Here is a 288,358-nt window from a genome sequence, read left to right as displayed (position 1 = left end):
TGAGGGAAATGAGCCAGACACAAAGGAGTAAATCTTGAATGATTCCACTTATATAAGCATCTAGAAATACAAATTAATACAGAGTGAAAGTAAGCAGAGTAGTGGTTGTCTGAGGCATGGATGGGCAATGGGACGAATTGCAAAGGGAGAAGAGAAATTATTCAGGATGATGGGAATGTTTGGTGTCTTAATTTTGGTAGTAGTTTTGTAAGTATATATGCTGTCAAAACTCACCAAATTGTTCATTTTGAGTGGATGTGGTTTATTGTATATAAATTATATATCACTGAAGTTCCTGGAAAGGAAATTAGAGACCAAAAGGCATTAACTACAGTATGTCCCCAAACTAAATTGTCTAAAGTCCTTTAACCTCTCTCCGCAAAAATATTTTACTGGCTTTTACTTGCCTATGGACCACATGTTTTATTACAGTAATTAATTAACAAAATATAAAGATGTAAAGATACAAATAGCAGAATAAAAAAACCTTGTTAATTTATCCTCCATATCTGCCTTATTGAGAGAAGAAGAGAGAAATTGATTGATTAACTTTATTTACATGACCCAACAAGCTAAAAACATCATTTCTATGATTTTATTTCAACCAGTCATACAACTAGTTGGGAGATGAGGGCAAAAGTCTTACCGTTGGGGCTTCTAGGAAAACTACCGTTTTGCTGACAAAGGGTCATGCTCCATGGACACATTCCCCTTTAGTCTTTCCCTTGCTTCCTGTTGGAAAGGCATGAATGAGTGGCTTGGAGGTACAGCAGCCACACTGTGACTGAGAGGGAAAAATCAAATACTAAAGATGACAGAGCAGAAAGAAAAACTACCTGAGCCAGCCCTGGAATACTGAGCCCATTTCTCACGTTATGAGAAATGGGACTGAGGAAAGGGACCAAGAAAAGGGACTGAGAAATGGGACTGAGAAAAAGGACTGAGAAAAATCAGTCCCTTACAAGTTTCATGTAGCTATATAAAATTCTACCAACTTCAGTAATTGTTGAACTGAAGGGAAAAAGAAGACTTTTATTACCAGACCAGGCACGTGTTTTTCGTGTAATGGGACTTAAAGATCAAGTCATCAACTCTGTCTTTATACAGCTGATGGGACAAGTTCAGAAACATGTAAGTGACTTTCCGAACAGGAAACACACTAGAATCCAGGCCTCTTGATTTTGAGTCTAGTACCATTGTCTCTACCATCATACTAAAGAAAAAATGTTTACTGACAGGTTACCCTGGGCCAGGTATTGCACTGGGTGCTATATGGAGGCAACAAGGTTTGAGACTGTGTTTCTGCCCTATAAGGGGACTAAAATCTAGATGATGAAGAGATGAGATTTTATCAGACTACACAACAGTAAAAGTAGTTTTAAACTAGAGCTGGTGAAATCAGTCCCATTCTATATGGACCACCCTCTTCAGACAGGAAAAAAAAAGCAGACAAGCATAAGCTGACATCATACATAGTAAGTGATAAAGTGTTAGTGTCCAGCTTAGGGAAACATCACTTTGGGTAGAAATAATCAAAGATATTTGTATGAATGAGTCACACTTGATCTTTCTTGAAGGAAAGATAGAGTTAAAGCAGTCAGAAGATGATGGGCTGGGCATGCCTGGGGCGGAGAGGTGTCCAGTGAGAAGAACCAACAAACATCTCGGAGAAAATATAAATAAAATAGATTGAATAGAATGGAAGGTTTTGTCAGGCTTCTTAAAAATGTGGCATTAAACATAGGTTAGAACCAAATGAGCTCTGAATGACAGAGTGAGTACATTGAGCTTTATCCTTTAGGTAATAAAAAGCTAGTGTTTGTTCTAATCATGTAAATGACTTTGCAAAATTGTTGTTTAAGAAGATAAACCTGGTGTCTATAAATTGAAAGAAGAAATAAAATACAAAAGATTACTACCTATTTAACAAAAGGTATATGCACTATGTGGTTCAATATGTGCATGCATGAATATATATATATATATATATATGCACACACATATATGTATACATAATATGCATAATTCTCAATCACAAGGAAAGGAGCAATAAAATATGTTAATGATTATCTATTTCAGTGTCCAGTATAGTTCCTGAACCATAGTAGATACTAAATGATACATGAATAATTCATTCAAAGGGTAGTATCATAATGTCCAAACTAACAAACCATTGCAGACCCTCTTCAGCTGGAGATAATAAAGCACCCTTTACATGTCCTCCAAGCATATATAATCCATTTCTCTTCCTAGATAAAAGCATGAGTTTTAAGAATCACTGAAAACTGGTATAGTTACCTAGGTAACCCATTAAGTAAAATATGGAACATTAAATTATGATTATAAGTATTTCCTTTATGGTCTGCTTTTGAAAAGAGGTAACATATAGCATCAAAGATTTCACTTAACAAGCAGATTAAAAGCAGATGACTTGATTCTGATATATCTAAATATTTGCTTACCACTTCAGTCACCTTTTTTTTAGCCTTTTGTTATTTTTAGGGCCACCTTCCAACAATGGCCAAATGAGTTCACAAGCACTGTGGACTCGGCAACAAGCCAGACAACTGCAGTTACACAAAAAATGAAGGTTTGATGAGTGACCCGGGTAATTAAATAAAAAATGAGTTCTCACCTGCACTACCTACGAAACTATACCTGCCAAAGTATTTAGATGATGGCCAACACCTGCTACTCTATGTACAATATAGTTGATATTCAGAGTGGCTATTTAAAAAGAATCCTTCTTTGAAATATGGCCATGTTATCAAGTCACCAAAACATCAGGGTGATCATTGGAAACTGTCAATTAATCATCTGGATATGTTACTTTATTGAAAAAATAATGTGGGCTGATTCGGTTGCTTTCGCTCTGGTAATTTGGCATCTTGTTGGATAGGCGTAATCGTAGGGTGAGAAACACCCCTCTCCCCACCCTCTATGAAGAAAGGGGCAAAAAATGTCCGCAGATGCCAAAGCTTCTGGTCAAAACACAGAAAATGGTTCCCTAGACACTGAGGAATAAAGTTGATTCATTTGAGGTTTCCTTTCTTCAGAATTATCTGTGCTGATACATACTCAAGTTTAGTGTGAACATTGTTTTAAAAAAGACATATCTTCATTCAATAGAGTATTTTATCAGAACCAGGGAAGCCAGCCCTGTGTGTAGGGTTCCTTCCATAGAAATTAGCACATGTAAATGACAATGTAATGTTATCTGTCACGGGCTACATTTGGCTCCTCCTATGAGACCGCGAACCCATGAAGGCTTTTGAGGTTGCAACTCATTTTCTGAAATATAGACAGAGCATCCATCAGTAAGACAGAAATTGGAGTTATGAATTATCATCTCTATCAGAGCTATTTGTACTGAAAACCATCAAGTCAGAGAGAGACGGTTGGATTGAGTTTCTAATAGTAATACACCCTAGAGGTAAATCCACTCACTCTTCTTCAGCAGAACTAAAAAACTCAACTTCAGTCACAGGGACAGGGCTTTTAATCCTGAAATTACCAGATGGGAGAACAGATGAGGAAGGATACATCCCCTCTGCTAGCAGGCAGTTCCCAAAACATAAGGGAGATGATTAAACTGTGCTCACTAACTCTAACTCACCAGTCACAGGGACCCCTGCCCTGCCAGGAAAAGGACAGGGAGGGAAAGGAAAGGAGGCCAGGAGTGTTACTCTAATAGGGGTCCTTCCAAATGGAAACATGACACATGGGAAGAGAAAGTTCCACCCTCTCCCTACAGAAGGTAGTATTCACATCTTGAAGTCTTTTTTTCATGTCTTCAGTATCAAAACTGGTGTGTCCTACTGAAGAAGTATTTGTTAATAAAAGTTAACTGTGGGGTTGATGATCTCCAAAGAGAGAGACCAACTTTTAGAGTGAGGATTGAATTCTGCTTCTGATCCTCTCTAACTGTACAGCCTTAGGCAAGTCAGTGAACCTCTTTGAGTTCATCAACTGTAACAACCAGATGGTAAATAAATACCCAGCTCACAATTGTCCCATGAAGGTTAAGTGTCTGTAGAGAGCTTATCCCAAAGCTGGTGGAGGCAGAGAGACACTAAAAATTGGGAGTTTCCTTCCTCTTCATTTCCTCTAATAAAATTTGCTCTCTGCGGAAAAAAAATCTGGTACAAGTCATCCCACCCATGAGTTTTCCTCTCCTGGGGCCATTTTTTCTGTCTAAGCCCTTTTCCTCATTGTAATAAAAGGCCAATTCAGTGAGTCATGGTTGAGGAGCCAAATAAGAAGGATTTAGGAGGAGGGGAGCGTTCTGGAAATCAGGGCCCCTCCAGATGATTCCGTGGTCATTATTTTCAGTGCCCTCTCTACTTCTGTTTCAGGCGTGTCATCTTTTTCTTTCCCCCAGAAGAACTACCACAGAGACATACTATGTTTTTTAAATGGCAAGAGGTATATTAAGGATAGTGAGCAACAGGAAAAGAAATAAGAAAGACCCATGCCTCGATTACCTTGCCTCTAAAAACAAATGACATGGGAATCAAGTTCTGTGACTTGCTTCTTCAGTGTGCAGAGAACAGAAATTCACCATGCTTTTTTAAATGGCTCCGTAATGGCACACGGAATTACCACACACTAAATCACTTCAGAGGAGCACAGGCTGAACTACTTTCTCTGAGTAAAGTCACTTTTGGCTTTTTAAGTTGGCCATTAGGCAGCCTAAATGCTGGAAGATGCCACAATCATTTGTTTTGTTGAAAGCACTCTGGAAAATATTCTCAAGCAGTTAGGCCCCACCCACAGCTTGGTGTCATCAGAAAAATAAATGAATAAATAAAAGTGCCACTCTGACTGAAGTACATAGTATGTGTCAGCTTCCTTTAAGGAAATCGTTGCAAGAGAAACTGCAGATGCAGAAGAGACCTCCAGGCTTCTGTGGAGACTGATTGAGCTACTTCCCAGGAGGCACACTATAGCAGACGGTAAAGTGACTGGGCTTCCAAGCTAAGAGCTTGGTTTTGAGTTTTGCTTTGCAGGACAAATGGCAGTATAGCCTCATTCACTGTGTCCCTTAGTTTCTCATTCATAAATAAGACTATTTACACCACCTACTCTGTGCAGTTGTTGCGAGAATTAAATTAGCTAACACACATATTAGTGTGTGGCACTTAATAGTTGTTAACGGTTACATAAAACGCCTGCCACCGGAAGGCTAGATTTCTTCTTCACTTTCCTGTGATCTCATTTTCCCCAGCAAAGGTTTCTCAGGAGTATACATGATGTGAGAAGCTTTAATGAACTCTTCCTCCAAAAACATTTCCCTAACAGTCTAAAAGAGCCATCATTTCCCTGACTGGTGTGGCTCAGTGAACTGGGCTTTTTCCTACAAACCAAAAGATCACTGGTTCAATTCCTGGTCACGGCAAATGCCTGGGTTGTGGGCCAGGTCCCCAGTTGGATGTCTGCAAGAGGTTAACTGATTGATGCATCGATGTTTCCCCTGCACATTGGTGTTTCTCTCCCTCTCTTTCTCCCTTCCTTCTCCTCTCTCTAAAACATAAATAAAAATCTTTTAAATAAATAAATAAAACAGCCATCATTAATAGTTAACTAGGTTGAAGGCCTTGACCCTACCTTATAACAATAGACATAACCTCCTCTATAAATATTATATTATTATTACACTATATTGAGACATTGTCAATTCCTGGTAGATTCACTCCATCACTAGAGTTCTGAATGCTTGGAAAGTTGGGGCATTGAGATAAGACCTGGGATAGGTATGTACTGAGGAGATAGTAGGAAAAGACAGATACATGGATTACTTCAGGAGAAATCTGGCCGGAACTTGACAAGGACATGGAGGAACTCATGCACCATCCTGGGGAACTGGTGAGGTGTCAAATATATGTGGGGTGTGTACATTAACTGCAATCACACCTTTCTCCAGTCTGCCTGGTCTGCCATGCAAACCCCATATCTACAGGAGCTTACATTATACTGGAAAGATTTAAACTCCATCTCTATATAAATTATGTTGCATTTCATCTATAACATTCTTTTATGCTCTTTTATGAAAGGTCTTGCAAGACATTATAACCAAAAATAAAATCAGATGAAGGTAATTTAACAATTTCCTAAGGACAAGAATAACCTAATAAAGAAAAGAGAGCCTGGCTGACGTAGTTCAGTTGATTGAGTGTGGGCTGCAAACCAAAGGGTCACCTGTTTGATACCCAGTCAGGGCATATGCCTGGGTTGCAGGCCAGGTCCGCAGTGGGGGCCACATGAGAGGCAACCACACACTGATGTTTCTCTCCCTCTCTTCTCCTCTCTAACAAATAAATAAATAAAATCTTAAAACAAAAAGAACAAAGACTTTTCTGAGTGATAATATAATCCTACCTATCTGCTAAGGAATTTAGAGTAGCAGTCAGGACAATGGCTAATTCTTCATATTTAAAGGTATCATATTTTATGCTTAGATTTAGGGAATGTCCCCACGCCACCTCTTGGAGGGCATGTGTTCTTTCTTGAGGGAGGCCAGGCACCCACCCGAGCCCCTCATCTTGTTTGGAGAGGGTGTGTGCACTTTGTGTAGCATTACAGAAAGGAGAGCAGAGTGGACTGACTGTTACTTTCATCATGAATGAATGTGTGTGTGTGTGTGTGTGTGTGTGTGTGTGTTTATACACTTCTACACACCGTACTCCTTTTATTTTTCAGGGGGAACCTCGGGTATGTTTTACTTTTATCCCCATTTTATGTAGAAGAAAATAGAGATTCAGAAAGAATTAGGCCAAGGTCACACTGCCAATAAAAAGACTAGTGCTTATTGAAAGCTTTTAGATGTAGTCTCTCTTCTAAGCATTTTATGTGTACCAATTTCTTTTGTCCTTGGAGGTACTATTATTCCTATTTTATGCTAGAGTAACTGAAGGCAAAGAGAATTCAGCTTGTTCAAGTTCACATAGGTAGTAAATGGATGAGCTAGAAATGTAAGCCAGGCACTCTGGTCCCAATATCCTTAGCTTTTCCCACGCTGTTGCGCTGCTTCTTTGCTGACATGTATTAAAACAAGGAGGAGTCCATCTTCTTCCATCCTAACCATACTGCCCTCTTCTCCTATGCCTTGGGATACATTTGAGTAAGGTTGACTCTTGTATAAAAACAGCGGGATAGTCAACAGTCTTTTCTGCAGTCATGGCATTAAATACAGCAACTGTGGGTAATTTGCACCGGACTCCAACAATTACAGTTGAAGAAATGGAAAAAGAATTCAACACTTTGAGTGCTTTCGTCTAACCGCCAATTATTTGTCTTATTTTTTTTCTTACTGAGCTGATCGACTATTCATTCTAACTTCTTGAATGACTGTGTTGGTGCTAAATTATCTCAGGTTCTTTTGAGACCATGTGCAGAGCTGCTGCCAGCACCGCATTCTCCTGGAGCACAAGTCAACGGGAGTTTTTGCGGAGCCATCCCTAAGTAATCTACTCCTTGTGTGTCGCTGAAGATGACATACAGTGAATCTCTCAGTTCAAGTACTATGAGTAGGGGAAAAAACGCATCCTTATTTGGAGAATTTGGGGTTTTCAAGTAATCTCTTTCCTTACTAATCTTAAGTGTTAATTAAATTTTCAGAGAGGAATAATCAGATAACGTGGATTGATTAGGTGTTTGAACTCACACAAGAAAAGACACATTGATAAAGCTGACAATACTAGCTAATATCTATTGAGTATTTATTATAGGTCAGAAACTGAGCAGGTAGATACTTTATAGACACTATCTTAATAAATGATCTCCTCAATCCAAAGAGGTAGGTACTATTTAGATGTCCACTTTAAAGATGTAGGAAACTGAGGCTCAGTGTAATTAAATTACTTGCCCAAGGTTAGATGGCTAGTCCGTGGCAGAACCAGATCCCAAACCAGACGTGCTTACCTTCAGGCTGAAAGCTCTCACCTTTACTCTATGCTGTCTTTCCAGCTGTCTGTAATACAGCTATGGGGATGTTCCATATCCTGTATTCTGCCTCAGGATGACTCAGTGTTCTTCCCTGATTGAGAATCAATTATGATAATTGTAAATCTGCTACTTTCTGGGGAAAAAAAGGAGAAGAATCCTAATGTGTCATGCCAGAGTGAGTTACTTTCCCTGCCAAGGGAAAGTAACAGGATATTCTGTTACATGCTATTCCCTTGCCCTCCTGTTCACATATTAAACATATATTTACTTTTGAAGATTAAGTTCAAAGTAACAATCTTTGATGTTTGTCACAACCCCCCATTTTTTCCTTTTAGTAGAAATGGTCCTCTTTCTATTGTATCCATATATTACACACCTCATATGCATTATTGTGAATCCTCTGTACAATATACAGGCTACTCCTGACACTGGTACCCATTAATTATTCTTCTTTGTTTACTTATCTACCCCTAAGTTCAGACAACATAGTTCCAGAAGAAAATCACAAGCCTTATGCATCTCTGCATCTCCAGAACCTGTTGTTAAATCAATCTATCAGTAAACTTCTGGAGGAAGATAAACTGAAACAAGAATGCATGTCTCCTCTGGCTCAGGAGGAATGGGTTTAGTGTGTTATTGCACATATCTTGTGGTGTTTGAAAAATTAAAGACATCACTTTGTTTCTCTACTTTACTCCTTATCTTTTCATTGAGTTTTTGAAAACCAATTTTTTCTTACTTTATAAAGAACATATAGGCATTACTCATGTTGTTCTCTTGTCTTCCTGTTTATTATTTTCATAAAGAACAAATGTTTATTACTGAGCATTTAGGAATACAAATCGGTAAACTAGAATATACACTAGACAAGTCCAGCCAGAGACAATTACCATGGACATTTGTATGTGTGTATTGTACATAGAACTTGTCTGTACAAATGTACTTGTGCCTCATTCGGCATGCGTGACTTTCTGAACTCTAGAAACTTGGGTTCTGCATGCGGGCTCGATTTCCCATGGGATTTGCAGGGTGGAAGAGAGTAAAGTGAGTTGGAGACACCTGGAGAGGCTAGGTATACCTTTAACTATAATGGCAAGAACTACTTGATTCTTTCAGGTCAGCAATGGTGGAGGTTTCAGTGTCTGGCCCAAAAAGAGGCAGGTGTGGGGTGGAGGGCAGCAGCAGCGGGGGCATTGCTGCTGGACCAGTCTATGGTCCGGATGGACGTTCCCAGGACATTTTTTTTCTGGCTAAGAGACACCTGCATTTTGTCCCTATATTTCCCAGTGCTACCCTCCACAGAAAAATAATCCTGAAGGTCACCTATTTGTAACAGGATAACCTGTAAAAAAAAAAAATCCATACGCTTAAACTACTAACAGTGAAGTGTATTGTTTCTCAGTAAATATCCTGGTAAGTAGGATACTTACTAAGCAAAGTGGTTGCAGGTCGCAGACACACACAGAAATGGAGCTGGGAGACTGGTACGGACTTAATTGAATCTGAAGAGAGTGACTGTCCACTGTCATTAGGGAATATAACACAAGCCACTCATTGCACAGAGTGGCAATTTAGTTATTTGGAATTATCTGTGGTTCCCTGGACTGCAGTTTCTATTAAAGACACATCACAGGCTGAAGGTGATAGTGAGAAACAGCATCACGAATTCTGAAGAACAGGCTGGTTACTTGTAAATGCAGAGATCTTTAAAAATTAAATCACAGACTCGTGGTGTTAAATTCTTGGCTCAAGACTCAGGCAAGGGACCAAGTTTTTATGACTGTCCTAATAGTGTATTAACTCTTATCATTCCTGGGCCAATAGAGCCTATAATCAGACCAAAAATCTGATGATTCAGTTTATTGAAAAAACTATGTAGATTAAAATTCTTAGCCTTGCCAAGTTTCTCACATGTGAATTCGGGTATGGATTGGGAAAGCATGATACTGACTATTGGAACAGACGTGTGTGCAGTGACGTTGGTAATTTGGGGTTTTCTAAGCCTCCAGATTCCACTGAACCACCTTTGCCAGCAGAAGCCTCTCCTTCCCCTAACAAAGCTGATTCTCATAATGAACTCTTGTCCTGCATCCGCCATCTCTCGTTATCTCATAGCCTAAAGCTAGGGTCAGATTCTGGGGTTGGGAAGTGGAGGATTGCAAAGTCAGACCTAAGAGGAGAAGGCTTGCCCACCAAAAAATGGCAATGTGTCAACAAAAAGCCTGGAGGATGATGTAGGGACAGATTTTTTAAAAGGACGAGTAGGGAGTTTAGCTCAGGCTGAATTTATTGTTCTGAGTACTTCTGTCCAAAATTCTGGATTCGGTGTGCTGAGTGGAACAACTAATGATGGCTGTGGTTGTTTGCTTTGTTAGTTGGTTAAGGTATATTCATCTATGGACTGCTCTGAATGAAATTAAGACATCAGAATTTCTTGTGATAGTGGAAAAAAGAAATTACTGACAATGTCATTGAGTCATGTATTGAATCCCTTATGGACAAGCCACTTACCATTTTCCTCTAGCCCCCAAGAGTTTCAAGAGAATATTCCTTTCACCACAAATCGATACATTGCTGAGCAGAGCACCATCCACTTTAAGAAATGGATGTACCTTGGATAAAGGAAGGAGGTACTTCTATTGCTTGAACTCCTTATTGTAACAGAAGTGATGAGATCTCACAGTGGTATTTCACCATCAGAGGCAAGATGGGACAGCATGCAATAATTTGCAGTGAAGCTAGGATGGAGCCGGTGATCACTGTTTTGAAAGGAACTTTTGCTAATACTGTGCTTATCATCAGATGAATGGTAACCTCCGGGACTGTGCAACAAGACTTTCTCGTCCCTCCAGTGATATGTACAATAGCCCAGTGAGAGTCCACAAAGCACAAACAAGCAACCCTCTGGTATGCTGAACAGAAGATTAAGCTTTTCATCTAATCTCCCTTTCTTACTCAGTTAATGCACAGGGTCTAGTTCCTGTTAGCATATTCTCTCCAAACTGAAGGAAAAACTGTTGCACTAAATAACCACTAAAAATGCGACATTTAGTGTCTTCTTTCAACTTTGGAAGCATCAGATACGTCACGTGGAAGTGCCACTCGCATTGACTGAATTACCCATATGGCTACCAGGTTCAAAAGGAGCTTGAAAACACCAATTCAGGAAGCTTTGCCATTTCACCTCTATCACATAGTCAATCCAAAATGTCTGTGGACATTTGGATACCTAAAATGTCTGTGACCAACAAGGATGCTCTGTGAAGCCAAGGATGCGATAGGCACCGGAGAAAGAGAATCACAATGGGTTTGGGAGCTGATGCATGCCCCTTTGGGCAGGTAATTATTCTCCTTTTGAAAAAGTGTTCTTGCCTTGCTGTTGGACCTCTGTAGGAATGGAACACCTCACCTATGAAAGAGTCATTAACTGTGCACCCTGAAAGAGACTATAGTCAGGTGTTCCCAGAAGCATACATAGTCAAGTGGAACCTGTATATTCAAGATCAAGTACAAGCAGATTGAGGATGAGTGATTTGCAGCATTGTCTCATTACCAACACGCCTACCCCTAAAGAACTGACGTGTTTTCCTCAATCTACACCTATGACTTCATAAAGAATTGCCAAGGATCAACTGACTGACAAGGGAAACAACTGACTTACACAAGACTCTGCACAATGCGTGCGCTGAGCTGAGAGCGCAATGCTGTCATAGTAATAACCTCATTTCATGGAGGCCTGAAGGACAGTTGTGTAAAAAATGTTCCTACTTAGTAAAACTACAAGCAATACATCCCCTGCCCCTGCACGTGGAAGAAGTGAAGGCTAGAGATGAGCTTACATCGACTGGCTGGTAGTGTGGCTAAATGAACTGGATGGTAGCAAATTCTCAGAAAAAAAAACAAAATTTGAAGTTTGTTAGTAAGATTTGTGAAAGAAACATGTGAGTGAACCACTCTTAATGAGCTCAGAGTGTTAAGAACTCATGGCCGTATGAATGTGTACCACAGGTCCCCACCGTGGGGAAGGAGAGTGGAGCAGATGCTCACTGATGAGGTGGAAAATGGTCTCCCTGTGGAGGTCATTTCACCTTTTCCCTAGTCATGGCACTGACTATCGAAGTGTTTTCAAAGTGGCCAAGGTGGCAAGATTGGAAAATGTTCACATGCAGAACATGGACTTCTCACCAAATCCGGCCCGGCTGTATCCAAGGAGCTAAGTCTTTCTCTCTGATCAATGGCAATGATCATTTCTGAACTTGACATGGCACCGCAAGCTAGTATGAGTAGGCTACTACCTGGTGCTAGAGAGACAGCCCTGGAAGTGTAGACCGGCTTTCCCATAGTCACACGTCTGTTCGCAGTACCTTTGACTAAGAAAAGTAAACTTTATAGAATTATGCAGAGGTCTATGGACGACACAGACAGGCTCCAGCTCAGAAGCATCACATTGAAAAGCTGATGATATGAGTGTGCTATGAAAAGTAATCAATACATACGTTATTTCTCTCATACTCAAAACCAAAGGTTAAAAGTGGCTGTGCATCTTGCACTGTTATGCCTGTTGACCCACTTTAAAAAAATTGTTTTTGTGGTCCCTAGGACTCCCAGCTCTGCTTGTTTATAGGTCTGAGTGCCCATGAGGGTAATTATTCCATTGCATTTAAAGCTAAAACTGCCATATGGCCATTTTGGGATCCTTATGTTACTAGACAGAAAGCATTCATTATTAACCATAATTAGCAAGGGAAAAATGCTGCTACACAATTAGGGCAAAAAAGGAACATTCTAGAACACTCCGGTTCATTCTGAGTACCTCCTAGTGTTTCCCAGTCCAGTGTAAAATGTTAACATAAAACCTAAGTGACCTTTATAGGAAAGTCCGTCGAAGAATTAAATACCTCAGGACTACAAGGTTTTTAAAAAAGATTTTATTTATTTTTTAGAGAGAGGGGAAGAGAGAGAGAAAGAGAAGGAGAGAAACATTGATTGGTTGCTTCTTGCACATCCCCAGCTGGGGACCTGGCCAGGCATGTGACCCAACTGGGAACCAAACCAACAACCTTTCAGTTCTGAGGCCGGTGCTCAATCCACGGAGCCACAGCAGCCAAGGTGGGACTACACAGGTTTTGTTCATCCTCCAGGAGATAAATTCCAGTCACCCAAGGTGTTTTTCAAGACAAATGTGACATGAAATGCATATCAGAGGAAGGAAATTATAAACACCAACAACATCGTGACCAATCACAGAACTGAGTTTCTTCTTGGTTCTGTCTTTTTGGATTTTGGTGGTAGTGGTTAGAATTATTACTTGGCCCTTGGTTAAAAAACACCAAAGCAGGGCTATGATTCAGCTAAGGTAAGGAAAAAACGAAACTCAGAGTTGGATGTTGTAACTGACAAGATTGTGTATCTTTCCTTTGGAGAACATAAAGTAAGTCACATTTTGGTCTTACAAAAGATGGTTTATATGCATTAAATGCAAGAACACTGAACTAGTACTGTTACTTGGAATTTTGTACATGGAAAAAGATGTGTATAGTCATAGGACTCAAAAGGTTGAACTATGAGAGATAAATCTTATTAACTCATTCTCCACTCACTTCCTTTTAGGACTCCACATATCTTGTACCAAATCTTCGGGTTTTTTAGAAACCAGATCACTTGTATTTCTCAGGCCTTCCACAGTGAGTATTCCACTCAGGTGACTGCACTGCCTAGGTCTTGCAAGAAGAAAAGGAGCAAGGTGAGAAGACAGACTCACAGGGAAATGAGAGCTCTTGAAAATGCAGTGGCGGGGACATCTGGTCCTCTGGGGTAGTTTCGATGAAGGTTCCACCCTGGCGCCCTCAGTGCCAAGTAGCAGATGGAAGCGGCAGTGGGGTTTCACCTAGAACTGTGCCATACTGTAGCTTGGGTGGTTCTCGTTCTGATTTGTTCTTAGCTATGTAGCATTCATGCCAAATTCCCTGACCTTCCTGAATATCCAGTTTGCTTCTAAATATTTTAAAACAAATCCCAAACTGCAGTCTTTCTGTTGGTTGTAATGATGGATCCTGACTAATAAAATACTTGTTTACATAAAGAAATTATGTTTTATAGATTTTATATTTCTGCTTAATAATATGCCATAAACAGAATTCTATATTTTTTAAAAACTGAGATGTAATTTTCATACAGTAAAATGCATAAACCTTGGGTGAATGGTTCCAAGAATTTCGAGAAACATCTACAAGAGATGTGTGTAAACCCCTTCACTATCCAGATATAGAATTTTCTATTTTCTAGCACACCCCATTTATTTCTACTACAATAGATCAGATTTGCCTATTCTGAAATGTCTCATAAATAGAATTATGCATCACATAGGGATATGTCTGGCTTCTATCTTTAGCATAATGTTTGTGAGATTCACTCATGCTATTGTATATACCATTAGATTATTTAGTTTCATTGAATTGTATGAACAGGCAGAATTTGCTGATCCATTCTCCTGTTGCTAGACACAATATTTGAGTCATTTTCTTTTCTTGTCGATTATAAACAAAACTGCTATAAATACGTTTATACAAGTTTTTCTATTGATATAAATTTTCATTTCTCTCAGGTAAATATCTAGAGGTGGACTTGCTGGAATACAAAACAGGTGAATGTTCAAGGCTAGAAAAAAGTTCCAAACTGTTTTTTCAAGGTAGCTGTGCTGTTTTACAATTGCACCCAAAATCTCTGAAAGTACTGTTTGCTTCATGTCCTTACCAACATTTGGTACCTTTAGTGGTTTTTAATTGTAGCCATTGCAGTTTCAATGTGCAATTCCCTCATTTTGAGTGTTAACCACATTTTCATGTGTTTATTGGCTGTTTGTACATCTTCCTTTATGAAACTGTTCAAGTAGTTTATATATTTTTAAGTTGGGTTGGTTATAAGAGTCCTTTATCACCTGGATATAAGTCCTTTGCCAGATACCTAAATATAGCAAAGATACTCTCTTAGTGGCTTGCATATTCCTTTCTTACCAGTGTATTTTGTGTCTGTGGCCCATCTAATTTTTTTTTTTACCTATTCCAAGGTCACAAATATATTCTTCTGATATCTTCCTTGAAGCTTAATGGTTCTAGATTCTACGTTTATGTACATGATTCATATTGAATTAATTTCTGTGTAAGATATGCAGTGGACGTTTTCTTTCATGTGACTACCCACTGGTTCCAGGACCATTTGGTGAACAGATTTTCTTTACCCGTTGAAATGCTTTAGCACTCTTGTAGTGAATCAAGTAAATGTCAGTATATGGCTATATTTCTGGCCTCTATTATTTTCCATTGATCTTTCTGTCTATACTTATGCCAAATCTACACTTTCTAGATGATCATAACTTTACATTATGTTTGGAAATTAATTGGTGTAAGTCACCAAATTAACAAATTGTCTTGGTTATTCTAGCTCCTTTGCACTTCTATATAATTTCTTAGAATCATTTTGTCAATTTCTATCAAAGAGTTTACTAAGATTTTAATTGAGGTTGCATGGAATGTACTGAACATTTTGGGACTAACAGACATATTGACACTATTGAGTCTTCCAGTCTAACATTATGATACATCTGTCCCATTATTTAGGTCTTCGTCTGCTCAGAATGATCTTGTAGTTTCTACTTTACATCTTTTACATCTATCATTACATTTAAACATATTTTAAGTCTTTTATGCATTTATATTTTTAACTACTATTATTTTAAATGTTATTTTCAAATAATTTATTTGTAATAAATAGACATATTTTTGCATACTGTGACATTACTAAATTGATTTACTGGTCTTCATGGTTTGTTTTGTAGAATCCCTGAGGTTTTCTGCCTAGACACTCATGTCAGTTGAGGATAAAGACACTTTCGTTTTGCCCTTCCTAACTGGTTTCATTGCAGTCATTTTCTCCCCTTCCCTGATTAGAACCAGAAGCACAGTGCTGAAGATAACTGGTACGGTTAAGATGCCCTCTCCTTTTTCTGGAATATAAGGCCAAGGGATTTAAAAATTTACCATTAAGTATCACCACTTAGCTGAGATCATTTTAAAGACATCTGTTAATCAGATTAAGGAGTTTCCCCTAAATTCTAGTTTGCTAAGAGTAGATATCATAGGTATGTGTTCAATTTTTCAAAAACTTTTGCATCTATTGAAATGATCATGTAATTTTTCTCTATATTCTATTTTTAGTGAATTGCATTAATTGATTTTTGCATGTTCAAACAGTTGTACATTCTTGTAATAGGCTCCTCTTAGTCGTGCTGTATTACACTTTTTACATGTTGTGGGTGTCATTTGCTGATATTCTGGCCATCTATGTGCATGAGGTTTATTGCATCTCCTGACATAGACACCCTCAGAAGGGCTGATCAGATTGGTGCTTCCTTATTATTTTCTGAAAGTGTTATGAAAGACTAATATTTTCTCTTTCTGACATGTTTGATTAAATTCACCAGGAAGTATAAAAGTATATGATTGTCTAACCACTATGCTCTAAACTTGAACCTGAAACAAAATAATATTGAATGTAAACAGTAATTGAAAAATAATCACCAAAAAGCTTTCCAGATATGGTATTTTACTTTTTCTGAGGTTTTTAATTATGAAGTCAAATTATTTAACAGATATAGGGCTATTCAAAAATTCTGTTTTTTCTCTTTGTATCTGTTTTAAAACTGTGTATACCTCAAGTAATTAGTTCACCTAATTTAAATAGTCAAACTTTTCTTCAGAGTATATTGTGTTTTTTATATTGGGTTGGCCAAAAAGTACATTTAGTTTCTTTACATAAAATAAAAGACCCATTTTTCATTTTCACCAATGGATTTATTGATTTGGATATTTTTAATATGTCTGCTCTCCCCTGCATGGTGTATGTAATGTTGATTGTTCTCAATTAATGTCTCCGTTTGATTGCTATCAACTTCATCTGGTCTCCCAACCATGCAGCAATGTCCAGAAAGAGAGAAATCTCCAGAACAGAACTTTGCAAACCACTTTTGACATGTTCTATCAGTCACTGCACTTTCTCCACACACTGCACAAGCTATTTTTGGGTTTCAGTTGCATTTTTACCTTTCTTGAAATAATAAAGCATAATATGCCAAAAATGTTGTGTCTATTCTTTGTTCCATCTCCAATATCAAAATGGCTATACAAAAATTCATCAATTTTGATAAGTTTTATAAATGTGCACTGATATAACAGCTGTCACAATACCTTCTAACAAAATTGTTTCAAATGAAGTTAAAGACAACTAATTACTACTAGAGAGAGCTTACATGGAAACAGAATGAAATTGTTGGCCAATCCAATATTGTTCCTTTGTATGTCTGTAAGATTTGTAGTGATGTCCATTATTATTGATATTAAGCTGCTTTCCTCTCTTTTACTTGATTTATTTGCCCAAGGGTTTATTAATTTTATTAAACTTTTCCAAGAAATGCCTTTGAATTTTATCAGTATCTCCATTTTTATTCATTTCATCGATTTCTCTTCCTCTTAATTATTTTCTTTCTATTTATTTTGGGTTTAATTTATTTATTTTTCTACTTTTCCAAAGTGGATTAGTTTCAAACTTTTTTCCTTTCCTTATATAAGCATTTAAAATTTTTATCAGGGCTTTAGCTATGTTCACAAATTGTGAACATAATATTTCCTTGCCATTTAGTTTGGAATATTTTCTGAACATCCCTGTGATTTTCTTCTTTGATACGTAGTTTACTTTGAAGTATGTTACTTGATTTCCAAATATTTGAGACTTTTCTAGATATCTTCTTTATAAATGTTTAATTTTTCTCAGAAAATATAAATTCTTTGAAACTTAGACATTTTTACAGCACAACATATAATTTGTCTTTATAAATGTTCTACATGCACTTGAAAATAATTTGTGCCCTGCAGCTGTGGACAGAAACATGCCACATTTATGGGGTTAGGATGATTGATATTATTGTTCAATTACCCTATAACATTACTAAATTGCTTTGTGTAATTGTTCTATTAATTAGTAAGAGAGAAGTGTTGAAAGTTATAAACTATAATTGAATATGTCTGTTTAAGCTCCATTTTAGTTGCTTAGACAACTTCAGAATTGTTATGCCTTCATGACAACTTGATTCTTTAATCATTTAAAAATATCTCTCTATGTTTATTATGATAGTCTATATCCTAAAATCTACTTTGTCAAACTAATATAATTATTCTGAGTATCTTTTGAACGGTGTTTCCAAGGTGTTACTTTTTCCTATCCTTTTACTTTTACCCAATCTGTTCCTCATATTTAAAATTCATCTCTTGTAATAGCTTGTAATTAGATTTTTATTTTAGTTCCCTATTGTCAATCTCCATCAATTAACCGGGGGGGTTACTCCATATAGACAATGTAATTATTGATTTAGCTGAATTTTAAGCTATTATCTTGCTACTAGTCACCTGTTTCTCCCATGTGTTCTTCACTCATAATTTTTTCTTTCCTGTTTTCATTTAGGTACAGCAGTCATTTTTACTCAAGTATTTCCTTTTATCTCTACTGTTACCTCTTAGTCATATCTATCATTTGTTATTGGTAATGGCGTTTATTATCGCTTTAGGGATTACAATATGCATTCTGAATTTATCATCCTGTCACCAAGTAATTTTTAAAAATAATGTTGTGCTTCCTCATGTGTAATGTAAGATTCTTACAACATATACTTCCTCTTACTGGCCTCTCTTTCCCGATCCATTGTTATATATGTTACTGCCTCACATGGTACAATAGCCACAATCTGTCATTATTAATTTTCTCTAAGTAATAAAGTGGCTCTTAAACAAATTAAGGAAAGAAACAAAAAGACAGCCTGATATATTTATCCACAGTTTTGCTAGTTCTGTTGTATTTCCTTTGTGTTTATTTGTGTTTCCATCTGGTATCATTTTTCTTTGAGAAAATGGTGAGAAAGAAACTCCCTTTTATATTTATTAAGGGCTAGCTTGGGTGGATGAAATTGCTCCACTTGTGCTCATTTCAGATGTTTTTATATCACCCTATTTTGAATAGTACTAGGAAAATACACCAGGCATTTAGTATATGGTTAGACCAGAATTGACATGAAGGAGGAGGATTAAAAAGAGTACGGAAGCCTATTGAAGGGGGCATTTCACCGAGGCTTGAACAAGTCAGGAGAGGTTTATAGTAGACATAACAGTGCAGCTCTCTGAAAGATGAAAAGAGAAGATTTATCTGTGAGGTGAACAAAGCAACCTAGTGAGTTCTTTTCAAGCAAAGGAAAATATAATATACTTAACCAAAATTCTATAGTACATTTGGATTATTTATTTTATACCCCCTTTACTTTTCATTGTTTATTTACCATTTAAATAGCAGTTTCTTTGAACATCCCATTGTGAGTACCCTTTACTCATAATAACACTCCTAGAATTAAGCATTTGAGGTGAAAGGTATACACAGTTTTAACCTTTTAATACATAGTAAATGGTGAAATTCTTCTTAGAATAGTTATATCAATTTGCACTCTCACCAGGAACCTATGAGACTCATAGGCTTTCTATTCCTGGAGCTTGTAGAGTAATTATTGAAATCTCAGATTCCTCATTTTGTCTTTCTCATCTGTCATTGACGGGCCACCTGCAGACCCATCTTTCCCAGTTCTCAGGAGAAATCCAGACCCTGGGTGGAGACCGCCAGGACTCCGGAGTGTCACCCTTGGCCTCTGAGATACACAACCTTTCCTGCCAGGCCAACTGCATCAAATGCCCTGTACATGCCTCAGCTCTGTCTCATATGCACCTGTGGTCCCTGCTCTAATAAATTACATGGGAATCTCAATTTCCTAGAAAATGAAACCCCTGCCTTACTGCTAAAATGTCCTCTCCTAGGAACTGAAAAACTGCCTCAGGATTCCATACCCATTTCTGAATCCGCCCTGGAGACTGTGAACAAAACCTTATGATGCCAATAATTTCTCTGTACTTCTCACTGTCACCAACCCTGAAATCAATGTCACCATGTTCCATTTCTTCATAAGAAGGCTCCCTGCAGGTCACCTGCAAACGCTTTGATTACATTCACACTCAAGGAAAAGTTATATCATAAAAATCTTCAGAGCAATATCAAAAATTCATTTTGCCCCTCGATCACATCAGAGACAGCATGCATATTGAACACAAGAGAAATTTTCAAGACAGAATAACCTTAATCTGAACACCATTTGAAATTCTTTGTTGTTGCCATGAGGAATATCTTTGCCTGCTGCAGGTGAGCTATCAGAAAAAGAAAGCCTCTTTCACTGAAATTGTTGAATTCGCATTTTACAAAAACCTAAGCCATCTAATCTACATAAAAAGACAATCTTTCGATGGGAACAGCTTCAAAAAAAGTTCTATTTTGTGCAGTTGCACATAATTTGTGATTAAAACTTTGTATGCATTTGTATTTTGTTTTCTTATTTTAATAGTACAGCCTTTACAGTGTGGCATCACGAAACCATGAGGACTGGGCCTTTCCTGGGTCTGCTCAGCAATGAAGTTCTGCGCAGAAAACAGCCACACACACACAGTGGGTATCCCATTCCCCTTGAAGATGGGAAAATAAGCTCTATGTACCTCCAGGGATATTAGCTAACTCTATGTAGCACTCTTAATCTGCCTGTGACATGAAGACACTAATCCCAGTTTTCTTTCATTCCCATACCTTGCAACCAGCAGTGTAGAAGATCTGAAAATGCCAGGAAGGAAATAATGGAAAAATACAACGCCATTTATGTTTTAGGACCATTGGTATCACCCCCATCATACACACCTATAAGCCAGGCCCTTGTTCTTATCATAGACAAAAGACATAAAGTGTGAATTTACAGACTAGGAGAATGCTGGCCTGCCCTCTGTCACTGTACAGTTGTGACCTTCTTTGGCCAGACCAGAGGCTATGGAACCAAAATCTCAAGTTAGGAGTGAGTTGGTTTCCGTGCTTGCTTGCCACCAATAGGCCCCTACATAGACTCCTCTGAGCGTGAACACGTGCCCTGTTTATTTTGTTCTCTCAACCATCGCTGTGTATCTCATTATTCTTTCAAGTCCCGTCTCAAATGTCGTTCCCTTGATGAAAACATTTTCTGATCTTTCAGAGTAAATGCGAGGATTATCAATCTTTCTACCACTTGCTTTCTCTCAGAAGGCACTTTGAGAAGTTATAATATAAAATAAGAGGGACTATGGGGGAGGACTCGGGTAGACATGGGCTTAGACAGAAATGGTGCGTCACCCAGAGGGAGTCAGGGAAGGGTTACCAGATAAGTGTATCTAAACTAACATCTCAAAAATGAAAAGACTTGAACAGACTGGTGAGTTCTTTCTAGATATCATTTACCTTAATTTCTTCATTGAGAGGCTACTGTGTACCAAACACTGTCCTAAGTCCTTTCAAGGGTTTGCATGCTTTCTCTGCTTTATTATTGTCTTTTACCCAGGACTAAAGCTATGCAGCCATCCTCGACTTGAATCTTCTCTCATACACCACTTACAAGCCCCCAGAATCTGTGTTGACTCTCCTACAAAATAAGTCCAGACTCCAAACCCTTCCCAGCCTTCTGCCACGACCATCCCAGCTCCAGCCACCATTTCCCCTCCACTGAATCACTGTAATAGTCTCCTGATCCTTTTCCCCCTTTCACCATTGTTTGTACTTCTGCTTCGCCCTGTATCTACTATTGTACTTCAAACTTAAGTAAGATTGTGTCACTTGTCAGTGAAACGCTACAATGCCCTCTCTTCCCTCAAACTAAAGCCAAAATCCCTACTGTGTCTAAAAGATCCCACAGGACCTCGTTTTTCCCTCTTGCTGCCTAGCTGATCTCATTTCCTAAAACTCTCTATCACCCATTCTCCCCTAGTCACACTGGCCTTCTTATTCACCCTACAGCCTTCTGCCTTGCTGCTGCCTCTGCACTTGGTGTTGGCTGTTCTTTGTCCTTTAATTGCCCATTCCACATTATATGCTGCAAATTTTCCTCTCCTTTGCTCAAATGGACCTTTCTCTATGAAGCCTACCCTGACCCTCATATTTAAAAGTGTAGCTTCCTCCAAGATTGTAGTGTCTATTCCCAGATTCCCTCTATCACATCTACTTTTTATTTTGCCCCATCCCATTCATCAACTCATCACGTATGAACCAGTTCACTTCCTTATCACAACCATAGTTTAGTACCAATCTCCTTGTCCTGGAAAAAGAGCCATGTGAAGGCAGATATCTTTCTATATTTTGTTCACCAATACACACCCAGCATCAATTGCAGTCTTTGGCTTAGAGCAGGCACTCAAGTGTTTGCCATTAAGTGAATTAAAATATTTACTCTTTAAAAAAAAAATTATTGCTGTGAGAGTTGTCCCCATTTTTCCCACATTACTCTCCCCTCCCCTGCCCCACCGTTCACCTCCCACATTCAAGCCTTTGAGGTAGGAACTCGTTTACACTATTCCAAGAGGTCAATTAACTATATTACTTACTCAGAGCCAGTTGTTGGCAAAGAAAAGTTTCAAATACTCTCCAGAGGTCATACCCTTAGTCCTGACTTTGCATCCCCAGTAAATCTTGTAATCTCCTTAAAGACAAGGAATGATGTGTATTCCATGTATCTTGATATTGCCTCAATGATGCACACTGTATCTTGCAAACAGTAGGTGCTCAATAAAAATGTATGTAATTATGTTGGGCTAGCTTTTCCCAAGCAACGCGATCTTGTTTGCTACAGTGGTCTTCCTATGTCTTCTCGTCTAACACTTGCCCTACATTATGTCATGCTAATCAAGGAGCCATGGAAATGATCTGTGTAAACTGAGGCCCAGACAGGTGCAGTGCCCTACCCAAGCTATACAGCTACTTGGAGAAAAAGGCAAACTAGGACCCAGTTCTCCAGACTCAGCAGCCATTTTTCCTTTTGTGACTTTGATTTTTAAATATAGGCATATCTATACCATGCGAGTGCAAGTTAATGAAGGCAGGGGTTGTGTTTGTCTCTTCTGTGTACCTTGGAGGGGATGTATCCAAGGTAGATGCACCAAGGGTGTTAAATAAATATTGTCTATTTCCAAAAAGGCCTCAGCCAGATTGCTACAAAGAGTAGATCCAACCCAATTTACCTGGATAGTCAAGCAGAGATAATGAGGGGAAGTATGAAATGAAGCAGCCTCATGAAAACAGCTAATGAGAAGCCAATTTCACCTTTAAAAGTGATCACGGTTTCTGAGACACAGTTTGGAATTAAACAGAATTTGGAAGATTTTCGATCAATATTCTCCATGGTTTTCATTTTAATTTAAGGGGCAAAACAACACCGGCAAGGCCTCGAGCAACACTGATAGATTGCTACCTGATCAATTTTTTCCTTGTCCCAGTTGTAAAAACAAAACCATAAATTATACTAATTCTCATTTTGGCTAGATGAATTTCGGCAGCACAGGTAGATGGTGACAGGCTGAGTAATCACGGATTCCTCATCCCATAAAGCCCGGAGTCATAGTGTGGGGGCCACTCCCAGGATGTTGGAGAAACACTGCAACCCTCCCAGAGTCACACAGAAAACCTGATAAATAATTTAAATTTAAATAATTTAAATTATTTGAACTTATGTTCAAATAACTCTTCCTTCATTTCTAAAAGCAGCTTGAGAATAATAGCATCAATTCCCACAATTGATAAGACATGGCTCTATACTCTTTAACTTTTAGCTTAATTTTTCTTTGTAATAGATGACTTTTGACTTCTGCAAAACTAGGAAACTTGCTTTGGGCATATGGTTAATCTCCAAGGCCTTTCTACCAATGCCTGTAACTTTAGGCAGATGTTCCTTTCCTAATATAAAAATGCTACACAATTCTGCACCATGAGCATGAAAACCAAATAAAATAAAGAAAAAAGAACACAGAAAAAGTCATTAAAAGAGAAGTTGAGAGAACCAGTCTTCATCTCAGGTCTGCCTTTCCTTTGAGCCAGCCAACCTTTGCAAGAGGGAGCCATTTTTTTTAATGAGTCGAAGCCATGAGTGAGTGGTGGTTGAATGCCTCGGACCTCTGTGTTGGATTGAAAGTTTGGCTTTGCATCACACAGAACCCCCTTAAGTTTCTTCTCCTTTTTTTACTGAAATCTCTCTTTCTCACTTTCTCTCTCTCTGATTTATTTCACAGAATTGGCTTACATGATTTGTAGGGACTGGCAAATCCACAGTCTGCAGGGCAAGCAGGAAACTCTAGGACAAGAGGGCATGTCACAGTCTTGAGGTAAAATCTCTCTTAGTCAGGAAAATAATCAGTTTTGCTCTTAGAGCCTTTTAGCTGATTGTAGGAGGCCCAGTCATAGTATTAAGTGTCATCTCCCTTACGTAAAGTCACCTGACTGTAGATGTCAACCACGTACACGAAGTCCCTTCAGAGCAACATCTAGACTGGTGAGAACAACAAAGGCTTTGCTGCAGAAATACCATTAAAGCAGAGACTGAGTAAATGACCAGGAGCTGGCCAGGCCAGAAGAAAAGGCCTGGCATTTTAGACATTTCACATGTGCCTATACAAAGTCCTGAATCAAGAATGAACCCTTTTCCATTTCAGAAGTGGGAAAGTAGCCAGAGCAGCTGGAGCCCAATATACTTTGCACCCAAATGTCCTTAGTGGACAAAGCAGAGTTACTGAACAGAACTGAGAGCTTTGGTTTCCGTTGGATCCAGACACCTAACTTACACATATTTAAGATATCTTTAGGGGAAAATATAACTTTTCTTACTCTAGTTATTCCATGATTAAAATCTTTCGTGATCCTATGACGCGTCAAAATCTTTGTCCTCTGAAAGTAGTTTGGGTCACGTTCTGCCTTGCTGTTTTGATAGCAACCCTTACCACTTTCCTTCCTGATGACCACACCCCCTCCATGCCTTTACTCTCCAACTTGCCAGCACTTAGTCCACTCTCAGGGCCTCTGGACTTGCTCTTTCTTCTGCTGGGACCACCATGCCAGTTTGCACACAGCAGGACAGCTCTCGGCTTTCAGGTCTCGGCTCAAACTCTCATCCTTGCTCTTCCTACTCTCATCGTCACCACCTGGTCCCATCTTATTTGCACATTTCTTTCCTTATGTTCTGTCTCCATTCACTAGCAGGGAAAACTCCTAAGAGCAGAGACTCTGCTAGGAAACGTGTAATACATATTTTTTGAAAAGATGGATTTAATACTTTAGGTAAATAATCTTTGAGTTTAACTTTGTTCATCTTTTGAATGAGGCTAATAAGGTATGTTTTATCTACCAACAGGACTGCCAGGCTATGAGGTGGGACATATATTTAACACACTTGGAAACTGTGGAGGGTTGCAAAAGTGATTCTCCTATGTCAGTGAGAGACTACACTTCTTCCACTTGACTTTGAATTTTTTGTGTGTATTTTTGCTTTTTGCTTAGCCTCTTGTTCAACAAATTCATGCTTCTCAAATAAAGAGCTTAATAAAGGACAGGATTTAAACAATGCCCAGGAAAGCTATTGCACGGTAATGGGAGATGAAGAAAAATTGTTACAAGACTGAGTGCATAGTAGTGGCGCCATTGTAGAGTCATGCCCGATCTTTAACGGAAGAGAATGGTACAGGCCTATATTATGGCGACGGGCAGGAAGAACACAAATTGTAGAGTTAGAAGGATGAGGATCCACATCTTAGAAACTTGCTCAATGTTTGTAACATGAGTGGGAAATGGTACTTAGCACAAAAAGGTTGTCATAAATAGTAAATGAGATATATAAAAGCATATATACTAAGCCTGGCACAAAGTAGGTGCCAAAAATTATTCTTATGGCTCATAATAACAGTAAAAGGGAGAGCATGGCATTTCCCACCATGCCATCCATATTGACAAGTTGTGGATGATCAACTGGAGTTACACCAGAGGAGGCCTGGGAAGCAACCACTGAGCTGCAGGCCCCGACATAATGAGGGTCAAGTGAGGACTCTGAGTCACCAAACAAGAGCATTCCAGAAGCCCCTGCCTTGGCAGCATTGGGCAACAGCTGCAGGAGTCAGCCAGGTTCTTCTCTGTCTCTTGCCGTTTTTCCTCCCTTAGAGAAGGCCCTGCCTGGCACGGACAAATGGGGAGCCTTTGCTGAGAGCCGTCCAGGTAAGAATGGTAATAATCCTGGCAGCTTTACAGAGAAGCCAGTTCTTCCTGTTTCTGACGGATGTCAGAGCCTGTCTTGTGGGTGTGCCTGCGGCTGCTGTAACAAATGGCATGGTGCTTCCATGGAATTTTCCTCGGTTCCCTCCTCCTCACGTATTTGCTTTCTCGTCTCCTTTTGAATTCTGGCACTTAAAAATGTCTACTCCACAGATCCAGGACACTTGGAAAGAGAGGGGCGTGCTGGCCTGCTCCCTCACCCTCCTGAGAGCCTCATTTTGATACCCCCACAGGGTGGCAGCCCAGCCCCTCTTTTACCTACTCTTAGCATTGATTTTTGCCCAGGAATCAACAAAGAAGCACCTGTCTTGTGATTCTGCAGCAACTCTTGTGTTTGTCTGGTTGGTTGGCTACAGCTCTATCTTGATTTTAAATTGTTCATTAAAAAAATAAGGCAATGCTCATTTAGTAGAAAGCAATGGCACACTACTAAATGTTTTAAATTATTGGGAAGGCCTGATTTAATGAAACTGAGTTCAGCTGAGTGTTTTCTATATATTAGAATTGTTCTAGGAGCTGCTGATATAACCAAACATATGGCATAGCTCTTGCTCTTAGAAAATGTTGTCCTTTAGCAATAACCAATCATAGAACAGCCAATTATTTTACAGTGCAAGTGGTTAAACCTTGAATGAGTAACGGGGGCAAAGTGGAGGACACCTAACCCAACTCACGGGCTGGGGAGGGGAGGTCTGTGGATGGCTTCATGGGGGAATGAGGAAGTCCAACATAGGCCACAGAAACCGTCCTAACAAACCATGTCTGAGTGGAAATAAGATGAGGAGTGAGAGACAAGACTGTAGAACTAGGGACAATATCTGAATCACTCCAGGAGCACCTGAGAAAAGTTGGAGCTTAAATTAAACCCAGTTCACTTGCGTAAGAGGTCATCATTAACTGGTTTTCTAGCTCTGTTTTGATTTTGAGGGAAGCGTGATCAAAAGAGGGGACTGGCAGCAAGACCGGGCAGGCAATGCCACATTTCCTTAGGTGGCAGAGTAAGCCCTTAAGTGAAACACGGTGCCTGCAGGAGCAGATGGAGGGACTGTGCAGGGACCTCAGCAGAATCGCTAAAAACCTGGAACAAAACCTGTGTCCTAGACTCAGAGAGCCAGAGAATGTGCTCAAGGCCACGTGCCACGAAAGCTTCAAGTGCCTTCAAAGGCTCTTTAAATCATGGTGTGTGTCTGACTCCGAAGATACAAAGGCATGGGAAGAGTTTTACAAGACTTTAGTTAAAGAGAAACTGAATAGCAGAAAGGAGTCTTGGACAGGTTGCTAGACTAACTGTTCCTTCTTTTCCAGTTTAAATTAGTATTTTATTACACAGTATATTATTTTCTTTTCCAGTTTGAATTATTCTGACCTCTGCAGAGTTAAGATCACCTGAGGGTTTTTAAGGCTGGGAAGGTAAACTAATTTCATAACGGCAAATGGCACTGGTAACTTTTGGTCCAGAGAAAGAAGAATAGCATAAAATGTAGTGAAGGAACATTACGTGTGTGTGTGTGCGTGTGTATACACACACACAAAATGTTCACAAGTATGCATACATGTGTGGTGTTTGTGTATACAGTATACAATTTTAACCTTTAGAAAGACGCACAAAGAAGATGCTTCTTTCTAGGTCTCTCTTTTTAAAAAAATATCAGTTACCTTTGATCTATAGGGATAGTAATGAGTCAAGACTTAAAAGTCTCAGAATTTATTCATTATGTCCCAATCATTTATTTATTTATTTTAAAATATGTTATTTATTTATTTTTAGGAAGAGGAAAGGAGGGAGAAAGAGAAGGAGAGCAACATCAATGCATGGTTGCCTCTTGCGCACCCTCTATTGGGGCCCTGGCCTGCAACCCAGGTGTGTGCCCTGATGGGGAGCTGAACTGGCAACCCTTTGGTTCACAGGCCTGTCCTCAGTCCACTGAGCCACACCAGCCAGGGCACAACAATATATTTACTTCACTCGGAGTCTCTTGAGTGACTGTGAAGAAATGCTGACTTCATTTCCAGCCCACGAAACTCCTTCTTCGGAAGTATAAAATTAATCAACTTGAATTTTTTCCACTAAGCTTTTTGTTGGCATTCTTTTCCTTTGTTTTAGCATTACATGATGATGCTATTTGGAAGCAAGGAAGGGAGGTCTGATAATTAGTGCAATGAACTGGCAAGCAGTTAGACAGCCAAAAAAAACCCCAAAAAACCAGAACTGCCAGGTGCTACAAAAGTAATCACACCACACCCAGCCTTTCTCCTAGACTTTTCAGAAAAGAAAAAGAAAATACTACACCTGTCATATAAGGGCTATAAAAGGAATTAAAACGGAAAAGATTTAATCACAAAGGGTCTGAATTTCTTCTCAGCTCCTGCTGGTTGAGAAGCTGCACTGTCTTAGTCCTTCAGGGTCCACATGGATCCTTATGAGCCTCGTAGTAACACAGTTCGACGGTCAACAACAGACTAAAACATAATTTGAGTGGGAATTCCTGTGAACATCCAATATTCATTTCTAGAGTCTATTTTCCATTGTCTTGCCATTGCTCTCATGTGCTGAGTTGATAGTGTAGCACAAAATCTGCAATTATCAAGGCCCGCAGTGAATACTGCGTCAGAAGCACACTGGGGAAGCGCTGGGGATGTCTGCGTATGACAATCTGGCCAACCAAGGGTTCTGATTGTCGTACAAGAGTGTAGAGGATATAGTCTTAAACATCTGCTTTTACATTTTTGAGATATATCCCACCTTTCCTTCACACAGTTTTTTTGGAAGCTGCTTTGTGGTAGAACAAGGGGGTAGTTGTTTTCCAAGAAAGAAGCACATTACACAGCCTCACATACTCTGAGCCTCAAGGTTTCACCCAATTAGGGGTGAGAACATCCCTTTGAACTGCATCCTAATTGAATAGCATATACCTACTATATTTTGCCATGTATAATGTGTACATTTTTGCCCAAATTTTGAGGGAAAAGCAAGAATGTGCATTACACATGGGTAGTACTAATTCTGTATGTATATAAATGTTTTTGATTATTTCATTTCCTTAAGGATTAAAAGTGTAAGTCTACAACGCAATAATGACATCCGTATGCAAAATAATACCCTAGAATACAATAATCAGTTTTGTTTCTAACTATAAATAAGTAAAAATTGAATTAAAAAACTAAAACAAAAGATTTTTTTCCTGAAATCTTGAGCCCAAAACATAGGTGTGTATTATGTACACAATACAATATGGCAAATAGAGCTAAAATATTTAAAATTCTATAAAGAAAGCATTAATCTAATATATTGGTAAAAGGAAACTTGTTAATCGTGTTCAAAATAGGGTTTCAAGTGCTGTTTCCATCAGTAAGGATGCGTCAGAATGAGGGTAAATTTACACTCTAAAGAGCCAGAGAAATCTCCAAGAAAAAAGCAAGGCCTTGTTTACTTTCTTGGCATTGAAAGCTGCCCACTGTCTAAGTCACTGTTCGAGTATCACTCCCCGTTGAGAAGAGATTGGAGAGGCAGCCAAATGATTAATTGTCTCCCTAAAATTGATCAAGAGATGTTAGCCTACCTACCGGGCTCAAAATATCATAGTAGATAAGCAAGCTTCTGTGGGGATTTACCAGCAAAAAAAAAGAGAGTCACCTCCTGACTCTTGAAAACTTGGCCACTTTTACTGAAGTCAGCAGACATTTATTGAGTGTGTACTCTGTGCTCAACTCAATGGGAAACAAGAAAAAAAACTGGATCCATGGGTCCAACTACTGGAGAGCTTGCTTACCACCTTACAGGTACTTTACATTTAGAACAAACTTGGAAAACTTGATGGATTCAATACACACACACATACACAAATACGATCTGTCATTTTTTCCTAATTTCAGGAACAAAAAGTCCATATACAATATTCCTTGTCAGCTTCTTCCTAGAAGCTGGACACAGGCTTGAGATACAGATTTTAGCCCTTGAAAACTTTCAGCATGAAGCAGTGACCAAGAGAAACTGAGGCCTTTTCAAGCAGATCATAAGATGATAAACTCCCAGAGTTAGAATTTAGGAGTTACTTAATAATCGTTTATTCAAATAAGATAGAAGGTACACTTTAGTAAAAATGAATCAGATCACCGGGACATTTAGAACTACTTCTGGGCAACTCCAGCAAAATATATTCATCAGCTGCTAGTTAATTAAATGGAAATCAAATGAAAATATTCTTTGCTGCCAGAGGCTGGATCCTTAGCAGTGATTAACTGTATTGATCAAGGTACTTTTCATTAGATCTTCCTGGGAAGGGACGATTACAAGTAGCTGATAGAGACAAAATGCACAGAGGTGGGTGGGTGACTGTGGTAGGGAAAAAGCAGAACTTTCTCTCTAAACCTAGGTCTGTCTAAGATTCAAAATAGATTTAGGTTGCCCTGGGTTACTATAGCTCAAATTTCCTGTTTCCTGAGTATTGACCTTATACAACCTCCTCTGTGAATCTGGGCTTTTTCATTTGCACCATTATTCTGCCACTTTGCCCTATACCTAAAAACAACACTTCTTTTATTCTCCAAAAATAGACTATCCCGGTACTCCCGAGTAGAACCACTTTTAGATTCAAGTTTGGGGTAACAGAAAGATGTTAAAGCCAGGCACACTGATGGCAAATGTAAGTGTGAATACTGGAATTTCCTCACCTGAAACTTCAAATGCATTCCCCTCATGGGGACGCTGTTGTTGGTCACGCCCTTTTCTAGGATCCTCTTTCCTGCCAAGTTTCTCAAGCTCCTCTTCTAATTTCCATCTGTTTTCTCTTTTTCATCTTTCCAGGTCCTCATTGCTCCCACCCTCCACATAGAGATGCTGTGAGTAACAACATATTCCCTAAGACTTCACTGTGCAGAGAATTCCTTTCAGGCCACCACACATCTTCCATTATCAAAAATCATCATTATGGCATTTGTTCTAACAAAGGAGACGTTATCCTTCCTAATATAAATTAGCCTTCCTTCAAGGTCAAAAGATTCAAATAGCTGAATTCTTTTCAAAATAATTAATATTTTCTTTCCTTTTGTTCATCCATCCATTCTTTCAATAAAGACTTATTCAGTACCTACTATGTGAGCCACTATGCTAGGCTTTGGAAGAAAATAAAGATTTTGTAAGTAAATAATTCTATCAAATATTATCAAATTAAATACTTAATTTTTATCTCTACATTAGTTATGAATATCCCAATGAATGGTTCAAATAATTTAGAGCCTTCTTACTTTGGATAATAACTACTTAAAAACTGGTTGTTTGAATTTAACTGGCTCATTTTCAAAGTGATGAATACTTTGTCTTCAACTAGCTGAGTTTAAATCTCTTGAAATGCAAACATAGCTTTAAGAAATCCAAAAAAATATTATCATAACATATGCTTATATCTACGAGGCCGAGGACTATCAGCACAATAAAGCTTTCTGGTCACGTGTTGTTTCATGGAGAACTTTATTAGGCTTAATTCAAGTGATTTAATTTTGAAGTGTTTTGATACCAGTGCCAAATACCCTCTACTACATAGATAAGGAATCTGAAAAATGAATATAACGTGTTACTCCCAAGGAATCCCATACGCGATATTTAACAAGAATGCCCACCTGAAGGGGTGAGGGTGGGTTTCTGTTTGCTTTGGTACGTGTGCCGTGCTAAACGTACCCTTCGCAATGAGAACAACTTTACTCCCTCCTTTGATGGAGCAGCAGGATAACTCTCAATTCAGCCTTGGTGTTAGTCACGACCCAGGTGAGGAACGTGTGGTAGCTTTTGTGTCAGCTGAGTCAGAGTGAACACCACGGGCTGGGAGAATTATACTTTGTCATAATGATATCTGAACTGAAATCTCCAGGTGTCCAGGCTAAGTGGAGTGAGTCACTGCTCCGGGAGTGCATTCAGAAGGTCCCAAACACCCATTCCTCCGTGCCATAAAAACCTACCTCACTTCCTGAAGTGGCCAGGTTCTATGTCATTCTGTTATTGTTCATTTCTTTCTATCACATGCCAGGCTAATCTCCTCACAGAAGGTGCTCCCTGCTCCCGGAATGATTTCACATATTGTTGTCCCAAGGAGAGGGGGAGAATGAAAAGCATTTGAATGTAAAATTCTTTACAAATAACTACAAGGGGGGAATGGTATGCAACAGCGAAAAGGAAACCTTGGCTGAGAACCCTTAGAGAAACAACTCTTTCTGACTTTTTCCCCTTGTAGGGCCTTCTCTCAAAATGAAAGCAAGGCTATTATATATTTAAGCTTAGCAAACCTGTAAGTTCCAATGTGTCTCCTGTGGGGTTTTTTTGGAGCAGAGCTGGTCTTAGCAAATTGTGCTGCAGGCAAAGTTTGGTTTCTTTTTGGTTCATCACCCTTCTCCCAGTTCTCTCCTCTTCTTGCTCCCTAAAATGCCGTTTCATAAAAGCCTTTATAAGCCAAAAAGAGAGCTGATGGGTTTTTAAGACAACCTGACATTTGGGATTATGGGCTTTCCAATAACCAGATAAATCATGTCCAAGAGATTGTTTTTGCAACTATACCAAGGACTGCCACATTTGGAAGAGCCACAAGTTTTCACAACATGTTTTCAACTCCTTCCTTATTTTTCTCAATTTATATTTCCCTTATTAGTGATCATTTAAGTTGGACATGGTGATTTAACTTTTTTAGTGACTGCCTACTGTGTGCCAGACACAGGGTTTTCTATATGCAGTATCATATCTGATTTCCACGTCAACCCCACAAGATAGGTATTATCAAGCCTGCGTAACCAGTAAAGAAATTGAAATTCAGAGACATTAAGTCGACGACACAAGGAGGTGGACAGCATTGCTGCTGACTCGAATTCAGGTCTTCCTGTCTCCAAAGCTTTGCTCTTCCCCATCCATCACCCCGCCTCTCATCTGGCTCTGGAGATCACACGGGGCAGACAAGAAGAGATGGCAAGCCCTCACATTACTCTGAGCTGCTCCAGAACTCACAGCATTTTCTCTTCAAATTTACCTCAGGCATGTAAATCCAGATTTAGTATTTCTTATACCATACAACTCATTTTAGTCTCATCAGTGTCCGTCGTATCCTCAAACTTCTGTAATTCTTACTTTAAAACTCACTCTTTCAAGTCTTCTCCAGTTTCATCTTACTGTAGAGAAAGACTGTTGAGAAGAGAAATTAAACCAAATACCCTCATATATTATTCTGTGGGAAATTCCCACTGAAGTACTCACTATAGAAAATGATAGCAAATTCGTAGCTTCTTACTATAAAAGCAACACCCCCTCCTCCCCACCCCCAACACACAGAACTGTGGCCTGTTGGGAGGGCAAACAAAGAAAGCATAATGACTGGGCTTTGGAGTTACACAGGCCTTAGTCTGGAACCACATCTGCTACCTTCTGCCTGATCAGGACCACTGCCATACACATTCCTTTTCATGTAAGGTTAGGACCCCCTTCACTTATAAGGGAGGTTGCATGAAGTCATGGACACTTAATATTTAGTTAGATAGTCAGATAGGCCCCCAAAGCCCCTTTCTCTTCTACTCTTTCTGCCACCCTACACCCCAATGTGATCTGCATTTGCTCTGCCTGAAAAAGTCTATCTTCTAAGTAACATTGATCTTGATGGATTGGAATGTTTCTTGCTTTTTCTCCCAGTGAAGAAATGAAAGAGCTGCTATGATGTACAGAAGCAATGTCAATGAATTATTTAGAAATATTTTGCTTTTAGGAGAGGCCATCTCAGGACTGTGAGTGCAATATTCCAGCTGAATTTCACAGTAAGTCAGAACCCATTAATCTAACATGATTCTTCTCCCTTCTACCTATCTCACTGCTTTATGTATTGATTAAATGTAAAAAGAAGAGTCTATTGTATTTGTACAACAAAACAGAATCATGATAAATGCTGCTGAGTTAACAAGTTCCCAGCAGTACCACATCCAGCTGGGCATGACAAATAAGAAATGAGAGGCTGCTATCAGTTAAGGTCTTGAGATCAACTTTCTCTGGACACTCTACTGCACTATTTAGAAGGTCTTACAGCATGGTGATAAATTTGGCAACCTTAGCAAATTTACCAAAACTCTAGCAGAAGACTAGAATATGAAATCTAACTACCTAAGTAGCTGTCATATTTTTCAAAACCCAGTCTAAAATACAATTTCAGTGAAATAAGACATGCCCGGGTTTGGGGTTACAATTAAGATAAAGACATTTCATTCCTGTGGGACCTTCCCATCTTATAAACTCTGTTTGAGATTTCAGACATAAAACTTCTGTAAACTAGAAGAAAAACTAAAATCCAAAAGATCTGAAAGCACACAAGGGCTAGGTAACTGCCTTGATTATTCCATGGACTTGACTCACTTGGAAATCAGTGTCCCTTCCATTTCTCTTAAAATAAATATAATACTTTTTGTCTTGGTATCAGAGACTCAAACATTGACTACTCAGAACCTTGTAATCAGGCTGGGGTACAAATGGTCCAATTTCTTTTTTTTCTGTGAAATACAGGGTCCGACAGAAGTAAGACTTGCTTGAGTGTGGTTGGTAGGACACATGAATGACTCACATGAGATGGATAGCAATTTGAACATTTCACCTAAAATGGCATATGGTGTGCTTGAGTGGGATGTTGTAATGTTACAGAATTGCATGCTTATGATTTTGTAATAAAAGTGTTTTTTTAATAAAAAAGGGGTGTTCTTGGGTGCCAGACCCTGTATATTTCCACAGTTAATTATCTCATCTCTATATGGCCAGGTGAATGAGAAGTCAATACCCTTCACAGATTTTTTCCCCCACATCTTCTTTTTTTAAATATTTTATTTACTTATCTTTAGAGAGGAAGGGAAGGAGAGAGGGAGAGAAATATCAATGTATGGTTGCCTCTCGTGTGTCCCCTGCTGGGAACTGGCCTGCAACCCAGGCATGTGCCCTGACTGGGAATCGAACCATGATCGTGTGGTTCGTAGGCCTGCACTCCATCCACTGAGCTACACCAGCCAGGGCCCCCTACATATTCTTAAGTCAAAGCCTATTTAGATTAATGAGGCCTCTCCTGCTTAATAATGCCTTTTCTGAGGGAGAACTAGGTGACATAACGGGTCTACTAGAAGACCTCATTTCTACTGCCTTGTATTCCTTTGCTCTAGTCTGGCTACTCGAAATCTGTATTGCCGGGTGCTATCCCTCCCACCGTTGTGACAGAATCTGGCAAAGGCAAGTTAAGGCTTACTGGGGCCCAGAAGGAAGTCTCTCCCACTCAGTGTTAAGCTCAGTCAGGACCAGGTCGTCTCCAGCCAGAGCACCTCATGTTAACATTTCTTTAGGCCCTGCTGCCACTGAAGGTCCCTGTGTGTGCTCCTCTGTTTTCTTGAAAGGGGACAATCCCATTTCTTCAGCACTCTTACCTTCAGCCAAGGGTGTTCAAGATTTGGTCTTCCTCAAGTCAAGGGTTTGCGTTATATTTATGCTCTCAATTAGTTTTCATTGAGTGTTATCCTCGTTTAGACTGCTATAGCAAAATGCTACAGACTGGATGACTTGTCAAAAAATGGAAATTTAGTCCTCACAGTTATGGGATCTGGAAGCCCAAGATCAGGGAGCTACCATGGTTGGATTCCAGTGAGAGTTGTCTTCCTGGTTGTAGACTGCCAACTTCTCCCTATACTCTCACACATGGTGGACAGAGGGCGAGTGAACTCGGGACACTATTCTCATCCATGACAGCTCCATCTTAATGGCCTACTTACTTTCCTAACGAAGGGGTTAGGGCTTCAACACGTGAATTTGGGGGCTGGTGGGACTCAGACGTTGAGTCAATTACAAGCATTGATCATATGGAAAACTCTGTTCCAGCTATTGAGAATCCAATCATGAGAAGGATACAACCATTCTGCCTTCCTGGAGTTTATTTTATTTCTGTTAAATCATGCCATTCATCCCAGAGTGACTGATTTGGGAAGGGCATTCACCTTCATTCATAAGCTGAACTACAAAAGGTCCCATGAGTCCAAGCCATAGGAAGAATAGGCCATAATTAATTTCTACATATGAGTTGGATTTAGATTTTTTCCTGTAACACAGGCAGCTAACACCCAAGGATAATTGTAGGTACGGCACAGTAAAAGATGAAAAGTTAGAGTGCATAAAACCTGCTTATAATAGCGTGTCTTTCAAATACTACACTCAACCTACTGTTTATATTGAGGCTCATAGGGTGATGGTTGCAGGCATGGTCTCTGGAGCCAGGGACCCAGGTTCGAATCATAGGCCCACCACCTCTTAGGTGTATGAACTTTACTTAACTCATCTGTCCACTTTCTCACCTATGAAATTGAAATAATAAATGTAAGTATCTCATGGAAGATTATGTGTATTACTAAGTTAATGTATGTCCAAAAACAGCATCTGAAATGGTTAGTAGTTGCAAATGTGAGCCAAGATTTCTTACATTTGAGTCTTCAAATATACAGTTTTTTTAAAAAAAGTGTTGAAGGACATTAATTTGCCAGGTTCTTGTTATTGTAATTTTGACTTATAACTCAATCATGGTATCTATTTCCTTTAGTTACACTCTATTATAAATTTAAGTGTGCTGTTTCACAAGTGGCAGTTTAGCTAAATCAAGGAGAAACCTGTGCTTGAGTAAAGCAAGTCAGTGACTTCAGATAGCAAAGTGGATTCATAGAACATTTCATAGCAATATATTTTTCTTGTTAGAGCACATTCATGCATCACCCCTTGGTTTATTAAGTGTTGAGCGGAGATCATGTCCAGATAGTCAAGACAAGAATCACTCATCATTTTCTCCCAAACTGTGTGTTCTCTAAAGTTAGACTGATAAGGTTCTTAACTTTTTGGAAACACAAGCTTTACCTATATCGACCCCATAAGTACATAATGGTGTGTAGCTAGCTGACAGTGTGCTCACAGAGGTGCCATATTACCTAGGGAGGTATTCAAAATATATAGCTCCTGGGACAGTACAAGCTTTCCAGCAAAGCCTTACTAGTGCCTACTGGTAAAATATCAGATGCTGTTTCGAGAGCAAAATACTCTGCTCAAATTTGAACTCAGCTCTTGTAGATGGTGTCTGATGAATGTTGAGGTTAGACTCATGCTAAATTATAAAACATATATCCATAAACATATAGACTGTGATGCAGGATGAGGACGGGGCATGCATTTCCCAAGAGAAGGGATTTTTGACAAGAAATACCACAAATGGATATTATGAAGGGGCTTATTAAGTTCCAAATTAGAAGTCTGGGATGCTGGTTTTGAATGGTTCTAAATCCTTCTGCATGTTTGGGGAGAGCCAACGAGCGTATTTCCAGATAGACATGTGCGTTCTGCATTTGGGACACTGCAAAACATTCAAATCAGATGGAATTAAGTAATCAGAGCCTATCACACACAGAGAGTCACTGGCTCTTTGCTATTATGGTGCATAATTTCTTGCTCTGTGTGTGAGCAGTGACAGAGAGGAAGTAGTAGTGTGCCACTGCCAAAGGAAATATCGTCTACTTGGGACTCTGCCTGTCAATTACCCAACAGGATCCTGCTTCTTCTGAAACTGAGATGTGCACTGTCTACACAGAAGGAGCTCATCAGTGACTTGTTACATTTAGGATGACCTCAAGTTACTTGTGAGTTTGCTCATCTTTATGTGCCCTAATGGAAAGAACATAAATGCGATGTTTTATTCTTAATTTAACCATTGCCAAACTTCTGGCTGCAATTCAGTAGAAAGGACTTCCCTTGGTTGGGGAAGTACAACAGTGAATAATAGGTTACAGTTGTTACGAAACTGCTAAGAAGAGAAACAAGGGAGACACTGAGATCTGGGTTTTCAAAATCCTACACGTCACCTCCTTTCACATTTCTTTGTCAAGCAGTGGCTTTGCCTATAATGCACCTAGAGATATATTTAGCAGGATGGAAATTTTATAATACAAATGTTTTATACTCCTAACTTAAGCAGACAGATAATCCACATACATTTGAGCTAACCTCAAAACTAGACATTTCTAATCTCTGGTCTGTAGTATGCAAACTTTTATCTGGCATCCATAAAATGGTTCTTATAAAGAGGTTGCTTCTCATGAAGTCATAAGTATCAGTTTGTAGAAAGTCATTGCTGAAAGAAAAAAATTAAAGCTTTGACACAGGCTGAAGGGAATAACATCAGGGTTCTGAATGGTCTGGCACAACCCAGAAGGAACTGGAAACATTTGCTGTTCAATCCTGACCAAGCAGCATCAAAATGAGTTCTCACATTAGAAGCTCAGAGTTTGAGAAACTCACTAGTACTTATTTGTTCACATTAGAATTTAAGGTCCATGGAGATAGAGGCTTTGTCTCTTGTGGTCATTGATAATAATTCAGTGCTTAAAATAGGACCTGGCATATAATGAATGCTCAGTAAACACTAAACCTGTACCAAGCAATTTAAAGACAATTTACATGTACTAATTCATTTAATCCTTTCAACATCCAATAAGCAGATACTAGCCTTATCTTCATTTCACAGATAAGGAACCTGAAGCACAGACTATTTTGGTGATGTCTCCAACATAATGCAGCGAGAAGGCAAAGAAAGCCTGAATTTCAACCCAGCCTCGCCGGCCTCGGAGCTCCCCCTGCCACCAGTGAATCTGACTGAATAAACCAGATAGAAAGGATGCATTGAAAAACATGGAAATTCCAAATAATTCCATCTAGGATCTGGACAAACAACCTAAGCTGTTTCTATATAAAATGGAAGAAGCAGGGCCGAGAGCACCAAAGTCCATCAACAGCATCATCAGAATCACACCCGTACTCTAGCCGCGCAGGTCTAGTCCTGAGCAAGGTAAATACATAACCTCCCCTCCCCCTGGTCTGGCATTGCTTCAGATGAACTCTCATTCACATGCCGCAGAGTGGAAATGGCACTGGACCCAGAAACTGTGGTATGATAATACCTCCCATCCATTAAACATTAGCCTGTCCTAGGTTAGACACTGCTCCAACACTATCTTATTTAATTTTCTAACTCTCTGGGGTATGAATTTTTTCCTCATTTGAAGGTGAATGACATAAAAGAGTTTCATCACATGGAAGAAAAAAGATCTGTGCTCAGACTTACCTGACTTAGCGGCCAGTGTAAATCAGTGGAGTTTCTTACTCTGACCTATGTGTGATCATCTATTAACTTGGTGGTAATAATAATAATAATAATAATGTCTAGCCTATATAACCTTTCTTAAGGTTGTTCAAAGATAATATATGTAAAGTAACCATATTAGTCTCTTTAAAATGCATGATACCTCCCCACTTCCACTATTCATCCTACACATTTTACAAAATAAAATGAATGCAAACTATAAAACCCAAAACTAAAAAGTATATCTGCAATTAAAATAGACCACCTGTTGATTTTCTTCTTGCAAAATTATGGGTAAATTTGCAGAAGCTGGACTGTGCCCATTTCGTTGGCCCTGGCATTGCTGGTGTTCGGAGCACAGGCTCTTTTTTTACTTGCTAATCCCGTACTTGGAGATGGTGTTATTCATAAACCGTGAACTGCTTGGTAAAGGTAAGGAAGGGATCATGCCAGGTGTGGCTGTTAGTGCTTTAGTACACCCAGTTGTTTCCCAGCGAGCTCAGAGCTCACCCTATGCATCCTTCTGGCTCCATGCAAAGCCCATGCTAACACATCCGTTCCCAGGAAGCTTTCCCTGATTTGCTAGCATGGAACTCTGCTCTACCCTGCGAGAAGACGCTGTCCTTATTCCCATCATAGCCCCTTCTAAGACCTGAGACATATGAAATACAGAGTAAGAGAAGGGAAGGCTATTCCCCTGCTCATTCACACTAGACTGAAGAGTTGGACCAGATTCTGTATTCTGGAACCCAGACTAAGAAAAAAAATCTATGGTCAAAAGCCCCTGCATATTTTCGCTCTGCCTCCATCCCAGTGGCCTGCCAGAACTGCTGTGATAATGACCTTTCACAGGAGTGTGTGGACATCCTCTCCCGGGAGTGCATTCCAAAAAGGAACTCAGTGAGCAGTGTTTGTTAACTGCCTGGCTGTCTGGAATTCATGTAGAAATCAATGACAGGCAAGCTCACCTGGGCGCACCATAATGAGGTGAAATCTCACTGAAAAGCCTAAACAAGCAAGGGACCATTCAATCTCCAGGGTAGAGGCTAGGCTGAGATGGAACAAGTAAGAAAATTTCCCGATATGCTCTAAGAATGAAACTGTCTAGATGAGAGAGCTATTGTTTTCAAACCACTACAAAAATGGAGAAGAGGAAAAATCATTAATGAGACCTTCCAATGACCCCATCTGATGTGTGATCCCTGCCAGAAGCTGAATGTGACATTCTGGAGAGGGAAAGAAAAAGAAAGAAGGCCGTGTTTATGGAAACCCCTTTTCCTAGAATTTTCCTGGTGTAGAGTGGGGAGGAGGGAAAGGGACACAGGAATGGGGGGGGCCTTCTGGGGTCTCTATGGACTGTTGATCAGGCAGTGATAATATAAAAGCTTCAGGGTCTCTAGGTCGTGAAGGGGAGGAGAGTACAGGGAGGAGGAAGAATAGGAGAAGGCATTTCAGCATTTATAAAATATGACTTCCGAGAATTTCTTGTTATTGTAATCAATACATAATTCTAAGAGCTAGAGTAGATTTTTTGTCTAAGCAGTCCCCGTTGTGTGTCTCTTGTTACTCTCACTTTGGAATCTCCAGAGCCATCCTTGTCTGCTCTTCTGCTGATTCTTGTGATATTTACCCCTAACTTCAACATATGTGATCCGTTTTTGCTATTTCTAGATTCTGCTGTTACAGACAATATCTTTATTTCTTCCTTCTGAGGAAGACAAGGGTGTTTGTTTGCTAGGTATCTTCTGTGCTGATCTTTGCTGCATACTCAAACTCTGCCAAATGCTTTTCAATAAGGCGAAACGCATCAATACTTTATCTTCCTTTTTACTTTGTCTCATCCCTCATGGAGCCCAAGTCACATGCTCCAGGATGGACTCGGTCTATCTTGATCAGGCAAAACGAGCCTGCTCTTCTTTATTACCTCTCTCTACTCTCAGGAACCTTCTGTTTCCTGGATATAAGGTTCTATATACTATAAAGGTTTATAAGGTTCTATAAACAGAAGTAAACCTTCTGTTTACTTCCCACCCCTACGCACCGAATGAGCAGCCGTGGGCAATAAATTGGTTGACATCTTGCATGTCTAAAAATGTTATTTCACCTTAAGACTTGATTTATAGTTTGGTGGAGAATGTAATTCCAGTTAGAATTCATTTCCTCGGGCTCATGAAGCATTTCTCTCTTGTCTTCTGTTTGCCAGCATTGCAACTAAGAAGCTTGGTGCCACTATAATTCCTGATCATATGTGACCTGCTATTCCTTTTCTGTCTGGAAGCCTTTAGAATTCTCTCTTTAATGATGACATTCTGCATTTTCTTGATGATAGGCCTTGATGTGGGTTTTTTCTTCACCGACATGAAGTTGGGCATGAAGTGGATCCTGTTAATCTGGAAATGTAGAGCTTTCAATTAGTGGAAATTATTCATGTTATGGGATATTGAATGGAAAATATTAAAAATTCTAGATTCCAGTCTCAGTTTTTCGGAACCAGTCTCAGGAGCGCCATTCCACCTACTGGCCATGTTCCATTTCTCAGAGGCCAGTTAGAAAATCCACGGGGAGGGGATGACGTGTGCTACATCCGGAGGGATCCCTGGAGACTGCCCGCCACATTTTGCTTAAAAATAAGAGCCATAATCTACGTGTTTCTTCAAGTAGAACTGCTTTTCTTTTCTTTCTTTTTCTTAAAGAAATACACGTTGGAATTTTACTCTGATACCATTGCTGATCTATCGAGTTGAAAGATAAAACGTTTTGTTCTCTGGGGGGGCTGCAGGGCAGCAGTCTCCCCCAGACCTCACAGGTGGCGATGTGAGTAGGCATGTTGTCATCAATACACAGAACCACTGTCCCAGTCCTTCTGCTTCTGAGTAAAACTGTGTTTCTCGTAGCAACACAGGGCCTCAGTTCTGATGTACAGAATCTTCCTGAGATCACCTAAAGGCCAAAGGAATTTTGTGGGAGAAAATATTACTTGATTTTTTCCTATACATACAATTTTATCAAATTTTATATAGAGAAGTATGTGGGAAGGAAATGAAGGGTCAAAAAATGCACGAGGAAATATTGTGAAAAAACTCCATAGAGTTTGTATTGCTATGGAAGACTTCAAAAGCAATTACAATAATTCTAAGAGATGACTTTATCCTACTAAGAGTATTTTTAAAAATCACTAATAAAAAAATTAAGGGAAAGATTTGGGTAATGAATCATTCAATGGATTCAAAAATATATATTAATTTGTCTTAATATTTAAGGTATGTAAAGATAAAAGATTACTTCTCCAAAATTACATAAATCAAAATTTCCCTTCACTTTGCCAACAGAGACATTCATTACAAAAGTGATTACTCAAATTCAAATACAGTTATCTCATTTTTCAAAGAAAAACCTCAAACCCCAGAGAACCAAAACTGGAGTTTTCAATGTTATTTACACAACTTCATCCTTTCCAGCAGAGAGAAAAATTAGGTAAATTATTATGCATTGAACATAATCTAGTTGGTTAATTCTTTTCTCACCTCTTGAATTGATTGTGCAACTACATCATAACTGGCTTTCTTCAAACTGCTGCATGATAAACTAATTATTAAATGTTTCCATACTCTGAGCAGATTGCATTTTGAGGCTTTGGATTCAAATATAATTAAACATCTGTTCTCAAATCTAGCTGTGTGTGCGTCATGTGTTGTACATGTGTATATTATGAATGTGAAGTACTTTATATTGATCTTCTCATACAAAGTCGGCATTGTTAAGTGTAATATATGAGCTATTTTGAGTTCAAAGGTGAAGAAATGTGACATTTTATTTAAATAAGCTAGAAATAAGTTGAGCATTGTCTGACACCTTCTCTCCCAGTACCATTGGCCCATTTCCCATTATCAAATTCCTCAAATTCCACCTGGCTGGTGTGGCTCAGTGGATTGAGCACTGGCCTGCGAACCAGAAGATCGCAGTTCGATTCCCAGTCAGGGCACATGCCTGGGTTGCAGGCCAGTTCCTGGCAGGGGATGCATGAGAAGCAACCATACACTGATGTTTCTCTTCCTCTCTCCTTCCATTCCCCTCTAAAGATAAATAAATAAATGTTTAAAAAAATTCCTCAAATTCCAAATGACAGAAATTGGCCAGACCTAGCGGCAGGTATGTGGTGCAAGAAATGGTGATCATGTTATTTGATTCAGTTTTCTTATGTTTTGATAGAGCCACTTATTCGCTGGCACATTTTCAAACCGATGCTGAAATAGTACTCCAAGATATATGTGACTTAAAGATATATGTGGAGCCCTGGCTGGTGTGGCACAGTTGGTTAGAGCATTGTTATATAAACAAAAAGGTAGTGACTTGACTTTAGGTCAGGGCACATGCCTAGGTTGCAGGTTTGGTCCCCACTCAGGTGTGTATGGGAGGCAACCAATTGATTCTCTGTCACATCGATCTCTCTCTCTCTCTCTCTCTCTCTTCTCCCTCCCTCCCTCCTTTTCTTTGTCCCCCACCCTCTGGAATCAGTAAATATATCCTCAGATGGGTATCTTTTTTAAAAAGATATATGTGGAGTTACTTAAAAGAATAAAATTTGCATGTTTAAGAAAACTGGCATTTTTCAAGCTCCTATTATATGTCTATTATTGTCCTAGGCATAATGGGAGAGGAGTGATAGAAGCTACAATCTAAAAATTTGTTGATGAAACACAGCATATATAAGAGAATTCCACAACAATATGAACAATTCAATATCTAGTCTCCAAACACATATTCCTTTCAACTATGAAGTTCTGGAAGTACTGTTCATGTTCTGTTCAGTATATCACCAGTACCTAACACCTTAACTGGAACATAATAGACACTTAAAAATGGCTAATGGTTGATGAATAAATCATCCAGTAAATAAATATTTCTGTAACCAAAGCAGATGCATGGTACAGAGTGCTATGGAAGTTAAATGGAGGAAGATATAGGCTAGATGGGCAAGAAAGCTCTGTGTGAAAGAGATGCATGGTACAGGCTGAATGCACTCTTCATCACTCATTTGGTGAAAACTAATCCCCAATGTGATGATATTTGGGGTGGGGCCTTAGAGAGATGACTGAGTCATAAGGGCAGAGCTATCATGAATGAGATCAGTGCTCTTATATAAGACACTCCAGAGAACTCCTGTCCCCTTTCCACCCTGTAAGGACACGAAGAACAGATGGATGTCTATGAACAACAAAGCATGCCTTCGCAGGTCAAAATCTGCTGGCATATTGATCTTGGACTTCCCAGCCTCCAGAACTGTTAGAAATAAGCAATAGCTATTGCTTATAAGCTACCCAGTCTATTGTATCTTTGTTATAGCAGCCAAAATGGACTAAGGCATGAGGTTAACTCAACTGTTGAAAAATTAGGAATACTTTGGTTAGATAGAAAGTAGGAATGACATCAGCCAAGTAGTTTTCCTGAGAAAATAACATCTTCACTGTCTTGATGAATGAAACAATCATGAAGTCTTAGACTTCTTTCACTATGTTACAATCTCACTGCTTCCTTAATAGACACACCAAGTAACTGTAATAGTTACTTGGGCTGACTTGAATCCTGCTTTCTCACTTCCTAGCTGTGTGAATATACCCAAGTTATTTAATTTCTCTCTCTCAACTTCTCATCTACATTCTAGGAATACAACAGAACTTACTTAATGAGTTGTTGCGAAGATTAAAGGCCATATGACAGAAATGGCTTATGGCATAAAAGTACACAGTGCATATTAGATAGATAATGAGCTATTTTGGCAGAGACAGCCATTCTCCACAAAAATCTGCTCACTTCCCCCTGTACCATAGCATTGACTACACTACATAATATACACACTAGAGTGCAGTTGTAACTGGAAAGGGGCTATGCATTGAGATATATCCCAACCTCCCTGCGTATAGGTATGACCTAGTAACTAGGTCTCACCCCTGGAGTGTGAGCCAAAACAGTGTGGTTCCTTCCAACACAGTGCATTAAAAAAGCACGTGTTTTCTCCAGGCTCCCTGTTCCCTGTTGTTTTCTCCTCTCAGCTAATGGAGCCTAGACACATGAGAATTAAGATATGAATAAGATATTAAGAATTAAGAATTCATTGAGATATTTGTAGTGCCATGAGGTCTAAAATAATTTATCACTGTAAAAAATTAGTGAAAACATGCCTTGCCATTATAATTACAGAAACATTTCTGCATTTGCATTGGGATTACCTTACCTTAGAAATAGGCCATGGAATAAAGCTTAGGTATCTTTTGGCTTTGCTTTCTTCTCAAGCAGGGCAGGACACAAAAACCACAATGTTCATTCGTGTTCTAGGATAATTTTTGAAGTCAATACAATTAGAGAAACATATTCAGTGATCATCATGACAAAACAGACAGAATTATAGACCTTTTTGTGAGAAGAAGTCTTGCTTTGAAAGATTGTAACTTCACCAAAACATGGGTTTGCCTTAACTGAAACACCTAATTTTGAAGCATCCTCCAAGAATGCTTATCACATTGCCAGGCAAAAAGACTCTCACAGGATGGCAAGATCTGAGAGAATCCACATGTTTTCGTTTGCTAGGGCTGCCATAATAAAGTACAACAGCCTAGTACTTTAAGAGAAATTTATTTTCCCACAATTCTGGTAGCTCCAAGTCCAAGATCGAGGTGTCAGCAGGGTTGGTTTCTTTTGGAGCCTTTCTCCATGGCTTGTCGATGGTCGTCTTCCTGCTGTGTCTTCACATGATCTTCTCCCTGTACATGCCTGTGTCCTAAGGGCTTTTTATAAGGACTCCAGTCATACTGAATTAGAACTCACCCCAATATCCTCATTTATTTTAATTATCTCTTTAAATACCCTATCTCCAATGACAGTCACTTACCTAGGTAAGAAGAATTAGGACTCAAAATACAAACTTTGGGGCACATGATTCAGCCTACAATAACATGTGAACTACAAAGGGCAAAATTCAAAAAAATTAAAGTAGACATACTCTATCAGCACTAATTATCTTCTCCAAACTTGTTGTTACTCTTTTAAATATATTTCAGATAATAATGCACCTTATTCTCCTTAAACATTAACTGGATGGAACTACTACTCTCTCTCACTGGTGCTAGGATCTAAACTCATTTTTGCTAACATGTCTGTGAAAAGTGCCTCTTTTAAGCCAGCAGTCCCCAACCTTTTTAGCATCAGGGACCACCACATTTTTCCATGGACCAGGGTGGTGGGGATTACTTCAGGCTGATTCAAGCACATTACATTCAAGCTCACCAGCTGCAGGGCAGCCCAGTTCCTAACAAGCTTGAACGGTTACCCGTCCAAGGCCTAGAGGTTGTAGACCCCTGTTTTAAGCCACTTTGGGAACTGTGGAAGCAACTAATAACCCCAAAGGAATAAAGAGCATATTCACCAACACAAAATCGGTACACAAATTCTTGGTGCTCTCTACAGATATGTCACCTGTCACACACATTAACTATTTTTCCTGCTTTAATGAAGAAGAAAGTTGCATATGTCATATGATCTCTTTGCTTGGTTGTGAAATCACAGACAGCCTACTGCCCTGGGAGGGGGCTCTTCCATCTGGTCTAGGTTTTGAATCATTGCCTCTTTGTGTGATTTTTGTCAGGAGTAGGCTGAATACAAATATGTCTTCTGCATGCATGCTCCCAGGCTTTCAAAAGAGAAGGAGTCTTGAAGAGCTGGATTGAAATTGAGCAGAAGTTGCATTTTAATAATAACAGTAAATCACAGTTCCAGAACAGTCAGAAAAGGTGGAGTTCACTTAGGTCTTGGCTCAGCTGGCAGCTATCTGGGCCCTTATGGAGAACCCAAATCATCTCACTGAAGTTCTGCAGTGAGCTCTGATAATCTCATTGGCGGCGGCTAGGCAACTGTGGGTCCCATTGGCCAATCTGCTGTGTTAGAAGAAGGATTGGAATCAGAAATTTGTGAAAACTTTCCAAAGCTGGAAGAAGCACTTCAGCAGGCTGAAGTGGAAATTGGTAAAATCTAGTCAATTTGTCAGAAGTCTGCAGACACTCAAGAATACCACAAAAGTCTGCCAAAAGTTAGTTCTGTTGAGATGAAAACAGGATTCATAATTCTGTTCTTGTGAATGCACATAGCACCCATGATGAAATTTCTAGAAAAATAAATACCCTCACTGATTTGGGGGCAACGGAAGTCATGAATTTAACCCAAACTCTCCAGTGTTTCATAAGATAAGCTACCCTTACATAACAAAGAGCCTAATGAAACATAATCAAATGAATACTCAGGTTGCCTTTTATTCCTTAAGTCGGGTTTTTCAGCACTTATTCTTGTGAGAATAAAAGTCAAAATCTCATAGTAGTCAAGACGCATATGTGTTGTTACGTCAACAAGCTCTCCCCACAATCTTAACATCTCACCAAAACCAAACCAAACAAACTGGCGTTAGTGCAATTTAGATCTCTTTCAAACTTTACAGAAGCAGGTATAATTTTTTTAAAAAGGACAATGGAAAATTATAATTCCTAAGATATTAAGTCTATTCTTTACTGTGAAGAAAATTCCTAATCAATTGCTTTCATTGCACTAGAATGCCGGGATCATCAAGAGGAGGTTTAGGTTGATTCTGAGAAGCCAGTTTTAACAATAAAGTAAATTTGAGATAAAATATTGTATGTATGTGTAATGGTGTTTAGGCTTTTTTTTTTCCTACTAAGGGATCTAAAGTTTTCATCAAATTCTCTTATCAGTTTTGGCTTCCAAAGAACAACACACACCGAATCAGAACCCCCGGTGGCAGTTTAATATTTTACCTATAAAAGCTTTGACATAGATCTGCTTTATCTGCGTCTCAGGTTCTTGTCTGTAAACTGAAGGTGTTGTTTATACACAGTATTTATTGAGTAGGGCTTTCCGTTAATCAACCATTCTAAAAAGCTTCTCTGTACATATAACTTATTGAGATACTAGTTTGTGTTTAGCTTCCATCTGTATAAAAATCAGCAAAGCCAGATTAAAAGGTCAGCCTTTGAAACCAGACAGTGAAAGCAGGCAAATTAAAACCCACCTGGGTCATGTCATTCACTAGTTGTGTGAGTTGGGCATTTTCCTTAAGCTCTCTGGGCCGTAACAGTGGTATCTACCCCTCAGAGTTACTGCTAGGATAAAGGAAAAGCAGAAGGGCGCTGGAATCTTTGTTCTAGCAAACAAAGGTTGGATGGCTACAACCCAGATGGGGAGTTTGCAGCCCTCCGACACTAGGACCCTGCCTCTCCTCATTTCCCCAGTGCTGTTGGGCCGACATTGGACCTCTGCTGTGTGAGTACAGCACCACGGCCATGCTTGATGACAGAAAACAGTGGCCATGGAAAGACGGCCTCTGCCGCACTCCATTTCCCAATCTCAGTTGAGTGCATCATACTGGTGAAAATAAATTATGTTCAGAACCCCAGATGCAAAGGAGCCTAGGACATGCAGAGTTCTTTTACTTTTCCAACCACCGCAGTAGACTGAGGCACACAAGCTTTCAGAGGGGGCACCACGCTCATTATATCAAGTTGCCCCAAGGGAAAGGAAGGGTGGGTGAAGTCTTACTTTACTAATGGTGGAGATTGTGGAAGCCGTGAAAGCAAGGGGAGGGCAATATTTTCTAAGAGCAAGGGATAGCTTTTGTAGGTCCCAGTTGGCAATAATAACAAGGACACCACCACCTTGGAAGAAGAGTCAGACCCCACTTGTTTAGGTCCCATGTCATCTCTGAGAGACATTAAGCATATTTAACCTCAGTAAAATACTAGCAATATCCTCAAGATACTGAAAAAACTTTTATGAGACGATAGATAAGAAAACAATTATTGCAATAATGACAAAGCTATTGAATTCCATTGAGGATCCATCTGATTTTCCAGGGGCAGGGAATGTGCCTTCCTCTTGGTTATTCCCGTGCACGGTCCCCAACCTAGAATTAGATGTCAGTACATGTTTATAGATGATGCTGGTCAGGAGCCATCCTTCTACTGTGAATGACAATGTACGGAAATCTGAGGACTGAGGGATAGTAGAAACAGAAAGAGAAATTCTTTTATAAAAATCATAATAGAGAAGACATCTTCACCTCCATGGAGTCTAGATGTCACCTTACCTAGAGGGAGATTTCTAAGTATTCAGTAGTGCTTCCAATGAAGAGTTCTAAGGAAACAGAGTATCTTGGGCTTTTGATACTAAATCACTATTCAAAGCTCTTAGGCCTCTTACTCTGTCTACCAATGTATTCAGCTGTTTTGTAAGTTTCTGAATCTCGTCTTCGTGAATGACAGCCATGGTGCCATTCAGAATTGACAGGACAGGAATATTATCAGAGTGTTCATTTTCCGCTTTAAAAGCTGTTATTTTCTCCATATCTGAAAGATATCAAGGTTTCCTATGAGCTAATGCATTGTCCCTATTGTTACGTTTTTCCCCCTAGAATCAAGCAACGTGTCAAGTTCTGGGCAGTAAATGGAACAAAGCAATCACTCCCTGGACCCCGACTGCGCCACTCAGTCTGCTGTGCTTCATACACCTTTACAGAGACAGGGTCTCCACACCAACTGAACACAGGGCCGCACCATCACAGTGAGAGTTGTCATGCATCCACTGCGAACCACAATATTCTCACTGCTAAAAGAGTAAAGCCCCTTAACCATACCTTCTGAAATATGTGTACAAAGGCAACATGTGAAAGTATAAAGCACTTGTTACACTCAGAGGGCATTAAAACTAAGCAATTGTGGAATAATCAGCCTACTGATATTATAAGACAAATATTTTTGATACACAAATTTGAATATCTGAGAAAAATTTGAGTTGACGAATGTTCAAAAATTTGACATGAGAAACATTAATGTCAGAAAATACAAAAAAATTAGTATAATGAATGAAAAAGTAAAATAAAGAATTAGAAACATTTTCATAATTTATATTTGAAGTAAGTCCATCAGTTATCCTACAAACATCTTCTAAAGACAACAGCAGTTTCTTCCAGTCTCTTAAAAACTAAAGGATTCCTCACCATAACTTTTATGCAAATTTTTACTTTTTTCAAAGCTGATAAAGACACATAGTATATAGGTAATATGTCTCTAATGAAAGAGGGTCACATTACATGAATTATAAACTTCAGGCTGGTCAGATACCAAAATTAAATTTGGTTTGTTTAAAAAATTATAAATCAGTAGCCATCAGAGGGTTGCAAATTAAAACCACAGTGAGATACCACCTCACACTGGTCAGAATGGCCATCACAAACAAATCGACAAGTGCTGGCAAGGATGTGGAAGAAAAGGAACCCCAGTGCCCTGTTGGTGGGAATGCAGACTGCTGCAGCCACTATGGAAAACAGTACAGAATTTCCTCAGAAAACTAAAAATGGAACTGCCTTTTGATCCAGTGATTCTGATGCTGGTATTATACCCTAAGAACCCTGACACACCAATTTAAAAGACAATATGCACCCCAATGTTCATAGCAGCGTTATTAACAATAGCCAAGTGTCAGAAACAACCTAAGTGTCCAACAGTAAATGAGAGGATCAAAAATATGTGGTACAGCCCCGGCTGGTGTAGCTCAGTGAATTGAGCACGGGCCTGTGAACCACACAATCGCGGTTCGATTCCCAGTCAGGGCACATGCCTGGGTTGCAGGCCAGTTCCCAGTTCCCAGCAGGGGACACACGAGAGGCAACCGTACATTGATATTTCTCTCTCTCTCTCTCTCTCCTTCCCTTCCCCTCTAAGATAAATAAATAACATCTTTTAAAAAAATTAAAAAAAAATATGTGGTACATTTACACAATGGAATACTACATAAAAGAAAGAAAGAAGGAAACCTAACCTTTGCGACAGCATGAATGGAACTGGGGAGTACCTAAGTGACATAAGCCAGGCAGTGAAAGACAAATACCATATGACCTCACCTATAAGTGAAGCCTAATGAACAAAACATACAAGTACGCAAAACAGAACCAGAGACTTGGAAATAAAGAACAAACTGACAGTGACCAGAGGGGAGGGAGGAGGGGGAGAACAGGGGAAAGAAGGAGAAGGGGTGAGTCAAAGAACCTGTACAGAGGACCCATGGGCACAGACAATAGGGTGGGGATTGACAGCAGGGGATGGGGTGGAGGGGAATGGGGCAGGGAAGAGCAACAGCGAAAAATGTGGAATGACTGTAATTGAACAACAATAAAAAAATTACAAAGCATAGGGTTGAATTTTGAATTACCAAAGTTTTGACTTCAGTGTTTCTTTCAAGTCCTGCTCCCATAGAGCACAACAAAAACAAATCCAACAGTAATATTCACAACAAATGGTTCTTATAAAATATGACTTAATCTCTGATTGACAGACTACATGTTGACTATACCCAACAAATCTTCCTAGGTTATGATGCATGTAGTGGAAATAATATGACATACTTTGTCCAGGGTAGGTGTCATTTTAGATTCAAAAGCAACAAATTTAACATGGAAGAGAAATATTTTGCTCATCTTATACATCAAATGATAATAGAAATAAAAATGATGATTTCAGAGAGAATTCCCAACCATGGTCTAAGATATCAGAAAAGGAAGGAACCTGAGAATGAATGTCACTGGGGGCTACTGGCTTACCTCTATATTATTTTTATTTTATCAGAATGAATAGTTTCACTGATTGCCCACTCTCTGCCCTATTAAAATTTTTTCTTTACTGATTCAATCATGTGAGATCCCATCCAAAACAGAGTGAAAAAGAATGTAGTTTTCACAGGGCTCCTTTTCTTACTGCCTCATTGTTTAAAGAATCTATCACCACCGGGTAAATAAAAATAAACACAGTGAAAGTATAAAACTTTGAAATCTAACAAAGTTCTCCACAAAAATATAGTCTCTTTTCTCTAAGATCTGACTCCATCCTCACAGTACCTGAAGCTCTGTGTAACTCCTTCCTTTCCTTTGACCCCTGAGACAGAAATTCACCGACTTCATTCTCTCCTTGACCTCTCTGAGGAGGTTTACAGATCATTTGCTCCGTTGCCTGCAGCCCTGTTCCCCGCCTTCTCCCTACTCTACTCCAAATTACCTGGGTGGCAATGCCCTGCCAGCCACGTTCCAAGGCACTTTGCCTCCCGCCTTCCGGTGGGAAGCACAGAAGGAGACTGAAGGGCAGCAGGAAGAGGGAGCCAGGGCGTTTCTCTCCTGTCTCTGTCTCAGGCACAGGCTCTTCCATGGCTGCGCCTGCTCTCTGGCCCTAGCTCTGTGGTTTCAGGTCCCCCTGGGCAGGTCCACGTGATTCCTGCTTCCACGGGTGACCCCAGCTCCTCCCTTCATCCCCTAACCTGGGGCTGGCAGCTGCTCCCCACAGCTGCAAATTGTAAGGTTTCCTGCTTTTGGGTTCCCTTTCCCAATGCTTTTATAAGTACACGTGATAGATTTCTGTCATTAAATTAGCTAGAATGACTTCGGCGGACAGGCAGAATCCTCTCTGATAAAATAGGCTATTGATTCTTTCTGCACGAAGGGCCTCATGTCAGGTCACTGAACTACATGAGAGTCACATTCTTCACACCTTCACTTGAGCCATTGCACTCATTAAAAAAAGTCATAATAATGCTAAGAAAGTCAGCGAGAGTGTTTCTTCCAGGAAGATCAGATGACCCACTATTGTCATTGCCTCATGCCTTCTGGGCAGTTCACATGTCAAAGAATGGCTTGGTTAATGCAACTCTCCAACAGCATCTTTCTCTGAAATATGTACGATTTAATTATCCCACTTTTATGTAAAGTGACAGGCAAAACAGTTCCAATAATAGTTCGTTAGAATGGTAGAGTACTGTCTCTCAGTTCTGTCGATGAGGCATTCTGGAGAATTCACCACACTTGGATGATAAGCAAATGCAGCTACGTCACTATTTGGAAAGCTCTAGATACATCATTTTCCCACAGTGTTTCTTCTGGAGCCTCCCTATCAGAGTCGGTAGCAATTCAATGCTGTTATTTCCTCAGTTCCAAATCCCTAGTGTCATCCTTAACCCTCTCCTTCTATCACACCCTAGATCTAACCCACCAGCAAATCCTACCGATAAGACCCCTCACCATCCCTTCTTCCCAGGGGTGTCCAAGCCGCCATCATCTCCAGCCTGGGCAACCGCAGTTGGCTCCCAAGTCATCCCTTTGCTTTTATTCTTGCACTCTAATTTCTTCTCAACACAGCAGCAAAAGAGACTCTTCAAAAACATCAACTACACCATATTTTTCTTCTACCTAATACCCTCAAGTAGCTCCCCCAGCAGACTGAAGGAAAACACAAAGTCTTCACTATAAGAAACACACACACACACACACACAGAAACACAATAACCTCCATAATCTGACCTCCTATTCTCCTTTCGGTCCTTATCTCCTAAATTTCCCTCTTTCTAATTTCACTAGAGAAGCATAGGCATCTTCACTGATCCTCAGACATGCTAGCAATCTCCTCTCTCCCATAATCATCTCAAGAACACTACTTAAACAAAGGAACAGAGACATCACAGAATGTGATTATTCACTAGAAAAAACATTTCAGTGGAGAGAAACTTTCCAAATATCCTCCACAGCTCTCTGTCCTCAGCCTTGTACAAGCTCAAACACCTATAAAAAGCGATGGATGTTAGCTCCTCATGCTTCAAGGCCGCTGTCCAAGCTTTGCCTTCTGTCCTCTGGACAGGATCCTGGTGGTCCACCCAGAGTGCTCTGAGTTTTCTCTTTTATTCAGTCCTCCGCTCCCAGCTTCAGTATTAATCTGTCTGTCGGTCTTAATCCAGCCCGGCCCCAGATGCTGCCTTTCATAACTCCCTTCACTCCGTAACTTGTGTCCTGAGGCCAGAGCACACTCCCACCCTCAGGCCCAATGTGAGCTCTGCGGAAAACCAGACTGTAAGTGGTCGTCTAGGCCCCCACGTTTTGATCAGAGATAAAGACAGTAATGAAGACCTTGCTGTTGAATAGACAAAAAGAAGCAAAACAGAACATCAGCAGAAACCTATACAGGAGTCACTGTAGAATTATGTTTGGGGAATATCTCAGGACCTACCTTGTGATAAGCAACATAGAGGCACAGAATTATATGCTCCTAAGCCATGTATTAAGAGCTGTAAAACCATTCCCTGAAGTCACTGGATTAGGGTGACATATAAACTTTCTGAGCTGGGAAAGAAGAAAAGGCAGGGAAATGATAATGACACAGAAGTATTTATTATCTGTCAGATACCAGAACTGAAAAGAAATGCAGACAATGTGGAAGAAAATAAGTTAAGATGTTACTTTATGAAATCTGTATTCCTAGGAAAGAGGCACGCAAAGCAGCAGTGCTTTCTGCATCCTTCCTTCAGATTGTTAGCAAGGAGACCAAATCATAACAACCAGGGTTCATTCTTTATATTCATCTCTCTCTCTCTCTCTCTCTCTCTCTCTCTCTGCAGTAGTCTTCACTGAGTTGGAGAAACAGTATAAAGTCTGATTTCATTCCCTTTTATTCAAGGAAGACTCACTCTTTCATATCAGGCATGGACCCTGATGTGAAACATTTAACAAAATCTCAGAAGAAAAGGGAGAATTGAATTTTGTCACAAAGGTGGACACAGACCCAGCTGGTACACAGGCCTTGCTGGGTTTCCTGCTCGCTCCAAAAGCTTCAGACTCAAGTAAATAAACAACAGGGCACTGTTCTCAGAGGAGAAGATTTGAAGGTCAGATAAGGAAAAAAAAGACTCAAGGAGAACTCACTCACTCATTTCACTATTTATCAGAGTAAACAGAAGCCTGATTAGAATCTCCATGTTAGTATAAGCAGGTATGGAAAGAAAGAGGAGAGATAACAGAGGAAGAAACAAACAAAAAAGAAATGGCAGAGGAAGAGACTGAGGATAAAACTTGAAGCAAAGATTTGAGACCTGTTTGCTTGGGTTTTTTTTTGTGCCATGACCCTTGGAAGGCTGTAAATTCTTTCTTAGAATAATATTTTTAACTATATAAAATAACATATATAAGGTTGTAAAAGCATCTGCTTACATTTTAATTATAGTAAACAAATATTAAGACAACAAATCTGAGTTACAAAAATATATATGCTTCTTTAATATTCCATTAGGTAATAGTATATAATAGTAGGTCTGATAACTACCACAGTTTTGAAATAGTCCGAGACATACAACTTCAAGACATCAGTCAAAACTGTCATGCACTGTGGAGTTACATGTGATTTCTACTGACGACAACGCCACAGTACACCTAAAATTACAGAAGGATGTCGCCTAAGTTCATAATGAACATTTAGTTAGATATTAATTAAAGATGCAACTTCTGCCCTGGCTGGTCTAGTTCAGCGGACTGAGCACGGGCATGTGAATCCAAGGGTCGCTGGATCAACTCCCAGTCAGGACACATGCCTGGGTTCCTGGCCAGGTCCCCAGGAGGGGACATACAAGAGGCAACCACACATTGATGTTTTTCTCTCTCTCTTTTGCTTTCCCTTCCTTCCCATCCCCTCTCTAAAAATAAATAAATAATATCATTATGAAAAAAAGATGCAATTTTCCCTATCCAAATTCATAGAACCTCAGCATTCTATTCAAGCATCCTTTGGGGGTCCACGGACCCTGAAATCAAAGCCTCTAAAATAATACATAAACCAAGGAACCAAAGAAAATTTCCTAACAGTGCCTCACACTGAGACCAACTAAAGAGAATGCCTGTGGAGACTGTTCCTCAGAACTGTCCTTTGTATTACTGTATCCAGAAAACAGTACAGCATTCAAAACTTCACTCTTCTTCATAAATAGGAAATATCCGTAGCTTTGCTTCTTGAAGGATAACTCAGTACAGGTACTTTGAAGATTGTTACTACTAAGCTATGCAGCAAATTTCACTACTCAGCACTTTTTTTGGTTCCCTTGCATGGTGTTGGTTTGGCTTTCACTTGTCTGTTTGCTCACCCTAATCTACAGGATGAGAATGTTTGCCTACCTCACAGGGTTATTGTTGCTCCTGACACACGTTAACTGAATTCTCAACCCAAGTTATTTTCCTTCTCTTTGCATTCTTTGAGACCAGTGAGATCTCCGGATCAGCCAGGTTTCCAACAAACTATATTTCCCTAGTCACGGGGGGATGGAAATGTAAGAATTGATTGAAGCCAACCCATCTTCAGGACTTCAAACAAATTAAAGCATAAGATTTTAGCAACCTCAGATAGCAATGGATATTTAATTTTTAAACACTGACATTTAATCTTTTCAAAAGGGTGAATTTTACAGGGTTCATTTTTTCTGAACAGAAAATTATGCTTGGATTTTGAGCATGAATTACTCATATCCAAAGAGATCTTTTAAAATGCTGACAAGAGATTCTAGAAACACAAAATTCTAAGGCAGAATCAGTTCCAGCATTCATTAAAATAACAATAAAAGGATATGCACCAAAAGGATTACTTTTTTCTGTCCGAAATTGTGTACAAGCCTTTTAAAGTCAGAAGTGGAGAATAAACTCAAGGATTGAAGGATAATTCTCAATTTGGCAAGGGAATTTCTTTGAGGTATCAGACAGTAGCCCAGAGTGTATTAATGGATTTATGAAATGACTGGGTTGGCCAAAGGGTACGCTCAGTTTTTTCCATACGATGGCTCCAGTAGCACTTAGTCGTCCTTAACTTCATTTAAAACAGTTTTGTTAGGTTGTATTGTGACAGCTGTCATATCAGCATGGGTTTAAAAAAATCACCAAAATTGGTGAATCTTTGTGTCATTTTGATATTGAAAATGGAAGAAAATAGGCAACATTTTTGGTATATTATGCTTTATTATTTCAAGAAAGTTAAAAGTGCAACTGAAACAAAAAAAAAAGATTTGTAGTATATGGAGCAGGTGCTGTGACCGACTGAACGAGTCAAAGGTGGTTTGCCAAGTTTCCTGCTGGAGATTTCTCACTGGATGATGCTCCACGGTCGGGTCGACCAGTTGAAGTCCATGGTGATCAAATCAGGACATTAATTGAGAACGATTAACACTATACCCTGTGGAAGATAGCCCAGATACTTAAAATATCCAAATCCATATAGTTATTAGTGAAAATAAAAAATGTACCTTCTATTTTACAGAAAAAAATGCACACGCATTTTGGCCAACCGAACGTCGAGTTTCCCTTGCATATTAGATACCGCGGTAGCAGCCTGGACTTCAAAGTAGAATAGGAGATAGTCTTCCACATCCATGACTTAAGAAGGCATCCGGCCCACATGAAAATGAATTGCAATAAATCCATCTGTATATCAAAAAAAAGATATTTGCCCTCTCAATGGGCTGGCAGATTCAGTTCCTGGTGAGGGCCATCTTGTCCTTTCGTCCTCACATCCCAGAGAGGGACAGTTCTGTTCTCTCTTCCTCTTCTTCCAAGGACTCTAATCCATCATGGGGTCCCAACTTCATATTCTGATCTAAACCAAATACTCCCACGGGCCCCATCTCCAGACACCATCACGTCAGGGATTTGGGCTTCAGTGCAGGTGTTTGAGGGGGACACAAACATTTAGTCAATCACACTGGCTTCACGGTGAGCAGGCAGCTGCTGCACTGAATCTCCCGAAAGTATCACTAACAGCAAACTTCAGAAAAGAATGAGAGCATCTCTCCCCGATCAGTGCAACAGACAGCGCAGGACTGAAAGGTGGCCCTGAACTACTCGTGCTGCATGGCAGTAACGTCGGGCTCCAGATCTGATTGCGGGGGGGTCAAATCCTGGTTCCTTTGGTTTCTAGCAGCTGTGTGGCCTTAAGAGTTTTGTCTAATGGTTCTGACCCTCAGGTTCTTCATCTATAAAATGGAGATGATAATAATAATACTGCATAAGGAATCTTGGAAGACCTAGATATGCTATGCTCGGCCAAGTGCCTGGCAGACACTAAACAGTCAATAAATATTATCATCATTGTTTTATTATTATCCTTCCCAGAAGTTGCAAGTCACTCAAGGAAAAGCAGAGTTAAAGAAGGTTGTCAGGGTTGGAGAGGCAGAAGAGGGTGGAGGGGCTCAAATATTACACATGGTAATGGAAGGAGACAACGTTGAGTGGAGAACACACAGTGCAATGCACAGATGATGTGTCATAGAATTGTACACTTGAAACTTATATCACCCTATTAACCAATGTCACCCAGTAAATTTAATACACGGTTTTTTAAATAAGGTTATGTCACAGGCTGACATTGCAAGTAATACATTTGGTACCAATCCTGTTTTTTAAGGTATCAATAAACAGAACCTAAGAATGGCATTAGACCCCCACATATACACACACACAGTAAACAAACTTTTGAGTAGCCAAATGAGATAAATCCATCCCTGTGTAAAGAGATTTAAAGTGCTTATTTGCACAAATTTTCACACATTAATGTTAACGTGTTATTGGACTTCCTCTACACTATTTCTGTTAAAAAAATTAAGTGCTACAATTGCTGAGATCTTTTCAATATTTAGTAGTTTCAGTTCTTCCAGTTCATTTTCGTTTGATTTTTAATTTGGCACAATTTCATTTCCCCCTCATTATACAAAACATATCCAAGAAATGCATTACCCAAAGTAATTTCATTACTGAAAGAATATTCACTGAAGTGTTTGTGAAGTCCTGTGGCTTTACATAATTTGCACTGTGTTCAATAGCTTTCAGCACTAAAGCATTTCTAATTGCACTCTATGACCCTTTCCCCACCTGTGCTTCTTACAGCTGAGTTACGCTTTTCCGTGGGGCATAGGTCTGTTGTACGTTCAGCTCCTTGTCAGACCCACCAAGTTGGACCCAAAACCAAATACACTGAGAAGCTGCTCCCAACACAGTTTCTTAAGGAAAGATGCATCTCTTCCCCACTGTCTACTGTCCACTTAATTCTAGCCTATGAGACACCAGAGTTGAAAGAAGCTTTGCAAATCCTTTTGACCAAATAGTAGGGAAAATAGGGTGCAGTCAGTGAGGTGACTACCCAAAGGCTTGCAGCTTCTGGAATGGCCAGGGCAAATCCCAGAGACCTGCTCTCTCTACCATATAACCCTGTATCCTCAAAACACATCCCCTATCAATAAAGTAAAAATGCATCTATTTATATATTCTCTCACATTGCTACCTCACAGACAAACACTAACAGGTAGAGCTGTTTCTTCCAAGATCAAAGAACAGCGTTACACCAAGTTAGGAGTGAACTCGGATGGTGGAGAGGGTAGCCTTGACCTGCCATGGGTTGTCGGAACTCAGGAATGGTTGGGGGCCCGAGTTCCACAGCCTACTATCCAACACCAGTTTCTTAATGTCTGACCTAGTTTCTCATTCTTAAAAGGAGGAAGATGATACTAGTTTCCTCATAGAAAATACCATAAGCTTCGGATACAATATTGTATGTAAAAGACTTAGCACAAGGGCTGACAAGGATGTCATCAACTACACCCAATGAATGGTCATTGGTGGCCTAGCAGTGAGAGTAGCCACTGCAGTGGTAGCAATGGTAGCAGTAATAGTTCCAGTGGTGGAGACAGCAGCCATAGTTAGCAGCAGAATAGTAGTAGGGAAAAAAAGGGGGCCCTAGCAGCCAGAGCAGCCACAGCAGGAGCATCGGTCCTGGATGGAGTAGTAGTAGATTGCTATCATCGGTGGCCACAGTCTCATTAACATAACAATTAAGGACAATGGCTTTGGAGCCCAAGTCCCCAGATTTGACTCCTGCCACCCACTTGCTATGTGATTGTTGGCAACTTATTTAACTTCCCTAGGCTTTCATTTCTTCCTTTATAAAATGGTGGGGGGAAAAAGTGTAACATTTTGTAAGTGGCAACACATTACTTGATACCGGTATCAACAGCTGGAGTCTGTGCTCCCTCCCTTCAGGTCTGGGTGGGCTGATGTCAGCCCCCTCCGATGGAGTCTGGCGGAAGTGACACCATGGCCCTTCCCCGCACAGGTCACAACAGGCTATGCAGTTTCCACCTTCTTCCCTGATTCAGAGTCGCTGTGTGAGGAGTTCAAGTTCCCTAGGCTACCAGGGTCTTGGTTATGCCCAGATTTGAAAGCACTGTCCACCCCTGCCAAGGAGCCAAATGTATGAGTGAAAAGCCATCTCATTCAAGTCTTCTGAGCTGCAGCTCCTGACCTTGTGGATAGAGAAAAGCCATGCTCACTGTGCCCTGTCTGAATTCCTGACCTCAGAATTGTATTATAAAATGGTTGTCATTTTGTACCACTAAATATTGGGAAGGGTTGTCAGGTAGCATTAGTAAGAGGGGCAAGTAACACCTATTATTATTGGATGGGTTAAATGTGTTAAAACACTTAGAATAGTGGCTAAGTCATTGCAAGCTCTCAATAACACTAAAATTATGGTAATACTGGTACTTTTCCTTTTTACCATGGCCCTCCTTTTTTGCTTTTTCCTCCTTGCCCTAGGTCTTGTGATTCCTTTCCCCCAATTTATCATAAAATTGCTGTGACCAGCATCTGTTGGGTTTCTTCCCCCATCCCTGCCCCATACATTGGCTGTGGAGTTGGAAAGAGTACCTCTTTACTTTGCTGTCACCCCAATCTCCATCTCAAATCAAGGATATGAGTCTTTCTGATTTTTTATCGCTACTCACTATGAGGAATATATACTGGAAACCCAAAATAATAGATGTGGGAAAGGTACAATTTTTTCTGAATTTCACTAAGATTTGGAAGCTACTCTCTTATCTAGAGATTGGTCCCTGCTTCTGGGATAATCACCAGGAGTTTTGTCTATTTTCTGCTTTCTGTCTTTATTCCTAAAATAAATTCAGCACATCTGTCAGCCCTATCCTCTGCCCTCGGGGGAAGGACATGGTGACCCATTCTTTCCTCATCACAGGTCTCTTTGCCAGCATTAGACCTGAAGGATATTTGGTAGACTCGGAAGAAAAGTGGGTGATTAAATCAGCTTTTCTGAGAATTCTTTGACAAGTGTGCTAGTGACCTCAAAGGGCCCCTGAGATTGGAATGGCCACTTTCCTGCATTTCCTCGAAAGAGCATTTATCCTTTGCTCAGTATCCTTTTACTCACTGTTCCTCTTTAAACAGTGTGATTTCTGCTAAAGCTCCTGCTAAGAAGATTCCATCTTCTCCCCGTTTTTTTCTCCTTAATGTGAGTTCAGTTCAGTCCATCCTGCTCTAATGATGAGTCACTTCATCTCGTTTCTCCCATCAAAAGCAAACAAGAAGCAACAAAATCAAGATTTGCTTCATTTATTCATTTATTTATTTACTTTGGCCAGGGTGCTTATCCACCCAGGATGGACGGAGGGGGTGGAAACTGGTTGAGGGCCAAAAGGCTTCCAGTAACACAAAAAACATCTCTGAGAAAGGGAAATATCTAACTCAGTCCAGGAAGAGGGACAATATTAACCCAGGACAGAGGAGAGCACGAGTCACCACAGGCTACTTGTTGGGGAGCATTTTGGGGCAGCTTTGTCAAGTGCCATTTACCCATGAAGGTAGGGCACCGAGGCGGCTCTCTCAGGGGCTTTTGGCATGATGACTCCATCCTTGAAACTTCATTCCCTGGTCACCCACGACTTTCCCTCCCTGATCTCCTCCCCACCCCCCTTTCTTCTCTTCTTATCCCTGGTGCGGCTTCTGCCCACCCTGTAAATGTTGAAGCTTCAGAGTTTTAGTCTCCTACCCACTCTTTTTATCACACATCCCTTTCAGTTGATGCCATTCATGTCCTAGTTTTAAATTCCTGGTATAGATGACTCCCAAACCTCAATCTTTCACTGCGAATCTCATTATCCCTTCAGAGTAGCAGGGGCAACTGTACCATGTTGTACATCTGGAACAGCTGATCTGGGTAGACGGTCTGGTGTCAAGCAATATACAAAACTCCCTCTCTCCTTATTCTTATCCAATGGTATAAATACCCATGGAAAATAATCTTTAAATAATGAATAGCATATTTTACAAGTGAACTGTATAAAAACACATTTGTGCGTGTGTGTGTGTATGTGTATGTATATAAGATAAGCAATACATATTTATAAAGCATACAGTTAAGGACACAAACTCTAGAACCAGAGTGCTGGTCTCTGCCCAGCTCTTTCATTAACCTTTGGGCCTTAAGCAAATTTTTGAGACTTTCTGCACCTCACTTTTCTCATAAAAGGGTAAAAAACTATAGTTTTCATATAGACTTTTTCTGAATATTAAAGGTGTGAATAGATATAAAGTTCTTAGAAGAGTCTCCAGCATCTATTAAGCACATACTAGATTGCTACTATTGTCATTAGTTATTATTTTTACAATAAGTAAATTATTATCATACATTATTTTATTTATTTTAATTAAATTTATTGAGGTGACGTTGGTTTATAGGGTCATATAGGTTTCAGGTATACAACTATATGATACATGATCTATATATGGAATTGTGTGCCCACTACCCAAACTCAAATCATCTTCCATCATCATATATTTGGTCCCCTTTCCCTTTACTACCCCTCCCTCCATCCCTCTAGTAACCACCCTACTGTTGTCTGTCTGTGTGTATGAGTTTCAGTTTTATATCCCACATATGAGTGAAATCATAAGGTTCTTAGCTTTTTCTGATGGATTTATTTTGCTTACTATACTGTTCTCAAGACCCATCTTTGTTGTCACAATGGCAGTATTTCATCTTTGCTTATGGCTGAGGAGCATTCCATTGTACATATTTACCATATCTTCTTTATCCAATACCCTGTCAAAGAACATTTTGGTTGTCTCCATGTCTCTTCACAATAATAAATATCACTTAAGAATCAATTAATCTAGGAGCTGGTTCTTTGAAAAGATAAACAGAATTGACAAACCTTTAACCAGACTCATCAAGAAAAAAAAGAGATAGGACCCAAATAAATGAAATCAGGAACAAAAGATGAGAAGTAACAACTGATAACAAAGGATTGTAAGAAATTACTATGAAATGGACAACCTAGGGAAAATGAAAAAAATTTCTGGAAACATATAATCCCCCAAAACTGAATCAAGAAGAAGCAAAAATCCCGAGCAGACTGAAAACAACTAGTGAAACTGAAGCAGTAATAAAAAAACTCCCTGCACACAAACGCTGTGGACCAGATGGCTGTGGACCAGATGGCTGCACAGGTGAATTTTACCAAGCACTCAAAGAAGAACTAACCCTTACACTTCTCAAACTATTCAAAAAAATTCAAGAAGAGGAAAGACTCCCAAACTTTTTTTACAAGACTAGTATTACCCTAATTCCAAAACCAGGTAACGACACAGCAAAGAAATATAATTATAGGCCAATATCTCTGATGAACATAGATGTTAAAATCCTCAACAAAATATTGCCAATCTGGATCCAGTAATGAATTAAACAGATCATACACCATGATTGAGTGGGATTTATCTCAGGGATGCAAGGATGGTATAATATTTGCAAATCAAAAAATGTACTAGATCATATAAACAAAATGAAAGACAAAAATCATATGGTCATGTCAATAGATACTGAAAAGCATTTGATAAAATCCAGCACCCATTTATGATAATAAAAATACTCAACAAAGTGGGAATAGAAGGAGCATACATCAACATAATAAAGGCTATATATGAGAGACTTACTGCCAACATCATACTCAATGGGCAAAAGCTAAAAGCATTTCCCTTAAGATCAGGACATGATAAGGGTGCCCACTTTCACCACTCTTATTCGACATATAGTACTGGAGGTTCTAACCACAGCAAAGTTCTAGTCACGGCAAGTAGACAAGAAAAAGGAATAAGAGGCATCCAAACTGGAAAAGCAGAAGTCAAATTGTCATCTGCAGATGACATGATAGTGTACATAGAAAACCCTATATCCCCACCTAAAAACTACTCAACCTAATAAGTGAATTTGACAAAGTGGCAGGATACAAAATCAATATTCAGAAATTAATGGCATTCTTATACACCAACAATGAATTAACAGAATGAGAAACTGAGGAAAAAATCCCATTTACTCTATCAACAAGAAAAATAAAGTGCCCAAGAAAATAAATTTAACCAAAGATGTAAAAGACCTATACTCAGAAAACTATAAAACACTGAACAAAGAAACTGAGTAAGATACAAATAAATGAAAGCATAGTCCATGTTCATGAATTGGAAGAATTGATATTACTAAAATGTCCATACAACACAAAGCAATCTATAGATTCAATGCAATCCCTATTAAAATACCAGTGGTGTATTTCACAGATCTAGAACAAATATTCTGTGTATTTATATGGAAACTTGTAGACACTGAATAGCCTGAGCAAACTTGAGAAAGAAAAACAAAGAAGGAGGGATCACAATACCTGATATCACACTATACTGCAAGGTCACTATAAGCATAATAGTCTGGTGCTGGCATAACAACACACAGATCAGTGGCACAGAATAGAGAACCCAGAAATAAACCCATGTCTCTATGGTCAGTGATTATTTGACAAAGGTGGCATACGCATACAATGGAGTAAAAATAGTCTCTTCAATAAATGGCATTGGGAGAACTGGACTGGTACATGCAGAAAAAATGAAACTAAATCACCAATTTACACCACACACCAGAATAAACTCAGAATGCATAAAGGAGTTAAATATAAGTCAATATACCATAAAAGTCCTAGCAGAAATCATAGGCAGTAAAATTTTAGACATCCCACATAGCAATACTTTTGCCAATATATCTCCTAGAGAAAGGGAAATAAAAGAAAGCTAAACAAATGGAACTACATCAAATAAAAAAGCTTCTGCATGGCTAAAGAAACTGTCATGAAAATGAAAACATAACTGATGGTATAGGAGAATGTATTTCCAGTGATACCTCAGACAAGGGTTTATTCTCTAAAATATATAAAGAACTCACATAACTCAACACCAGGAAGATAAACAGTCTAACTAAAAAATAGATAAAGTACCTGAATAGACACTTCTCCAAGGAGGACATACAGAGGGCTCATAGACATATGAAAAAATGCTCAGCATCACTAGCCATCAGAGACATGCAAATTAAAACCACAAAAAGATATCACCTCACACCTACCAGAATGGTCATCATTAATAGATCAACAAACAACAAGTGCTGGCAAGGTTGTGGAGAAAAGTACTGCTGCTGGTAATGCAGACTGGTATAGCCACTGTGGAAAACAGTATGGGATTTCCTCAAAAAATTAAAAATATATCTGCCCTTTGACCCAGTGATTCCACTGTTGGGAATATACCATAAGAATCCTGAAAACACTAGTTCAAAAGAACTTATGTATCCCTATGTCCATAGTAGTGCTATTTACAATATCCAAGTGTTAGAAGCAGCCCAAATGCCCATCAGTAGATTAGTGCATCAAAAAGCTGTGGTGCGCTTACACAATGGGACACTAAACAGCAGAAAGAAAGAATTCCTACCTGTTGTGAAAGCACAGATAGAACTGGAGACTGTTAAGTGAAATAAGCCAACCAGTAAACAAAAGACAAATACCATACAACCTCACTTATGACTGGAATCTAATGAACACAATAAACTAACAAGAAAAATGGAACCAGAGACACGGAAACATGGAACAGACTGGTAGCTGCAGGAGGGGGAAAGGGAGAGAGGAATCACAGAAAGAAAGGGAACAGATTCATCAGACAACCTGTATGAATGACTCATGGACAACGGAGAGAGGGCTGACTGTGGGAGAGAGTGGTGGGTTGGGTGGAGGGGGCAAAAGAAAAAAAATGGGATGACTATAACAGAATAAAGAATAAAATAGATAAATATTACTGATTTGCTTTCTCTCTCTTCCCCCAACTATTATAAATATATCTTGAAAAAAGATACTCTTTAATGCATCTTTTTATTCTTCAGCAACCAGTCCAAAAATAAGCTTTACCATAGATGTTCAGTAATATTTAATGAATGAATGAATGGATGAACCTCTGAAAAAACAGAGGGAAAGAACTGGGAGGTTAAGGCAGGCGACTGAGAATAGGAAGAAGACTTGAAGAAAGAACAAGATTTGGATTAAGAAAAATGAGTTTAATAGGCCCACAAATTCTGACAGGAAGATAATACAGATGACAAATTACTAGAAGGGAATCATGCTTCAGAATTACTGTGGCCTGTGGCATTCTGTTTGATGAGCAATTCCCTTTTGCATTCTCATCTCCAAGGAAATTCCGTCCAGCTCTCATAAATCAGTTTCAAAGTCGGGCTGAATCGTGAGTTTGGCTGTTGCCGAAGAGCTGAGGCCTATTTTTCCCAGCCACGGGAGAAAGCTGGCCTTGGCCTCCCACATGCACCTCAGCCTCCTACTTGTCAGAGAAACCATGGGGGATCTTTGCTGGAGGCTGAAGGGAGTCACCCGAGAGATGAAGCTCCCGACACCCACTCCCTCCACCCCCCTGTAATGGACCTCGAGGGCGAGTGAGTCAACCCTGTGAACACGTTCTGGGAGCTCCTTGGGGAATATCTCCTCTTGTCAAACCCTGTTTTTGTCTCTCATAAAAAAATTTTCCCATCAGGATTTTTACTGCTGGTTCAAGATTAACATTAGTGCACACTAATGAGAAAGAGCATAAACTCTTCCTCGGAGGAATACGAAAGAAACTAAAAATAAGTTCATTAAATTACAAGGCTGGTACGTACAAGTGACTCGTTTATAACCCCTCCAGTCGTCAAGCTATGAAAAGCTCCCCCACTCCATCACTGGTACTTTGAGAGCCAGAGTACGTGTTTCCGTCTAACCTTGAAATCTGAGTGTGTGTCACTTCCCTATTGGTATCCCTTCATTGATTGTCCTCTGACTGGATTCTGACAGCAGGGGACCATGTGGCCCGTCCAACGTGGTCTCACCCAGTGAGTTCCAACCAGTGTGCTGCAAGAACTTTTAAAAAGTGCCATACCTGACTGTTTAGTCGGGGGCACTGACCTCCTCTCCCTTAGCTCGTCACATAAAAAAGTGACAGCAGACAACACAATAGCCATCCAGTGTGAATGTATCAAAATTATTCCTGTTTTTTGTCAGATGAACAAAAACAAGATATTTTTTAGTAGTTAGTTTGTGTGCCATGAGATGAAAAAAGGTTCAAAATCGCTGCTCTATCCTACTCCCTCAACACACCCATCTCCAGCTCTGGTCTCCCTGCCTATTCAGCTACGTGCAGTTCCCCTGAAGAACATTCCCCAGATTGGCTAACTTTAAGAAATAAAAAATACTGGATGCCCAGTTAAATCTGAATTTCAGATAAACAATGAATATTTTTTTTAGTACAAGCACGCCCTAGGCAACATTTGGGACACATTAAGAAGGGCATGAGTTGTTTTTATGAAGCTCGAATGTAACTGGCCATCCTGCGTTTCACCTGGCAGCCTCAGCCAGGTGCAGAACACAGCTGAAGTAAACACACATTTCTTCCCTCCCCACCCACCCTGGCTGGGCTGTGTGGTTTGCCCCACCCCCCGAGTTTACCCTTTTTATAGAACTTACTATACTGTTTACAACAGTATACTTCTGTTTACTTCTAAACTCGAGTATTAGATTATAAATTCCACAAGGTTAGAGCGATGTCTCGTTCATCATTCTATGCCCAAAGCTGAAAAAGGTGCTCATAGCATGTTGTTCGATATTTATGTATCAAATGAATGAATGAAAAGTCACTGTTCACAAAATGCTTTGAGCATAACTCAGCAAAATACCTATGTCTGTAGCACAGAAATGGAAAATTGTTTTCTCTCCCAGAGTAATCTGTGGTGATTGTTTTCAATAGTGGTCAGAACACTATATGCTCTTTATTTAAAATCTTACAATGCTTGCCACCATGATTAGAATAAAGCCCCAAATCTTCTCCACGGCTTCCAAGTCCCTGGGAGAGCCCACGCCTGGCTATAAACTCACTCTCACCTGCAGCACCCTTCCCCTCGCTCCCTGCTCATCACGAAGCACTGGGTCCTCGCTGTCCAGGGGGGCTCCAATCAAGACCCTCCCTCAGGGTGTTCACACTCCACTCACACTTTCCCCGGCCCAGCCCGGACGGTGTGAGCTGGTACAGGCAGTTTTCTGCCTCACATCCCTTGGGCTGAAGGGTCTCCTCCTGGGATATGCTTTCCATGGTCTTGGTCCCTAAAATGAACCCCTAGTCACTCTCCAGGCCTTCACCCGACTTCAGTTTTCTTCAAAATACTCATCACTGTTTGATATTTTGTTATAGATTTAATTATTAGTTTGCTTACACCTTGTTTTTCCCAAGAGGATGGAAGTTCTATGAGGAAAAGGAGTGTCTTTTCCCTTGCATTCTCATTTCGGTATTTTGAGAATGATTTTTTAAAAATCAGGCATTTATCCTGCCTTTCACACACAAAAATGTTTAGGGAAAGTAAATCATCGATGACGTCAGACTCTTCTGTAGAGAATGCCAGCAAACAAATGCAGAGGGAAAGATCGAACTAGAAAAATCACCATTTTGTGACCACAAATGACAATAGATTCAAACAACAGTCATCAACAGCTGCTGAAACCAGAAGGTGAAAGATTCATGGAGCACTTTGTAATAGATGGGTCAGGTTCACAAACCTGTATCCACTTGTACTACTTACACGTATCAGTAGGCACGCTCCATTTTGTTTTTTATTGCTCCTCTCTTTATTATGCTCCACAAATGCTGCGTGTTTTACAAATTGAAGGCAAGAACCCCCTGCCCCTCCACCTGCAGAAAGAATGCAACTTGCTTTCCTGTGGTGTCCTGGAACTGACCTGCAGCATCTCTGAGGTATGCCTGTACTGCTGTGTAACAAGTTGAGCAGCTTAAAGCAGCACACATTCATTATCTCACTGTTCTGTCGGTGGAAAGTCCAGGTCTGCTTGACTGGCTTTTCTGCTGTGGATTTTAGATCAGAACCAAGAGATCACGGAGCCTGGGTGACACTGGGAAAAAACGGCTTCTGAGTGCCTTCAGGCTGTCGGCCGAGTAAAGTTCATTGGAGTGGAAGAATGGAGGTCTATTTGTTTGCTGGCTTTGAGCTGGGTCCTGCAGTTAGCTCCTAGGGGCCTTGCTCAGCTTCCCTGTGCCTCAGAGCCAGCAACAGCACATGAAACCTCCCCCCTGCTGGCAACGTCTCTTACGGCCCTCCTCCCTCCTACCACACTCTTCTGCTTCTGACTTCTGCTGGGGTAGGTTCTCCGCCTTTCATGTCTCCTGGGAGTCACGTGAACCCACCTGGACAGAAATGGTCATCACATGGGCCCCAATGCTGTGAAAGAATTTCTATCTAAAAGGGAAATGGAGGATAAGAAATGGAGAATCTCATGCATGTGTCCTCAGGAAAAGGAATCATATCCCTTAACCATTGAATATCCACCAAGACCTCCCCCCACCCTCGAGCTAAGGAACTTGCTGCCTGGATTCTAGTTAAACTGCTCCCTCTTTACTCAACTTGCCAATAAAAACCGCTCACCCAATACCCTCCAGGACTCTCCCGTAGCTTGCCATAGTTTGTGTCTTGTACGGTAATTCCTCTCATCCCCAAACAGACTCAAGTTCTGAGTTCTAATTCAAACTTGCCTCAGTTAACCTCTTTATTTAGGCTGACGACACAATAATATAGATACGTGACACCACCTACAAATTATTCGGGCCCTGTCCTTGCCAAAAGGAAGAATATAACCAAGTCTCTAGATGTAGCTAACAGTTTCCTAGTAGATTAAGAGGATGAAGATACATTTTCCAATTGCCACGCAATGCAACCTGACAAATCCAGTATCCAGGAAATCCTACAGGGTGAATACCTCAGGATTGTCAATGTTTTTAAAATGGCAAAGAAAAATAAAAAGATGGCCACTATTTGGAACACTGACAATATCAAGTAACAGTGAGGATGTGGAGCAATAGGAATTCTCATTCATGCCTAGGAGGAAATCAAAATGGCACAACTGCTTTGGAAGACAGTTTGGCAGTTGCTCAGAAAAGTGAGCATACACTTGCCGCATTATCAGCAACACACCCCTTGGTGTTTGCCCAAAGGAGGTGAAAACAGGTGCACGCAAAAACCTGCACATGGATTTATGGCAGCTAAATCCCTATTTGCCACAACTTGGGAGTAACTAACACGTCCTTCAATAGCTTAGTGGACAAATGAACTCTGGTGCATCCAGGCCATTGGATATTATTCAGCACTAAAAAGATATTAGCTATCAAGGCATGAAAAGACATGAGATAAACTTAAATGCATATTACTAAGTGAAAGCAGCTCACTGGAAAAGACCACACACCGGGATGTCAACCACTGGCATCTGGAAAAGGCACAACCATGGGGACAGTAAAAAGGTCGGTGGCTGCCAGAGGTTGGGGGGCAGGAAGAGGGATGAACAGGCAGAGCACAGAGGAATTTCGGGGCAGTGAAAATACTCAGAGTACATCATGGTACTCTGATACCATAATGATGAACGGATTGGCCCAAGCCACAGACAACACCAAGAGCACTCCCTCAGATAAACTAGGAACTCTGGGTGACAATGATGGTGACGATGATGACGAAGATGTGTCAGTGGAGATCGGCACGTTTTAAGAAACGTACCACTCTCCTGGCAGGATCTTGTTAATGGGGCACAGGGGTGTCTGAAAAATCCCTACCTTCATCTCAGCTTTGCTGTATGTAAACTTCAAACAGCTCTAAAGATGACAGTATTGTACTGAAAAGGCAAAATTAAATAATTATAAATAAGCAAGTAAAAGAACGGGAGGAAACAGGTGGTTATAAATTAAAGAGATTTACCAGATAAATTAAGCAAATGTAATGGGTAGAACTTCTTTGGGTATTGATTTGATCACACCAACTATCAAAATACATTTGTTAAAAACAGGAAACCTTGAACAAACATTGATTTAGATGGCAATACAGATTTATCATTAATTTTGTTAGGTTATTACTATGGACTTTTTATAAGTGATATTGTGGGGATTTTATTAACGTTCTTGTTAGTTGGACATACATCCTCATATATTGATGGGTAAAATGATATGATGCTTGGGATTTGTTTGAACATCCCAGAAAGAAAAAGAAAAGGCAGTGGGAAGACATAAGCAAAACAAGATTTAAAAAATTTTAAATGATTAAACCTGAGTGGTAGATACACAGTTCACTTGACTGTTCACTTTACCTTTGTATGTTTGAAAAATTGTTACACAGAATGTCTGCCATATTTCACCACATTCCAAAATACGTAACTAGAGCTCTACGGCAGAAAAACCTCCTTAAGCCCCTGGGAGCTACCTACATAAACTATCTCAAATAAAACCATTTCTCACCATAACCATGAACACCCTAAATTACTATAATAGTCGTCGGCTGCTCTCCTGTTTTTATTTTTATTTTTCACCATCTGTTTTCCAAATGACAGCTGGAATGATCTTTCTAAAACATAAATCGCACTGTGTCATGACTCTGTTCAAGCTCGCCAATGACTTTCCATTACATGTCAATAAAGTAGAAAGTGGTACCACAACCTGTAAATCCCCCTGTGACCTAGCCTCCTGCTTGCTCTCCGATTTGTTTTGCATCTGCTTCCTGACTTTTTCCTCCCTAATCATCCTGTCCTCCTTGTTGCTTTCTCAGATAAGCCCAGTACCCTCCTGCCGCAGGACCTTTGCATGTACTAGTGTCTATTCCAGGAGCATTCTTTTCTCCTTCCCCCAAATCCATGTCTTGTTCTCTCACCTCCTTCATGACGTATTTCAAAGTATAACCCATCAGAGAATCCTTTGACCACTCTCTGAAAAAAAAATGATGTCCCTCTAAATCCCCTTACCCTATTGACTTTTAAGTTACAATAATAACCACTTAGGTGATATCTTTATTATGTGTCCCTTTCCCATGATAAACATAAGCTTCATGAAGGCAAGAACAATACTGAGCTCAAAGCTCCATCCCCGGCACCTAGAGCAGAGCTTGATGCTCAAATACTAATTCTTTGAATTTATTTCAACGGAATGAGAATGAGAATGTAGGTCTTCTTATTTCCAGCCACGGGACTAGGCCATTTACATCCACTCTTCAGTGTTTCCATCAACCAGAAGTAGAAGAACCACCAGTTCTAGGTGTCCAAAACTCAATGGCTACAATGTTGAGACACACGCAACTTTCTAAGTGAATTTACACTCGTTTTAAGAGGCAGAGACCCAGATTCATCACCTGGGCAATTCTCTCAAGATGGCTTTCACGTAATGTGTTAGATTTTTTTCAGCGAGAGCAGGAAGCTGCTGCAATTCAGGATTTCCTTCCTCATTGGGAGGCCAACCACCCCCAGGTTCGCTTTGATTATCGGGAGCATTCGAGTAGGACGTGATTTTAGGGTTTAATCACTTGAAGGAGGAAGCACTTCTTTCTCCCCTTGGTCCATGACCTTAGCCAGAGTTGCAGCTCACCTTACAACACACACTCTGCTCACAGCGCTGTCCTCACCCGTAGACCCTGAGCTTTGTATTCTCGCTTTGTATTTTCCCTTTGTATAAACCCTCTGTTTATTTTTATCCACAGGCTTGTCACCCAGCGTTTACCTTTTAGCAGAGACACTTGGAGGTAAACCTGAAATTAAGCTGTACATTTGGAGAGAATTTGGCAGAATGAGATATAAATAACTGTATCCCAGATTTTTTTTTTCACCCTCTCCTTTTTACTTCTCTTCAGGCTAAAGAGTATGAGGATACATATTCTGGTGGTGATGTGTAGAGTTTCATTAACTCAGTGTGGGACATGACTCGTTAGCACTCTTTATCGCTGAGTGGTGAAGGACACCCAACGTAAGTCATATGTCAAAGCAAAGGTTGCTAGAGACACAGCAGGTTTTCAGAGACACGGACACGGAGTCCCGTTGCCACAGGCCTCTGAAAAAACACCGCACTCTCTTTCTAATCTGCTGTAGCCTTTGTCCATCACAACAACCTGTAAAGAAAATTATTACTCTCATTTTACAGGTGAAGAGACGAAAGCTTTAGAAAGAAGTGATTTCCTGTTGGAGGAGATCATCCAAAGGATGTGACCTCTGGTTGACCCTCCCGCTAGACCTGGGCAACAGGAGGTTCACTCCCACCTCCCATGACCTTGGAATATACATTCCACCCCCATTCCCACACAAGGGGCCTGTCCAAGGACGCATTGTGTTGTTAAGACCTTCATTGTGTTGTTAAGACCACTTGGACTGAACATACGCCTGAGCACAGATAAGCCTCGATATAGACAACACGACGGTGTCTGAATGGGGAGGTCTACTCATCTTGCAGCCACCAAGAAAAGCCTCCTACGCCAGTGTCCCTGCGTACTGAACCTGCCACCTACCAATCGGAGTGGCCTGCCTCTTTCCTTGGTCTCTCCTTGACCTCGGTGCACTGAGGTCAGTTTCAAATTTCACCCAGGGAAACAACACTTAAACTTAGACAGGTTTTAGGTGGCATGTTATTAAGGAGCAAGGGCTTCTGTCTGCTGAGGGTCTCTTCCTTTTATGTCTTAATTCAATTTACCTCCAATGGGATTTACCCTACCCTCCATTCCACCCAGTCCCCCGGGTCAGAGAAACATGAGCTTGCCAAGCTAAAAAGAGTTCATTTTCCTGTCCACGGTGATTAGTACACAGACACAAACTTGATGGAGCTTACGGAAATATGTCCTTTTTTTCTGTGATCACCAGCGTTAGGGAAAACTAGGCCAAAGTTATTTCTATCAAATTTCCTGGGTGAACTTGGGGCAATATCTTCAATAGGAGAGGAAGGCTGACCAACAGAAGCAGAGTTACAGAGAGAAAAAGATTGAGGTCAGTAAATTGCACCCGTTTCCTAAAGCAAACTTGAGCTGGGCTTCTGTCTCAGCCATCTGACCAGAGAAGACTTGGACTAGATGCAAAAGCAGGTCCTCCAACAGCCAGCTGTCTCTTTATTTTTGCTACACCCAAGCAGCTCTAGCCCACTAGAATCACAGGAGTCAATGTCACAAGCTTTTTGTCACCCAGAGGTTTTACCTTTCATACTGTGGTATCACCAAAACCTGGGTGGAAGGCCACCCCCATCACTTACCAGCTCTGTGATCCAGGGTAATTTACACCACCCAAAACTCAAAAGCGCCCTCACCCAAACAGGAGTAGCAACAGGACTTACCTCATACAGTCATTACAGCCTGCAAACACCCCAAGGGCCCTAATGCCCACCCAGGAAGTTGTATCGTCCATTATTACTGTTCACTACTGAATAAACAAACTTCGCCTGAATTAAGGCAGAAAAACATGAACCTTATTCACGTGCCAATATAGACAATAATTCAGGAGAGTGCACAGCTGACCCTTCGGGAGCATACGCTGCATAGATTCCCAGGTGATGGGGGTGGGGGAGGGGAGGAAAAGGGCGGAAACTCTATTGTTTATCGAAAAGCTGATTCTGGTACTAACAACTTCTTGTGCTGAAGATAAGGGATCGCATGAGGGAGAAGGGGAAATCATTATTTACTGAGTGTCTGCAGGCATCAAGCTCCTCCTAGGCACTATCATAAAGCACACACAATCCTCACAGGTACCCTGTAAGTCCGTAGGCATCATTCCTCCCATTTCGTGGATGGGAAAACTAATATTCCCAATGTGGGGCATGAGAACACTCTGACAGTTAAGTAGAAACGGAGCATAAAAGCAGTCGTCCCTGTGCTCAGATCCACATTCTCCTCTGCACTGGGCCATCTCTTCCAATGGGCCTGTCTAGCAACCCCCATGTGTTTGGAGAACACCTAAGTTTCCCCACAAATATGGAGAAGAAAGTAAGCATGCCCCTCCGAGTATGAACTGCTATAGGAAGCCTACGGTCTCACTCACCTCCCAGTGAAGGGGACCCAGTACTGTAGGTCACTGAATCGAGAGAAATCTGATGCTAACTGTACCCCTAATTGCAGACACCCTATCAGCTCCCCTTCGGTTCTCCCCTAGCTCTAAACCCCCACCATCGTCTGCTAGAACTGGAAGAGTGACCATCAAAATGTCCGGACTGTGTTTGCACTTATTCACTGTGTCATTAAGTATCTTCTCCTCATCTCTATCTATGAAATGGAAATAATACTTGCACATACACATTAATGGAGGCAGTGTTTATTTAAAAAGCCCAAGAGAGAAATAAGCATACTACAAAATGAAAATTAATTACATACATGTTTCCTTGTTTTGCTCCACTGAATTAACCATCACCTCTCCCTCCATCAGTCCCATATAGAGTCCTGGAGAAGCAATGATCAAGTCCAAAGCCTCACCCCATGTTGTACGCACAGCTGGAATCTATTGATTTACGAACCTTTCACTAAACCTTAGGACACTGCTTTTCAGTTCTCTGGTCTCCAACATCAGCCTCCTAAGATCGGGGCAGCAGTTACAAATGAGGCTTTGACACGCCTAAAAATAATTCCACAGCATCCACAAGGAGACTCTTCGTCAGCGGCCGCATGTTTCTGCTGCCCCTCCACTGCGAAGAAATGACCACGTCATAAAGCGGTGTCTGGGAAACACTGTGGGCTTGATGAAGTGGACAGTATTTTAGCATGTGTCCTGTTCTGTCAGATGCCTTCAGATGTCCCCATAAGTCACAGCTGTCCTCAGAGGGACTGTATCATCTGGTAGCATTCACTCTTATTACTCTCACTGTGGTTCCACTCCCAAATTCACCTCCTTTGCCATGCAAGATCGCCTTAGCCTTAGCTATACTCAAACATTGTAAAATAAAAACTTCCGCTGTCCCTGTTTATTCAATTCTCCAGAGAACTGTTTTTGAGATAAGTACCCCAAAATAAAAATAAAGACAAAACCAAAGACATATTAGGTGGTCCAATAAATTTTGGAAATGCTGCACGCTTAAAAATGCTCTTAGCGAATCATGGTTTTCATTTGCATATTTAAAATTCATAACAAACCTGCCATAAAGGAACATTGGAACTTAATTTAACATAACCTTGCTTGGAGAATATTAGAAAACAGTAAAGAGTCACTGTTGATTTTATTAGGCATAGCGATGTCTGTAGTGGGTGCTGTGATGGGCAGCCCTGACCCTCCTGCAGTACTTAAAACTTCCTCCCTAAGCTTCTAGGAGTACTGCCAGCTAGCAGCCACACACTATGAGCCCTCTCCAGAGATTGCCCTCAAATGCCATTGGCTAACGAGACGCACCTACTTCAAGGTTATAGCCACTTCCGGAGGAGAGTCTGGTCAATATGAGAAAGGACAGGAACATAAAGGCCCCAAAGTCAAAAGTGTCCTCACTCCCAACCTCCTCCCCCGACTCTGGACAACTAAGAAGTGCTCGGCTTCTCACCTTTTCACAGGGGCAGCTGAGTCCTTGAAAGAGACTGCCTTTGCTTCCTTTCATCCCCTGATCTGGCAACTTCCCAACAAGCTTTCTGCCCACTGCTCTCACCTCGGAGTTTGATTTCCAGGGAACCCAACCTGTAACAATGTCATGGGAGACATTTTCTGCCCATTAGAGAAATACCTTGAAGAATTTAAGCACGGGATGATATTATATCTCACAATTGCAAAGGAAAAATAAGAAGGGAAAGAGATGCAAAAAAGATGAGCAAAATGTTAGTAATTGTAAAGTCTAAGCAATGAGCACAAGAAGGTTCATTGTGACATTATGGCATCGTCATGTCCCCATGACTCCGTTCAAGGCCTGGCAGGTTCGCGGTACTCAGGCAGATGGAAGAATATCCACGGAGTCATGGGGACAACGGGCATGCCTCCATTCAAGGGTGAGCAAGCCACACATGCTGCAAGCTGGGTCCTTCTGGGTGCCTCTGAGTGGCACACTGCATGTCACATGTCCCCTTGCATGGCACCTGTCCTGGCACTCCCCAGGGAGCGCCCACCACCTTAAATACCGGAAAGAGATAAAGCCAGCAGGGTGCCAACAGATCGCATGCAATAGAGATTCATACTACCTATGCGAGCCCACTCAAAGCTACGGGAACCATCTATTGGACCCAGTCTCAAGGCTATGTATGAGAACACTGCTTATCACGCCCATTCTCAAGGCCATGGGACACTGCTTCCCTTAGCTGCCCAGACACCTGGGTGAGGAAGCCAGATTGCCTCCGTATACCCTACAGTTATTCTTTTTGTATATTTGAAATTCTTCATTATAAAGGGTTTTCAAAATATTATGTCCCAAGCTTCCAGAGAATTCTCTTTTCAAGGGATACCATTGTCATCATGGGATAAATCTGATGCTCCTTTGGGTCTGAACTAGGGCCTAAATAAGCCAGGAGAGTTTCTCCAGTCCTTCCTATTGGAACAGGGAATGAATACCCTGTACTTATATAAAGTTACCTATATCAATATCAGTAAATATTAAACCCAGCCTGTTACTCTAACCCGATTTTCCTCTCTCAAAACTAGAGTTTATGTTAAAAATTTCTTTTCTAAATACACTTTACTAGAATCAACAGGTTCTGGTTCTGTGTAAAGCTAAGAAACAGCCGGACCTCGGAGCTCCACAAAGCTGACAAAAAACAGAGGGCCAGCCTGAGGACGCTGACCATAAATACTCTACCAGCAAGGACACTGCCTGCCCACCCACAGCCCCTCCCCCTGATGTCTTTGTCCTGCTTTCCCTCTCCTCCCTCCTTGTAAAAACCCCTGACTGCCTGCACTGAGATGTTAGGTTGTGACCATGATTTAGTATCTCCCCCTAGTAATCAAAGTCCTGCATTCTGTAACAAGTCAAAGTATTTCATCAACGCTGGGCTCCAGTCCCTGTTGGGGTTGTGAGATACGCCCATGAGCCACAGGTGTCTGGGAAAGGGAGGAATGCAAATGCAAATTGACAGATAACCTGGGCGGGAGCTGCGCAACCCGCCTTTCAGCCACAGCCTCTCACTCCCACTTCCCTCTCTCACCAGCACCTGCGTAGCCACACTCCCCACGGGGAAGGCTCCCCACCCCAAATGCCCACCAACTCCCTGTCAGTATCACTGGCTTGACCAGAGCTATTAAGATGGGTTTTGAGAAAAGGAGTCCACCCATCTTCTGGAGATGCCAGCACTCGAATAAACCTCATTCCTTCTTGCCAGCACCTGGGTCACAAGTGTGTCTTACATGGTGGCTGGCTGCTGAACTTGGGCTGGGCTACACTGTGACAAAGAGGAATTCCACTCACTCTGGGTCTGAGACTTCAAACGGGCCTCATTACTGCTCTGAAAATGTCACAGCTGCTAAGGAACAGCCAGCCCTCCTTAGCGCCATAGAAAGTCAGCCAAGGTAACTGCAGTGGCTTGGAAATTACTGTTGCCTGATGGCAGACCCACCCTCCGAGGTGACCTAAATGTGCACAGCCTGCTGGACTGTGAAACTTTCCCCAGATGCAGGAGAGGAAGTGAGTGACGCAGCCTCAGGAAAAGAAACCGAGATAGCAGAGCCAATTAACCATCCAAGCTGCCTCTCAGAGAGCCAGAAACCAAGAGATGTAATTACTCCTCATCCTGAACATTAGCCTTCCTTGAAATCCTGGGAAATATCCCGGGGGGAGCAGCTCCAGGGATCTCTGCAAGTAAGGAGAGGAATTGGTTTCTTTTCCTGTCAGACCTGAACAGCTCTGTTAGCAACTCATACATGGAAGAATACTACTATTGATAATGAAGGCAAACAGTCTGCTGTTGGGGGCTTTCTCACTTAATTAACACTCCCTTTCTTGGAGGAGAGTGCTCAGCTCAGGTCCATTCAGCCAGCTGCTCTGCCCTGGGCTTCTGAGGTTCCCAGTTTCCCCTCCTGAGGGTGCTTTCAAGCTTCTTGACTTTGGGACACCTGCTCCGAACTAAATTTGCATCTCTATGAGAAACAGTTTTAAGGGTTCTTGGGTGAACTATTTCCCCACTTTCAGCAGCTGACTGTGCTTCCTCTGAAGGCTCAGAGAGCCCGTCTCTCCCCCCGGGGTTTCAGTGTGACATGGGCAGACATTGTCCACCCCAGAAACCATCTGGCACCACAGCGTGTGAAGGGATTCTTACCTCTATCCTTCGGGGTTAGGAGGAAGCAGGTTTCTCCAGAATCTTCTTTGCTCTTCATTTTCACAGACAAGTCCCTCAGTGAAGAGCACCTTTGGGCCAAGAACTTGTCAATAGGGAAACGTACAAACCTGCAGAGAATTTTTATAAATTATTTGAATTGAAGAGTGGATACACCTGAAGCAAGATCTCGAAGACTGAGATAAATGCTTCAAAGAGGGCCAGTTTGCAGTTTCTTTTATGCATAGGAGAGGAAGGGCAGAACGTAAGGAAGACCATCAGGTGTTATAACAAGGATGGAGGGGCCGGAAAGGGGGCATTTCAGACGTGTGTTCACCCAGATGCACAAGCACAGTGGACAGGGCTCGCTTAAGGCAAACATGAGCCTTTTACTAGAGAAGCTGCATGCCTGGGGCATGGCTGCCTGCCCCCCAATTCTTCACTCAGGAGTCCACGATGAGACCACCCTGTGAGGTTCCTTTCCATAGAACCCCCTTGTCCATCCACAAGCTAAGTCATCTCTTCCTTGTCCAAAATGCTTTCCTGGTTTATCGAAGCCTTAGTGATCCCGCTCCTCGCTCCTCCCTGAACCTACCTGCTCCTCACCTTCCAGACCCCCGGACAGACTCCTCACCTTCCAGACCCCGGACATAGCAAGTCCTACACATGCCAAGCCCCACTGCCTTCCCTCTTTGCGCTTCGCACTTATGTGCCGATAATAAATACAAAGTGCAGCTGAGTAAACTTGAAGATCTAACTGGCTTGACTAAGAGATTCCTGAGCAGCATTCCATCCAGCCACTAGGAGGGAGGAAGCTCCGAGAAAGTTGTACAACATGGAAAGATTTTATAGGAAAAAGGGAGGGCAGGGCAGCTATTAACTTAAGAAAAGAAGAGTTATTTTTAAACCAGGACATCTTTTGTGGGGAAGAAAAGGGCAAGGATTTTTATCACACAAATCGCCCCTTCTTTCTATTAGGAGTGGGGGAGGGGGAGAGGGCCCAAGTGACAGATTGTCTTAGTGATGTTGACCAGACTACCCCAGCCTGGTTGATTAAGACTGTGTCTCTGGGACGGGTTAGACAGTGTGGGGGAAATGGAGTCAGTCAGGCTCCCTCACCCGGATGTCTGGGCGACTGTGGCTTGGCAGTGTTCAGGTGACCTTGAGCAGGGGCCCGCATGCGCAGAAGGACGCTCTGTTATACAATCTGAAGGCCAGTACTGGCACCCTGCCGGCTCTGTGCGCACTCAGCTTATAAGGGAGTCAGGGCTTCCCCGCAGGGGGACACGCGGTGCGACACATGGGTGGAGCATGACCACCGCCCCACCTCAGAATGAAGGCGTGTCGGACGTCCCGACGGCTCTGCAAACTTTCAGCTGTCTGCCCTAATCCCGTGTGAGTCTGCCCGGCCTTGAGTGGCTTCGAGGCACGCAGCAGTTAGGTCAGCTGTTAAATCTACATGTGGTATCATAGGCTTCATTTAACACAAGTGATGCCATTTGGGGCCTGTGGTCTTCTCTTCAACGGGTCCCTTTCTCTGAACTGCTGGCTTCCTGGCCACTGTGGTGTGGTTGGCTCCTTGTCATTCACAGCTCAGCCTGCAGGTGACCTCCTCAAACCTTCCCCCGACTACTCAGGCGGAAGTGGGGACTTCGTCACTTTCTATCACAGCACCCCATTTGAATTGCCTGCACAGCACTGGCACTTTCATTTATTTCCTTTCTTCCACACCCCCCACCCCCCACCCCCCGCCCGTCAGTATGACAGCTGCAGGAGACAACAGACCTCTGTGCTTGTCGCTGCTTGCCCACAATGACTGGAACTGTGCCTGACATACTGTGGATGTTTAAGAAATATTTATTGAATTATTTATTTACGTAATTCTGTTTTTCATTCCTTCTCCTAACCACCCTAAAGGTACACATTGTTATGCCCTCCAGGTCACTCAGCCCTCGGAACAAACAGTTCAGGATTGCAACACATCGCTCACTCAGCCCTGCAGTCAGGCCTGAGATCTCCGGTGAGAAAAGAGAGCAGGTCTGTAAGCGTCTGCAACATCTGTGGATGCAATCCTGCTCTCTCCCTGGAATGTGTGACCTAGATGTTAGAGATCATTTTATTTGGGGCTACTCATTGTACTGGGGAACAAGCCAAGCCACCTAGAGAGAGTGGACTGGCCAAATGCAATCACACAGTGGCCAAAATTGAACCCCAAACTGAGCTCCCCCGACTCCCCATTGCATGCCACTAGCCACCATTATGTCTGTGAAGGCTCTGCCCCAGCCACAGGGCCTAGAAGGAGAAGTGGACACAGGCTGGACCCGAGCCTCTCGCAGCTCTCTGCACCCGGAGCCCTCATGTGCCTGCACGCGTCTGCCCTGAGGGGGCGCTGTTTTTCATTTCGCACATTATTCATTAAACTGCCTGCCCACTCTTTATTTACTGTATTAAGAAGATTAGCTGAAGGTGCTGAAAAGTTACTCATCTCAGAGGGATGGGTTGAGAGCCTTCAAGTAGTTGCTGACTCAGAGTNGGCTGGACCCCAGCCTTTCGCAGCTCTCTGCACCCGGAGCCCTCATGTGCCTGCACGCGTCTGCCCTGAGGGGGCGCTGTTTTTCATTTCGCACATTATTCATTAAACTGCCTGCCCACTCTTTATTTACTGTATTAAGAAGATTAGCTGAAGGTGCTGAAAAGTTACTCATCTCAGAGGGATGGGTTGAGAGCCTTCAAGTAGTTGCTGACTCAGAGTTTCTCTTTCTAATTAATAGAGGAATCTAAATGTGAACTATTGTAACTAAGCACTAGTCTGGGAGTTCACAAAGATGAAATACTTATACGGAAGGTGCTTGGGTTTATGCTTTTTCTGTGTCCAGTGGTGCTCCCCCTTCTCCAGCTCTCTCTCCCTTAGAGCACTCCCGCCTCAAAACAAAACCCCACCTGGGAATTCTCAATGCCTGGTGAGTAAGAACACAAAGAGCAAAAGCCAGGAATCTTCCAACTCTAAAGATGCTTTAAAAAAATGTAAAGTCTGGAAGGAAATGTACCAGCACGCTCACAATGTTTGTCTTCCAGGTCGGGGGTACTAGGGGAGAGGGACTAGGGGGACGTGTGTTTGGTAAACAATTCACTCCTAGTCCTATTTCTACAGCGAGTTCCCCTCCGCCTATTTCTATAGTGATTTTCTATAGGAGGCCTGTACTACTCTCACAGAGGAAGAGAAAACAAGGCATCTTTGAAAAGAAAGTGAGACAGGAAGGCACAGCTGCAGGTAACAGCTCAGGGCCAGGTGTGAGAGCCACCTGGTGAGTTGGCTGCCACCAGCGGAGCAGGAAAAGGGCCTACATCTCTAAAGCTCGTGCCACTCAAAGCAGGAAGAAGACCCCGGGTCCTTCCCTTGTGACGGTAGGAAGGCAGCAGGACCTGGAGCTGGGAGGGAAAAAACCCAGCCCAGACCCAAAAGAGGAGAATCTTTTTAGAAGCACCTTTGACTTGGATTGTGGGCACATCGCTCAGTTTCAGAGACGTGTCTCGGGGTTGGATGCAGCCTCCATGTCCATGGCGGGGGCCGGGAGACCTGTGGGAGCCACCGGGTTCTGCTCACTTCCTTCAGGCTGTTTTGCCTGTTCTGTATCAAACTGTTAGCAGGGAAGGAGCCCCAGGAAGGGTTCAGAGACAAAGCTCAAAGAAAATAGTTGTACAAGTGAGATAATAAGGCCTAGAAAAACGCAGGCAAGAGAGGAGAGAAATATTCCCGTACACTCTTAAAAGAAGTGAGAAAAGCAACAGTTGGAAGAGAGGCAAAGCCACCCTTTTTCTTTTCTGTTTGCAAATATTTTCTGCACCAGACATTGCTCCCACCACCCTCCATGACAGTCTGAAAACAAAACTCTTTTCACTGAGCTGTGCCCGAGACCCATACCAACTTCTGCTGTGCCCCAGGGTGGCTGCGGTTGGGGAAAGAGAACGTCAGCCAGCTTGGATTTCAGGTTGGCTGCTCTCCAGGCTCAAAACCCAGGACCTTCATGGGCCATCTAGCAACAGAGCGAGCACGGTGTTTGTTCATGAAGGCATGCTAGGAGTATCAGGGAGAGGCAAGCCTGAGGTCAGAAGTCTCAACAAACACATATTCCCACAGCTAGAAGTGAGGAGCTGTGCAGAGCAGAGCCAATAAAATGGCATTGGTTTGGTCAAGACAGCGTGGAATGCATAAAACAAAGTGGAGTCACTCATGTCAACCAAGATGGCAGCCAGTCAGCCATGACACTTCAGTTCAAGAGGGAAACTACCTAAGTCGGAGCAGACACATCTGGCAAGGAGACACACGTAAGATATTTGCACACATGACCAGAAAAGCCATGTCTGCAGAGCAGGACCACCCACAGATAGGCTCCTAGGGACATTCCCCACTTGCCATCAGGGGTGTGAAGACACTTATCCACAGACCCAGAAGGGTGGAGTGCACCACTCTCGATGTATAGCTGAGACAGGCTCCAGACCACTGCTGAGACAGCTGAGCCCCACACACCAGAGTACGGATCCATGCCACACCGATCTCCCTTGGCATCGGCTGCCGAAGGCTCTGTCCTGCTGGGCTGAGGACTTTGCCTGCCCCACTGCCCACCTGGCTCTGGAGATCCTCCCTTGCAAGACACTGACGACTCCCTTGCTGTCTCCAAGACACTTAGACTGAGACTCTGGGACTCAGGTTCATTATCCCCCACTGACCACTGTGTGTGTGTGTTATATTCCTCTTAGATTGTCTGAGTGTGAGTAGGATATTAATGTATGTTGATGTGCTACTTTGACTGAACCTGCATCCAATAAAAGCTGAGCGCACAGCATGGTTACTGTGTGTGACTCCTGTCTATTCCTCGGTGCCGGCTGCTCCACGGGCAGCTAGCCCAGCAGTTGCCCGGCTGACTTACAGGAAAGACTGTGTCATGAACATACACTCACGAAAGGAGCCAAAGGGAAAATAGGGGAAAATTCAGGACTCTTCCTTGGAATAGAATGCAGTTGCACAGGGCTGCCTCTACTTGGGTGGTGGCGCTGTGATGTATTGTGGGCTTTGCTGGGCTTAAAAGTCTTGGTCCAGAGAGCTATTCAGACCTCAGCAAGAGGACCCTACAGGCGGGGAAGAGAGCCAGACCCAATAAGAATGGCAGGTTTCTGAGACTCATTTATCAATTTCCTTTAACAAATTGTATGTGTAGTTTTAGGACACTGAACCAAGTCCTGGGAATACAATGGGGATCCAAAGCAGACATGCTCACCTTCTCACTCCCCACAGAACTTACTAATGGTAAGGCAGATATTCATCATATACAAATCATATACAAATGAGTGGCAAATAAAACTCCAGTAAGTGATGTGAAGCATTAGAAGCTTTAGGAAGCTGATACATTATACCCATGTCCTCACTGCCTGAGTTCTGGCCTGTTAAAGGATACAGAAGATTCAGGCAGATGGAGACTTAGCAAAAGCTGGCCAATATGGGGTTTGGTTTGTAGCAACAGTGAGCTGTTTTGTTAAGGCTCTTCTTAGGTATAAACTGCAGAAATGACACACTTATCCAGCATCATTGCACTGGATGGTAGTGTAAACTCTGGAAAGGAAACCAGGCCCCCAAAAGGCTGACACCAACAATTCTCAGGTACCAACCAGACAACTCACCCGACTCCCTGCGGGGGTCAGTTCAGAGTGGGAGGTCAGGAGTGTTTGGGGGAGATTCCTCCTCTTCGACTACAGGAGTGGGAAGAGCATCTCTGCTCTACACTCCCTGTGTTTTGTTCTCTTAACTCACTGGGCTTGGCTGGGAGGTCTACACTCAGCCAGGGCCCTGGGGCTGTCTGTGTCAGAAGGCTCAGCGATTCTCGCCCTTCAGCTCTGACCTTCACAAGCCCAGAACCCAACACCAGCCTCTGCTTTTGGGGGTATCATCTGGCACCTTTAGGGCACACTAGACTGAAATGGGTCTGAGGAACGCATTAATAAAACTGACTCAAAGACCTCTCTGTGCCCATTTTCTGTTCTCTTGTCCATCCCAAGTTGTACCACCTGTTAACAAAATCTAAAGCCTCTTGGGGGTGAAGGCCCCATTTTAAAGTTTAAAGTGAGATACCAGCCAGACCCAAACCGAGACCCCGTGTTGGAGAGTCACCCCTGAGAGCATGTGGGTGAGCTTCATCATCTGTGTGGATTATTACAAGTAATAATATTACAAGTATTACAAGTTCAAGAACAAGGGTTTCTTCCTCTGTCCCTCAGTGCAGTTCTAAATGACAGCCTCTCCTGGGCTGTACTTGGATGATGTGAGACTAGAAGCTGCCACAGCAGTGTCCATGGTGCCTCGTTGTACTTCCAAGTCCTGACTTACCGACGTGGCAGAAAAACCATGTAAATGCTAAAAGTGACGCTTCCATCCACCAGAGGTTTAGAATAGGTTCTCTCGTTCTTACAATCAGTGCTTAAAGATCCGTATCTGTTCTTGAGGCCCCCACATAGAATAGTGCTAAACTCAACACCAACCGCTGACCTAGGTCCTGTGTGAGTCACCCCAGAGTAGAGCAGTGTGAGCAGCACACGGTGTGAGTTAGTACCCCGGGGCAGCAGTGTGAACCACACGCAGTGCTAGTTAATACACAGTGCAGTGGTGTTTACTACACTGGATGGTAGTGCACACTCAGTGTTCACTAATACACAGAGAATTAGCGAGACGCATTAGTGGTAGAGTTGTTGTGGGCACCTGGAAATCTGTGTAGCCAATATACCTAAGGATAGCAACAGGAAGTAACAATAATAATGTTATATTGTTGTCTATAATGTCATGCAGAGTTCTCACATGTTGACATGCACACGGGAAGCGCTTTAGAGCTACCATCTTCTTTAATTTTCTCCACAACCCAATATTGCCTCATTCTGTCGATACCACTTCATTTTGTCAGATGAAGCAACAGACCCAGACAGTTAAAATAACTTACCCAAGGACATGAAACACTGTAGTGGACCCTTGAAAAACACTGGTTTGAACTGCACAGGATTTTCTTCAATAAATACAGCCATCCCTTCCTCTTTCTGGGTTTCAACTCACTGAGGATCCGGAGCAGTGTTTTCACGTTCCCAGCTGCAGTTTCCCAATAGTGGATTCGCTACAGTGGTGTGAAACACTTTTCGATCAGTGGTTTGTTGAATCTGCGGAAGCGAACGACCAGCTGTCGTTAAGTTTAGGGGGAGTGCAAAGTTATACATGGATTTTGGCTGCACAGGGTTGCACCACAATTCTGTGTTTTCAAGGGTGAACTGTCACAGCCAAGTCCTAGTCAAATCCTAGGTGCCGCACATGCTAGCTATACGGCCGTGGGTAATAGTTAAATTCCAGGTGCCTCGGTTTCCACATCTGTGAAATGGGATGATAATCCCTCCTTCGTAGGGTTGTTGTAGAATTACATGAAGTATCAGATGCAACATGGTTAGCACAGTGCCCAGGATACAGTAGGTCCTCACTGAGTGACAGGTTTTTGTATTATGTACAAATGAGATGAGGAGAGGCTCAGGCTGATTCCCGGTAAAAACAGAGGCAAGCAGCTAAGCAGCGTTGTCACTTGGATCAAAGGCAATGCGTGTTTTGACTGGGAGACAGATTATAATAAAACTAGACTTCTCCTCAGGAAGCTGCAATATATCTGATGCAGTATATAAACAGATTTAATAGTCTTCAAATTTTTATGAATCATAACAACCATGATCATTGTATCTTTTTTAGCCCTAATTAAATGTATGGCAACAGTCAAAGAACTGTAGGCACTATGAAGAGATAAAATACCAAGGCTTCCTTTTTTGAAAGGTTACGGTAAGCCTTCTAGGTTCCATTCCTCTTCCAAAAATTATAGAAACCCTCATGTATCATTTGCATAATTTCTCCCATACGTGCATGTAACATGTTTTAATGTTATGTTTTCTCTCAGAGGTGTCAAACTCATTTTCCCTGGGGGCCACATCAGCCTTGCCGTTGCCTTCAAAGGGCCGAATATAATTTTAGGACTGTGTAAATGTCACTATTCCTTAACTAGGGGCCAGGACCTGGTGCTGCCACCCAGCCAGGTAAAACAAGGTGGAGGGCTGGATTTGGCCCACGGGCCTTGCGTTTGCTGCCTGTGCTCTGAGTTGAATCAGTCTGTTACTAATTCGGGCTCTATAGAACCACTAAGAATGAGTAGCATCCATAGTAAGTATCATCCAAACAGGACCTCCAGAAAATTGAGACAATACTAAAATAGAGAGTTTAAGAGAAAAAAACAGCAGGTTTACATTGTAGGAAGGCCATTGAACAAGTCGTGGAAATTAGCCGAAGTCCAGTACGATTGGAGTCTTTCCTACACTCCCCTTGAAATCATCAGCTTCAACTTCCTCTAACGCAGAGAAAGCACCACCTCCCACAGCCAGTCATTTCACGTTTGTACTCAGATTCAGCGGGAGGCTTTGACGCGGTCACCTCACCGTGTCTAACTCCGTGCCGTGTTCTTGCCTCATCTTTACGACCTCTAATTTACGTATCATTTTTCCTTGAAATAGAAATCAACCTTACTCCTTGTCAGGGACGTGTAAATTAACACCACCATGCAAATCTACTAGAAACCCCCCAGAACGGCTAAACTTTCAACAGGCAGGCAATATCAAATGTTGTGGAAACACGGGGGACAGCCGAACAGTCGTACCTTCCACAGTAAAGTAAGTCGGCACAAATAGTGCGGATAAGACAGTTGCAGCGTCTACCATGCCAAATGCATGGCTTTCGTGTGAACGAGCAAATCCATTTCACCAAAATGAAAAAAAAAAGCTAACTATCCACCAATGGTAGAGGAGATAATTAAAGTGTGGTATATTCCACCATACAAAGCTACCTAGCAAAGACAGTGACTGAATTACAAACATCCATGGCAGTATTGGTGTATCTTATGAACATAATATTAGGGAGAGTGGCCAAACATAAATGGGTTCTATTCTTTGATTCCACTTGTCTAAATGTCACATGTTCCATATGTATGTTATAATCCAATAACAAATTCTAAAGATACAAATACCACCAGTGATAGCAGGTGGCCAGGAAGTAGTCTTTATGACACTGAAAGACATTTGACCCTGAGTCACAAGTTTTCAATTTCTCTGTGGAGAGTTGATTTATACTATTTCCATGAAGGAGAGTCTATAGGCTCTGAATTGCTGAGCTCAGTGCTACGGCTGCATAAAATAATGAGAATCCACATTACAGATACTTTCATCAGCATCTCGAAGGTCTTTCTTCGTAACCATTAAAACACTACTGAACCCTTTCTGTGCAGATAAATATATAGTTTGGTATGAGATTAAGAAGTTGTCTTTCTGTAAATGTCGTTTCCCATTTGTTTAGCTTTGTCTCTATTTCCTTGCAATCCACTCAGGACCGCAAATTTAAGATCAAGGGAGCTGGGCACACAGGCACTTAGCAGCTCTGACCCTGTCACTCCACGTAAAGCTACGTTCTCTCCACGAGAACCTATTAAGATGCCAGCAAAAGGCTGGCAGGGTGGAGCCCCATGAGCAGCTAAAAGATCTGTCTCCTCCAGGCTCTTTGATTTAGAATTTGGCCCATAGCCAGCACGTTGACGTAAGCAAATCCTGAGCACAGGGAATGGGGTATGTTGAATCCGAATCAAAGCTGATGATTCAGGTGCTTTGGGGGGTGAGACTACATTGGCGAGAGCTGGTTCCTGAGGAGAGAGCTGACGTAGGGAGACATCATTGGAAATGAATCCAGCTCCTCAAGTGACCGTGACAAAAGACAACGAATATTTGAAGGTGTCGGTTAAAATACTTTAAAAAATATTTCTGTTTTATAACCATTACTCCATATTCAAAACCAGAAAGAGATTTTAAAGTCTGCAGGTAGGAATCCCAAAGCCAACTTTCATTCTAAACTCTTCACATTGTGTGGGATTATACACAGTATAAATGTCAGCCCTAAATATATTTCCCTAAGTGCCCCCAGTATTTGTTTTAACCTTTACTATTGTAGGGAAGGGAAAATTCGCAACCCCCCCCCTCCTCTTTTCCCTCTTAGTTCTTCTGGCTGGACTAAGAATTAAATTGACAAGAGAGAAGTTTGATTACTTGGGGTCCCAGGACAAATGGAGCAGTTGAGGCCCATATGTTATCCTGAGCTAAGGAGAAAGTGGTAGGGTAGAAGTTAAAATGTCAAAGGGGAGGAAGGTAATTCAAATGCAGATTGAAAAGCAAGTTTTTGGTAAACAACTGGGACACAGAGAGAACTTTGATCCAAGAGGCCTTGTTCCTTTCCTCCTGGTCTGTCGCACCTGTTTATATTTAACTGTAGTTATCTATGAGTATAACTCCCTTTTCTGAAGCAGATTCTCTGGCTAAATGCTTTTAGGCAGTTACAGGAAAGGTCAAAGATTCTCTTCCAGTCTTTTTTTTCCTTAATCAATATCCCAAAGAGGCATATTTGGGGGTAATTCTGTTTCCCTTCACTATCATGTTCTTATTTGCCTTGAATGGTTTAGAATGACGGAAGATGGCGTACACCTGAAGGAAGAGCCTTTCAGTGAATAAATAAGTTGAAATGAGTCAAACACGCCAAAGGGGCTGGGACTCAAAGAATGATGGGACATTAAAAGGAGGAGCATTGCCTTGTCATCCCACGTCCCTGTGGGGTAATGGGTAATGGGACACTGTCTATGTTCTTGAAGAACCTACAGACTAAGGGGAGAGAAAGAGAAAAGAAACATATCACTTAGCTATAACATGGAAAGTATTATCCCATGCATGTCCAGGACAGGCCTCTTGGAAGAGATAATTCTGAGCTAAGCAATCACAAGTAGGATGTACTTCCATAGTGGCAGGCTAAAAACCTCCAAAATTCTACTCCTTCAGAAAAGCAATGAGAAAATGGACCAAATATTGCCAAAAGCAACTTTTTCAGAATGCTGAAAATTAACCAAAGGCTTATAACAATCTGGTTAAGTAGCAACATCTGAATCACAGTAAGAACAGAGAGATTTGCTGCACCTTAACCTACCTTATCCCCACCCTCCTCCCCAGCTCTGCTGTGGCCCTAAAAACAAGCAGTCTCACAACCCTAGTAACTCTGGAGAGGACCAGCCCAGCAGACATGAAGGGGGCAGAACGGGACTGAAGCCCTGCCAAAAGCCCCGTCCCCCGAGAACTGTCAGGGTTTGAGCTCTCTGTCAGCTCCCCATAACAGTCCCATTCCCAGGCCTTGTCTTCCCGCATCCCCACTCAGAGTTCATCAGTGGGAAACTTCCTACCCCCGGGGCATTTGTCCATCAGCAGCAATCGTTGAACATCATAGCTGCCTGAGCTGGGGATGCAAGTTGGGAAATCAGAAACAATTAAAAGAAAATGTTAGGGATAAAATTGTATGGAGGGTTTTGGAAAAGCTCCGACATATTCCTGGGGGTCTAGAAGATCGTGTGCGAGCCAAGAAAGACCTGAGAAAACCTTAAGCCCTCACCTTGGTTAACCTTGAGGCTCTTTGCAAAGAGCAGGTGAAGGATCAGGTAGAGTTGTAAATTGGCAGTGTTGAAGACACGCCACAACAAAGAATGAGGGGCTTATTCCATGAGTGTAGTTTGGGGGCCAGGAAAAGCAGCAGAGTTATTTTTGCATATCAATAACAGCAGACCAGTCTCCTAGCCTGAGTGGAGCCAGGAAGGCTCATGATGTGCTTGGAAGGCAGCTCTTCCAGCTACAGCACCTGCACCAGATCTTGGAGATGGTTCGCTCCAGGCCACCGGGCCTCGTCTGCCCAAACTAACTATGGCAGCCAAGAAAAGCAGAGAATACGGGAGTGCCCGGTGTAGTGAGTTGTGGGAGAAGTCGGAAATGAGGTTCCAGAGAGGGTTCCAGGCTGGGATTTAAACTAAAAGGTGAGGGGCTGGAGACGATGCAAGACCATGCAGGAAGAACAGGGGTAAAAGGACTCTCACTGGAGGGGCATGAGGATGTGCCACGTGGTTTTGGATTGAGAACCGGAGATTCTGGTGACACAGCTGATGGTGCTGGGGACTGTGGGAGACCAGCCCAGCCGAGCACGGATGACTAGGAGGAACGGGAGAAGGGAGCTGTGGACTTCAGTTCTTTTCCTTCCGGAAGAGAGTACTTCTGATTGGCACGTTCTGAGACTGGCCTGACTGGGCAAAGGAGCGAAGGCAGCACTGTGTGTGTGTGGGGGGGAGGGGGTGTTTAAAGGAACTTTGGGGTTTTAACTGTGACATTCCACCCTTACTCTAAACCTCTATAACTTTTGAATAAATAGTTCCTTTCCTTTTTACCAAACTCTGGCACTGAGAGCCACAGTTCCCAATGTGATGATGGTGGGCAAAGAACCATAGGAAAAGAAAGACCCCTGGAGGAAGGGGAATTGTTTGAGGTATCAGTATCTTGGCTCCCAAACCAGTCCTTTCTGTGACAGTATTTAGGAATTGCCAGTCATTAATTGACCACTAAACTCACTGAACACAAACTTTAGTGACCACACACAGAAAGAATACAGACCTTCCAACCTTAGTTCAAAAAGTAATTCATTAAACAAACAATAACAGAAAAAAATGACAAACTCTAGGTAGGAGGCAGGATCTGACTTCCAAAGTTGCCACTAAGAAACTCAAAAAACATTTAACAGAAAAACCATAAGGGAATTAAAGTGGAACACTAGAAAATACCTATTTAACACAATAGATGATGATGGAGAAATTGAGAAACAATACATAAACCATGTAGAAAAGAAATGGCAAAATGGCTGAAGTAAACCCACCTTCTTATCAGTAACTACATTAAGTTTATATAAAATAAATATTCTAATCTAAAGGCAAAGTTTGGCAGAACGTATTAAAAAAAACGCTCCAACTATTAACTGCCTACGAGAAACACACTGAATTCTAAGACAAATAGCTTAAAAGCAAAAGAAGAACATGCAAATGATAATGAAAAGAATTGCATGATTATACTATATTAGACAAAGTGAACTTTAAGATAAAAATTACTTCTAGAGACAAAGAAGTACAGTTTATAATGATAAAAGTTTCAATCCATCAGAAAGTTGTCATAGTTATAAACACAAACCTTTTATATCTCTTCATGCAGTCTCATAGGAGAAAAAAATCATATGTAGTAAGATATACATACACATTCCAAGTGTATACTAAGTGTGCAATACAATGAAGAATATTCACGTAAAGAAAAATCTGATTACAAAGTGTCACTGGTAGTAGGGAACTGGGTTACTGTGTGAACTTTAATCCATGCACTCTGGGATTCTGAGGGCATTCGATTAAACAACAACAGCAACAAAATCTTGCCTTTGGTTAGAGGTTTTGTGTACTCACCCTAGAAGGGAGGAAGAAATACACACAAACATGCATGAAAGCACAACACACACACACACACACACACACACACACACAAACATGACTAACTCAGGAGCCAAATTCTTTATTTATCCCTACCGAGTGTCCAGAGAGCCATACAAACTTTCCAGCCTGCAGGCAAGCTCAGGTTCCTGTTTCTTGCAGAGACTGGTCAGCAATGCTATGCTGACCTTCAGAAGAAAAGTCTAGAAGGAGGTTCGTGGAAAGCAATGCCAGGAAGCCCTGTCACTTGACCAATTTTTTCATATATGTCTCAACAAAGCCATACTCATTCAGAAATTCTAGTTGGTTTGATGAATTCACTGAATTAGATTTGATTTTACAATCAACGCAGTTGTGATCTTGTTGGTAATTTTGTCTTTTACTAAAAAATGTGTGTGCAAAAAGAAAACGGTGCAATAAAATATTAGCAGGAACATTATTGATAGGTCTTGGTTTTGGTCATGTTAATTATCCTAATTAACCTAAGTTCTCTTAGGCCTGTCTTCTGATTTGGCCATCAGTCAGTGATTTGACCTTATGTGAGTCATTCTTCCTTGTTAATGATGGAATTGAACTAGAAAGCCTCCTAAGTTTACTTTCAGCTCCAACAATATCTTTGTTCCTGATGTAAGGATTTAGGTTTAGTCATAATAAAACTACGTGGAAATTTTCCTTGCAACACTATACTGACTATAGTGATGAAATTGCTAATACACTCTAAACAGCAGGAAAACAAAAGTTTCAATTTAGTTTCAAGGAGGGAGGTAAATGGGTAATTAATTTCTTAGTTGATTAATGAATTTCAAATGCCTATTTATCCTTTATTTTCAAAAAGCCCAGTTGTGCCCAGTGATAGCCAATGTGCGTTAAATACTACTTTTAAAATTTTGGAAGGTTTAAAAAAATAGTTAAACTGCTTCCCTCAGAAGTTTTTATAGAATAACTAACAGATATGTGTTTTTTAAGAAAATGTAGGTATCAATAGTTTGTTCCTGTAAAAGTGCTCTGTGCATATTTCTTAGCCCAAAGAGGTGTATGTCATGTTGTGACCAGTTCTCCTAAGCCACCCAAGCCTGATCCTGAACACACCTGCCACACAGTAAATACTATGACAGATGTGTTGAGACCAGATAGTAAGAAGCCAGGAAAACTTCTGGGCAAGTGGAACAGAGAAGCTGAGAAAAGAAAATTAAACACACTGAACAGTTTGAACAACTTACAGCCAGCTAGTGAATCACAAGATCTTATCTTCCCTAACCAAGGACACTTAAGAGAGAACGGTTTATACCTCTCTCCTCCCTGACCAGAGAACACACAGCTTCAATCTCCCTGGTCAGGGAGACAGAGAACAGAGAACGAGCTGATGCCTTTTGTGCCAGCTAAACCCAAGGATGGATGAAGTCAGGGGAACAAATAATAAAAATCCCGTTAAAAGCCAGACAGATCCAAGATAAAAGTAAAACAATAAAGTTGACCAAAGAACGGTCCCAAACTCCCCTATTTGACCATTTTGATGCATCAGCAGATTTAAAATTCACCTGCAAAGCTGATGACGATTCTGCTGAAACCCTCCCCTATGATTCTTGCTTGCTGAAAAAAAAAAGAGGAAACCCTCAAGACAAAGACCAGCCGTGGGCTCACTCTAGAGAACACCCATGCCCCTTCTTGGGCATGAACTTTTTACTTCCCCTAAACTCTAAGAGTCTCCAAAAGACTTGCATCCATGAGAGCAGTGGGCAGTGGCAGCTCGCCCCAGGCTTCCCCGTAGAACCTGTCTCCATGGCCTCCTTTTTCTCTGACTCCCTAGTGAGCTAACAACAGCCCCACCCTGGCTCGCTCTTTTCCTATAACATTTCTAGGGAGCTAGAGCAGAGCGCCACGTCAGCTCTCTGCTGTTACTTCTTCTACCCTCAGTCCTTCCCTGTCTCACTCTCTGCAGCCTTAACAAATCTACTCTCCAAATCACCTGGACTCATAGTGTGAGCTCTTTCCTACACAGAATCAAGAACCTNGCAGTGGGCAGTGGCAGCTCGCCCCAGGCTTCCCCGTACAACCTGTCTCCATGGCCTCCTTTTTCTCTGACTCCCTAGTGAGCTAACAACAGCCCCACCCTGGCTCACTCTTTTCCTATAACATTTCTAGGGAGCTAGAGCAGAGCGCCACGTCAGCTCTCTGCTGTTACTTCTTCTACCCTCAGTCCTTCCCTGTCTCACTCTCTGCAGCCTTAACAAATCTACTCTCCAAATCACCTGGACTCATAGTGTGAGCTCTTTCCTACACAGAATCAAGAACCCACACACTGCTGGCTGGCCCTTGGCAGACCCACTGTGGGTCCAGGCCCTGTTCAGGAACAATAGCAACAGTATGACAAATGTTATTATATCCATTTACCTTCTTTGCTATTCAAATATATTTAAGCAATGACCTATTTACAAGTATGTGGAATACCAATATTACATTTCCGACTTGAGCCAAGTGTAAATGTGACAAATTGGTTTATTGCACCACTTGTGTTCAGCTCAAATCGGAGATTTAAACTTGAAGAGCCCTAAATGGCCCACTACACTCAGGTAGCACTCCCCTGACCATCTGCCAATGTGCTTGTTTCCTAACACAGAACATTGCTCCCACTGGCAAATTTGTTTCCTCAGTTTTCTGGAAGCTACAGAAAAGCTCAGCATAGGTGCCGGCTCAAGCCTTCCCTTGGAAAATGGTAAACACCTCAAACAATGAAAATCATCCATTTCCTTAAAAACTTAAGATATAATCTGGCACACATACTTCCTCCGGGCAGAGACTTCCCTTAAGTAATGTGCTCTGTGGTTGACTAGTCAATTATTTGAATCATTTGAAGACAGATGAGCTTAAATCACATCTTTAAACAAAGCAAAATAGATGTTGACTTCCACAAACATCTGTTGATTTTTCATATACAGTGAATCCATTACAATAATTCACCTTGTGGAATAACTCGCAACAAGGAGCCCCTCCAAAACACCGAAGAAGGGAAAATTTAGTTATGCAAATGATTTCCTGTAAAGTACACTCAGCGGCGAACAATAGAAAGGGGGGGATTCAAACTGCATGTTAATCAACTTTGTATCTACAAAGCACTGGGAAAGTCAAGGCCAACGAGGTCAGACTTTCTGCAGGACCCTGGAATGACAATATCCTTAGGGTGGAACCCTTGTCCCAGCATCCATATGATGGAGAACCAACCTGGGCAGCCAGGAGTTCCTCTACTTAAATCTACTTCATGGGTGACTTATCTCTACTGGGGTATTAGGATGATCTGGGGTAATAAAACAATCCCCGATGATCTTTCCAAACTATTCAAGTGTACTAAACTAAAAAGTGGTTGTAATCACCTTGCAGCTGTGACTAAAAGGACCACTGTTGGTCCTTGGTAACTGACGGGGAGATGCTGGCCATTGCTGCTTAGCAGAAGCTCCAACAGCCTCTGAGCAGAAAGAAATAACTTCTGACTTCTTGTGAGAGCTGAGATTCCATTGCCGAAAGCTTTGACCGGGGCCATGCTGGTGTTTAGGATAGCCAGAAGGCTCCGGAGTGCCTAGGGTAGCAAATTCTGGCACAAAAGTGTCTTCCAGGTAGATATCCTGAAGACTGGTTTTAATGCATTTACAAAACCAAACCAAAACAAAGTATTTCTACCACTCCTTCATTTTCCTTTGAGATTTCTATTTAGAAGAGTTTTCAAGTATTGAAGACTTAACTTCCGAACAGACACTGTAGTAAATAGTATATAATTTCACTTAATTTTCAGAACAACATTATGAAACAGAAAAGGTTGTATTCATTCTACATTTGAGGACTCTGTGGCTCCGAAGGTTTAAGTTATTCACACCAAAAGCAAGGGCGGGCTGGGAGTTCAACCATGACCTGAACGACCTCCAAGGTTCATGCTGGTGCTCAGATGCTCCTCTGGGCTCCACAACACAAGAGAGACTTATGATCGCCCTGACCTCCAAGGCCATAATGTTCCTTCCTCCCCTCTTTGGTGCAGTGTCAAGGGTAGCATAAAGCTCAAAACTCGCATGGCTGGGCTTTTCCTCAAAGGGTTCTAATTCCATGGGTCTGGGAGCCAGGTACGTATGGTTTTCAAAAGTTCCCCAGTTGATTCTGATGGACGCTTTCCATCAAGAACCACTGATCGGCCCTGGCTGGTGTAGCTCCGTGGATTGAACACGGGCCTGCAAACCACACAATCAGGGTTCGATTCCCAGTCAGGGCACATACCTGGGTTGCAGGCCAGTTCCCAACAGGGGACTCACAAGAGGCAACCATACATTGATATTTCTCTCCCTCTCTCCTTCCCTTCCCCTCTAAAGATAAATAAATAAAATATTTAAAAAAATAAAAAAGAACCACTGGTCATATAATTTATGGGAGTCCACATACGCATTCTCAATCACCCATGGAGATATATACAAGAAAGTTCTGGCTGCATTCTCATTTCAATGTAATTTTAAAAAATTACTTTCAAAACTAATTCTGGATCTGAATTACGAAAACCTGTGGCTGATTTTATTCCTTTCTGTTTGTCTCAACTTTGCATCTGTAGTCATTTATTTATTCATTCAACAAATATGTATAAGTTTTTAATATACATCATTCAGTGCACACTGGTAAATAAGACAATAAGCATATTTCCTCACTTATGAAATGCTGTTAAAAATAATGGCAGCCACACAGGGTTTCTGTGAAATTTAACAAAATAATATGCAGGTGCGACAAACGTTAAGCGTACAGTTGTGAGTATGTTAAACAGTTCATTCTCTTATTTTTATTTATTACTTATTTTATAATTTTTATACGAACAACTGTTAACCTACTTTTGCCTCACTCTGTATAAAATACTTAGAGAAGAGTTTAACATATAGTACATACTTAATGATTGTTGGATGTGAACATTATTACAGTAATACCTCATTACATGTAGGCTTCAGAACTCATCAGATCTGGTGCTCACTGTATTTTGATGAGAAACATCGTTTCGGCACTCAGCACTCACTTGCAGGGGTTGCACTTGCTGGAACTTGCATAAGTGCTGAAGCTGCCTTACAAGAGAATATGCTTTATCAATGGTTGCTTGCTTGCCACTCATCAGAACTAATTAACAAGACGTGCTGAGGTACCACTGTAGTATCTTTTATTTTCACAATTAATATTTTCAAATTTTACATAGTACTGAATGCTATAAACAAAATAAAGTAGGGAAAAGTGACAATAAGTCCTGGTGGGGGGAGAGGATGAATACACTAATCGGTCATCTGGGAGATGCTCTTATTCAATCAATATTTGATTAAATATTCACAGAATATTTACTCAAAAGCCACATGGCCATGTAGAGAAGAACATTGGAGGTCAAGGGAAGGGCTGGCGCAAACATTCTCAGGCAGAAACTAACTAAGGTGCTCATAAGCATGCACTCATTTAGCTACAGGTGGTCGTGTAAGAGACAGAATGTAGTTTTGAATTAAATGTTTCTCAAAAGGTTAAAGATCTTGCTATGGGATGAATCATGCCCCCACCCACCAATCCAAGTCCTAGCCCCAGACCTTAGAATGTGATTGTTATTTGGAGACAGGGTCTTTGCAGAGTAATTAAGTTAAATGAGGTCATTAGGACGGGACCTGGGCCAATATGACTGGAAATTTGGGCATAGACACACACAGAGAGAAGAAAACATGAGAGATGTGGGTGGAAGAGAGTCGTCTACAAGAGCCAAAGAGGGGGGTCAGGAGCAGACCCTTCTCCCGTGGATCTCAGCAGAAACCAGTCCTGACAACATTTCGATCTCAGACTTTCAGCCTCTAGAAGTTTGAAAAAATACGTTTCTGTTTTTTAAGCCACCCAGTCTGGAGTAGTTACAGCAGCCCTAGCAAACTAATATGGATTCACTCTCAGGAATAAGGGAGAATTTTTTTTTTCTTTCAGATAAATCTACCTATTCTTCAATCTTGAAAGTTTATTCTTAAAAGATTTTGATCTATTCAAAATAAGTGCTAATTCAGATTAGATCTCCCAGGACTTTTGCCAAGTGGGTCAGTAAAACAGAAAGAAGTCTAGAAGCAGATGCATTTCTTAGGAGGTATTCTGGACAAGTTGCTCCTTGGTTGATGTCTTTGGAAGCATCCTTCTTGACACAAGATAATTCAGGTTTCTCATAAAAGGATTTAATAGGAGTTAAGCTTCTAGGGAAAGAGTACAGAACTATATTCTAGTGAGCTACTAAGCGCTTTAACTCCCCTTACCCCCCTAATCTTCTGGCTAGAGGACAACATGCTAAAAGGCAGACTGTGTCTGGTCCTAAACCCCAGGCTGCATGCCCTGAAGGACCTTCCCAGGAACTGGCATCCAAGATTAAGAGGCACTAGGGATGTAATGAAGAGGAGCTTGGTGACTAGACAGACATCATACCCTTGGAAGGGCCCGGCCTGCCAGAGAGAGCTGGGTTGAGAAAACGGAGCCACATGTTCATCAAGACTAAAGGGACAAAAGCAGGGACAGGGACGGGATTAAGAGAGCTGACAATGGGAGGCGAGCAGGGACATGAGAGGACTGAAGCTTCCATCACTGAGGATCTGCATGGGTAGCTACATCTTCAAAGACTGAGGGAATGCACTCTACCAGGTAGTGTGTGGGCACTTTAAAGGGTAGGACTACCTCTGAAAATAGACATGGTGGAGGTCAAAGACTTGATTGCAATTTAATGAAAGTGGTGCCCAAGCAACCAGGATGAAAAAAAAAATTGCCGAGAATAAGATGCTCCAGCAGCAATGTTGCCATGGCATTTCAAAGAGCTGGGTGCACTACAGTCTTGGCTGTAAACTGAAACGGAGCCGTAATCAGGTGGCACTCAAATGCTGGCACACTATGATTAAGTGATTATTCGAGCCAATGGTTCTATTAGGCACCTCTGCACAAAAGCCAGCCCTTTTCTTCAGTTCCTGCCAGATTCATTATATTTAGCTCCTGCTTTAAATTTCCTAGGAGAAAGGCTGAATAGACAACATTTTCTTTCCTGGTTAATAAATAGTGATAAAGCAAGAATACTCAAAGTATATCACTTATTTAAAATATAGTCAAACCTCCTTAGAGTGAGTCAATCACATGTAAAGAAAAATGATAATTCATTAAAGTGGTGGAAAATGGTGGTCTCTTTGCTTGTCTGAGACAAGGATATTTGGGCAGAGATAAGACCAATGAGAAGGATGCAGCCATAAAATCTGAATGAAAGACCCTAAAGAAAATCTTTGCAACCGGAAGGAACAGGAGATACAAAGTCCCTGAGAAAGAGTGAATTTAACATGATCGAGCAACAATAACAACAGCAGTAAGACGAAAACACAGTAAGTGAGCCCTGGCTGGTGTGGCTCAGTGGACTGAATGGTGGCCTGCAAAGCAAAAGGTCACCAGTTCAATTCCCAATCAGAGTACATGCTTGGGTTGAGGGCCAGGTCCCCAGTAGGGGGCGCGAGAGAGGTAACCACACACTGATGTTTCTCTCCCTCTCTGTCTCCCTCCCTTCCCCACTCTAAAAATAAATAAATCTTTAAATATATATATTAAGTGATAGGGCACGTGGGGGACAGGAGACTGGAGATTTGGGCAGGGATCAGACTGTGTAAGACTCCATGGGGGTGAAGTAAGAAACCTGACTTTTATTCTAGTTGCAATTAGAGACTCCTAAAGACAGGAGGGTTGATGTACCCAGAATACTCCACTGAATGCTCTGAGGAGACTGCGAAGGAAAAAACAAGACCAGGAACGAGATGTTATCCACTCCAATGATGAGGACGGCTTGAATTTCAGCTTGTGTAGTGGCGGTGGTGATTGACCGGCTGAGGGGTATGATGAAAAGATGGAACATAAGGGAGTCAGAGAGGAATCCTAGCTTCTGGGCCCGAGGACAGTGATGCTGTTGAAAGAGAGGGGAAGTCTTAGGGGAAAATTAGTCATGAGAGAAAGGGCTATTAATAGTTCTCTTTCGTCCATGTTGAGTTCGAGATGCCCGGTAGGGCTCCACATGAAGTAGGCTGTTGCATATATGCCTTTTGTGCTCAGATTAGAAGTGTTAGGTATAGGCCTATGGATTTGGGTTACACTATTGTCAATACGGGACACTTTAGAGGTACAAGCATGAATGTGATCACCAAGGCCATGAATTAGATGGCCAAGGGAAGGACCTGTGGATCATGCCTGCATTTTGGGATCGGTGAAGTGATGAAGCCAGCAAGAGAGATCCGGAAGAAATGGCTAATAGAGTAGGAAGAAAATCAAAGATAAGAGCATGCTCAACCATTATGAAAGTTGCTAGGAATTCAAATTAAATAAGGACCTAGAAATGATCACTGGGTTTGGAATTAATGGGAGAGAAGAGAAGGGGAGACTTTGCATGAAGGAGATTTAAAACATCATTGTTATAAAGAAACTTTATAGGGGACAAATAGGCTAGAGGAGGCTTTGAGACAAAGAGAGATATTTTCAATTTTGAAAATATTAATGAATATATGGTAAGCCCAGTAAGAATAATCCAATGGAGAGGAGTTGATTGATTGTGTTAATTATGCAAAGCTAAGTTATGCTACAGTAAGAAATAAAAAATAAAATCTCATTTGAACACAATAAAATTTTATTGCTCATCCTCAACCAGAGTCACTGGTTTAAGGGGTATGGGGGTGTGCATTTCTCTGTTCTAGTTTTTGCGGTCATTTAAGGAAGCTCCTTCCATCACAATACAAAGCCTTTGAGTTCCTTTGAGAGAGCAAGAATGTGGACGTTTATGCAGGGGGTTTGATGGTGGGGTCTAGAAGTAGTGCCTTCCACTTCCATTGGCAGATCCCATTGGCCAGAACGCCATCCTGTGGCTCCTCTGATACCATGGAAGATTGAGCCTTGTGGTCTTGCAATATCATCAGCAGGAAAATGAACTGGGTTTTATAAATACTTACCCTGTCACTGCAAATGTCCCTACTCCTGGCATTCAGATATGCATTTCATTCTTTCTCCCCCACATAGAACATGTTCACACCTTCCCCAGGAAGGCAACCCAGTCATCCAATCTGCACTGAAAGCAGCTTAAAGTCCAGGACTTCTGGGTGACCCCTCCAACTACATAGAGATGTGGCTCCTCACTGTGCAACAAGCTATGAACTAAAAAGACAGGTTATCTTTCTCCACTTCCACACACAATGTGCACTGGTGAGACAGGGACAGAATAACCATGTAGACACTTTCAATGGGGAGAGACTTAGTAGCCACTGGTCTGTAGCAAACCTAAAATTCTCTCTGGTTCATTATCCATGGTGGCCACATCTATCATGGGTATTGGACAAGGTGCCCTCGCCAAGGGCCATATAGCTCGCCTGGCCCAATTTCTGCAGGAGGGCCACTTTAAGACTCCCTGAACAGTGGGGCTTTTTTTAGGCCAGAATTTTTTGGCAGCAAACTCCCTCAAATCATTAGTATGCTTCTGATTTATTTGCTTCTACTGAGATCCACGCACTGTTAACTATATTCAAAGTTCCGTAGATTTGGATCGTAGATTTGTGTATTTCTTCAATTCCTCACTTTCATACCTGCCTCTCTCAGCAGAGACTTGCTGCCTTGAGGCTACAGGGCTTGAGTGGACAGGCCTCCCAGCTAATCTCTGCCTCCAAGCTGAGCTGTCCCATTCAAGTAAGAAGTCTCACTGGGTCTTTGTCTCTCAAAGCCTTTTCAGATCACATCTCTTCCTTGGAGCCCAGAAGCAGCTGACTGTTCTGGCTCTGCAGGACTTTGGCTTTCTAGAGATCATTTCCTTTTATTTTTTGCATATAAGCTGTCCAATTCTTTCCTGTGCTCATCTCTTTTTTTGTACCATATTTCACTGATTGTAAGATGCACATCTGTGAGACTGGGCTGCGTTTCATACCTGATGCAATAAAAAGGCATTGTGTCAGAACTCCAATGACTTTTATAAAATACTTTATTTATTTTTAGAGAGAAGGGAAGGCAGGTAGAAAAAGAGTGAGAGAAACATTAGTTGGTTGCTTCTTGGACACGCCCTAACTGGGGACCAAACCTGCACCCCAGGAAATGTGACTTGAACCAGAAATTGAACAGCAAACTTTCACTTTGTGGGATGGCACTCACCCAACTGAGCCATGCTGATCAGGGCTCAACTGACGTTTCTGATCCTTTCTTAGGGTTCTAGAAAATAACTTTGGGGCGAAGAGGGGGGGTTGAAAAGTACATAACCTAAAGAAAAAACGTGAAATGTGAATTACGTTAAAATTGTAAATCTCCAATGAAAACTTTACATTGTGCTGTCTCCCTTTGACTTCCACGGGGCTGTATCTACCTACAGCCAGCCCATGCCCCTGGCCCATCAGGCCTCTCTGTCAATATCCCAGGAGTGGGAGGAGAATGACCAATGCTGTCCTCCTCGAGGTGCTGAGTTTGGGGTTGGCTGTACGATACAGACAGATGGTCTACGGCAAAGGAGGTGGACAGCCTGCACTTCCCGGGCAACAGCATCCAACATCCTCCCTGATGGGAGGAACTCGAAGTCTGACTGCATTATCGTCAAATTATCAGGACAGCTGGCCAGGGTCTACTCCCCGCAGCATACCATCTATGAAGGAATGGCTTTGGCTAGCCTTGTAATAATTTTCCTAACTATATTTTCCCTTCAGGATGAAAACTGCTTGGCTGAGCATTGGAAAGCAGGGGTATTTGGAATCAGAAGGAAAAAAATCAGCATGAGAAAAAGAGGCCCACTCTCAGGCACCTTTTCACTCGGGCTGCTCTGACCTAACTGCAGTTCTCAATAATCGCGTCATGGGCAAAGTTCAAGCTCCTGTTTATAAACAGAACTGAATTTAAAATAGAAAAGATCGTATGCATTCATGCACTCAAGGAATTCTTACAGGAATTCCCGGAGCCAGATTTCAGGCTCCTGAGTCTTCACGTTTCGCCAACTCCCATCTCCTTATCTTTGGATCCCCCTCTGCTCCTGGTAGAAGGGCTCAGCTGAAACAGTGCATGTCCCTTCCCTCCATGCCTAGGCTATTCGGAACCCCCGAGACTGTGCCGAGGACAGGTCCTCAAAGTCCCTTGGACTGCCAGTCCTTCCAGGTGCCAAAGGGAGCCAGGGAGCTGGAAGGCTGTCACAGTCTCTGCACTTGACAGAGAGCAGTGCGTCCAGTGCCGCAGAGAGCTCCTGCTTTCCGCCAACCCCTTTGGCAGCTGACACAAGTGCTGCTGTCACTTGCATTTCTCGGACGGAAGCAAGGCAAGGGCCAACGAGGTGTTCTTGGACCCGTGTCCTTGAACAAACACCGCCATTTCTGCAGCGCTGCACTGCTGGGTCTGGGCACTGTTCAAGCTCTAACAGCCAGTCCCGACCTTTGTGAGCACGCTTTGTCATTCCTTTCACTACAGCAACACGGGGAGGAAGCGGGAAGTAAGAAGAAAGGGACATGTATCCATTATACTCTGCCCCCTTTCCTTCCTCTGGGACTCTCTCTTCCCTTTCTGGGTTCAGGAAACCAGAGCTAAAACCAGCAGGAAATGGGTCGGAATCTCCAAAGCAGCAATTGCGGGCATTCTTCTTTTATGCCAAACATTCTGCACTAAAAACAACTCTATCATTTCTTCCCACTGCCCCTTGCAGATGGTGTATAAATCCCAAATTACCCTTCTTAGTATAGTCAACAAATATACCAAGCACCTGCCAGTCTCCTCACGGGCTTCTAGGATGTAAAGGTGAGTGGCATATGGTTCATTGCCCAGGGGGAGCCTCAGATTCACGAAGGGGATGGTGTAGAACCAGCAAGAAGACATCGCTAGGAACGGCTATGTATGGGAGCCCCAGGAGGAAGCACAGGGCCGAGCCTGGAGAAATCAGGGGGGACTTCCTAGGGGAAGTGACACCTAGGCTGCATCTTAAATGAGTAAGGGAAAAGAGAGATAGGGACAGACCTGGCAGAGGGAATGGCAGGCAGTAATGCAGCATTTCCCCGTCTAGGAATTACTAACATTTTGGCCCAGGTCATTCTTCTCTTCAGCAGAAGAGGGCTGTCTGTGCATTTCTTGTGAGATTTTGAACAGCATCCTGGCTTCTATTCACTCAATGACAGTCACATCTCCTCCCTCAGTGGTAGCAATCAGAAATGTCCCCAGATATTATCAAATTTTAACCCTGGAAGACAAACGTGCCCCAAGCTGAGACAGGATCACTTCACAAAGCATGGAAAAAAGAACTAGAGGCAGGTTGGCATCACTGGAGTGTGCGTCATGAGACAGATGTGACTGGAGTTGGATACAAGAAGTAAGCGGTAGCAGGATCCTCAAAGGTCCTTCAGCCCCAGGCAAACGTTTCCTCTATTGAAAAATGGGATGGCCCCACTTTTCCCGGGGAATGTGGTAAGGGCGAAGTTGGTCACATATGTCTATAGCACAGTGCTTGTCACACATAACAAGAGATTCGTTCCTCTCTTCCTTCTCAGTCCAGGACAGGCAGTAGAGTGATGAGTTGAAGGGCAGGGAGAGCTGTCAGCGGGGCCTCTGGGCAGAAACAAGGAAGCCACAGGCAGCGCTGCCGCCTGGGGACCTGGACCAGCTCCACCTGGCCGATGGAAGCTTTCGGTCCTCGGCGCCCATGACTTCGCCCTTCTCCACTTCTGAGCTTATCTTTCCAAAACACCTGGCTCTCATGAGTTAGTCAGACACCCTTCTTTGTCTAATATTTATCTTAGCCCAGCAAACAACTGCAGTGGTCCTTCTACAGACATTCCAGGTCATGGAAAAGAAGGGAATGGATACAATAATAAATAGAAACCTGGCCTTCAGGACCTGTGTATGTATCCAGGTTGGGGAAAACAGTGCCCCTGTTCCATCTGTCGCCACAGTCTTCTTTTCCTTAGCCAGCAAGTTCGGGGTCCAGTTCAGAAATCACTTCCTTTCAGAAGCCTGTTCTGATGGCATCCCTGTCCCCACCAGGGGGCTTGGGCATCCCACTTCTAAGTGACCCACAGCATACACCTCCTCTGTCATAGCTCTTAGCATGTTGTGTTATACCTGGTTTACTAGTGACTTGTCCACTAGTCAGTGGCATAAGTAACTTGAAGGCAAGGCAACCTGTATTTCTCAAATACCGACTGAATTACTCCTGTGCCAAGACATGGCACTCCAGTAAAAGCTTTCAACTGCCCGTTGCCTGTGAGCAAGCAGAGAGTTCAAAAACAAGGCCTCCCGGCTGTCCCCCCACACCAACACTTGCATGTGAGTTATGTCCTCATGAGCTTGAAGCCTGTTTTCACTTCGTCTCAGATGTTTTAGCCACCTGTGTCAGGTTTGTAGGGCCACTGCAACCTTCTTTATAATTCAAATAACTTTGAGGTTTTAAGTCAACAGCCACTTTTTCTTTCATGGTTCTAGAGACTTCACATCTGAAATCAGAATCCCAGGACCAAAGGCATGTTGGCAGGGCTGTGTTCTCTCCAGAGGCCCATGGGAAGACTCAGGTCTTTGCCTCCTCCGGCTTCCGTGGCTGAGGGCACTGTGGCCTTGAGGACGGCGTGACTCCCATCTCTTCCCCTGTGACTGCATCGCCCTCCTTTTCTTTGTGTTGCTCCCTTGCATGTCTCTCGTAAGGACACTTGTCATTGGATAATCTAAGATAATCTCTTCAAGGTCCTTAATTATATCTGCAAAGACCCTTTTTCCAAATGTGGTCACATTCACACAGTCTGGGACTCATCACAGACGAGTCTTTTTGGAGGCCACAACTCAAGCCACTGTCCCACCGCACCCATGATGCATTGTTTAGAAACCCAACTGGCTGAAGCTACCTTCTGCATCCTCTCAGCCTTTAAATCCAGCTCCACAGAGTTAGAATTACAGAATGTGGGCTCTCTTGTTCATAACTATATGTAGTTACATGACATAGCCTGTGCTCTTTGTAAGTAGCTTTCCTTCCTTCAGCTGCAGCAGAAAGACCACTGCGCTCAGTGCTAAGCACATGAGGATGGAACCGTGCGTTTGCACCTTATTAAACAGTTTCCCTCTTTGTACATCGAGGGTCTTGCACAAACTCATGGGTTTCTTTACCTCATTACCCATATCTTCTCTCATTTAGTCTTTGTACGAAGTCTTCAAGGTGGGAAATGAGGCGATACCGATTCTCAGAAATCAGGAAACTGCAGTTTAATATGATTAAGCAATTTTCCCAAGATCACACAAAAAGTAGGTCAGCCTGAGGCACAGTCTGGTATTTGAACTCAGTCTTCGCTAGACTCCGAAACCTCTCCTTTCCCACTACACGTTGTTACCCGTCTCATCAGTGATAATGGGGACAGGAAGCTCTCCATTTTATCCCGAGTGACTCTGATACAGGGTTTCATCAGAAATCCAAACTCAAAATCTCTCTCTCTCTTTCTGTCGATGTTCCTCCCCACCTCTCTTCCTCACTCTCTCTTTCTTTCTCCCTCCATAAAACATGCTATAAAAAATTAAAAATCGGTTTCATCCCCTCGGCTAAGCGTTGGCAGGGCCTGGAGGGTCTGCATCAGCACTGTCCGGAGGCCGCGCTGGAATTGGACGACAGCTTTCAGCTGAACAAACCCACTCCCAAGAAGACTCGGTTTGTTACAAAAGTTTCTGCAAAGGAAATATCTCTTCTCTTGGACTGTCAGCACGGAGTTAACAAGGCAGGGACCCTGTTATAACTCTTTTCTTGTCAAGGCTGACTTTTATTCTGATTTTGTAGTTTGGCAGATGAAATAGACAACCCTAGTTGAAGGCTGAGGCTACAGCAAGAGAAGAAAGAAAAAAAAAGCCCTGTAAGCTGAATACCTCTTTTGCCTCATGTGGCAGAGGCATTCCCTCCATGGAAGCCAAGCTTTAAAATATTCAGTCCTCCATATCACCTTTGCAAAGTAGTAATTCATCTTGTCCTTTTCATTCATTGCAGACCTGGGTAAATACTATAGACACTATTTCACAGGAATTCATCCTTATTTTTGTTCTGAGTTCATGTACTGGTATCCAAAAAGCTTCCACTCCTAGCCCTAAGGTCTGATACCATCCTGGACTTGAACACCTCAAAGGATGAGGAAGCGAGGATACTGGGGGTGGGAAGGGCTGGAGAGCTGAGGGAGTGGGAGGGAGAGCAAATCTTGAGCTCCCTCTAGAGGCTGACCCCTCACACCTGGGGTTCACAGACAGAAAACCACCCTATTAGGCAGATTGGATGTCATTCTGGAGAGGAGCCCAAACGGATGGCCCAGGCTGACTGCAGGGTTTAGGCCCTTTCAGGAGGAAACTTGTGAGCCAAGCTAGTGTGTCAGCTGAGAAGTGACAAGTTACACCTTTAATCTTCTCAAGAATTTGAGAAGGACAAAGATATGGGACCAATCCACACAGAACCTTAGCTCTGACTTCACCTATGACCACAGAGTTAACATTAATGTCCTTGGCCAGGCACCCAAGACCAATCGATTGTCGTCCTGGTCGCAATGGCCATCATTGCACCTGAACACACCTGGCCCACTCCCATTCCTCCTCCAAGCCTTCGCTCAACTATTTTAAGTGACCCTTCACCCCTCGGAGGCACACCTGACGTTCCTCACTCCCCTTTCCTTTTTCTTTCTTCTATAATAATAGCCTGCTTCTAATAAACCTTATGATTTACATATATATTCTATTTTCTATTTTCTGTTTCCTCTGCTAGAACATAAGATCCATGAGGGTCGGTATCTTAATCAGTTTATTCATGATGGCATCCGAGCGACTAAAACAGTGTCTGTCACGTTGTGAGTGCTCAGTAAATATTTAATGAATAAATGAATGAATGTAAACATCAGCACCAAAGGCCAAATGTAGGAGGTCCTGACATATAGAAATGGTGAATGGGAGAATTATATTCAGAGGATGATTTTTCTTCTGTTGGTTTATTTAGGGTAAAATATCTTTTATTTATTTCTTGTCACAGAAATGACTGTCAGTAATTCTGGGGAGCCACGTATTTGGGGTAGGAAAAAAACAGGGAATAGTTTCCCGACCAGGCCTGGGTATATCCTACTTTGGGAGACTGCTTATTTAGAGCCCCAAACACTGAATTCAACTTCCTAAGTTTCAAGTCCTTATCTGCCACTTTCTTGTGCATGAAAACTAAACTCTCAGGGCTTCAGGGCCCCGTTTATAAAATGAGGGTAACATATCAGGTTTAAGTAAAATAATCCAGAGGAAAGCCTAGAACTCTGCCTGGTGTATAGTGATTGCCATTTTTATTATATACTCACACCAAATTCTAAAGCTCTGCCAGTCTATCCGGATTTGATAAACTTTCAGCCTACAGGATACATCCGTGTATATATGAACATGTAAGACGGACCAAAAACACATTCAGCGACCTCCTAGGATGCACACTGAGCAATTTCCTAGGACTTTCTTAAATCATAGCCAACCAGTTCCTGAATCTGTCTTGCCTATGTCCCGGATTATAAATCTAATTCCTATTTGATGATCATGTTCTATCACTTCGGTGTCTCTAGCTCCTAATATTGCCCCAGGGAATTTGATTCAGATCAATTTCATCAGCTCAGCCTACACTAAGAAAGTATTAGACTATGCAGCCAAAATCTGAGTAATGAGCTACTGGGCTTAGCCAGCCCTGGCCTAACCAACCCACCTGGTTCTCCTTGACCAGCACACTCGAACGTTCTCAAGCATAAAAACTTGAATGTTGAATCTACCACTTATTTTCTTTGATGTTGTACAAGGTTGTTACTCATTTATTCACTCAGTGTTCACTGAGTGCTGTTTATGTGTTTATGTATTGACATTAATGTCAAAATAAAAGAATTTAATATACAAAAACAAAATACACTGTGTAAATTATCCCGAAGACTTGCAATATATTCAGTGACATGTAATACATTTTCTAGTATAGTCAATCGAAACTGGCTACCTATACATCCTGCTACCTGTGAATCACAACAATAAACTATCAAAGCAAAAGGCAGATAAACTAATTCAGATCAATGGACTTAATGTGGCTGCAAACACATTAAATGTCAGGCCACCGCTGCCTGTCTCTTGGAGGAAGAATTGACTAGGGAATATTAATAAATTTCAAAAATGAGAAGTCTTATAAAAGGCCATACCTAACTGAGACACATATCATTCCACCTACAATTCAGATTTTCGAAAACATAAGTGGGACAATAAATTTTGAGGGAGCTATTCAATGTGCACAGGCTTTAGTTCTTGTTCCCAGCATCCTCTGCGTTCTCTGTTAGCAACCGTGTCATCAACAGGAGTCCAAAGAACTGAGCTCTATTCTGATCTTTGGGAAAATCCAATTTTCAAACCACAAAAAATGAATTATTGTTTCTTCTGGCCGTTACCAAATACACATATATGTATATATATATATATATTTTCTCAAATACTATATATATATACTATATATTACACATATAGTATATATATAGTGTTTGATATGATTCAAAACAATCCCTGGCCTTGGTATCACTCTCACTGCTCTCCCAATTGGATTTTTCCAAAGGACTTGTTCTTTGTGAAATGCCACAGCAATGCTGCCTGGTACGCAGAGAGCTTCACGGGAGCAGTTCCTTTCAGCACCCTGCTGGCATACGGTGTGTGGACGAGGTTGCAGAATGTCTACAGGCTGGAGGTAAAGGCATTTGATTATAGTTTTTGTTCACAGTCTGAATTTCTTGGACTGTGTCCAAGGTTTCTGCCTCAGTGTGGGCATGCACAAGACAGGTAAAGCATGACTGTTCACCTGTCTTCTCACAAGGAAATTATTAGCCACATGAATTCCTATTCAGGAGTTCTGGCTCTTGCAAGGCCAGTTAGGTGGCAATAAGAGCATTTAAAATACATTTTGAGACCTGGTGGTGACGTTTGCAAATTAAACCATTATGATTATTAAATATGGGGGAAAATCAATAGAATTAAGACAAGATTATAATAGGCACATTGCGAATGTAAGGCATTCTGAGGCTGCTTTAAATCCATCATTGTAAATCCTCATTGCCATCATGAATAGTAACTATTCCTATTCCCACCTTTGAAAACAGATGAGCCAGCTGAGATTTACAGAGGTCAAGTAGTTTGGCCAAGTTCCCACATATAACAAGTAGAAGTGCCTGCAATTAAATCCAGCTTTGCCACTAGCTCTTATAAAGAAGCTCTATGTATGCAATTGTCATGAGATTTATAATTTAGATACCCTACACGTATCTGACTATCTTAAGTGATTAGGGGTATGTGGGTGTACGTGTGTGTGTGTGTGAAACACCAACATGTATACTTCTTTTCTTCTCCATTGTTAGTTGTTTCTTAAATCACAGCAAATCTTTGGCCATCTTTGGGCCCTTCCATAGAAGATGTGGCTTAGTTCACAGGTCTCCATAGGCTGACCCTGGTGAGAGCTGTTTTTCTTATTTTGAATTCAGGTATAATTAACATATAACATAATAGGAGTTTCATGTATATAACACAATGATAAGATATTTATATACATTGAAAATGATCACCACAATAACACTAGTTAACCTCTTCTGGTGACAGTTGTTGTTGTATGCTTAGCAGATATTGTCACTGCCCTTCTAAGTCACTGTTTTCCCTGGTAACAGTGCCTTCTGTGTATGTTTAACAGCAATTATCACGACCCTTCTGTGTCATAGTTCAGAGTCTCTGGTAGACATAACCCTCCAAAAGCAATGGAAGTAACCATTTTCAAGGGCCTTGTGTCTGTATTGGATGGTTTTACGCTTCCAGTAAGAATTTAACATTGGAGAATGAGCAATGCGGTAGCTAGACCACTGGTCATCCCTCCAAACGCGCTGCCCCCTTTGCTAGCTCTGAGCCTTTTCCATGCTGGTTTCCCTACCCAAAATGTCTGTTACCCCTTTTCCATCTAGTGAAGTTGTGTTGCTTTTGCTCCTTCTTCATGGCCAGGGGCACCTACTGCAGCATCGAGGAAGCATTCTCTAAACATCCTGGGTAGAGTTCATCAATCCCCTTGTCCTGTGTTTCTCTTCATATCCTAGAATTTAATATGAACATTTAGCACCTGTTTGAGTAGGATAAGTTGTACCCTATTATACCTCATGCCTGTATTTCCTGCCCCTAATACAGAGCTGGGCAAGTAATGGCAACTCAATAACCACTGGTTGGATTGCATTGACAAATGACCTCATTTTTGCCAAGTTTTAGAGACTAGAAGGACGGTGTGTCAATGATCAGACAGGATGAACTGAAAGGGGGACTTTGGAAACTAAATACTAACTGAGATTTAAGTTTCAAGTTGTATGTAAGGATTTTCCTGGAGATAAAATTCTGAAGAGGTTGAAGGAAGAGAAACAGAAAGCTTGGGCTGGGACGGGCAGGAGCAAAGCAAAAGCATGAGGAAAGATACGGACATTCCATGGTTCCAGTGTGAGTTTGCTTTGGATCAGAGTTCTTGTCTCTGGCCTTTGATGTTAATAAATACATTTTCAAAATGTTCGCAAAATGTTTATCAACAAAATCAACCAAGGTATGGCCTTCCAGCTGTAAAGTCAATGTTGTGGGGAAATAACACACAGCGTGATGACTACAGTGAATAAAACTATATTGCATATTGAAGTTTTCTAAGAAGGTAGATCTGAAAATTCCTCATCACAAGGAAAAACTTTTTGTGACTATGTATGTTGATGGATGTTGACTAGGCTTACTGTGAGAATCATTTCCCAATATACACAAATATCAAATCATTATGTTGTACACCTGAAACTAATAAACGTAATGTCTCTTAGATCTCAATTTTAAAAAACTTAAAAACAATCATCTGATGCAAGAAGCATTATTCCCTTTTGAGAAAAAAGAACTTGAATCTCAGCAAATTGCTAAAAGGTCACAGGCCAAAAATCATTCTGTTAGTCAGAGGCTGACCTCTACAACCTTGCTGTTTGCTTTTTTTCCCCCAGTCCCACTCTGTGCTCTTTGTCTTGTAACATATACTAAGGGTCAATCAACAACTTTCAATTGGTGGTTGGCTTCAGCTCATACTTCTCTGTTGTCTCCCCTCTATTGCTTGTTTCCACCCCCTTCCTTTTTCTCCCAGAAATCCCCGGGCAGAATCTGAGGTGGCCGCTGTGAGGGAAGAGCACTGTAAACAATGCCAGGTGCTCTGCTCGCCTTGTGTCTCGCACCCCCGCCTGCGTCTGCAGCAAGAAAGTGACTATGGGCAGAAAATTGGTCTTTTCAGATGCCTCTGTTCACACAGAGAACGTCACTCCTGGGAGAACACTCCTAAAATACTGACTGTTCTACTTTCAGCATTCTCCAAAGCTCTGCCATTTAGTGTACTGGGGAAAAAGAAGTTATGTATGCTGATTGCATTTCATGTCAGCTGCTCTGCAGCTCCTCAAATTTCAAGAAAACAAAAATATGTTGAGCATCTAATACAGGTCATGTCCTGTTCTGAACACTGAAGATTCTCCTGGTTTAACGAAACACAGTCTCTTCCATCACTGCGGTTTTAAGAAAAGTGAGTTATAATACAATGTAGGGTAAGGTTATGTGGCACAAACTGAGAAAAATGGTAGAACTAGTAGTTTATGATTTCCTTCAGCCCTTCCAAAGCCACTCACACTTCTAGATAGCTCTCTGCCTCTTTGGAGGCAATGGTTCTTTCTGCTGTCCACAAAGTTCAAACCTTCACCACTCTCCTCAAATCTTCCGCCTTATACCTTTCTCCAAAGACCTTGTCTATTACCTTTTAGAGAAAGTTCCAGAAGTCTCTCAACCTTCTGAACACTGCTGCCCTACTCAATGCACCAGCACAGACCTATCTGCATTATCTTTCCTCTTTATCCTCTGTTCTCAGCTCAGTAAAAGCAGTATTTCTCCTCCCATTGCTATTCCACGCCCTCCTGTTTTCTTTCATTGTCTTAACATTTATTCATTCAAAACTTACTCTATTAATGTTATTGATTATTATGGCAAAAATCAAACTGTATTTGTTGTCCTTTTCCCATTACCATTTATCCCCCGGGGCCCTCTTCCACCTCCAACCACCCCTCACCCCACCATCACTATGGAAAACATGTCGTTCGTGTCTATGAGTTTTCTCTGTCTCTTTTTTAAACCTCATCTGAAAATATGTTTTCACTGATTTTAGAGAGGAAGGGAGAAAAAAAGAGAGAGAGAGGGAGAGAGAGAGAAACATCAATCAGTTGCCTCCTATAAGTACCCCGAGCGGGGATCAAAACCACAGCCCGGGCATGTGCCCTGACCAGGAATTAAACCTGCCACCTTTCGGTGTGTGGGAAGATGCTCCAGCCAACTGAGCCATCCAGCCAGGGCCCAGGCCCCCTTGTTTTCACAAGACCTCATGTCCTGGAATAACCTCCCTCTGTCCAGCCTAGCCAGTATTTTCCACCGTCTCTGCCTCTTTGCTGTGAGCAGGCAAACAGATGTAAGTCTCTCTCATCCTCCTGATGGCCAAGTCGGAAATTTAATATTCATCCTCGACCCCTCTCTCTACCTCTGCATACAAGTAGTCACCATACTTAGAGATTCAAACTCCTAAAGACCTTTTATATTCACACCTTTGTCTCAACTCATTGTCCATGCCTCAGTTCGAGCCACAATCCTTTCTTACAAGGGTCATTCCAGTAGCCTGCTGACTAGCTCTCTCCTGGGACATTCTTAACTCTTCCCATTCCAGGGACCACCATTCTTCTGGAGAGCTTTCTGAAATCTGAAGTTGATCATGCTACCACTCTGCTTAGTATCTTTTCATGGCTCTCTCTTGCCTGTGGAATAAAATTGGATTCCTTTGCAAAATGCACCAGACTTTTCCATATCTGCCTGCTACCTACCTGGCCAGCCACTTTCACTCCCCCACTTAGCATTACAGCCTTTTCAAATTTCTTTGTTTTCTCCCTCATCTCCATTCTTTTGTTCATGTGCTTCCCCTGTTTAAAACACATTGCCCCTCCCACAGTCTAGCTTTGACAAATTCCTTTCCTTCAAAAATCCTTTAGGAAGATTTTCCTGACTTTCTTAAGGTCCTTCCCACGAGCTTAAACACATTCTGGAGAGGTGGTCTGTAATATCGAATATTCAGGGAAACCAGAAAAGGAAAGCAATTTCACCTGTTAAAATACTGGAGATATTTTTAGGTGTTTTGTCTAAACAGATTTAGTCCATGTGTTATTAGAGGCCCTTCTTCATTGAACATCTACCATGAAATTGTAACAACCTCCACTCATTTCCCTTTTTGACATGAAACTTCCGTTTGCATGAAACCTAATCTTTCTATCAGGAGGAGCTGCTTTGGAACTTCCAGTGGCAAAGCATAGCAGGTGCAAATAGCCGTAGGAAAAGAACAGCCAGAGGCAGTGAATCGGGAGTGCCTGCTTCTCCATAAGCAAAGCCAGATGCCACCGTTGTAGGGCTGTGGCAGGCGAACTGCAAATAAGGTACGTCATCCCCGGGTAGCAAAGCCTTTATTGAGGTTAGGGTTTTTCATTCTCTGGCAGAAAACGTGCACCTGTTTTCCATTAGAAGTGAATAAAGACGTATCAACCCTTTGTGTGGGTCATAAAAAATCCCCCAATCGTATACAATCTGTCCACCGGTAGCCCCTGTCCAAAGGATGGATTGTAATTGTTACAGACATGGGCTAACAATGGTGTGGTGCATAGCTCACAGCCGTGGGACTCCATTTGCCTGGACTTGAAACCTGGCTCAGCCACTTACTGGCTGTGCAGCCTTGACCTCTTAGTAACTCAGGCTGCTCATCTATAGAAGAATAATATACTAAACATAATAATAAGATTTACTCAGAGTTGCTGCAAAGACTACATAACATATGCAAAAATTCCTGGCCCATGTGAAATGTCCAGTAAGTGGTACTACCAGCTCTCTAGTTGTTAAATGACAAAATCTAACAGAATCTATTCAGAGGAAAGTGCTCTTATTTTACAAGGTTTGCTCACATTTCACCCTTCTCCTAACCGTATGTCTAACTACTGTTCTCTTGGCACGGGGGGAGGGGGGCTTCCTTTGGGATCTTGACTGAAAGGGGTGTGGACTGGTGTGGTCAGTTTTACCACTGAGATCTTCATAATCCCACTGGTTTTTAAAAGTAATTTAACTTCCAGAGGGAGATCTCAAGTCCCTGCCTTTCTATTTCTTGAAAAGTCCCCAGCCCAAGACTTGGTGAATGCTGTCCATCTTCCTATTGGCAGGGAGCTGGTCAGGTGTGCACAGATGTCACGCCAGCACAGGGGCACACAATGCGTGGAGGAACCTGTTTACATGTAGTGTCATCCGCCAGCCTGTGAAATGAGGAGAGCGCCCAACACTCACCAGATGCAGAGGTCGGCAGGCGTTGCCTCGGCATTTACTATTAGAAACTTCATTCTGGCCTTCAGTGTCTACAGGAACAAATTCAGTTCATCAGAACTAGGTAAGATATTCCAAAGTAACAGGAAAAAATGATTCTGGTGTTTGTTTTGATCTGGTCAATTCAAAGGGAAAAAAAAAGGAAGAAAGAGAGAAGGAGGAAGAAAGGAAAATGAGGAAGAGGAAAAGATTTCAATTTTTTTGTTTTATAAAATTCTATTTTATACGTATTTACATATCAATGCTNTGTAATTGTTACAGACATGGGCTAACAATGGTGTGGTGCATAGCTCACAGCCGTGGGACTCCATTTGCCTGGACTTGAAACCTGGCTCAGCCACTTACTGGCTGTGCGGCCTTGACCTCTTAGTAACTCAGGCTGCTCATCTATAGAAGAATAATATACTAAACATAATAATAAGATTTACTCAGAGTTGCTGCAAAGACTACATAACATATGCAAAAATTCCTGGCCCATGTGAAATGTCCAGTAAGTGGTACTACCAGCTCTCTAGTTGTTAAATGACAAAATCTAACAGAATCTCTTCAGAGGAAAGTGCTCTTATTTTACAAGGTTTGCTCACATTTCACCCTTCTCCTAACTGTATGTCTAACTACTGTTCTCTTGGCACGGGGGGAGGGGGGCTTCCTTTGGGATCTTGACTGAAAGGGGTGTGGACTGGTGTGGTCAGTTTTACCACTGAGATCTTCATAATCCCACTGGTTTTTAAAAGTAATTTAACTTCCAGAGGGAGATCTCAAGTCCCTGCCTTTCTATTTCTTGAAAAGTCCCCAGCCCAAGACTTGGTGAATGCTGTCCATCTTCCTATTGGCAGGGAGCTGGTCAGGCGTGCACAGGTGTCATGCCAGCACAGGGGCACACAATGCGTGGAGGAACCTGTTTACATGTAGTGTCATCCGCCAGCCTGTGAACTGAGGAGAGCGCCCAACACTCACCAGATGCAGAGGTCGGCAGGCGTTGCCTTGGCATTTACTATTAGAAACTTCATTCTGGCCTTCAGTGTCTACAGGAACAAATTCAGTTCATCAGAACTAGGTAAGATATTCCAAAGTAACAGGAAAAAATGATTCTGGTGTTTGTTTTGATCTGGTCAATTCAAAGGGAAAAAAAAGGAAGAAAGAGAGAAGGAGGAAGAAAGGTAAATGAGGAAGAGGAAAAGATTTCAATTTTTTTGTTTTATAAAATTCTATTTTATACATATTTACATATCAATGCTAAAACTGTATTACTGATTAAAGTGCATGGGCCAGCTCGGTCTGAGCTATGGATAGAGACATATAAGATAAAGACACATCCACACACTTAGGATGGATGAAATCAGAGGAAGTATTTTCCAGTTTTGGGGGGGAGTTGACAAAGCTTTGAATGGTTTTTGAACATGTGCGATCCATCCTGTTACACTGTGTTTTGTTACTTCCTGTCCTATTTCCCCCCTGAACTCTATTTCATCATATTCCCTAAAGAAAAAATACCTTAGGAATCCACGAACTAAAAGAAAATTATCAAGAGGGTGAGCAATTTCTTGTTTGGAAATCAGAGACAGGGTTCAATACCTTACATAGAAAACCCCAATTAACCCTCATGGAAGATAAATTATCCTCATTTTATGCTACAAATAAAATAAGGCAGCTAAGAATAGGCACTTTTCACTTCACAGAGCTATCTCATTCCACATTTTTATCTGTAAATTTTGCCGTATCAAGTCACATTTCTTAGCACTTATTTTCCATTCCCTTGATGGCCTCGAGTGTTTCCCTCTGAGACTCTGAGACCTTCTTAGAGGCTCCAGGTGTGTCCAGTAATTTAATGTCTGTCTCTGGAACGCATGGGTGTGCACACACCCCACACACACCTGTTTGAGTACAGACCTAAAATTCCCCATTTGTTCAGCAAACATATATAAAGCACCTACTACTCTCCAGCCCCTTTTCCAGGCACAAGGAATACATGAAGCTGGCGTTTTGCAGGGTAACATATTAAAAAAAAATATTTCAAACAAAAAATCATTTTATTACAGTTGCAACAAATGCTACAGTAGAACCTAGAACATAGAGCATGAAATGGGAGCTCCCAACATGGGCCCCTTGCCCTGAGATGGAGAAAACGAGAACCAAAATATCATCTCAGTTAGGAGCACATCACCCTGCCCCCTCTGTGGCAGACCCAGCAGGAGCGAGCTGGTCCCCTCCCCCTTGCCTTCTGCCTGCCTGACGCCACGGGACACCCTCGCCCCATGACACCCGGTCCTCCACACCAGACCGAAGGCTCCAGCAGTCACGATGCTCTTCAGGGTTCAGACTGTCATGACGTGCCCTCCTGTGCTAGCTCTTTGGCATCTATACGCTGTGGCTTCTGTTTTTCACCTGGACAGGCGATGCTGGATTTGAGATGGTACCTCTTTCTTTCATTTATCTACTTGTCAAATGGGTGCTGTAAAACTGACAGGGGAGGGTTTTATTGTTACTTGTGATTCTGTCTCTTAGCTCTAGTTGATTCGTTTTCTCAATCACAAAATATATATTAGACAGCAACTATGTGCCAGGTTTTGCTACCTACTAGATACTTGGCTGCAAACAAAACCAGCCTGACTCATGCCTCGTGGAACTTACTAGACTGATTCTTTGTTACTATACGAGTCCTCAAATATTTACCAAGATTTAAAAAAATTGCTTAGCACTGTGAAGATACAGAGGCAAAAACTAACACAGCAGCCCTTGCAATGCTCATATCCTTGTGAGGGGGACAAAATCCAGGCACTCAAATAGCACAAGAGGGCGCAGTGTCCAAAAGGGACATGGGTGAGGGCTAGTGTCCAGGGAAGGCTTCTTTGAGGAGATGAGGTTTCAAAAGTGCCTTTAGGAAAAATTAAATTGGACGAGTGATTAGAAGTGATGAGGCCACCCAGGGTGAGAATGACAGAGGGCCCAATGAGAGAGGACAGCAAAGAGAGAGAATCATTTAAACCACAAAGGATCTAGGTGATTAGGGAAGGTGGGGAGTTAAATTATGAAGAGTTGTCCTAACAGATAACACGAAGCTCTTCTTTTCATAATAAGTGAAGAGTTGTTGGATGACTTTCTAACTAGTTTTATGCTGCAGAGGCTATTTTTTTAATCTATGTAGATTTGAAAGGCAAAGAGATACAGAGGCAGGGAGACAGACAAGGACATTATTGACCTGATTTAGAGGCAATGGTGTCCGTACAAGTGCGTGCCCAATAGGACTGAAGGGACCAGACCCTACAGGCATGTGTATGTACACAGACCTCTGCTACAATCTGAACAGAGGGATGAGAGAGTGAAGGAAGGGAACACAGGGGAGGGAATGTGGGAGATGAAGGAGTGAAAGCCAGAAGTGAACAGCAGAGGACTCCTGGTTAAGTTGGGGTTTGTTGAATTCTATTTGCCTCCGTGCCTTTTTAAACCACGGGCCTGGTGCTTGGATAAGTCTAGTGCGGAGGTCAAGGCATCATTGGAAGAGACTGAAAACAGCTGAGCTCTCTGGTTGGAGGAGATGCAGAGACAAACCAAAGAATGTCAGCAATGGCTAATTACCTGCTAGAAACAAGGAAATAAAATGATTAGACTTCAGATGATAAAAGGTTTATTTCATTGACACCAGACATTTACCAGGTTTATAAAATATCTTGGGAAATATAAATGCTAACTTGAATAAAAACCTCTGTATTGAGTCATCCACATTCTAGTTTTGTGGTTCCAGAGAGGGTGACACTGTTGGCTTGGAAGAGACCAGCTTCCATAATTACCTGACGAATTCTCATGACGCCTAGGAAAGCGGGAAACTCCCCGCAGAGATAACGAGGAGACGAAAGCCGATTTATTTTCAATAGCTCCATAAATGATATGAAAATCAGAAAAATTCAATTAAGAACAGAAATGGCCCCCAGACAATTCCATAAAAGTAGTTTTTTTTCTTTTTGCAGATTTTGTCACTGTTCATTTGAGGCCCCCTAGCTTGAAAGCTTTAGTGACAGGTAATTAAATGAGCTTTTATTTCCGAGCCTCTTGCGGATGACTTGTGAACTTGTCATTGAGTATGTCCCAGACAGACCGATGTAGCATTTGCCAATGAACTCCCATTGCTCCTCTTCCCAGCTACGAAAAAAGCCCACAAAACCACTTAAGTTGCAAATTGAAATTATGTTTTAAAAATACTGCACAGTGAAAGTATAATTGGAAAGATGTAATCCAAGCAATAACTTTTGAGTGTAGATACCAGTTCTGTCTGAAATTCAAAATTTTTTAAAAATCAAAACATGTTCCAAGTGTTCACATGTGGCCTTAGTCTGGCTGCGCTGAGTGAAGCTTATTTCAATCCACAATGTGCCTACTTATCAGGAAGTTAGTCCCAACTGGAATATTAGCCAGGATGCTGCTAGTCCCTTATCTTTAAAAGTCTCTCTCACTAGGTAATGTGGGAACAAATAATAGCTTATTGTTATTGTTCACCACCTGCTGGGTTTGACAAGCTCGTACTTAGTTCCACTGTTATCTTCCCTCTGATATTCTTCATGCATCCACTCCATAAAGATAAGTTCTGGGTGCATGGATATGAACAAGACAGAAGAGGTCATCCTGGATCTTACAAAGCTTGACATCTGTGAGTGGGTGAGTGTGCGGTGATGCGTGTGTAGGGAGCTGAGGTGAGGAGGCGCTGGGAAGAAAACAATAAACAGATGATGGGCCAAGGCAATTTCAGGTGTTGGTAAATGCTCTTCATTCAGGATGAGAAAAAATAAGTCGCTGTCAGGGGTGACTTCCGAGCGAAGATCGGCAAGAAAACAAGGAGCCATCCATGGAAATATGTGTAGGAAGAGGATTTCATTCAGAAAACTTAAGGAGAGAGCAAGGTAGACACATTCCCAAACAGAAGGGAGGTGGGTGTACACACAGCTGCACTGACTCAGAACAACTAGGATGGCACAGGAACTGCATCCTTACCAACTGTTATGAAGTGGGGCTGATAAGGGAAGGGGAGAAGATGAGGGGAGGGCCTGGGACAGATCCCCCTGGACCTTACAGGTCCTATGTAATGGGAAGTCGCTGAAAGGCTTTAGGCTGTAGAATGACATGGTTTGATTCATGTCTTTGAAAGATCACTTTTACTGCTGAGTGGGGAATATATCATAGAGAGGCGAAAATGAAAGTGGGGCGACCAGGGGAAAGGATCATTGAATAGGACCAGAGGAGATTCGCTAGGAGCTTGAATTTGGGGGACAATGACTGGGGATAGAGGACACTCGGTGGGTTTAAACTTCAGGAGGGTTTGGCTAGACCAGGCGATGGATTGGACGTGGGAAGGCAAGGGAAGGGCCGGTTCACGGATGAGGCCGAGGTTTCTGGCTTTGCCGACGGAGAACACAAAGGGAGGACAAGTTGTTTGGGAGGAGTTAGAGCAGAAAACCAAGAGATCTGTCCCCCCCCCAGCTCTCTCTTTTATACCAAGAGTAGCCTCTTTCCCATCTGAAACACACCCCTGTTGCTGCATATATCATGGTTTTTGTAATTTGTACATGTAATGGATTTTGAGTCCCAGGAAAATAAGGATCTTGTTTCGTTAATATCCCAGATACTCCCAAAGTACCTGGTACATAGTAGGTGCTAAAAATGTACTTATTCAATAGTGCATGAATTGAATTAAAATGTTCCAAGTCCAATGACTTGTTCTTTTGGAAAAGCAGTTTCCAAACTACTCAGTTGGCAAATCTGAGCACATCCTTCTACCCTGATTGATGGACTATTCTGTTCACATTGGAAAACACATGCCACAGAACACAAAAAGAGCTACGACTGCAGTTTGGATGTGCCATAATTAAAAGAAACCTACACATGTAAATGGATTATATTTGACATAGGCAAGAGAGCAAATAAGCTGTTTATGAACTGGAAATCTTTAGAGTCCCTCGAGTGCTTAGCTTAGTCCCTCTGAATTCAGTGGAGGTTCAATAGGTTTTTATTTAATAAATGGAATTGAATGTGATAGAGCATTTTACCTAAGTGCCTTCATTGGTCCATAAAATATATATAAGAAGAGTACTTCAGAATAAACTATTAAAATCTTGGGAGGATTTAAATGTAATACCTTGGGAGAGAGAGCCGTTGATATTTAAAGGTCCTAGCAACAAATCAGTCACTTTTTACAACAATTGGCCACTAGAGATTGAACTTTTAGGGACTGTACAGCCTTTGCCATTTCAGTACAGCATTCCCTCCATATAACTTACTGTTTTTGTTGTTTGTGGCTTCACTGTATCTCATACTTACAGGGAAATAAAATCTTTGAACCACAAAAACCCAGATCATTCAGCCCACAGGTGTAAAAAGCAATGTGATACTGAAATAAAACATCAGGTTAGGTTTTGATTCATGGGAAGCGAAATTCTGATGTACCATGCAGTTTTGAGTGTTCTGTATGAATCCCACCCACACAACCATCACCAAACCCACAGAAATAATTCTCTGATTGCCTTCAAGAATACACTGTCAAAAATGCTGGTCTTCCTTCAGTGTCAGCAGCACAGTAGCTAATACGCCAGAAACTACAGAAACACAAGATTTAAGACGGGGGAACAGGGCTGATGCAAACTCTGTAGTTTATAGCTAGAAATGGGAGCCAAGGCAGGCTGTGAATTCCATGTTTCCTACCTACCAGGCTTAATCAATCTGTCACAGAGTAGGGTGGGACACAGAGAAGGATAATGACACAAAGAAAGGCAACAGAGATAAACAACAGCGCTATTCGTCAGATCTCTTAGCGAACACCATCTCTGTGACACGCCCGCCACCAGGAGTTTCGCATTTGCCCTCTCTAATTCCCACGGTTCCCCCACAAGCTAGGCTGACGATCCTCATCTTTAGCTGGAGAAACTGTAACTCAGAAATGGTTGAGAAACTCACTCAAAACTGTACTAGTATGAAGCAGGCCCGAACCCAAACCCTTCTGGATCCAGAGCCCCATCCTGTTGCCACACTATGCGCAAGGAGAACCCGGGCAGCACTGAAGAGCCCACCTGGGCAACTGCCCTTCCTGCTGCAAGCAAGTGCGCCCCGCGTTTAGGCGAACACTGTACTTTTCCCCAGACGGCCGGTTGCAGGCAACCTCACCGAACCTTTTACTTCATCCTGCACAATATTCCCTGCATCTAGCTGCTGCCCCCACATTATGTGGGGTGTGAATTTGGTCACGGCTAAGAGTGCCTGGTTGTTCGTGTTTCTCCGTTTGCAGATTACGAAGTGACAACTCATCTAAAGCTAGAACTAGCACGTAGCACTGTGCTGGTTATCAGAAATACCAGCAGTATCAAAGGTGCTTAGGAATGTCTGAGAAGCCTCCTGCTAGTTAAAGGCTCATGGATAATAAAAAGGAAAAAAGGTTATAAGTAATAAGGGAAAGAAATAATTGAATTCGGATTTGCCTGATGATGTTGAAATCTGTATGTATTCTCTTATAATTATAAAACCATCTTTATTGTTGAAATACTTACAGTAAATAAGCTTTACAGTAAAGAAACCTTACAGTCATTTCAAGTCTAAGAAAAAGCCCACCTACCCTGAACCAATGAGCGATGCAGAAACACGTGACATCTGAGGACCCAGAAGAGAATCAGGAACACTGCCTTGACCACGACTGGCAAAGGTTTTGCCAGTTCCTAGAGAGAAAGAATTGATTTAACCCAAGAAGTGCAGCACACTGAGAAGAAGCATTGGATAGAATACTCATTGTTTTATTAATTTATTTAGTATACACATCTCCTTTCTAATATACCAAGCATACCACCACTGGGGTATCACCGAGAAGCATACCTGGTGAACTGGTCCATCTGACCATGGCGGTCAGGGTTCCACTCCCAGAGGCGCAACGGTGAGCAGGGCCCCTCCAGAAGGTGTTGGCAGAACAGCGTCCATTGGTACCCGAGGGTGCCATACTCTACAATAGGTAAAATTATTCTCCCTCCCCAACCCCCCTAAACTGTAAATAGCTGAAGCATTTAGCATCTGTGTGTATATGTTTGTACCAACATAGTTTCTCTGGGATTGCTTTCTGGGAAGTGTTCTTTCGAAAACCATGCTAGGCTCCTAAGTGAACTGAGGGAAAAATGCCAAGTCACACACGAGCTTTCTGCCCATGACCTGAACCACCCCAAACACGTGCCACTGCTTCTGAAGAAACACCAAGCAGAGGGCCTGGCACTGAGGAGCATTGGGTTCCGGAGTGAGCAGAGGGAACCTGTGGTGTGCACCCAGGTCTCCTGACCCCGGAGCTGATCCCCAGGTGATGGCAACATTTCGGGAACTCTTCGTCCCCCCAGTAACGGCTCTTACATCAGTTAGAGATTCAGTCTCTGCCACGCACCTTGGTGAGAACTCCGACTGGTTTCTTCTAACACATGGCTACTCTGACCTTCATGGAAGCAAGGAATGGTGTTTAAGACAGAGGGAAAATTATTTTAGGGGGTATGGGGAATTTGAGAAAGAACGTTGAGAAGTCCTAGATAACTCTAATAGGGCGTGGACATAGGGAGCTACACCATTTTCGACTTGGTGAGAAGGCTCTAAACCTTGGAGAGGGTGTTGAGAGAGGAGGATTTTCCAAGTCAAATAAACTTCATTTCTCATTTCTCATCATTCCCATTCAGGGTCTCCTGCTCTCTCTCCCCTCAAGTTTACCAGTCTCCCTGTCATCCCTGCACTGGCCCAGGCGTGTCACCTGCCTTTGCAACGGATCACTACACAACCCACCCCTCAGCCTCTCGGGGCATTTCACAAATGTCACTTACTTCCCCTGTGGGGTTTTCTTTGTACCTCCCCACCCCAAACATTCCCGAAGCCTTTCCTTATTTTTCTCTTTATCTGTCATCTAACATATATTGTATACGTCTTACTTCCTCATAAGCAGACTTTCACCTGCTTTGCTCCCCACGAAAGCCCCGGGCCCGGAGAAGTGGCTGACCAGAACCGACTCTTAAGTTTCTGTGGACAGAAAGCTTGAATGAATGCAAAGTAACAGCCTGGCTGTGGACGGAAGCTGTTTCAGGATTCGACCTATCCTCTCTCGCTTCAGACACTGCAGTTTCACTTTTTTATGTTCGCCAGAGCAAAAGTAAACACTGATCACTTATGACTAAAACAAAATGAGGTGTTGCTTTCGTGAGAATCTCAGGGCTAGACTAGACACACCAGGCAAAGGGAAGGTGGTGTTAGTGTGGGGGGCATGACAGATTCAATAAACTAGCAAGGGGTGTGCGTAGCGGGGGACAGAGAAAGAGAGGGGAGAGGGGAGGGGGAGAGAGAGATTTGTTGTTTCACTCATTTATGCATTCATTGGTTGCATCTTGTGTGTGCCCTGACTAGGGATCAAACCCACGACCTTACCATATAGAGACAACACTCCAATGAACTGAGCTACACAGCCAGGACAAGGATAGGGTCTTAAAATCACCTGCACGATGGACTTTAGATGCCAGAAGCCACCTGGTGCTACTGGCTGCTCCTGAAACATTGGTTGGCATCTAAGACAGGCGTGAGAGCAGAGAACTAGGATTAACGTGTGCTGGTCTGCACCCGGGGAGCTGCTGCAGCTGGGACCTCCCCGGCCAGGATTCGGTTTCCTCCTTTGAAAAATGTTTAGGCACAAGTTTGGTGCCCAGACAGGATTGAGATCCAGCGTTTTAGTGAAACAATAGATCCCTATTCTTTACTTTGCCTGTATCCCTCCCCCGTGTTTCCTGGGCCTGAGAAGCAGCAGAATGTCCCCAGGGGCTAGTGTGCAGCGGCGGGTAAGTATATCGGGCGTATGAAGCACAGCCCGGGTCGGCCACAGAAAAACTGCCAGGGAAAAATGTCAGACGTTTCAAACTTCCACTCGGAGTGGGCCCAGTGCCCAGGGAAGTGGGTTAAGCCATTTATAACTTTCTTTTAAAACATTCTCATTTCCAAACAATAAGGTCACAAAATGCATTTTGAAAGGAAATTGCTTTCTAACTCGGCGCTTGCCTATAATACCGGAGATTTAGAATTTTCAACACAAGGCTAACCACAGATTACACTGGCAAAGACATGTTCTGATAGGTATACATGGCAGTTTATGGACAGTTTACGCTGGTGTTATTGAAATAGGGGCAGCAGATGGAGGTGACAGCCTGTGTTTGCCAGTTTGTAGTTAGAGCCCTGGCAATAGTAGCTACTGTTGAGGAAGGACAAAGGCCAAAGACGATGGTTGTTGCCTGAAAACCTAAGACACCAGCATGGTGGTTTTAGGAACTGCCCTTCATGGAGATTTCAGATTGCTGCTCCTTTTAGTAACTTGGGTGTGTTTTTTTCCCTATGCTTTCAATCTCTTTTTGGTCCCAGCTGGGGGTCTCCTATGAATTTTGTACCTCTCTCCTCCACATGAAGGGACTGCTTGCTAAGGGACTCTGAGGATGCCCTGAGGTTTTCCCAGGGGTGTTATTTGCACTAAAGAGAAGAGGTTTTCTCAGCAGTCCTCAAATCTCCAGCCAAAAGAAACACATGATACTGCCCATGCCACCCAGGCCTGGGGCTGGAGGTGCCCCACGCGGAGAACTGGTCGGAGGCAGAATGACTGACCCAGACTCAGAAGTGTAACTTCGCGCTAAGCTTTCTCACCCTCCTGTGCCCACATTGGATGTTGCCCTCCTCGTAATCGTAAGACTCCACAAGGCCCTTTTCACCTGGAATTTCCCCTTCCCTCCTCTGCCTCTGGCCCCTGCATCTCTAACCTGTGTGTGCCCTTGGCTATGTATATACGCACCCTTGTAACATTATAGAGGTTGTTTTATGCGAACATATGGTCTTGCTTTATCATTTCTTATGAATTGCATTGACCCATAAATCTGGTTCTATTTCTTTATTATTTTGCACTCAATGACACACTTTCAAGGTGTACAGAGTCAGCTGCAGGTAGCACTCCGAGGACTGCTTCTAAATGCTACATAACAGGCCTTTGCGTGCATCTGCCTCGTTCTGGCCGTATTTTCCCCAGCGCGAGTCCCTCCAGTTCCTCATTAGCACAGACGGTGACTCGGTGAACACCCTAGGCTTGTCGAAGAGGAGTTTGTAACCCAGAGCAGGGTTATGGGTTTGGGGGTGCACACATAGCATTACTTCATGAGGTACTGCCAGATTTCTCTCCCCAGTGTTTCTGCCAGTTTGCACTTTCTCCAGCAGGGTCTGAGGCTTCCAAGTTCATTACCNGGTAGCACTCCGAGGACTGCTTCTAAATGCTACGTAACAGGCCTTTGCGTGCATCTGCCTCGTTCTGGCCGAATTTTCCCCAGCGCGAGTCCCTCCAGTTCCTCATTAGCACAGACGGTGACGCCGTGAACACCCTAGGCTTGTCGAAGAGGAGTTTGTAACCCAGAGCAGGGTTATGGGTTTGGGGGTGCACACATAGCATTACTTCATGAGGTACTGCCAGATTTCTCTCCCCAGTGTTTCTGCCAGTTTGCACTTTCTCCAGCAGGGTCTGAGGCTTCCAAGTTCATTACCATTACCAATGTCTGCTATTATCCTAATTTCTAACTCTTTCCAATCTGAGCAGCATGAAGAATTATCTCATTACTTTTTAAGCTTACATTTCTCTGATTATTATTGAGGGTAAGAAACTCTCATATGTATAAGACGTTTAGGTTTCCCTGTTTGTGAATTGCCAATTCACATCTGTTGGTTATTTTCTATTGTTTTATTTTAATTGCAGATTAACACATATTTCTATTATGTTCCAGATAATAAGCCCTTGGTTTTTAATGTTGCAAATATGGTTCCCAGTTTGTCAGTTGTTTTTTAACCTCCATGTCCTTCACTGGCAACGATCTCTAATTTCGTATGGTCAAACTCTAACTCACTTTCTAAAGTGAGTTTTCTTTTTCTTTTTTTTTTTTTACATTTATGAGTTTACATCGTGGAAAGATATCCACAACACATTATTAAGGAAAAAAAGCAAGTTATAAAACAGCATGTATACTATGACCTTATTTAATGCAAAATGACTCCTAAGAAATGCCCTGTCTATGGGCTTGGGTATAAAATGGAGTCATGCTTCCTTTACTGTTCAGATTGGAAAAACACCAGTCCCATTCCACTCTGTTGAGCAGAAAATTCGGCTTTCCTTCCTGGGGCTCCTGCCCCAAGGTTCCTCCGTGATGCGCCCCCACTTCAGTCTTACTGATCTCTACACAGAACCAACTCCTGATTTTGTTCATTTCCCCCCTGCTGTCTTCTATTCTTGGTTTTTATTATTTTTATTTTGTTATTCTTTGTTGTATCTGTCTCCACATTATCTTTATTATTTTTTCCTTCTGCTAGCCTTGCCCAACCTTCTTCTGACTTTTAGGGTATGCACTGTAGGGTTTTGTCCAAAAATAATATTTTTAAAATTTAGATTTCTAATCGGTATAGACTTTAAAGTTCCAAATTTAATTTTTCCCCACATAAAAAGCCAATTTCTTCAACATTGACTAAAAAGTCCTTCCCTTCCCCATGATTCTCGGTGCAACTTGCACCATTGAACAAAAACTAGATTCCGAGTTCTCCATTATATTCCATGGGCTCTTTTAACTTTATTCTCTTATCAATTGATTTATTTCACAAATGTTTATTGAGCATCTATTACAACTAGACATTGTTTCATGTGATGGAGACAGACAAAATTCTCTAACTGCTACATAACTCACTAGGGATTTTTTTCCCCTAAAATAACAGTAATAGCTGACACATATATTGTACTACTTTTTGCCAGGCACTGTTCTAAGGAGTTTACACATATTAATTTCTGGAATCCTCTGAATAATGCTTTGAGAGACTTACCACTATCATGCCCTGTCTTGCAGATGAAGAAACCATGCATGACACAGCTAGCTTAAGTACCCTGCCCAAGATCGTACAGGTGGCGAGTGAGGAAGCTGGGGTTCAAACCCAATCAGTCTGGTTCTAGGGCCTGTGCTCACACACACTGCCCTGTACTGCCTCTCAGTGAGATGGGAAACCACTGTAGAAGTAACGTGATTTGCCCAGATACTAGCTTTACTAAGGCAGCTATATTGTAATTAGGCTGCAGGTAGGGCAAGAGTAAAAAAAGAGAGCAAAACCTTAGGGACTATTGCAATAGTCTAAACAAGAGATAATGGTGATTTGGACTAATGAGTAGCAATGGAGGAGGTAAGGAGTCAGATTCTGGGTTTGTTGACAAATGGGCTGTGGAATATGTGAGAAAGAGGGATCACTGCTGACTCCAGAGTTTGTTATCTTGAATGGTCTGAAGAACGGAATTGCCAGAAGAATGGAATTGCCCACTACCAAATGGGGAAGACTACCTAAAGAATAAATTAAGGGGAGAAAACTCCTTACATCTTTTAGACATCATTAGACACTTAAGTGGGATTTGAATAGACACTTATATGTCAGTCTGGAGTGCAGAAGCAAGATAGCCCTGGAGATACAAATTTCAGCAATATTACCATATAGACTTAAAAGACTGGAGTAAATCACCAAGAAAAAGAGAATGGGGGAAAGTGGTTCATGGACTCATCCTGGTATGCTCTAACATTTCTCCAGAGATGCAGAGGAAATGAACCAAAAAAGATGCGGATGAAGAGCCTGTGAAGGTGGAGTAAAACTGCAGTTGTAGGGAAGCCCAGTAAACAGAGGTTCGGAGGATTTGATCTACTTTATCAAATCAATGGCAAGGTCAAGGCAGAAAAGACTGGAGAACAAACTACTAGAAGTCACTAGTCACCAAGGAAAGAATGGTGCGAGATTGTGGGTTTGAGAGGCAAAGAAAGGAAAGTCACTGGAAATGAGAAAAGACACTGTTTCAAAGAGTTTTGCCTTTAAGAGTGACAAGACAGTGGAGTGGAAGCTAAAGGTGGATGTGCCATCAATAAATAGAGGATTATTCCTAAGATCTGAGAATTCATAAAATGTCTGCATGCCGATGAGAAATATTCCAGAATGAATAAAAATAGAGAATTGCAATCTTCTTGATTAGGTGAGAGAGATTAGAATTTGGTTCTGCAGCGACAAGAAGCACAACTATTTCACCCATAATAACAGGAGAGAAGGCAATGGACATGACACAGGTGACGCTTGGTACCCCTGTTTGTTTTTGTAAACTGATCATGTATTCCCTAACATCGCCACAAGATCTTATTAATTATACTAACTTGGCTGTTGCTTTTCATGTAGTTCTTGTTCATTTACGGAAACACACATCTACAAGAAAGAACAGTTTTGTATCTTGTCTTCTTTTCCAATATGCCTGTCATAGTTATTAGTAATGCCCACCAGTATTTCCACACCTCCCCCTTGACCTTAATCTGGGTCAAGATTAAGGTTTTACTGCCTAGCTCCCCTGTTCTTGGGTGGGGCTGGGTGACTATTTCACCTGACGGAGGTTTGAGCCAAGTTACATGTATCACCTTGGACCCTGCAGATGCCAGGCCCCCCCAGCTTGAAATTTTCCTTTACACACAATAATTGGCAATGCGGAAAATGGAGGTTATTCCACCAGCCTGCTCTCTGAGTGATGCAGTCCCTATGCCAAACCGTGGAGAGTCTAGCATGAGCAGGAAATAAAGTCTCATGGTTGAGCAACTAAAATGTTTAGTTTTCGTGAACTGAAGCACAATCTAGCCCATCCTGACTGATATGTCTCCTATTTATTTGTTCTTCTTATCTGGTTGCCTTGGTCAGGACTTCCCATACGATAATTAAGAACAGCAATATTCAATGAACATGCTGAAAGAATTTTTAAACATGCAATATTATTTAGTCAGGGGCACTGACCTCCTTTTCTCTTAGATTGTCAAATTTAAAAAAAAAATGACAACAGGAAATAGCAATAGTCATCCAGTGTGAAAGAAAAAAGTTATACCAATATTTTGTCAGATCAGCAAAAACTGTATTTTTGGTGTGCTGTCAAATTTTAGTAATTAGTTCATGTGTGCCATGAGATACAAAAGGTTGAAAATCACTAGTTAAAAATAATGATAGAATTGCAAATGCTTTTATTATTAAATGGCATTAAGTAAAGTTTGTACTTGGTTTTTATCAACTTAAGTAATTTTCCATTTATTTCTAGTTTTATATATGTATATATATGTATTTTTATCATACACAGGAATTGGGTTCTATTAAATGAGTTTTCTGCTTAGGTTCAGAAGACACTTAAACTATCGTGGTAAGAATTATCTATTTATGATAACTTGATAAAACAGAAAAAAATGTCCTTTTGTGATTTATTATTTTAAAATAATTATTTTAACTTTTGGTTTGATTAATGTCCTCTATTATTTTACTCAATTACATTGATTTCTGTATTTATCTTTATTATTGTGAATCAAGTGAGTTAAGTATTAACAATGCCTGGGTCAATAAATATTACATATATTTTAATTATCTTCTTTATTTTTTGTTTGCTCTTAACTGTTTTGTATATTAATAATTTTTTAAATTGAACAATCAGTTCATTTGACCTCAGTTTTATTAGAATAAATGTCTTTAAAGTTATAGATTTCACTGAATACTGACTTAGCTATATTTCATAAATTTTACATAATAATTTCCTATAACAGTTCTAATTATTATATAATTTTAGCATTATTTGTGGTTTTACCCACAAGGTTAACAGCATGATTTTTGTTTCCAAATATGTTCTATTTTTCTAACTTTCCTTTTGTCTTTGATTTCTAATTTTATTGAAATCATCTATGTGAATGTCGATTCTTTTTATTTACTGAAACTTTTTTATCACAAAGTATTTGTACACTTTTGTGAATATTTTATGAGTGTTCAACAATACTCAAATTTTTCTGTGTATACTTTACATACCTATTTCTGTATAAATCTATTCTCCTGGGGATATTATTCAGTCATGTTATTTTATTTTGTTTAATGTCTGTTTGATCAATAAGTTTCTAAGAAACATGTGCTAAAACACTACTTGTCTTCCTTTATGCAGCGTTGCTGTCAAAACTGACCCCCTTGCCTGCCTCCGATGGTCAATGCTCCCACACTAACCTGAATTTGGGCCCCACTTGAACTTGACTCCACGAACTCTAGCCAGCACTGAGCTGTATCTGTAGGTATGGCGCTGCACAATGGGTCAGGCATAAACAACAAGGCACCAAGTTAAAAGTAGAAATTAGGAAGATTCCCCAATCTCTTTCCCACCCACATTCCTCTGTGCTCTTCCTTACATCTCCCAGAAGATTCTTACTGTTTTTACATTAGCTCCTCAATTTTCAACACAACGTACATTCTACAGAGTTCCACATTCAGTGAGTCAGAGTCAAACTCAATAGGCGTAGAAAGACCTAGAAGGTGATTAAACAGAGTATTGAATAGACTTCTCTGGTCCTACTCGATCCACAGCAACTTCAGAGTTGAGTTCAGGTGGGAAGTCTGTGGCACAAGGAAATCTGCCATTTTGTCAACTACAGCACTCAACAGTCTCTGTTCCTGGTCCTCTGCTTAAGTGGGGCAGGGTCTCTAATCCAACACCATAATGTGTCCCTACTCTGGGGTCTCGCTCCATTAATCACTTCCCTTTTTTTGTTTGCATGATAATCTCTCTATTGGCTTCATCTTTTTGGCCCAGAAACATGTTCATATCCTTCCATCTAACTTGTCATTTCTTCCCTTATTCCAGGACTCCATTCAATTATTTTTAATGACACCTATACCACATCACCTTGTAGTACTTTGTACTTGGGCTAGAGCCTCGGGATGGGGTGAAGACAAAACAAGGGTGGAATCAAGGGTCCCTGAACAGGTAGGGCAAGTCCAGGTAAAGTGGAAGGGAGTTGGGACAGGTGTGGCAGCAGTGAGGATGGAGGAGAGGCCAAGGGGTGGGGGGAAGAGTCAAAGTTTGGACTGAGTTCAGTACTCCAGAAGTAAGATCCTAAAGAATGGTATCAGGATTGTCCAGCAATGTTGTGTAACCACTAGAGGTTAATGAACATAAATTTACCAATATATCTATTTTCCCAATAGTATGATTTTCTCAGACAATTCGTAGGTGCATGGATATGTCAATCATGAAATGAGTAAATGATTTAAGAATCCATGGTCAGCTAGTCATTTTTTTTAGATTAGTCTTCTTAAATTAATGTTTAATTTACTTTACTTCTCTGCAGAAATATGGGCAGTGGTTATCTAGCTATTGTTTACAAAATAAAATCTAAATATCTCTTGGCTTGGCATTCAAGATCTCTTCACAATCAAGCCAAAATTTAAAATTTTAGCTCTACCTTTTCTATACCCTTTTCTTCCTGTCACAATGAACTACCTGTCATTTTCAAAACATATCCTATTATTCTCTATATGGCTTTGATACTGCATTTCCATACAATGAAGAGGACTTCAACTTTCCTTTATGCTTCCCAGGCTTACCTCTCAAAATCATCCTTAACATCCAATTCTATCATAACTTCTCAATGAAACTCTCTTCTGCCTTCCCAAGAAGTTTGGGCACTTTATTGTTTTTAAATCCTCATTCAAAGATGTTTATTGGACTTAGAGAGGAAGGAAGGAAAAGAGGACCATCAATGTGAAAGAAACATTGGTTGCCTCTCCTACATACACACAACTTGTGTATAAACCCTGACTGGGAATTGAACCCACAATCTTTTGGTGAACAGGATGACACTCCTACCCACTGAGCCACCCAGTCAGGGCAAAATTAGGCACGTGTACATGCTGCTGGCTTAATTCTAGCTATCTCTGTACCTGCGTTGTTAGTTCCTCAATATATCACAGGGTAATGCAGGGACTAGGGATCTCCTATTTTGCTGTATTTCCCCCCCAGAGTTCATCTCCCTCTCCTCTAGCATTTGCACTTAAATTTTCACTTGGAAACCACCTCTCCTAGACTTTTACTCCATGTAATTTTGGAAGAGACACCCTTCTAGTGTGAGGGATGCATATAAACCCAGGTAAACACACAATAATTAGCCAGGGAAGCAAATCTGTCCCTAAAGCCATGTAAATTAGAGTCAGTGAGCCTTAGTTCCAAAACTGTTTCTGCCAACACAGAGCAGGATAAGCTCCTTCCTGGCAGTGACAGGTGGGCACGATGTGATTTGGAACCAAGCGAGGACCATCAGGATCCCACAAAGAGGCCCATACTGAGAGCGAAGCCAACAGAAGAAAAAATGCCAGGATCAGGAAGGAAACATATTCTGGGCAACATCATTCATGTCCTTGGATACTCCATTCCAGGAGTTAAACTCCTGGGCTTTTTTAGCTGTATCACTGATGGATTTCCTTTGTTTATATGTTTGAGTTTGAGTTTTCAACCCCTAAAGTCATAGAACCTCTACAAACAGCCCCCCCTCCCCACTGTGTGCTCTCCCAGCTGCACACCTCTGAGGCATCTAGCCTGTCTGCACAGCACTCATTCAATATTCAAGACAAAGTGGGTTATTTGGTCATTTATATGGTCATGTACACTGCCTGCCTCCGCTCCTAAGAGCAGGTTATCTGAGAGCAGTTTACTGCAGACCCTGAAGCCAGACTTCCTGGGGTTTGAATCTTGACTCCATTGCCTACCTGCTGAGCGATACTGAGCCACACATTTCCCCTCTTTGTGCTTCTGGTTTGTCATCCACAAGATGAGCATTAGAATGGTAACACCTGAAGAACAAAAACAATAACAAACAAGCAAGCGGTTAATGCCTCACAGATTGTAAGGAGTTAGTAACGGCAAAGCCTCAGAAACGTATCTGGCACAAAACACATACTGTACAAGTATGTCCCGTGTAAGTGGCAACTATTTTCTGACTATTATTGTCCCACTGATGGTCATTATGATTATCACTAGTATTTGTGACCCTAATGCCTAACGCAGTGCCCCTCAATTAAAGAGAGTGAATCATTCTTCAGCACGACACGACAGGGTTGTAATGCAGCACTCCCCGACCCTGCAGTTTAAACGTGGACTAAACAGCCAAGGCATCACAGGGAGCTGCAACCGTCTCTGCGGAGGACGCCGTGAAAGTCCCCGGTCTTCCCGCCTCCTGCCTGCTACTCTCCTCACCCCCCCCTCCACGCTGCCTGTGTTCACTTTCTGGCCTGTTCATTCCATCTCTCATGCCCCGCATCCAAGAAGCTCTAGAACTTGAGGACAGGGTTCCCCTTGGTCCTTTGGGGGTGTCAGCTCTCTCTTTTATCTTTCTCTCCATCTTATGATAGTTTCTTTGCATGACTGCTCCCTGCTAACAATCAAGACAGTACAAGAGCATCTACTCCACAGTAAGGTGATAGAACTATGATCAGGGTTCAAAATGCAACCCCCAAGGCACAGGAAGTGTCTAATACCGTGTATTTCAAAACGGGTTAAGACTGAAAGTATAATTTCTCTTCAACTAAGACCCCCCCTCCCTATGTCTGCTTTCCCTACAAGTTCAAGGACAAGTTTCAGGTTAGGTAGCCCCATTCCATGCCAGCAGTAGTGAGTCACCTAAGTAGGATCAGGATGCTGATGAGGTCACATGAGCCACTTACAATCTAAGAAAGGTGGCGGAGCAGGGGGAGTCAGTTTGCAAATCACAGTGCTCACTGAACTCTATTTCAAAGAATACAAGACATATTTATGACCTGGCCACTTGTGCAACGCTGTCCCCAGAGAGGATTCAGAAGAAACAGTCGTCATTCTGAATGTTACCTGAAACACCACGTGGGATATATTTAGCAGAAGGCATAAAAACCATAAAAATACATACGATTTAAACATGAGACATTTCCAAGGTGCTGAATTTGGAATGATTTGCTTCTCCATCATCCTGCTGGAAGAAATAAAAACTGGGAAATGAAGAAAGGAAACTTCAAAGTTCTCCTCCTAGAGCCTAAGGCACGGGGGCGTCGCATACAGACAGCATGGAGACCTCAGCTGACCCCACACTGCGTAGGTGAGAGCAGCTAGTGAGCGCATCCTCCTCACAAGAAGAGGTTCTGCAATGATGTGCGGTGACCCGTCACCAGGATTTACCATGTCTATCATTTCATGATATATACAAATCTTAAATTACACTGTCCCCCTGAAACGAATCCAGTGTTATGACAGTTATGTCTCAATTTTTAAAAAACAACCTCAAGATACTATTGAGAATAAAAGGAGGGAGGAAAATATATTGAAAACAAATATATTAGTGGCCTAAGAAATAATAATGGCTAACTGTACACGGGGCTTACTATGTGCTAGACATTGGTCTCAGTATATATATGTATAATGATCACAACAAACCCACAAGCGAGGTGCAGTTATTTTACTTTATTTTATTTTTGCCATTTTACAGATAATGAAATTGAAGCACAGGGAAGTTAAATATCTGTAGGTTACTCAGCTAAGAAGCCCAGAACGGAATTTTGAATCCAGACCACCCAGTCAGTTCCAGAGTCGACGCTCCTCGTCACCACGCCACGCTACGGTGATGTAACGGGCTCACTTTTGCCAAGATACTATTTCTCCTAATCACAACAATAGTTCTGGGTGATATTTCAAAAGCAGGTATTACTTTAAAAATCAAGATTCTTTGGCTCCTATACTGTTCTGGCTATACAAGCATAAAGTGTAATTGTTGATGTCTAGTGAACGCAGCCATTCTGAGGACACTTCTGTGAGATTCTGAGTGGTACAGCGGTAAGTGGTTACATTAATTACCCGGATTTACCAAACTACCTGTAACTTGCTGTGCAAGTGTCTGGGTGGTCGTTAGATACCTGGAGAAATATGGAAACAGACAAAATAGATTTGTCTCAGTTGTATAAATTTCAGTAGAGATTTTTAAATAAGTGCTTTACACAGTACGTGAGTGATGTAAAAATCACCTGCAGGTGTACAGCCTGGTTGGGCCATGCAGGTTCTCAGGTGGATAATCATGGTTTCCTCCACAAGTGCACCGTAACTATCTCAACATTCGCGAAGTCTTCCTGAGAGAATCCGCCATGGGTAAAAATAAAAGAGCTACAGAGGTAATACTAAAAACTGGTAATTATTTCTTGGTTTCCCACAGAATTTCTCTATAGAATCATTCCCCTTAATGTAGGCAGTAGCTGAAACAGTAATTCTCAACCTCTAGCTTATGCATTCAAAGAAGCTTATCATGTCTTTAGAAGACAGATTCCTGGGCACCTCCAAGGAGTCTGACTCATTAAATCTGAGCAGGGCCCCCAAGTCCATATTCTAAACGAGCTCCTCTGAGGATTCCAAGGCAGATGCAGGTCACACCTGGACAGAAAGCTGGTCCCCCGGCTCTGCTGACTCTTCGGACCAGCCCCTGCCTGAATGGCCAGTATTGCATGTTTGCTTACACTAACTACTGAATAAGTACATGGCACAGACTTCGCTCTGTACTCCAGGTCCCATCCTTCTAAACGCATCCTTGTGTTGATTATTGAAATCTCAAGTCATTGACCCCTTCAGCAATGGTTCAGAGGAACGCCTCTCCTAGGTCACTGTTGCTGGTTTCCCAGTGAGCCACGTGGTTAAGCTGAAATTCAAGAGGTAGAGAAATAACTCCGTGTTTTGAAAGAAAAAGTCTTTAAAGCATCATGGCTCTTTTGCAATCTGCCACTGTTTATCTTCTAGACAAAATCACTTCAAACCTTCCCCAATGAAAAATAAGTAAACCCACATCCTCAGGACCCTCAGAGTCTCAATCGATTATGGCATTAGGTTCCAGGCCATGATCTCAAGACCTATTCTGAGTCCAGATGCAGATGAGGCTACTTTGATGCAAAGAATCAAGAACAGGAACATAATCAACAAAACAAACAAACGAGCAACATATAACCAAAGACACTGAAATTGAGAACAGGCTGACAGTGACCAGAGGGGAGAGGGGAGGGAGTTTTAGGGGAAAAGGGTGAAGGGTTTGCGGGAACTAGTATAAAGGACACATGGGCAATAATGGGGGGCGAGGGAGGTGAGGAGGGCTGGGGGTGGGGGGAAAGGCAGAAAATTGTACTTGAACAACATTAAAATTTAAAAAAATAAATTTTAAAAAGCAGGTCTTCTTGATCCAGAGACCTGATAAGCTAAAAAGAGAAGTTAGGGCCTCTTGTCAATGAACACTCCCTGGTGAGAAAAGAACAGGATGACCAATGATGGGAACAAGGACAGTCCCATTCAGAAAGAGGGAAATGAGGAGACAAACAGCCGCCACCGCTCAGTCAGTGCGCAGGGCCAGAACCGCCAGGCAGGCCTCGCTCACAGGGCAGGAAGCAGGATTTCTGGGCGCCCCGCTCTTCTCCGTGGCAGTGGTTATTCTTTCCTCCTGCCTCCAAATCCTTGTCTCCTCCCTCTGAAATGCTACTTTTCCATGAGAAATATTTTTTGTTTACAGAGGACGATGGTTTTCAGGCTTCTTCCTGACTGTAGAAAATGTAAATCCCAGAAGCCTTTCATCTTTTCATTGTTGTTCAGTTACCATTGTCTGCATTTACCACCCCCCCACCCCAGCCATCCTCCCCTCCCTCCCCTGCTTCCACCCTGCCCTTAGTTTTGTCCATGTGTCCTTTATAGTTGTTCCTGAAAACCCCTCCCCCCATTATCCCCTCCCACCTCCCCTCTGGTTACTGTCAGATTGTTCTTAATTTCAATGTCTCTGGTTATATTTTGCTTGTTTGTTTTGTTCATTAAGTTCCAAATAAAGGTGAGATCATATGGTATTTTTCCCTCACTGCCTGGCTTATTTCAACTTTGTCCTTTCTAGTCCTAGTTGACAGTCCTTCTCCTAGCATAATTCCCTTAAAAATTAGGTGCATATCCCATGAAAATTACCCCATACCCTAAAAGCCACATCCACAATTATTCCCCAGCGGCTTCTGTGCATTGGGCCACAGTGAAATACTGGAGCAATAACAGTGCTAAAGCTGACACTTGGGTAGATTTGTTTCTGGTTCTGATCTTTGTTATTCCTGAATGGCTGTGTCCACACTAGCAGCAGCTGTGTAAAAGCTGGGTTTCATCTTTAAGGTCCCTAGATTTGGAGATTTATATTAGGTTTAAGATGTTGAGAATGGGTATGACAGTAAATACAGAATCTGGTACACTTAGTAGCCTTTTGTTTGTTTGTTTGTTTGTATTTGTTTTTATTTACAGGAATATGGTCTCCTTTAACTCGAAAGAGTCTCCTTGTTTCATCCAAAATTGTCTAGCCTTTTATATTTTCACCTATTATGTGTCTAGTATTTTACAAACCTGTGAAAATCGAGTTTCCATACTATAGATGAAAAGAACCCAAATCTAGAGCAGGCTCCCTTTGATTTCTCTAAATGAATGAATAATTCCAAATTAATGTTCCCTCGGGTTCTTTAGAAAGAAAAGAAGTTGATATCATTTCAAATTACACCAGTTGGTCCAGAAAAATAAGGGTTTCTAAAAGCCATGTGAACCAAGAATTAACAGTGCCCCAAATATAATCAAGCTTTTCATCCTTCAAAAAAGGATGAAAATCAATGACATGAAGGCCTAAGAGCACAGATCCTCAATAATGATGCTTCCTCAGTCCATCTAATGGTGCTTAATGATGCGATTTTGCCTTCTTAACTGAGAAACACACTTAATAGCAACTGATACTTCCACTTCTACCTTAAGATCAGAGGTTACCACAACTAGCTCCTCTAATTTTCACGAGTTAATACAATTTTTATTTTATGAATAGGAAATACATTTTGAGCAAACCATTTGATATAGCTTGGCTATATATGGAGCAAATTAATAAACCCCATTATAAGTTATGTGAAAATAGAATGGAATGGGAGACTTCACATCCAGTATCTGGACTGGACTTGCCCATCCATCATAAAGAACTATACACATGCACAACATGTGTGAAACAACTGTTTTTTAGATGCTGGAGAAGACGCAGCAATGAACTACTGTCCCTAAGAAAGGAGAAACAAACCAAGTAGGCAATGCAGTCACGGCGGCTTTCTGCTTGAAGGCACCTGCAGACCAGGCTGAAAGAGAGGGTGCGTGCGGAGCCCAGGCGTGGCACCGAGTCCACGAAGGGAGGGCTGGAATTCAGGGATGCTCGTATGGCTGGAATTCATAGGAAAGAATCAGAGATGAGAAGGCTACATAAACAAGAGTCTCCGGAACCTGCACAGGGATCTACTCCAGACTATACTGAATACTAGCTTGTACACGCATAAGATGACATTTCACCAAGTCAGGAAAGAAAATTGAGAAATTGTAAAAGCTCACATAGTACTGAGAGATGTTTGAGTTTTAACCAGCCAGTGAGGAGAGGCTGTGTTGCCCACCTGGAGTGGAGACCTGAGAAGTATTATTGCAAAGAAGTAGGTGTAAACTGGCCTATAACAAAGGCTACACAAGACAAGCCCTTAAAAGCAAATCTATTATAACTTAAGCAAATCCACAAGCAACTCAACTGCCTTCCAGAAAAAAAAACAAAACCAAAGCTCCATAAGAGAGACAACAAACACTCAACACCATAGAATCACAATGCACAGCCTTTGATTAAAATTACTTATAAACTAAGAAGCTGAAAAATGTGATCTAGTTACTAGTTGGGGGAAAAAATCAGTCAATGGAAAAGAACACTAAAAATGACTTATTTAATACAATTATCAGACAGAAACTTAAAAAGAGCTATTATAAAGATGATCAATATTTTATTCTAAAGAAAAATATGCACATAATAGAATATGCAAAGAAGAGCTAAAACAAGTTCTACAGATGAAAATACAATGATCTGAAATGAAAAATTCACTGGATGGCCTTAATAGAGATTAGACTCTGCAGAAGAAAAGATTAGTGAACTTCCAAATATAGCAAAAGGGATTACCCAAACTAAATCACAGAGACAAACAGACTAAGAATGAACAGAACTTCAGTGATTTTTAGATAATATCAAGCTGAAAAATATTTTTAAAAAGGAAAACATTCAAAGAAATAAGGCTGTAAATTTTATAATTTGATAAAAACAATGAACACCAAAAAATACATACAGAAAGAAGAACCCAGAAAGCCATAATGAAATTGCTAACATCAATAATAAAAAGAAAAATCTTAAAAGCAGAGTAAAAGAGAAGATTTTATAATAAAATGATCAATTGATTAACAGGCATTATAGTACTAAGTTTTTGTGTACTTAAGTACAGTTTCAGATATATGAAGAAAAAATGACAGAACAGAAAGAATAGACAGATTCAAAATTATATTTGGGAAATCAATACCCATCTCTCAACAAGTGCTAGCACATGTGGAGAGAAATCAGTAAGAACAGAATTTTGGAAAAGAGAAAACCCATACATCTAATTAATCTGATTTACATGTAGAACATTCTGCTCAACAACAGTATAATGCACATTCCTTATATATGCTCCTAAATTGTTCGGCAAGATAGATCATATGCTGGGCATAAAATAGGTCTCAAATTTGAAAGGACTGAAGACTTACAAAGTTTGTTCTCTGATAAAAAAATGAAATTAGAAATCAACAACAAAGATATATGGAAAAAACTAACACACTTCTAAGCAATACATGGGTCAAAGAAAAATCATGATTTTTAAATGACTTGAAAGTGAAAAAAATTGAGGAGATGCAGCCAAAGAAGAACTTAGAAGAAAATTTATAGCTTTAAATGTACGAGTCTTTTGTCCCCTACTGTTTATACTTTATTCAGTGAGAGGAAATGTATTCCCTAGAAGAAAATTCTGGAAGGTTCTATGGTCCCTTTACATCATTAAAACTTCTGAAGTAATTAAAAAGTCCAGTTCAAGATCACAAAGCTATAAGCTTGCTTTGCTGTCCAGTCTGCTACTCTTTTCCAGGTAGTTGGAGCCGCTATACTGTAGAGCCTGCAATAGGAAAGGGGTGTGGTCAGCTCTCCATTTCTGCATCTTGTCTCCCCCATGGATCTGAAGGGGCACTTTGGGAAAGAGGCAAGAAGTTTTACTTGAATCAGAACTCACATGTTGGCTTTGAGCTCTCTGGGTCCTACTCTGCTCCAGTTCCCCTAACCTAGATGGATGCTTAAGGTCACTTAGAATTCCCTTCTTAACAGCAAGCCAATGGCATACCTCCACTCTTCCTGGTGAGCCCACCTTGCTCCTCCAGAGGGCGCTGTTGAATTAGCCTCTCAGAAAACTTGCCATTCCTCTCCTGTGAGGTTCATATCTGGTCCATGGAAAATACCCGTTCCTCTCTCCCACATTCTGCTCCAGTCCACCTACATCACAGCAGCAACACTTTGAGCTCTGTCATCAAAGCCCCTGCCTTCGCACTAGTTAATTAGCATCACAACAAATCGCACAGATTTAGCGTTTTACAGTCATGGAGGTCCAAACTATTTCCCTAGGTTCCAGTCAAGGTTCTGGCAGGGCTGTGTCACTTCTGAAGGCTCTGAAGGGAAAACCCATTCTGCCTTTCCCAGGTTCTGAAGGAAGATTCCCTGCCTCACACCACATTGCTCTGACCTCAGCCTCCATCCTCACATCTCTGACTCCAACCCTCTGCTTCCCTTTTCAAAGGACCCTGTGATTTCACTGGGCCCATAGTTTACCCAAGATAACCTCCCATCTCAGGATCCTTCACTGAATCCCACCGGCAAATCCTGTTTGCACGGGAGGTAACATATTCCTGGTGCCAGGGATTAGGATGCAGACATGTTTGGAGGACCGTTGTTTTCCCTACCACATCCTCTTTTTCCTACATTTCTTGAGGGTAAGGGTGAACTGGCCCTCGATTTGTTGTGGAGGAAGTGGGGGCTCACAGCACCCCTTTCCCGAAGATGGCAACAGCTCCAAACTCTCTTTCCTTCGGTCTCTCTCACAAGTCTATCTGAGCTCTTCCGTGGCCCTTAGAGCCTGTCAGGCAGGAACAGACTTGTGCAACAAGGTCCTCTACATTTCTTTTATAAAGTCTGCACGCAATACTTTCACTCCGTTTGCTTTCCTAATACTCAGACTCGTCACCTTAGTTGAAATTGAGGCAGTGAAGTTCCGTTCTAACATCTTGTCTACAACAATTAGCTTAAAGTAGAAATATGAAATTATAAATAGATCACGAGTTGTTTACTTCTTAAATATCTTCTATTTTGTGACAGAAAAAGTGTGTTTGATGAGTCAAAAATAATTTCACTATTCAAAGGTGAATATAAATGAATAGCATTCTACAGAATACAAAGATATTTTTAGGAGAGTAATTTTTGCATCTGAAAAGCTTTTTCAGTCAGTGATACTGTTGCTTCTTGAATTAATAACTATCACTCAACCAATCTTTTGTTCATATGAAAAAAGAGTAATTTTGGCTGAAGAGCCAGCCTCACCTGCAAAATGTTAAAAGTGGTATGTGACGTTGGCATACTCTTTATTCACTAAGGAAATGTCTTTTTTCATTCTTACAACTCTCTCCACTAATGGCTAAAATCATTTATAAAACCTACAAAATAATGGCACCAACAATTACATTCACATTATTACTACACATTTTTACTCAAATGATGGGAATGAATTAAGAGTGTTTATCCAATACTGGAACAGCAGCATTTAATTGTAACATCTGAGTACTTCTTCCATCAAACAGAGGCGTCTAATTTTGGAGAACACGGACAGAACAAAATGGGAAGAAGGCTCTACCAGCCCATTTCTTTGAATTCCTGGGATGGAAGCAACAGGAAATGGCAGCTTTAACAACAACAACAACAACAAAGTAGTGGTTGGAGAGATTGGATGATCGAGTTTCTGTCGCAGAATTCACAGGTAGAAAAGACTTCAGGGAATCTCTAAACCCAGGCACTCAAAAGCATTTGGGACTGTTCCTTGTCTCCACTCCCTCTGGTTCTCGACACCATTCTTTCTGGCTGCAGGGGTGCATGGCAGGAACTACGACAGGTTTGAGGATCATGAGTCTTTAAATGATCAGTCAAGTGACTAAAAGAAACTTCTTCGCTCAAATTTCCAGACAAGAGTTTACCTGCCCTGGCTTGGGTCATGTACCCATTCCTGGAATGATTAACTATGGCCAAGACAACACACAGCATAGAGATGGTGTCCATATAGATGGGAAGGAGGCAGACGGGAGGGTGCGGGGTGACAACCAGCAAGTCACCCCACAAGTGTCATGGATGAGACATGAGACAAATTCACATGGACTACCAAGTCCTGTGGAGGAAAAGGGACCACACAGCTACTCCCTCAAGGGGGGAATGTCTCAGAGCAGCTTAGCCACTATCTCAAGGGGAGAGTGTGCTGACCCTTGCCCAGACAGGCTATTATTGTTTTTTTTGCACAGGAGTTCAGGCACAACTTGTTAATCATTGTCAGGCAGTAAACAGTAGATAGTATACAGAGATCCATTAGGGCTTCTTCTAAATCAGGGTCTATCGGCTAAAAGGCTACAGAACTTTGGGAACATAAACTCATTTTTTGCTCGGGCCTTTATCATTTAACTAAAAGCATTCTCACCAAAGCAGGCTTCACAGCATTGTTAGGAACTCTTTCTTATGCCAGATCACCTGGGACCCTGCTCTAGCCAGGCAAAGGGCTGCACCACCTTCCCCATCACAGGTTTTCAGGCTTAAGTGGATTAGAGCCAGGAAGTGCTTCTCCCAGCGGACTTGGGGACTGGGCTATGTCAGAATAGCCGGGAGGCAAGGATCCATTACCCCCTCTTTGTTACAGCCCCCTGGAGTCCTTCCATCACGGCCTCCCAAGTGATTGTATCTGGCATAGGTTGCCACTCCCCTGAGGGGTCTTACCCGTCATCGACCATCAACCATGCTTTGGGGGCAAGGGAGATAAGTCGAGGCAGCGTGTGCCACCAGAGACAAGCTCTGTCTCCTTAGTGGCTTGCATTCCAGAGGTCTCTCACTCATCGTTAGCCATGGGGGGTTTACTGCTCTTGAAAACAGGCAGAGCAGTTCCCAACAAACACCTAAGTGGCTCTTCACTTCTGGGCACAGAAATCCTACAGGTTGTTGAGGGTGTGCATTTATTCCAGGGTCACATTTTGTTTGCTTATTCTGTCCACAGAAGTGGCACCTAGCGAGGCTAAATTTTTTAAGTTATCACCTCTGGTTGGGGATCATTACAAAAGGATGAAAGCAGTAAAAAATTAAAGACCAACCCCATGTGGTTATAAACTTGCAGACAAACCAGGGCCCACACCATGACTGATGACCTTCCTTGTTTTCTACCCTGATGACCTTGTTTTCTACCCTGATGACCTTGTTTTCTATCCCTAAATGTGTGTGTGTGGGGGGGGGGATTCCTTTCTATAAATGGAGCCTGTGGAGGGACAGCTTGTGTGGGGACACTGCTTGCAAATCCTTGCCTCCCTCGGCACTAAGGCATCTGTCCCGTTCCGGTAATGGGTCAACAGCCAAGTCCATGGCTATCAGTGTCAGCCTGTCAGTTGAACCCTGAAGTCTGCAAAATGTATGAAATCTCCCATCAAAACCACTTATCAAACATGATTTGCATTCAGTGTTAGGATCTTTTTAAGTTGTTATGAAGAAACCTATCCGACTCAAACCAGTCTTTTAGAAGTTTACTGTTGCTGTTGATTGTAACTCTAAAGCTACAGAGTTTTCTTCAGTGTCCATAAGGCTAAACTATTTCAGGGAAGATTGACCAGCATGTCTCCAGAGACATGATTATTACGCAAGTACAGTGGGATATTCTGTTAGTGTTTTGCCTACACTGAGGGGTCTGTCATGCAATGTCTCCTCAAATGAGAACCCATTTGGGCATCATTACCACATAAAATTCACCCTGGAAACTCCTAATGGCACACAAGGGGAAAAAACTATCGAAATGAGGAGTTATGAGATGTAAGCAGGTAATGGTTGAAAATCAAAAATAATAATGAATAAACTTTAAACAATAAAGCAGTTTCTCACTACACTCTAAGGAATTCAGTAGAAAGAATAACAAATTTCCATGTTATTTGCTGAATTCTTTTCAAAATGTTGACCATCCAAAATTTAAACTGACATGAAATGTAGCATTTTTTTGTTTGAAAGCCATAATGCACTGGTGCTTAAAACTAAGATTTTAATGGTGTAATGTGGGAATGGTGTAAGGCTAGGTGGGAACAGGCTCACTGTTGTACAAACAGCGAGTCTGGTTCTTTGTTTGCCAACCCATCTTTCTTTCCTTTCCTGGGCACACAGCCAGACTTCATTTCCCAGCATCCTTTGAGGTGGGTGTGGCCACAAATGTGCTGTCTTCCATGGTCAGAGGAAGGGCACTGAGAAGGTCTGAGAGCTGGGCGAGACCTCCTGGGAAGCGCTGTCAGATTAGGAATGCAGGGCAGACCATTACTTCAGTAAGAAATTTTACCATGCTAAGGCTCTAAACATTTAAAAATAGTTAGTTTACAAAGACACATTTCCTAGAAAAGAACAACTAAGCAATAAAAATTGTTAATCATAGTTGACCACTAAATTAATACCTTTACTGTTTTATAAAGGGATGGATATTGATAACAGAACAAGCACCCTGTTGAGTGTGGGAGTTCATTACCTTCACATGGGAAGTCTTCCTAGCCATAGTCTTCAACCTGAGCTGATGCACCTGACTACGTGTGGCTCTGTGAGCTACCTTATCTAATGTACATATTTGAACACTAAATTCACCCATGCGAGCAAACCTTCATTGAAATGTTATATGCCAAGGCAGAATTGAAAACAAGATCGCAAAACTGAAGATGTGATTAGCTGGCTTCCTTACACTGCTGGAATAACCCAGTTAGAAGCACACCTGAAGAGCGCTCTGAAAATACTTTGTGTATTTTAAAAATGGTTAACAACATTTCATAAAAGTCTTCATCAGTGCCTTCTCCCACGAAATAGCAACAGCAGATAACGGATTAAACTTCCTCCCTCCCTCTCATCTTTTACCATTTTGTAAACATGACACAATTAGGACAGTATGTTTTCCAAACAGCATGAAACAAAAGTCAAAAAAAATCTCATACATTTTGGCCAGAAGTTTAGTGAAGGTAGCAGTCCATCATGGATACATAAATGGGGGCTTCTTAATACCACTCTGAGTGTCCATCTGTGAGGTTAGGGCAGCCCTGGTGAAAGGAGGCCCCAAAACAGCTATGACCAAAGGCTTCCAGGGGCTTCCCTGCATAGCGAGCTGGGTGCACAAAGGAGGCAGAAAGACGGTATACAGTGACTCGGCTGTGTGCGTTGCATTTGTCAATCAGTGCCTCCTGGAGCGCAACACTGTGACTGGCCAGGAGTTTTAACAACCAATATGAGATTCGGTTCTAGACTGGAGGCCCCAGGGTAGAGGTTGGGAGGAACCTCTTCGGAATTAGTACCGAAACCAAAAAATCAGAATCTTACTGATTGCCATCTCATCCTCGTCGAAAGCCAAGCACCGTGTAATCAGAGGCTTTTAGTATTGGCAGATTATAAGCAGTGACAAATTTGTCCTTGAAGAGTTTGCTTCATTTACACAAATAAATCAGTTGGATTTGTTATTACTTATACTTCAGGGAAAAAGAGTGAGTTGACCCACATGACACTATTAATACAAATGTTAGGGAAAATACGGCAAAGTTGGCAAAGTACTGGAATGACTCAAATCTGGAAACGTTATCATAAGTAGTTAAGAATTATCAAATCATCTCTTACATAAGGGGCTGAAGTGAACACTAAAATAATTAGATGATTCTGTGAATCTGAAAAGAACAAAATGAACATTTGCTTTAAATTTTGGATTGCGGTTGCATGAACCACCTTCCTTGATGTGATTAGTTTAATTCCTACATTAAATGCTTTCGATTACTTTTTTACTTCCTCAATCTTTATGATTTTAACCAACTCTAGTTTGAGCATTCCCAACTCAATGCCTGAAATACACAGGTCTAAATGTTTTAACACTGTTATTTCTCAATAATGAGCACAATCTAAATATCTATATATAAGGGGCCGTCTGTTTAGAGGATTATATCCATTTACATAAATATGGTGAAAATGGATAGAGTTACATTAAATTACATGTGCTGAGATTTAGAAATTACTTGTTGCCTATTAATAACTTGAAATAGTAATAACCTGAAATAGTAACGCATTATTATATAATGTGTGTTATATAAATATATAACACATATATATATAAATCTACTTACAAAAATACTCATATACAAACCTGATTTCTAATTATCACCTAAAACATAGGTTAGCATATAACACGCAGTTATGGATCTGATGTGCATATATCATACACATTCTATAGTCTATAATGACATGATTAAGAATGTTTTCATGGAGTAAAAGTAAATCACATGTGTTTCCTTAAATAGATATGCCCGATTATGAAGTTAAAAATCAACGTCACTGGGATGAGAACAAATTTCAGTAAATCACAGCGAATAAACACTGAAGAGCACCAGCGGGCACCTCCAGAGAAACGAGGAGACGGCCCCTGGCGGCCACAGCCCCTGCAAACGGCCCTGGTCCAAGCTGTGGCGTGGCCTGCTGGCACATTCAGCTCATCAGAAACTCTTTGGACCTCAGTTGCCAAGAATTGTAGGTGAGGAAAATGCATAAACCAATCTCGAAGAAAACTGAAACATCTCTTAAGAGTTTATGACTGTTTGAAAAACAGAGAAACCTCAACCAGCAACAAACCATAAATCACAAGACAAAGATATGGGCGATGCAATGTGTTACCCACTTCCTATAGGCAAGCGCCACAGTGTAATTCAATCAAACGCTAAGAACACAATGCATAAAATCCTCACTCACCACTTTTTATGCTTTGGGTATCAAAACACCCTGAATATTTTGTGGACTCTTCATTTCATTCCAAGTATTTGATTTTGTCCCCAGTCCGCCACCCTCTGGCCCAAGCTTCAATTCCTTCTGTTACCGCCCCAAGCTTCAATTCCTTCTGTTACCTACAGGAAGTTATGTTTCAATTAGGACATGTGTTTACTGAACAGTGAACATTTTCAGGAAGGGAAATTCACTACTTCCCATGGAAAGGTAGGAAAAAAAAGAGAAAGACGTTCTCTCACTATGTAGTACTGGCCTATGGGTCAGAGAAACAGGTTAAACCTTGGAATAATGAATGAATTGCAAAACCACAGAGCAAAATTAAATAGCAATAAAAATAATTATTCGTTCTACTTCTTACTAGTTTATCTTTGCCATTTCTAAACATCATCTTGTACATATACATCAGTTCACCAGGAGACCCTGGGCCAGGCAGTGGTTCAGTGTCAAAGGGCACATTTATCCATCTGGGGGCCTTGCTACCCCCACCAAAAAGAATGTCTCCAATACTGCATGAAAGTCATAACTAGAACTGCCAGTTTTATTACTGCACAGCAAAATGATTTACTTCTTCCTAATGCAGTAACCGCTGAAAAGAACATCTATACTTTAACAGGTAATCTCTTGGTAGCTGTGATAACTGCTGTGTGAAAATAAGCAGTGAATCAGATTTTGAGGTTCACCCAGATACGCTTGACTCTGAGCATGGCTTCCATGTAAATGTTCAAACTGGATCTTACTTAAACCTCCAAACTGCTGTCAACATGTATACACACACAATGCAATGTACATGACGCATTACAGAAGTGTATACTTGGAACCTATATCATTTTATTAACCAGTTTCACCCCAATAAATCAAAAAACACACCCAGACTGAAGCTGTGCTGATCTTTTCTGGCACGTCTTGCGTGTTGGAGGGACGGCGCCGGGCGTCGGGGCACATGCCCTCTCACCCTCAGGAGCCCAGGACTGGGCCCGGCAGGACCGGGCACTGTGGACAGAAAAGAACTGTGGTGCACGGTGACCAATGTTAACTTTTGGATTAGACCTGCTTTGATCTGGACAACAGAATTTAAAAATCAGAACGCTAGCATGAATCTAACAAACTTCCTCTCTTTAAGAAAGAATTCATAGGCAAGGTTAAGAGCAGAACTGAAGAATCCAGAGTAAGTGAATGTGAACTTTATATGGTAGCTCTTCGTTTAACATTAAAAAATAACGTGCTAGTGGGAAAAAAGATCAAATAAGAAAATTAACCACCCCCCCCAAATAAACCACTGAAAAGCTACAAAAGTGGTAAAAACAGTATTAATGGGATCTAAGTGATATGGCAGAAGTAATGAAATTTAGGAAGAGCTTTTTGGGCATTTGCATTTTCAGAAAACATTCTGTGATGCTTCAGTAAGCATCTTCTTAAAAAACTTGTAGCATTTAAAATTGTATTTATAAAATACATCAATCTAAGAGCCCTTTGATTTATATGTCATAATCAGGGGAGCTAATCACGTAAAAACCATCTGATCACTGACTTATGCATACCTCTCATCAAACCATCCCAACGTATAAACATCGTTAAAATAGAACTAGATGCTTCCACTGTTAAACATAAAAATACAAGATTGACACAATGACAAACACCTATTTATTGTATTAAATACAAGTCTGAAATGTTAAGTCGCTATTACAGATTTCAAAACACTATGTCTCAGATTCCCAAAATGTCCTGCGGATGATTTGACAACTAAAACGATGCTTTAGAGGTCTTCTCTCTTTCTTTCTTAATTCATAAAAACAGCAACAATGGGGGGATAGAAAACAAGGAAAATCCACAACTCTGAAGTTTACTCAAAATCCTCTTGAATTCCTAACAGGGCTGTAAACAGTGTGTTCTGACGTGTTCATAGCTTAAAGGAATGTGACTTGCCGAGCCCGCTCGGGGCCCTGCCCAAGCAGCCCACCACCACTACACGGTAGTTTCGTGTTTCCATAACCCAGTCCTCACGTTGCCAATGCTGTCCGTCCCCAGCAAGGCCCCGTCCTGCCCGTTGCTTTTGACTGGTCCGTTCTGAATGGCCAAGTTGAGGCCATAAGACTTCTGCTGACTTTCGAGTTCAACGGCAGCTGGCTTCCGCAAAGCATCTTTTTTGCTACTAGTTGAAACTGGCTTTTCCACATTTCTGCTGCTTTGGGGGAGCGTGCTGCAAGCATCGCTACTATCTGGTTGGGGCGGGTTGTACTGTCTCTCCCTATAGGCCAGGTAAGCTCTCCGACTCCTCGAGTGGCCTTCGCTAGTGCCCGGCCGACTTTTTGGTAAGCCATTCTGCACGCTGCCTTCCACGCTTGTGGGGACGTCGTAGGCATATTCTCTGAGGACTGTCAGCCGGCTCGCCCGGTGTCCTTTACTCCTGTTTTTATGATGGCGGCCTGGGTGCACATTGGTTCGGAACTGAACTTCTAGCGGGGCCACGTGCATCTTAATATCGTTGTCCACCGAGTGTTCTGTCAGGCTATTATCAAGCTGAGGCGTGGCGTTCAAAGGGAGGGAATTGGTATGGCACTGAGCTGCCGCAGCCTGCAAGTTGGTCAACTTGCAGCCCTGGGACGAGTTTTTGAAGCTCGACGCACTCTTGTTGGTGCAGGAAGATTCCGCGCTGCTGTGGGTGCACTTGGGGGCCTCGCCATTCGTCCCAGTGGCGTTGGGAGGCTGCACGTTGACCTGCACGGAGTACGCGCTCCGGCCTGGGCAGCACGTCAGGATCCACGCGAGTCTGACGTCCTCCCGACTGACACAGTGGTGAACCACGATGAACGCGCTGAGGCTCAGACACGTGGCTCCGAAAAAGAAGCTGAAAACCAAGTCCAGAGGGTAATACAAAGAGACAGCCAAGGCCCCAAACATCCACAGAGTGACATACAAGAGCAAAGTGAGGCTGGCCCCCAAAAGCTGAGAATGAAACGTGTGCTCGTTTTCCAACGCCGACGTGGAGATCAGAGACAGAGACATAGAATCCTGCTGATTGACTTCGCCGTTTTCGGTGGCTGCCAACCTCTGTTGCTCCTCGGTGGGCTCCTTCAGCTCATACTTGCGCTCGGGGTGTCTTTTCAGCTGAATAAATATGCTTAGGAAGTACATACAGTTTACGAAAGTGATGAAGCTGGCGGGCCCATAGAAGGCTCCCAAGGAGGGTTCCCACGCCATCCAGCAACTACAGGAGAGAAAAGGGTGAACCAGCTCAGACGCTACGCAGTTCCACAGGCTGTTTATGAAACTGCAGTATGCTTTACTGCCTGGGAAAAGGTTGCAAGGGCAGGAAGCAACCGGGTCAGGCACACAGAGAATGCAAACTACTCACTAGGGTGCACTTGGCCGACTGCCATAATTCTTGATGTTTGCTGCTGCTGTTATGCCACACACAATGATGGGTATGCCGCCTCCGATCAGGTAAAACCTAGCAGGAGAAACAAAAGGGTATTTAGTTACCGTGAAGGCATCTCCTTACCACACAGGATTATTCCTTATAAATTACTATTCCTGTTCCAGTAGTAACTGGAAGGTTAACTTTCAGAGGCTGCTGTTTTCGCGATCACGTTTCTTAAATTTTTATTAAATCACTGTTTCGGTTTCTTCTTTTCAAAGCACAAGGTCTACCAAGCTTCCAAGTTGAGGAAAGCTGGTCATCTTCTGCCACCCTGTGGACAAGCAAAGTAACACTCGGCTCCAGCAGGCGGAGTTTTAGCCGACACGTTTTCTTTCAGGGAGAATCAGGTTTTTTGTTTGTTTGCTTTTGCCTTTTTTTTTTTTAATCAGCCGGTGAACTGGAAAGTTGGTTCATTACAAAATGGACTTTCCGATCCCACTGTGCCATAGTCCAGACAAAACACATAACCATAACGACGCAGTAATTATTATTAATGCCCAGCTAAGCACGCATTTATTCCCAGTCAGCTGAGATACCAGGATCCCAGCAGCCTCCCACAGAAGTGTGCCTTCCCCAGCCCCTTTCCCCCAGACTTGCTGAGAAGGGCAAGACCAACAGGGTGGGGTGGGCGGGCACTAAGCACAGAGGGAGACAGAGTGGTGGCTGGTCCTAGGTACAAAAACTTCTTTTTCTGGCTGCAGCTTCTTTGAGCTCTCTGAAAAGAGAAACAGGCAACTTTGCATCCTGGCTGGGTCTGCTGGGTATGGCTAGAATCTTAATCCTGCATTTGCTGCTTCTCAGGGCATAGCCCAAATCCTGAACTGGCTGGATAAAGGCAGTATTCACAACACATTTTTCCATAGATTGTTTCTTAGTCGTGCTCCCAGGTACTAAAATTCTTAAATATGTTGTTAATTAGTGTTGCTGAAAAGTCTGCGAATTATACTATAAAGCCCTAACCCTGTCTTCTATTTCACACATGGAGTGAGATTAACATCCACGACCCTCCCTGACAAACTGTTCCCATGGGCTTCTTCCAGAGAAGGCATCATTTCCCAAATCAACCTCAGGTCCGCATCCCTTCCTGCCCCTCTTACCCCTCCCACCGCCAGGACTTCCTGTTGCCAATTAACCCTCATTTAGCAGCTTAAAAATCTTCCCCACTGCCTCGTACCTTTCAGTCTAGACACTCTTCAAGTTTTCTCCTCTCTTCTGAAACTTGCCTTGACCTACCACCTTCTTACTCTCTCCCTTCTGTGACAAACACCTGGAAATGGTACCATCGTCCGCTTCACCCTCACAACCATATTGTGAGGCTATTTCCAAGTAGTGCTACTGAAATTGCCCTCTCTGGGGATAGAGGAGACACAGGCTCCCTCTGCCCACCCTCCAGGGGCCAGGCTGCTGGGGCTTCCTCAAGCTCAAGGTCATGAGATGAAGGACATTCCAGAGAGAGCAGCTTGAACTGTCTAAAGCTAAAAGGGGTACCTGTGGGTCTCAGTCGGGACTGCACAGGGTTCGGGGTCCAAGCTGTGTTCTACTTAACCATTCGTGTTTTTTTTTTCTCTTCTTCTGAGAACTCAACGGACAGGAACAGCTGCCTGAGGACAAGATTCCCAAGTCTCTAAGCCAAACACCGTCTCCCAGTTCTTCCAGTGTAGTGACAGAGCCTCTCACTCTGTAATCAGAGTCCTGCCAGAATCCACTGCTGCCCCTCGTCGTTCTGCTTGAATCTTAAATGTTCTCCTGCAAGTGTTATTTTCTATCATCAGAGTATTTTTATTTATTTTTAAAACTTTATTTCATCTTATTTTTAATTAAATTTATTGGAGTGACACTATGCAATAAGATTATATAGGTTTCGAGTGTACGTTTCTGTGATTCGTGACTCTCCCTTTTATTTTCCATGGCCCATTTACTAGACGTACACACAGCCCAGGAATCATTCTTTTCTCAGCCACCTCTCCCTGGGGACCTTGTTCACAGGGCCACACACATAAACATCTCCTGTCCCATCTGTGGTATGTCCACCTTGTCTTCTCTGCTAAGCACCAGGCTTCCGAAAATGTTAAGTTTCCCCAAGACACTAGCGCTGAGCCTACCTCCCCTGTGCTTACCCATCCCCCTCACCACCACCACCTCCCATTTACTTTTCTTACAGGATTTTCTCAATGGATGGAAGTGCATACGGCTGAGCCAACCTAGCTCCCTGGAGCAGACAGTCTGCAGGCATCTTTGTGTTTCTCTCCCTTGCTCACCTCTAAATCCAGCTGGCCGTAAACCCTGGAGAAGCTGCCCTGAGTCTCCCAAACATGGGTCCCCTCTGTCCCCTATGTCACCGGTTCTGGTTTCAGCCCTCATGGGGCCCCCAAATGCCCTCAGTGGAATTCTTTATCCTCAGGAATTCCAATTTATCACCCAGACTAATGCATGGCTGTCCTTCTAAAAAGCCACCTAGCCGGGTTATAATCCCTTAGAGTTAAAATTCTACAACGGCCGCCCCCATTTTAACACCCATGGGCCTGGAATCTTGCACTCCCCCCGAATTCACGCTACTGTGTCTTTCACCTCAGCTCCAGCCAAAGCGCATCTCTCAACCACACAGTCCTGTATCTAACATACCGCATCTACCCCTGCGTACCCACTGGCAGTTCTTCCGCTGTCATCGGTCAGTTCTTCACACGCCTGTCTCCTCGAAGACTACACTCCTCAAGGAAGGGAGGGTTTCTTTAAGTCAAGGACATAGTCGGCATTCAATAAACTCAGGGACCTTGATCCATTTTTACACATCAAGTGCGATCACCCCCTGGCACTTTTTTAATGATAATGGGTAGAAAGGGCCTAACTCCAAAACTATTTTGTCTTTTGCAGAGAATAATAAAACTGATGCATGCTGGAGCAGATGAAAATCTATGACCTGACCCTGGGAAAATAAAAACAGCTGACATTGTCACAGGGCCTAGGAGACAGTCAGCACCTTCTCAACTGCTCTACAGGTTAACTCATTTCTTCTCACAACAGCTTTCTCAGGTGGAATCGCCCCCACCTTCCAGAGAGAGACAGGTACATGGAGGGTCAGAGCCTCGTGAAAGACTCCCGGCTGGAAGAGACATAGCCAGTACTCAAAACCAGGAAGCCCCGCTTCCAAGTCCACGCTTCCACTTTCCCAAATTCCCTCCGGAGCCAGGAGCTTTGTTAGGATGACGCTTCAGTAAACGTGACAGGTAACATGATGCACTACAGAGAGCTACTAGGTACCTGAGCATTGGTCTGGGGGGAGGCGGCAGCTCGTCCGGATCCTGGCATCTCTTAGCTTTCTTCGTGACTTGTTTGTAGATATTTCGGGCTGTCACCCCCACCCACAGCACGGTGGCAAGGGTAGAATAATGAAGAAGTATTCCAACCTGGAAAGAAGATTTAAAAAAAAACATAAACTAAAAAAGACAAGTAAAATTCTCCTTTTCCATCACAAAGCATAGTGGCCGCTAGTAAAGTTTATCACAAAGACTGATGAGTAACTTCTAAATAGTGGATTCAAAACCAGTGTGAAGGTATATTCTAACGATGAACTCCTCTGCCTGCTAATGAAACAAAGAAAGTAACCAACATGTATAAGAAAGGATCGTGTCTTCTAAATGCAAGCCAACAGGTGCATTTAGGGGGCCTACAGACTACAACGGATACCAAGATGACCCTTAATACACCACGGAATTGGCCACCGGACAACAATGAACCACAGGCGTGTTTCTCAGACACACAACATTCTAAATTAGAGTTCAGTTTCTAAACCCCATTTTCAGGAATACCATAGAGGGTAACGGAACTAAGTAGGGGGCAAAGGTTACAGCACACAAATCAAGCTTTAGAGTAAGAGACCCAAGTTCTAATTCCGAGCTTTTATGTACAATAGTGGTAAGAGAGCAACATAACATATTGGTGGTCCGGAGGGAGAGATCTGGAGCCAGAAGGTTTTGCCTGTTCCACCCCTTACCTGCTGTGATACCTTATAGCAAATCAACTAAAATCTCAAGCATTGTTTTCCTCATTGGTAAACTGGGAATAACGTGAAAGGCCTGTGAGGTTCAATTCAACGCTATAAAGCATTCAGCACACGGCCTGGGACATGAAAAGCAATTGGTAAAAAAGACATAGATTTTTATTCTCATTTATTAGGAGTGCGAACAGTGGGGGGATTATGAAAACCATCTCTAGGGGGTTTGTAGGGATTGAAATGGCAGCATCTGGAATACAGTAGGTGTTCAATAAACAGGGAATAACTACAATACATGTAAGTGATTACACTAATCCAGTTTCTCTGAGAGGGGTGACCTGTGTTTGAAACAAACCTAGTTAAGGAGACCATTCTAGATGAAGGTATATATGAGGGTAAGAAAGCTTTAAAATCTATTTTTTAAAAAATAAACGTACGTGTCATTGAAGCATCAAGGACATAATTCAGCTTTCTTATCTGACTAATTCATTACTTACTATCGCTCTGATCATTTCTTACGTAATTATTATAGGTAAAATCCTATTCATGAAAATCTCCAAGAAAAAGCTTTTCATTCTAAAAGGATGGCCCTCCAATCTCAAGAAAATCCACTTGATGGACATTATCAAACCTAGGTTAAAAATAGTAGCATTTAGTCACAGCTCAAAGTTCATTTTAATTAGAGCCAATCTGCAGGTAAAACTTGGCGACATGAAGGCGAAAATGTTATTCTGCAGGACAAAGAACGAGGGAGGTCACGGTCCCCGCAAGGACTCCAAAGTGCTGAGAGGGCGGATCCGGCTGGGCTGAAGGAACAAAGTCAGAGTTGCATGCTTCTCAGGGAGAAAAGAGGCTGGTTGGTTCCTGTTCGTTTCCCTGACTGCACTGTAAAAGCAAAATTTACAGGCAGAAGGGGAACAAAAGGCAAAAATAACACGTCGAGTTATCTGGAGTCGCCCCAAATGCTGCACGTAAAAATAGTGTAAGTGAATTTGGCTCACGGGAACCAAAACAGTCAAGACAAAGTGCTGATACTGACTGAAAATGTCAGGCTCCGCTACTGCTGGCATTTTTTCTTTGACGCCCGGGTCAAAAGAATGAGACAGGGCTGTAAAGTAAACAAGTTTAAAAATAGAAGTTAAAAACATTTCCAACCCAGGAGGTGCAAGATAGAAAATTCTTTTTATTGATGTGTAACTGGCATACTATACCATATTAGTTTCGGGTGTACATCATAGTGATTCGATATTTGTATACATCACAGAACAATCCCCACAATAAGCCTGGTCACCACCATCCACCGTCGGAAGTTATTATCGTACTGACTTTACTCCTAATGCTATAAATGACACCCCCATGATTTATTTATTTTTATAAGCGGAACTTTGTACTTCTTCATCCCTTTACCTATTTTGACTGACCCTAAACCCCTCCCCTCTCTGATAACTACTGGTTTCCTAAAAATTCCAAAACTGTGTATGGAACCGTAGAAGACCTCTTGAGAAAGAGGAGCAAAACTGGAGGTAGCATGCTCCCTGATTTCCAACTATCCTGCATGGCTATAGTAATTACTACCATTTGGCAATATGGTAACTAGGATGAAAACTGACACACAGATCAATGGAACTGAACAGAGCACCAGGAAGAAATCCATGTATATATGGTCAATTAATCTATGACAAAAAAAGCAAAAATAGACTATAGGGACAAGACAGTCTCTTCTACAAGTGGTGTTAGGAAAACTGAACAGCTACATGCAAAAGAATGAAACTGGATCATTATCTTAAATCGCATACAAAACTTCCAAATGGATCGAAGACCTGAATGTAAGACCTGAAACCATAAACTTCCTAAGAGAAAACACAGGCCGCAAGCAGTGCCACACGGATCTCAGCAACCAGTCTCCCCAGGCAGGAGCACAAGTGAGACCATACCAAACTCAAAAGCCTTTTGCCCAGGGAAGGAAACCAGCAATACAAAAGGCAACCCACGGAATGGGAGAAAGTATCCACAAAACCTGCATCCAGTCTGGGATAATTTCCAAACTATATAAAGCACTTACACAATGTAATGTATATAAAGACAACTGTACAAAATGGGCAAAGGACTTGAACCGACATTTCTCCAATGAAAATATGCAGGTGGCCAACGTGAAAAGATGCTCAACATCACTGATCATCAGGCAAATGTAAATAAAAAACACAGTGAGACACCATTTCACACCTGTGAAAATAGCTATTATCAAAAAGGCAAAACAAACAAACAAACAAGAAAACAAGTGGTACTGAGGATGCGGAGAAAGAAAACCTTCAAACACTGCTGGTGGGAATGCAGACTGCTGCAGATGCTATGGGAAATGAGCACATGATCCAACAATTCCACTTCTGGGTATTTATTCAAAGAAAATAAAGACACTAATCTGGAGAGATTTGGACACCCCTGTGTCCACTGCAGCATTATTTAAAACTGCCAAGATATGGAAGCAACCCAAGTGTCCATCAACCAGTAAAGAGAAAGATGTGTGTGTGTGTGTGCATATGAATATGACTGCATTCTAGTAATTGAAATGTTCACAATGCAATACATTGAATATTACTCAGCCATAGAAAAGAGTGAAATCTTGCCATTTGCCGCAACATGGACAGAACTACAAGTAAAATCAGTCACACAGAGAAAGACAAACACTGTCTGATTTCACTTACATGTGGAATCTAAAAAATAAAACAAACAAAATAGAAACAGACTCACAGACAGGAGAATTTTCATGTTTTAGATCTAAGAGAGAAAACTCAACCTTCAGATTTTGAAGGGTTTTCTAAGACATTTCAAAGTTTCCAGAGAACTGTTCATACTTAGAAGATACTGAAGCCTCTCAAGTAAACAGTTACCAATAGTGGAATTTTAGGGGCCTGATGTCATCAGTTATGTAAGCAAATCACCAAATATCCCACAAGAACCAGAGTAAAGGAGGAAGTTAGATCTCGTACAGGGGGAATTCCTGTCTTTTGGAATGAGGTACCTCCCACTGTGTTTGCTACCAGATACTTGATCTACACTTCAAATACAGCTTCCTTATCACACCCTTTGCCAAATAAGTCAGAAATACATGCGGAAAGTTCATAAATGGGTTGGCAATAGATAATCTAACTCATAGGGCATGTAAATAACTCATTAAATGCGACAGCCACTTACTTAAGTGGCTTACTTAAGCCACTTACCTCAGGACATAGATTTCCAAATCTGAAAATGGATGTAAACTAATTATCCTAAAGGACTGTATTTTACATACAGGTAAGGTAAGCATAAACACTCCTCTACTGGTGACCATAAATTATCACAATTGTATTTTTAACCATCAAAAACATCAGATAGTGCAGGATGCATAGCAAGTGTGCCAACGATAATGTTTAACGCTCATATAATCACATATGACTTCACACAAAATTAAAATACTAACAGCCGCCCCTACTGAACGCCTGGTACGTGCCCCAAGACGTATCAGATAGTTTGGGATGTGCTTCCATTCCATCTTCCTAGCACCATCAGCCAGTTGGTGTTAATAACCTTGAGTTACAGATAAGTAGACTGAGGCTGAAAGCAGTTGTCCTCTGCCAGAGGTCACATGGTCGGCGGCAGGACCACAACTCAGAACCACCAGCTTCCTTTAATCTGGTTCCTGTGAAATATTTGGTGATTTCATATGTGGCTGATGACATCAGACTCCTAAAATTCCACTAGTGATAACAATTGTTTAACCGAAAGGCTTCGGTATCTTAGGTCTCCTAAGTCCATGCTGGTCCTCACTGAGGAGTGAAGAGCCCAGTGACGGGGAGCGAGGGATGCTCCGAGTGAGAGACTGACATTTGCAGCGTGCCTCTGCCGCCAACAGGCCCAGTGATTAGGGGCGAGTGAGTTCAGTCTGTTAGATGCTATTTCTGTACTTACAAAATATATGAGGAACAAGTGCGTTCTAGGGTTAATATGAATGTTAAGATGACACATTTGCCGTTGCTGGTAAGTAGAAAGTGCACGCGATTCCCTGATTCAACTTTCCCCAAAGCGCCTCGCATGCCATTGCAGCAGTCTGTGAGATAACAGATAGAAGAGGACATTTCGAAGTCAGCTGGTACTATATTTAGTTGATTAAATCATGGAGTGGTAGACCCACAAGGTCACTACGATGAGACCCAGCCAAATCCTTGCACTGCAGAGCTAAGGAAACCAAGAACCAGAAAATTAATGACCAAGCAATTCTTTGGCAGCACATCATGACCGGGAACCCATATCCCTTCCAACCTGGAGTTCACGGCCCCTGCAACTCCTCAACTCTCACTCGGCTCCTTTTTGTGAAAGAGAGTTAAAAGTTCTAGAAAACACGCAAGGTACCCCCTGGGACTGACTTAAGAACTACAGTGGGAAATGCCTGGCTGGTGGTTCCTTTCATAATCTCACCCAGTCGTTGTGGGGTGAAAACTATGCCAGGACCTGGGTGCACGGTTCACAAAACACAGGTGGAGTTCTACAGTCGAGACAAGAAAGACAAGACTATATTGATTACGGGCACATTGAAAACGGTGTGTAAAATATGTGTCCTTTAGGGTTCGGTTCTAGAGACGGAAGGACCTTCCTGATCACTTAACTACCCCAGCCCATTACTTCAGATCCAAAACACTGAGCCCCAGAGAGGTTAAGTGACTAGCTGGACAGGCTGTTTCGAGTCGTGTCTGAGTCAGAAGTAATGAGATGAGGATCTGTCTCTCACAGAAGGCGGGGACATTGTGAAAACTGAAGGAAAGGACAGGGGCAAACACATGAAGACTTGCACCTCCCCTTTTCGTGTCAATCTTTAACAAATGGGCCTTTGTTCCAGCCCATGAAAACTCCCTGTGGTTCTCCTTTTCTCTCTAGAGAGGGTATCAAATACCATTCAGGACAATGCAAGGCAGCCATCTTTACAATGTTTCTTTTCTGTTCAAGTCCTCAGTGAAATACACCCGTGGGCCTGCTCCAAGAAGTCAATGAATATTTTCCGATACAATTGAGACTATTACCACCATGGAGTGCTAAGTACTCTCCTCATTGTTTATGCTCAAAATGGCTCCAGGGTTGAACGATTTCTACTGTTTGCAAACAGAGGCCTTTTTGTTCATTCACCCAACAAATATTTGCTAAACACCTACTAAGTCAGGTCCTGTGCTGATCCTTAAATCAAATCATTGTAATTCCTGCCCCTGCAGAGCTTGGAGGCCAGAGACAATAAGTAGGTAAACACCAGTCAATTACAAAGTTTTGTAGGCACCATGGAATTTTAATAAGACCACAAGATAATGAGGGGAAGTGAAGGACAGTATCTCTGGAACAGTAACAGTGAACTGGGGCCTGTGAGTGGGCATCAACCACGTGAAGAGGGGAGAATCAGAAAAGAGAAGCTCCATCTTCTTTTGGTGCAGGTACTGAATCGACCAGGGAGAGATCGGCACCTAACTTCTTGGAGGCTCCAAATGAGATTGTTTTCCAACACACAGTAACAGCCCAAGACAAGGAAATGTTCTGCACAGCTGAGAGGCAGCTTCATCAGTAAAAACAAGAGGAGGAAGAGCTAACATCTATTGAGCACTGACTGTATGCCAGGTACTGTCCAGGCACTGAACCCTCTCAAAATTCTTATACACACTGATATTTTAAATTATATCTCCGACACACAATATTGGATAAATCATCTGCCTTAGGTTCATGGGACAGGCTAATGACTGGGCTGAGGATGACCTGGCTTTAATTCGTTATTTACTTAGCTATTGCTAATAGTGCGTAACAAGAATCTACCAGCAAGACAAAAGATCCTGACAAAACCCACATTGACCTGCATGATCCCCGGCACCCAAGGTAAGCATCACCTTTTATTCCGTGTTTATCGCCCCCCCTGTTCTCCTCCCTTGACAGTTTTATTGCACACTGTATTAAAAGTGTACCATTTCCTTTTAGTTACTTTTATTGTTATAAAAAAAAAGATAACAGGAAATGTAATTTATGACACCAAGACATATTCATAGTTATGCACTGTTGTAATTCATTAGTTTTGACTCTTGTATAATATCACAGTTTATTCATTCACTCTCTCAGTGATAGGCATTTGGGTTGCTTCCAGGATTTTGCCACTGTGTATAGTGCTGCAATGAATATTCATACGCACATGCATACTCCCAGGCACACCGCTGTTCCATAAGGGCGAGCTTACTCTCCGTGCCCAGGAGTGGGCGTGCTGGGTCCCAGGGTACGTGGATGCTTACCTGGAGAAGATACGGCCTCCTACGGTCATCCATGGATGTTCCCCCACACAACGTATACAAGAGCCTGTGGGCCCAGCTGCCCAATGCCTGGCATTGCCAGGCTAGAGTTTTGCCCACAGAGGAGGCTTAGAATGGTAACTATTGGTGGTCTTCATTTGCATTTCTGTAGCCACCGGTGATGCCGAACATCTATGTACATGTATATGGACCCCGTGTATTTTCTCTTATGTCATTTGCTTTTCTACTGTGTTTTCAGTGGCCTTCTCATGGATTATATTTCTAATATATTTTAGTCTAACGCTATCAGTAGTATATATGGCGAACATCGTCTTGTGTTTTCACTTTTGTTAAGGAATCTTAAACAAAAGCTCTTATTTTTAATTTAATCAAGCTTTATCTCTTTTCTAGTCAATGTGTTATTTATTCGTGTCATACTTAAGAAACCCCTCCTTTCTGCCTTGTTGAGGAGGGTTTCCTTGAATATGACACAAATGCCACATGGTAAAATTGAGAAAACTGTAACTGAACAACAATAAAAGAATAATTTCCTATTTAACAAATCATCAATTTAATTATATAAAAAAAGAAACCCCTCCTTATCCCAAGAACTGTAATATCATTGAATATAAACTTTAACATTTTGCTTTGGCCATATAAGTTTTAATCCACTCAGAATTGACTTCTTTTTGTCTTCTTTATTTTTAAACACAGCACAAGGTATAGGTCCACTTTCATTTTTTCCCAAAAGGACTTCCCCAGCTCCCTTTAGCATATAGTGGGCTCTCTATACCCAACCTCTGTCTTACACCAAAGTTCCTCTCGGGCCAGCTTCTGACCTGTCTATTCCATTGCATCAGCCAATCTACAGTCTCTAAACCAAATGTTACAGTTCCAATTACAGCAGCTTAATTAGCCCTGATGACTAGAAGGACTACCTCCCCACGCTATACTTCTTTTTCAGAAGTGTCCTGGCTATCTTTGGTCCTTTACTTTTACATAAATCTTAAAACCATCTGTAGAAGAGAGAAGACTGATTGCTGCTGGACCCCTGAGCCAGACTGGGGCCAGAGCGGAGATTACTTCCTGTCACCCCCTCCGAGACTGATCTATCGTCCTGGGTGCTTGCCTGCTGACATAAACCAATCCCGCTCCCATGCCCCACAGCAGGCTGGTTCCTGGAATAAGACATTGCTGGGATCTGGTCGAGCACACGAGGCATTTTCCTGCACCTGGGACCGGTCACATACCAGCACTGCTGTTCAACCTGCCCGTTCCACGTGACTCTTTGGTGCTTGCCAAGCAGAGTGGAGGGTATGCAAGTCCTCTTAGCAGAACTTGCCCCTTTCTGATAGTACCTGTTCCTGTCTTTGGGCACCGTGCATCTTTCCATGTATGTCTTCTTATTACAGATTAACATTTAACCTGTAAACCTTGGACATCTTTTATCATTTCTAAGTACTTGCTATTCTTTGATACCATATAAACGGTATCTTTTCATTAATTACATTTTCTCCTAATTGCAGTTCTGCATAATAGCAGAATTTTTTCATAAGAAACTTACATTCACTCTGTGCTATACTTTCTTATTATTTCAAATAATTGTCCTATAAAGTAGTTTATGTTCTTTTTATATAAATAATCATATCACTTGACAACTATTATTATTATTCCCAAATTACAGGAGAGAAAATGAAGACACAGAAAGCTTAAGTATTGAAATGAAGGCTTCGATGAGATATCCGTACTTTGTGTACCTGGCTGCACTAGCCACAGAGCCACGAGGCAGAAACAACCTGGACGTCTATTGGCAGGTGGAATGGATAAAGAAATGTGGTATAGGCAAGCAACGGGATCTTATTCCGCTCTTTAAAAAGAAGGAAATCCTGACACACACAACAATATGAATGAACTTTGAGGACATTATGCTAAGTGAAGTGAGGCAGTCACAGAAGGAAAAACACTTCACGATTCCACTTAAAGCAGATTATCTAGGTAGTGAGGGTGACGGGGAGACAGGAAGTAGAACGAGGCTGCCAGGAGCTGGGAGGAGAGGCACCGGGGAGCTGCTGGTCGATGGCGGTACAGTTTTAATCCCGCCGGACTAACAAGTTCCAGGGATCTGCTACACTTACAGTGAAGACTCGACTCCACACTGAAAAATCTGTTAAGATGTTAATTTGCATCTTGTTATACATTTTTTGCAATTAAAAAAAGGATAAATAAATTGCTCATAAAAACAGTTAGTAAACAGAACCGAGATCCAAATCTAGGCAGTCTGAATTCTTAATTACTATGTTGCTTACTATTATGCATATCAAGACAATATGCAAATACAGGTGTAAAAATTTACATATTTTCTATTCACATATTTAACAGCTTCAATTTTTATGCTTATTCAGCAAGAATACTATTCACTATGGCTACATGCATAATAATTCATTTAAAATGAAAAGTTTACTATTTTTAATTCTTCATATTTACCACACCTAAGAAGCAATGTTTTATTGTTTTCATCAACAAACAAAATAATTTTTGAAATCCTACTGTCAGAAAATGCTATGTCCCCTTCAGCCAAAGTCAGGATTTGGTAAGATTTTTAAATTAAATGCTCAGCACTGTAACAGACATACCAAGCAGCACTGAAATCCGACAGGTAAAGAGACCAGCTCTGTAGGTCATATACTCCCTTATGAACTGACCATGCCAAACCTAAAGTATGCTGGCAAACTGTGTAAGTGCCATTCGGTTCAACTAGAAGAAAAAAAAACTTTGAAGGAAACAATTTGCCTTTTGTAGTTTATGCAACATATGAAATTACTTTCCAATATCAGGACTTTCTTCCATTTCGGTTTTTCACTAAGACTTACCGCTTGGCAGACGCTGGCGTTTCTGGTTTGGGTTATCCCCCCGACAAAGACCACACAGGTCAGGAAAATGTGGAAGCACAAGTTCACAAGCATGTGCCAGCCCTTGAGACTGATTCGAATCAAACTGTCAAACAGAAAATATTGATATTCAGGCCGGTGATCTAAAGCAAGACACTACACTATTTGCCTTCAAGTTAACGATTTCAAAAGCATAAAATGCCAAATTTCAATACTTACATATTTAAGAAAACAAATACCATCAGACCACCAGACACACGAATGTTTTGAGACATCATCTGACTCAATACGGATTCTTAACGTTTAACTTGCCACATGGAATAAGACAAGTCATATATGGAACCATTGCCCCCACTAAAGGCTAAAGAAATTCTCCATAATAAGAAACACATGAGCTTTTGTTAGTTCTGAAGTCTTACGACAGATGAATTACTTGTTTGTTTCCTAGAGATTTCTGCAAGGCACTGATCTCTATTTCCCTGACCTGCTACTTCTCAGGGTCTTTCTTCTTGGCCTTTCCTAACAAAATGTTGAAGTCTTTTTCTTTCTTATATTGTAATATCAAAATCTCCTCTTGTTTCTTAACTAAATGTCAAGAAATGCCATATAGGTTCAGCTTAAATACATTCTAGAAAAATACATTCTAGCAAAACCTCTTATAAAGTTTCTGCCTAGTGAATTCCTTCAGTTCACTATTTCCTATCATAAAATAAATTTCTGTAGTTCTGCCTCCAATTAACAAAAACCATATCCCGTGCTTAAATGCCACAAACTTTCTTTAAAATGCCATCTATAAAATAAAGAAGATCACAACAGGGAAAAAGTCATAAACCAGAAATAATACCACAGTCCAGTCCTCAAAGGCGTCTCTCCAGGGAACAAGCCTCCACGTGACCTCACCCGCCCCCACCCCACTGCTCCCCACTGGACCTCCCAGCCCCCCTCCACGTGACCTCACCCCCTGGCTGCTCCCCACTGGGCCTCCCAGCCTCCCACACAGACTTCCCACATTCTCTCCCTGACACCCACCCAGAAAGCTGACTGGATGCTGTGAAAGATGAACTGACCATCTCATGCACTAATTATTTATGCCTCAAACTTCACGGAATGAACAAAGCTTGTATGTATTCTAAAGTAACTGTCCTTACTTTGGAAAGATGGCAAGGCATACGACCCAAGAGTTATCCTATTTAAATGTGAAATAAACACCTCTAGATCAAAGTCCTACACTTGTCAAGCTTTAGTTCTTACCTGTGGTGGTACAGGTAACTGACGATGACCGCTAAGAGGCACAAGAGAAGGATGATGGCCGTGGTGTAAACCACAGGGTGCAGGAGGCTGGCGGCCTGGGTGTAGAGTTCAGATCCTGTTAAATCCTGAGTGGGGCAAAAAAAGCATCATTCTAGCTGCATGTTTCTGGACACAGAACTACTGCGATTTTCTCTAGTAACTAAAACACACTGATAAACAAAACTCCAATCCTTACATTTCTTCATTTTATTCAAGGACTAGTGCGTTGTGCTTTTTTCCTCATGTCTTACTACTTTGCCTTCCTAACTTCCACTTATGGTATGTATATAGGTGCATATACACATATATGTGCATATACATATGCACGTGTACATGTACATACATGTATAGGGGGTGTGTGCACACACACTTGCATTCTACACTGCACTCCTGTTGCCTTACACCTGCTCTGTACATGTGCTGTGAGGCCAATGGAGAGAGAACAGAAGCCTGCACGTGGGTGGTTTAGAAGGGCCGACCAGACTTCACCCCCTTTAATGTCCCTTCATCCCACTCATCGATCTGCATATTCACCAGCTGATATGGAAGACCACACAGCAGTATCTCTAGGTCAATAGAGCCCAATCAGACCTCGCTGGCCACCTGCAGTCAAGTTGAACAAACACGAATGGACCAAACACTGTGAGGCACTGGGGACATAATGGTAAGATGTGGTTCCTGTCCTTGAAGAGCTGAAAGTCACAGGGACGACAGGGGCACAAGACCACAACAATATCTGAGGAAGGTAAGGGCAGCGTGGTCATTGGAGAGAAATGTTCAAAAACCAGTTAGCGTGAGCAATAACAGCAAGCCACTTACATGGCATTTCCATAATCTGGGCACTGTGCAAGCACTTTGTAGAGTAACCCCAGGAGCCAGATCATAGGATTAGCTTCATTTTATAGCCTGAAAAACTGGGGCCCGAAGAGGTTAACTGCTTAAGGATTAGATCCGGAGGAGGGTGGCTGCCAAGTCCGTACCCCCCACACAGTGTAGACAGCACCCCCCCAAAGGAAACAACAGACGTCTTAAGGATCCCTTTCTTGTAAAGGACCAGCGCAGGCCAGGAAGAAGCCTGTGCCCCGGCACCGGCCGCCGTGCCTGAGAACTGGGGCAGCAGGATTTGAAGCTGTCTGCTCACCACACCCTGCCACTAAATTATCATTGCAAACAGACTCGGAAAGCTTGAGATAATAGCTGAAAGGAGAAAGGCTAGATGAAAAAAAGGATGTGAACAGATGACAAGCAGGAAAACTCAAGATGGCCTTGATGATGTAGGAAAGAAGGGGCACATCGTCCCTGAAAGAATCAGAAGTTTGCAATATATGATTACAGATCTAAATGGATCAAACCAGAACACTGTAACAAGCCCCTCACTGTACCAAATGTCGGATGGAGACCCCCAGAGCCCCACAAACATCACAGTGAATCAGAAACGGATGGCACGACATGGAAAATGCATGCTCCACCGCACTGCAGTGAGTCGCAAACCTGGAACACATCTATGCCTTTGGCGAGGGCTGAGTGAGTGCCCACCGTGACCGGGCACCATGCCAAGCACCAGATCCTCAGGAAAACGCAGGATGCAGTCACAGCCCTTGAGGGCTGACAGTGGGTAAACGGAAGCCTATCACCAGGAATTTGGAACAACAGGCCCTTGTGAGATGCCCACAAGATTAGTCTGTGGTGTGTGGTCTCAATGTATTTGCATTCTGGTAAGGGTCCAGATTGTTAATGGGAAAATGAAAAAAAATGGGACAATGAGAACCAGTGAGATACTAGTTAAGAGCAGACACATTCTCCTTCAATTCCTATGAGAAGCAACTATTCCTGTGCAGAATGAATAACAGAATAAACTTCCAATACCTCGAATTTAGCCTCAGGGCCAGTTCCATGCACTTCCTGCTCTGTATTCTTCTGGGGACTGCCCAGTGACAGGCGGCCACTTCCTTGCTAGCCATATAGTTTGGGGGCAGTTACAACTGGAGACACCCCCGACCTGTCAGTTTTGGGGTAAGGGTCAGAGGAGGGTGTGTGCCTTCTACAGACCTTGGCAGAGTAATGCACGAGGTACCTGGATAGTATCTAATAAGACATCAAAGTGCCCATTCAGTTCCCAAAATATATTATATAGTGTATACACTGTCTATGCTTAAAAGAAATCAGCACTGTTCTGAAGCCAAATAAATGTGACGTCAAGGGAGAAAGAAAGCAGGTTTTGAAACAGAGGCCAGTGACTCCTAACTCAAAGTCACGACTGGAGAAAAGCACAAGTCCTACGTCCCTGGCCACAGAGGGCACTGCTTCTCCAGGGCCAGTCAGGGTTGTCACAGCAAACTGACCTGCCCAAGTGCGAGAGAACCCCAGCCAGAGGGTAGTTGTCTCGGGCTTCGCACGCCCAGAGGCTAACCGAGGCCATTATGTAGGCACTTATTAACCACGAACCATTAAACAATTTTCAAATCACTCCTAGCTTTCCAGCATTAAATAAAACAAACAAACCAGCAATGACTCCACTGAGCCCATGGGTCAAATGTTTGCCAGCATTTAAAGGCCCCTGGTTCAGGGAGAACAAGTAAGATACGANCAAACTGACCTGCTCAAGTGCCAGAGAACCCCAGCCAGAGGGTAGTTGTCTCAGGCTTCGCACGCCCAGAGGCTAACCGAGGCCATTATGTAGGCACTTATTAACCACGAACCATTAAACAATTTTCAAATCACTCCTAGCTTTCCAGCATTAAATAAAACAAACAAACCAGCAATGACTCCACTGAGCCCATGGGTCAAATGTTTGCCAGCATTTAAAGGCCCCTGGTTCAGGGAGAACAAGTAAGATACGAAAAACCTATCTTGATGGCAACAAATTCTTGAGAATATAAAACTGTTTAAGACAGTTGAGAAAATTAGGACAGAAAAGAGGTTAGGGATCCTGAACAAAAGAGGTAAAGCAGAAATCTGAATGAAAATCATTTTTAATTATACTAGTGAACAGATACAGGCTTCGGGATCCTATCACCAAAACATCACTAAATGCACTGTGCAAAAATGGCCACTAGGAGACGCCCACGAGAAGAAAAAGTGAGACTGCCACTCACAGAGGCAAACAGTGTAAGACAGGAAGCCTCGGCCACCAGTGTCTACAACAGCCCACCACTAAACTAAATGGTGACCCGGTCACTCTTCTACATGGTCAAGTCTGAGCAGGTAACTGAGCCAGGCACTGAGAAGCCCAGTTGTCCAGAAACACTGCGCAGTATCAGAACACGTGACAGTGTGTTAAAACTCACAGAGACGATTATTATTGAGGACCCCAATAAGTGCAAGATAAGCTGATAATATTTGTTTCCTTGACAAAGATTCATACTTTTTCAACTTATTTCTAGCCTGAGAATTACTACATATAAAATATAAAGTCACTGGCAGTTTTAAAGAACTCATTAGCCTCCCATCAATAACAAGGGTAATTATAAATCAGTAATTCTCTCTAATCTTGCCAGGATCTGAAGAAGTTAAATAAATAAATATATATTTATATAACGGTGCTCTCTGTCAGAACATAAAGAATTACAAAAAGAGCTTACCAATAAATTAAAATGTAAAAATAGATCTGAAATCAGAAATAAACAGTTTCCCTAAGACACAGATAATAAATACCGTGCCCCCCCATCACAATGTACACCAAGTCACTTCCAGTCTACTCAGAGGGCTGAATGTGAAAGATAATCGCTCAAACAGAACATAAAAAGCACTTGCTACTAAAAAAGAAAACTTCAGGAAAATTAAGAAACTCTATCCATGAAAAAAATTAAGAGAAAAAGGATAAAGGCATTTCTATAGGCTAAATGTTTGTGCCCCTCTCATTCACATATGTTGAAATCTATTCCCCAACGTAACGTGTTAGGGGGCGGGGCCTCTGGGAGGTGACTGGGTCACGAGAAGGCAATCCTCCCAAATGGGATTGTTGCCCTTACAAAAGAGACCCAAAGAGCCCCCTCATCCCTTCCCATGTGTGAGGAGAAAAACTGGGCTCTCATCAGACACTGAACCTGGTCTTGGACTTCCAGCCTCCAGGGCTTTGAGAAATACATTTCTGGGGTTTACAAACTCCCGAGTCTGTGGAATTCTGTTACCGCAGCCTGACTGGACTGGGAGAAGATATCTACAACACAAAAATCCAACAAAAACCTCCTGTCCACAATTCATAGCAAGAATCCCTATAAGTCAGTAAGTAAACAGTAGACAACAACCAAACTGAAATAAGCAAAGACATATGTGAAATCTTAACGAAACAAAACAAAACGAAAACAAGAACCCTCATAGACAAAGAGAAGAGGCAGAGGGTTGGGAGGGTGGGGGAGCTGGACAAACAGTCAAAAGGCACAAACTTCCGATCATAAAATGGATAAATGCCGGGGATGTAAAGAACAGCACGATGAATGGAGTTGACATGGCTGCATACAGGACGTTTGGAAGTCGATGAGAGTAAATCCTAAAAATTCTCATCACAAGAAAAAGAGTCTCCTTTCTTTAAATCCGTAAGAGATCATGGATATTCAGTAAACTTACTGTGGTTATCATTTCATTGTATACATAAGTCATTATGCTATACACCTTCAATGCATCCAGAGCCGTATGTCAAAGAAGAAAAAAAGGGTCAGAGATAATTTTTAAAAAGGTTAAGGCTTGAGCAAAAATGTCACAGAGAAAGGATACCCAAACTGCCAAGAAACTGAAGAGGTGCTCGGCATCACTGGTCTCCAGAGGGAAGCAAATCGAAACCACAACGATACGTCATAATTCCAGCACCAAAGACTAAAATTAAAGACTTAGAATGCCAAGCCCTGGCAAGGATGTGAGGCAACTAAAACTCTCATTATGGGTCAGACCATAAACCCAATACGGCCACTTGGGGCAACTGTGAGGTATCATCTACTAAAGCTAAAGATAGGGACAGCCTACAATCCAACAATTTTACTCCATCAACAAATATGTACATGAGTAATATAGCATTTTCTTGAGAGCCAGAACCTAGTAACAACCCGAACGTCCACCCACAGTGGAATGCTCGAGTTTGGGCATTTCATACAATGGACGACTAGGTAGGAATGCTGCTACACGCAAAAACGATACATCTCCCAGACCTCTGTAATGGGAAAGACACCAGACACAAAAAGCACCTACTGTGCAATTCTAATGATGTAAGCAAACTCACTATGACTGGCATCGGAAGGGTGCACATCTCTTGACAGGATGATGGGAATTAACTAATAAGAAACATGGGTGAGCTACCAAGGGCGCGAAGTACGAATCTCGATTCTGATGGCAGTAAAATATGTTTTCCATGGAAAAACATCAGCAAGATAGACATTTAATATCTGTGCACTTTGCTCAATATCTCACTTTAACCAGAAAGAAAGAGAGAGAGAGAGAGAGAAAGAGAGAAAGAGACAGAGAGAGAAAGAGAGAAAGAAAGAAAGGAAGGAAGGAAGAAAGGAAGGAAGGAAGGAAGGAAGGAAGGAAGGAAGGAAGGAAGGAAGGAAGGAAGGAGTTGGTTGATCCCCTGTGACTACCAATTCCACTTAGGAATTTATCTTGCAAGATTTCCTATTAAATGTGTAAAATAATACAGTATAATCAAATTATTGAAAACAAAATAGAGGAATAGGCCAATAAATTATAGGAGCGGCATAAAATAATATTCAAAGGTGAAAGCAAATGAGGAAGCTCTTTTATACTGATGTGATATTTAGAAAGGAGATTTAGCAAAGATTAAGAACACAAATTTCTGAAATTTGCATTCAAATCTCAATTCCAATGCTAACTAAATTTGTAAACTAGGGCATGCTGCTTAAGCTCTCTATGCCTCAGTTTCTCCAACCACGGACAGGGTTGGAAGGGGGAATGATAACAGTTACTACAGTTCGCAAAGTGTTATGATGACCAAATAATTTAATGCAGATATAGAAAAGTACCTAGTACATGTGCTGAGTGAAAATTCGCTCCTGACATCTCCACCACCATAAGGTCTCATCATCAAAAATCTATTGTCCCATGGAACCATCATTATCATAAAACATAGTTTCATTTAAAAAAAAAAAGGCCTGGTTTGCAACAATGTTTGTAGCATGCAGCCTTCCTGTAAAAATGGAAGGAAATGTATTCATTTTGCTTTACTAAACCTGAAACTCTCTCCAACAATACTCAAGAAACTGGTACTGGTGGCTACCTATTTGAGAGAGTGGTGGAAGTCAAGAGTTCATTATACATTACTGTGCGGAAATAATTAAAACGTCTGCTCTGTCCGAATGCAGTGCCTACTTAACAGAAACATGGCTACAACTCACGTTCAATTAAAGAGCAAATGGAACCAAAGTTTGCCTTCATTCAGCAAGTTTTATATATACAATATTTGAAAGCAATGTTAGCGAGATATCAAGACAAATGAGCACTCTCTAGTTTTATATATTTCTAGGTGAATAAAACAAATGGGAATCAAAATACAGAGGTCATCTTACCTTCACTACCATTACCATTAGAGTATTACGCACTACACAAATGGCTTGACTCTAATCATTACCTTCTTGCTATTTATGTTTCTTCTTTTTCTTACTGGCCCAGCTCCTAGAATTCTTCCTGACAAAAACTGGCTACCTCTGATCATCCAACTCCAACAGACCCAATTTCTGCTTAACTCTAAACTTGGTCTGTGGCTCCTACAGACACCTTAGCCGTCTGTCTACGGCAATGAATTACGGTATCTGTTTGAGATTTATAAACAAATATATTCTTTTTGTCTCAACTTTTAACACAAAAATTTTTAAAACCAGATCAGGAAAAGATTTATGCACTATGTGAAAAAAAAAACACAGAAATTTAAGACTTACTATATAAAACCATATATTACAATATAAGGTTTTTATCTATTACTCAAAATTGTGTCAGGTAAGGAAAAAAGATGTTGACTTCTGAATTTTTAAGACATTTCTTGTATTTTAGATATTATTTAAAAGTAGGTATGACTTCATTTAATTGCCTTTAATGTTTAATTAGCAACTGAAAATCACACACACTAATTTTATTATACATTTGTCAATAATACTAGGTACATTTCACATTGTGGTCTCTAGGTGGCACAGTTATATTTAAGAAAGGCAAAAGAATGAATATTCTTTAAAAGTAAATAAAAAATCTTAGTTCTATCTTTTAGCTTATAAGAATTGTATATTGCATTTTTAAAACATTAAAGTATGAAAGATAAAAAGAATAACTATTTCTTCTGGAAAGGGATTATACTAATTTAAATAGTTTAGAAGAACAGCTAGAAGTTCAAAAATAGATGCTTTAAACTGGTATTCAATTAAATAAAAACAAAAGTTTCATACAGTATACTATCATATCATTACCAGTGAAGCTTAAAAAATGCATTTTTATGTGTGTTTTGTGTTTCATTTATTTCCCCAACATATTCTTGTTAACTATTATATAAATTTCAGACAATGCTGTATCTCTATTATCTCTCCTTCAGTATTTCACAGTTTCTGGTTATTTTATAACAAAAACCTGAATGAGAAAATACCTTTAAAGTGAAAGAGAAAATGCTTCATATTTTCATTAATGCTTCATGCTTTAATCAGAAAGGTTACTACAAATTAATAAAATGTGAGCATACAGAATCCAGACTCACTCTTAACAGAAATCAAACATCTTCTACTTGTGAGGATATTCCTAAATTATCAACACAAACTTTAAACCCAAACTGATAAACGACTTCTGTAAACACAGCTGAGTCGAAATAGCATGACTGTGCTCACTGTCCCCTGGGATGCACAGCACACGTGACTGGATGCCATTGAATAGACGAGCCTTACACCTGCCAAACGACCTGTTCACTCTTCCTGTTGGTCAGGTACGCCCCGTGAGGTATACGAAAATGAGGAGCAGAGGGAAAAGCAACACTTGAGGAAATCTATTCTAATCCGTGCTTGTTTTAAGATCATTTCTAGTGGCAAAGGCCCTTTATTATTTTTTTCAAGAAAAGAATAAATCACAAAAAGCAAAACGTATCACACTTCAAGACTAGTTGAAGCTTTCATGAAATACTGTCTGGATAACAGATTCGAAGCTGAAGGCAGAAACGAAACGTAGGCGTCCTCACTCCCAGGCTAGCCTCAAGCCATTTCTGAACTGTCTTTCAGAGTCATTAGTAATTCCTTCCACTATACTCTAAATACATGTACAGATACTCTAGGATGTAGGTATCTTATAATAACTGCAATAGAAAATAAAAATTAGCATGGCTGATTTCATAATTGTTAACTCAGGGATTGAGTTCACAGAAATAATTGATTCACGAAAAGATCTGTCCCTAACATTAATGACTGGTTACTTTACCAAATATTAATAATGATAGATAACAGAAAATATTGCTTGATTAGCATTAAAATGGAAAAGACATGATTTGTCTCAATCCAGTTTACAGTGACTAAACTGAAATTACCACCAGTACCCTTAATTTGCAAAGACACTAAAGAAAAATCACTGTTTATCTCTGGGCAAATGAGTCACCTACTGGGTTGAGAGCTGGACTGTGTACACCCAAGATGTCCCCAGATCTGAAGGTCAAAGTCTGGGTGAACTGATTCACTTAAAAAAGTTTACTGAAAATTCCTATTCCAAATTCAATCCCATCTACTTCACTTGGTGAGAACTTCTCTTTATAATCAGAATTACAACAAAAATCACTTCTCACTTAAAGGAAGCAATCTATGTTAAAAGTTTGTGTTTTTTTTTAATCTTCATCTGAGTTTAACTAGGCCCAAGTGAAAAACGAGAAGGCGGTGTATTTATGAATGAACAGAACATCTGCAGTACCATTAACACCGCGTAGTTGCTGAGGGAGTAGCACTGAATGGTAGTGATATTCTCGTCCGAGTAGAGGATGTGGCACCCGTCTGACTTCCAGCCTCCTTGTCCGTTCAGCAAGTCGAAGTCCCACTGCGCGGCCACAGCGTCGGCCCCGTGCGCGATCCGCCGCAATGTCACATTAACGGGGACGGGGTGGCCGTCCACATTCACGCCGTCTGGGGAAAGGGGGAGGTAGTAAGAGGATGTCTGAAACAAACTTCCTGCGCAACTGAACGCCAACCTACAGGAACGTGCAATACCTTTCTTCTGTAGTAGTGGTTCATTAAAACAAAAACAAAAAAAACAGCCCTGGCTGGTGTAGCTCAGTGGATTGAGTACGGGCCTGGGAAGCAGAGGGTCAGTGGTTCAATTCCCAGTCAGGGCACATGCCTGGGTTGTGGGCCGGGTCCCCACTAGGGGACACATGAGAGGCAACCACACATTGATGTTTCTCTCCCACTCTTTCTCCTTCCCTTTCCCTCTCTCTAAAAAATAAATAAGTAAAAATAATTTTTTAAAAAGCAAGAAAAAAAACAATAGTCGGCAGTTCAAGGAACAGTGAATGCTGAAGTCATATTGCCCAGTGTGCACGGATAACAACACATGCCACATGCAAACCTATTTTGGTGAGAATCACGGGGGTGACCACCGTACGCCGTTTTCCATCATCGGCCAAGTTTGTTGAGTTCCCTGTGGCTGGAAACAGCTTTCCGTTGCGGAAGGCGATGAGCTGGAGCTTATAGAGCGAGTCGTCGGCGGGTCTGACTTCTCTTTTCTGCTTTGGCGAGAACAGCGATGGTGGAAGCTGAATTGACGCTTCTACTATAGTGTTCTGAAAGCGTGTGAAAAACAACAAAAATAGGTTGCCATATTAGTCTGAGTACGTAGAAACCAGAAAGAATATTTTAGACGACTACAAAAGCTTTCTAATTATATGCTGAATACTTTTAAAAATATGTACGTAAACGTTAACAACTAAAACAATTTATCAGTTCAGTGAAATGTCTGAACACCACATAAAAGCAAAGAAGCAAAGTATAAAAGAAAGAGAAATGCAACTCTATTTCAAAGTTAAAGAAGTAAATAAAAAAAATAACTTCAAACCAGAGTGAATTTCCCCATGATAACATACACTGCTGAAGCAGATAGCATTGAACAGATCAGGAATCTCTGATAACTCTTTATGTCGATTTTACAATGACAAAATTTGGTAAATAAGTACAAATGCAGCATATCACAAACGTGAGTAATTAATTTGGGCTTATGGAACTTTAAGTTGATTTATGATGGATTCAGACTGTCAAACAGCCAAAGAAATTATGCAAAGAAAATAGAAGCTTAGATTCAGCAAATTCTTCGTTAGAAGTTTCTCTGAGACTAAGAAACACATCATGTTTAGAAAAACACAGCAGCAAACAGGAACACCAGAAGATGCTGGCTGATTACTGAATGGTTTTCAGACTTCTTTATTAGGAATTTTAACATTATAAATTATTCAGTGTTCAATAAAAAAATAAATCTATAAACCCAGGAGGCAAATAATTAACTATCTAAAACAAAAGTCTCTATTTAAAAAATTTATCACAGTCTTTCCTTTGGCACCAACCAACCCCTCTCTGCAATCTAATGTTCTCGTTGCTGGAGGAGTTTCATCTTAAGAAATAAATGGGATCACATTGTCTAATTTTAAATGACACCTTGCTTCTCGAAGGATTAGAAAATACTGCCCCCACGTCCTAAGTACATCACCTCATTTGAATAAAAGTGTCAAATTCAGCTTTTAACACTCCCCACACTACAACCTCTTATCCAGCCACACCAGATTTCTGTTTCTGGGCATTCTCTTGTCTTTGTGCCACTGCAAATATTGCACATGCCAGTGTCCTTGGGTGAAATGCTGTACTGTTCTTCTGCCTGGCAAACTCAAACTAAGCAGATTTGATGTTTACCAAGGTCACTCTGCGGGCAAGGTGAAGGACAGGTCAGGGTAAGGAAGGCGGTTGCGGCCATCAGAAGGACTTTACAAAGTCCCTTTTAAATAGGGCTTTTTTGTTTTTATTCATTTTTTGGATGATTAATTTTATCAGTCCTCGTGTATTGCTTTAAGAATTGGTTGCTCCCTCCTCTGGACCCATTCGACACTCTGCACGTACCTCTAGCAAAACCAGTATCTGCAGTATCACAGAATGACTCACCGCTCCTCCAACTTGATCATTTCCCTTACCTTTCTAGCCCCCCACCTCGTGTTACTAGTACTCATCTGATAAAGGCAGACCATTGCTTATAACATTAGTAAGTCTGTGTGGCATGTTTATTTTCTTAAAATAGGTTCTACTTGGGGTCTCTGGTTCAATTCCCAGTCAGGGCACATGCCAGGGTTGAGGGCCAAGTCTCCAGTCAAAGGCACACAAGAGGCAACCACACATTGATGTTCTGCTCCCTCTCCTTCTCCCTCCCTTCCCCTTTCTCTAAAAATAAATATGTAAAATGTTTTTTTTTAAAAAGGAGTTCTGCTTAAGCAAGTGAATAATTTTTAGAAGTAGCCTCTGACTGCTGGGCTTAGACCGATGCTGGGACCCGGCAGGCGAATGGAAAGCATTCTGGAAATCTGAACGCTGACGGTCTGAAGATGCCGAGAAAATACCAGGAAGGTTTCACCTGAGAAAATGCATAAAGATATTTCTTCTACTCTCACAAATACAATCTGATGGGGGAAAGGGGGTGTTACAGACTCATTCGCTAATATAGGAAATTTCTATTAAGTGTACAAATTTATTTTGTGCATAATAAGCCGTCCAAAAAAGGAAAAACACTAACGAGACCAACTAAAGGAGGGAAAACTGACAAAGCGTAGATATCTATTAAAACTTCTGTACTTTAAAATTCTTGAATACAAAATGAGTCGAAAAGTATCGCTTACGATAAATCCCATTTATAACAAATCCTAGTAATATTTCCTAAAAGACAGCTGAAAAAAAAAGTGACACCTATAGTTTCCAGAAGTCCAAAAACTTTTGCTTCACAAGTTTAAGCTTGTAAAACCAATCAAAGAACAACAACGATTTTTAAAAAACCCAGGTGAACGGACAGCACACTGAGAAATGAGAGCTTCCATCCAGGCTGCTCCGTCCCTCTGGCCTTCACACCATCCTCTGAGTGCAATAAACAATACAACTAAATAATGACCACGGTTCCTGTGATGGAGGGAGGGCAGCCTCGGGGGGCCAGAGGAACAAACTTCAGCTGTGTCAATACCGTTTTGAGTTTTATAGTAAGAATGGGATACCTCCATATTTAATTTTTTGAAAGAAGTGGTCATTTATTATGAAAAGGTTAAAATCTAATTTTAAAAAACCACCGAGAAAAGCTCATTCAATTTTTTTACACTTATCATGATTATTCCTTGTGCCACTTGGCCTGAGGTGGAGGACCACAGAGTTTATAATTTCATTTAAACATATATTTGTTTTTAGAGTATGGATTATGGCAATGGAAACAGATAGAAATACACGAATTATAGCTAATCAATGAGGAAATTTTCTCTGAACACCCTCTAGGAAATACATGTTTTTGGTGTCTAATATTTACTCCTGAAAGCTTACATGCCACCCATGTGGAAAGGAACCGGGACCAGGGTCCCCGCGCCACCGCTTCGTAGCTGCCTAACACTCTACCTGGTTTTGTTTCCCTCTCTGGGCCTCATCCACCAAATACAGCTCCTTGTCCTCCCAACCAGTGGATGTGAGGACCAAGGGAATCATGACCACAGCAGGAACCAAAGCTACAGAACTGTGGGTGGCATTTTGATTATCATCACTGCTATCGTGTGGCGAGGGGTCATCGGGAGGCTGGGGACAAAGACGTCCCTGACTGCCCACAGTGATCCAGAACCTCATCACAGGTTTCTTCCACAATTCTAGCATTAATCTTAATACTAGAAACTGACAAAGGATAAACACACATGAAAGCAATGTTATCATAGGGCTCTTATGAATTTATTTGCTCAATTCATGTATATGTCTCTATTTACAATGACATTAAACTAAGAAGAAAATGTTAAGTATTATAGGTAATGTTAACTTAAATACCTCCAAATTTTAACATCATTCCTTACAAAGCAATCTGGAGTCCTACCCCCATGTAATTAGTAAATTAAATGTTTCTAAAATCCTAATTTGTTTACATCTATAGAATTCTGACAATAAAATCAAAAAGAGTCAAAGAGCCACCTGATTTAAAAGAATAAAATACCAATTTGTCCATGTTTTCTTGACTATCTACACACTCAATTTCAAACAGATAGATTTAATGGCATATCCTAATTATTTCCTTATGTATAATTAGTTCTGAACTGCAGACCACCTTCTGATTATTTCACTTCTAAAGATTAACAGGGATTATGTTTGCCTTTAGAATTAATTTTTAACTGACTTTCTTTACTAATCAAGTATGACTATTAATTTTTATCCAACAACATTTACTGAATGTTTCATTCCTCTGTGTCAGTACCGAGCAGAATCTAGACACACGATGAAATGAGTCATGTGCCTGCCCTCAACTATTCACAATTTAACAAGAGAGAGATGCAACAGTAAAAAAAGAGTAATAAAAACAGCTAACATTTATCACATGCTTACTCTGTGCCGGGCACTGTTGTAAACGTCTATATATGTGCCTCACTTAATCCTCTTAATAACCCTTTGAGTACCATGCCATGATTCCTATGGAACAGATGAGGAATGGACATCAGAGAGGTTAAGGACCTGCCCAAGTTTGCACAGCAGTCACCTGGGGCAGCGGAATGTGAACCTCGGCTGCCTGGCTGCAGAAGGACCGCACTCTGAGTCACCGTTTCCTGTGGCCTCTCTCCCGGTAACCCAACTCACCATCACATCAGCCTCTAATTACTCTGGAGGAAGAGCAAAGCACCATGGGACTAGCAGGCCATGACAAACTCTGAAAAAGAGCTCTTACAGGGAGGGCAGCAGGAATGTCCCCAGGCAGGGGAGGTCCTGAGGGCTTGGAAAAGGGCAGAGGCAAAACAATGTGCATAACTGGTCTGCAAAATTAAAAGGACTTCATTTGGGCTAAAGCCCTAAATGCCTGACATGAGGGAAATAGGAGATACGTAGAGGAAAAACTAATTTCCAAAGTACAGTCAAGAACGGGTTAAAGAACTGGCTCTTTCTGGAGACAATACAGCTAAATTCAAAAACACTACAAATTTCTAAAAGCTTATAGGAGTACATCAAAAACAGGTAACGTATTGTGATGTTACACATATCTGAATTATGGTGCCGATGATGGAAAGAAGCATTTGGTTATGAAAATATTTTATTTGGTGCTTTGGGAGTCAGAGGACAAACTGGCCAGACGCCTGGGGCCAGGCGCTGGAATCACCGGTGGCTTCATCACCAGCTCTGCCCTCACACAGTCCTCAGTCCAGTGTGCGCGGTGGGAAACCCACCCAGTCCCCTGTGTGACATGTAAGGACAGAGATGAGCAGAGGGTTAGGGGCTGAGTGAGGGAGAGAAATGCGGGACACGGGATGGAAGAGGAAAGGAAACACAGGACGCAATCAGCTAAGATTCCTTGAAGGTGACATTTTTGCTGGGTGTTAACACACAACCATGGTGCTGGGGAGGGAAGGAGAAGAGGAGGAAATTCTAGCAGATGAATTAACATGAGGCTGGCCTGAGAATGACCAGTGACTGGGAGACAAGGCAAGGGACATTTGCTGTCACTGGACAAAAGGAAGAGGAGGTGGGAAGAGACATGGAACAGGGATAAATGACAAATGATGAACCCACCCGCAAGCCAGCCTACAGAGAGACAGGAAGTATGTACCGGGGAGGACATACCGGGGAGGAGGTCAATTTCCACTTTGGGTACATCTAAGATAATGCTGCCACTACGAACACCCTGAAGTGAGGCACACACTGACCATCAGAACGACCTCTGCAGAGGGGAGGCTCTGAGAGCCCCCTGCTCCCCAGGCACTGAATGCATCCGGGCGGTGTCCCCAGCAGAAGGGCCAGCAGGGCTGCAGAGCTGCTCAGGAGACCGTGGCAGCAGCTACTTGTAAAGGTAAGGAAGCATTTCAATAATTTGCTAACTGGCATGGTTGCATCGGTACTTGTTGGCCAAACAGTAGCCCTAAGTAGGCTAATCTATATGAGAAGGATGAATTTTCAAGGAACAGCCCGGAGACATAGAGACTCAATAGGTAACCATGGTTTGGTCAATACAGGATGGAAGTCCCTCCAGATGAGGCTGTGATGGTAAGTAAACAGAGAAGGATGCAAGAAGCACGCAGGAAGCAATCCAAGTAGCGCTCCTATATGCTAAGGACTGCGTTTTTATGGGTTTAACTTCCTAGGCTAGCCTATTTCCCCACTGAAGGGGAGTATACTGATTACTTCATGTCTGAGTTGTGTAGTTAGTGCTGTCTTCAAGGCACACACACACACAAAGCATATAAATTATCCTAGTATAAAGTTTAAAACAACGTTTTCTGTTAACATGCAGAAGCATTTTGAGCTGTTGACATTAAAATATTTAACTAATTTTGTGTCACAAAAGACAGTCCCCTTTCGCGCAGTTTAATCATGTCCACATACGAAGCGTGAATGTTAGTGCGGTGCGTCCCTAGCTTCTAGCCACAAGAGGATCAAAAGGGAGAACAGCACAAGACTGACAAATCTGCGTGTTCATTTGAAGCTTTCTACGTTAGAAAGCAGAAACGTTTCTTCCCCAGAGGGGCAGGTGTGTGAGAGTGATTAAACGTATAGGGTTTCGCCATTTTTTAATTCCTTTCTCCCAACTACAACCTCCTCAGACAGAAGGATTCATCGATTTTAAGTGCTCCTCAAAGACCCACACCTGGAGAGGGCCCTTTCTCGCAAGGGCTTGTGGGTGATGCTGTCTCCATTCCCTTCGCCGTACGTTCTGACCAATGAAAACGGCAGTGAGGAAAGGAGCAGGTCTGCTGGGGGCACCCAGTGCTGTCACAGACAGAAGGAGACAGAGCACATCCTGACACTTTTCCTCTGAGCACGAGGAGCCAAGGAAGTACACGATCACGAGACACTCTGACCTAGGTGAGACGGTCGTGCGTGGTGACGGGAACGGGCCCTTTCCGCATTTAGCTAATTGGCCTTTCCTATGGAGGTCACCAGGTAATGTATGATGAAATGCATTAATTTTTCATTCATTCGATATTGATTGAGTCTCACACTGCATCAATACCTAACACCTAGGCGATCAATTACTATGCAGCCATCAAAGGGACTGCAATCCTGTTTGCGATATACTTCAAAAATGACAGAAACAAAGACACCACTTAGTAATTAAAATCCACAGAGCAGACAGCAGTGACCCGTGGCCACACCAAGCAAATGGAGAAAATGTCGTTCCGTCAGGGGCTGGATTATACCTCCACTACTTGCTTCAATGGACTTGAATGAAACATTTCTAAACCCTGAATTTTAAAAATCAGTAACAATGCTTTTAATTTTGCTGACTGCAATAAAACACACGCTTTCTGAAGACATATCATGTTTGACTTCCTTGCCAAAATTCGTGATATACAGGCTGCCTGATTCACCGCTCTGTCTCAAGGCCAATTTTCCATTAGGTTCAGTAGGCACAAAGCCAAGGGCACAGAATACTTTCATGCCTTGAAAATCAGGAGCAATAAAAAATGCAATTTAAGGTCAAGGATAATGTTTTAATATGTAACACTAATACAGTCATCTTCTTACCACTGCAGTTGTAAAACAGAACTTTGATATTTTGGTGTAGAGAACGGAGTCCAAAGGGCCAAAATTCCCAGGCCCATGAAAATCGTAATGTGATTTTGCAAAGCAAAACGTTTTGAGCATTCTAGTCTAAGTGCAAAAGGTCTTAACCAATCACAGACCATCACATACCTTCAGCGCCAGGCTGGAAAACGTATTTGACACGTTGCACTTAAAGCTCAGCTGCTTATCCAGGCCTCCGTCTGGGTCCCGCCTCCCGTAGTCGGAAAGGCCTGCGCGGTCAGAGGCGGCCACTTTCTGGAACACGGTACACGTCATCCCAGAGAAGCCGGTGGCCTTGATGACATACGCTTCCAGGGCGATGTTGGGCGAATACTATGAAAGTCGACCAAACGGAAGTTACAGAAGATTTAGCAAATGGAAAGAAAAGCCCTTTCGGAGGATTTTCAGACACAGCACATAAATTATGAGACACGGCACATAAATTAAAAGAGAACTCAGACTCTTACGAAACAAAGACCCTATGTCCACCAATGGCAGGATTTTTTTAAAAAGAGGCTGGAAACAAAAGGATGTCCCAAAATAGAAAGACATCAGTGAAGAGGAAAAGAATAGGTCATGAAGTGTGGAGAATCAGACAGACTCAAAGTCAATTAAAAATAATTTAAAGAACACTTGGCAGAAAACTGAGCTAAAATCGGAGGGGTGCTGTGGGAAAAAACCAGCTAGAGATATGAGTACAGCTGTTACTGGCCACAGTACAGGGAGAGGAACAGGGGAGTGGGGGATGCCCTCGGGAGTCGCCTCGTCCAGCACTGCACAGCATGTTCACGTTTTTCTTTCGCAGGACGATCTAGTTAACTCTTCACATAAAGCTGCACAGATAAAAATTTTACAGACTCACTTCTGTCATCATGCTGTAATCAGGGAACCCTAAAATGCCACCAAAAACTACTAAAACTGATACATAAATTCAGAAAAGCAGCAGTATACCAAATAGATATACAGAAATCAGTTGCATTTATACACACTAATAATGAACTACCAGAAATGGAAACTAAAAAAACAATTCCATGCACAATTGCACCCCCAAAAAAATTCCTAGGAAAAACACCAAGGATGTAAAAGACCTGTGCTAAGAAAATTTTAAGAGACTGAGTGGGAAAACATATTCACAATGCTGTATCTGATAAGAGGTTAATATTCAACATTTATAAAGAACTTACATAATTCAATACCAAAAAAACTAACTAATCAAATTTAAAATCGGCGAAGGACGTGAACAGACATCCAGATGGCCGACAGTCAAATGAAAAGATGTTCAATGTTACTAATCACCAGAGACACGCGCACTAAAACCACAATGAGGTCTCACCTCACACCGGTCAGAGTGGTCGTCATTAATAAATCAGCAAACAACAAGTGCTGGAGAGGAGGCGGAGAAAAGGGAACCCTAGTGCACTGCTGGTGGGAATGCAGACTGGTGCAGCCACTGTGGAAAGCAGTATGGAGACACCTCAAAAAATTAAAAATGGAACTGCCTATGACCCAGTGATGCCACTTCTGGGAATAAATCCAGAGAAACCTGAACCACTATTTTGAAAGAATATAATGCACCCCATGTTTGTGGCAGCATTACTTAGAACAGCCAAGATTTGGAAGCAGCCCCAGTGCCAATCAGAACAGGAGTGCATAAAAAAGCTGTGGCATGTTCACACAATGGATACTACTCATTCATAACAAGAAAGGAAATCCCACCCTTTGCAATATCACAGTAGACCTGGAGGAGGACATTATGCTAAGTGAAATAAGCCAGTCAGAGAAAGATAAATACCATAAGATCTCCCTTATATGTGAAACCTCCTAAACAAAATAAACTAAGAAAATAGAAATAGACTCATAGGTACCAAGAAGAGACTGATGCTGTCAGGGGTGAGGTAGGGGAGCTGTGTGAAAAAGGTGAAGGGACTGAGCAAAAAAAAACCAAAAAAAAACGCTCGTATCCATAGTACACAGTATACAGTCACGAGTATGGTGATTACCAGAGAGAAAGGGGGTGAGGGGAGGTAGAAGAGCGTCCAGGGGCTAAAAATGGTGATAAAAGGAGATATGACTTAGGGTGGTGAACAAATATAATCTACAGATGATGTAATACAGAATTGTATACTGAAACCTATATAATTTTTATTAGCCAATGTCACCCAATAAAGTCCATTAAAAGTTAAAAAAGGAAAAGGAAGGGAGGGACTAGTCTAGATAGTCGTAGATGAATAGCTGTTCATATTAAGATGGAAAATCACCTGGAAAAGGTGGTACCTGCCCCAACAATTTTAAGAAACTCAAGAGTGAGACTAAACTCAGGGGTCTGCCAATCGCAGGACACGTTGCCACAGTCGCCACGGCCACAGCTGCAGGAAGGCGGGCGTCACTCCCACCATCCAAACCAGGCCAGAGAGGGCACAGGAAGGGACAGCCTTTCGCATGCAGGAAGACAACAGAATTTACTGTAACATCTAAGGACCACACAACATCTCCTTCCGTTTCTAAGGATGGTTAGGTCCATGCCTACTCCACAGGCAAGGAGCCCTTCTAAGTACCACACATGCACAAAGACCCCTTAATTTTTATTTTAAGCCTAGGACTTCTTTTCTCAGAGTTCTAGAATAACATCGCACTTACTGTGGAGTAAACATGCGCTCCGTTCGCGAGTCGGTGGGTTGCGATCCGCTGCAGGCACCGGACCACCCGGCTGCAGGCTTTTGCCTCCCGCTGCGCCAGCCACAGGACGCGCTCGTCGGCCAGCATGATGTTGCTTGCGATGTCCACCATCACGTCTCCGAGCTGGCAGGCAGGGGGAGAGAAAAGAAGCAGGTAACACGGGCTGTTTTACACCGTGCAAATCCTCCTGGGACACCGAGACAGGCCCTCAGCCTCGAGGGTCCAGAGAAAACACAACAGCCACTGTACTTGCCTCCAGGAAACCCTCTGTGGACATGAACAGCACATTCAGTTATGGCCTTTTGGTAATTTTTAGGGCCGAACAGTGTACTTAAGTGACCCCCAAATCATTTGTGAAAAGACTGGCATGGGGTACTCAAATCCAGAGGCGGGAAAAGACATCTACACGATCCCCAAATGAAAAGTCTCCAACTCTTTGTGTGGAAAACCACTGAGGAACACTTCTTTGTGTGTGTTGGGTTAGTATTATTATTAATAAGAAATATCTACTGCCCAGTTCTTTGTAAACTGGTGCCACTCAAAACTCCAGACGTGTCCAACCTCAGGAAGTCCGCCATCTACGCAGGGCCATCGCATGTCTGCACACGCAGCTTCCTCTACCCCGAATGCACCTGCCCTCCCCTTTAAGACCCAGGGCCATGAAATGAATGGATCCAAAGAGGTGCTCACTTCTGCATTGCTTGTTTTATCAAGTTATGAACTGGCCTAATGAAAAGAACTCATTTACTGAATTCTTCTCATTAGCTCAGCTCATAACTAACAGATGTAAGCATCTGTCAGCGATGCCAGCGAAAAGTCCATGGAATGTTGTTCATGCTGACTCATGTGCCCTGTGTCAGAGAAACGCACTGAACGTGCAGGGCTAATGAGACAGACTGGTGTCAAGGGGAGTTGGTATTGAGCAAAATGTTCAGTGGGACGGAGATCTACAGCAGAAAGAACAACAAAAGCATTACAGGGGTGGGATCAGAGGATTTGGAAGCTGGCTGGTTCTCTAATCAAGACATACGCATCAAAGGTGTGAGGCCCCAAAGCCGGCCAGAAAGCCGAGGCTGTTTCAGCAGAAGTCTTTTGATCATCACAGAAGATCCCAGGCGAGTTTCACAACCCGTTCTGCATCCACTCATCTTCCCAGGATATATAATTACGAGGGCTGAGGTGGGCTTGGAAAAAACTCAGTCTATCCCACCCAGAGTCCTTCGCAAAGACAGGCCTGTGGAATCCCACCAGATACCAACCCTGGAACCTGGGGTGAGATAACTATTGTAAGAGCCAGGGTGAAGAACAGGACTTCAAACCCTGATTCCTAGCTGCGCTGGCCACTTAACCTCTTGTACCTGACTTTATTTGGATAATGTGGATAATAACAATCCTGTCTGTTCTGAATATTGTGCAGAGTACATTCCATTAACACACATAAGGCTCCTGAAACCATGCCTGGCATGTGGCAAGCACTCAAAAAACGTGAGCTCGCCTTGTAATTTTATTGCTCCTTTTTGTTGTTGTTGTTAACCACTTGAATCACAATGTAGACCCTCTTTGACAATTACAGGCTCTAGAAGTGTTAGGAGGGGGGCATTTTTAAAGTCTGTGTTCATATTTAAACTGGACCAACGCCTCCAGCAAAGCTGCCACCTCCTCCTCACCCGCCACCTCATCCAATTAAAAAATCAGTCTACTGACTTTGCACTGCCCTCCACAAAGTACATCGCAAATTCTCTCTTTATTTTATTTTCAATGTGAACACCCTGAGGGCAGGGGCAACTCAATGTCCTATTTATATTTATACCCTCATTCATAGTCTAACCCTGGTAGGAAAGCCGATGGTATACAAAACTCACTTACTCACTGACAAAATATTTACCGAGGGCCCAGGTGAGACAGACCCTCTCCTGAACAGTGGAAAAAAACATGCAAGCTCTATTTTGGAGCTTACAATCTAGTGAGGAGAATAGGAAATAAATGCATTTTTAAAAAGTGATTTGCATTATAGCCGTGATGAAGGAAATAAGCAGGGGAATATGTGAAGAGCATTTAATTCAAACGCCTCATGTTAGTAGACTCACACACTGGCAAAGGGCATTTCCCCCAAACCCAACACATCAACAGCATCGACTGGCAGAGAATTAGGAGGCGCCTATCATGAAGCTCTGCAGGATCCCCAGTCTGTCTGCACAATCCACGAGACACCAGCATCCCAGTACCGATGCCAATAAACAGGCATGGGGTTGAATTTCGTTCCACCGGAAGTGCTTAGTTCTGAAGTTATGAAGAAGGGTAAGGCCTCCAAGATGCCAATCACGACATCGATCAGTCAGCTGTCTATACAGCAATTGAAAAATAACGACCACCTCTCAATGAGAGTTCAGAACAGCTGAAATAATTTGGCTAAGTTTTTATTATTTTTACCTATTGTTATTTGAAACTTTCATATAAAAATGAATAGGGTAAACTAGGCTCTCTGGCTCTCAAAAAAAAAAGAAATTCCCATTGGATGCAAAAACTTAAAAGAAAAAACTGCAGGAAAATACTGATTCTACCCTAAGAAAGCATTTGCAGATTAGCACAATTACTAATAGACGTGAGGTTTTAAATGTACAAACTTTATGGAGAGGTGACGTGAGACCTGATGGATACAGCATCTCTACTGAAAAATGATGATGATTACAGGATGAAAGAACTCCTGTGGCTTACTCAATGATGCCAGTAACGGGATTTAAAGTGTTAAAAGTCATAAAGAAAAGGAATATCTCTAAGAAGGCATGCAGTTGACCAGAGAGATGGTCTTAGCTGGGAAGAAGCAATGTCTCTCATTATTCTACTCTAAATGGATAAGTAAGAACTAAGGAGAAAGACTCAGTGTGAACAACCTCCTTTGGGCAGGTCATCCTAAAACGCTGTATGCTTGTGTGGCTGGGTCACGGAAGCAGTTCTGAATCCATCACAGTGACAAAAGGACGCAAAAAGGAGTAACAGTGCATGAAAAATCACACTGGACTAAAAAAGTATTCCTGAAACCTGACAAAGAGAGCTTGAAAACTGCAGCCAGCATCCCGAAGCCTTTGCGTCCCCTTGACCTCATTCCCTGACGGCCATTCCAGCCACAGAAGGTCAGAAGGAATCTCGCACCTGCTCAGCCACCTGTCCCGCTAAACAGTCAGGATGAAATGAACATGTGTGTGAACATGCCTGATCAAAGATAAAGGGTGAAGGATGAAAATGCCACATTAATAACAATGAAAACATTAAATGTCATCTGTTTTAAAAGACAGAATAGTTCTTGCTCTTCTCAGTACAGGGGTGGGCACCAGTTGTTCGTATGGAAAAAGACACGCAGGTTATGACAACTGCAATAGCTGAATAAACTGTGTTTCACGTAGTCACAACTGTAAACCTACTACTTTTGCCCACCCTTATAGGTATGTTTGGAATTCTGATCAAAATTAGACCAAAATCATCTGCAAATTTCATGTATTTGATAGGCTAGCACAAGAAATACATAAGATGCTGCATGAACTAAACTTGATGATATTTCATTTTAATGTAGTAGGAGCAAAATGTGACAGTGAAGGCAGAATGTCTGCATGTCTGGGAGTTAAATATTCCTGGGTTAGGATTTCAACTCTGTCCCGGTCAGATGTCCGTGAGCAAATTATCAGCCTCTCCAAGACTCAGTCTGTTATTCTGTAAAATGAGATAAAAAAAACCCTAAGTCCTGCTCTTTCTTAATCCACGTTTTTCTTTCTTTATTCTTTTTGTTTTAGAAAAACCAAGGAATCTAGACCTCTTTAGACCCCTCCCCACACTTCCACTTTCAAGCCTGAAGCAGCAGGGGGTACCCTTGCTGGTTCTAATAACCAGGAAAGCAAGAACCGCAGACACAAGTGTGTATGCACGGCAGCAAGCCAGGCAGCTGCGCTGGGACCACTAAGACGGAAACAGGAACCACAAGAATTGACATGTAGTCCCAAATCCACTAAATGATAACAACAGTAGCAGCTGATATCATGAAAGTTCAAGATTCCTCATTATTTTCTCCTAGTTACAAATTAGCCTATTGAGATGGCACCTATCTTATGGCACGTTATTCTCTTGATCACTTTTAATGAAGAAACTGCTCTTTTGGGAAAGTCAAGTTTTAAAAGTGTATGTATGTCACTCTTAACAAGCCCTAGGGTCCTGAGGGTGTGGGGCTCCAACGCTGGCTTGGGTGAGCTGCCGCTAGTCAATGAGAGGACTTCTTGGGATAGCGACCAGGACCCAGGGCAGACAGCAAACCTCTGGTTTTACTGGGGCACAGAGGTAAGGAGAAGGAGGGGGAAGATGATGAAGGTGGAACTGGAGAAACAGGAGAGAAGGAAGAGGGGAAACGATGAGATGCTGAGAATAATGATGCATGTATTCTTCATCACCTTCCAGGGAGGATTTGAGGGAGCCTAGCAAAAGCTTAGAAATAAGTATTTTTAATTAAGAACACATAAATAAAGAGTGAGATATACAGACGTAAGAGAAGAGCCTTGGCCAGGTGGCTCAGGGGACTGGAGCACCATCCTGTACAGGTTAGATCCCCAGCCGCCCAGCCTGGGCACGTACAGGAGGCAACCTATCACTGTTTCTGTCTCTCTTTCTCTTCCTCTCTCTCTAAACTCAATACACACACCCTCAGGTAATGATTTAAAAGAGAGAGAAGGATTCTTAGAATACAATCCCAGTAGTGGAATTGCTGGGTCAAAAGGCAGGTCCAAAGGATACATGGACAATGGGAGGGAGGGGGGAGCACGGGGGGGGGGGGGGGATAGGATGGGAGTAATAAACAGAAAAATGTACTTGAAAAATAATTAAATAAATTAGAGCCCTGGCTGGTGTAGCTCAGTGGATTGAGCGTGGGCCTGTAAACCAGACAATCGAGGTTCGATTCCCAGTCAGGGCACATTCCTGGGTTGCAGGCCAGTTCCCAGCAGGGGCGAGTTCCCAGCAGGGGAGGCACAATAAGCAACCATACATTGATGTTTCTCTTCCTCTCTCCTTCCCTTCCCCTCTAAAGATAAATAAATAAAATATTTTTAAAAAAATAATAATTAAATTAATTAAATAAATGAAAATAAATAAAAATTAAAAAATGTTTTAAGTAAAAAAACAAAAAATAAATAAAAGAGAGAGAAGGAGAGAGAGAAAAGAGAAACAAATGAGTTAAAAATATGTATCAGTGGCAGAGCTGCCGTGACTGGGAGCAGTTGGTTCTTGATATGTCTCTAGTTAGGGCAGTGAAGGTCATTTTACAATTATCAACAGAAAGGGGACCATTTCCTCCAGGTAGATGAAGTTGCTTTTGTGGCAGAGTCACAAACCACGTGAGGGACACCAGTCAGGAGAGGTGGGACGTCTTGGGCACCGACCCAGCAACACCCTCGCAATGCCTGGAAAAGCCGAACATCTAAGGTTCCTCCACTCTCCCCCTGGAAGCAGGTTTTGTTTTTTTCTGAGTACCAACATGTATGGGCATCTAACTTTCTGGGGAAGAATAGCAAACTAAGTACTCTGGACAATTCTCCTGCGAAAAGAGAAAAATGCTGAAGAGAAAAAGTTATCTTTTTTTAACTTCATTTTCTGAAGTGCACTTGATTGATTATGCTATTACAGCTGTCCCGTTTTTGTCCCCTTTACCCCCCTCCACCCAGCACCCCCGCTCTTTCCACATGCACCGCTGACCAGGCAGGAAACAGAAACCCCTCCAGAGGCCAGCGTGGGAGCCCCGGGGGTGAACCTGGCTGACCAGGGACTGTGCTGGGGCTGTGCTGGGACGTCCACACAGGGCCTGGGACCCACCAACTGCCTACGGGAGAAGGTGGGTGCACGAGCTGATAACCAAACAGGATACCTCAGGGTCAGGGCAACCACCACGCCATCAGCCCAGCCAAGAAACGGGGCAACGAGGAAACTTGAAATGTGCCTGTCTTGACCTTGTCACTTGACTTGCCTGTCATGGATAAAATACGACATACAGAATTCACTATGAAATGATCCAGAGAAAGAAAGAAACAAAAGGAGGAGGAGGAGAGGGAGGGAGAAGGGTGGGAAAGAGGGAGGGAAAGACGAACAGAGAGAGGAAGGAAGGAAGGAAGGAAGGAAGGAAGGAAGGAAGGAAGGAAGGAATGGAGGGAGGGAAGGAGGAAGATGAGAGAGGGATGGAGGGTAAAAGAAATAAATGGATAAATGAAGTTAGACTGGTAAATACTGAAGGTTGTTGAAGGTGAAAGGTATAACACAGATATTAACAAAAACATTCTCTCTCCTATACTTTTACAAGTTTCCAATTAAAAAATTCTAAAAAGCTGTTACGAAGTTAAACCCAAAGGAAAAAAATGGGAACTAGCTCACTACAGAATACGAAGGTTCTACAGTGGTTTTCAATGCCTCTGCCTTTCTCCCAGACACACCACCCCGGTGCCCCCTGGAACCTCTCTAGACACACGAATTCTCGGGGCTCCCTGCAAACGTTGTTTAGCAAACCCTCCAGGTGATAAAGCTGCGGAGTCACCTTTGAGAAACTGTGTTCAGGAACGGATCTACAAAAACACCAGAAACGTGGAAAATAAACAAGGAACGTACCAGCCAATACAGAGGTCATTACGTTTTAAAATGAATAAATGGACTTCACCCATTTGTTAAGCCTGCACATAAAAACGTGCCAAATGACCTCTAGTAAACTGGTGCCAGGTGCGTGCCTCCCTGCCCCTTCTCACCTGGCGCACGCACAGGAAGGGGACTCCAATGCAGCCGAATGTCGTCCCTAACGCTCTCTCCTCTACTGAAACGGAGGCATCATGTTTTCATCGCTCTGCGAAATGTGGAACAGATGCTTATGCTGCCTGACAACCTTCAGCTGTTTTTTAAGACCCCACGAAACGCACCGCTTAGGCCTGACGGTGTGATAGCTTTTAGCACCCGCCCTACCTGCCGAATGCCTGCTTGTGCGAGCACGATTCAATCCTGCGTGAAAAGGCAACTGTGCACAGTATTTCAGCCATGACATTACGCNTCTACTGAAATGGAGGCATCATGTTTTCACCGCTCTGCGAAATGTGGAACAGATGCTTATGCTGCCTGACAACCTTCAGCTGTTTTTTAAGACCCCACGAAACGCACCGCTTAGGCCTGACGGTGTGATAGCTTTTAGCACCCGCCCTACCCGCCGAATGCCGGCTTGTGCGGGCACGATTCAATCCTGCGTGAAAAGGCAACTGTGCACAGTATTTCAGCCATAACATTACGCACAGGATAGTCGCTTTTTGGACATAAAACAAAAATCAAGTTAATTTGCCCCACTGAGCCATGTGCATTTTAGAATACCTGAGCCTAGGTTTATGCTGTAGGGATGGCCTTCCTTAGCCCTCCCGATTTCATTTCATGGTCCTAATAAACGGTGAAAGGCACGGCCTTTGGTTTGACTTCCCAAAGAACCAGACAGGATGTCCGTCACTGCATCAAGAGTAATACTGCCTCTATACTTCAGTTTTCCAATCCTGAATATGTTCCTCTATTTCTCCTGTTCATATTTAATAATTAGTTGCTATTGTTTGTTTCCAAAGATGCTGCGATTCAAACTTTACCTTCCACCTCAAGCAATGAAAGTGACAAAACTCTACATCAAATGATACGTTTTTAGAGAAGTAACTAGAACACTGGTTTTTTTAAGGACCTCATTCTTAGCTTCTGAGATCATCAGAATGTTACATTTCCTCACCCTATAAAATCACATCCCGGCTTTGCAACTACTGTACAAAAAAGTTTCACTTATATTTTCTCACCTGTGCACTCATTTTGCAAGTTAAGCAGGACAAGTGTCCCTCCTATTTTTAAAGTAAAGGGCCCAAGGTTAATGAATGACTCAGAAAAACAAATGTACCTGCAGTCATCAATGTGATCCTGTCCCCAAAGCACATTCCAAAGCAGCAGACCAGGCACACCACACACTAGCAAACACAGTGCAGTGCACACCTCTGGCTGGGCACCACGCTGCTCTTCACAACCCAGAGGGTGAGCAAAGGCCCTCACCTCAAACCCCAGAGGCATGGGGATAAATACGTACTGTATGGTGGCAAAATCTGTTTCAGTGTGCACATTCCAAACGTCACTTCAATTACTTTAGTGACTCAGAACGTCCCACTCCCACTAATGACTTGTAATCATGTGGGCAGCAAACCTGTGATTAGACTCAACAATGGACAGCAGGATTATCCCAGAGCCAGAGTCCAGGCAGCTTCTCCCACGGCAGAGAAAACTCACCACAGGGAGCGGGCTGTGGCCCAGAGACACAATCAGAAAGCTGGAGAGCTCATTACAATACGGTGATCTGAAGTTCAGATAACAGCACCGAAACATTCTCTCATTACAAAGTGGCCTGTCTGCCCGAGTCATCTGTACACACCAAAACATATCATTTTCCTTCCTTTAGCAGCTACATCATGTCAAATACAGCACCTAATGTACTAGGGCTGCACTTCCAAAACTTATCTCCAAAATGCAAGAAATTGTACCAGAAACATTCCTGGCTTAAATGACCAAGGGAAACCATGGCTTAGTTTTTTGTATGTTTTAACATATTCACGAATCTGGGGTGTCCTACATGTGGAGTTTGTTTAGCACCGTACTTTCCCCACAGATGGATGCCGAGTGCTTTCGGAACAGCCTGGAAGGGCAGCACTGCACTAGAAGGTACATGTGAAACCGCAGGGAACCTGAGCTAGACAGCCGAGGTTCCTGCCTTCGGTTTTCAGCCCTGCCCTAACCTAGCAGTGTAACCTTGGAAAAAAATCATTTCATTGTATTTAGACTTTGGTTTACGACTTGACCTAGATTTCTTCTACCTCTCAAATTCATTTCTATAGAAGTAATTACATCACAAAAGGAACAGTATATATAAAGTTCTCACATAGCTGGGAACTGAAAGCTTAAGAATACGCTAATCTCCTTCTTGAAACTCATTCAAAGCACGATTTGCTGCTCATTCATTCTGGAAATTGCTGTTGTCAATGTTTTCCCCTACAGGGTATCACGTGGGCACCAAGTCATCGGTTTTGAAAAGGGCCCCTTAACAGGCACCACTCTGCAAAGCCACTACATTTCCATAACTTGAATAGTCCCATCATTTGAAATTCCAAGGAAGTTCCTGAAACAGACTTGCATTTCTCCAGGACATTACAAAAGGAATGAACCAACGCCACACACAATCTGGGTGACTAACTCTTATTGAGAGGAAGAGACAGCAGAGGGCTGCGTGGAGAAGAGACACCTGGGAAGCCCGACCCAGGCAGCCCTGGCTGACCGACCCACTGCGCGCGGCAAACCTCCTTTTTCCCACCAGCAACACTGTATCATGGCACCTCAATTTCTAAGAACTGATAGGTCACCTCTGGGCCTCTCAACACAAGGTCACTAATAGATAGATTATGAGTTTCTCAATGATGATTTTTGAGGTGAAAAGCATATTTCTTTAGTTCAAATAGAGCAAACATAAACAGGCTTTAAAAATAAAGACTCAAAACTCCCACACGGCCATTTGTTAGCTTGCGATATGCAACCCCCTTGGAACCAGCAAAATACCTCTTTCGATTTTTCCTCTTTGGTAAATCTTCCAAATTTTTCTATCATTTCAGCCACAAATACAACATCCATCTTGTCAGAAAAGTTGGCCGCTTCCACGGTGTACGCCAGAAGTTGCCTGGCCGTGGCCACAGCATTGGTGAGATTGAGAGGCATCTACAACGAAAACGCAAAAAGCGGCACTTGGCAAACTGATCGACAAAATTTTCGGCATTTTTTCTTTGCATTCTACAACACTGCCATGAATTGAGACTCTTAACATTTCCTCACCATGGCCTCCTAAGACGCTTTTTCAAACCTAAGAAAAATAAAATTTTAAAGGAAACGAACCTGAGGGGAATGTTTCTAAAACTTGGAATGAATGCGGAGACATAAATCGACATCACACAAACACGCCACCCCATCTCTTCCTCTTTGCTTATCCAAATTCTACACAAACTCGATCCCAACTGCCTGGTAAAGCCTTCCCTGGGTATTCCAGCTGGGAGGAGTCAATAGCTCCCTGCACAGGAGTGCAGACCATTTATTCAGCATGTATCTGTATCACCAAGCACGGCCAGCAAGGTTTTACATGTTTCTTCATTGACTTAAACATGACTCGGCACCAAGCATTGCAAAAAGGGTCTATTTAGTGTTGAGGATCCTAAGAAAATGTGTAACACAGAAACTTATCTTCCATCTGGTTGTCGTCTGGTGTGGTTTATAAAAGACACGTAAAAGCAAAGACAGACAGAGAAAGGCACCTGGGGGTACAGGTATGAATGACAAGGGGTCACTGGTGACTGGTCACTGGGGTGGCTCCCAGGCGGATGTGAAGGATGGCTGGGATTTTGTCTGGTGGATACAGATAATAAAGGTATTCAAACAAAGGCACAATGCCAGGCAGTGACAGGAAAGAGCAACGCCACCAAGGGCCTTGAACTTCAGTTGAGAAGACTAGACCTTATTCCAAACACAGATCCATCAGGTGAAGTATGAACACAAAATCTATAAGTTTGATTAATATTTAAAAGATGATCTGGTGTATCTGGTTTGAAGACCACATTTTACTGACAACCTCAGTAAATCTGAAGACGTTCTAGTTACCTGATTAAACATATAGAGAACTCTAGTGACATCGTTTGCATACTGGCAGCGAGAATAGTCGTCATCTGCCCAAAAGCCACCTCGGTCGCATCTGCGCCAAGCCTTCCTCTCGTCCTGTGGGTTTCCAGGGTAGATCCCGCCACCATGGGTGTTCCGTGTGCACTGCAGGTAGGCAGTGATGCCTGCCAGCGTCCGGGGCCACCTGCTCACAGGAGGACAAAATGGCATAAGAAACAGCAAGAGTGGAGAAAAGTCCGGGATTGGAACATATTTCTTCAAAAGACCGAAATTTGTGTCAACAGATCAACTGACACTCAATGAAATTCTTATTAATGCAATGGAAGTCAAACTGACTAATAACGTGAGGCATGTCAAAAGATGAGTAGTTCATTAATTACTTAGGTTTCTCTTCTATTTTGAAAAATGTGTAACACTCAAACATTATGAGAAAAATAGAAAATGTCATAAGCAGAAAACATCATATTCTGATTATATAATAAAATATTTTGAACATAAAACATTGACAAGCATCATCTATTCCAATTTAAGGTACACAATACACATACTACAGATTAACCATTAATCTATATAAAGGCTTGGCCAAGCCACACCCTGGCTGGTGGGGCTCAGTACCAAGCTTAGTGGACTGAGTACCAAGAGGCTGCCTGTTCGATTCCAGGTCAGGGCACATGCCCGGGTTTCAGGCCAGGTCTCCAGTAGGGGGCACATGAGAGGCAAATAATCACTGTTTCTCTCTGACATTGATGTTTCCCTTTTGCCCTCCCTTTCCCTCTTTCTAAAAATTTTAATTAAAAAAAAATTTAAACATATCCACCAGCAATAATAAACGCTGACTTCCATATCCATGTCAAGGAAAACTTGAAAAAGATAATTTTTTAAAAAACAATGAAGGAGTTGCTGAGCTAAGGATGCTGTTATTGCTCCCTCACCTTGGACTTGAGAGACTACCACCAAAGGATCTTCTTATCCTTAAAATCCGGCTGACGGCCACGGGGCGGCCGCGGCACCAGTGGCCGTGGCAAACAGCCAACTGGTAACCCACAGCCTGCACATCACTATTCACAGCACATCTCTCCCTTCCTTCGTGTCAACCACAAACCCATCAATAAAATCCAGAACACAAAAGAACATTACGGTCCTGGCTGGTGTAGCTCAGTGGATTGAGCACGGGCCTGGGAACCAAACAATCACGGTTCGATTCCCAGTCAGGGCACATGCCTGGGTTGCAGGCCAGTTCCCAGCAGGGGACGCATCAGAGGCAACCATACATTGATATTTCTCTCCCTCTCTCCTTCCCTTCCCCTCTTAAGATAAATAAATAAGATCTTTTAAAAAAAGAACATTAAGTAAGTGATACATTTAAAGATGTTTTAAAGCAACTTAGAAACTAAAGAGAGACTAGGTCAAAGGTGTCACCTGTCACAAATTCTAAACTTCCTACAAAAAAAAATCCCTTTACTCATTATGTTCACTCGGTCTAATGCCAATGGTGCCCTAAGGCTCAGGCCCCCAACAGCTTCTAGAAGACTTATCTATTGGCAACAATGAATGTTGATTTCCATACACTCATGTCAAGGAGAATTAAAAATAAAAACAAAAGGTAAATGCATGTATCAGTTTCATTACCCCCTTCAGTTTTTCTTATTTTAATTGACAGAAGAACCAAATGGGGAGGAAAACTGGGCGTGGTTCTCCCAATTTGGGTGTCCGTCTAACCGCCAGTAGTTAAAAGTGACTTGCTAGCCTTCCAAGGCCTTCCAAGGTTCATCCGTAAAAGAACACTTAAAAATCAATCAAGCACACAAAGGCAAAAAAATCCATCAAACAAACTCAGCCTGTCTGAGTTCTGTACTATTTTAGTAGAATTTCCAAAATGTCCTCTTAATTTTTTGGACAAAACCGCCTGTTAAAAAACGAACACTTCTGCTCGACCTTCAGAGACTCTTACGTCAACAGATCTACAATACACAGTTCAGCCACCTGTTTTGTTTTTATTCTCCATAAATGATTCTGAAATCGCTGTTCTAAAAGGCAGTCCCCAGCTATTTAAGGAGATAGGTAAACACAAATACACTCCTCCCATCTTCTTACGGAGGCTAGGAGACCCATTAGCTGCCTTTGCGGATACAAAGGACCTGGGCGAAATCAGACTTTCTCTAACACCGTCCATGCCACCGACCTGAAGTCACCTTTATTGTTCACCACCCTCTCGGGAGGGCAGTACTGCGCGGAGCTTTCCAACACGACGATATCGACGGTGCGCGTGTTGTTCCCACGCTTGGTCTGCACATGACAGCCCCAGTTCCCAGTCGATCCAGCCTGAATATTAGAAATGGTTAGGGCACTGCATGAAGAAAGATTTTAAAAAGAGAGAAAACGGGGTTAGGCAAAAAAGGGAACCAGTACCGGCTTCTACCACACATTTAGCAAATACATCTGAGTGCGCACGGTGGGCCAAGCACTTGCTGGGTAAAAACGAACGTAAGGGCCCCTCCACTTCACTACTTCAGCAGCAAGTCAGGGTGAGCAGGTCGAGACACTCACTATGCCACGGTAAGAGCAATAGTGGACGCGTGAATTCGGTGCCAGGGTACCTAATGCCTGAGACATCACCTGCCAGAAACAGGGAGGGCGGGGCACAGCGGGGAGGGAGGCCCGCAAGTGCAGGGCAGAACACCAAGGCACATTCGTCAGCACCACTGACGGACAAGTGTCTAAGCCGTGTCTAGCTTTTTACTGATTCTAAGGAAAATGTTTGAGCATGAGCAAAGGAGATTAATATTGTAAAGTATGTAATTAAGAAAACATTGAAGGTAAAATATTTTGTGGAAGAAGGGTTACACAAGAAACAACTTGTTACATCTCTAAAAGGGTGTAGTAAATTACTAATTAATTAATGGTTTAACAAAAGGAGTTTCCATGTCAAGGTATACTTCAATTTACAAAACAGCCATATTTCTCAATAGTTATCAGTAAATATAATTGGCAAGAGGAAGTCATACTTGTCTAACATAAAGCCTATTAATTAAAGAACAAATGTCAGAACATTTAATTAACCTTTATTCCCCACCCTCACAGGACAAATGAGGCTCTGCTTTGAAGTAGATACAAATGATAAGTAATTAGACATAAAGTACCATTGTCAGTAACTTACAAAATTATGTCTTGAAATTTAACACACATTTTTCAAGTCTCCTAAGCCATCGATGGCTACACAGCAAATATTCTAATAAGGACTTTGAGGAACCATGACACCGAATCAAGGGCAATGTTTGTCATCTTTATTAAGTCGTAAGAAAACCAATACACTGTAATAATATATTCCAAGACAGCGTGACACAAGAGTCAAAATTTAAATAACAAGAAAGGTTATCAAACTTTCTACTCATATGATTCTATTGAAATAGGAAGAAGTTTATGTGCATGTGCATATATATATATACATGTGTATGTGTGTGTGTGTGTGTGTGTGTGTGTGTGTAGTCATGGAAATCATTCTATGATCCAATACATTTCTAAGCTTTCTTGGTTCACAGCTCCTTCACTGACTACATAACTTTTTCATGGTGCCCCTAGACTAAAAAAAATATCTATGGTGGTGCTAACTGCCAAATTAAATCCCCCAACTGTTTATCTATGTCCTAATGATTCAGTGGCCATTTGAATAGCACACATGAATTTGAAATAAGCATTTCCTTCTTTAATAACTACATTTCCTAGCTTGTATGTGCCTGCTAAGCACTACAAAATTAATCAAACATCAGACACAGATCAGATAATGGTATCGTTATTCCTTGTTCCACAATGACTTTTTCACACGGTACTTGCTTTGTACCAAAGTAATAGACAAAAGCCCTGCATCCCAAAGTATTATCATCCCCAGCAAAAGGAATCTGAATGTAGCATAATCTAACGTGACACCCTCACTGCCTGCAGCCAGCAGCTGTGTGGAGCCTGACAGATGTCGATATCGCTACTCTTCACTGAAACTTAAAATAGCATGCAGCACCTCTCTGAGCTCAGGGTGGTATGCCGGGCGCCGAGACACACCTGTTGGGACCTAAGGTCCTAAAATAGCTTGTAAACATTTTTTAAAGATAATTTTTAGCAATAACTGCAGTATCTTAAAAAAAACCCAAATTATTGGAATAAAATTTTCAGGTATCCTCAACGCAGCATGCTTGGAGAGGTAAGGAAAAAGAGGCAGCTTCAATTTAATCTTTGAGAAAAACCAGAAACTCTTGGTTCTTCTAATCAAGGATCAGTGACATGAGGAGACAATGAAGAACCAACAGGCATCTCAGGTAGCAATTCAATAACTGTCTTTTCTACGACTTCCCTGCGTAAAGGACTTCTCAGTCTTCACATGAAAGATTTTCACTTTAGGCAGGTGTCCCTACCAACAGAAATATTAGGCAAGGCTGCTATCCTGAGAAGGTTTTGTATTTCTATAAAGAGTTTAAATTAAAGTGCAACTCACAGATATAAACGCATCAGTTAATCTAGTTACTTTACAGTCATCAAAATTAAAGGCTCTAAATTAATCAAAGCTCTTTTATTCAGAAAAAGGTTCCATGTATTTTTAAAGCTCTACTCTTGTATTATATGCCAATTTTTGCCTAATCATATAATAACTGCATAAAATGCACAGCTGATAAGTTTTAACATACATAAGGACTTACGAAATTCTCACCATGGTTAAAACAATGTAACAATCAGAGTCTCCTCACTGGGACCTAAGAACCTGTCGCTAACCATCTGAGGAGTATGGAAGGAACGCTGCCTCTGGCAATCGCAGAGCAGCGCCCATCACACCGCCCATCACACCACCCTCCCCGCAGTCAGCATGTAACAAGCTCTGGCCAAATCACCCAGCGACAGCTATCTGCACACACTGAGAGGGACCCAAAGCAAGAGGAAACCAGACAGGAACCAACACTGGAAGAAGGGGTGGCCCTGGAGAGGAATCATAAAACTGTTATTCGTGGCTTTTGTTCAAGGACATGCTTTACTCAAACAGAAAGTCACAATCTTACTCACTGAGAAATCAGAGGCCAAAGGTAGAAAGGAGGCTGGCTGTAAGCCTGTACTTCCGCACATAACAGCTACGGACAACTCTCTAACTGACCCCCGCAGTTAGAGAGACTGCACACGCAGACGGGGGCAGGGGGATTTCGGAGGCAGCCCACCCGAGAAAAGGCAGGGCTGGGGGTCTGAATTTAGCTGGGCTACCAGCTCGAGACAACAAAAATCAGCTCCTTCCAGGTGAGGGTGAGCAGAACAAAATCCAGAGTCAGCAGTCAAACTGTTTCTTCAAAGGCCAAGAAGCAACATTGAAGAAATTATATAGGTACCTATGCAGCCCTCTGAAGTATAACTGTTTAAAATCATTAAAAAAGCTTCTCAGATCCTAGGCCCAGCCGGCCAGATTTGGCCCATAGGCTGTACTTGGCCGACTTCTCTATAATCAATCATCTGCAATGTCCAGGATACAATCCAACATTACTAGACATATAAATAATAGTGTTTTTTAAATAGGAAAATACAAGCCATGTTCAAAAGAAAAGCAGTCACGGGTAATAATCCCACAATGACGCAGAAGTTAGACTTAGCTGGCAAGGATTTAAAAGCGCCTACTGTAAACATGTTAAAAGACATAAATGAAAATATGCTTCTAATAATCAGAGAGAAAACTGCAGTAGAGAACCAGATTATAAAATAGAATATTCTACCCCCACAATTCCCAGACATGATTTTCGACTCTGAGAACCTTCAGTTTCTCAATTAAATATTGTCCTGTCACTTCTGTGGGTCTGTTGTGACACTACCCTCAGGTGCCCCAGCAGAGTCTAGAAAACCACACATCTACTCTCAAAAATTCAAGCAGAATTCTCTCTTTAAGAAACTGGTAGGAAGGAGCACTGACTGCTGTGAATTAGTGGATTGAGCACCAGCCTGTGAACCAAAAGGTCACCAGTTCGATTCCCAATCAGGGCACATGCCTGGGTTGCTGGCCAGGTCCCGAGTGTGGGGAGCGCAAGGGGCAACCACACATTGGTGCTTCTTTCTCTGTCTTTCTCCCACCATTTACCTCTGTCTAAAAAGAAATAAATAAAATCTTTTTTTAAAAAAGAAAGAATTGGTGGGAAGGAAAGAGATACATGGAGAGACAAAGAGATACAAAGACGGAAAATCCAGTGCCTATAGGTTAAGATTTTACCAAAATAAAATATATGGTGAGTGATAATATATATATTTCTGCTTTGCTTTTTACACTTTATGAAGTTCATCTGAATTAAAGAGTTTGGTGCTCACACCAGTCATGGGGTTAACAAGATGGGTGTTACATTTTTTTGTGCCAGTAGGGTAGAGAAAGTATCTTAAAATGTAGCATTAATCACAAGACAACAAAAGTTGGGTGATTCCTGAAAGTGACACTGTGAGCTTAACAGCAGGAAATGATTAGAAATTAAGTTTGGCACTAAAGGTTTACATTTCTCCTTGTGAAACTTTAGATACAAATTCTCCAACTTTTTAACAATGTTCCCTTTTTACCCTGTACTTTCTCCCTCACCCCCTAAAAAATCTGATGGAAACGATGACTACTTAATTTTACAAGATGAGTAGCAATCAGGAAACCAGATGTTTACATGTGTAAATGCAAGAAGACAAAATAGTAACTCAAATCCCAAGTACCCGTCACAACCCTCCAACAACGACCATTTAAATCCCACAGAGACAATCCTTCACTTAAACAAGTTCACCTGGCAATCAAGGAGCAGTTGTGAATCATGTTCTTTTCCACGAAGATGCCCTGCGATTCATCCGTCTCAACTCTCCGCCCGTCCTGGTACCACAAGACCTGCATGTCCTGGTCGATGTAGGACGCCATGCACTGGAAAGGAAGGCTGTCCCCTTCAAACACGACTTGTCGATGCGAAGGCGTCATGTAGAAAGACGGCAGTTCGAGGGGAGGGTCTACAGACGGGGAAACACGCTCAGTACACAGAGACAACACCAATCGCACGCTCCAGAATTACAAGGTCTACAAATCCCCGTTAGAACTTTAAAAATGGAAACCGATATTCCTCAGCTAACAAGCATTCTACAGCTTGCCCAAACAAGGCTGCCACGGAGCTACGTGGGTCCCGAGGAAAACGAAGACGGAGAAATTAAAATGGAATCATTCCGCGATGAGTTGTGACAGTAAGACCTGTTCCTTTCTGGGGGTGTCACAGGCTGCCTGACCATCACAAAAGCAACCCTCACACAACAATGATGAAGTAACACCTGGATCTGGAGAAGGGGACTGGTGGTGAGGAAGTGCTGATACACACAGGACTCGAAAATGCCCCTGGGGAGTTTATTACCTCCGCTCCCACCACTGGTTTCTGGGTATAAAAGGAATGCACACCCACTGCAGAAAATTTAAGACATTTAAGGAAAAAGGGGAACAAACCTTTTAGAACTCATATATTTCAATTACGTTTTAAAAGCTGAGATATTTTTTTCAGTCAGAAAAGCAAAATGGAAATGTTAAGTATATATGCAAAAATGTATACAGATATAATGGGCTCATTAAAGACTTTAAAATACTTAGTACATACTTTAAATACTAACACAATTCCACTTTTAGTGGTCTACCCAAAAGAATAAATAGCATGGTATGCAAAGAAGTCTAGAAGGAAAATAACATGTAGAAGGAAATTAATCCTTGCACTGTTTATGGAGTGAGAAATACCTCATTTCAAACTCAGATAAGCCTTTAAAAGCATGAGAATATAATATTTTGTTCAAAACATAGGAAAATGGTATAAAAGATAATATACCCATGTGTCTCTGACATTAGCTGTGAATGATAATTAGCAAGTCAATTTATAAAATATTTAAAGTGTACATCATGATCTGATATACATATACATTATTTATGTTCATGAATTTTAATTTTTATCCAATGAGCATATTTTACCTGTGAAACAACAATAACATTTTAAAGAGAAAAAGAAAAAAAAATGTTAGGACTGTTTATTTCCAAACACAAAGATTAAGCTAGGATCTCCTCCTATTATTTTAAGGATTTTGTTTTGTTATGTGCGTGTGTGTGTTTTCATTTAACACATGGTAAATGTATCATTTCCTTCAAGTCTTTCACTATTCTTTTTTCAATAGCCATGTAGTATGTATAGATGTGTTACAAATTAGTGAACCGATCTCCTATTTTTGAGAATTTCAGATATGCTTAAATATAAAGTCTGAAGATTTACACACATAGCTGACCAGTTCCTAGGAATAATCTGTTACATATAGAAGCACTGGATCAAATTGTATCAGTTTCTTAAGAAGACCAACATATTCTACCAAACTACTTCAAAAAGGCTGTATCAATTCACTCTCCCATGAATGGGGACTGCATCCTAAGATTTTATTATCATCAACAAATTCATAATTTGCCAACTGATAAAAATTGGAAGGTCTCTGTTACCATCTGCATTTGTTCTTTGTAAAGCTGTTCAGAACCTAGGAACCTTAAATACCGAGCGAAAAAATTTTTTTTTCATTAAGTTGACTTACTTGTTGGCATAAACTAAATATTATCGACTCCATAAAGATTAATCCATAAAGATTAATGGTCATATTCAGTGCCATCAAAGTGTAAAGAGAATGTTACAGTTTGTCCAGGAAAACATGGGGGGGCAGGTAAAATACAGTAAATGCTTTCTGACTTCTTCCTCCCTTACCGCAGGTCAACAGCTCCTGCTTCACCCCGGTGACCGGCTGGGCCTGCAGCGACTTCGGGTAAACGCACCGCGTGTCCCGCACCGTGATGTTCCTCTCCTTCACCCAGCGATGCATCCACAGGATGTTACAGTCACACAAGAGGTACTCAGTCTGGAATTCTCTGCGGCGCACACGATACAAATTAGAGATCGGGGTGAATACAATGAAACGGCACTTCCACACTGGCTTACGCTGGGGGCGGTGAGCACACCGCTGCTCCCCCTCACCACACTGGATGTGGTCTCCTTTCCAGTGATATGACCTGCAGGGAGTCCGACGCCAGCACGGTCCCCCACTGACGCTGTCCTCGTGCTGCTGCTCACCTTCGCCACACTGGTGACCTACACCACTGACAGATCCAGTCTCCCTTCCAGGGGTCTGACCCCACTTGGTCCCTCACTGATCCTGGACTCACACTGCTTTCAACCCAAGTTGCGTTGTGAACTAAATCCACTCATTAGCCCTCGTCTCTGCAACAAGCCCCTCAACCCCAGGGTCCTGGAATACCAGAGCCCCATCCTTTGCGTCTACCAAAAGCTTCCCAACCCATCTTAAATAAAACACCACCGCCTCTTGGGGCCTTCTCCAACTCTCCCACCATCACTGCCATGTTCTTGGCTTCATTGCCCGCAAACTCCGTTAATTTTGGCAACTGTCAAGCAACACATGACTGCTTCACATGGTCATATTCGTCTGTCTGACTGCAGTCCCCCAAGGACGGGGACTACTTTTGACACTTCGTTATATGCCACAAGTTTAAAAACTCCACTACAGTTTTTACAAACTTCAGAGACACAGACCCAAACAAAAATATAAGACTTCATACTCGATATGAAAGAAAATAGAGGATTATCTTTATGTGCAGCAAGAAGTGTTACAATTTGGCATGTGGGTGTGAGAAACAAAGAGAGGACACACACGGCTTCCATATAAGCAAAACAATCTCTTGCACACTTGTTTTATGAAGCACCAACTAGTCATGTGTCATACATTTCACTAAGTCCAGCTAATAAAAACAAAGGCAGGTGCTGCCCCCTGCCAGCCTGGAGGGAATTACGTAACAGGGGAGCGAAAAGTAAATACAACAAAAATAGAACGAACGTAACATGGTCTATACAAATACACCGACAAAGTGCAAGGAGCAAATATAACCACATGTGGGTCTAACGCAGCCCGACCGCTGCCACAGGCCTCATCTCAGTTTTGGCAATGGGAGCAGGGGGAGAGGAGAGTTGAAATGAGCTTCAGCCAAGTAACTACAGAAAAAGGACCGAAGGGCTGACCAGACCGACTCCTGCTCCAGCACCAACTTCTGGCCACTTTCTAGCCCTACCTAGCCCTACCTGTAAAAACACTGGCAATTTCCCCCAATTTGGGGGTGAAATACTCCCCGTGTTCCTGTTACTCGGGGTCTCAAAAGCCAGATTATTCTTTGCAGTCTTTTCTCTTTCCTAGACATCACAGTAATGACTGACTCGATCTCACTAAATATGTCAAAAGAAGATTTTCCCCTAACAACCAGTCTTTGAATTAAAGCAGGAGTGGCACCCAAAAGAGAGACCAGACGACGTTTGATCCAGTGTGACCCTAGACCTATGGGGGACCTGCAGCGGGGTCAGGAGCCAAATGGATGCCTAACCTAGGAGCTACACCCCAGTGACACTGCTAATGAGACTTGAGGGGTAGATTCAGAAACGGAAAAGGGGAAGGGACGGGGAGCGGAGGGGAGGGAAAGAAAAGAAGGAGGGAAAAGAGAAGGAAGAGGAGGAAGGAAGTCAGTACACACAGAACAGAGGCATCTGGTAGGGAAGACAATTCCCCCTGGAAAAACAGACACAATCCCATGAGTTACACATGACAAAAACTTGAAAAACACTGTATTTTACTATAATTCCAATAAAAACCAATATAATAATGTTTGAAATATATTAACATTTATCTGGAAATACAGTTACTTTTAAAAGTAACACCTGTACAAACTCACAGTTAACAAAGCTGTTTTTGGAAGGAAAAAAAAAAAATCCAGCCAATTCTAAAGCTACAGAGAACTGTGTAAATATGATCTTACATTGAATTTACGGAGCAGACATTCTACATAAACGCCCCTGGAAATGTGGTGCGCTGTGAATTACGTTTGGCAAAGAGGTTCCAGGATAAAACTAAATCCCTCAAGTATGAAAACTTGTTAAGCACAAATTCTTCACAGGAAGGACTATTTACACTCCGGGGGTTGGAGTGGTCAAAGAAGAAAATACTTTCTGGTTTGAAAACAAAGTCAAAGAGAAAGAATATTACTATACCCATGCATTTACTTGGAATACAGATTTGACAGATACAATATTCTAAGGAGAGGACGATCGCCCCATCTGAGCTGCGTTACACTAAGGTTTACGGGATGGTTTTCAATGTGAATGCAGGAAAGATTCTAATTTCTGCGAAATTACAGGAGTTTCCCCATGATCCCTGTCAAACCACCTAACAACCATTTTTAACTTTCAAAACCAAAGATATATTTATAGAAACATGAGAAAGTCCCGACTTACAGAGACCGTAACGAGCCAAGATAATCAAAAGTTCCTTGAGATAACGAAGAAAACAAATTCCCGGAGAGGTTTCTGGGGAACAAAAAAGAAAACAATTTCACTTTTGAAAAGACTAACAAATATATCTTTTTATACTATTTCATATGTCCTAAAGTTGTACTATAATCATTCAATATAACAAAGAATTTATAAAAGTTGTTTAAGGTCTTTTGATACAGAGGGAACAAGTAGTAAATATTTGTCCAAGGCTGAAAAACAAAGTTGTTCTTAACCTTACTTACATAAAGCAGTCAACAACATTATTTAAAAGTTATTTCTACTACATAAGGATTTTTCCGTCCAATAGCGGGTGGGCCTGCAAGTCGCCTCCCTGAACCAGATCTTCAGTCACGTGCTCACTGCAGTCAGATTTACTTGTCGGGTGTTCACTCAGTACCATTTGAGGAAGCAAAATTTAAACAATAAAGAAAGAGAGAAAAAAGACGACCTGCATGATCAGCAGCAGCAACCCCCCGTAACCGAGTAAAAATATCAGCAGAATAGAAAGAGTCCAGGGTTTAAAGTGAAAGACCTGGGATATAATGCAGTGTTGGCCTTTCCTCCCATCTTCTCTGTGTCAGATGCCTTTAAGAAATACCTGTCTGACCTCTTGCAGAGCGTTGTATGAATTAAAACCCCAAACACCCCACGCGACAATTTGAGCAGTCTGCTACACCCACAGTGACTTCACGAAAGTATTTCTTCCACATTTGACTATGGATTCCAGAAGGGGAGACCTGTGTGTCTTATTTATTTTGGGGTAGCTCTGACAGCTGGTAACATGCTGAGGTATATAGCGTGCTCAGTGGTGCTCAGTGGTGGTGGAGCCCAGCTTCGGGGGGCTTCTAACACACAAGGGGACTGAGGGCTCTGGGAGAATGGCGGCATCACCTCCCACCACAAGATCAGGTCTGTGTCTGCTGTGGCATCAAGGGGGAATGCAGCCTGGTGCAGCCACTGTGGAAAGCAGTGTGGAGGTTACCTCAAAAAATTAGAAATGGATCTGTCTTTTGACCCAGTGATCCCATTTCTGGGAATATATCAGAAGCAACCCAAAATACTAAGTTTAAAGAACAGAAGCATCCCTACGTTCATTGCAATGTTACTTACAATCTCTACGATAAGGAAGCAGCCCCAGTGTCTATCAGTAGAAGAATAGATAAAACAACTATGGGGTATTTACACAATGGAATACTACTCAGCTGTAAAAAAGAAGAAAATTTTACCCTTTGCAACAGTATGGATGGACCTGGAGAACATCATGCTAAGTGAAATCAGCCTGCCAGAGAAAGACAAGTATCACATAATTTCACTCATATGTGGAATTTAATGAACAAATGGGACCAACAAGCAAAACAGACACACTCATAGATAGAGAACAGGATGACAGCTAAGGGGAAGACGGTAGGGGGTGGAGGGATTGAGTAAAAAGGAGAAAGGACTCATGGACCCAAACACTGGTGTGGTGACTATGGAGGCTGGGAAGTATGAGAGGAAAAACTGCAATTAAAAAAAAAAGGGAAAAAAGGAACAAGTCCGTGGACCTTCCAGGAGGCCTTCGGAGGCTGGGCTGAATGCTCCAAGTGGGCGGGAAAGTGACAGTGGGCGGACGATTTCCCAGAGGCCCAGCAGGGGGAGGAAGGAAGACTGAGCTGGGAGAAATCAGCTGTCCCCATGCCACCTGCAGCAGTGAATTCCCGCTGACTCAATATTATACAAATGCCAATCCTTCACCAATAAATATATAATGAACTTCAACCAGAACATCACTTTTATATAAGTCTTCTGATATAAAAACCTGGACAAAATGATTCTGCTCCTCACAGCATTGTCTTGGAACTCAAAAAGCAAACAAATAAAAAAGAATACTTGCACATAAAAAGAATGATCCAAGAGCCCTGGCTGGTGTAGCTCAGTGGATTGTGTGTGGGCCTGCGAAGCAGAGGATCGAGGTTCGATTCCCAGTCAGGGCACATGCCTGGGTTGCAGGCCAGGTCCCAGCAGGGGACACATGAGAAGCAACCATACTTGATATTTCTCTCCCTTTCTCCTTCTCTTCCCTTCTAAAGATAAATACATAAAATATTTTTAAAAAATAAATGCTTTAAAAAAAAAGAATGATCAAAGAGATGCCCTTTTCCTCTTCTGGCCTATAGGAGTGACTACTGAACCTGAATTTTGGAAAGGGCGCTGCTGACGGCAGTGTAAATCACTGTGTAACATTTCAAGAAAGTAGCTTCAGTGCAATTAAAATGAACAACTGTACCTTTATGAAGGTATCCTATGTGAAACTATGACTATGGGATTTGTTTTAAAAATGCAGGTGGCAAGACAAGCGATGGGAGGTAAGATGGAAACAGGGCTGGTTCTGGGAGGCTGAGTGTTGGAACTGATTCTTTCTTTACATGTTTGAAAAAGATTCCACAATGGTAACTTGAAAATAAAATCTGCCCTGCAAATACAGAGTTTAACCATAAATGAAATAATTATACCTTACAAGGACCACTGGATTCTAATTATTATTTTATTATAATCATTAGGTATTGTTAGACATCGTCCCTTACTAATCCCAGAGGAAGGAGTCACATTGGAGAGAGACGCACCCATCTTCCCAGGAACCCCCAACACATGCCGATTTTTCCTCCAGGGTGGGAGCAGAACACCAAATGATGTTTGGCTTTGGTTTAGGGGCCACTGACACTCACACGAATGTTAAAACACTCCAGTTCGGAGATGCCTACCCACAGAAAAGCAAAAGGCAACTGCGATGCCAAGGGGCCGGCAAAGTCACTGCTCCTGTGTCCACAGAAACTCACTGAGAGGAGTGGCAGGTGAACTCCCCATCCCCCCGCCCAGCCACTCCCACCCTGCAGGCTGCTGTTTGTTACCCTCCTGCTTAACTTTCCTTTATTTGCTTACTTTCTGTGAAACAGATATATTTGAATCCCTGTGAGGGAAATGAAAATGGAGTATCAATCTGTGTGTCTACTAGGGTGTTTACCGGGACAGATTTGTTAAAGGAAGAGAGAATACAATCAAATTATGTTTTATACCTGAAATATTCTGTAGCTGTTAACAAACATAAACTAAATCAACATGCATGCTCTTGCAAAGATTAATATGTTGGTAATTTTTTTAAAAAATGTACATTGCCGCCCTGGCTGTTGCAGCTCAGTGGATTGAGCACCAGCCTGTGACCTGAAAGGTCGTCGGCTCAATTCCCAGTCAGGGCACACGGCTGGGTTGCAGGCCAGGTCCCCAGCTGGGAGTATGTGAGAGGCAACTCATCGATGTATCTCTCACACATCGATGTTTCTCTCCCTCTCTTTCTCCCTCCCTTCCCCTCTCTTTAAGTAAATAAAATCTTTTCTAAAAATGGAAATTGTCAAATACAGCAGATCTTTAAAGCTTCATATGTATTTGTGGGGGCAACAGAATCTGATAGTAAATACACCACATCGTCAGTGCAGGCTCTCTTGGGGCGGCGTCTGTGAAGTGACAGGAGGAAGAGTTAACTTTTCCTTCACATCTCTGTATGGTTTTGCTGCTTAATGAAATCAGTGATTCTTTTATTGTATAAAGGAAATGTCATTCTCTAATTATATATAAAAGAAAAATATTAAAGCTATAATTCTTAGGAAAAAAATATAGGTTTTTAATTCATTAAAAAGCAAAAAACCAGGAAAGCTTCTGGGTTGGTAACCCCTTGAGAATTTCTCTGTAAATGAACTTCCTCAGTGGAGGACAGGTGACTGGCTGGTTCCCAGATCTGTGGTCTTGCAGGCACCTCCAGTGTGGAAGGGATGGGTAGAGACCTCTTAGGCATGGCTGCACTTCTCTGGGCCACATCTTCCCCCAATTTGTCCCCATCAGCAAAGGCAGAGGTCAATGCACAGAACTAATCCACCCCCATGTCCACTACAAAACTCACACCTATGTCCACTGAAGCCTCGGGCACATTTACTTTTCAGTATTTAACCCAAACCTCCAAAGCCAACACCTGCTTTAAAAAGAGCTGAAGTCTAGGTGAGGGCACTGCAGGCCTCCATCCCAGCCTCCTGGCGAAGAGGCTGGTCAGTCTGAGAGCTGGCGTCCCTGGGTGACCCAGAAAGGTCAGCTGAAGAGGTAGCCTAGGAGACAGCAGACCAGAGGCCCACTCGAATCTCTACTCCTTTGTGTGCTTCTTGTGTGGGAGGCAGTAAAAGGGAACTCCCCAATTCCCAATTTAAGAAATGTACCAAAAGCCCGTTACTTATCAGATTCTCTTTTCCACCTGCCAGGCTGAGAAAATGGTATATTCTCCAAGTCTAAAACACAGATTATCGCCAGTCTGCACAGAAGGCACATGGCCAGGCTCGGAGTGCCCAGAAATCTGGTGACTGCAGCAGCCTGAACAGAACAGGCATCCAAACTAACTCTGGGCCATGTCAACCCAAATTAGTACAGGCAACTCCACTGCAATAAATTCCTGAGTGTTTTCTTTTGGAGTGGGGCTGTGTTAGGGGTTTTGCTTATCTTTTACTTTCTTGTTAAAGAATCAGTTCTTTTTAATTTTTTTAAAAAACTAAGATATAATTGACATATAACACTGTAGTAGTTTTAGGTACACAACATATATACATACCTAGGGCAAAAAAGATTACCACGATAAGTTTGCTTAACATCCATCACCACATGCAGTTACAATTTTCTTCTTGTATGGGAACTTTAAGAGAGACCGACTTAGCAACTTTCGAATGTGCAATACAGTCTTGTTAACTATAAGAGTCACCACGCTGTGTGTTACATCACCCCCAAGACATCATCTCATTTAACAGGAAGTCTGTACCCTTGGGCCACCTTCACCCATTTTGCCCATCCCTACCCCCCATTCCTGAAGTTTCAGAAGCTATCTCCAATTGACAACTTGTTTTAGGACAGTTATTTAAAGGATGTGAATCAGGTGCATCTCTGTAGATGCCATCAATTGTTACAGTGTGTACGGTAAGGTAATACCACGTTCTGATGACACTGTAAGTATCTCCATGACTAAATTTCAAGGTCCCTCCTCCCCCACTTTAGTTGCTACTGTATAGCGGTTACATGAATATTAACCATGTCATAGGTATTTATAAATACATGGGGGCTGATTCAAATGTGTCCTTATCTCCTAAGAAGAGAGAAAGATATACTTACAATCTAACCAGATTGGTGAGTCCTCGAAATATATCTGCATTCAGACATCCTATTCGATTATTTGTCAGATCCCTAAGGGCAAAGGGGAGGAAATGCCTTCAATTAGTTTTCTTGGTAAATGAAGGTTGCACACATTCCGTACTCAAAAAGAGCAGCCAGGACCACACATAACCTTTCTTTTTAGCATCTCTGAGGTACCATTGCAACGGCACCGAGAAGGCGCAAACCCTTGCTCTCACCTACTTCTGACACGAGCAGACCAAACCCTGATGAATTATGTAGAGTGAGTGCCCTTTGTGTCTCAGGCACCGACCCCTGTAAAATGACTTGAGATACAGTGGAGGAGTACACGTGACACTGCATCTACTTACTGTCTGTGACCTGGTCCTCAGATGACCTACACCGGTTTCCGCAGGGAAAAGTGAGGGAGCAGAGCCCCATCTCAGCCAACACCTAGCACAGTGGTTTAGTGGACAAGTGATCAAAATAAACGCTCCGACTTTCATCTCCTTGAATACTCAGAAGTTTTCCATGGAAATAAAACACACCTGAGTCAGCTTTCACTTCTCAGATCTACCACTTAGTCTCCACCGTGGGGGCCATTACCTCGCCCTCCTTGAACGCTGTCTAGGTAAGGGCTCAGTGTTTTCCCCAACACTCCTAAACCCTTATAGTTTCCACCAAATGTTACTTTCTCAATATTTTTTCTTCTCAATCCATGAAACCTTTTCATTTTCATCTATGTAAAACTGTCTGGTAAATACAGGGGTGGGCAAAAGTAGGTTTACAGTCACAATACAGTAACTAATAACACGAGCATAAACTCTGTTTCGAGTACTCACAACTGTAAGCCCGCTTTTGCCCACCCCTATAGCTTATTGTCTCTTCACTATGTTTTTTCACACCAAGGGCAGTAAATACAATTTACATTTTAATCTGGCCATTACATTTTAAACAGGAGGAAATAATTGATAATTTCTAGAACCTTCAAATAGGATGGCATGGCTTTCATCATTTATTGGTAGATTTAGCAAACAATATCACAAGAAAACCCTAAAACAATGAATCTTCATTTTTGCCAGTTGTTAGACTTGGAATCACTCATCACTTTAAATTTTGGTAAAAAAAGAATGAACAAGCTTTCTCAACCAAACTTTCAAAAGTATTTTTATCACATTTCCCCTAATGTACATATTATTCCCTTTAGTGGAGAATTTACGCCTCCTTGGAGGTACATTCTGAGTCACCCTCTTTAGAGACGTGATTTGCACCACCCACTTCTGAAGTTGTTGGAGTGCACATTGTGTACCTGGTGATGGAAGAAAATGCTTCAGTCTGATGAGAAATTTTGAGGACGTGGCATTTGAAGATACTAGAAACTTTTCACTCAGATATTCCGTACCTTGAGTAATCCTGGAGTCCCGTAATCTCACAGTTCTGCCCTTCCTTTCTTGTGTCAACTTTTGACAAAAGAATCTTAAGCAATATACGTCTTTATCTGCACTTGCTATTTTCTAGCTCCTCGGACGATTAAAGCTAAGTATTTAATCGTGCGGGCCTTTTTTTTTTTTAATTCCAGCCGATTTTCCTTTTATTTCTAGGTTTTACTGTTTAAGAAAATGAGGCATCATCTTGCGCGTTGTTGCTGAAACAAGCATTTCTGGGCTCTATTCATTCTCTTGTCTCAATTCTCAGCTTTAAATGGTGTAATTACCATTGATTCTTTGGGAAACAGTTTCATTATGGCTATATCTATTTAAAATGGTATTTAGGTATTGATAATGAGTGTTCATTTAGACTAAAATCGGCATGAATTTGTTGATAAAGCAAAATGAGACACCGAGTGGGTCTAGGTTTTACCTACTTCTGGCAGTTTATTCTGCAGAAACCACTTAATCTTCCCAATTCAAATCATCTACAAAATAAAGGCAAAGGCATGGTACACTTACAAAAATACTTATCAAGCGGCTGTCAAGTGAGATGTGCAATTGAAATGAATGATTTAAGGCCCCATAAGAAAGAGCGCCTGCCTGTATCTAGAAGCAACTGCGAAACATTACTGCTGCAGAGTTTCTTTATATCTCATTGAGTTTATATCCAAGCCTCCCTCAGCTTGCGAGCGGTATACTGTACGTTCTATTACAAGTCAGTGGTTTGAAATGAAGACTATATTTTCTAGTGGGAAGAACATTATAAATGGCAATTATCTTTAGGCAAGAACACAAGAGACTACTTAATGTGTAATGCAATGCAAAATGCTAAGGCAATGCCTGGCACACAATATTAGTAATTAAATTAAATGCTACTGAACAGGAAATCTATATATTTATTTTGGATGGCAGTAATTGAGGAGTTATTTACTGAAGGGTAGAGAACTAGATGGAAAACTGAGGATGTTTTACAGTACCCTTAAACATTGTCCTGAAACTGCTTTTTATTAACAGTCCAGTTTCCTTCAATTTCTATCTTGACACGGACAGACTGTTAGCATTAATCTTCAAAAAAAAAGAGAAAGAGAAATGCTTCCTTCCAAAAAAGCTGTGACTACAGTGGTGTGGATCTGTGGATCACACAGATCACAGAGGACAAAAATAAGTGATCTTGTCCGACAGCAGGATGTCATACCGCTTCCCCTGGGGAAAAAATGGTGGGAAAAATCTTCAAATACCCTAGGAGTTTGGACACGTTAGCATCAGAATGACCAGGAAGGACAGTTAAACCAGAGATGATTGGACCTTGGCCCCAGAGTTTCTGAAAGGGTATATGTAGAGGCCCCTAGAGGCCCGAGTCCTGCTCAGGCGTAGGTTGGAACTGACCCATCCACACCTGGGGTCAGTCTGCCCCTGGTAAGGAGCACGAAGAACATGAGTTTCAGTGACACACCCAGCTCATTGAGCCACTCTGCTCCGCTCCATCATGACTCTGGTTCTGGACAGGTGTGCTGCCTGTTGACAGCTGTGCCCCGTGTCCCTTCCTGTGTCAGTCTGGCTGAATCCTAACAGCTGTCAAGGCTCTTAGCAGCTAAACTCGAGCCATGGCTCCACCCCTCTGTAAGTAGATTCCAAGTTCATATCTAGGCTCTTGGTCAGTGTGTATGATTCCACGAAACTGCACCCTCAAGGAGTTCCCAAGTTACCCTGGTATCTCTGGAGCCCGGCTCACTGTTGGACACAGAACCGACTCAATGAACAGGGTGCTGCTGATCTCTGCCTCACACTTTATGTTGCTAAGCCTGGTTGATACACAGCTACTGAACTCCCCCTTGACCCACCGCAACACTGATGCCTACGTAATGCCTGCCACCCTCCAACTCTTGTCTTCCTTTTCTAGAACTCTGGTTTCCACGCCCCACTGACCTACTCCAGATGGGCCAGTTTTTCTTACTTGCTTCATGAGAAAGCCTTCACTGGAAACCAGAGAAGAACAGAGCGAATGAGGAGGAGGAAAACCGATCCTCCCCACACATCCCTGAGCCTCTTCCTCCGAGGGCACACAAAGCCAGTAAACACCATGAGCCACCCACAACAAAGACATGATCAGAAATTCCCTTCTGCAGAGCCTGACTGAAATTTTAAATTCCACAAGACTGAGACAGAATCTTTCAAGTCCTATTATTCTGAATCTTCCAGGATTCTGAAACTTAAAACGGCCCAAGAGGGGGAACTGTGAGACCTGGAGAGTGTAAGTTTTCGATGAAAGGCAATTTTACTAGCATAAGTAACTTTTAAAAAAACCTGAAAAACTAGCATCGCCAACTTTTAGGACTGGATGCAAGTAAAAAAATGAGCAGATTTTAATTGACAGAAAAAGAGCTGCAAGAGATCCAAAGTATTAGGGTATAAGGTCAGGGTCAACATTTAAGTAGGATATAGTTCAGACACTGAACTATGGAAAACAAGTAAGACATAAATAATACCCAAGCACCTTGGACTTTTTAGAAAAATTAAATAAATAATAAGAAAGGGTGATAGAACCAAAAGAGAGAGACAGACAGACAGGCAAACAGGCAGACAGACAGCGGGACTTAAAGGGATGACCTCTAAAAAGAATGAAAGCATGGAGCTGGCCACTCTCCCCGCGGTGTCTTTTGTCTTTGAACCTCTGCACTTAAGTGGCTACTCCCTACTGTCACCAGGAACACGCTGAAACACAGATCTGATCATGTCGACCCCACACTCATAAAGTTCTGCCTGCCCCCCACACCCATCTAAACAATCGATTCGGAATTTTTACAATATGGCAAGAGGTCATCAAAGCCCACAAAAGCCTAGTCCTGCCCCGAACAGCCCAGCATTCTTCTCCCTCTTTCTACTTTAGGCTGTGGCCAAGGAACTAAGGCACTGTCCCAAGAGACATGTTTCCACGCCTGTGTCCTCCAAGCTTCTGTTAGTCTTCGCACAAGGAGTGAGGTCGAGTCTAAATGTCCGCTGCTCCCGTGGCTTGCCATCCCCCTCTCAGATCATCCCTCCTTTCCCTGGCGGATGGTTATTATTTTATCTGTTGTAGCACATATGCCTGATGTATTTTCATTATCCACCGATTTTCTCCCCCAAGAGACTGTGAGCTATTCCAGAGAAGTCGGAGATGGCAAGCAGCCAGCACGTACTAAATGCCTTTAGAAGGAATAAAGGATGGAGGGACGGGCAGTACACATGGCTCGGGTGTAGGGTTACGTCTCAACAACTGGGAAACAGCGTAAGGGGAGGCCGCTGAGGGGAGTTTTCATCCTCAGAATAAAGACTGGTCTTTAGGATTCGAAATAATAATAATAATAATAATAATATAAAATAAGATAAAGTATACATGGAAATGGCGAGACTTTATATCATTAATAGAAACGGACCTCAAGTGATACAGAATTTACAACAGACAGGATCTGAATGTGTCCACAGCTTGATTAATGACAGCTGCAAAGCCAATGCAGCAATGATCTGATTAGCATAAGAGGGACACAACCACCAAACAAATCAAAGTGCCTTCTAAGCTACTTATATTAAATATTCTCTGTTTCCTACCCTGGACCAGGCCAGGTGAACGTCTGAATGTTATTAAAAACCAATTTTTTTATCATGTAAAAGTAGATGAACAATTACTTATAAAAGAAACAGCTGAAACTCATAAGAAGCAATTCAAACACTTACAATCTTTTGAGCGATGACAGTCCCCAAAAGGCACCTGGGTCTATACTACTAATAAGATTATTTCGGAGGTCCCTGTGAAAAACAAAGCAAAACAAATTATTTACATGTGAGACTGTAACAAATATTTCGGCCTGTCACACTTAACTACCATACAGAGAACAACAATAACAAACGCGAGGAAACAGAAGCCAAGAAGACTAAACCAAGAACCTAGAGCCAGAATCCAAATGTGAGGAATCAGACTCTAGAGCCATTTGTTTTGGCCAATAGAAGAATAAAGGTATATGTCAAAAAAGATATATGTACCCCGGTAGGATTCAAACCCGCAGCTAGCAGTAAACTACAGTCCTATAAAATACTGTAATTATAAAAGGTTCCAGAATTCAACAATGACACTGCCGGAACAATTATTTAATGTTCAGTCATTGCGCTAAGCATCATTTTTGTTTTTGTAGCCTTCTCCCTCATTGTCCCTACTTTCCCACAGCACATGGTGCACACCAGACAGTGCCTAGCATTCTCAGCTCCAACCCTCCAGGCATGGCACTTGGACAACCCCTGTCCTGATTTTTCATATACTCTGGCCCTGGTAATTGGCATGATTACATGACTGTGGTCGAACAAAACCTAGGACCTTGAGAGAGGCAGAGAGTAACCATTTCCACTGACTTGATAAGAGGTGGAGATGTAAGCCAAATAGAAGAGCCTGCCTGATGAAATCAATAAACAAGAAAAGAAAATAAATGCTGAGTCCCTGGGTCCAGCCAAGCCTGAAGTCCAGCTCTCACTCTGGGCACCTCAGTTACACTAAAATCATTGAGTGGGTATCCATCACTTATCATCCCATTAAGATCTCACACTCAATCCTAGGAGGTATTACTGTGGCTTCAGACAAGGAAACTCATGTGCAGAAAGATTGTGAAATCTGGCCAAGTTCTCGGTGTCAATAAGTAGCCAAGCCAGACATCTGGAAGTAAACAGATCTTTCCTACTGACACAGTGAACATTTACTAAAGGAACTGAGCAAATTTATACCTAGAGCTAGAGAAAGACAGATAAACATACCAAAAGCTGGCCATAATTAAATCAAGGTGCTAGAGATACTTTCTTTCAACATCTTTGTATGTTTGAAAAATGTTCTAACATGTTTAACAAACTATACCATGTGGTATTGTGTACCTGCCAACTACCATATTTTGCTGTGTATAATGTGCACTTTTTTGGCCCAAATTTTTGAGGGAAAAATAAGGATGTACCTCATACATGGGTATAATAATGGGTATAATCCCATGTATAATGCACACTAAATGTGGGTGCACATCGTACACAGGAGCACACTATACACAGCAAAATACAGTGTGTGTGATTCTCTTTCCTCCCCACGGGCATCACCCCAGCCCAGGTAATATACCACACAGCTCCGACTGACGTGCATCCTCGCTTCTCTCAACTCTTCCCCGTTTACATCTTCATAAGCATGAATCTGGTGATGTCTCTGTCTGGCTAAATCCTGCAGAGACGCCACAGTGCCCTCAGAGAAGAGTTCAGACTTTGGGGCATAACTTACAGGCTATCCATGGTCCTGACCTGGCCCATCTTCCGACTCTGACTCTCACGTCCCATGCTGCCCAACACCTGCCTTTAACATTCGCTCACTCGGTCTGTCTTTCTTCTTCATATGTCCTAGTCATACTGTGACATGTTTCTAGAAAGAGTCATATTTCTCTCACCTCTAGACCTCTGCACGTGGCTTCCCTGTCCTTAACATACACCCCGGTCTCCCCCACCTCATAGCCTCACCCCAGCCCTGCTTCTCTCTTCTGACTCCTTCTCATCCTTAGGCCTTGGAGTTGACACCATTCCCTGCCTGGAAAAACACCTGTGAACCAACAGTGCCCCATGCTTCCCTGTCATGGCCTCATCCCACTGTACTTTGAGTGCTTAAACCATCTTTCCACAACACCAGGAGTTCCACAAGGGTAGAGTTCATGACTGTTTAGTGAGAGTGAGAGAACTCAGTATGCAGAGAGGGGCAGATGGACAGCGGTATGGGGGTGTCCAACCCACGGTCCGCGGGCCTCATGCAGCCCAGGATGTCTAGGAATGCAACCCAACACAAAATCATAAATTTACCTGACACATTTTTGCTCACCAGTTTTCATTAGTGTTTGTGTATTTAATGTGTGGCCCAAGACAACTCTTCTTCTTCCAGTGTGGCCTAGAGATGCCAAAAGGTTGGACACCCCTGTCAGTGTTTGCCCCTCTCACCCAAATTCATACTTTGAAAACCTAACTCCCAAGGTGATGGGATTAAGGTGGAGCTTTTGGGAGGCGATTAAGTCATGAGAACAGAGATCTAAGAAATGACACTAATGGCCTCCAAAAGGAGACTTGAGACAGCTCCCTCTCCCCCTTCCGGCACGTGAGGTTTCAGCGAAAAGATAGTCTAGTAGGAAGTGGTCCTTCACTGGACACAGTGGTCCCTCACTGCCGGTGCCTTCATCCTGGACATTCCAGCCTCCAGAACTGTGAGAAATAAATGACGTTACAAACTACGCAGTTTCTGGTAGCTCGTTACAGACGCCAGAACAGACTGAGACGGATGGTAAACGGATGAAGAAGGAAACCACGGCTGAGAGACAGAACTACATTTACCTAAGCTTTACTATAGAAGTTGTCTTAGTAAATTATGGTTACCCATGAAATCATTAGAATACTCATGAAATCAGACAACGCAGAGATTACTGCTTGTCACTCGTGACCCTCACACCTCGTAACGGTACAGGATCCTGTCTGCAACCGACCCTCAAACAACGTAGCCAACATGTGTATGGGTAAGCATATTCCAATATTTCAAATTGTGAATAATTATTGAGTCTGGGTAAGTAAATCAGGGGTGTGGGAGATTTCTACATTCTTATTTCAGTTTTTCTGTATGTCTGAAATGTTTCATAATAAAACTTACTTTTTGTCCCCAACTTTTTAAGTCCCAGGAAGCACAATTCATCCTCAGGCCCAATGTCCTACTTCCTCTCTCCCCCTCCCCAGCTGATCCCAGCCCTACACCTCAAAGGGAAGGTTTCTGGAGAAAATTCCATCAGCATGTGTTGGAGCGGCATTGCATAAGCTAAAAATCTCTGCAAATAGAAATACATACAATGTCAGTTCCATTTTTCCAAAACCATGTTTCCCTTTTCAGAGTTTGAAAAACACCCACAAGAGGAAATAATTCAGCTAAAGCACAACATGAATCTGCAGTCAATGATGTACTGAGTGTGTCTTTAGAAAATACCTCTCATGAATAACTAAGTAGTGTAATATGATTCAAAGATACGCTTTTTCTTTAATAATGAAAAAATGCTCGACATATTGTATTATATTTAATAATAGTCCTATTAATCAGGCATTTCCAAAAGATATTTCTAGCCGGGTTCTCTCATTCCACATTTCCCTCACCCACCCAGAGCTTCCCTAGTGAACACAAGTCCAATGTCAGGATGTGCAGCTGAATCTGAATGTGCTGGGTCATTACAACATAAATGAAAAAAAGGTGAACACAAAATGCTTCAACAAAATTGAAGAAATGTTTAAACAGTTCTTAGAAAAAGAGCTAGCTCTTAATTTAGGCAAGAATATCAAGTATATAAGAAAAGACAATTTCTTGCTGCAGGTATCAGAAACCTCTATCTGAAAAAGCTTCCTCTAGAAAGAAAACAGTAGCTCAGTGGATTGTGTGTGGGCTGCGAACCAAATTGTCCCCGGTTCGATTCCCAGTCAGGGCACATGCTTGGGTTGTGAGCCAGGTCCCCAGTGGGAGCTATGTGAGAGGCAACCACACACTGATGTTTCTGTCCCTTTCTTTCTCCTTCCCTTTCCATCTCTCTTTAAAAAAAGAAAGTAATTCCCTGATATTACAGGAAATTGAGAGGCAGGGCAGTCTTCACGGTTGGTCCCATTCCTCTCTCGGATCTCTATTCTCACAAAGTCAGGTTGGCCTTCAGGCTGCCCTGACATCCTATCCCGGGTCCAAAAATCACTTCCAAACACAAAGTCATGAAAAAGAACAGAGGCTTGCTTTTTCTATCTCCCCAGGGGCTGGGGAATCTCTCTCCAAAGCCTCAAAGCCAATCACCCTTCATCTCTTATTGGCTAGGACTGGCTCTGTCATTCACGAGAAAGAGATGCTCTGTTGGCCTAGACCCATCATCATGGGGGGGAATGAGCACTGAAGAGTCAGGCACACTGACCACTGTGCAATTCTGGAGTCAGTAAGGAGAGTGAAATCAGTGACACTGATTTCCGACAAATACGTACCACAGCACATGAATGACAAGACTATATAATGAAGAGAGAAGATAGAGGGGAAGAAGGAGAGATGAATAGGTGCATGGAAGAACAGATAAATAACAGAAGTTCTCAATTATAAACTATCTAAAAAGTCTAATACCAAAAAAAAACCCAAAAAACATTTACCGAAAAATTGAGAGAAAAATGTATAGGGAGTATAAGTTTAGACAATTCTTTTCAAAACAATATACAGTTCACCCTCGAACAACATGGTTTGAAATTCTAGGCTGAACTGTGTCCCTGCCAAACTCCTATGTTGAAGTCCTAACCCATAATATCTCAAACTGTGGCTGTGTTTGGAGACAAGGTCAAATGTTATCGATGGTATATGCTTAAAACACAGCAGTGACGGAAGCAATGAAGTCCGGTGGGCGCTCAATTGTAGGAGAAGCCAGCAGGTGACGTCGTCAAGGCAAGGCCACCTGGGGGTAGGGAAAGCAAAGCATGACAAAGAGAGCTAAGAAAAACGGAACGTCTGATACTCAGCAGAAAAGATGGTCACAGTGTGGCTCCCTGGTGTACTCTGAAGTGTTACCTGAGATATATGGGTAACGTGGGTAACGAGTTTCATTTGAAACTCGATCCTAGAACAGTATTCGGAAAAGAAGCAAACTGAATATCCACCATGGACAACTCCCAAGGCCAAAAATGAGTACTAACCTGTAACACATCTGATCAGAAGCAAAACTGTACCTAACCGCTAAGCAAAATGATCACATTCAGAGACATCTGGATAAAATATCAAAGTTTACCCAAAAGTCCCCCCACCCCGCTTTTAAATTCTGTGTGGCNACATTTACCGAAAAATTGAGAGAAAAATGTATAGGGAGTATAAGTTTTAGACAATTCTTTTCAAAACAATATACAGGTCACCCTCGAACAACATGGTTTGAAATTCTAGGCTGAACTGTGTCCCTGCCAAACTCCTATGTTGAAGTCCTAACCCATAATATCTAAAACTGTGGCTGTGTTTGGAGACAAGGTCAAATGTTATCGATGGTATATGCTTAAAACACAGCAGTGACGGAAGCAATGAAGTCCGGTGGGCGCTCAATTGTAGGAGAAGCCAGCAGGTGACGTCGTCAAGGCAAGGCCACCTGGGGGTAGGGAAAGCAAAGCATGACAGAGAGAGCTAAGAAAAACGGAACGTCTGATACTCAGCAGAAAAGATGGTCACGGTGTGGCTCCCTGGTGTACTCTGAAGTGTTACCTGAGATAGATGGGTAACGTGGGAATTTGAAACTCGATCCTAGAACAGTATTCGGAAAAGAAGCAAACTGAATATCCACCATGGACAACTCCCAAGGCCAAAAATGAGTACTAACCTGTAACACATCTGATCAGAAGCAAAACTGTACCTAACCGCTAAGCAAAATGATCACATTCAGAGACATCTGGATAAAATATCAAAGTTTACCCAAAAGTCCCCCCACCCCGCTTTTAAATTCTGTGTGGCTATTTGATGAGGCACGCAGGCGTCACGACAGAACTTCAAAAGCGTGCCTCTACTTCCCAAGCCAGTGGTCAGCCGACCAAGGTTCACAGCCTGTTCTATGAACAGAGTGACCTCCACAGCGATTCACTCATTTATCACCTGTTGCTGCTCTCTCACTATAACGGCAGAGTCGCGTCACGGTGACAAGGTCACGTGGCCCACAGAGCCTAAAATATGGACTATATGGCCCTTTACGGAAAGCCTGCTGACTTCTGCTTTAACTAGCTTTTCTTTTTTTAATTGATTTTCCAATTACAGTTCACACGTTATATTGTACAACTAATTTATGTACCTTATATACCTTGCAAAGTTACACTTACACGTCTTACAATGTCCCCACTCCAATGCGCCCAGTACCCACCTGACATTATATATAGTTATCACGATACTACTGATCATATTCGCTTCTTAGGCTGTACTTTTCATCCCTGTGACTGTTTCCATAACTGGCAGTTTGTACTTTCTTACTCCCTCTCACCCTTTTCTCTCATCCCCTCAAATGCCCCCGTCTGACGACCACCCATTTGTTCTCTGTATCTCCGTGTTTGTTTCGGTTAACTTTGTAGTTCCTTTTGTTTTTCAGATTCCTCGTGTAAGTGAAATCACAATTATTTGTTTTTTAGAATTCAATTCTTCAAATTTCTGTAAAATGTTGGAAAAACTCAATTTTTTAATTTCAAAACATTGGGAGTTTAATACCAAATTTACGATAAAAATGCATAATGTAAAATAATAAGAAATGATAATTAAAAAATACTCACAATCTTTCAAGGAGACTTAGCCCAGAAAATGAACCATTCTTCAGTTCAGATATTTTATTGTTACTCAGAATCCTAAAAATGACAGAAAAATAAAAATGTCAGTTGCCTAATATGTGTATACCATCAATGTCAAAATAATTTAGCTCTTTATATCTAAACCTATGACGAATTCTAAGTCATTCATTTCCAGCCCAATTTTTGAAATGCCTGACCAAAAAATAGATAAATGAAAGGGAGCTTATGTTTTTTAAAAATCACCTACAAAAGCTCACACATCTGACACCTCTTAAATTGTTCCTATCACACTGAAGCAACAATTTAAAATAGAGAAGTCAACACAAAACGGCTCTCAGTTCAATGTAAGAATAAGGAATGCCACAAACATTTATATAGTCAGCCAACTTACAGAAGTTGAATACTTATTTAAAAGTTGGAAACGTAACAGAAGAACGTGCATGGTGCTCTATAAAACACCGACCTGACAAAGAAACAAAGTGCCCTCCAGTAGCACTGCATTGACGCTATTATTCGCAATTCAGCGGCATGCAAGTCCCGGTGTCTGTGTGAAAACACACTCTCCACGGGCACTCACACACAGCAGAGAGAGTAGCTGCATCACAATGCTATGCCTCCTGTGTCAGGACCATGTTCTTAAAACAGTGAACTGAAAATTCCCTGGAAGTCATACTCAAGCCGCCGCCACGCCCTTGCCTAGTAGGAGACCACGTACCCATATTCTAGCTCCTCTCTAGGGTTTATGACTGGGCACCTTTGGCAGATTGAATACTACTGGTGAAGAGATTCCAGGAATGAAGTGAAATGCTGAAGCCACCTGCCTTGGGGGAGTGGGACATCAAGACAAGAAAATGAGAACACCAAGGCACAGAAGACTGACATCAATGGCACAAGATTGCACTAGCACAGGACAGAGCCAAATGGTGAAGCCAGGACACTTCCTCTCCAACCCCACGTTCTCCAATCTATGCCCACATTGGTCAGGAGACACTGCCGGCATCTTGGGCACAAAATACCCCATCACACTCGGTGAGGCACAACTTCAGGGGCACCAGTGGCTCCCCTCCTCTCTCCAAGACAGCACAACACACAATTCTCTACGCACACAAGTGTTAACACAACTGCGTCCTAAACTTTCAGGTACATTTTCACTTTGTCTACTTTCGTCATCCTAAAAATGTATTAAAACAAAAATACCCATTTGACAACTAATTTTCCTTTCATGGAAGTGGAATATTTTTTTAAAAATCTCTACTCATGCAGATTAACATTTCAGTCTCTTGTGTGGGATGATTGCTAGGAGTTTCTTAAATCCAGTTAATCTGTGTTTGAAACCCAGCTCTTAAATCATATTCAAGTGACACTGATTTGGGGCCCAATCATTCTACCTCTCCATAACAGAGTCTCCTCATTCATAAAATGGAAAGGATAATATAATACCTACCTCATAAACACTAGAAGGAAATTAGAAAATGGACAACACGCTAAGTGTGCACTCATTAAAAGCCAGATGCGGTTTCCCTGGTTCTAAGACTCCCACCCTCCCTCGTTTTAATGTTTCTTGCGATCGAAGTGTATTACTGTGTAGCCTTTGGCATTCCCCACCCCCAAAGCTGTCACTAAAGCAGTGACAAGGGGACCATGAGAACACGGCGATCAAAAACATTCCAATTAAAATACAATAGCGTGCTTTTGAATCAAAATTGCAGAGGTTTTTCAAAGTGGGGTGGTCGGCATGGGCCAAAGCAAACTCCAACTAGAAAGGGGCCAGCCTCCGGGTGCAGCCCGCCGGCAACCTGCCCTCCACGCAGCCATCAACCCGAAGCTAACGAGCCACCCGGTCTGACAAGAAGTGGACTCCGTGAGCTGTTTTAGCAGGATTCGTGACAGACAGAACGAGAAACTACCGAAGAGGCCAGTTTACGTAGGAGGAAGGGAGAAACGTACTGTGATACATCCAAACATCAAAGGGTTACCCATCATTAAAAGTCACTCTTTTCAATGAACCTTGATGAAAAGAAAACTGCTCACTATTAGCTAGAAAGCAAACAACAAAACTAACGCCACTGAGTGCAGACAATCCAGGCAGAGTCAAAAAAAAAAAAAAGATTTAGAAGAAACACATCAAAACCTCTGTTAGTTTCTCTTTTATTCTTTATAATCTTGGGGTATCTTTTAAAATATCTAGACTATGATTCTTATCTGTAAAATATTTTCCCTAGATGGTAACATATTTTCTCCCTAATAACTAAGCATAGCTTAAATTGAGTTAATTTTGAATACAATTCTATCCAAGCAATAAAAAATAATGTTTTATTTATACTCTGATATTAAAGATTCACATTTATTTGTATTCAAAAAATTTTATGCAGTGACTGTGTGCAACTTACTCAGCACTAAAAGAACAGAGGTGAGGACATGTGGAGCCTCCACCAGAAACAGACGGGTTACTTTGTGGCACGCGCTTTTCTAGGTCGAGTTCATTTTGAAGATGGAAAACATTAGACCAGCATGATCGTCAAGATCTCTTCCAGTTTCTCGTACTATTTCACAATTATTTGTGGTTTAATCAGCAAGTTTACAGTGACCAAGAATTTATAACCAAGAAACCAAAAATAAAGAAAGCCACACGGCACTTCCTAAGCTCTGTGACATTAGTGTCCTGGTGCCACATGAAGAATGAAACCCAAATCCGGGACCAGCTGGCAACCAAATGTCGGGGCGGCGACCACGGCATACTCGCTGCGCTCAGCAAGCAGGGCTTCAGCGAAAGGACTGTCATTCGCTCAGCCATAAAGGCTTCACTACAATAAATGATAGATTTTATTGAGGAGTCAAAAGACATTTCATCGCACTTAAAAAGGTGTAACCGTAACCTTAAAAATACAGTTTACAACCTCGTGTTAATATATTCAGTCTACATATTACTTGATGTGTTTAAGGATTCTGTGCAAGAAAACAGGATTGGTAGGAATAAATCTACTCTGTGGACAGTTTTTATACTCAACTTTGAGATGAGGGACTGTGAAACTAAAAATGCGTAATAGACTGTATCATTATAAGCCTGAAAGCCCATTCATAATCAATATTTTTGCTGACGTCTCTGAAATTTCAAACTACCTAGGAGGTAACTAAATAAAAAATATAAAACGTGACCAAAGTCAGAAGGCTCATATGTACCCATTCCTGTTCTAGACTAACGGTGCTAACACGCATGATCTATGGACCACGTCTAGGAAACACTATTCTGGACTCACGTCTCCTGCATTTTAACACCGGACACAAGTCTTGTGTCCACCATGATACCTCAGCATGGATCCAAGATGGTTTGGTATGTCATTTATGCTGAAAATGGAGAAAGGAGTAAGACCATGTAAATACATTTTTTTAAATAAAATCGCTTTACAGGACAGAAAGAAATAAAAACTAAGTATTATGTGTTCTCAGTTGCTTGCTATTACAAGTCCCAGGATGGAATGCAGTTACCAGCACCCACACTCCTGTGTGGCAGAAGGTGGAGAATAATTCTCCTTTGGAGAGGAAATAAAAATGTATTTGAAGAGCATTAAATATTCAGATCAAATGTGAGGATTATAATTCTTAAAGTCAACCACTGGAGGGAAAAATCAGACAAGTGATCACACGGGGTTACGGTAGTTGGCTGGATTGTGGCCCTCCATAAGACATGTCCACACAGAACCTGCAAATGGAAAAAGGGTGTTTGGGATGGAATTAAGGGTTTTGAGATGAGATCACCCTGGATTCGGGTGGGCCCCAAGTCCAAGGCCAAGTGTCCTTAGAGGAAAAGAGGGGCAGGAGACTCAGAGAAGGTCAGATGAAAAGCAAGACAGACTCAGAAAGAGAAAGAAGAAAAAAAGAAAGCCGGGCAGGTTTAGAAGCTGTAACAAGTAAAGATTTTCAAGACCTAAGGAAAGGAGCAAATAGGACTACACTTTAAATTGTAGTACATTTTAAAAACTTCTTTTTGAAAATTTTAAAGTCATTAGCAATGTTAAAAGATAAATAACAAATATTTATAACTACTAACAAAAACAAAGGAACTGCCCTGGGCAGGTGGCTCAGTTAGTTGGAGCACTGATCAAGGGCCCCACTCCCTGTCAGGGCACATACCTACACACCTAGGTTGTGGGTTCAATACCCAGTCGGGGCACGTGTGGGAGGCAACTGTTCTGTTTGTCTTTCTTCCCCCCCCGCCTCAAATCAATAAGCACATCCTCAGGTGAGGATTTAAAAAAAACCACAAGAAACAAAGCACTAATTTTTTAAATACATAAAGAGCTCTTAAAAACACCCCCAACAGAAAACCTAACAAAGGCCATGAACAGATAGTTCAGTAAAAGTAAACACTGATGGATCACACTCACATGAGGGGGTCTACAATTCCAATCATGAAAGAAATGTAAATTAAAACTAAAACAAGACACCATAAATCAAGTAGGGTGGGTAAAAGTACGCTACATCTTTTTTTCCAGAGGGACACAGCTGCTCATATTTTGCTATAAATCAGTACAATCACTATTGAGGGTAAAACTACAAATGCATATATGAGTACAGCATTAATTCCCCTTAATTGCATATATGAATACAGTATCTGATCCATTAATTCCCCTTTTGGAAATACATCCAAAAAGGATGCTTGACTCACATGTTATATGTTAAATACTGCGTGATTATGTACTTACCCAACAAAATCATTCACTACACTATTGTTTGTTAAAGCTAATGACTGGGTGTTTAGGTTGGTTCCAGAAACATGGAATGGGTTAACACTGTCAGCACCATGAGAAGCCACGCAGATGGGGGGCTGCAGAACCGGGGAGCAGATGGTCTCGGGAGGTATTCACACCGAAAGATCAATGACATATTGAGGATGGAAGGCATGCCCTTAAATATTAAAATATTAAAAGTTTCCACCCCTTGACATTTATAATTTGCTCAAGTAGTGCAAATTGTAGTGATACAGTTTGATTCTGTGTCTTATATGTATCATGCCGACCAACAGTTGTTATTGCTACATCTTTATCAAGTACAAGAAAAACGGACAATGGAGCTAGGCTATGCTTTTGAGTCACTGATCTCAACGGGCGGAGGGCCTAAACCCTTAGAACCCCCTGAGATAAGATAAAACCAGGGTTGCTGACTCCTCAAAAGCAAATGTTCAGCGCTTTGCTTCCCTTATCCACTAATGAAAACGGGTTCCTCCACAAATCTTGAGAGTTCTAGTCCAGGGGCAGCCAAACCCAATACTCACCTCTTCTGACAGACCTTGGGCTCTAAGAATGGTTTTTATGTTTTTAAATGGTTTAATAAAATAATATTTTATGATGCATGAAGAGCATGTGAAATTCAAATCTGAACGTTCTGAAGGTTTCACTGGAATGCATGGGGGGTGTGGCGGCCTTCTAGTCATGATGGAGTTGAGACGCACTGACAGACAGGCTGGCCGGCAGGGCCCAAAACATTTACTGTCTAGCCCTTTACAGGAAAACAATCTGTCAACTCCTGATTTAGCGTACCCTGTCCCAGTTTATTCTTTGTTTTCAGGCAAATGAAAATCAAGTGTTGATTTCTAAATTAATTCTTCCTGCCTAGAAGGAACAAGAGAGCATCTACAGGATTCCAGAACTCCCCACCAATTTGAGTAATCTTTATGTCAAAATCACATTTAATTCCACCTGCCTCCGGCAATGACACACATTTTGTCCTCAGTACTGTTAGTTTGGTCACCAGTATGGCTTCCTCTTAACGGTATTCATTCATTCACTCATTCATTCATTCCTTTAGGCAGAAAAAATTCTAGGTGGCATTTTTTTGTTTTGTTTTGTTTTGTTTAAAAGAGATTTTATTCATTTATTTTTAGAGGGGAAGGGAAGGAGAAGGGGAGAGAAATATCAATGTATGGTTGCATCTCATGTGTCCCCTGCTGAGAACTGGCCCACAACCCAGGTATGTGCTCTGACTGGGAATCGAACCCCCGATCGTGTGGTTCGCAGGCCCGTGCTCAATCCACTGAGCTACACCAGCCAGGGTTTGGGTGGTATGTTTTGTGCTTGATGTTAAAAAATGTATTGCCCTCGCTCTGCCACGTCATCTTGTTTCAATAGCACTACTTATCATCTGAAATAACTCTGTTCAGGTATTTGTGTATCTACCATGTCTCCCATGTCAAGGTCAAACTGGTGAAGTGTAGAGACCTTGACCATCCCCGCACCCCCAGAGAGAAGGACATAATGGTGACTGTCTGAGGGACCCCATTGTGCAGCCCCCCTTCTTTAGAAGGATACACTACTCCATCACGCCTCATAAGAACCCAATGGTATCAGTATTGCTGTTTTACCAAAACAACAGCAACAAAAATTTGCAAGTTAAAGTAAGTTGCTCAGGTTCACACGCAGACCACGTGGCAGGGTTTAAGTAACCGTTGTGGCTGTGCAGGGTGCCCTGCTCAGATCTCCCTGCAGCTGTCCAGAAGGGCTGCCTCTGTTTCCAGGCAGACGCCACTCACTTTGCCCGCGATGCTAGTCAGGGGCTGAGCGTGGCCGCGGAAAGAGGCTCTCCATCTATGGCCCATAAAGACTCCCCGATGGGCGATCTGCACCACAGCTTCCCGTTGGGCTGGCCAAGACTTTCTTGTCCCTGCGCTGCACCACCTTACCCAATGGTCCTTCCTCCTCCTTCCTTCCAGAGGTGCCAAACTGCATCCCAGTTCCAAGGTCTCCCGTGCCCATTTGTGCCTCATCTCCTTGTGCTGTTCCGTTATTTCTGCAGTAAAAATGTTGTGCTTCTAACCTCACCCTGGCATGTGCTTCCCGGAGGATCCACTGACAAGACGCCCACAATATCTGTTCAGTAAAGGAGTGAAATAAAAATACAGCTGGACGTAAGGTCCTATGCATGGTCAAAGATCCCCCTCTAAGGAATTAATAATACAAAATCCTCTGGGTGACATCCTGGCTCCCAGAGGGGCAGATGAGAAGCACAGTATCAGTCCCCTCTCGTTCTTTCTTCTTTCTGAGGCTTAGGGAAATTTGGGGGTGGGAGAAATCAAAAATTGTACCAGAGTCTGTCTAGTTTTCTTTTTTTAATACTGCAATGAGAGCACTCTAAAATACTTCCTCTACATTTAACCTTCCTAAAATTAGGACCCTCCTAGCATTGATATCAAAAGAAATTTCCAGCTGCTAGGAGAAAGAAAGTTATGAATATAACCGTGGCTGTCAATGTTGGTACATACGCAAGCTGTGGTTGAATCTTACGTCAGGATCCTTAATTATGGCTTCATGTTTATACATGAAGGTTTCATATGATACAACACTGAAATAAAAAGTTGTGTAATAGAAGACTGCATATTATATGGCAGTCGGCATAATGAAAGGTAGCAGACATGTTAAATATCTCAGAATTTAACATTTAGGAGAGGCTGCTGGGATTCATTCGTGTGCCGTGGAGAATTATTACTCTAGCAGCTCCCTTCTCTCAGGTGCCAGTTAATTTATAAGGGAAGCAGTTAAATCTCCAGTGATGCATGGTTAGCTTGAATTTGGAAAATAAAATAAAATAAAACAGCAGCTTGTTAAGTTAACCAAGTAAATAGTACAAAGAAAACCAAGTCTTCACAGATATCCAAATTATATTATCCAGATTAAGGTCCTGGCCAGGTAGCTCCATGGGTCACAGCATCATCCCGATACACCAAGGTTGCGGGTTCGATCCCCCGTCAGGTACACACAAGAGTCTACCGATGAATGCATAATTAAGTGGAACAACAAATTGATGTTTCTCTCCCAGATCAATACACTTAAAAAATTAAAAAGATATAATTAAGACTAAAGGTGTAAAAAAAAGTGAAAGTCTCTTATAAGAAGCTCAGTAGGTTATGACATACGCATCATAGTACCAAGTGATTTAAAACACATTCATCATACACTCACAAGCAGAAAAGCAACCGATAAAGCAAAGGCATAAAATGATAGTAACAGCAAAATCTATACAGGGCTTCTAACTTACTATCCTGATTCTCTTAACTTTCACATAAGTTTAATATTATTTTCCAACAAACAATGTGGAAACCTTTGCGTTAAAACAATACCATGTGTTAACAAGAATGGTCCAGCGAGTCACAAGAACTGTAAATGAGAAGGCTGGGTGTCCACTTCAGTCCTGAAGAACTGGTATGTCATGGTGTGGGGGGAAAAAACAAACATGTTTAGGAAAACCAGCTCATAAATGTTCTGTCTCTCAGCTCCCTAGCTGGTAAGTTATTCGCAAATAAGCATCTGATCTTCGATGGCACCTTAGAATCAAAGAAAGAGAGGCCTCCTTTTCCTTCTCCATCTGCTTCTTAGTTGGGTATTTGTCCCCTAGACCCATCTTCCACATCTTTTCTTTTTTCCTTATAATTCTCGGCTTAAACCTGTTGCTCTGCATTTTGGAAGAAATCTCTGCTCAATTTTCCAGACCACTTTTTCTGAGACATAAGCAGGTTGCATTTTGCTCTTGACCCCACCTCCTGCCCCAGCCAGAGCTTCCTAACCTCGCCACCTCACGGCAACCTTCTCAGGCCCCCTCCTCTCCTCACCACTCCTTTCCCGCGGGTGCTCCTGCTTTACTGGCTGCTCCCTTGGATCTGAGACTAGGAATTACAACTTACTTCCCTATCTTAACTTTTCACTGTGCATCCTGTTGATTTCCTCTCAAATGTCTGATGAGCCTTGGCTGCTTGCTCACTCTTACAAATGGGGTCTGGACCGGTGGGGATCCCCCAAACAAGCAGAGGTTTGTTTTTGTTTTAATTTTTTTAATTCCCTTTACAAGGCAAGGGGAGGAGGAGGGAGGAAAGAAACCAAGGAGGGAAAGAAATAACTGATTTTGTTGTTCCACCCACCCAAGCATTCACTGGGCTGCTGCTCGTATGTGACCTGCCCAGGGATCGAACGAACAACTTCAGTGTTTCGGAGCAGTACTCCACCCAACCGAGCTACCTGGCCAGGGCACAGCAGAGGGATTCTTTAGCACACAGGAGAATAATAGTAAATAAGCAGGAAAAAGAGGTGGGACAAAAGTGTGTTTATTGCGAGGTTCAGAAGTCACCTATCCTTGGAAGGTAGGTACACCAAAGAATCCTGGGGTCCCCTATGACTTCTCCTTCCAGCTGCAAATCAGTATTCTGCCTCGGCAAATCTCCCAGTTCACCGAAAACTAAGCTGAATGGCCTTCTCCCATAGGCAAACCCTGCCGCCAAGCCAAACTCGCTGAAAGCAGAGTAAGAGCAGCTGTTTCTGGCTTATTAACTCGGGACCGACTGCTCGCCTTACCCACTTCTCTTGCCACGCCCTACAGATTCAATTCCTGGAAATCTTCCAGGATCCCGTTAGGAAAATTCATCTTTCTAGCTATTCCCACTTCCGTCTCTACTGGGCTGTAAGTTCCTTTGCTGCGTAATGTCACCATCGATCTGATCCCATATGTTTTATTTATTCCACAGCAGCCTCAATGCTTTGGGACCCCTGGAGCACCTTTCTCATCTCCCAGCCCCATTAGTTATGGGTCTACTCATATTTTTATGGGTTTTTTTTTCCCCTGTCATTTTCAACAGAATTTTGGAAGGAAAGAAGAAAGAGTAAACAAACATGGTTCAATGTATATCCACTTAGGGAGGTTGTAAAGGGGTCTTTTCCTAAAAAAAGAGGACTATTTCCTCTTCAACTGCCTCTCTGGATGCTAAATGGTTTGGGGGCAGGCTTGGTTTCTAGCCCATCCTTTCCCCCCCTTCGTGCAGGTTGGCTGAAGTTTTCCTTTACGAATTTTGCCAAAACCTCAGCTCCCTTTCACGTGACAGAATGATGACTGTTAATTACAAGGGTGCCGGTTAAAACAGAACACTTCATATGTCGACCAAAGTTGGAGGCCCAGGTTCCCTGCACACATCAGGCGTCCCTGAGCACTGCCGTCATCCTGGCCCAACATCCAACTGCCAAGTGCAAAGCAAGGGAGTCAGACGCCAGGCCTGTGGGAGGAAGGTGAGGTTCTGTTCCCTGACCTGGCAACTGGAACCCATTTCTTGTTTGGTATCACTTTCCAGCCTCTGCTGTGTTCCAATAGCCACCAAGCGTGGGAGACAGTGGCAGAGGGTTACAAAGGACGTGAATGTGAACGGTGACTCCAGGATCTGGCTTCATGACTTCGGACAAGTTCCTTAACCTCTCAGTCACTGAAGGCATCATCTGTAAGACATCCTGGGCGTTTCTGAGAGGAAATATGAGCCTTTTGTGAAGAGTGTATATGGCTCAGCACTTCAACCACTTCAGCCAATTCTCCACCACTGCCAGCTGGAGAATTCCAAGCCACGGGACAACATCACACCTGGAACGCGGTGCAGCCGAGACCTACATGGTTCCAGTGAGCTGCGTCTGCTGGTGACCAGCCGCCCTGGGCCACTGTGTTGCCTTCTCACAAGATCAACAGCGTCTGCTCCACCAACTCAACTGCTAACTCACAGTAGTGAGGTTCCTGAACACTTTTCCTAGGCTTTTTTCCCCCTATTTTTAACACACTATTACATTTAATAAAACTACTTCAAACCTGTAACTTCACAGACACTGTTTCAAAAGAATGCATCTTAAAATTGAGATAATATAAGTACGGTACAAGTGGTCTCGATGACACATTAGGACAATGGCGCACAGGCGACTCACGTTGGGAAGCTCTACTAGTTTCAGAAACAAAAGAGCCACAGAGCAGAAGCAGAGTTCAGGGACATGACCTGTCACTGACTTCTGGGACCAAAGGCATTCAGAAAACACGGCCTGCCAGCTCCAACCCCCTTACACTGCCACCCTGAATCGAAGATACTTCCTCAAATTTATCTGAGCAATTCTCAAATTTATGGGACCCATAAACTCTTTAATGCGATAATAATGCTACAGCCTGCCAAGCCCACTTTGCGGAGAGCTGCGCTGCATGTGTGCGCAAAAGCACCGGCTGTGGGTCAGGAGCCTAGCCGGGAACCCAGCCCTGCCACTCACATCACGCACTACCAAGTGAGCTGCTCTCCCACCCTCATGGCACAGTCCGTAAATGGGGGCGCTGTGCTGGTCTGTTTAGAGCCCGGCTCAGCAAACTCTGGCTGCAAACTGTTGTTATAAATAAAGTTTTATTGGCACACAGCCATGTTCACTCATTCATAAATGGGTTATGGCTGAGTTAAGTAGCTGCACACACCTAAAAGACTTACTATGGAAGCCTTTACAGAAACAGTGTGTCCACTCCTGGTGGAGAACATGGGTTCTCAACTCTGGCTACAAACCCGAATCATTTTAGGAGCTTTAAAAAAGAAACGCCTGCCCCCCACCAATTACCGCAACTCGAAATTATAGGGCGCAGGGGTCCGACGTCACTTAGGTTCCCAGGTGGGCTTTGCTGTGCCTGTGTCACCGGCCTATGGGGGCAGAGAGCAGCACAGCGCCCACCGGTCACTCACAAGGTCACTCTGCTCCCAGGGCGTGGAGGGCTCTGCCCTGTGAAGAGGCCACTGGAGGCAAAGTGACCCGTGACCACCTCCAGGCACAGAGAAATGAGGGAGCAATCCAAAGGTGGCCTGTGATGACACAGAACTGTCAGATGGGACATAGATAATAGTAACACTGCACAGAAATAGAGAGAATTAACACAACCCAAGGGGATGCGAGAATGGCATAAAGATTTACAACTTTTTGGAAAACATGTCTTGACTTTTAAAATTGAAAAGATAAAGTGAAGACAGTGATGACTGAGAAGCAAATCATGAAGAAACCAGGAGTGTACATAAGTAACAGGAGTTCCAAGGGAGCAACAACGACTATAATTAAAGAAGTCAAAGGGAATGCCATTGCGTAAAGTGGAACGGAGATTCCCAAGAGCTGTGGGGGGTGGGGGGAGTAGGGATTCACGTTTCAGGGGGGAAGGTTTACACTGGGGATGACAATGACACATTTGGGTGTAGACAGTGATGAGGGGCACGCATACCGAGAGTGTGTTCAATGCCACTGAACTGTACACTGACAGTCACAATGGCAAATGGACTTGCATTTTTACCACAATAAAAAACTAATCTCTAAAAGAAATGTACAGAAGCCAAAAAAAAAAGAAAGAAACGTCTCCAGTTTAAAGGCAGACTTGTAAAAAGTAATCAAGGGCCAGGGACCCAAGCACATTCTACTAAAATTTTTAAACTCCATAATAAAGAAAAAGGTCCTCTAAGTTTCCAAAGAGACCCGAAAACATGGGAGTTTTTATTATTTGGTTTTAATTCACAAGGTGTGGCGCAAAAGTATCAAAAATATAATACACAACAATACAAGAATAAACTCGGCACTTCATGGACTCACAACTGCAAACCTGCTCTTGCCTCACCTGTATTTTCTACAGATTCGGCGAGTCAGGCAAGATTTCCACATACTCCACCTGTGTTCCGAAGCTGTCTGCAACAGAACTTCTAACCTCTATCTCCGGAAGGTGAGCAATTATTTAAAACAAGACAGCAAGTCAAAGATATCAACAGCTAACATACTACTGGAGGGTCATGACATAGTTTATCACCAGAAAGACACCTGAGAATAAAAGGAGAGGCCATTAACATTCACAGTAAGACCGCAGTGCCAGCCTGGGCCCCCGGCCACCCTCCCCTCCTGACGCGGTTCACTAAACAACCTCTCAAGTCTGCAGGCCTTTTTTCTATTAAAGACCTGGCATTGTGAAAGGTCTGTTATTCTTATAACTATTTCAGATTCTTTATTCAGCAGTTCCATCAGTAAAAAGGAAAAAATCTATTTTTCAGCTTTAGCTTTAAACTGTAAGTTTACGTGTAATTAAACGGCGCTCGGGTGGTTAAGAAAGACTAAAGGGTTTTTATGCCATACGACATACATCTTTCAAAATTGCCTACAAATGAAAAGCTGTTTATTAAATAATACTTCATCTACTCTGATGAACAAAGCAGTGCCCTGAGAACAGGGAGCCCATTTTTCAACGTGTGCGCACATCGTAAATAACACTAGATGCTTAATATTTATGGATGCGATGAAAGCAAATTTAGTCGGCATTTTAAGTGAATGGAGAATTTTCTACTGAGACCCTACCGAGGTTCTTCTAGAATCTTTGATTTTTAAACGGAAATGCACGATGGACCAACTACTCATTCACTGAGAATATATCTGAGCACCTACTGTGTGCTGGGAGAGACACTAAGGACCCCAAAACAGACCTTAATGACTAACAGTGCACCTGCTTCCAAGTGCCAGGTGCTACCAGAGGGGTGCAGAACTGATCCAAAGTGAACAGAGATGCAATGCTGCTGAAAAGGACAAGGATTAGGGAACATGTTTCTGAAGTTTGTTTTAAAAAAAAAGTTGAAATGTAAAAGGCAGGCAGAAAGGGAAAACCCCTTTTCAACAGAGATAACCCCACGAGAGTCCGCGTGAGTCTTCTATCGCCGTTAACAAACTGCCGTAAACCGAGTGCTTCACACCAACACTACTTACTGGCTCCCAGCCCTGCAGGCCAGCGGTCCAGGCACAGAGTGGGTGGGTCCCGGGCCTGTGGGGGCTGCAGAGAACCTAGTCCCTAACAGTGGGGGCATGCTCCTCAGCTAATTAATGGGAGCGGAGGGGAGATGGAAGTGTGTGCATCACCCATGAAGTATTCTCCTCAGAGTCTCACTCGGATCTCAACTGTGAAAAGGGGGTCCTCATACTTTTAACTTATTTGCATCTCCCACTGTGAATTTGTGCTCCCTTCCTGGGCTGGTCTGGAATGCCCACGGACTCTGGAGTCCAACTGCCAGGGGCCAAATCCTGGATCCAACACTGACTGCCTGGGTGGCCTCAGGGGACTGATGGGCTTCTATGCCCCACTCCCTCAGGCACACAAGAGGTCATTATGTGACTAATAATGACCTCATTAGGGAAATACGAGAATGAACTAATACAAGACTTAAAACACTTCAGACAGGATCTCACACACTCTGCAAACACTACAAGTTACTACTGGCCCATATTTCTAATCGGCCCGAGTTTTTCTACTAGTTTGTAGGAGTTCCTAACACATGGGGACCAGCATTTTCCCCCAATGCAATCTCCCGGAGATCTCTAAGCAGCTGGTCAAATGCCGGGAGCCACTCTCTACCAGAAGGTACATGGGGAACACATTTTGGAAACTATCGCTAAAGAATGAAATCAATTACTTTTACAAGGATAGAACTTACTACTAAGGATAGAATCTAAATAATTCGACTGGTAAGAAATCTCTTGAAACTGTAAATTTAGGTGGCTGAGATACCGCTTTAAAGTAGCTGTCGAGCCCTGGCTGGTGTGGTTCAGGGGATTGAACACAGGGTCACCGGTTCAACTCCAGGTCAAGGCACATGGCTGCGTTGCAGGCCAGGTCCCCAGTTAGGGATGTGCGAGAGGCAAATGACTGACGTTTCTCTCTCATATCGATGTTTCTCTTCCTCTCTTTCTCCCTCCCTTCCCCTCTCTCTGATAATAATGAAATAAAATCATTAACCCTGGCTGGTGTAGCCTGGCTGGTGTAGCTCAGTGGATTGAGTGCGGGCCTGTGAACCAAAGTATCGTGGTTCGATTCCCAGTCAAGGGCACATGCCTGGGTTGCAGGCCAGTTCCCAGCAGGGGACATATGAGAAGCAACCATACATTGATGTTTCTCTCCCTCTCTCTTTCCCTTCCCCTCTAAAGATAAATAAATAAAATATTAAAAAATAAAAATAAAAGTAAATAAAATCAGCTGGTGAAACTCTCAGCGCAGAGCCCTGGTATGTACACAAAGTCATTAACAGAGTTTTGGGCTTCCAGGGCCACTGGCAAACAATGACACGTGTACCACCTTCTTGTCCCATGCCCGGTCACTCATTATTCAGTCCCAACTCTTTCCTGACGGATGAGCTCACACACCATTCCTGGTGGCTACTCCCACCTCACGGGTGCAGGCCTTCAGGAAATCTGTTTGCCACCTGGTTCCACTACAGGAGTGACGTCACCGCCAACTAGGACCCCAAACAGACCCTGACCAGGAACCAGCCTGTTCACCGCAGGAAGAAAGTTAGGGGTAGATAGTCAACGGGGAACTGCTAAGACACAGAATCAGCTAGAACACTGGTGCTGAAGGGTGCACACTGGTTCAACAGGCAATGACATAGGCGGCGCAGGACGGTGGGGGGGGATGCAGGCAAGAAAAATCACCATGTGACATGGAATCTGCAAGATGTCTGTAAAGTCTGGGGAAAAAAAGAAAAAAGAATTATGTGTGTGGAAAGTCATGAAGGGGGTGTCTTCACTGTGCAAAAAAAAAAGTCTGTTTCCAAACACCGTGGACACACTGTGCATTCTTTTTGTACTCAGCAATTCCGGCAAGCAGGCTGGTCAACTCAATGAGCTGGGGGTGAAAAATCTATATTCCTAGGAACACATGTTCTAAAAATCTGTCCCAGAGGAAGGAAGAGGGATATGCCAAGAGAAAACTAGAGTTCAGAGGCTTAAAAAGCTCTTCAAGTATTCAGAACTGAAAGACAAGAACTCAGGGACCAAAAAAAAAGGAAAAATCCAGTTAGCAGGAGGAGAGCAGAGGGTCCCAAGCAGGGATCAGCCCCAGGCACAGAGGGCAGGTCGAGGCAGGGGACTGCGGGCCATAGGTAAGCCTGGTGAGAAAGGCAGGCAGGGCTCAGGATCCACACAGGCCACAGACCCCACGCCTGTCTCTGCCCTCACGAGAAGGCAGCCCCTGCACTGACTTGCTACTATGGTGCAACGGATAGTTTCCAATAACACGGTCTGTGCTTCTTTCAATGGGTCTGTAAAGCCTGTGGATTATTTAAAAATACCTCAGTGATCTTGTCAGATTTAGTTTGGTTTTATGGGCTATGTAAAATCAGAATTTCAGCAAAGACACCTTAAGATGATCTCATTTAAAACCTCATTTTCACTACTCAGGAAGTGAGGGCTGGACCATGTATGATTCGCTACAGGTCACAATTCTGCTTTGCAGCAAAGCCAACTTGAGGCCCCGTCCCCATCTAATCCCCCTGCTGTTTCCTCAGTGTCCGCCCTTCTCATCACTTCGCCAAGCGAAGGGCAGGAAGGCCAGTTCTCGGCTCACCCAGCCCCACGTGACAGGTGGCAGGGAACACCCCCCAAACCCGGAGAGTGGCAGGGTTTCTTTTCACGGCAGGTGAAGATCTAGGGAAAAGGCCAACACCCTCCCGACGACATTTTACTTCTTTCGTCTTCACTTGGCATCCAGGTTTGAGATCGGGTCACTTACTACTCGAGGAACGGATTCACCATCTCAAGGATACAAAGAAGAAAAGCACCGAGTATTTGAGAGTCAGTGATACTGCAGACAGATCTAAGTATGAGTGCCCCTGGTCATTCCCAGGGCAACTCGACGAAGGTAAAATGGGATATTAAGATGCTTTCCTCCAACAGTGAGGTACCAGGACAGCAAACGCACTAGGTGAGAATCCTCAGTGCCTCTGCCTGCCCACCAGTCAGTCACCTGGAAAGAGACGGTTCAGTGCAGACAAGTCCCCTTTATCTTTTCTTCTATGAAGACTCACCCCCTACTCGGCTGCCACAGTAAGCACTTAGGTTGTCTGTGACCCCACGGCTATAAGGACAGTAGAGTTACAGGCCAAGAGGTCACAAGCGAGGGCCAGAAGCCTTCTGAGCATATAATTGGGGAGGATCAATTCACCTGCCCACACTCAGCCGGCGCATCTGTGAAATGGGAGCAGTACGGACCTCGTGAAGTTGTTTCAACAACTGCGGGGCTGTGTTTGGCACAGAACCTGGACAAACGTCTGGATGCCGACTGGTGTTAGGACATTTAAATCAATTAAGGGTGCTTGTATATAAAGTTCTGTGGACACCTTAGGTTTCCTTCCTCATAGTAGTTCAAGATACTCCTGAGATCCATTTTAGGAGAAAGTCAAACTAACACGAGAAAGATATACATTTGTATGTGTGTGTGTATATGTGTGTTGTGTGTGTATGTATATATACATGATACACACCTATGTATATTATATATGCATATGTGATATGTATATACGTGTGTTTGCATATATATATATATATATATATATATAACCTCACCCAAGGACATTTTTTTTCATTGCTTTTTTGAGACAGAGAGGAAGGGAGAGAAACATCAATGCAAGAAAGACACATCGATTGGTTGTCTCCCATACACACCCTGACTGGGAATCGAACCCACAACACTTCAGTTATGGGACAAACACTCCAACCATAAGCCTCTTGGGCTAGGCAGAAAGATACACCTTTTTAACTATGTAACTCAATCATGGCCCATGAAGGTCACATCAAAACTGGAAACAGCAGGTCTATCAAATTAATCTCATCAGAAAGCTAAGAAGTCTTTTCTGAAATATTCTCTTAAAAGAAAACCATGAGAAGACGACTAGGACCTTTAGATTTTCTTTACTATCCTGCAGCATCCCAATAGAAAAATAAATGCATGACTGGAAAGTAAACTTGGAATAAAATACACGTATAGGGTTACATACTTTCATAAACTAGCTGTACATCAAAGAAATTTAAAAAGAACCAGAGAGACCCTGAGTGAAGCATGCTATGCTCACCTCCCAGAAATGCTTTTCCAGGACAAAGGAAGACTGTCAGCCCCAAACGAATGCCCAGGGCCCCTTATATTCCCCTTTACTTTTAAAACTGGCCACCATCCGCTCCCCCTTGGGACACAGTAAGACAGTGCAGAAGGTTTCCATAACCCCTCCTGTCTTTGCTGCATGCAGTGACACACAGTCACAGCACACCTGAAATTTAAAAGGTTTTATAATCTCTAAAATGGGAAAAGATGGACACCCTAACACAAAGACCTGAGAACACAAAAGTGGAATCTAAAGAACAAAGTAAGCAAACAAGCAAAACAGAAACAGACTCAAGACACAGAGAACAAACTCATAGTCGCCTGCAGGGACAGGGGTTAGGGGACTGATGAAAAGGTAGAGGGATTGAAAAGTACAATTTGGTATCTACAAAACAGTCACGGGGATGCAAAGTGCAGCCCAGGGAAGAAAGTCGATTCTACTGTGATAACTACGTGCAGCGCCAGGTGGGAACCAGACTTACTGGGGAGATCATTTTGTACACATTAATAAGTAACTACTATGCTGTACACCCGATACCAATATAAAATAGTACTGAATGTCAACTGCAATTGGAAAATAAAGAAGAAAAAATACATTAAAAATAAAACTGCAAATAGTCATTAAAAGAAAAAGGAGAGAACCCTGGCTAGTGTGGCTCAGTGGTTGCTGGTTCGATTCCCAGTCAGGGCACATGCCTGGGTTGCAAGCCAGGTCCCCGGTGGGAGATGTGTAAGAGGCAACCACACATTGATATTTCTCTCCCTCTCCTTCTCTCTCCTTTCCCCTCTCTAAAAACTAAATAAATAAAATCTTAAAAGAAAAGAAAAAGGAGAGAAAGTCTGACAAAGTTTTCACAGTCATGGATAGTCCCCGACTGTGGTGGCTCACTTCTAGCTAAGCTGATGGACAACTCTTCTGATTTATCCCTGAGAGAAGGACACAAATACTTCCAGCAAAGAACCCTGAAAAACCAGGTCCTAGTAGAACAGTGAACCAGGGCTCCTTCAGAAGACAGTCAGGGCACCTGGACGACACCCATTCTGCAGAACCTCCCCTCCAAGGGCGGGGCCGCATGGCCCAGGTCTGTCCTGGCAAGAAAGCCACGCAGTCAAGCCAGCCCTTTCCTTGTAAGAGCTTCTGAGCCCAAACTACAGAAACGGCCGAAATGCAGTAATTAAGTGCATGTGACTGCAGATGTGGTGACCACCAGCACAAGGACCAGGAGAGGACACAGGCCGTGGTGGATGAGATGTTTGATTCCAGGCCAAGAGTGGACAGCACCACATCAAAACTAACAGGTAAGGAAATAAACATGGACTCGAGCTCCTTTTCAAGAAGTTTAATTATGGAGCCTGGAGAGTAACCACTCCAATAAGGTACTACAAGGGAGTATTTCAGGGAGATGTTTTTTGACAGGGGAAAACAGGGTAAAACCATGTAGGCCAAGGAGAAACATCACAAACCAGGGGGAAAGTTTAAAATGCAGGAAAGATACGAGATACTTTTTCAAAAAGTAGAAGAAAACTGGATCAAGAAAACAGGAAAAAAAAATAAATGTATCTGGGTAAGAAAGAGACACTTTTCACTATCTAATGAAGAGTGGGAGTTTAGGCCTTGACCTTGTAGGTTGAGTCTTCTGCTTTGAAGAGACTCAGGCTTATCCAGGACAGATAGAGGCATCCTCTGTGAAAAATAACGCAAAATTCTTCTCCTAATCTTACTTGAAGCGGAGTGGGGTGCGGGGTAAAGCGTGGGGGAAATGGGACTTCTTTAAACAAAGACTTCCTGAGTGCTTATGTGCTATACGCTGAGGACACAGAGACGAACTATCACCATCAGGAGTTCACAATCTGGTGAGTGCGTGAGCGCTGCAAATACGTAACTTCAAACAGAGGGACAGCTGCTGCAATGCCAGCAGACACCAGGTAGGAAGGGTCTCGAGGAACGGAGAGTCAGCCTACCACTGGAGTCTCAGCCAAACAGGGAGAATCTGAAACGCTGGATCTTGCTTAGAGCAAACAAACAAAAGGCAGGTTAAAAAGGAGATTAATCTAATAGGAAGCACAGCTGTCACAAGCGGGGTCCTGGAGAGGAACCCTCCACCAGTCAGTTTCTCCTTGCCTCTTTCATGAGAAAAGAGTCGGGAGGAAAACTGCACCGTAAATACAAAGAATGCTTTTAAGTCTTATCTTGATGGGAAGTGAGTCAATTTAATTAGACTAAGATTCACACAGGCTTAAAGAAAGAAAAGTTTAACAATTGCATTAAAAAACCCTGTATTGCAGTTACACCTCTCAGTCTACTCAAAGGGACTTTCTAGTGAATCTAAGGCGGGTCTGGACCCAACTGTCATCCAGCGCAATTTACAACCTGTTTGCCACCTGGCCCCAAGGTGGGGCCCCCGCAGCAGCGCCTGTTGAATGCCCGTCACAATTCTGGGTGCTAGGGTCGCAGGTGGGTGCAAAATAAAGGCTCTGACCTCAGAGAACTGACAGTCTGGATGAAGCCGCGTCCCATGCCTGGAAGCTCGTTTTCCATTTCAGAAATGTCTTCACAAAAGGAGTGAATTGAATTCATAGTCACCTTCTGTTCAATACACCCTATGGTGGGGGGGAGGAGGGCGGAGGGGGCACTGGGAAGCTTAGATTACCCCAGAGAGTCTCTCCTCCCCAGCCTCTGTAGGGAGCTACTTCGGCCTGCAAGAACAATTCTTGAGCAGGTGGGAGCAGCACTTACAAAGTAGAGCGACCAGTGTGCTCAAATGATGTAATAACAAAGGTTGTGCAGGTGATGGACACTTCAGTATTGTTTGTATGGATTATACAATTAAATTCTGAAGACCTGCCACCCCCCACTCAGGAACTACAGATTTCAAATACACACTACTATTCACAAATACTACAGCATTCAAACTTGAGAAGGCAAAAATATGGGAAGAAGATAACAAAAGAGGTCTGCTTTTAGTTTTATTTAAATTAAGAACTAAGAATGTAAATCATCTGAATTGATAATGAGCTAAAAACAACCAGCAAATGCCTCAAACACCCGCTGATGCAGGCTGGCAGCCTGGCACGCAGGTCATGTACCCGACGGAGGGAACCTCCTGTGTGGTCTGCCCAGCGTGCTGTCAATCTGAAAGTCAAGAGTATGACCAGGACACCCACAGTGCCGCCTTCTTAGTTCTTACCAAAGCAGCAAGGAAACAACGAAAAAACACTCTTTAAGAGGATGAGTTGTCACCATTAACAGGAATCTAAACAAACCAAACAAGCAAGCAAAATACGACCAATGACACTCAAATACGGAACAGGCTGACGGGGTCCAGAGGGGAGAGGGGAGAGAATCATAGGGGAAAAGGGAATGGACTCACATGAACAAGTATAGAGGACACATGGACAATAACTAAGGGTGGGGGGTGGAAAGGGGAGGGAGGTGGGGAGCACTGGTGGGGCAGGGCTGGGAATATAAGACAGAAAGCTGTACTTGAACAAGAATTAAATAAAAATTATATTAAATAAATAAATAAATAAATAAATAAAATAAAAAAGAGGATGAGTTGTCTCCAAAAATCTCAAGAGTGTCAAGTTCAGGGGGTGGGGGGTGCTTTTAGAAATACAGTTTACAGAGAAGGTTGCCAAATACAAATGACCCTTTTGTAAATACATCAAAATATATTAATCTCTTATAGTCACAATGCAAATTAAAACATGCTCTTTTTATTTATCAGACTCGGAAAAGCTAAAAAAAAATTTTCCCAGGAAAAGTAGATCCTTGGAACATTGGGCCTCTCGTTGTCTCGCTGTACTATTTCATGATCTTAGATTAATAGTGCATTTTTACCAGGTAATGTGTCTCCATTTTAAATCTAAAACAAAAGATAGAAGCCACACAAAGGCTGAAGTCTACATGGTTTGCAGCCGGCTCCCCAGGGATCAGGCCCTCCAATGCTGGGTGGGATGAATGCGGGCTGCTGTCAGGCCGTTTGGTTAATTCATTCAGCACCGCAGCACATTTAACCCCGCGAGCTGATGCGAAATCCAGCTCCAGCGCGTCACTCCCACTTCACAAAGAGCCGTTTTTCTCGTCTCCTCCATAAGGCCCAGTGCTAAAGCTCTCAGCTCTGTCCTAAAAATGTCTCTTGACTTTGATTCTTCTTTGTTCCACTCGGACCTGTCTGTCCCTCCCTCCCAGGTGAGGAGGCTGCCCCCAATTTGTTCCTCTACTGTTTCTTCTACCTTCTTTTTTAAGACTTTATTTATTTATCTTTAGAGGGGAAGGGAAGGACAGAGGAAGAGAAATATCAGTGTGTGGTTGCCTCTCGAGCATCCCCTGCTGGGAACTGGCCTGCAACCCAGGCATGTGCCCTGACTGGGAATCGAACCACGATCCTCTGGTTTGCAGGCCTGTGCTCAATCCACTGAGCTCCATCAGCCAGGGCTCTTCTACCTTCTTTTGTTGCATCCGATGACCCTTGATGATGCTGGTTAACCCTTCAGGTTGCTGGCCTGCTAAACAACAGCTTCTGAACCCAGGGGACATCCGAATCACCTGCAGAGCTCTGAAAAAACACCAACTTCCAGGTCCCATCCTTAAACAATGAAATTAGAGCACAAAGTCTGGGGCGAGGCTGGGGGCGGGGGGCGGTGTCCAGACATATGAACTCCTAACACTAGACTGAAAGCCTCAACCGCAAATTCACCAACCAGGTTACAGGTTACAGGTAATCACTACACTGTTTTCTGTGTCTATGAGGGGTTTTTTGTTTGTTTGCTGCTTAATCCCTTCACCTTTTTTGCCCAGCCAGCTCTGTGCCTGGCCCATGGATGGGAGAGGGAAGCAATGATGGTCACTGAATAAAAAGGTCCATCAGTCCCTTCAGCAAGGTTCCTAACCCCTCTCTGCGAATTTTCCTTTAGAAATTCAGTGCCTTTAAGAATTTCTAAATACCCACCAGTTACTCGCCTATCTCTTGCTGTCTTAGCAGGGGACAAAGGAGGAAGATACAAGTTAAATCTCATCAAAAAGAGCCAGGTGGCCCTGGCTGGTGTGGCTCAGTGGATTGAGTGCTGGTCTGCAAACCAAAAGGCTGCCTGTTAAAATTCTCAGTCAGGGCGCAAGCTGGGGATGTGGGCCAGGTCCCCAGGTGGGGGTGTGCGCAAGGCAACGGATCCTGTTTCTCTCCCTTTCTCCCTCCCTTCCCCTCTCTTGAAAATAAATAAATGAAATCTTAAAGGAAAAAAAAGGGCTGGATGGTCAAGTCTAACCTGAGAGACGCCTGACAGATATTGTATAGCCAGAAGGCAAGAGGCCGAGTTCCCGAAAGCGATACTACACACAAGGCTAGGATTAAACTGGTTTAATAACTACCCTTCGCCACGAAAAGTCACGCCCAGAGACGACAAGTCACAGGAGCGCACCTGAGTCTACAGCGGGCGGAGCAGGCCGTCGCAATGATTTGCAGGATGAATGCAAATACAAGCAGTTTAAAAATCTAGCGGATGAATTATGAAGCACGCCCCTGGAGAAGAGTAAATGCCAAAAGTGAGTTCTGGTCTTTGGACAGCCCCTGCCACGTGAGGAGGGCAGATTACAGCCTGGGCTTGGGGCTGCCGACAGAGGAGGAGCAGACCAGGGTGTTGGGTGAGGGAGGGGGTTGTTCTGGACTCTTCTCACACCAATCTCCCCTACACCTCCCACCTGTTCCCTGGACAGGAAGGCTCGGAGCACAAGCAACGCTTCCCTGGGGGAAGAGCTCCCTCTGTGCAAGGGGTCCATCGTGGTGCTGAACGTGGCCGAGGCAGATGGACATGTGTCTCCTGTGAGGTGCCTGCTACGTCTCTGTCCCACCCCACGCCAACAGGCCAGAGAGTCCCTTACCAGACATGCAAAATCTCTAAAACATTCCATTACAGAAGCAGTCGCAAGCTTGGGAGATATATTGTCTGCTTTATTACCACTCCCTCTTCAGACAAAAATTGCCTGCACTGGAATGTAAATACAAGCTAAACGATACATAAACCACTACAATGACGTTAAGTTTCAAAATAAATGGAGTCGGGCAACAAAAACTCACTGAGCCTGTCTGCACCTACTGTTTCCTAATCTTCGCAAAAAACAAGTGAATAAGGTACCAAAATGCAGAGAACTCTGTGTCCTAATGTTTATGTGTTTAAGAAACATGTTCACACATTAATAAACTAGTAATGTTCCCTGGCCTTTTAAGATTCCTCCACAGAAATAAGCCAACAAAGAAAACAGGTGCCTTCACAGAAGCAGCTGAGTGGGGGCAAGGGTCACTGAATACTCTTACAGAAAACCTCACTGTGTCATTTTCTGAGTTACGGTATTTTACTATGTATGATGCACTTTTTTTGCCCAAATCTTTGAGTGAAAAATAAGGGTGCGTGTTATACGTGGGTAGTGCCTCAAATACTGTGGATCTGTTCTTGTGTTTTGTAATTATTTGTTACACAAAATTTCTTGTACCATAATACATTCAAAAATAAATGCTTAAGTTCCTTTATAATACAAAAGGCAAGTACCTAAATATAAATAATTGAATTAAAATAATTGAATTAAACAATTAAAACAAAAGTTTTTTTCCCCTGAAAGGTTGGACCAAAAACACAGGTGCACATTATACAGGGCAAAATATGGGTACTGTGAAGAGTTTTTACTTCTGTTTTTTGTGGGGGGTTTTTTGTTTGTTTGTTTTATTTTTAACCATCTTTACAGGCTCCTGGAAACAGAAGCTGTAACCAGATTGGGGCAACACTTCCCAAACGTTCCTGTGTCCATTCCTGTGTCCATTCGTCTCTGGCGTTTCAATTCCTGGGCCACTGCCAAACCCGCCAACTTCTCCGAGACATTCCCGATGCTGGAGGGCTGTAAGCAGGCAAGAAGCAACAGGATTCCGAGAAGGAGTCATGCAAAACTTTCTCATTATATTGGAAAAGCTTACCACTTGCATTCATCGACCAAATGCCTAAGTGTGCCCCAAATTCCGCACCGTTTCTGAGTGACTGACTAGCATACTGTCTCCTGGATGTGCTCACCACACATATAAGATTATGTGGGTGACATGTAACTGTGAATAGAGTTAATATACCCATTTTAGAATTGGGGATCCCACAGCTATGAAATGCTGACCTAAACTCAATAAATAAAGTTCTCATTTGCCATAACGGGGTAGAAACTGGAATCCGTATCCCTCTCCCAGCCCTCTGCCTGTCCTGCTCTCCCCCTCGCCCCCCACAGCCGTATCTTTATTAGCACTACTCATTTCAATCAAGATCAAGTTCATTCCCACACGTACTGCAGGCACCTGCTAATAAGACAGGCCTCACAGTCCTTCCCTCCCAGGGGATGGGTATTACGGGTGTAACATCAGCATCATATAAGGAACACAAGGGCACAGATGATAAGCCCTGCCTGGGTTCAGAGAAGCAAAGAATCAAAATTCCAGAAGAGAGACAGAAGAATTCACAGCAGTTGGGTTGGATGGTGAAGGACCAAGGCTTTCTGGAGCAGGGCCTCGAGACAAGAGTGGCCAATGTAGACAAGGTACAGAAGACGTGAAGGATTGTTCAGGGACAATGAGGCATAACTGGTTAATTTGTGGATAAGCCTGATCCTTCAGTGAGAGAAGCCCCCCCAAACCGCTAGCACTCAGCACCACAATAAAATAGTACCTCAACTGATGTGCAGAAAGGAAATAATATTTTGTGCTGACTGTTAGAAATAAGGGAAATAAGGCTACAGAGGCATGTAAGACCTTAACACTTTGAATTCACATATAGAAACCTTACCCTTGACCATGAGAAGGAATTCAGGCCATAGCACCTTGCTGGGCTATTCATGAAAATCACCTTGCCCCTCTCTCCCTCTATTTCATTCACCTGGCAAAGGTGCAGCCTGGCTGATTCCAACTGTTCGCCCCTCTAGGCTGAATGTAGCTGGAGGGAACTACCTCCCTTCGAATCTGATCTCAAGTCCAAAAGCAGACATGCCACCACCCTGGTGACATTTCTGCCACCCCAGCACGCTCTGCTCATTTTCCCACTTTCCAAGAGGACCACTTCACTGCTCTCCTACCTACCGACTACCAGCTCCCGTCCTGCCTCCCCAGCCTGTGTCTCTGAGAAAATAACGGCAATGGCACAGGAACTCCCTCCTCCCCACACCTGTGCTCCCCTTGCCCTCCCGCCCTCCCCCCTGCCTGCCTGCCTGCCTGCCTGCCTATCTTTTGGCTCCTGCTCGCTGCCTTCCCTCCTATCACTGGGGATGAAATGTCCCTGCTGCCCCCAAAAGCCCAACCCTCCAAGTGCTCCAGCTCTCAGCCCACCTCACCTCCCATCCCCGACTTCTTCCTCTCTTGTAGTACTGCCCACTGTATTCAGAATTCATGTGCTCCAACACTCACTTTTTCCGAAGAAACCTGTTTCTTCCATCACACCAAACTTCACCCTCACCTGGGCACTAGGACCACCATCCTCATCCCATTCTCCCTTCAAGCCACCCCAACCTGCCTCCTCCGGCCTCTGGTCCATGGATACTGCACATGGCAGCCACCAGGGCTCCAGGCTGTTAACCCTGGTGGTCAGCTCCTTGGTCTAGCTGTTCTTGATCTCTCAGCATCTCTTAAGTGGGGCGCCCATTTCTGTCTTCAAACTTGAACTTCTCTTGGCTTTTATGACCAGATATACTCAGGTGGCTCCCCACCTCACCAGCGCTTCCTTTTCAGGGCCCCACCCTGCCCCCAGTGTGCTTCTGCTGGGGTCACCTCCTCCTCCCTGCCACACACTTGCCCCTAAGGGATCCTACCCAGAGGCAGGTTTTAAATACCACGTATGACCACTGGCTCTGAAAACCATCTGCCCACTTCGGTGGGGCCAGTCCATCATCAGCCCTCACTGTAACCCAGGACCACCTTCTCCCCAACCCAATCCCAGAGCTCCTGCCCTCGGGCCCAGCTCCAGTCCTCCCTTCAGGAAAACAAACACTCTTCCAGGGCCTTCAGAACGCCACTGGTCTCTCCCCCCATCAGGCCTCCCAAAGCATTTAAAACAGTCAGCCGCAGTACAGGATTTGCTACTTCATGACAGGCATTCTGTAACTGTTCCCTAAATGCTTTCTTCTTTGGGGGGAATCCACCCCCCCCCAACTCGGTTGCTTCTGAACAAGGCAAGCATTCCTTTTGGTGTGCCTCGCACGGAGCCAGATACACCAGGGATGTCCAGTTATCAGGGTCGACAGCAAACAAACATAACATTTTATAAAGTAAAAACCAAAACTCATGCAAGTGGTTTTAGTCTGTTAAACAGTCTTAGAAAAATCTGGACTTTGTCCCTGAGTTATTTGACAAATCATTAAAAACAACAACAACAACAAAACCTTTGTCTAGAACCACCATGTAGCATCGTGACAAAAACACCCACATTTGGAAAAACAAGGGCTAAAGCTGTAAAATTTTCTATCACTTAAGTCCTCGCCGATTTTAAAACTTAAGATACTGAGCAGCATTTCACATAAAATATGAACATTTAAATTGTTTACTATATTCCTAACAAACATTCAATGTGGTTAAGTTTTTGCTCAATGTGTGTGCAAAAATAATCAATGCAATTTAATCCTGTAACCCAAAAGGCTGCAGGAGATGCGGAGACAAGTGTGGTCATGCCAAGAATTTCTGCTAGACCTCCTCTCCGTAAACGGGGCTTTGGAAAGGAGTGCTGTTGGTGGAGACAGCTGAACAGCCTGCGCTTCAGGCTACGGTTACATCCAATTCACCCACTATGTGGAATTAGCCTTCCTTCATTATTAAAAATAATAATAACAAATCCAATCCTATCCTATTCTTGCCATCCTCTCAACCCCCAGTTGGCCACACCTAAGAGATTAAAACTCAAGCTAGAGCGCTTCTCCAGCTGCTCCCTACAGTCGCCGTCTCGCCATTCTGGGCAGCAGTCACTTGCCATTGACACTGTAGCAACACCCACTGGATATCCCTGCAAGCTCCAATGCCCTCCTCCAATCAGGCGGGCAGGCTGGGGTCCCCACCTTCCACCCCCTCACCTCCTCCCCTCGCCATGTCCTTCACAATTACCTTTCTCAACCTTCTTAAATTGGATCAGGATCCTCTGATTCTCTGTCCCACCGACTCTGCCCCAAAGAAGTCTGGGGTGCCTTGCTCTGGGTTCCTTTTGCTACATGTGTACCTCAATATTAGAGCATTTACCACATTCTGAGACTTCTCCATCAATCTTTCTCCCCAAACATCTCCCCAAGTTCCTGGTGAAGAAAGACCACGTTTATATTTATATGCAGCACTGACTTGAATAGTGTATACCAAAAAGTATGGCCAAGTCCTAACTTCTGGTATTTTTTAAAGTGACCTGATTTGGAAAGAAACATTGCAGATGTAATTAAGTTACGAGTCATGAGATGGGATCATCTGGGACTTAGGGTGGACCCGAAATTCAGTGACTGGTAGTCCTTATAGGAGAAAGGAGAGCGTTTCAGACAAAAAGAGGGAAGAAGGCCATGGGAAGACAGAGGCAGTTGATTTGCTACCATGCAAGGAAGGCCAGAAGCTGGCAGAGGCAAGGGTACCCTAGGGTTTTGGGAAGGATCGTGGCCCTGCTGACACCTCGTTATCGGACTTCAGGCCTCCGGAACCCGGAGAGAAGAACAGCATTTTCAGTTACCGGTTCGTGGGAATTTGCCACAGCTCTGAGACACGAACACCTCGTCCAGACCTCAGCATGCTTGCTGCCAGTTACCTGTGGGGCCACTCGACAAAAACTGTGTTGAGCTCAGAAGAAAAAGGAGGGCAGCGGGGAGGACAATGGGGAGCACTGGAGCTGTGGGACAAGAATCTGGGACACGAACCTCCCTCTGTTCCTCCACTGTGACAACTTGGGCAAGTCAGTTACCCACAGGGACCCCAGATTCATTCCCCTGTGAGAACGAAGGGGCTGGCCCAGAAGACCCTCTTCGGGCTCTGAGACACCTTGGGCCAACGTCATCCAGAACATCAGCTCAACTTGATCCTTAAATAAATTATACGTTCCTGCCACTAAGCAAATACATTTTATCAATTTCCATTTCATCTAAAGAACTTGAAGGTGCAGAAAAATTGGTACAAATGACATTTTAAAGGCACTTACTTTTAATGAGCGCATGAGAAATTCAGTGAAATAACTGAATAATACGCGGAAACGTGATTTTCTATGTTATTTTTTTCTTTCTACAAAGCAAAATCAACAATTTACAAACAGCTGATCGATTCAGCTGGAACTCCTGATGTTTCAGAAAAACTTGACCTAAACTTGAATCAACTTAAGCGTCACTGACCCAGAACCCAAAAGGCCGATGGATGGCTAATTTCTACAAAGTAGTAAGGGGTGGGGGGTGGGGCATCTCCAACACAAGGGTTTTCTCCAGTTGGCTCAAGATTGAAATTAAGGTCCATGCCCCAAATTTCCACTTCAAAGGATCTGGCTAAGAAATAAATAAATAAATACAGCTGCTGCCACTACCAAATGGTCAAGTGTTGGTTGGTAAAGGAGTCAAAGAAAACAAAACTGATTTTACCCATTTTACGCCTCCATAAACAGAAACACACACACACACAACATTTTCTAGTGTGAAATCTTTCCTAATTCAAACAAACGGAAAGAAGAGCAAAGGTGGGAGCAATGAGATTTACACGTATCATACCCAATATCCTGCTTAATTTCGGTTAAATTAAAAACCATAATTTCCATTTTTCGTGGATCATATTGCTACCCTGGCCTCTATGTTTTTATAGTGGCAGCCTTGGTGTTTTTTGTTTGTTTGTATGTGTGTTTTGTTTTAAGAAAATCAACTGAAACAACTCAGGGGGAAGGGGATCCAAGGGACTCATATTTCATTTCAATAAAAGATCCATTAGGAACCCTTTCAAGCTTTTCCAAACGAATTCACAGTTCAGAAAATAAAATCAAGAGCCACTGGGGCCAGCTATCCAGCTGGAATGCCCAGAACCACCCTTGCAAAACCGGACCTCAACACACACTCAGTTACGAGACTGAAAACTTTTTCCTTCCAGGTGGCAACTCAATCCGAAAACCAATCCCTCGAACTGGAAGGCTAACAAACCCACAGTGTTCCCACAGTGTTCAATTCCAAAGTTCTCGGCTTTTAAATCTGAGCTCTCACACACGAAAACGGAGCTGGCAAGTGCTAGGCTTCATCTCAAATGTGTTTCCAGCCCTTCCTAACAACTCAGTTTTAAATGGTGTTCTTGAACTGTAATAAAATGAAGATAGCAAAAGGCAAATCAATAATCTAGGGGCTGGGGGAATCACACAAAGGGGCGTTCTGAGTCCGGTGTTGTTTTGTTTATCGTTTTGTTAGGCTGCAAACTAGCATCTGAGTGCAACCTAACGTACACAGAGTTAAGAGCGGGCAGGCACTTGGAATGAAGTGCAGTTTTGTAAGAAGCCCCAGCGCTGGATGAATGAGCTGTAATTCTGCCAACTGTGCATGTTTACTCCCATCCTCACGTGGCACTGCGCCGCGACAGAAGCGCTGCTCCCAGACCGCGCGGGGCTTGCCGGTGAACCAGAAAACTTTTACTTTGCAAACTAGCGGAGCCAGAAGGCAGCTTGGAGGCAGATTCACTCGCCTTCCTCCAAATGCACCCAAGCCAAACCCTCCACCCGGCAGCACCCTTGCCTGAAGCTTCATTCACACAAAGGCGAGTGGGTGCCCGCAGGACCCTCTCCAAAGTTCGAGCCGGGAGCGAACGATGGCGCGACCAGAACGCACCGGGAGGGCGAGCCCGGGGAGCGAGGGCTACTCACAGGGTGACCGTGCGGTTGGGCAGCGTGTCCGGGGGCAGGACCTGCTCGAGTTCCAGACTGCTGCACACCACCTTGCCCTCGGTGGCACCCACCGACCTGCCTGCCGCTCGGGGCCGCCCGTCCTGCTTGCAACCTGGGGGCAGTGCCAGTGCACCACGGCCACCTCCCAGCAGCGCCAGCAGCGCAAGAGGTAGCAGCACTGGTGGTGGTGTGGGGCGGCCCCACCGGCGCCCGGGCAGCTCCATGCTGCGGGCCGGGGCCTGCGGGCCGAGCTGCGGCGCGCTGGCCTAGCGGGCCGGCCCGGCGCCCGGGTTGGCGGGGAGGCGGCGGCGCGGGCCAGGCGGTGCCCGGAGCCTCATGGCGGCCGGAGGACGCGCCCTCCTCGGCGCCAGCATGGTCCTTTGTCCGCCGGTGCCGCGCTTGGCCTCTGGGGAGCCGCAGGGTCTCGGAAGCGTGGGTCCCAGCGCCGCTCTAGAGCCCGGCAGTATCGCTGCTTCCTCCAACGTCGCTGCAGCCCGCGGCAGCCCCTCCCCACCCACCTCCTCCTCCGCCACCGCCTCCTCCGCCTGGTCTCCTCCCCTCCTCGCTTAACCCGCTGCCTGCGGCTCCAGGAAGGAGGTGCGAACTCCCATACTTGCCTTCCCCTCCTGCCCTGGGGCCCGGCCCTGGGCTTCTGCCTCCTCGGCCTCCGGACGGGAGTTGTGGGAGCCACGCTGGATTACCGTAGCTCGTGGAAAGGACGACAGAAAGTTCTAGTCCAAACTACAGCTGGAGTGGCCCTCACACACACCCCCTCCTTCGTTGCCGCCTTCCAGACAAAGCCGCCCTGTGCACCCCTGGGGGTCGCCTGGAATTCTGCCGGAGGAGCCAGGACCAGGCCTGAGTGAGGGAGCAGGATAGGGCTGAATTTCCTGGGAGAAAGGAGAGGCGAGGGAAGTGTCCCAAACCAACTATCTTGAAAGTAATCGCCTTCCCATCTCACTCCCCAGGAAGGGATTTCAAGCTTTCTCATGCCACACCTAAGTAGTCTCATTTGTGCAGGATACACCACGGCTAGGAGCAGTTTTCTCACCAGGGAAGGGGACTCTGACACCTTTCTGACCTGCAGCAGCTCTGGCCTTGGTCCCTGCAAAGGATGCATTGAGGCTTCCCTGGACCAGCAGCCTTTTGGAGGAAGAAATTTCCCCGTGACATCCAATATATAACTAGTTAGAGCAATAGTGAGCAAAGTAGCCAAGACACGCCAGACGAATCAATTGCATACTCCTCTGTAAGGCTGCCTGTCCCTGCCTTAAGGTTTGCAAGACCAGGGCTCACATACCCTATGTTTAAATATTTACAAGGAGTATATTAAGCTAACAAGTAAAATATATTCTAATCTCCTGCCTTAAGAAAAATACGTTGCTAACAACCTGTAAGACCAGGCCTGTGTACAGAGCTCACAGATATCGTTAAGTTCCACCTGGAAACGTGGGAGGAGACAACCCCTACACCCGGCCCTTGGCCTACACATTTCCAACGCCTTTACTTCCTGTGCGATCCCCATTCATGAACAAGAGGGGCTTTCTGCATGCGTGGACACGCAGCCCATTCAACCAACCTCTGTCCACACCCCTTGGCTGCCCCTTGGACCTAGGAGTGCACAGAGCAGTTGTTTGGACCTCCGCTTGGGAGGACAATTCTGGGAAGAGGCCTGCTCGGGGCTTGCAAGTCACCTTGGGAATTTTCCATCAGTGAATTCAAGGGGCCTGGGTACCTCGGACAAGGTCTAGAAGTAGGAAGGAGACTCAGGCTCCTGGGAAATACGCCAATTGGCCCCGGAGACTTTCCACCCCTTGGAAAGGAAAGACAGGATGCTGCCCTCTAAAATGCAGAGCCCAGGGCATGGTTTTTCTTGCCTGGGTCTAAGGGTTCAAGGCCAGTACTGCCTAAGGCCCCTACAGAGTTTATCTTAGGGACCAATTCCCAGGAATCCATTTATATAACTGGAATTACCCACACTTTCTCAATAGTGGGTAAATGGCCTTCACTTAACATACACTATTGCATTAATTTAAATAGCACTTCATTTGACCAACATTTTTAGATTCAACTGTGTAAACCTAATACTGTTCCTTCCTCACTGGCAGTATGTCCTGCAATAAAATCATTCTATGTCTGTGCTGTCCAATACGACAACTATGGGTAGCTGGCTAACACTCGAAATGAAGCTTGAGTGGAGTAAGAATATTATTTCCCATTTTGTTTAATTCTCATTAATTTAAATAGCCCAGGGTGCCTAGTGGCTACCATGTTGGACACTGAGGATCTCAAAACTGATAGACAGAAAAAGTGGGAGGCAGTCACAACCATTAAGAAGCTTTAAATCTCTTCATAACCTTAGAAGGCAGAGGGGTGCTTCCATGTTAAGTGGCTGAAATGGATTACGTTCCTCTTGCATTTATTTAAAGAATTACTGTTCCCTAACAGAATCTTTATCATCATGATCTGTTTTCCTTATCAAGATAAAAACTCCTTACTTTGGCAATACAGCAGATTTTAAGAGCTTTACTACTATTGACAGAGCCACAAATTCTCATGTGAACTTAGAATCTGTGAATATTTCCATAGGGTCTATTTCGGCCTATAGTTGAAATAAACATGCATGTCTCTTTCCAACTTTGTTTACCAGAAATACTGACATCAATTTGGCACCTAGCCTCATTCTACTTCAGTATAGATGAGAAAGTCATATAAAGCATAGAATTACCAGAAAAAAAGAGATATCTTGATGTTGCCATGACTCCAAGGAAAAATACAGAGGAAAAGTTTTATTATATGGATAACTTCAGTCACTCTTGTCTAGAAATCACTCATACCATCTTTAAATTAAAATCACTATAAATCACAAAATAGTCCTATATTAAAGCTAGAAACGCTTTAGAAAGTATATCTTTCAACACTGTAATCCTAGCATGCGCACAATCCACAGTTACTATCACTCTGTACAGCATAGTTCCCAAGACATGGCAACCAGTCCCTTCCACACATACAGAGATCTCAGAGGATGATACTGTCTGAAACTCACTGTCACTTACGCTAGGTCACACCAAACTCTTCACTTTAATTAAGCTACCCAGCCCTGACAGCCTCTGGGAAGACAAGTCTATCTACTGATCCTCCCCTCAAGTGTCCCGAACATCACGCCATTTGAAATTGTAGGACTAACCAGGCCCTTTCAAAGTTTGTGCTGTGCGTGTGACAGTTCCACTGGCCAACACCCTGTGGAAACTGTCTGAGAAGTTGCACTTTCTCCGTGTCCATGGGCGCACGGCCCAGTAAAAGGGCAGCCGCATCAACCGCTGCCGCAGGGACGTAGGTGGACGACATTCCAGACTTCGAGGCTGCAGATCCTGTCTTGCTATGTCACGGGAGGCCCGTCGGAGATACCGGGAAGCCCTCAAAGATGCTTTGATTTTCCTGTTCACATAGACACTGTATTCATTTTGTGTGTGAGTACATATGTCATAGAGAGGTGTGTGTGCATCTACAAGCATGCCACCCTTGTTTTTCACATTTTTTACACGCCAGTCTTCTTTCTTCTCTAGTTGACTGTGAGCTCCTAGAGGCTTTTCCTGACCCCCTTTTTTAATTACTCCCGCCCACCTTCAGCCATTCCCTCCTACCTCACTCTAGAAACCAGACCAATTATGTAGACTGAGTTTAGATAACGTGGCTTGTTGGGACCTGAAGATAGCTACCTTTTGTAATACACTTATTTACATTTACATGTTGCTGGCCTCCCCACCACAATACCAGCTCTGTGACACTCTCTCTTACCATGTTTTGCCGTATACAATGCACACCCACATCTTCGGCCAAAACTTTCAGGGAAAAAAATCTTTTTTTTAAATTTTTTAATGCAATGATTTATTTATTTATATTTAGAAACAAAACCAGTGAGCTTATTCCAGGGTATTGTTTTGCATACAGATATTAGTATTGCTTTCTAGAGTTACACTTTTAATTCACGAGCATAAATAAAAGAATTACACACATTTATATAGATCCAGATTAGTACAACCCACATATAATGAGCATCGTTATTTTTCCCTAAAAATTTTGGGCAAAAAAAGTACACATAATACACAGCAAAATACAGTATTTACCTTTTATGGAAGACACTGCTGGATGTTGCCTAAGGGCCACTCCCAAACTTCTCCCTTAGAGACGGAAAAAGCTAATCATCGCCCAGTCACCCTCCCAGCTCCTGGTGGCTATAACCTAGTTCCAGCCAAAAAGAATCAAAGGCTGCATTGCTCAATATGGTAGACCCTAGATACATGTGAGTATTTCAATTCCAATTAAATGAAACTAAAAATCCGGTTCCGCAGACACGTGAACCACAAATTCAGGGGCTCGCAACTCTACGTGGCTGGCAGATGCTGTGTTGGAGAGCACGGGTTACAGAATGGTTTCAACAGCACAGGAAGTTCCACCACCAGTGTTGCTCCCTGGGGAAGTCTGCTGGGACAGCTTAGGATAGATATTGTTTGAGCGACAAAGAGAGACGTGTAAGAAATTTCTCTACCATCCTCGTTCATCTTGCTTTGAGAGGGCATTGTGAGGATGTGAGACCGGAAGCTGAAACAGGTGTTTTTGACCACAGAACAAAAAGCTCAAAAGGAAAATTCCAAAATAGTGAGAGGAGATGGGAAGGCAAAAGCCATTTGGATCACTGAGGTCCGGTCCTAGCTGAGTGGATAGGACCTCAGATCGGTCCTGTCCTGTCCCAACGGAGCCTCCAGGCTTATTTTCATTGACAGTGAAGATCCTGTGTGCCAAGCCTCTGTTCCTGCCGTTTTCTAGTGCCTAGAACAGTGCCCGGCACACGGAACAAAGTTGATTCACGTGACTTAAATCTTACTAATTCTTGTGTTCCTAACATCCAGCCTAGCAGCATAGTTCTTCATATACAGTGGCTGGTGAGTGAAAGCTTTTTTTGAATTAAATATTTTGAATAACTGGGCATAAACTGCCAGCTAAAATCAACTAGCTTGAGAAGATTGACTAAGTTTAGTCTTCTAGAAACATAAAAAAAAAGATTGACGAAAGTTTAGTTTTCTAGAAGCAAATTTTATCTTTGCGGTGAAATAGGACAAAAAACAGCAATTTTTAGCACTTGCAATGTCTCGGTGGCACTTGCATAAACCCTGTTAAAAAAGAGACATTCTCTGTCTATTTTGCATCATTTAATATTAATCTGTTCATTGTGAGAGCTGTAGTTGACATTTTTAGTGATTACATAGTGGGTGCTAGAATGTGTGCTTGGTCGCCATCCAGGGCCCAGGCAGGAACAGACACAGTATCTCAAATGACCTCCGGGCCCCTTCAGACAGCTCAGCTCCTGTCCTGGCCGGCGAGTTAGTAGGAAGAGTGGCCTTTGACATGTCTCTAAATCTCACCTTTCAAAATGAGAGTTGGAATTGGAACCGGCTTTCAAGAGCTCTGATTTTATCCTGCTGAACCATGAATTCTTCTCTTGTGTGTGCGCTACAACCAGACGATTACTGAAATGTAGCCCTGTGACAGTTAAATGCTTTTCTTAGATGACCGAATATCCTTCTGAAATGGCATATTCTTTACCCACTGCAATGCAATTATCATCGGTTGTAAAATAAAGAAGAGAAATGAGGCAAAAATTGGCCGGCACTGCCACATGGGGAATTATGTTGGTGTGACTGTTGTCTCCCAGTACACCACCCAGCATTTCAGCACATAAGGCTCAGAACAGGAAGGCTCACAGTCTAAATTAAGGTGCTCTAATCACATAGCTTTTCATGTCCATTGAAAACACATGATGAGAATATGAAAAAGTGGTGAGGTAGGTTAACCCATAAAGAATAGGAGCCAAAGAGATGAGAGACCACACCGCCTGAATACTGGGTCACACAATGTCCATATGACAGATCTGAGTTAATCCACCTGTCTGTCTCTCTTCTGACTCAGATATGGCAAACTTCCCCATGGCTGGTGTGGTTATAAGGATGAGAGTTGAACTTTGAACAAGTTGACCCAACAGATTTAGGATCCCTGGGGCCAACCGCTTGCAGGCTCTGTTAGAGAGACACTGAGGCCATTAGGCCTGGCCACAGCCACAATGCCTGAGAAGTGCCTTTGGGTGTTATTCATGCTTCTTGGACAGAGGAAACGCTGAGCCAGATTGCGTATCACCTGTGGATCGCTGATGTTCAGCCTCGTAATAACTGAGTGTCTCAGATGCCTGGCGCAGACTTAGTGAATTATAAATGTTTGTGCAGACAGTGTCCTTTCATCCTTTTCTACCAATAGGTAATTTCCACCTTTGTTCCATCGTTTTTACCTGTTCACCACACACGTGTTCTTTCTTAGTCTGTGTCTACCATGTCTCACAAGCTGTTTGCTTCTCTGCTTAATGTCATCTGTCCTGCCTTTTTCTATTGGTTTATGGCAGAATTAAATATTTTAAAATAATACAGAAAAAAATTACATGACAGATGAAACAACAGACTTTTGGGAAATTTAGAAATATAATCCATACCAGAGCTTTCCCAAATAGCAGTATTTCCTGAGTGTCTATTTCCCAAATATAATTAATGCATAGAAACTATCTTGTTATATCAGCTATCTGTGTTATTATGTTTTAGTTTTATGTACCTACTATAATGGTTAAAATCTCTCAACCAACTAATAACTTTTAATGATAAGCATAGTAGCATATATGTCAATCATAAATTTTCTATCCAATTAAAAAAAACAGTAGCTTTTCTTCCTTAGAGTCAGTTAACATCAAAATCCATTTGTTGAGGGACTTCCGGCCAAGATGGAGGCATAGGTAGAAAACAGTGTGCCTCCTCACACAACCAGAATAAGGACAACAACAAATTTAGAAACAAAAAACAACCAGAACTGGCAGAAAATCAAACTGTATGGAAGTCCAACAACCAAGGAGTTAAAGAAGAAACATTCATCCAGACCGGTAGGAGGGGCAGCTGAGCAGAGAGGACTCCAGGCAAAGCGGCAGTGGTCCCACATCTGTGTGCAGCTAAACCAGGAGGAGCAACTGCGGAGCAGGACAGATTGCACAACCCAGGGCTCCAGCACAGGGAAATAAGGCCACAAACCTTTGACTGAAAACACCTGTGGGGGTTGAGGCAGCAGGAGAAACCCCCAGCCTCATGGGGGAGTTCAATGGAGAGACCCATAGGATCCTAGAACGAACATAAGCCCACCCACATGGGAATCAGCACCAGAAGGATCCACTTTGCTTGTGGGAAGTGGGGAAGTGACTGTAAACTGGCAGAGAGTGCAGCAAGTGCCACTGTTCCTTCTCAAACCCCTCCCCCACATACATCACGACATGGCACATGCATTGCCCTGCCCTGGTGAACACCTAAGGCTCTGCCTCTTACTATGTAACAGATGCTCTGAGACCAAAAAAAAAAAAAAAAAAAGCCCAAATGAAAGAACAGTTCGACGCTCCAGAAAAAATACAACTAAGTGACAAAGAGATAGCCAACCTATCAGAGGCACAGTTCAAAACACTGGTCATCAGGATGCTCCAGGAACTCACTGGGTACTTCAACAGCATAAAAAAAGACCCAGGTAGCAATGAAGGTCACATTATGTGAAATAAAGAAAAATCTACAGGGAACCAACAGTGACAAGAAGGAAACCAGACTCAATCAACAGTTTGGAGAAGAAGGAAGAAAGAAACATTTAACCAGAACAAAATGAAGAAACAAGAATTCAAAAAAATGAGGAGAGGCTTAGGAACTTCCAGGACATCTTTAAAGGTACCAAAATATGAATTATTGGGGTGCCGGAAGGAGAAGGGGAAGAGCAAGAAATTGAAAACTCATTTGAACAAATAATGAAGGAGAACTTCCCCAATCTGGCAAAGAAAATAGACTTTCAGGAAGTCCAGGAAGATCAGAGAGTCCCAAAGAAGTTGGACCCAAGGAGGAACACACCAAGGTACATCATAATTACATTGGCCAAATGAAAAATAAGGAGAGAATCTTAAAAGCAGCAAGAGAAAAGGAGACAGTTACCTACAAAGGAGTTCTCATAAAGCTAACAGCTGATTTCTCAAAAGAAACCTTACAGGCAAAGAAGGAGCTAGAAAGAAGTATTGGAAGTCATGAAAGGCAAGGACCTACATCCAAGATTATTCTATCCAGCAAAGCTATCATTTATAATAGAAGGGCGAATAAAGTGCTTCCCAGATAAAGTCAAGTCAAAGGAGTTCATCATCACCTAGCCCTTATTATATGAAATGTTAAAGGAACTTATCTAAAAAAAAGAAGATACAAAATATGAACACTGAAATGACAAAAAACTCACAGCTATTAACAACCAAACCTAAAAAAACAAAAACAAAAACAAAAACAAACTAAGCAAACAACTAAAACAGGAACAGAATCACAGAAATGGAGATTGCATGGAGGGTTATAAGTGGGGGAGGGGGAAGGGGCAAGAGGGGGAAAAGGTACAGAGAATCAGCAGCATAAATGGTAGGTAGAAAATAGACAGGGGGAGGAGATTAAGAATAGTATGGAAAATGGAGAAGCCAAAGACCTAATATGTATGAACCATGGACATGAACTAAAGAAGAGAATAGGTGTGGGAGGGGGTGTGTAGGGCAGAGGGGAATAAAGGGGGAAAATGGGACAACTGTAATAGCATAATCAATAAAATATATTTAAAAAATCCATTTGTTGATCTGAACAGAATGGAAGATATATTTGAAATTATGCATTTGTCAACAAAGTAATTAGCACTTGGAATCAATCTCTCAATCAGTATGTTAATAAAACATTGAATATCTTATTAGATCCAATATATTGTTGGATTTCTATAATATACTTTTAACACCCTCGTATCACTTTGAAGCCTCAAACGTCATTAAATCAAACAATTTGCTATATAAACTTAATCAATCTTTAAATTTTTAATTTAGATATATTAATAATTTACTCAGATTACATATATTTTGGATAATAGGATTGTTTTGTTTGCGTGTCAACCAATCAAAATGTATGTATAGTTTTCTGTAACTTTATAAATGCTAAAATACAGAGAAAAGTAATAAGTAGAGAGATAAAAGCATTGACTTTTGAAGTCATAATATCTGGATTAATATATTGACTCCACCTGGGTTTCCTTAGGCAAGTTACTTAAGTTCTTGGTGCCTAGGACTCTTCATTTGTTGTAAGTTTTAATTTATATTTAATTCAATTTACTATGATAACATCAAAAGCATCTTACACATGATTGGCCCCTAACAGGTATCTGCTGAAAGTTAGCTGAACCTGAATCTAACTCATTGCCTCCTATTTCAGATGAAGCAGCTGAAACCTGAGTTTACTGTATTTTTTGAACTATAAGACACATTTGGGCCCAAAAATTTGGGAGAAAAATGTAGCAGCGACCAGGCTCCTGCCTCCTGTGACCCTGCTCCACCACTGTGCCGGCCCCCTGCCCCCCACAGCAAGCCAAATAAACTACATTTGGACTATAAGAAACACCTCTCTTTGCCTCCCAAATCTGGGGAGAGTGTGTCTTATAGTCTGAAACATACGGTAAATGAATGTGTGTAAGTGCATACCCTTGGATCATGGGAAACCTGAGCCAGAGAGCTGGGAAAATGTGGCAGGTGTAATTGGTTTCCCTTGTAAACCAGTAATCTGACTTTCTTCTGATTAGCCTAGTTGTGAGTGTAATTCCAACAAGTCACTCACTGGATATCTGTTTCCCTACCTGCAATATTGAGGGACTGATCATGGCCCCCCAACACCTGGTAACATGGGAAGGTACAGAAGTAATGCATGGAATCAGTCACTGGGAAAGACACCCTGTGTGATCCTAACATATTGTTATAAACACTATAAACTACAGAACATTTCATCTTTAGCGACACTACAATTTTATACCAGCTCTTTTCATCCACAGATTTCTAAATTCCTCCACATTAAGTGCTGTGAACATCCTTAGCTAATTCTTAGTTCTACTAGCAAGGCAAAATGGAGAACAGAGACAATTGTGCAGAAAACTCAGGCAGAAGCAAGCCCATTGTCTTCACAGGGTCTGACATTTACAGTTCTGTTTGTCCGGGCAATGACTCAGTCCTTCTCGTCCCTTTTCAAGCAAACACTCAGCGCTACACAGATGAATACATGGGCATTTTCAGTTCAGTTCAATATACCTGAGATGCTTCTGAGGTGTGGTCCCCCAAGGGAAAGCTTTTGTCTGGTTTGTTACTGTGTCCCCAGTGCCTGGACAGTGCCTGGCAGTGGGCAGTCCACAAGTGTTTGTCAAATGAATAGGTGACGGAAGGAATAAATGAATGAAGGAGGCAAAGGATGCATAATATTTCTTTATTTATGTTTTTGGTGTGTGACAACCGAATAACTATAATCTACTTGTATGGTAACGTAGGCAAAATTTTCCTTCCTGAAGTCAACTCTCAGCTCAGTTGACTGTACACTCACCTCTTAAAACTGTCTGAATATTTGACGCTCTTACTGCTACCTTATAAATGGTAAAATTCCAGCCATCTGACTCAAAAGCCTGCTCCTATCAGGCAGAGTTACTCATCTAATTGAAGCCTGTTTGGCTGTTAAAGCTCCGTATATTAACTTCTAAATGCACTTAATTAGCTTCTCTGATATTCATTATATAAAACTCAGTCCCTTCTCATGGCACTACGTAATCAAAACAACTGGTCTGGCAACTAATACGGCGATATAAAAGGTGGGGCAGAAGTAGGTTTGCGGTTGTTTGTACAGGAAATAATACAATGGTTTATAAATAATAATCAAAGAATAAACTCTGTGTTTCGTGGAGTCACAACTGTAAAGCCACTCTTGCTCCCCGCCCTGTGTAGAGTCTTAGGGGCGAGGGAGATTCTGTTCAGGGCGTTGTCCAGCGCTGTGCCTACCCTTCACTGGAGAATCTCAGGGGTTATTGGTTACTCAGTCAGCTGAGACTATTTTCTGCTTTTGCTCTTCTTTGCTTTGCATGTCCAGCCCCTTCCTCTCCTCCCACAGTAAGTCCCTGAAAACAGGATAGTCAAGAGTCACAGATTTCTTAGGTCCCTTGCCATAACACCAGGAAATTCTATCACGTGCTTCCTGTTTGTCAAAGCAATTCCAGGTGAAAGTGACAGAAACGCCACTCCAACTGGTTTAGCCATGTGAACAGGAAGTTACTTCAGGCACAAATGGCCTAGAAACTAAAGCAGTGTCCCCAGGTCTCTCTCTCTCTCCATCTCTTCCACACTTTGTTGGCTTTGTTCTCTGGCCAGAGGACTCGCCCACTAATTAAAGAGCCACTGGCAGCTCCTCCCTTATGTCACCTTTGGGCTGTAAAGTCCCAGCAGAACAACAGCCCTTTCCCAGGTGTTCCCAGTGAGGGCTGCCACTAGCTTCTCTTGGGTCACATCCCTGAAAGAGGGGTGGGCGCAATGGAGTCCTCCACAGACCTGGTCTGAGTTGAAAATACCCCTCTTGGAACGAGTGTAGGAGAGGATAAGTTCCCCAAATACATACTCGATGTCAGAAAAAAAAAACAAACTGTCCACTGTGCTTTCTTTACCTCTCATAATACAGTATGTCACGCAGGAGCAAAAATAAGATGTCACAAAATGTTAATCAAGTTATTTCTGGGTGAGAGGCTTACCAGTAACTTTTAATGGCTTTTAGAAATATTTTTATGTTGTTTTTTACTTTTTAGAATGTACACAAACTACTAATGTAATTTTAAAGGTATGGATTATTTTCAGAATGTATTCCTTTTGATTATTGAATAAGTGGATAGTGTTACTGAGTTCAGTGTGCTGTGTAAAGTGCTCTTCTCAGTGCCAAGAGCAGGTTCAGTGAATAAAAAAGTCTAGATCACACCTTCGAGCTGGGGAGGATGACATCCACTTGCTTAATTACTACCGTGAAGGTCTTCAGATTCTTTCTGCAACGGACAATTGCTCTGATTACTCAGTGCTTACCAACAGTTTCCTCTTTCATAACAGAGATCAAAGATTTAAATGTAAAAAAAAACACCATAAAATTTGTTTGAAAAGGCATGTTTATTTGCATATATGCATACAACCATATGGGTGTATATGTCTATGTACACATACATACTACAACGAGGTGTAGAACTCCAATAGATCAATTTTTTTCTCATAAAATTTTATATTCTGCCTTAACAAATGATGTAAAAAAATCAAAGGTCAAGTTGCTAAAAAAACACACAACAACTTTGCAGTATACAAGGTAAAGGAATAAGAGGAATAATTTCTTTATTATATATTAAAAAACCCTTATGAAAAAAAAGGGTTTTTTTCATAAGGATTTTTTTACTGAGGGTTTACCCTCAGTAAAAAACATTCAACACGTGAGACGTATGAATAGCTATCTCACAGATAAAGAAAAATACAAGGTATAAAATGTGAAAAGATGTTCAGCCTCCCTAGTAATTAAAGAAGGAAAGCTGGCAAACTCACCAACAGAAGTTGAGATACTAATTTTCACCCGTCAAAATGGAAAAAATGAAAGAGTCACATAATATTGGGTGATGTCCAGGGGTAAAGAAACCAAGCTTCTACTTGAAGGCAATATAAATGGGTCCATGTTTTTTCTTTGCTCTTTCCTCCAGCTTTATTGAGATATAATTAACATATAACATTGTGTACCTAAAGTGTACAGAGATTTGATTTGGTACATTTATAAAATGCAAAATGATTACCACTAATTGTTAGTTATCATTTCCCCCCTGTCACATAGTTACCATTTCTCATTTGTGGTGAGAACAGTTGAAACTGACTCTCTCAGCAATATTAAAGTGCGCGGTATATTATTATTAGCTATAATCATCAGGCTGTAATTAAGGGTACCACTTTTTGGCAGGACAATTTGGAATCATCTTTCAAGAAGATTAACAGCAAATACCCTTTGATACAGCAATTTCATGGAACATCAGTGCATGTGTTTTGTAATGACGAAGGGCTGGAAATTACATATATGTCTATTAACAAGCTGGGTAGAGAGAATGGATTCAATAAATTATCTTAAACCACAAAGGGATGACATTTCACCTCAAGTGAAGAGTTGAGAAGAGAGAAAAAGAGGATCTCTGTGTGCTATGATCTCCAAGTTACATGCAAAGAGAGATACAGTGGTCCTCATTTCTATAAATCAGTGGGTGCACATTTGTAATGAGGGTACGTGAAGTATTTTTGGAGGCGTGCAAAGAAACTTGATGACTGATAGCTCACCTTTGGGAGAGACACAAGCTGTGAGAATTACATTTCATTGTGCACCTTTTTTGTATTTGATTTTTTAAATTCTGTACATACATGTATTTGCTTTTTAAGAAAAAGACCAAATGTTTTAGAAATAGACTGAGAGCGAAAATCGTACATATGTTTTTCACTATTCACCACAAGTAGACAACAAGTCATCACAGTATGCCCTATTGTTCCAAGAAGAATCTCTCAAAGGAAGCCCCTAAAAAACATGGTTATAAAAGTGCAAAAACTACAAAGCAAAAGAAGTATCTATTGCCCTAAGGAAGTCCATGGGGGCTGGGGAAATCTTTTTTGTTTGTTTGTTTGTATTTGTTTTTAATATCCCTTCAAATGTAGAGCAGGTCACCGGGTGAAAGGTGGATAAATCTGCATAGAGACCGAGGAGATTCCTGGGGATTAAGGATAGAGACTGAGGACCAGGGCCCCTCTGAGGTGCAGTGGCTTCCTCTCTCTGATAGACTTAAACGGTCTTGAGGGAGTTGTGTTGTAAGTAACGTTTCAGCTGAACTTACAGAGAACTGCCCGAGGAAGGCTCCTGCAGCTGGAAAGAAAATGGAACATTTGGGAAAATGAGAAAAGACCAATTTGTCGGGGATTCAAAGGGAGGGGAACTGTGCCACCCATTGAGACTGGTGAGGAAGACAAAGGTAGATCTGGCAGGGGTTGTGTCTTTGTTCCCGAGGAATGTTGTTTTCCCCCTTAATAACAGTCAGAGGCTATTGGAGGGTTTAAAGCAAAGGGAGGACACAACAGAAGTTATGTGCTTTGGGCTCCTACATGGAAGTTGAGGGTATAGGGAGCCTGTGCAAGAATAGAGTCTGTGAAACAATTAGGTGTCTCTAGCCAGAGATGAGAGATTACCCTGGTAATTTAAGCTAAAATAGTGGAAATGGGGATGAAGAGAAGTGGATCTATATGAATGATACAATATTTAAGAATGTGCAAGACTCCTTTTTCTGGTTGTTTGGAAAGAGGGAGCATGTCGAAGACACCCCCTAGTTTTTCGACTTGCCTGGGTGCGTGAACATATCACTTATCAACTTGGGAAACCCTGGAGGAAGAGCAGTTTGCCTGGGAGGATCAAGAGTCTACCGGGGCCTGTTAAGACCTGGGGCCACTGGAAGCATTCAAGAGGTGTGCTGAATAGGCGCTACTATAGCTGCGAGTTTGCAGCAGGGCTCGGGATAATGGTTTTTTTTTTCCTGTCAGAGCACATAAATTGTGTTTGAAGCATAAGTGAGGATGGGATTTCCTAAGTAAAATATACATATAATAAATAATGAAAGGAAAAAAGGAAAAGGGATTAGCTAGCATCAGTCCTAAAGAGATGAAAGTTTTCAACCGTGAGAGAGAAGACAGTAGGCAGCAGGCAGAGCACAAGAAGGAGTTGGCAGCAGGGAAAGAGGAACTAGAGAAAGTGGGATGAAGCCTGGGCGTGACATTTCAAACATCGAAGGTTGTAACAACACGTGACTGGTGATAAATCTCTGTGATCATTTAATTTCTCCTTGCTTCACAGTTAATGAGATTACTCAGTGACAAGTAAGAGATGAGGAAACCTTTCTCTATCAAGAACAATATCTATTTTAAAGCTACCCTTTTTAATTTGCCTCTGGAATACCAAAGGAAGTGAACACCAATTTAAACACCGAAGGAACGACAAACCCTAGCTCTACAAGCACAAAATCACCTGTCCTGTGTGGGGCACCCAGCGACGCTCCACCCTCCAGCCCCATCCTCACCACCGAGCTAACAGAATCCCTGCCATTGGTGACAAAGCTCTTTAGGAGACCGCTTCTGAGTTTTACTAATGAGCATGGAAATTCCAGCTGACTTCTCTTCAGCAGCTGCGGGACTCCAGGGAGAATGGTTGTTTTCTTTTCTTTGTGTCTCTACTCAGTTTTTAGAAGACAGCTTAAAGTTCCGTGCCAGGTGGCACCAGAAGAGGCATGTATGAGGATTTTGTTGTCACCAAGCCATAACGAAAGGACACCTATTCAGTAAGTCACTGAACTCGGTCCACCCTTTGCCCATTCATGTCTTGTAATGATAAATTCCTCACCCCGTCCTTTACAAAGTCTCCAGCGAAATTTTGTCTTTTGACAAAATAGGTAAAAATATATTGGGGCTGACTTCCAGAGGAAGTGTTTTTGTTTTATTTTGTTTTGCTTCCTTTCGTTCGTCTTTAGAATACTGAGCAGAAGGCAGTAAACCTTTTCAACAGAGGACCAAATGGAAAGTATTTCCACCTTTGCTGGCTGTGCAATCTGTGGAACCACTTCCACGGAGAAAGTGGTGATGGACAATACATTAATTAATCAGCGTCACTGGATATAATTACACTTTAGGAACCCGAAATTGGTATTTCATGTAATTTTTATGTGTCATGAAATGCCATTCTTCCCGCTCCACCCCCATCCATTTGAAAACACAAAAGCTCTCTTAGCTTGTGGACTTCATGAACGTAAATGGTGGACTGACTGCTGCCTGGGATGAGACCCGTCGAGCAGGTTTTGACTTGAATTGCCACCTCCTTCTTCCCTACACCCATGTATTCAGAAAATTCAATTCCAGCTATTGCAAATGAAAATGTTAAAGCCTGGGGGACAAAATCATCTGGCAAATATTGGAGTACGGCTCCCCCAGCATTCTTATTTAGGGCAATCTGCGTAGTCAGCGCCGTCCAGGGATGGCTGTTTGCCCGAGGATGATAAGACTTCATGCTGACAACTCAGACAAGGCTTCCAACTACACATTCTCACCACTCAAGCTGCAGCTGAATCAGAACTATTGTCAGTAAGAATGGTGTCTGTCAATCCCTGTGTTGCAAAAACCAGCACGGAGCTGATGGTTGAAGCAGATGTTTGCAATGTAATTATAAGCACTTAGAGCCATTTGGGCAGGGAGTCTAACCCAAGAAGATCTCCGGGTACCAGCCTGCCAAAACCAAAATGAATTCTTGAAATAAATTTTGAATGTTTCGTGAGCCGTCAGCCTAAGTGACCTTGGGCCAACAATGTCAAGTAGGCTGGAATGGGCGTCCCTCTTTTTACAAGTGGTACAAGTCCTCTTATCTGTATTCGATCCAGGCCACCTGAGATGGATTTCAGCAATGAGGTCATGCAGATTTCTCTGGAAGGTTTTTTAAGATGATCTAATGACTGACTTTCAGAAAATCAATATTCTTGCTCTACAAAATGCATCCTTTCCATAAAAGCAAATCATGGCGATGGCTTGACATCAAGCCTTTATTTCAGATTCCGACTCCTTACCTGATTTGAGACATAGGAAAAAACAGGATCTTCTACAAAGGTAATTCTGTAATAAGACCATCCAAAAGACATGAACAGCTAGAGGCCCTCCGACTTTGATAATGGGAACACAACAAAAATCTGTAATTCCTAGGCTTTCCAAGAAAAATTCTCAAAACTGAACCTCAGACTTGCAGCCAGACTCTGGAAGCTAAAGAAAACTCCCTGGGGCCAAACAGACTAGGCCAGTCAGTCTTTTCCCAAGAACACGTCCTCAACCACTGCTTACTCCCCTTTACTCAACCTCCCCTAGCGACAGAAACTCTATTTAAGGAATTTAAGGTATAATCACTGCTAGCCCCTGAAGCCAAAAAGGTTAATTGGAAACAGGATGGATTTGTATCCACTCAGATGAGCTTTGCAGACGCCCAGCCTGGTCTTTCCTCATCCTCTGACTGGAATTTAGCCCACAGCCTTGTGAGATTATACATCATGGCAAAGGAAACCTCAAAGCTCCCCTCTGCAGAGACCATCCCTCTTTGTACTTTTTGTCCTTTTCTGCCCCACCATATAAACAAAATGAGAACAAAACTCTGCTCATCAGACAGTCTCTCCGAGTTTCCAGTTTGAGATGAGTTTTGATTTTATTAAAGTAAGAGTGGTTTCCTTAGACAAGACAAGAACAGAGTGGCTGGTTTCTTATACAGAACATGCTGTTTTAGGAAAGTCAAGACCAGGCGTTCAATGAACAGGGGAAAATCAGCGATTTGGAAGCATGCTCTGGCTATTGGGGAGACAGAGAGGTTGTGCAAGACAAATACAGAACAGATGGTCAGATAATTGGGAAGTTATGGTCTATTAACAGAGGAAGCTTGTCAAGGCTAAAAGCTGGGTCAGTCAGGTAAGGCAACTGAAAGAGGCAGCTGTGAGCGGTGTTCACAGGAGGATTTTCCTTCACTGGAGCCTCTAGGGTGAGTTGGCCCAGGAACCCCTATGGGCCTTCTCTCAGGAGTTAGTGCTCCCATGATTTCAGAGACCCAATTGTCCAGATGGCTTAGACTCTAAGCTGAAATGCCAGTTACCTAAGTTTGGAATTTTCTATCCACTTCACGGGTAGGCAGGAACTATATTTCATGAGTCTTATCTTGAGTGAGGGTGAGCACTAGCCATGTGGACAGGATCACTTAAAGTAGTGACCCTAGAGCCCTGGCTGGTGTGGCTCAGTGGATGTGAGTGCCGGCCTGCAAACCAAAGGGTCCCTGTTCCGTTCCCAGTCGGGGCGCATGTCTGAGTTGTGGACCAGGTCCCCAGTAGGGATCACATGAGAGGCAACCACACATTGATGTTTCTCTCCCTCTCTTCCTCCACTTCCCTCTCTCTAAAAATAAATGAAATCTTAAAAAAAAAAAAGACGTGACAGTGGAAATTTAACTCTTTGGATTTTCCCACTCATGTAACTGATACAGCAACACGACTGGGGGCCTCCCAAATGTCTCTGTAGCTCATCATCTGTTGACACAGTTGATGCGGTGGAGACCAATGAATGGGCTCAAAGCTGAGAAGCAGAAGCACTGAACTCCAGGCCTCATACTGGGAGGATGTCTAATAGCCCGAACATCCATGGCACATCTCAGAAATGCTGCATAACGCAAAGGGGGAAATCTGGTTTTCTCCTTTCTAAATAACTAGGAGCAACCATTAGGGGGAAAGAATCAGATGAGACACCCAACCTTTCACTGCAGTGGAGGTGTACGTCTGACCATTGAACAATTACAGATGCAGAGACTGGAAGTTCGCTGCACTTGGTAGAAAACCTCTGACTAAGGATACGGAGCGTTAAGCAGGGCCACCCCTCAGGAGACACGAGAGAAAGAGATTGGCAAACCCCAAGTGAAAAAGAGGAAAGATGCCAACAGGTCATATTCAGAGTCTCTTCCCTGTCATCTTCACCCCACCTGGTAGACCAATTAAACACTTTATGGACTTGAGGACAGGAAGAAATTCTCTCTACCCTTCTACGTCCTTCCAGCTGGTCTTATAATTAAATCAACATGAGACAGATTACCAAGAGAAAAATGATCACATTTAATTACATACGTACGTACGTACATGTGGCAACCCTACATACATGAGAGAGTGAGAAACCCCCCCAACCTGAGAAGTTCAAAGATAGAAAGGGAAAGTGAGCTGTATATGACACTATGAACAAAGGATAAGGTAAGGTGCTTTGGGGCTTCAGAGGGGCGAGGTCATTCCCAGGAGAAGAAGAGCAGATATTCCGTGGTTCTATGTTTGAACTGCCCTATAGGGAGGTCGCAAAAATGTTATTTCTGGTAGTAACTCTTATTACGAACAAGGACTCCAATTTAAATTTTTTAAAGAAGAGGTAAAAGCTTTTCTTGAGCCCACAGGGTCTCAGTTGCCTTTAGCTCAAAATAGTCCATATTTCAAAGTGGCATATCTTGGGGAGGCCTGCTTCGAACCTCTGCAGAGCACATTATGTTAAAATATGAATGTTGTAGAGAGTCTATCTATCTGTCATTGGGTAGCTGGTCTGCCTACCTATAGCTTATTTGAAGAGAACTTTTCTGACTTGAAGAATAAGCCTGAGAACTGAAACCACCGACACTTACCCACAGCTTGGTCATTCAGGAATTAAAATTTCTACTCCCTTCACTCCCCATAATGGTTTATCTTAACAAGATTTAATCATTCGTTGTCCTCATCAGTGTGGCTTTCATAAGACCCATCCAGACTCCAATGGAAGTGTCAGCACAGTTTAAGTCCTAAGATTCTTGGACTGTCTTGCCTCAAAAAATCCTTGCCTTGCTATTTTCAACTACCCGCACAGTTGGTATTTTAATCCTTGTACAGTTCTCATCAAGCCTTCTTGCACTGAAAAACACACCATGAACTAAACTTTGACTTATCAATGAATTCTGACTTTTCCCTATTGAGACATGACCAATGCTTTGTGGAGATGTGTTCTGCATGAATATGGTAAGCAATACGCTGAGCTAGGTCTTATCCACAGGTTGTGTTTGGAAATATTTGAGAAGCCAGCTTTCAACAAGGTCTATTTTAGTTGTTTTGCCTACAGGAGAATTATGCTTCCAGCTTTCAAGAACATTTATAGAAGACCAATTTGTGCTGGTGTCTTTAAAAGATAGATTACTATAACTTCTCCCTGCACACTTGAAAGACAGCTTCACTGTAGTCTTGAGATACATATGTATAATAGTTTCAGGAAGTTTGGTGGAGGAACTTTCAATAATTTGTGGCATGTGGTATATTTATTATTTTTGTTGGCACAGCATGACCAGGATGACCTTCTTTTTTGTCCCCATGTTCATTTATTATGAGAACTTTCTCTTACGTCTGCCCCTCCTGTGACTCACTGTTGGGTGAGTAATTGAGGTTACTCACTACCACATGATATGCACTGTCTCTGCTCTCTTTCCATGATGGATTTTGAATAGCACGTTCTCTGCAAGCCACCCTGCTTTGGATGGAAAATGTCATATACATTGGCCCAGCTTTCATCTTGTCACCCAATGTTAAGGGAAGGACCAGATTTGAGTCTTTTTTTTTTTTGGTATGAAATGAGAGCCCTTCAGCAATAATGGTTTACACTAAAGCAGAGGTCTGCAAACTTTTCCTGTAAAGGTACAAATAGTAAATATTTTATGCTTTGGAGGCCGTATGGTTTCTGTCACAACTGCTCAACTCTGCCATTATAGTGCCAAAGCAACCATAGGCAGTATGTAAACAGATGGGCATTGCTGTTGCAATAAAGCTTTATTCATAAAAACAGGCAACAGGATGAATTTGGCCTGTAGTTTGCCAACCCCTGGATCAGAATAGGAGCTCCAGAACTAGACAGAGCTGAGTTTGTAACCTTATTTTTCTACTTGTTAATGGTGTGACCTTGGGCAGATCACTTAACCTTTGACTCTACTTATATGTATGACCCATGGACATGAACTAAGGGAGGATATTGGAGGGAAAGGGGGTGCAGGGTGGAGGGGGACAAAGGGGAGGAAAAATGGGACAATTGTAATAATGTAATCAATAAAACATACTTAAAAATAAAATAAAATAGATAATTACACTGTCTGCCTCATATAAGTATTGAGAAGAATATGATGATACATGTGAAGCATTTAGCTCAGTGTCTAAGGTTTTTTAAAGGCCAAGAAGCTATTAAGTATTATTGATTGATCCTTTCGATATGTATTATTTATTACTTATTTATTTTACATGCACTTAACCATTTTCTTCAGCAGCGTGCAGTGGGTTTTGTCAATTAAGGAGTTGAGTTCCAAGTGTGAACTATCTGAGCATCATACCTGACTTACTAGTTTTATCTTTATTGTTGTCGGCATTGGGATTCTACTCAGCTGATAAATAATGCTTTTTTCTCCACACTCAGCCCCTAGTTTTACCCACAATAACTGAGATACGAGTATCAGACGCAATCTGCAGATCAGAGTATCAGCTTGATGGTTGCTAAGACTGAAGAATGTGCTTTAATCTGTGGTCCCCAGGGCTTCCTAATATCCTCCTGCACTAGCTCATTGTACACATCCAGTCGTAGGCAGTGTTGGACAACTTTTTGTGTCTCCCTTTGCACGAAACAAAACAAACCTGCCCACGTACGCTTTCTGCTTGGCAGAAAACGCAACCAGAATACGTGTGTCCTTCAATGAGGCTGGTTCCAAAGAGAAAAGAAAAGGGTATGAACCTGACAAGACCACCACCTTTTCCCATGTACACAAATAAGGAGAATAAGAACAGGAAGAGAACTGGGGAGTGTGGCTATTGCTGAAGACTCTCTCTGAGGGAATGTAGAACTCCAGAAATGGAGGATTTCCACTGACACACAGTACTGAGTCAGCCGTGTGCCAGGAAGCTTGCAAGTGCATCACTGTGATTAGCCTACAAGATCTTTTAACAGCTTTAGAGACAGCATTGTGAGTAAATGAGAGCGAGAGGAAGCAGAGGGGGAGGGAGGGAGAGAGAGAGAGACGTGTGTGCTGCCCAGGATCTTTCAGGAGACAAGTGTTAGGGCCAGGATTCAAATTTGTGTTCAGAACCTGCCTCCAAAGCTCTGGGAGTCTTTCTGGCAAATCTGGACTGTCTGATCTGAAAACAAAACAAACAACAAACCAAAGGCAGAACAATAGTGCGAGTTAATTCAGCTTTTAGGCAAGCTCTTATTGCTGCATAGCCATCGCTACATTATTTTCTTGATGATTAAAATGCTTACAGTTCATAAATCCACTCTTAGATTTTCCGGCCATTTATTATTTATTATTTTTAAAAAATAAAGATAATCTATTTCCCATTTAAAAAAGGAAATAGCAACATAGAGCTTTCTTCAATTTTCTGACTTCAGCCTCTTTCTTCATACCAAACAGTGGTGCTGAGATTCCATCTACAAATTCCTTTAGCTTCTGAGGATGTAATTTGCTTGGTCTTAGAGACTCAAAGTCACTTAAAGTGGCTATATGCCTTTCTTCCTATCATCTCAACTATCTTGGGCTGTAATTCCTTTTTTTAAATTGGACCTTTCCAACTTGAAGGAGACCAAATAGAAATATTTTCACGTTTTATCACCTGTTAAGATTGTAGTATTTAAAGAGTAGGTCTATCCAATCATTTTTCTCTCGCTACAAACCGTTGAAAGATCCTTCTGTCATCTTTCATGTCTTTACATAGCCTAATTCACTTAGCTTTTTACCTTCCTGAATATTGTTGCAGGTTCCTCCTATTCCTTTATATTCATCTGCCAATCTCAAAACATTACGTCCTAGAATTGACGCCGGTGCAATCCCATGCAGTTCCACAGGATACCTTTTGACAGATTTTCAATATATGGTATGTGCATTGAAGGGCAGTTGGAATCAAATTGTTAGTTTCCATAAAAAATGGGTCAGATTTTCTGACATCTCGATGAAATGCTGTTGTTGTTTTTTTAAACAATCGTGCATTACAATGTTCTATCAACACATTCGACAAGATGGCCTTTCAGGATCCGTTATTTCACTTTTAATGCAGTTGCTTTCCAAACTGCTCCAGGTTCTTTCAGCATTGTTTTTGCTGGATAACGTTAGTTGCCCCAGAGAGTAGTTATGGAACTTTTGGTGGATTTTAGGGAATTTGGTTTGTGTTGCCCTTTGAACACACATTGCTGCTGCTGACCCGCCATTAGTAGGATGCGGAATCTGAGCCATTTCCCCTGCGGAGGTGATGGATTGTGCTGCCTGAGCCGCCGACACTCTCTTCCGCATCGCCCACTGTGACTAATCGTGTGCATTTGCAAGATGATTAGCCAAGGTTAGGGGTACAGTCTGCGATTACGAAACCGATTTTTTTTCTCTGTGTGAAAAATTACTAGCTTACAATAGCATTCAATTATAATTTTGCTCCATATCTTAACATTTTTAATAGCAATTCATATCTCTGTGACTATTTATGTGCTGTTTGCAACATACTTCTTGACTATTGCCCTCTCCCACCCTCATTTTTCTCCCATTCAATGTTTACAGCCTTAAATATGCCAATGTTACTGTTAAAGTACCAGAAGTTCATTCATTTGTTCGACAAATTGAGTGCTTACTGTGTATTAATCTGTGTCGTCATCCTGGGGATAGAGCTGTGAATAAATCAGTCCTTCCTGGGCTTCCGTTGTAGTAAGGGGAGATGGAGAATATGTAAGTATACAAGTAAAGCTATGGGTAAGATGCTGGAAATAAGGGGCAGGGGAATAAAGTATGGAAGGAAGCTAGAAAGTGCCAGAGAGGGAAACTGTTGATGTTTTAGAAGCCTTCCCTGAGAAGGAGACAATGGAGCAGAGAGTGAAAGGAGTGAAGGAACCACCTGGCTATATGGAGAAAGGTCTTCCAAGCAGACGACCCAGTAAGTGGGAGTGCTGTGAAAAAGGAAGCATGCTTGCAGGTTCAGAAACAGCCAGGAGGCCAGTGGGGACCAAAGGCATGAGAGAGAGACTCACAGGAGATGAAGTCAGAGGATTAAGAAGGAGCCTGATTGACTAGGACCACATTAGCTATTGTCGAATTTGGCGCTTTACTCCATGTGAAACTGGAAGCCATTGGGTGACTTTAACTGGAGGAATGCCTCAATCTGATCTCTTCCGCAGTCACTTCGGCTGCTATTTCAGAATAGATTTAAGTGAGAGGCATTAGCTATCTATTGCTTTGTTGTAAATTGCCTCCAAGTAGCAACTACAAGCAGCATACACTTTTTTTCTATCACATAGTTTCCATGGGCTAGGAATTTGGTCATGACTTAGCTGGGGCCTCTGCCTGAAGGCCTCATAATGCTGCAGTCAAGGTGCTGGCTGGGGCCTCAGTAATCTCAAGGTCAACTGCGGCAGGATCTGCTTCCAGACTCAGTGGTTGTCAGCAGAGCTCAGTTCCTCTGAGCTGTTGGACTGTGGGCCTCGGTTCTTTGTCATCCTCAGTTTCTCGCCAACGAGTCCTCCCCATCAGAGCAAGCGAGCATGGAAAGCCAGAGAGAGAAAGTTTAGCAAAATAACAGCCCCAGTCTTTTGTAACTTAGTCATGGAAGTAACATCCCATCACTAATACTGTGTTTGGTTCATTAAGTCATTAAGGCTGGCCACATTCGAGGGGAGGGGATTACTGTGGGGGTGTGGCTATCAGGAGGTGGGATCACTGGGACCCAAGTCAGAAGCAGCCTGCCATGAGAGACAAGGACAGACACCAGAGGTCAGTTAGGATGTTACTGGTATATTGTTAATGGCTATTGATATCTCTGTGCTTTTTTGCTTATTTATGGAGTGGTGTGCTAAATAGTTCCCAAATCCCCTGCTCCTCATGCAGATTCTGAATATATTTTTGAAGTTCAAACTAATATTTATTGAGGCATTGGATATGGAGTATGAAAGAAACACTAGAGTCTAGGATTATTCTGAGATTTTGGGGATGAGCCACTGGAAAGATGCAATTGCTATTTTCTGAACTAGAAAAGACTCTGGGTGGAGAGGGTTTTCTCAGGGAGAGGAAAGAACCAGGAGTTAGGTTTTGGACACATTGACTTTGAGATGCCTTTGCGACATCCAGGTGGAGGTGTTGATTTGCCAGTGGTATGTACAATTTCAGAGCTCAAGGTAAAGGTGTGAGCTGTAAATACAAATTTGAAAGACATCACTGTTTACATTGTACTTAAAGCCACAATACTAGGTAAGGTCACTAAGCGAGAGCACATGCTGGAAGTTCTAGAGACTGTGCTAAACTGAGAAAGTGTTTGTGAGAGACACTCGTGGATAAAAACCAGTTAACACTGTATGGATCTCGGCAGTCATCTTGTTGTCCCCAACAAGGACATTTTACACTATGCAAATTAGTCCAGCTCCTTATGGTCCCAAACTTCCACAGTAGAACTTCAATTCCACTTTGCATTTTTTTTCTACCCCATATATGTTATATCGAAACTGAGAGTCTGGATTCTTCAAAAATAAAAGCAAGCCTACACTAATGCAAAGTGGGAGTTTGCACAGATCTCTCACAAAAGAACCCGAGAGATAATTTTTGGGGGGAAGGCAGGGCTTAAAGTCATTTAACGTGAGTTCAGGTCTTAAAATGCTCTTTTCTAGCTCTTTTTTCTCTCTTTGGACAGTTTCATCCACTACTTTTACTTCAAAAGTCATTTACATGCTGACAAGTTCTAAAGTCCGTATTTTAAACCTCAGGCTCTCACAAGTTTCTGGTTCATATTTTCTATTGTTCCCCAGTATCTCAACCTGTAATTCTATGGAGACTAAAAATGAATTCATGCTTGTTTCTAAGAGTTAATTCTGTCATTTTTTTTTTGGTTCATGGCTTCATCACCCATCTAGTCTTCTATGTCGAAACACTGGGAGGCATCCAGGATTTCCCCCTCATACTTTGAATAATAATTATAATAAATCTAATGATATGGAGGGGATTTATACATATTATATCTAGTCATCATGATAACCCATTGGGTAGGTATGGTTATATTTAATCTCATAAATAATAGGGATAAAATAACTTATACGCTCGAGGAGCAAATAAATGGCAGAACCTGGAGTCAACCCTGCTCTTCCAGGATGCATAGCCAGGCTTCTTTGTGCTGTTTAATGGTGCCCTTTCATTCAGCCATTCACCAAGTCTTTCTGCATTCTAATCTCTCCTCCCTGATCTCTTTGCCATGGACTTCATCCAGGACTTAAGCATCTCTCACCTGGTCTTGGAAGCCTCATCCCACTGCTTTCCGTCCTTAGTTCAGTTTACAATCATACTCTATCAGGGTCATCCTTCTTAAGAACAAACCCAATTGTACTGTTTCCATCCTAAATACTTTATTGCTCACTGCATATAAAAGCAAACCTTAGAATTTTGACACTCTATGTCCTTTTCAGACTTCGGTCCAGTATCAGTTCAGAAATTTCAAACTTTTCTTTTACTTCACCTGTATCTGACTTTCTTCTTAGAATGCTCTGCCGTCTTCCTTCTAACTGTAGAAGTCTCACCCATACTTTAAGATCTAGTACAAATGTCACTTCCTCTGTATGGCTTTGGTAAGTTTAGGTCAAGCTAGTCTCTCTCTAACTCTTGGGTTCTCGGGGCTAATTTCTGCCTACGACTGTGTCTCCAACAGCGGACTGCGAGATCCTTGAACACAGAGACTGTCTTGCTTACCCGCGTAACCCCAGTGCTACTACACCGAAACATTCTGTAAATATCCATCTATACAATGATAAAATCCCCTACACCTGAGGTTCAGATTTTTTAAAACATACAGATGTGCTGTTTCTACATGAACAGGGGTTGTCTCTCTCGAGTCCATTTTGTAGCTTTTGTTATGGTGGGGTTACTCTGTCTTGTTTGTGTACATGAGATATATGTCGAAACTTTTCGTAAGGTGGGAATACTTTTTGCTCTTTTCAGTACGAATGGATTAGACTGGAGAAAAGTGAGGATTAGATTACATGTTTTATACCAATGACAGTTTAAAACTGGCTAAATATAATGCCATCAGTAGTAAGTGTAAGAGGCAGCTGATACATTCATTTGGGAGAGCCCACGTCCACAGAAGTACTCGGTGTTTAGGGCAGGCTGTCGAAGACATTCTGTTGGTCTTGAGGTCCTTCTTTGCATTTTTATTACCTTTGACTTACTACAAATATATACTCATTTTGTTCAAATCTGTACAGAGACTAATCCACATTGGACCAGAGAGTGTTTCGAGTCGTCTTTTCACCAACTTATTTTTAGAAATGGAAACAACTGAGATACTTTCAAAGTTGTTGTAATATTTATTAGGTTAATTTATCCAGTAGTACTTTAAATGTTTAATTTTTTTCCCAGGAAGTGATTGCAATAATAATGTGTTTTACAACTTATAATGGCAAAAAAATTCTCCTTAAAAAGAGTTTTGTTATACCTAACTTTAACTATGGCCTTTAAATAGTAGCTGTGCAAATTGCATTTGTGTTAGTTAAGCAACCTAGGAGTAGTATGAAAATTTGTGGTTTGTATGTTAATTTCTGAACCAAATACAAGCTATAGTCAGGTTTTTTTTGCACAATTAATTTGACATTTGTATTGTCTTCCCAGTATCCAATTAGCTCTTCTCTGTATACCCTGACTTCTATTTAAGAATTTTATGTGGTTTTAGAGCAAATAACAAGTACATTTGTTAGCTCTAGGAATAGAGCGCTTGACCTAAGCTTAGCCAGTTGTAACAGAACTCTCTTCCCTCTGCTGTGATTGGTTCAGGAATTAGCACGTGACCATAGCTAATATAATTCCAGAGAAAGAACTCTGAGAAAGCCAAGTCCTTCTTTTGCTCCAGATGGGATGACCCGCTCATGGGAAGTCTAGAACTCTTGAAGTTATTTTATTGTGTTAGTAAAGCCTGCTTGTGGATAAGAAGGTGATGTAGAGAAACAAGAGGATGAGAACCACAACAAGACAGAGGTAAAGACATTACATTTTTATCAAGCCACACCTAAATCTTGTCCTCCTTCCTGGTCTGTCAGGGAGAGCAGCCAGTGAATTGTTTTACTAATTTAGTCACTTTGTGTTGAGTTTTATTTTACTTGAAAAACATTCTCAAGTATTCATATCAATGTGTGGCAGAGTGGATAAGATTCTTTGACTACAAGAAATATGCTTTGGTATTTATATGTGAATACAAATACGTTTGATTTGTAGTATTGAAAAGTAAGTAATGAGATCACGTTAGAAAGAAAGAAAGAGCTCTTCCCTTTGCGACAGCACAGATGGAACTGGGGAGCATTGTGCTAAGTGAAATAAGCCAGAAGGTGAGGGGCAAATACCATATGATCTCACCTTTAATTGGAACATAATCAACAATAGAAAAAAGCAAGCAAAATAAAACCAGAAACATTGAAATCAAGAACAATCTGACAGTAACCAGAGGGGAGTGGGGAGGGAATAATGGGGGGAAGGGTTTTCAGGAACTACTATAAAGGACACATGGACAAAACCACGGGGGAGGGTGGAAGCAAGGGAGGGAGGTGGGTTTGGCTGGGGTTGAGGGGAAGTGGTGGGAGGAAAATGTAGACAACTGTAATTGAACAACAATAAAATAGTTTAATAATAAAAAAAAAGAAAGAAAGAAATGTCTCAGTTGTATAGACTCCACAGTCAGGTTTGCTCATCAGACTCTCTGGCTCAGTGTCCATCCTGGCTTCCTTGTTGGAAAGAATCACCCAGTTCGAGAGTAGGAGATTTCCAAGTTGGCCTAGTTATATTGCTTAGGATATATGATAACCTGGATGCATCGACAGACATATCAGGAGCTCAAGTGAGCTGGGAATGAGAGAGCTGAGCTAGCTGCCAGATGTCAGAGAAGCTGATTAAAGTAGCAAGCCAAAAATAAAAGAGGGAAGCCTTTGATCATTTACTGAGATGGTGTCAGCAAGAGGCTAAAACTGGAGAAACCGTTATCTTCTCCTGTTCCATTTTTCTCCATGAAATGGAGCACTGGTCCAGGGTCCTGTGGATCAGTGCAAACACTGGGGACACCCCCCAACCAAAGGCTCTGGCCTCTTTATGGACCCCAAGTGGTAGAAGGGCTAGGAATGGAAAAGTACTGGATGCTGAGAGTGGGGGGAGCTGTCTTCAAGGTTTTCCCTTTGGCTACATAAGAAAGCCTTGGCAGAAGTACCTGAAGAGGACCTCGGCTGAAGGCCTCAGATAAAAAGTCCCAGGCTAGGGGAATTTGGGCTAGGGGTGCAGATAAGCAGAAGTGCATTGTGACCGGTGAGGGGTCCGTGTCCCTGACTGCATTTCCCTTCAGAGACTGTGATACCCAGGCTGTGCCCCAAGTCTGGGTGGGGGGTACCCTTCCCTGGGAGGCCTGCTGGGTACAGTCTTTGTAATTGGTTGTGGTCAGGCCTGAAAAAGCACATATTTGTTCTTAACCAGGAGCCAGACCTCTCAAGAGAACAAAATTATTTTTTAAATATTTTATTTATTTATTTTTAGAGAGAGGGGAAGGGAAGGAGAAAGAGGGAGCGAAACATCAGTGTTTCTCACATATCCCCAGCTGGGGACCTGGCCTGCAACACAGGCATGTTCCCTGACTGGGAATCGAACCAGTGACCTCTTGCTTCATAGGCCCACGCTCAATCCACTGAGCTACACCAGCCAGGGCGAGCAAAATTATTTTTAAATATTAAGGCCCTGAGAGTTTTCGTGAACACTGACTGCTCAGTGTAGTGCACCTGATGTATCACTGGCATCAGGGTTATCTGTTGTTTGATACTCCTGCATGGGTGGGTTTTCTGCTTCCATGCTGGAAGACTGTGGGTTCAAAGACTCCTAATTGGGTTACAATTCACGTGGCAAAGTCAAGCTCAAGAGGAAAACAGGATGCTCTATGATCTGCAACACTTCGTGTCTACCCAGCTCTTCCAGGCTGCAAATTACAGTGTTCTTTCTACTATCGTTCATTGTTGCTTCTTCATTCATTTGCTGAGTCTTTTTAGTTGTATGTTCAGCAGTGTCTCTACTCTAATCTCCCCCCCTCTGAGCTTTATGCTGTGACTTCATCCAGAACCTGAGTATCTCTTACCTGGACTTTAAAACTTTATTGTCCCTGTTCTAGATCACCAATATTTTATTCTGGGGACAGATACTGTAACTTCTTTACAGATCCTAAATGTTTTGCCTAGTAAGATAAAGTCTTCCAAAAATGACATTAATACTCCTTTCAAATGACCTTCTGAGGTTTGCCAACCCGTGACAGTAGGTTCTGCCCTCCAGGTGTGCCAGGTTCTCAGCCTTCCTGAGGGCCACGAGACCTCTCGTGCTGATCTCAAGACAAGGCTTCATGGGAGTAGGTGTCCTTGGGTGCACTGGGTATAAAAAGTAAACCACAAAAGTCAAACAACCAAACCCTTTTTAACTTTTACATGTTAAAAACTGCATGGGAGTTAAGCTCTAGGACAGAAAACGGGTAAACTTGTGGTAAGGGGGTGAGTGCCCGGGCCATGGTTTCAGCACACACATTCTGGCAGAACACAGTCCAGTCCGATGGTTTGATTTATTTGTGTAAAATTTTATGTGATGTCCAACTTTGAAAATTTAATTGGATTTCATTTTGAGAAACTCTGGTAAGTATTTTATAACATTCTTAATTAGCAAGTATGACTTTGCATGACATTTAAACAACACCTATTTTTTTATATATAGTGGCTTCAGAGTTCTATACTGGGTTTGTTTTTAATTAAAATAAGAATAGAAAATTATATATATGCAGTATACACACACACAAGGGTGGGCACAGGTAGGTTTCCAGTTGTGAGTATGTGAAAGTTTATTCTCATATTAATTTATTGTTGTATTATTTATTTGTGTTATTAACTGCAAACCTACTTTTTTCCATATACATACACATATACACACATACACATAATAAAGAGAGAGGCAAATTATGTTCCAGCCACTGCCAAAACAAAGTACAAATAAAAAATAACTGGTAAGCCCTGGCCGGTGTGGCTCAGTGGATTGAGCACTGGCCTGCAAACTGAAAGGTCACTGGTTCGATTCCCACTCAGGGCACATTCCTGTGTTGTGGGCCAGGTCCCCAGTTGGGGGTGTGAGAGAGGCAACTGGTCGATCACACATCAATATTTCTCTCCCTCTCTTTCTGTCTCCCTTCCCCTTCCTCTGAAAATAAATAAATACAATTTTTAAGAAAAAAGAAGATACATTTTAAAAAATTACCTTTAAGGCCTAAGATTAGAAGAGAATAGTCTTGCCCCTGTCATGTGGGAGCCCCTAAGCTGAAGCATGAACACAAGTCCTTTGCCACATACAAAAGTCATAAATTAAGATCAGATTATTATGTAAAACGTGTACTAATTGCCTACCTGGACAAACAGACTGCTACAATAAGAAACTCAAAAATAACTTAAACTATGTTTTTCATATGCTTGGAAGCAAAATAGTGAAGACAACTCAATTTGATTATTAATTGGATATATCTAGATATGATCTTGATGGAAATATGACTGATAAAATAAAATTACATAAATTATTATATATTTATTCCATGAAATTTATTTTTCTTGCCTCCATTTCAGCAGTATCAAAAATTATGTTATTATAATCATTTTTCCCTTGAGTTATACTCTATTGGCAGCCATTAAATAAAAGATCAAACAATTCTATTGTGTTCATAATGAATACGTGTCAATATATTTTTACATAAAACCAATATAAAATATCAAAAATTCAAAAGAGCTTTTGCAAGTTTTCTGTTATTTTTATTCTAGTTATTCAAAACTAAAATTCAAATACAAATAATAAACACCATTTTAACTAAAATTATTAAAGTGTAATTTATTCATTTTTGAAAATATAATTGTCATATTAAACCCATTTACAAACAGAAAACTATTCACATTCCTTGAATTTGCTGTCCATTAATTGCTAATGGAAGGACTGCTGTCAAGCTTCACATATATTACATCTCGAATTACATAATGCATATTTGAGGGCAATATTAATTACTATTACAAAATGTCCATCAGCTGACATGTGAAATGTTGCAGACACTATGTTAATTAATTCCTAAGTATCTGTTGTAGCACACACTGGAACACTGACCAGAAATGATACTTTCTCCTGCAAGTACCTGTGGCTTCACACTTGGAGGAAGCATCTGATAGAGGAATTTGTGGACTCTCTTAGAGCAGATCCTTGCTACACTCTGACGCTTCCAATACCATCAGCTTTGCGATCACAAATGTTCCTCTCTATCCCTACCAGCAGAGTCACAAAGGAAGGGCTGTGGGACGTAATTCCCTGGGCCCTGAACAGTGTTACCGCCCGGAGCACCTACGGCAGTGAGGCTGTGGTCCTAAGTGAGGCAAGAGCCCAAGGGCTCTTTGGTGCTTTGGAGATTTGAGTTTTGTGATTTACAGTTTTCTTCCAAACCATGGGAACTAGGGCCAGAGTCCACACTGTGTAGGCCTCAGGGCAGGCCTGGAAGGTACTTGAAATTTTGAGGAATGCCAAACTGCACCAGTTCGCATGCTTACCAGCAAGGTACAAGTGCTTTGATTTCTTTACGTCCTCTCCAACTCTTGTTATTGTCTTTTGTGGGGCAGGGGGCTCCACCCACAGAGCACCCTCCCTGTCTGCCACAGATGGGAATAAGTCTACCAAGACATGGTCTGCTTGGGGAGGAAAGGTGGCCCATCTCCCAAAGGAGAAGGGCCAAGAGCCTTTTCCTCAGTGGGCTGTTATTGGGTTCAGTTTGCACAGGAACACAGGTAAAGCTCATCAGTCATTGTTAGACAGTAAGGATCAAACAATAGA

General features: G+C 42.3%; 1 protein-coding gene across 1 annotated transcript; it reads right to left on the bottom strand.

Annotated features, from left to right (window-relative positions):
- Positions 1–150,706: 150,706 nt before the first annotated feature.
- On the bottom strand, positions 150,707–256,439 carry ADGRA3 (adhesion G protein-coupled receptor A3). Its single transcript, XM_037045004.1, has 19 exons — positions 255,912–256,439; positions 225,351–225,422; positions 218,748–218,819; positions 213,607–213,678; positions 208,393–208,464; positions 205,810–205,970; positions 203,836–204,049; positions 199,251–199,415; positions 197,051–197,252; positions 195,965–196,120; positions 186,302–186,463; positions 183,794–183,997; positions 176,481–176,694; positions 175,830–176,038; positions 166,920–167,044; positions 165,651–165,774; positions 155,764–155,909; positions 152,440–152,535; positions 150,707–152,292 (listed from the first exon to the last, which is right to left on the bottom strand). The coding sequence occupies exons 1-19, from the start codon at positions 256,154–256,156 to the stop codon at positions 151,050–151,052; spliced, it is 3,954 nt and encodes a 1,317-aa protein (XP_036900899.1). The 5' UTR covers positions 256,157–256,439; the 3' UTR covers positions 150,707–151,049.
- Positions 256,440–288,358: the final 31,919 nt, after the last annotated feature.

The sequence above is a fragment of the Sturnira hondurensis genome, unplaced genomic scaffold (genome assembly GCF_014824575.4).
Source record: "Sturnira hondurensis isolate 20B ecotype Veracruz unplaced genomic scaffold, ASM1482457v3 Scaffold0000780, whole genome shotgun sequence".
Classification (NCBI taxonomy): Eukaryota; Metazoa; Chordata; class Mammalia; order Chiroptera; family Phyllostomidae; genus Sturnira; species Sturnira hondurensis.
The sequence above is the reverse complement of the archived record's forward strand: the minus strand, read 5'-3'. Positions and strand labels throughout refer to the sequence as shown.

Bases quoted from the DNA above. Each gene is read 5' to 3' on its own strand.
- ADGRA3 (XM_037045004.1), bottom strand. From the start codon at position 256,156: ATGGAGCTGCCCGGGCGCCGGTGGGGCCGCCCCACACCACCACCAGTG. The intron at 183,998-186,301 runs GTAAGTGCGATG...CGACTTTCATAG, and splicing joins GAGCGCATGTTTACTCCACA to TATTCGCCCAACATCGCCCT. The intron at 155,910-165,650 runs GTAAGTCTTAGT...TCTTCTTTCCAG, and splicing joins ACGCCAGCGTCTGCCAAGCG to GTTGGAATACTTCTTCATTA.